This window comes from Carettochelys insculpta, chromosome 16, assembly GCF_033958435.1.
Source record: "Carettochelys insculpta isolate YL-2023 chromosome 16, ASM3395843v1, whole genome shotgun sequence".
NCBI classification, from domain to species: domain Eukaryota; kingdom Metazoa; phylum Chordata; order Testudines; family Carettochelyidae; genus Carettochelys; species Carettochelys insculpta.
In genome coordinates, this window is record NC_134152.1 from 6,197,191 (window position 1) to 6,483,244 (window position 286,054).

At 47.2% G+C, this 286,054-nt stretch overlaps 6 protein-coding genes, 1 long non-coding RNA gene and 1 other non-coding gene across 16 annotated transcripts; 3 read left to right on the forward strand and 5 right to left on the reverse strand.

Annotated features, from left to right (window-relative positions):
- Positions 1-6,183: 6,183 nt before the first annotated feature.
- On the forward strand, positions 6,184-62,716 carry SEC14L5 (SEC14 like lipid binding 5). Of its 5 annotated transcripts, none has more exons than XM_075010674.1 (17): positions 6,187-6,276; positions 15,201-15,337; positions 16,084-16,159; positions 36,695-36,844; positions 36,984-37,115; positions 40,270-40,398; positions 41,373-41,592; positions 43,560-43,672; positions 49,807-49,996; positions 51,413-51,501; positions 52,785-52,855; positions 53,602-53,773; positions 54,401-54,535; positions 55,848-55,985; positions 56,845-57,093; positions 59,162-59,340; positions 61,355-62,713. In XM_075010674.1, exons 3-17 carry the CDS (start codon positions 16,097-16,099, stop codon positions 61,458-61,460), a joined length of 2,136 nt encoding a protein of 711 aa, XP_074866775.1. In that variant the 5' UTR covers positions 6,187-6,276; positions 15,201-15,337; positions 16,084-16,096; the 3' UTR covers positions 61,461-62,713. The 5 variants fall into 5 exon arrangements, with proteins under 5 accessions (XP_074866777.1, XP_074866775.1, XP_074866780.1 ...); XM_075010675.1 differs by lacking the exon at positions 6,187-6,276 and adding an exon at positions 14,521-14,547; XM_075010676.1 differs by lacking the exon at positions 15,201-15,337 and having other exon boundaries at positions 6,184-6,276.
- A 4,102-nt stretch (positions 62,717-66,818) lies between these two features.
- NAGPA (N-acetylglucosamine-1-phosphodiester alpha-N-acetylglucosaminidase) lies at positions 66,819-85,496 on the reverse strand. 2 transcript variants are annotated; one of them, XM_075010680.1, is made up of 11 exons: positions 85,374-85,496; positions 80,221-80,706; positions 77,668-77,807; positions 76,292-76,400; positions 73,999-74,127; positions 73,100-73,308; positions 72,232-72,279; positions 70,449-70,577; positions 69,409-69,540; positions 69,101-69,164; positions 66,820-68,276 (listed from the first exon to the last, which is right to left on the reverse strand). In XM_075010680.1, the coding sequence occupies exons 1-11, from the start codon at positions 85,493-85,495 to the stop codon at positions 68,039-68,041; spliced, it is 1,806 nt and encodes a 601-aa protein (XP_074866781.1). In that variant the 5' UTR covers position 85,496; the 3' UTR covers positions 66,820-68,038. The 2 variants fall into 2 exon arrangements, with proteins under 2 accessions (XP_074866782.1, XP_074866781.1); XM_075010681.1 differs by lacking the exon at positions 70,449-70,577 and having other exon boundaries at positions 66,819-68,276.
- On the reverse strand, positions 84,786-84,984 carry LOC142021959 (U2 spliceosomal RNA). Its single transcript, XR_012647832.1, has one exon. It is a non-coding gene; the product is annotated as a U2 spliceosomal RNA (small nuclear RNA).
- A 120-nt stretch (positions 85,497-85,616) lies between the features above and the next one.
- LOC142021665 (uncharacterized) lies at positions 85,617-99,928 on the forward strand. The gene is made up of 4 exons (XR_012647738.1): positions 85,617-85,769; positions 94,252-94,442; positions 97,958-98,188; positions 99,095-99,928. It is a non-coding gene; the product is annotated as an uncharacterized LOC142021665 (long non-coding RNA).
- Positions 99,929-104,839: 4,911 nt separating this feature from the next.
- Positions 104,840-126,777, reverse strand: C16H16orf89 (chromosome 16 C16orf89 homolog). Its single transcript, XM_075010849.1, has 8 exons — positions 126,598-126,777; positions 116,182-116,331; positions 114,767-114,917; positions 114,470-114,587; positions 111,504-111,639; positions 109,179-109,283; positions 107,530-107,613; positions 104,840-105,253 (listed from the first exon to the last, which is right to left on the reverse strand). The coding sequence occupies exons 1-8, from the start codon at positions 126,770-126,772 to the stop codon at positions 105,186-105,188; spliced, it is 987 nt and encodes a 328-aa protein (XP_074866950.1). The 5' UTR covers positions 126,773-126,777; the 3' UTR covers positions 104,840-105,185.
- Positions 126,778-133,131: 6,354 nt separating this feature from the next.
- Positions 133,132-156,349, forward strand: ALG1 (ALG1 chitobiosyldiphosphodolichol beta-mannosyltransferase). The gene is made up of 13 exons (XM_075010999.1): positions 133,132-134,311; positions 134,834-134,911; positions 135,517-135,620; positions 137,110-137,258; positions 139,711-139,800; positions 141,711-141,821; positions 146,022-146,143; positions 147,014-147,052; positions 148,818-148,877; positions 150,522-150,632; positions 152,512-152,626; positions 154,828-154,903; positions 155,367-156,349. Exons 1-13 carry the CDS (start codon positions 134,173-134,175, stop codon positions 155,496-155,498), a joined length of 1,326 nt encoding a protein of 441 aa, XP_074867100.1. The 5' UTR covers positions 133,132-134,172; the 3' UTR covers positions 155,499-156,349.
- An 8,761-nt stretch (positions 156,350-165,110) lies between these two features.
- Positions 165,111-178,653, reverse strand: EEF2KMT (eukaryotic elongation factor 2 lysine methyltransferase). Of its 4 annotated transcripts, XM_075010702.1 has the most exons (9): positions 178,291-178,378; positions 177,565-177,830; positions 175,096-175,158; positions 171,831-171,911; positions 171,488-171,589; positions 171,164-171,297; positions 169,586-169,893; positions 166,305-166,454; positions 165,111-165,625 (listed from the first exon to the last, which is right to left on the reverse strand). In XM_075010702.1, exons 2-9 carry the CDS (start codon positions 177,661-177,663, stop codon positions 165,525-165,527), a joined length of 1,038 nt encoding a protein of 345 aa, XP_074866803.1. In that variant the 5' UTR covers positions 177,664-177,830; positions 178,291-178,378; the 3' UTR covers positions 165,111-165,524. The 4 variants fall into 4 exon arrangements, with proteins under 4 accessions (XP_074866803.1, XP_074866804.1, XP_074866805.1 ...); XM_075010703.1 differs by lacking the exon at positions 177,565-177,830 and having other exon boundaries at positions 178,291-178,653; XM_075010704.1 differs by lacking the exons at positions 177,565-177,830; positions 178,291-178,378 and adding an exon at positions 177,202-177,228.
- Positions 178,654-193,033: 14,380 nt separating this feature from the next.
- Positions 193,034-244,781, reverse strand: LOC142021816 (ectonucleotide pyrophosphatase/phosphodiesterase family member 7-like). Its single transcript, XM_075011027.1, has 5 exons — positions 244,526-244,781; positions 221,854-221,999; positions 209,109-209,735; positions 200,738-201,075; positions 193,034-193,133 (listed from the first exon to the last, which is right to left on the reverse strand). The coding sequence occupies exons 1-5, from the start codon at positions 244,779-244,781 to the stop codon at positions 193,073-193,075; spliced, it is 1,428 nt and encodes a 475-aa protein (XP_074867128.1). The 3' UTR covers positions 193,034-193,072.
- Positions 244,782-286,054: the final 41,273 nt, after the last annotated feature.

Sequence of the window (286,054 nt, forward strand, 5' to 3'; positions counted from 1 at the left end):
GGCCTTCTGGAGTGTAGCATCCTGATTAAGAATAGGTTGTAGGTCTTTAATAATTCGTTGCAGTGGTCTGAGTTGGGGGCTGTAGGTGATGACCAGTGGTGATCTTTGTCCACATGTCTTCTTGGGAGGAGGAGGAGGAGAACAGCCAAGTAAACAGCCAGCCAGCCTGTTGAAAGAGAGAGGGGACTTTCAGCTAAATGATTACTGGGTCCTTCCAGTCTCTGTTACTGGGGATGCTCTCCCCATGGTAAGGTGACATCTGTTTTAATGAAAATGAAGGAAGAGCAGAACTGTACAAATATATCAGACTCCATGATGGCCTGGGGAAAGAAAGCATGGCAAAGGTAACGTTGCTGGGAAAGAATTGTATGGCCTAATCAAATAAGTGGAGAGGGAAGGAAACAGACATTCGCCCAGGACAATTCATTTCCTCTATCTAATACACATTGAGTCTCTCTAATCCGGTACCCTCAGGACCTGACTGGAGCTGGATGAGAGAATTTACTGGACCATGGAAGGTCAGTATTGTCGAACAGCATCACCAACACTTCTATTGCTTCCTGGGATCTTAGAAGACATTGAAGGTTAGATTACAGCTAAAGCACAGCACAGAACACTGAGAGCCAGGACTGGTGGCTGGAAACAAACATTAGAGGCCTGCAGGAAACTACAGGAAACCCATGATAAGTAGCCGTCCAGCTAAGTAAAATCATGCCAGTTTACTGATGTTGCTTGATGAGAGAGTGCTGGATTAGAGAGGTTCAACCTTCAGCTTCCTGAAGGGGGTGGGGGGGGGCTCTAAAGAGGATGGTGCAAAACTGTTCTCAGTGGTGTCAGATGGCAGAACAAGAAGCAATGATCTGAAGCTAAAGAAGGAGAGGTGTAGGTTGGATATTAGGAAAAACTACTTCACCAGGAGGATGGTGAAGCACTGGAAGGCGTTGCCTAGAGAGATGGTGGAGTCTCTATCCCTAAAGGTTTTTAAGTCCTGGGCTATGTCTACACGTGAAGCCTACATCGAAGTAGCCTATTTCGATGTGGCGACATCGAAATAGGCTATTTCGATGAATAACGTCTACACGTCCTCCAGGGCTGGCAACGTCGATGTTCAACATCGACGTTGCGCAGCACCACATCGAAATAGGCACAGCGAGGGAACGTCTACACGCCACAGTAGCACACATCGAAATAAGGGTGCCAGGCACAGCTGCAGACAGGGTCACACGGTGGACTCAACAGCCAGCTGCTCCCTTAAAGGGCCCCTCCCAGACACACTTGCACTAAACAGCACAAGATCCACAGAGCCGACAACAAGTTGCAGACCCTGTGCATGCAGCATGAATCCCCCGCTGCAGCAGCAGCAGCCAGAAGCCCTGGGCTAAGGGCTGCTGCACACGGTGACCATAGAGCCGCGCACGGGCTGGAGAGACAGCGTCTCTCAACCCCCCAGCTGATGGCTGCCATGGAGGACCCCACAATTTCGACGTTGCGGGACGCGGATCGTCTACACGGTCCCTACTTCGACGTTGAACGTCGAAGTAGGGCGCTATTCCAATCCCCTCATGAGGTTAGCGACTTCGACGTCTCGCCGCCTAACGTCGAAGTTAACTTCGAAATAGCGCCCGACGCGTGTAGCCACGACGGGCGCTATTTCGAAGTTAGTGCCGCTACTTCGAAGTAGCATGCACGTGTAGACACAGCTCTGGCTTGACAAGCTCCTGGCTGGGATGACTTAGTTGGGGCTGATCCTCCTTGAAGCAGGGGACTGGACCAGATGACCTCCTGGGGTCCCTTCCAGCCCTATGATTCTATGAACCTGTTGTCATAAAAATTTGAGTCCCACCCACTTTCTCCAAGAAGCGCCTGTCTGATTTTAGCCTCTGCAGACTCCAACGGATTCTGTACTTTCGGCATGTCAGCTATCCGTCTGGAAAAAGAAATTCTCCCGGTTCCTGGACCCAGCCAGGACCTTTTCAGGGAGACTTTACATGCTTTCCAATAGAGTCTGTTTTTCAGCCTGACCTCTTTGTTTTCTGACGTTATCTCATAGCACAAGTCACATCGCTTTTGAGATTGCTTCCAGCAGCGTCTCCTATTAATAGCCCTGCTGCTGGCCACTGCTCTCTCAGAGAAACGTTGAAAGCTGAGGTCTGAGGAGGAGACCGCTGCCAGCACCGATGTAGATTTTTGCTAGGGGAGCAAAAGTGTGGCCGTGCTTTCCTCCGACGCATATGGTCTGAGGCTGGAGGCAGAAAGCAGAGCAGCCATGCTCACATCTTCCCACCGCAACCTGGCGACATAATGGGGAAGACGCAATGAAGAGAATAGCGTGTGCATAGATGCCAGTTGGAAAGGCATTGAACTGAAAAGCCTCTCTCTGCTCCAGGCCCTGATCTAGCGCTCCCATAAAGCATCCAATTCTGCTCTCAGTTGTAATCGGCGTGACGCTGCTGTGGGTTTTGCTGTAAAATTTACCACTGGGGTAGCTAAATGATCTACTGGTGTCAGTGGTCGTTATGCCCGTGTCAGGCCATTTCACCCCCAGTGATGGGGGCAACGGCAGAGGGGCCTGGTGGGTTTAGGGGGCCCTGGGTTGTGTTAAATAGAGCATGGTAGGGCTGTGGGATGCCCCTGAGCTCAGATCTGTGGAGCTGCAGGGCAGGCAGGGGGCCTGGACGTTGTAAGCATGTGAGCAAGCAGGGAGCTGGGCTGGGCTGAGAGAGAGGAGCTGAGCTCTGGGGGCTAGACCCAGGCATGGGGCTGAGGAGGGGAGAGGCACTGGGCTGGGAAGAGAACAGGGGTGTGAGGGAGGGCAGGAGGGAGGGACAGCTGGAAGGAAGGAGCCAAAGCCAGGGCACAGGATTGCTTGGGAGCCAAAGTGGGCGAGGGGCAGAGCGGGGAAGCTGCTGGGCACGGAACTGCAAAGGGGGGCAGGGTCCTAGCTGGGCACAGGACCGCTGGAAGGAGGGCTGTGCAGGGTGACTGAAGGGGCAGAGATGGGTGGGAGGGGCACCTCCACACAAGTGAGGGATGGGGTTGTGACTGACCAGGAGGGGGGTGGTCCTCTGGTGGAGGGGTGGTGCTCGGGTTTTCCCCAGGGGTGGGGCTTGTGGGTCTGTCTGAGGGTGGGATCGGGGCCCATCGATTGTGCTGCCCTGGGCCCAGGATTCAGCGGGCCTCGCCCACGTAAATAGGTCTGGAAATGTTCCAACAGGGAAGAGGAGGCACATTTATGAGGACAAGTAAGGCCTGTAACACAATAGACTGCAACCCGTGGTTAAAACTAGCAAGAAAGAACAAGGGTTAGCTCCTCCACTAGAGGGAAGCTTGTGCCGTCCCATTAAAGCAATTAAAACATAATCCTACCTTGCACACATGGATGGAACGCACTGAAAACTTGCAGTCACACAGTCCGACACAATAAAAAAATGGCTGGAGTTTGCCCTGGAAAGCTGTGGTTTGAATCTCACTGGTTTGGTGATTTTACTTACCGTATCGGTGCATTTTTCTTTAACCGTGACCGAAGACACAGTTCTTATTGTTTATTTGGTTTTGTTTTGCTTTTTCCTGATGAACAAAACAAAACGAAACAAAAAGATATGAGTAAAAATATTTAACAGCTTCAAAAGACAAGGCTGCACAGCCAGGCCCCAGTGACAAAATCTTGAAGGGTCCCTAGGTAAAGAACCACTGATGCAATAGTTTGTGATGGGCAAGCCAAGGCTGTTGCATGAAGATAATTGAGCAGTTCATGGGGACTCAGGATCTGGATTCTCTTGCCAGCTGTGGCACTGACTCACTCTTTAACCTTTGGTAATGCACTTCACCCCTTTGTGCCTCAGTTTCTGCATCTGTAAAATGGGCTTAATTATACTGATTTACCTCCTGGGGTGTTGAGTAGATACATCATCAAAGTTTGCGAAGCACAGTGTGTTTGAGAGATTAGAATGAGGGGTTTTCTAGAAAGGAGCTTCATAATAATTTTATTTTTTCCTCTATAGAAATCCCCCCAGAATGAATCATGTCAGGCCCCTTGCTAGTTTGGAAAGCTTTTGCTTCCCCGTAAGCCCTGTGAAACTGCTGTCTTTTTGTTAAATGAAGCTAGATTAAAAATTAGAACATTTATTATAGGCTGAGAACCATTTTTCATCCCACGCTAAATGCCCATGAAAGATGCTTTGGCCTCAGCTGGCGTTTCTGAGCCTCACGATGCTGGTTATGTGCCCCACCATTGAGTGACATCGGTTGGATGGAAGCCCAGTACTGGAGAACAGAAACTCACTTCCACCCTGCTTTAAATATGGCTTTAACAACCAGGTGAACTTGGCAGTTTAATATTTAAAGAGGCTCTTTAATGTTTAAACAAGGTGGATTTTTTTCGGGATCACCATTGAGCACACGTGAAAGGAGGATGGAAAAGGGCTGAGGGTGATGGCGCAGATTGAAGTGGCTGCGGGGTGCTACTTTTTAGCAGTACAGGGACCTTCCTTCTACACAGTATTCTGAAATACGAAAATCTACCCCAAAACTTCCAAGACAGGTTACAAAATTTCCAGCCAGCTGCTGCTTTCTGGAGGCACCCTCGATGCTCACTGGTTCCCTGGGTATTCCCAGAGGAGGGTGCTGGCAGTAGGCCTTGTGATACCTAGGACAAAAGGGCAGACAGGACTCCAAGCAATGTGTCTACACTCAGTTCGGGAATTTCCCATCCAGCAGCGAATCTGCGGTGCTCCTGGGTGTGGTTTCTGCCAGTCAGCTTTCCTCAGTAAAATCCTCCTGTGTCCTCTTCGGTAGCTCTCTGCCACTGACACAGAGCCTGACAACCTCCCCCTTAGCTAGCTACAGTCTCTCTCCTTATTGCCCATGGAAGGTCACAAGCCCAAGTGCTGCTGGCCCTGTACGGTTCTGGGTGATCCTGCTCCAGTTTGTCTTTTGTGGCTGAGTCTTCCCTAGCCCAGTGCCTTCCTGCAACCTTGTGCCCGGAGCTCCAAACACACCGTGTCTTCCTCCTCTCTCCCCTCTCCAGGAGCAACCTGCATGTTCCCACTCAGCCTGCAGCAATCGGCACTTCCTCAGCCTCAGGCCAGTATTGTAATGGGGCCGTGCTCTCCAAAACTCAAGGGGGTCAGCTGTGTTCCTCAAAGAACACAGTGTATTAGCTATAATGAGCACTAGGCCCAGAGGCGCCATCTTTATGTTGCTGGGGGTGCTCGGCCCCTGTTTTGCCTTAGGCTCCATCCTCACCTCAGGCTTGCCTCTTCTCCAGCACCACCCGCACATGGCTAAACAGCTGATCTGCAGGAGGCTCCAGCACAGAGGGGAGGAGCTGCTGGCGTGTGGGGGGGGGGGTGCTCCAACCCTGGTACACCCACAGTCAGTGCCTGTGGCTAGGTAGGCCTGTGTGTGCAGTCAGACACACTCTTAGTTGCAGTCCTTAGGGGGGGCTGCACATTTGGGCCACAATAGCCCAAACACTTCTGGAAGGGGTGTGGCAGTCAGGCTGGGCTGTAGGTTGGAGCAGAAGCTCAGGCAGGGGGTGGAGGGGGGCAGCTCTTTGGTGGTTTGATGAAGAGGCACACAGAGGAGCGGGGCAGCTGGTGGAACTCTTGTGGTACTGTGGGTAGGGCTGCAAGTTTGTTCCAGGTGGACTGAAGTCACAGTGTGATTTTCTGAAGGGCTCGTGATGCTTTGTCCTGATTTTCTCAGACGGAGGTGGGTGGTGCCAGCGTGTGCAGCAGGAGGAGTGGGGAAAGCGGACCAGCCAGCCCGCCCCAGCTCCCCAGGAGGGCAGCGCCTGCGGGGTGGGAGCTGGCATGCAATCCTGCACCCCGCTTGCCCTGCAAGGCCGCTCCTGTTTGCTGGTCCAAGCCCACTCCTGCCCCACCCCACCAACTGCACCAGGCAGGAGTGGTCTTGTGGGGCTAGCAGGGAGGAGGTGGTGGCTGGGGGGCAGTGCCCCTTTGCAGGGGTCCCCCCACTTCTGCCACACCCATGGCCACGGTGACTTATTTCTGATCAAGAAAAACAGCGTTAGATCAGCCCTCGGGGGCTTAGCCAGGGGCGGAGCTGTGGGGGACACTGGGCGGGGGCTCTGGGCAGTAAGGGGGGAGGGGTGCTAATAAGTGGGCGGGGCGCTGGGTAGTAGGCGGGGCTTGGCGGCGCAGTGGGCGGGGCGCTGGCGGCGCGGCGATTGAAGGGCGGCTGTGTGCCGGGGACCGCCAGAGCTGCCTCCTGCGCTATGGATCCGGCCCGGCTGCGCCGCGGCGCGGCGTGACGGTGAGTGCGGCCGGCTCCCAGCCCCTGCGGCGGCCCTCGCTCTCTGCCGGTTGCCCGGCCCCGCCCGGCTCCCAGCATCCCGCCGGCCCGGAGCTGCGGGTCCCTGTGTCTGCCCTGGCGGGGCGGGGGCGCTGCACGCTTCGAGCCGGGCGCCCCTTTCCTGCGCGGGGGCCGGGCCGCTGCCGCCCCGGCTGGGAAGCTGGACCGCTCCTCCGCACCCCCCGCTGCGGGACCAGCGGCTCCAGCCCCCGGCTCTCCCCGGGGGCGGCTCCGGGCCGGCCTGCCCTGTGCGCGGGGCTCTGGACAGCGCCACCAAACCTGGGAGCCGAGCGGGGGAGAATCTCGTCTCGGCCCGACTCGTGCGGGGGAGAGCGCCGCGCTCTGGAGCGCCCTGGGCTCCCCTCCAGCTCAGCTGCTCTTCGGGTAACAGGCGCTGGGGCGAAGCGTCTGCAACCTCTGGGGGGCCCAGCCAGCGGGGGAGTGAGGAAACTTCCCTCCCTGCTCCGCTGGGGGGCCCTCACTGCAGCTCTGCTGCTGCTGCTCAGCCTGGGCTCTCCCTTAGCTGAGCTAATGGTCCCAAACCTGGGCCCTGTCCCCCTTTCCCCTCCACCCCTGCCATGTGGGACCCCCGCGGGATGCCAGAGCACCTAAATCCCAAAGGGCGCCAAGGCTTCCTGGTCCGGTGCTGTTCCAGCCCCATAGCGATGGGCCGGGGGGAGCTGTCCTGTGATGTGGCGCTCGTTGAGACTGTCCTCGCTTGAGGCAACTGGGACTTGATTTCTGCCCTTTATGCACTCCAGCCTTCACAGTGAGGCCGTGTCTAAGCCAGAGTAGCTTCGAGGAAAATCCCTGCTGCATCAGTTGCAAGGTGGCAGCCTTGGGGGCAAGGCTCCATCCATGGTATAACTGATGCTGACAAGAGCACCGGAGGCTTGTCTGCACCAAGGCTCCACTGCTGCAGCTGAACAGGCAGCAGCCTGCGGGGGGGATTTGGCTTCTGTGAAGTTACCTGGTGCAGGCACTACCTGTGTGAGTAGGAGAGTGGGTGCGCGCCGGTGAGAACGGCTCAGGGAAGGGACTTGGGGGTGGCATGAATGAGCTGTGAAAAATATCAGTCTTGCTGGTGGTGGGGGGGGCGGTAGTTGAAAAATGATCTTGGGAGCCTCATGGGGGAAGGGGGAGGAATGTAGCTATTGGTATGGTGATGAGTAACTGACAAGCTTGAAAACTCTTCTGTCTTGCAGTAAATCGCTTTGTGCTGTAAAACCCGTGTGTGTGGGAAGACGAAGCGCTTGCCTTCTATTTCTGGTTCTCACAGCTAACTTCTCTTGCCTTCTGATTGTTCTAAAAGCTTGAAACCCACGTTTTCCCCATTAGCAGTCTTATCTTTTCAAAGTTTCTTCCCTTGGCTTGAATGTAGAGCTAATGTTGGCATATCTGCTTGAGCCTGATGCAGGCTGAACCTCTCTAATCCAGTACCCTCAGGACCTGACCCCCTGTGGTCTGGCAAATTCTCTCCTCCGGCACCGGTCAATATTGTCTCGCACATTACTAACGCTTCTTACTGGGCTCTTAGCAGACATTTGGTGGGTAGATTACAACTAAGAAACAGCACAGAACACCGAGAGCCAGGCCTGGCGGCTGTAAACAAACTTTATGGAACCATGGGAAACTTGGATACACCCCTGATAAGTGGTTGTCCAGCAAACTAAAATAATGCCAGATTATGGCTGTTGCTGGACAAGACTTCTGAATTAAAGAGGTTCAACCTGTACTAAACTTTTCTGCATAGGTGGTTCTTCTCTGCTCAGCAGCATGGTATTGTAGTGTACTGAGCAACATGATGATTGCCTTTCGTAGTTTTTTTTTTTTCTTTTAAACTCCTCTCTCCAGGGACAAACTGCGTGGGTTGTTCAGAAAAGTGTCTTGTTTTTTTTGGGGTTCTTGCTTGAAAAGATCTGTTTAAAAGGCCATTTTGTACAACCCACACAAAACTAGAGCTTAGCATTCCATTTACTGAATTCCATGCTTAAATGCAAGGCACGCTTCCTCAATATTGCCTTCTCTGCTGTGAAAACCAGAGTGTAATCTGTACATAAAACAAAGGCCCTTTGAACACGGCCACAGCTCCATTGGATGTCCCTGAAAATGAGGCCCCAGGTATTTCTAACCACAAAGAGTGGCCCCCAACTAGGTACTGTACATTCATTGGTACACTGTAGTTGGCTCAGCTCCTGTCTGCACCTTAGTGCAGGGCTGAACCAGGCTTGGCTGTTCTCTGGGTTGACACTGACAGTTTTCACACAACACTACAACTGGAAGGGACCTCCAAAGGTCATTGAGTCCAGCCCCCTGCCCTCACAGCAGGACCAAGCACCATCTGGATCATCCCTGGTAGACATCTATTTAACCTCCTCTTAAATATCTCCTGTGAGGGAAATTCCTCAATCTCCCTAGGCAATTTATTCCAATATTTGACCACCCTGACAGGAAGTTTTTCCTAATGTCCAACCTAAACCTCTCTTGCTGGTTTAAGACCATTGCTTTTTGTCCTGTCCTCAGAGCTTAAGAAGAACAATTTTTCTCCCTCCTCCGTGTAACACTACATTTAGGTAGTTGTAAACTGCTATCATGTCCCCTCTCAGCCTTCTCTTTTCTAAACTAAACAAGCCCAGTTCTTTCAGTCTTTCCTCATCGCTCATGTTCTCTAGAACTTGAATTGTTCTTGTTGCTCTTCTCTGGACCTTCTCCAGTTTCTCCGCATCCCTCTTGAAAAGTGGTACCAAAACTGGACACAGTACTCCAATGGAGGCCTAATTAGCGCGGAGTAGAGCAGAAGAATGACTTCCCAGGTCTTGCTCCCAACACTCCTGTTAGTGCATCCCTGAATCTTGTTTGCACTGTTGACTCCTATTTAGCTTGTGGTCCACTATGACCCCTAGATCCTTTTCTTCAGTACTCCTTCCCAGATGGTTACTTCCCATTCTGTATGTGTGACACTGATTATTCCTTCCCAAGGTGGGTACTTTGCATTTGTCCTAATTAAACTTCATCCTGTTTACCTCAGACCATTTCTCCAGTTTGTCCAGATCCTTTTGAATTCTGACCCTGTCGTTCAAAGCAGTTGCAACCCCTCCCAGCTCTAGGGATTGATGTTTTGGTTCCCTAATGCACATTGCACTCATGTCTTGCCCGCCACTGAGAACATCTGTGTGTCTCTCAGATTGTTTGAAGACAGGCCCATGGTGAGCCTTGTCCAATGCTCTGATTCGGTCCTTTCACCTTTGCGAACAGGAGGTACTGGTCTAACAGCCCTGGGGTGCAATACCTCAGTGCACCTACGCATCCTGTCAGTTCCTCTCTGAACCCCACTACACCAGGACTCAGTGGCTGTGTCTACACTTGCATTCCTCTTTGGAAAGAGGCATGCAAATGAGGGAAATTGAGAATGCAAATGAGGTACAGATTTACATATCTGGCACCTCATTTGCATGTTTTTATTTTGAAATGGTTTCTTTTCAAAAGAAGAAAACCAGCATAGGCACTGTTCTTTTGAAAGTAAACCCCATCTTCGAAAGAGCAGTGTCTACGCTGGTTTTCTCCTTTTGAAAGAAGCTATTTTGAAATAAGAACACGCAAATAAGATGCCAGATATGTAAATATGCACCTCATTTGCATTTTTGATTTCCCTCATTAGCATGCCTCTTTTGAAAGGGGAATGCAAGTGTAGACACAGCCAGTGTTTGAAGCCAATTAGCTGTACACCCCATGTCACTCAGCCATGTGCTGTTTGGCCTGTGATCAACTTTGTCTTGGTTCATCTGCTAACATGTCTAGTGCTTTTCCGCCCCCGGAAGCCTGCTGCCAGCTGGCCTGAGCCTGGCGGGGCGGTGCGGGGGGGCCATCTGGGGAGTTGAGTACTGAGCTCCATAAGGAACACTGCGCTGTGTAACTGTGGATCCAGGCACCTAGCACCAGTGGACTTGAATCAGAACAGCAAGTGGTGCTGGGAAAAGATTAAGAATGGGAACGGGCATGCCTTCCAGTAAAGCCCGGGGCAAGAAAAGTAGGTTGAGCCCTGAGTTAAAACGTGTCCATTCTCTGAGCCAGACCTGAATCGCTGCCCTTTCCTTCAGCTTCTTGAGCCTAGTGGCCACTTGCAATGCAGCGGTGGGTCTGGTGGCTTTTGAAGTGGGTGCATGAGAGAAAAGAAAAGCCAGTGTGGGAGATTCCCAAGATGTTGCTGGGATCTGCCTGGGAAATCGCAGGATCCAGATGCACTGTGGAAATGGCAGACAACCAGTTTCCCAGGCCGAGCAGAAGGCTCTCATTCTGAGAGAGCTTTCTTTGCAGCTTTGGATTGGGTATCGTTACAGCCTTACACGCAGCTCCCCCCTCCGGAAATCTTTTCTTGGGTTGTCATTAACACAGCTGCTCCTCTTCTGATCAGAGAATGGTTAAAGCTTCACAGGTGGGTGGAGGTGGTAGCATCTCTTGTTCTGCTAGTTTCTACCACTCCACTTGGGTAAAATAACTTTCATTGCATCACGTGAGCTTCCAATGGATAGGTGGGAGATTGATAGTGTTACTAAGGCTGTGTCTACACGTGCCCCAAACTTCGAAATGGCCATGCAAATGGCCATTTCGAAGTTTACTAATGAAGCGCTGAAATGCACATTCAGCGCTTCATCAGCATGCGGGCGGCAGCGGCGCTTCGAAATTGACAAGCCTTGCCGCCGCGCGGCGCGTCCAGACGGGGCTCCTTTTCGAAAGCACGCCACCTACTTCGAAGTCCCCTTATTCCCGTGAGCTCATGGGAATAAGGGGACTTCGAAGAAGGTGGCGTCCTTTCGAAAAGGAGCCCCGTCTGGACGCGCCGCGCGGCGGCAAGGCTTGTCAATTTCGAAGCGCCGCTGCCGCCCGCATGCTAATGAAGCGCTGAATATGCATTTCAGCGCTTCATTAGTAAACTTCGAAATGGCCATTTGCATGGCCATTTTGAAGTTTGGGGCACGTGTAGACGTAGCCTAAGGCACCTTACTTCTCTCTGTAGCGGCTGTAATGCTCAGTCGGCACAGAGGCAGGTAGACAGGATCCAGAGTGGTAGAATGGTTAGTGACTCTGAGATCCAGGCAAAAGAGAAGCTGGAAAACCCTATTGTTTGCCCTTGAGAGGTAGAAGAGGGATTCTGATGAAATGCTCTTGTTTTGAGATGGGGGGCTGAGGCTCTCTTTTGGAGGAGAGTACAGATTCAGGCAGCAGGTTCCAGAATCTCCAAATGCTTCCAGATCACCATGAAGGGGAGACTTGAGAGGCACCAGCTGGTTCATATCCTAGAATTGGAAGGGACCTTGAGAGGTCACTGAGTCCAGTACCCTGCCTTCCCTGCAAGACCCATCACCATCCTGATAAGGCTGTGGCATGACTCTTTAAAAGATCTAACCTGCCCCAAACGCTCTAAGGGCCTCCTTAAGGATTGAACTCTCAACCCCAGGTTTATGAGGCCTGTGCTCTAACCACTGAGCTCTTCTCTAATTTCTATAAAAGCGTTAACCAGGGCAGCATTACTGTTGCTGTTTTCCCAGCTTTCCATTAGTTTCCCAGGCAGTCCCTGCTTTTGCATGAATGGGGCAAAGAAAACGAGAGCCCTTCTTTCTGCAAAACACCACGGTTTTTGTTATTGTAACTGTGCCTCTGGGTTGATACTGCAGCTGGTCATTGTACGTCTAATCCAGGAGGTTCCAGAAAAAGTCAGACTAGTCATGCTCTTCCTGTTGATTGCTCGACTGTTCTGTTCTCAACAATGTTACTCCAACTGCAAGCCAAATGGCTACTGAACAATGTCAGGGAACCATTCCAAGCGTACTTTTGCCTCTCGGAAACACCCTGGAAAGCCCACCCACAGATAAGTGATTTGGGAACACAACCCCTATTGAGTTTTCGGCGTATGGATGCTGGTTCCTATGGAATTCTCATCCTTGGTTTCCATACATGGAGCTACGCTCTGTAAAACTCTCTCTTAGACAAAGATAAAAGAAAATCAAATAAAAATTGTCAGCTGGCTGTTAACATTTCATTTAGAATCAGACATAGAGGCTGTTCCCCCTCTGTCTGTACTGCAAAGGGTGCAGAATAGTTCTAACCGGAACAGCATGCTGCTCTGTGAGTAACAGCAGCCCCGGGGCAATAGCTTGCCTTTCCGAGCATAGGTTGCTGCTTTCCCTGCTGCTTATTCACATTCCTGCTCATTATAGACACCTTTTTCTTGTTCAAACGGCTGCAGGCAAGTATAATTGCTGCGTTAGTTAACCCACAACAGCAGCTTGGTAACAAACCTCTCCAGCTTTGCTCCACCATAGTCTTTGTTTGACTCACAGCTAGGATTTGTGTAATCTGGGGATGACTTCATGAGCCATGGCAAAAGCGGGTAAGCAGGTCACCTAGAATCACTGTAGAGGTGGATAGTCCATTTCCCTCACAGTCATGGATCTGGGGGGAAGACAGCTGGTGGGCACTTCACTGGGCTGTTCTCAGCACAGCTAGGCCTGTACCCAGGTGATCTGCTAAAGCTTGCGCTGCTAGCAAGTGGTATCCATTGGTTAATGTATTCCTGGAGATGAGCCAGTGGGAGGCATGTGAGTTCTGCAATAGCTCTTGCACACTTGGGAAATCCACTGCTGGAAAATTCCCTGTGGAGCTCTGCTGTACCTGTGGTCTTAATAACGTGCCCTTTCAATGCACCTTCATGAGGACGTCTGCTATCATGGCTTTCTGAACCCTAAACTGGGCCCCGTGAGGCAGGTTAGGTCTCTGTGGGATGATCTCCTGACGTTTTTTTCACTGGGAGCGGTGCTATCAGCCAGGTAGGTCGGGGGGGCAGTGTCTGGACCGTTGTCAGACCGCAGAAGGATGGAAAAGTCTCCTTCTGGCTGAACTTCTTCAAACCTACAGCAAGCCACCACGGCTGCAGAACAGCTCTAGCCCACTAGTTTGCGGCCATGCGCTCTGCCTGCCCTCGCAGATTCCTTCAGCGAATGTAGTCCGAGGTAGGGAAGATGTCTCTGACGCAGCATGAAGCCTGTCAGCTGCTCATCTCTGACTTGGGTGGTCAACGGGCATAGTCTGCTGCTTCATCCTGCTTCCTCTGAGCTCTCATGAGTCCTGCTTGGAAGCTGTGTGAAAGCTGATCAGCCAGAATTCCTAGCGCTTTTCTGGAAAAAGAAATCGTGCGTGCACCTTTCCCCTGGGAATGATGGGAGTTCTCCAGGATGTCTTGGCTTTGCTATTTTCTCCCTCAGCCCTTCTTGGCTCCTAGACCTTTCAAACTTGCTCTCAAGCCACGGTTGCTGGCAACTGGGGAATAGCTACCCAGGGCGTAGTGGGGGTAGCAGTTCTCTGTACTGTGCTCTACCATGCCAAGTGTGGACAAGGCACCGAACAGCATGGCTATTGGTCCTGCCATGAGGGCAGGGGGCTGGACTCGATGGCCTCTCGAGGTCCCTTCCAGTCCTACTCTTCTATGGCTACTGTTCTGCTACCTTGTTGGACCTCATGTTGGGGCTATTCAGTTGGTTCAGGTTAGCAGTGTCTCTCTTCTTTAGCATGGGTACAGATCAGGTTTGATTGCTCTAGACTGCTGCCTTCTCCCTGTGAACCACACATAGGTGTGTGGGTTTAACTGTCCCATGTAGTGGTACCTACACCACTTCACAGAGAGAAAATGAGTGTGCTCTACAGCCATGGCTGCGAGCCAGCTGGCCTTCCCCTAAAGCTGTAGAGGCACCTGCATGAAGCTCCAGAGGTCCCAGCTATGAGGGCAGTTATACCTGTAGGCCTCTTTACCCCGAAGGGGGCATGGATTTCAAAGATGGAGATTGCTCCAGTGAGTGCTACCTGGATCACAGCTCTGGCTGCAGGATTTTTCCACTGTTAGCATTTACTCAGGAGCTCCCTGCATAGGCCAAGTATCTCCGTTACATAATCAAATTACAGCCTTCTGTTACAAGGGGCCCTGTAGTCCCTTTGGCTCAGGAACCTGTTACGCGATATCAGCCTAGCTTCCTGGGTGCTCACTTGTTTGCTTTCTGCTGGTGTCGGCTGCTCTGGTGACAGAGTCTCCCCGTGCTACTGAGCCTGCCTCTGATTGATTTAGCTGCTGCTGCTGCTGCTCTGTGATCCGTTAGGCCCAGAACCTGTCGTATGGACTTATCTAAGGGTCTCTCTGGCTGAACGAGACCTCCTTGCTGCCAGCTAACTCTAAACTTCATCCAGGTACTCAAACTTTTCAAAGCTTCTGAACCGACAGTGCTGGGCGTCTTTACATCCTCCCCGGTTTGTCCCTGCCCTGATACTGAGCTTACCCTACAAGAGGGTCAAAGTGGCTTTCTTGCAGAAATCTCCCCGAAGCTGGTGAGCGTAATGCAGCTTAAGGCCTTTTAGCTCAGTATCACCTTCGATCCTTGGTTTAGAGCAGGGATTAGTTCTGTGTCCTAATGGCTGAGTTCAATCCCGAGCGACCGTGCGGTCAGTGTCTGCTCAGAACTGGGCTTTGCATGGAGTCTTGGACCAGAGCCTGTCTTCTGTATTGGTAGCCTTCTGAGACGCTTGTGTTAATAGCAGAGGAAGGACTCGAGACAGCCAAGTGATGAGCTGTCTCTAAGGGGTTGTGTATTCTCTTGGGTTGCTGGTTCCTGACATGTGTTAGAGGGTTAAACCACCAGGGAAGCAGGTGGCAGGGGAATTCTCATGGGAGCAGCAAGCTGTGGCTTGGATAAAGGAAGTGCTGAGATCTGTACATTTGTAACAGAGGCTGCTACTTTCCTTCGTGCTGTGGAAAGCAAAGGGTGTTGTAGTTGCGGTGTGATTCTTCGTTAAGTGGTGAGCAGTCCCTAAGTGCTTGGTCTTCTTTTGGCTTCTGTTTTCAGCTGGGCTCAGAGGTATTTTAAATCCCCCATGCCGGACAAGGAGCTGCAGGTATAACCGTTCCAGCTCTGTGGATTCTGTGTGGTGGTACAAGACGCTGATAGAAGACGGACGGATAGGATGTTGGAATTCAGGCGTGGTGAGTCGTGTAAGGGTTAGGGTATGGGCAAGCCACTCTTTGACTTAGCAATCTGTCTCCTGGGCTGAATTTGTGCAGTTGTTGTTGTTGTTGTGAGTTGCCTCCGAGCTCTAAGTGGGATTGACTCAAAGCAGAAGAGTGCACTGTTTACATGGGAGACAGCATGGCCTACTGCAGTGGTTCCCAACCTGGGGTCTGCAGACCCCTGGGATCCTCAAGGCCATTGCAGGAGGTTGGCGGGTGGGGAATAAAAGCTAGAATGATCATAGACGGGAAGATTTAAATAAATTGCAAAGTTAGAATCAATTATTTTAAATAAAATTAAAAATTCGATTTGTAAATATCTTCCAAAAGTTTTGTTAATTGCCGTCTGACAGTCTATGCTGTTTACTTTTTCATTAATGAAGTGCACGTAGCAGGTAGAATCAGCTTCGGTGGGGCGCGGGGCGATTTTGGAGCCACACTAGTGAAAAGGTTGGGACCCACTGGCCTAGTGGATATAGCATTACAAGGGGACCTGAGTTCTTTACCTGACTGCTGCTGGCCTGGTGGGTGACCACTGGCAAATAACATCACCCTGTGTGCCTCAGTTTCCCGATCTGTACAATGGGGGTAATGCTACTGACCACCTTTTGTACAGCACTTCGCTCTCTAGTGATGAAAAGTGCAAAATATAGGACGATGCTTTTTGGAGTTGGAGTGTTGGGCCTTAACATCTAAAAGCCGCTCTTCCCGTCCCGTTGCAGGTGTGCGGTAAAAATGGTGCAGAAGTACCAGTCCCCTGTTCGAGTCTACAAGTACCCCTTTGAGCTCGTCATGGCGGTGAGTGGCCTTGCACTTTTCCTACAGCTGCACTCTTGACAGCAGCTTCTGTTTATCTGGTGGCTGAGCAGGGTGCCTAACCTACGGCCTAAGGGCTGTACAGGGCCCACCAGAGCATTTCATAATGCCTGTGTCCTGCTCCACCACAGACTACTAATGGCCAATTCATTAGAGCTTTCTCACGATATGTAATTTTAGTTTACACTGGTGTGTACACAGACTGTACTGTATGTGTGAACTCAGCTGAACTTAATTGATGGGTGAAAGAAATTTTAAGTCTTGTTTTGGGGGGGGAAAAACCAAAAAACCACAAAAACCACAGAATCTGTTTGCTTGGCTCACACAAGGTCGTGCTTGGACTTCTGTGACCCTCATGTGTAATAAGACAGGGCACTGCTGATGTTTAGTGGAACTTCCTTAAGGCTTAGTTCAGGGCACAGACTCCTGCCATTGCTATCTTCTCTGTTCACTGCTGTACCCCAGCAATCATCCGAATCTGCTTCCGTCCAAAGTATTTTAATCTAGTAAAATTAGTTCATTGGTGTATTATTTGCCCATGGGCAAGAGAACAGAGTTAGCAGGGGGTGTGTGGAGGGGCGGGGAACATGCCATCTGTGCTGGCTAGATTTTTACCCTGTCTGCTTCCCTGAAGGTATGTACATGTGTGGGTCACTGAGCAGCCATTTGTAAGGTGGAGCTGCAGCCTTTCTGGCTGATTCTTTGAGCCAGTGAGGCTGGTGTTAAAGGCCAGCCAGGCCTGCGAAAGGGCAACCTGCCAGCTGGGTTTGGTTAAGCCCTGTTTTAAGGCACTATCTTTGGACACCCCCCCCCAACCTCCACAAATACCATCTGTCTTAGAAACAGCTCCCGTTGTGAGGGGAATATGTTTAATCCAGTGGCCCTGAGCCAGCTGAATGGGTTTCTCGGATCCTTATCAATCTGAGGTGAGGTCCGTGTGTGGGTCGGAGATTGTCGGTAAGTGTAATTTAGAGCTGGGGGTGGGGAGAGAGAACGCTCTGACCGATCTCCTATGGAGTGAGCTGAACAGCCCTTGAGCAGAGTTGCGCCGTGCTCTGGGAGACTTCGGGGAGCAGTCGGGGGGCTCCTGAGCCCGGACACGTGCCTGTGGGTTCATCTTGTTCAGTGACACTGCAGCTGCCTGAGGAGTCTGAGCCTTTCAGGGCTGGAACGTCCTCTGTACAGTCCATGTCCCCCTCCTAGTGCACGAGGACGCTGGCTTCTCCTAATGGCTGATGGACGGTGGATAAAGAGCGGGGATGAATGGGTTGGAGTGTGTTTCATGGATGGAGGATTTGGGCCCCATTCACGAGAATGGTCTGGAGCTCTAGAGTCCTACAGGCCCTGTTGCTAGTGCTGGATTCCCCTGGTGCCTCTCCTAACGTACAGCTGGTCTGGGGCCTGGCTTTCTGAAACAGCTTCTCCCCCTGCCTCTTGTCGCAACTGGCCAGCAGGCTCTTGGAGTTGGCTCGTAAATTTTGTGAACGCCCAATTAAGGAAGTGGTGCTTTCTGAGCTGAGAGGAATTCAGGTCCCCGGAGGCTCCTTCGCAATCAGCCTCGGGCGAAAGGCAAAGTGTAAGGCCCTCCTTCGTTGAGGGTTGGCCCAATTTGCTTTCTGTCCATTACTAATTCATGAACCCAACTGCCAAGGCCATGTGTGCTGTGGCAATTGGTAAGATGCATCCTAGTTTTAAGGAAGCGCGTGGCTTGTTCTGGTTGGAGATTTCTGTGTCTTCCCCTCTGTGCTGGCTCTGTGTAGCTCCCTTTAAAACAGGAGCGGGGAACCCTTTTGGGGATCAGGGAGCCACTGACCCTCTGAAAAATCGGTTGAGGGAGACATCAGTGAGCAGCAAAAATCCACCCACCCAGCCCCGCTCACTGTCATGATCCCTGACTGAAGAACAAAAAAGAAGACACCCTCTCAGTCCCCTCGCACGCCAGCCCTAGAGCCTAAGGGTGCCAGGGCTAGTACATCTTGTGGGCATCTCTTGGGTGGGGCCAAAATGTGGGGTTCTGTGTGGAAGGGGCCTGCAGGAAGTGAGCTTGGGACGTGGGGTCTGGGCAGGAGACTGCAGGAGTGAGACGCAGGTGGGGGCGTCTGGTGGGGATGAAGCAGGAATGGGCTGTGGGTGGGGGGGCGGTCTGCAGGAATGGACTGGGGGATGGGGTCGGGGGGGGAGTCTGGGGGGTGTGGTAGGGCTCGCAGGTGCAGGGTCTGGGGGGAAGGAAGGGGGCAGGAGCAGGGTGAGGTAGGAAGGGTTGAGGGGGTCAGGGGCTGGGCAATGGAGGGGTGCAGCTCACGGCTCTGCACCCTGCTGCCTTGCTCGCAGGCACTGCTCTCTGCTGCTCTGACTGTCCGGAAATCCAGCCAGCCTTGAAGGGCACCGGTGCTCTGCAGAACCCCTGGGCTGGGCCCTGCCCTGCTTTGCCTGGCTGTGGCCCGCGAGGTCAGGGCTCCACACCCTCCTCCCCTTGTCGGCCAGATGCTGGGCAGGGAAGCCTGGAGCCTTGGGGGCTGGATCCGGACAAGCTGTGGTCCGGATCCATATGGCAGGCCAGGGGTTCCCTGCCGCTGGGTTAGAACATGGCTGCGGCGTTCGTTATGTGCCCAGTCGTATGTGTGCTTCACAGTACGCCCCTCGGTCTAACTCGGAATTGCCCTGAGGCCAGAGGCTTGTCAATAGTTGCCTGCTAATGCAGGGTGGCTGCCCCGGAGGAAGCCTTGGTCAGCATGTTAGCAGAGCCCCTGGAGGCCAGGCTTGAGGGGCTGATTTCTGAGTGGTTTTCTTCTGTTGGCTTTTCCTATCGGGAGACATTGGCCGGGACGGAACTGCTAGCTTGCTGGGTTTGGCGCCTTCAGGAACTAAAAGGGACAATTAGTCCTTTGAGTTTAATTAACTAAGCCTGGCGGCCTCTCTGCCAAGGTATCAGCTGCATTTTAAGATGGGGGTAGGGGAGGCAGGACTGAGACACACACAGATGCTGTTTCTTGTCCAAGCTCCCATGGCCAGTGTGAGGCCTTGCTTACAACAGGGGGCCTGGCAGAGCCAGGAGGGGAACCTGGGTCTGAGGCCCGGTGCTGGCACTGTCAGGAATAATGAGGAGTTAGTCAGAAGGCCGAAGCCACAAAGCTGCTGGAGATGCTGCCGTGTGAACCTGGTGCCAGTGCCTCAGTCACAGGGCGGTCGTGACTACCCTCCGAGGTGGATTTTAAAAGCAGCGCTCCATTAGCGTGGGAGGCTGGCAGCGTTGTGCACAGATGTGACAGGCTAAGCTGTCAGCTGGCGGCACTTACACAGGGGAGAGTGGGAGTAGAACGAACCGCGCCAGCTCCGCGGCAAAGGACTTTGCCCTGTCACTTCTGCTCATGCTTAACCTGTCGCTCCAAACCAGACTCTCACTCCCCTGCCTCAGTTTTCCCCCTGTGAAATGGGGATGGTGGTGGTGGTACTTTGTCAGCTTGAGACTGGGCAGTGGGGACCGCACTCGGCACAATGGATGTGCTGCTGGAAACGGGGCCCGAAGACTCGACTGGAGCAAAGATAAAGGGAAGGATTTGGCTTTGGTTTGTGATTCCTCGGTGCTGGTGCGTAGTATGTGTAGCAGTTTTATATGGGCCTCGGGTCAGGTTTTAAGGGGCGTACATGTTGGTGTGTCAAGAGATTTTCTTTAAATGCTTCTGTGTGATGCCTTCTGTGATCTCTGATGTTGCAAGGTCGGTCTGGCCCTCCCTGGGACACAGCTCGCTTATCTGTGCCACACCTGGCCCACGGCACATCATAAGACAGGCTTAAGAGCTTATCGTCTAATTAGGTAACGCCAAGGGTGGGATGGAGAAGGGCTATAACAGGCCTGGGTGGCGATGACTGACTGGCAAGTGTCGTCGTGTTACTTTCACAGGCTTGTCAAGAGAACGACAGGGTCAGTGCAGCCACCCGTGGGCTCGTCCGAATACAACCATGGCTTGTATTGTCTGTATGACAAGCCACGCTGCGAGGGTATGTAGGTCACTTGCAGGCCTCTATTTACGAAGTATACTGGGCTGCAGCAGCAAGCGTCTCCAGCTGGTTAAAAGTGGAAGTCTGGGCTTCCATCGCAGACGGGCCGAATCAGAAGCGTAATGGAAAGGTCAATGTTACAGGCGGCTCTGCTTCTGCAGCCTCTGTTTCCAAGCCGAGATCCCAGAGGCAGGAGAGTATTTCGCGCTGCAGCTAGGCGAGCAATCACGTCCTTAGAATGCTGTGAGTAATGGGAGAGCGGTGGGAGCTCGGCCAGAGCGCCAAGGGCAGCGTCTCCATAACGGGGGCGGCGTCGGAGGAGTTGGCCTGCAGGTGTACGCTGCCCACCCCGCCCTTGGATGTTCTGCGGCTGACACGCTGCTCTGAGGCTCCTCAGGCGCTGCCCTGACGTAGACGGTGGCGCAGTTTGCAGAGCATGTCTGCAATGGTATTTCTGGCTGAGGCTAGCCTGGAGTCTCTGACGTAAGCAAGAGGTGGACACGAGGGTTTCGGAATAACTGTCCCTGCACACTGATGGGAGCTGAGCAACACGTGCGCAGCCCATGATCTTGCCTAGTAAGATCAGTGCAATACCATAAACCCTCGATAGCTAACGGACTAATGGGGACAGGATTTCCATTAAACCCGAAAGCTCATTAAACACAAGGGCTTACTGCCCACCCCTGCCCCCGACTCACTGGAATTGCCACTGGAGCCTGCTAATGTGGCTGGAGCTGCCTGGAGCAGAGGCACCAGAGCCCCCCACGTGCTCCTCCTCCTGCCTGCATACACGCCCCACCGCTAGGGGGAGGAGCACGGGGCGACTCCAGCTCCCACGGACCAGGCCATGGTGGAGGGCTTGGCAGCCGCAAGCAACAGTTCCAGGAAGTCGCCTTACCTTTTTTTTTGTGGGGGAAGGGGGGTTTAGGGTTTTATGGGCGCTGATTAAGTGGACTTTGGGAACAGTGGTGGGGGTGGGGGGAGTGGTGCTAAATCGGGGTCTTAAAATCGAGGGTTTACTGTACTTAGAAGTGGGTGTTACTAGGGGAAACCAAGTCTTGTGTTTAATGACGCAATTGGAAATCTAGGAACTGCCTTCTGAGTGTGGCCCGATGCAGTGTCCCTGCTCACGTCTTCTGTCCTTGAGTGGAGTAAATTTTTGTTACGTGCCCCAAAGCTTGTGCAGCTGTGCACCACCAGCAGAAACACATGCTGTGGACGCTCAGCTAATCAGCTGGACCGCACCAGAATCTCTCCTGGGCGGCAGCCTACGTGCTCAGCTTACAGGGAACACTGGATAAATGGGATGTTTCTCTGGATGGCTGCGTCCAACAATGGTCCGTGCCAGATACTTGGAGGGAGGTGATATTTCCCCTCTTCCCGCGCTCGAGCTTGCCCCATTAGTTCCTGGCTTATCCTTAATGTCACCAGCAAAAGCTTAATGGGTCTTGAAGTACTTCCCAGAGCCCACAGCCATCCCGCTGTCCTGTCACGTGCTACAATGTGAACTGATGGCTTGGGGCCATTTACTGGGTGGCACCGCCACAGCACGAATGGTACAACATCTTCATGGCCAGGGTGGTCTCACTGGACAGGCACCAAGTGCCAGCACTGCTTAGACACGCTGCCGTGGCATCTCCAGTTTCTGTTCCTTTTCTGCTGTGTCCCTCAGTTATAAAGCCAAGGGAGCGTGAGCAGTCATCCATCTGCTGCTCTGATGCATTCCTCTTTAGCTGGTGGTGTGGGCCAGCTCCCACCTCGTGAATGGGAAGTGCTTGATAAATGTGCTTTGCTTCGGAGAACAAACCGGCGCTGCTATTTGATTCATCCCGAGCTCTGCCAAACAGCTGCTGGTTGCATTTGTTCACTCCGGACTTGGATATGGATATTTTTGGGAACCAAAACCCCTCTGTAACTGCCTTGTGTTATTGGTGCTAAGCAATGTTCCCTCTAATCTTTTTCCATCCCCATGCTGAACATTTGTTACGTGCCAAGGAATGTGCACTGCCAGTAGAAACAAAACCGACTGGTGGATGCTCTGCCGATCAGCGGGGCGGCCTTTGAATCTCTCTTGTGCAGCTGCACAAGTGCCCAGTTTACAGGGAACACTGATGCTAAGCATATGGTGCAGAAGCCTCTTGTAGGGGTAGAAGTATTTCACTTGAATAGTTGGGAGGCACTGACCTCAGAGCTACAGTCCTTGGGGGAGAATCTGCCCCAGAATTCACAAGACAAGCAAGCGGTCACGTAGCACTTGAAAGGCTAAGAAAATTGTTTATTAGATGATGAGCTTTCATGGGGCAGACCCCCTTCTTCAGCTCTGGAATAGTGCTGAAAATGAACTGGCGTGACAAATATATAACACAGAGAAAATACAGAAATAAATGGGAACTGGCAAATCTGCTGGGGCAGAGAAGGGTAGGGACAAAATTACTTACTGGATGTATGTATTGAGTTAAGTGACTTGCCTAAGATCACTACAACTGAAGACGGGGAAGCTGGCTTTGTTATGCGTAAGGTAATTGCGATCTCCTGTTAAGGCCTTAGAATTCTCGTGAGCTTTTCCTTTCGTTGAGGGAGTCCGTATTTGTTCCCCTCCTTCAGTCCCATCCTCTCTTCTTGCTAGCAGCCATATCACTGTGTGCTGGGATGATGTGGCCTCCTCAAGCTGACAGGGTCATGGTAGGCTGGCACCTGGCTGGGAGAGGGCTAAGGAGCTCCAGCAGGGGCGCTTGGTGGTTTTTGTCTCCAGTGACTCTTGTTCTGTTGGCTGTACTGGTTCAATCCTCCAGCATGGTGCCATGGGGACAGTGCTTTATTGTGTTCCAGTAGTGCCTAAAAAGCTGCACTCGGTACACTGGGTGTAACGAGGACCTGGTCCCTGCCTGGGACAACTTGCTTCACGAGACAAAACTGAGGATGCTGGGAGCTTGTGGGTGTGACATATGGTGGGCCGGGTCACTCTTGTAGTAGGTGTGTACGTCTGTTCCCCAGTGTCCAGGCCAAACTCCAGTGTGGGTTATGTCCAGCCCAGCTGCATTCACGCTGCAGCGTCTGGCCGTGATTGGTTGAAACGGCCCAGTCCACTGCAAGGCATGTGCCCGTCTAGGATGAAACTCTTGTGGTAGGGCTGGTCTGCTCTGCTCCTCTCTTCTCCCCAGGGGCCCTGCTTTTGCCCTGTGCTGGCCTCTTACCTTCCTTCTCGGGCATATCTGGCTTTCCCAAAGCAGGATATGATATGTGTCCAAGGATCAATCATTCCCAAGCAGAGCATGGCCTCTCACCCCACCCTTGAAGGGTTGTTTGCAGCGTCCAATGTATCCTAGTGATGGCTTCTTTTTTTTCCCACCCCCCACCTGTACAGTGCCCTCTGGGGATACACCAGGTTGCATACAAAATAAAACTGTAACATGCATTATTGGAGCCTACAGTTAATTGACAAACAGCTCTCCTGTCTGACCCTGCATTGCTTCACCCTAGTCTTTGCACTGCTTTGCAGTCAGGCTGGCTGCCACCTTTCTCTTGTAAGACCTGCAGGCTGTCAGCTTGTCTCCTTGCTGGAGGATTCTGTACATCTGTGAGCCCCAGAACTTTCCAGCCCAGTCCTCTGTCTTTTTATTCACATGCAGGATCCCCTCTGCTGTTTGTTTCACTCTGTGGATTTCTGCAGTCCGTCTTTGTGCATCTGGCGTTGCACATACGCAAATGGCCAGACGGGGGAGATGGGTATTGGTTACCTTAGGAGTGGTTGATAACTTTTGATGAGGGACCACTCCAAGTATTTGGAAAGTGGTCAAGGGCTGCACTCTCCCATGATATTAACGGAGGAGGGTCAGGGATGGAAGCTGGATGCAGAAGGGAGCTTGGTGGGGCGGGGGGTAAGAGATTAGGGTGCAGGAGGGGAAGGAAGCAGTTGTGAGCTGGTGCAGGGGACTGGAGTACAGGGTCTGGGAGTGGGTAGGTGTGAAGGAGGAGGGGCAGAGGGTTTGGGTTGTGCGGGGGAAGAGGCAGGCCCTGGCCAGGAGATTTACCTGGGCAACCCCGGCCAGCAGCCCAGCTGATTTTGTAGGCAAAAGGTGCTTTGCCCAGCCGGGGGTTCCTTTCTGTCTGAAGGGAACCTCTCCATGGGACCTGCCTTGATTCCAAGACCGGCTCTGGTGGGAAGGGGGGAGAGACCTTTCTCATGCTGCCCTTCAGTGACCTATTATGTGATACCCATCCCAGGGGATACCTGTACAACCAGAGGTGCACCTCCCACGCTTTCCCATGTCCTCTGCCTGTTGGGATCCTTAGCCCCCAGCCTGCTCCCTTGGTAGGTTTGTAGTCAGATCTCAAGCAAACGAAGGCGACTGCTGCAGCAGAGTAGTGACTGGAAGGGTGTTTCCTGTCGGATGGGAGTTGGGGCAGGTGGGTGACTTCTGAGGTTAGTGGCATCCAGCGGAGATGATGTGATAACCATCTGGAGCTGACTGGCTCCGCCCACACGGCGTTCACAGCCCTGGAGTGCGGTGGAGCTCGGGAGCCTAGTCTCTGAGCAAATACCTTTGCTTCAGCTCAGGCCCCGAAGCCTCTTGCCCAGCTCCACATCTGCTTTGTGTATTTTTGGAGGTGGCATTTGCCCTGGTGGAGTCCTGCCTCCTCTGCAATTTACACCAGAAAACATGGGTGGGGTGTTACCTGGGGGCAGGCAAAGACCAGGTTCTCCTATGATGAATACAATGGAGACATTTTATTACATGGGCGGGAGACATACACAGCCCTTGTCCTTCTCCTAAGTTACCCCATAGAGCCAGAGCTGCCCTGTGTCACCAGTCAGGCTCTCCTGAAGTGCTGGCTGGCCAAAGCAGACACTGAGGGAACTGCTGGCTGAAGTCCACTCTTGTAGGGCCCTGTCCTGTGCTGGACACGACATTCGAATCCTAGACCTATAGTTTTAGAAGGTGCCGCAAGAGTCATCTGGTCTGACCCGCTGCAGGGTTTGTTGTGCCTACACCGTGCAGGACCAATGACTTTCCAGCCTCCTTTTGAAAACCTCAGTGAAAGCGCTTTCACCACCTCCCTAGCCAGTCTGTTCCGCAAGGCGGGGTCACGGCTTTCCTGAGTCAGTCTACAAGCTCCCTTGCCCCCACCGGCCGGACGTGGCTACGGAAGAACAATGCAGCGCCCCTCGTCTCCTGGGCTGGTAATGGTGCTTTGGCGCTCTTCAGCTCCACGCTCGCGGTCATCCTTCCCCTCCCCTCCGAGGCTCCTCCCCCCGGGGGAGTGTGTTGTGCGAGAACACAACCTTTGAAAGATCCTGGTAACTCGCACGAGGTGCATGGGACGAGACACACCCCCCCCTTGTGTTTTGACGTGGTGTCAGCTGGTGCTGTTAGTTGGCCCTAAGATGAGACTTCCTGATGCAGGTGGCTTTTACGTGCTTGCGAGACCCCTAAGTGGGTTCCGTGCTCAGTGTGTTGTCCTCCATTTTCTCCCATCTTGATATGCGTGCTTGGGCCTTGTTCTAACACAGCACCTCTCCTCCATGCCACTGGCTCCAGAAAGCTTCACCAGGAGCGCCACGTACCCTCAGAACTGCTCAGGAGCAGGATTCGGCCACCGGGAGCAGGCACAGTTCCCCTGAGCCCATCCACTAGTTCTCTGCTGCAAATGGTGGGCGTGTGATTCTTCAGCATGGCTCTGAGGCAGCGTAGGCAGAGAACTAGCATGAAGGCTGGTGCCTACCCTCTCTTCGCCCAGCCTACTGAAGGCTCCGTCTTCTAGCATGCGAGATCCAATGAGTCACTGCCACAATACTCTAACGGGGAATTCATGAAGTCTCTCTGTAACCTCAGAGAAGTGACTGGCACACAGAGCTTCTGTCCTGGGAACGGTTATGCAACACCGGGCTGACTTTACTGTATAATCCCCTTCAGTTTCCCTTCGGGAGCCAAGAGGATAATGTTCCCGTCGAGGCTATTCTCGTACGAGGCTGGATAACCTAGTTCTGAGCGCTGCAGGAAGCACTCGGGACGCGGCAGGTTCTGGGCTGAAACGTCAGCCCGTCTGCGGCTGAGTTGCGCTGACGAGGTGTTTTAGTTCTTGCTGTGATTTGGTGTGTGGGTGTCTGTGCTGTTGCGGGCAGAAATATCCACGCCTGGTCTCCTGCAGCACATCTGTTGTGTAATCTGCTTCAAGGTCGCTTATCTGAAGGGCTAGGGAGGGACACCGGAGGAGATGTGCTCCAGGCACCTGATCTTTGCACGCGCTCCTGTTCCGTGGAGCGTGCAGGAGTGGTTTGTCTGCTCCCTTATCCCGCAGCAAGGGGACAGGGGTGGGGGGTTGTATTAGGTCACGTACACCTTTTATCCCCTGCAAGGGCTGGGTGGAGGAGATGGAGGGAGGGGGAGAGGCTACTTGGGGCTCTCATTCAGAGGGATCATGAGGTTTATAGAGGGTATGACTCCCTTTAGCTGGGAGAAATGGCCTTTGGGTGGCATCTTCTCTCCCAGTTCCCCAAGGGTGTCCCAGTGTAACCAGCGTTCACATGGCCGAAGTAGCAGCAGCGGTGGCTGGAGCTCTGCAGTGAGAATTAAGCCACTGCTTCCAGCAAAGATCCCGGCCCTGCCGAGGGAGAGTGTGGGCAACACAAGAGAGCAGCACTCTCGGGATGCCCCCGCCCACCTGCTTTTTCTCCCGTCCCAGGCTGCCTCCCCCACCGCCCGACGCACCTGTGGGAATGAAGAGGGCATTCCATCAAAGAGGCGCCGTCACTTTAAGCGGTTGGAAAAACCAAACCGGCGCTGAGCCGGTGACCTGTATGGCGGCTTGGAGCTCATCATTTTAGAGGGAGTCAGTTGAGTGATACTTCACCTTGCGTGGAGCTCTGGCAGGGCCTAGCTGCTGCATCCTGGCTGCTCTGCCAGCTCCTGAAGGCGTGAAGTAACGTGAGCCCGTTTCGTTTTGCTTAGCGGCCCAGGGGCGAGGCAGTGTTGCTTTCAGGCTCTCCTGAGGTTGTACGTTCCGCGGTGCCGCAGGGGCAGAGTTTTTTCACGCTCCTTCTTGGGGAGTGTCAAAGCCAAGACGGTGTTTTTCTTAGGCTGGAGCAGGGCCAGATTAACTTTTGTGGGCCTTTCTGGGAGCCATGGAGTGCACTGTGGGCTGGTGAGTCCCCAGAGTGAGGGGCCAGCCGGGCAAAGCAAGGGCAGTCCTGCTCCACCCAGCCCATTACGAGTGCACTTGTTGCAAACTAGCCGTTGCCAGCTGCACAATGGTCTGCGTGGCCCTGTGCCGCCAGCACACCCCCAGCCCCATCCTGCATCTCTGCCACCCCACACACGAACACACCTGATTCCCTATGGACTCACTATGCCCAGCACACCCCACACTGAGCCCCTTTGCCCAACACACCCAGATCTTCCTGTCCACTTCAGAGACCCACCCCTCCAGCCCCGGCTTTCCAGCTGCACTTAGCGGCCCTCCAGGAGGCAGCTGTGGCTGCTGAGCAGAGCTGCTGCTGCAGCGGGGTTGGTCCCAGAGCGGGGAATCCCTCTGGCCTTCAGGAGTGGCACAGTCAGCCAGGCCTATGCCTGCTTCAGCAGGTCTCCCTGCCCCACTGTCCTGCCCCCCAAGTGGCTGAGACAGGCCAGGCTTTGTACCTGTCCCAGGTAGCTCAGGGCCAGGGAGATAGGTGGGAGGGTGGAGAGGGTGCACTGGGCTCTGGCCAGCAGAGCGAAGCCAGAGGGTGGAAAGGAGCCTTTGGCTGGCCACTGGGCAGGCTGAGAGGAGCAAGGGTGGGTGGCCGTGGGCAAGGGAGGAGCCACTGGGCTGGCAGGGTTTCTGAGCACAGTGCAAGCAGAGAGGGACAGGGCCCCTTCTGAGCATGGGCCTGGCTCTGTGGCACTGCTGACACCAGTGTGACCCCAGCTCCAGGTGTGAGCAAAGCTCATTTTCACAAAGCCTAAAGATCAAGTCAAATTCGGTCTAAACAATGACTCTTCAGCGGGGCGGGAATGGGGCTGTTGCTACGAAAGCCACACCGAAGTTGCTTCCTTAGTTTGAGTGCGGCTCTGATGCCAGGAGGGGGCATAATCCACTACAGCTCTGTCTTCCCCTGCCCGACGCGGGAGGAGGTTACTCCAGTAGCTCCAAGCTTACAGACAGCACCCGCTCAGGCTGTGCTGCTGCTGCTAAGTCACTGCTTCCTGTCGGAAGGCACCACACAGCCCCCATGGAGTTGCTAAGATAACAGCCCAAACACACATCTAACTAAGCTTTGGCTCCTGGGTTGAGGAAGGATCCCTCTTCTACAGGTCAGCCGCAAGCTCTGGGCTAGTCATAGAATCACAGAGCTGGAAGGGACCTCAGGAGGTCGAGTCCAGCCCCCTGCCCCAAGCAGGATCAACCCCAACCAAGTCATCCCAGCCATGACTCTGCCAAGGCAGCACTTAAAAGCCTCCAGGGATGGAGAATCCACCACCTCTCTAGGCAACGTATTCCAGTGCTTCGCCACCCTCCCAGGGAAGTAGTTTTTTCTAATATCCAACCTACACCTCTCCCTCTGTAACTTCAGGCCATTGCTCCTTGTTCTGCCATCTCTCACCACTGAGAACAGTTGCTCTCCATCCTCTTTAGAGCTCCCCTTCAGGAAGTTGAAGGCTGCTATTAAATCACCCCTGAGTCTTCTCTTCTGCAAACTAAACAAGCCCAGATCCCTCGGCCTCTCCTCATAGGTCTTGTGCTCCAGCCCCTTGATCATTTTTGTTGCCCTCTGCTGAACCTGCTCCAGCACATCCACCTCCTTTCTATACTGGTGGGCCCAAAACTGGACACAGGACTCCAGATGTGGCCTCGCCCATGCTGAACAAAGAGGAAGAACCACCTCTCTAGATCTGCTTGAAATGCTAATATTTAGAGCCTGACAAGAACGCTCAATATACAGTCGGTCGCTGCAGCAGCAGCCTCTGGGTCAGGGGAGGGGCCATGGACAGCTGTGCCACAGCGTGCTGGGTGCATCCCTAAACCACTACGGACGGCCTGGGCTGCCCGCTTGTCCTTTCAGCACTGGAGAGAGACCCAGGGCTGTGCTGCAAAGCCAATGTAAGGCGGGAGCCTGAGCTTTTCCGCAGCAGCGAAGCCCACCAGCCCGCTTCTCCTCCGATAGGCAGCAATTGCAGCTGCCAAGGGGGACAGGAGAAGGAGTTTGGCCCTCAACCAGCGGCTGCCGCTTCTTCCTGTTCCTCCATCGAATGTACAGTGCAGAACGGGAACCAGCCCAGCAAACGACCCCGCTCGGGACTTCATGTTACCAGCCAAGGGTCTAGAACAAGTTAACTGGCCTGTGCTTGCCCCTGCTGCAGTGATCCTTCCCTGAGCGTGTTTCTCCCAGGAACAAGCCCCTTGGCATCAGGGCCGAGTGCCTCGCTAGTCCTGGGCCTGCACAGTTCCTTTCAGGGCTGCTGGCGCAGAATCAAATGCATATAAATTCAGTCCTCCTGCCTCCGCCCCTCTCCTTCCAGAGTGACACACCTGGGACAAATGCTGAGCAAAGCGCCTCTCCATCACAGCTTGGCTCGCCTCCAGCCGGAACCTGCCAGCGCTCCAGGCTGCCATCCGGGCCCCGCGCTGTGAAACGGCCACTGGTGTTCCCTGGAAGCTGAGCACTTGGGTGCCTGCCCAGGAGAGAGTCGGCTGCTGCCCAGCTGATTAGCAGAGCCCCACCGCCACCCACAGTTGGGATCGTGTGTTTCTGTTGGTGGTGAACAGCCGCACATGCCTCGGTGCACTTCACAAAATTTATTCTGCCCACGGATGGAAAAAAACACGGAACGCTGGCTGCCACCTCCAGCTACTCTCCCTTTTCAGGGCTGACTTACTACAGATCAGGAGAAGAATCCCTGAGCTGCTGATCTGGACAGCTGCAGCAGCCGCCTTGGCAATGCCGGCCTCTGAATACGCCCAATTAGCCGAGTAGGTAATCTCACGTCACAGTTAGCTGAAGGCGCTTTCTCTATGCTGCACCTGGACCCGCTACCCCTGACAGATGTCTACAGTGGTTGCCAAGTCCGGCCTAAGGTACTAGAACTGCAACAGAACCAGTGTGGACTTGCCGGTGGCCGTCAGCGTTCTAAGCAGCGGAGGTTTGAGCTGAGCTGAGCAGGGGTAGACAACTACGTGCTTAGGTTCTGTGGCTGGCGGGAGTCCTGCCCAGCACTGCTGTCAGCAGAGCTGCAGCTAGCGGCAGCAGCGGTAGTGGGAAATACAAGCAAATGTAACAGCAGGGGATGAAGAATGAAGGGTTTTTGTGACACTAGCGAGGGGGGGAGGCTGGTGTACTCAGGAGAATTAAACTCACTTCCTTTGCACGTCTGTGAGTAAAGTGCTCGAGAAATGTGGGGCTGGAATGGACCTTGGGAGGCCACCTAGTCTGCCCCTTTCCCCTTGCTGAGGCAGGGCTGTGTACACATTAACCTGACAGGTGTTTGTCCGACCTGTTCTAAAACCCCCCCAGTGGTGGGGCTTCTGTGCTTTCCCTTGGAAGCGGTGACGAAGTGCGCAGGGGGGTGAGGATTTTAGTCCCCTGGGTAGGTTGCATGTGTTTCCTGATGCCCTTTCATAACCCTGTGTGGTTGCCTCAGTTTCCCTAAGCAGCACATCAGTGCATCGTGGTAATGGGAGGTTCGGTGTGATGGCTTCTCCCTTGTGGGTAATGGGAGTTCCTGCTCCCTGTAACCTCGGCCACCAGGCATCACCTTTCTTCCCCAGGAAACAAGGCAAAGGAGGGAGGAAGGGCCTGTCTGGTTTGAATTGCAACTGGGCAGTTGGGAGGCAGGCAGTCTCGTCTGGCTGGAGAGGGACAAAGGAAGCCCAGGGACCCCCTCCCTCCACTGGGTCCCCTCTCCCTATAGTGCATTGTACTGATGGCTTCTGATTTCTGTGCTGACAAGTCTGTTCTACGCTGTGTCCCCGTTGAGTAATAAACCTTCTGTTCTCCCTGCTGAATGAGAGTCACATCTGACTGCAGGAGGAGCGCAGGGCCTGGTGATCCCCACACTCCGTGACAGACCCCTATTTCGGAGCACAGCTATTACACTGAGGTTAGAGAAAAACTCATGTCTCCCTTGCTGCAGGTTAAGCCAATAACTACTTCTCCTGTCTTCTGTGGACACAGAGAACAGTTGATCTCTCTCCTCTATATGACAGCCCTTGCCATGTCTCAGGACTGTGACCAGGTCTCCCATCAGTCGTCTTTCCTCAAGACCAAACAAACCCAGATTTTAATCCTTCCTCAAAGCTCGGGCTGGTTAAACATTTAATCATTTCTGTTGCTGGTCTCTGGTCTCTCCCAGACCTGTCCACATCCAGCTGGACTCAATACTCCAGCTGTGACCTCACCAGGGCCAAGTGAAGTGGGACAGTTACGTCCCATGCCTTGCATATGACTTTCCTGCCAATACAACTCAGACTAGTCGCCTTTTCTTGTGATTGCCTGACTTCGTTAGCCCTCGTTCAATTTGTGATCCGTTGTAATCCCCAGATCCTTTTAACAGTACTGTTGCTTACCCGGTTATTCCCCATTTGTATGTGAGCTTCTGAATTTTCCTTCCTACGTGCCGTTCTTTGCATTTGTATTTACTCAATTTAATCTTGCTCCGTAAGGCTAGTTCGTTAGAGCGGCTCTGTCAAGCCGGCGGCAGGTACCAGCATGGGAGCGTGGAGCAAGTGTTGAGGTCTAGCTGTTATTTTTCCATAGTCCCTCTTTATTTTAAGCCAAAAGCCATCAGCAAAACCCAAGGGAGCAGCAAATTCTGTTGGTGTTCGCAAGGGTTTGAACTTATCTAGTGATTGGCCCGCACAAAGCACACCTGTGCTGCCTCTGATGGCTAGACCAGGTCAGTCCCTGCTCATCTGTCATGAGGCTTCAGGCAGCCAGGTCCACAGGTTCGTCAGTCCAACGGTGAACAGAGCCAGCCCACAGCCCCAGTGGGTAGGATCCAAAGCAGCATGCTGACAGCAGGATCGAGCCAGTCCAGGGATTCCCAACCTGGGTGGCGATTAGATTTGTTAAGGGTCGTCAGCAGCTCCTCGGAGTTGCAAGTGGCCCTTAAAGAAGCCATTTACAGCTCCTTAACGCCACCACATCAAGCAGCTATCTCTGTCAATAGAGAAGCAATTACGCATTACAAAGACAGCTTCTCCACCTCTTGATATTCCCATCCATCCCAGGCAAGCCACTCAGTAGACTCCTGCCGTAAATAATTTTCACCCCCACTCTTCCTTTCCCTCTTTTTTTGCCCCCCTTCTGTTTTGTGTAGTTGATTTGTCAGTTCTCATTTTTGTTTGTATCTCCCCCAGCCCCCCTTGTGACTGACTCGCCCAGCTCCTCTAGCCTCCGAGTGTGGGGTTTAAGCTGGGGGAGCGGTGGCGGGGGAAGCAGTTTGGGGATGAGGGTATCCCACCCCCACAACTCAGATCGACTCTAACAATAAAATAATAATTATAATAAATGTAGTATTATTTTATTATTAACGTATTTTCCCTTTTTCTATGAAATAACTACTATGAATATATAAACGTGAGAAGGCGCATTTTACATTCTTGCCTCAGGTGCAAAATTAGCTAGTTACCTCACTGATCTCCACCCCCGACCCCAGTTTTGAATTGTCTTGGGTCATCGAGTCTTCCTGAATTGTCAGAATGGGTCCCCGTCTGGAAGAGATTGGAACCGCTGCAATAGTCAATTGGAGCGTGGGGCCCAAGGCAACCTCCTTGCTCACCTTGAACTAAGGCTGGGTGGAGTTTTGATTTCCCTATCTCGAGCTAGCTGCTGAAGGGATGTGGGGCAAAATGTGACTTGAGTGAGCAGAGCCATAGGGGCCAGGGAGCGTTTGTGGGGGGTGACACTTCTAGAGGCAGGAGGAAATGGACCTGCTGCTATTCAGACAGTAGTTGCAATTTTCAGCCAGGGTTTTGAACCATGTCAGTTCCAGCCTCAAGGCAGTGTAGCATCTCTCCTTGCCAGCCCTCTGGGTCACTTTCTAGCTGCCATGCTGGTTTCTGTCCCTTTGTGGCCATGGTCTGGGGAGGTGTGAAGTCCTACTAGGTTTTTTGGTGTCTTTGCAGGAGTATTAACACCACGCGTAATGAGTTATGCAAGTCACACGTGAGTGGCTGCCAAGTCATACTGCATCCTGGTGGCTCACAGAGTAGCTTACAGCTTTCATTGCCCCAGTGCTGAGACTCTGATGCTTAGGGAGGGCTGGGCTGCATTGCTTGAAGTAGCTCTTGCCTGACTGCTCGGTGACAAGAGGGCGAAACCCCTGTTCTTAGCATAGGGAAAGTCATGACTCTGAAGGAAGGTGAGGGAGAAGCAGGGATTGTTAACCTGCCTTCCTCTCCTGTGAGGGAGATTGGTGTGTACTGCCGACAAGCAGCCCTGAGCCTGGGACCCCAGTCCCTGAGCTTCTACCTCTGGAGCTGAGTAACAGGTGCCTCTCAGTTACGGCTGTAGAGGGGACCTGTTCTTTCTCCTTCTAAGTGGCCCCTGGTTTGGTCTACACTAGGAAGTTAAGTCGATTGCAGATACGCAATTCTAGCTGTGGCAGGAGCTGGAATTGACTTATCTGCAATCGACTTACCTGGCTATCCTCGCCAAGGGAGGTCGACGGGAGCGTTTCCTCCCTATGGACCCTGATAGGTCGATTTTGCACGTCTCCACCAGGTGCCCGGAAGATCGACCCCAAGCGGGGTCCCTGACCCCAGCGCATAGTGGGGACGTGGCCTGAGTGCCACGACGTGGGCCAGCGAGAGGTGTGGGCTGCAGGTGCGCTGACGACAGCAGGCTTCGAGGAGCAGGTCCTAAGGGATGCTGCCTCACTCGGTGACCACAGACCCCAGTGCAGCGTGGAACTGGATTCCTGGGAGCACCCTCTGCCACCCATGAACGTTCCAGTAAGACTTGCAAACCTGCTGCACGTTTAGATGCTCGAGCAATACGATGGCGTTGGCCGGCGAGCCTGAATGGCCCATTAGTGGATTAGACTGTTGGCGATTAGCCAATGGCTGCAGGAAGCATCTAACTTGCCTTTAAGAAGTCCTCTCCTCAGAAGAGACCAGCTCTGGCGGCTGACCTTGCATAGTGGGGGAGATTTGCAGAGACTAGGACGCAGCTTGGGGCCCTGTGACAGGCTGAACCTGGTAATAACAGGCCGAGGGTGAGTTAAGGATGACTCAGCTTTGCGGGCTGGGATTCCACTCGGGTTCGTCTCTTTGGGCTCTGGGTATGTGAGTGTGCCACCCTCCTGCAATAGCTGCCATTCCAGTCAGAGACCCAGGAGTGGGAGAGCTGGAATGTGCTCTCAGAAGCCTGAGCTATTTTAAGGGCGGTGCTATTCCTGGCATCACAGGAGTGTGTACGGAGAAAGTCATTGCTTGGTAATTGCAATGGCATTGTCCTGAGCTTGCAGGCTGTCTTGGGCACAGTGTGCCGTTCTTATTGATGCTCGTGTTGTCTCCCTTCCGTGGTTGGTGGCCGAAGGGACGTGTGCTTCTGCGTGACATGAAAGTCGTCCAAGTCCATCACCTATGCCCTATACTGATGGGGAGTTCCTGACAATTTAACCCAGTAGCCCATGTATAGCTGAGTCCAGCTTCCATTTGAACCAATAGCAAAGAAGTCTGATGACTGCAAGACAAACCCTTTCCACATCCTGTTTGTCTGCCCCAGCGTCTCCGCAGTGGCGCTCTAAGCCCCCTGTCTCACCTCAACCTCCCATCACAATAAGTACTCAGAGCTCCTCCCTAAACTGATACAATCATGCCAAGGTCAGACAAGGGGCTTACACCTCCACATCCGCCTGTTTAAGTATAATTTATTTACAGTAACATCCGCTGCCATATTAGGCACTTCCCCTCCTCGCACCAAAAAAACCCTCAAGCAGGATTATCTGCTCCCCAAAGATAGGCCGACAAGTGGAGAGAAGTTAGGAGAAGGTGAGCAACTTGAGCGCACATCAGCTTGATTCACGGTAAGCACCATGGCAGGGGGTTGTTAGGATGTACTCAGACATGGACAGAAAGGCAGGGGGGGCTTCAGATTAGCTTGGGGAAAGAGTGTCTCATACATAGGAAGCAAGGCCTGGCCGTGATGGCATGTGATTCATGCATGTGTCAAACTTGACTTGGGCAACGTTTGCAAAATTAGGAGGTGGGGGAGATGGGTTTTACGACGTGTACTAATCCGTTCTCTTCAATGAATGCCTTTTTTCAGTAGAGGACCTCCAAGGGCTTCCCAGAACTGAACAGGAATAGAAACGATTGCATATGTTTAAAAGATACACAGCCACAGTGAAAACAACCTCATGAATGTTAAACTTTTCCCAGTAGTGTTGGTAATGCAAACGGCAGCCAGGGGGTGGGATGGGTGTTGGGGCAGAAGAGAAACTGTCCGAAGAAAGGAGAAGAGGAGGGAACAATTTGCATTGCTAGGGAGAGTGTATACAGTAACGCACAGCATCCCCCCATGATTTTTAAAATGGTTTCCTTATCTCGGCGATATCTCTAATTTAATGCCATCGTGGAATTAGTGTGCCAGGTCCATGCTGACTTAAAGAACCTGAGGTTCTGGCCTCTCATGTTCAGGATTCCAGTTCTCCCCTTCCCTTCCTCCTGAACTCCCCTTCCCCCAACTGTGAAAAATCCTTGTGCAAAGGGGAAATTTTGTCTGCCCTTCAGGGAGGAGAGAGAAACTTCTGAAACAGATGCTCGGCTTGGTAACAGGGGATTAGAGTCACACAAATGGAGGCCTGGAAGGAACCTCCATAGGTCATCTATTCCAGTCCCCCACACTGAGGCAGGACCAAGTATTACTCAGACCAATGGTGCCCACGTTTTTCCTGTTGCCCTTCCCCTACCCCCAGCCCAACGATGGACCTGTCCGTGCCTCTCTCCTCCATTACCGCACAGAGGAGGGTTCCTCAGCAGAAGGACCTGGGCAGATGGCAGAGCTGGGGAATGGAGCAGTGGGCTGAGATGGAGAGAGACTGAAGGCAGGCTGGGATCAGGCGGGGGACGAAGCAGGGACTGTCCATCCCCTGTCCAGCCACATCCCCTGAATATTTCTCTGTGTCTCCTAGTGGGGTTTGCCCCACTGTCTGGAGGACCGATGAGTTAGGGTGTTTGTCTAACCTGTTCTCCAACCACCCATGACACAGATTCCATAACCTGCTGGGGCATTAGCCAAACCCTGCTGTAGTAATGATTGATGTGCACTGAGCTCTAACTTCACCCCTCTGCTTAAATCCTCTTTTCTGAGAGGAAGGGGATTTTGTAGCTCTGTGGCCTGCCAGCCTCGGAAGCCTGAGGCTCGGGGACAGTCTGTGCTATCAAGTTAGATAACACTCTCCCAAGAGCTGGAGCTCAGCAGATACAAGCCTGGTGTGGACACTGTTGACTTAGCTGGCACCTCCTGGAGAGGTGGATTTCTGGTGGTGGCAGCAGAACCCCTGTAGATGTAGCCTTGTCCTTTACTGCATCTCCTAGGCTTATGAAAAACGCTTCCCCACCTGCCCAGAGATCCCTGTCTTTCTGGGAAGTGAGATCCTTCAGGAATCCAAGAGCGACGACGGAGCTGTTCATATCGTTGAACGGAGCTGCAAGCTCAACGTGGACGCTCCGCGGCTGCTGAAGAAGGTGAGAGTCCAGCGTGCGCGTGGCACCTCGGGGCTCTCTTGTGTGTGCGGCTTTGGGCAGTGCAGGCTGGAGCCGTGGTGGCTCTGCTCCCGCATCTCCAGATAGGTCCCATCTGATTTTGTTCTGCCTCCTCTCTCAGATGGCCGGGGTCGAGTACGTTTTTTTCATCCAGAAAAACACCGTGAACTGGAAAGAACGGACGCTCCTCATCGAGGCTCGCAACGAGACCTTCGCCAATCGCGTTGTTGTCCTTGAAAGGTGTAGCTACTCGGTAAGTGCCTCCCTTCCTAAGCAGCCTTCCACTTGACTGGGCCATGAGCCAGAGCAGCTGAGGGACCGTGGCAGGATCCTTCTGCTTGGGGCTACCAGACAGGGAGGGATCTCGGAAGAGATTCTAGATATTGGGCCATAATCCAACGTGACTTGGAAGCCCCTTGACCTGGACTGTGGGCTTCAAACCAATGACCACCTGAAGGGACTCCCAGCAGCTAGTTCATCTGGAAGGATGGAGTTGCTTTGCCTTTGCTGGAGCATTAGGTTCTGATGTGAGCTCAGAGAGCAGTGATAGGTGGAGCTGGAGATTTGCCGCTTAGATTTGAAGTTAATGGGAATGTCTGGCCTTGGCTGATTGTATCACTTTAGGGAGGAGCCCGGAGTACTTGTTATGGAGGGTGGGTTGGGGTGGGGTTAAGGGAGATGGTAGCAGTGGCTGAATTCTCATGCTGCTTCCAAGTGAGTGTGGTTCCTGGCTTCCCTGTCACCTTTTTTTCCTGCCCTTGGGGCTTCCACATTGCACCTGTGTCAATCATTTAGGCCAAGCTCTCATGCTGCTTCTCTGTGGCCTAAGAGGAGCTCATCCAGGGCATTTGTCTTGTCGAGGCCACCTGCCATATTGGTGCCTCTGGGCCACAGGGGTTCAACCCCCATTAAAAATAACCCTGTGTGTATTTCTGGAAGCCATCGATACCTCCCCAGGCTTCCTAAACAAAGGTCCAGCTCATGTTACTTACCTGCTCTGTCTTCAGTTGTACATTAGCGCGGCTTCTTGAAGCTTTCGATGGCGGTTGCTTCTAGCAAAGCAAATAACTAACCCCTCCCAACCCTCTGCTTTCACTGGCCCCCCAGGACCGGGACCATTCGGGAAGTTGCGTGGTGTGGTGCTCGTGCAAATGATAATGAACCAGCTTTTTTCTCTGCTGTCCCCATGGGCCTCTCGCTCAGCAGCTGATTTGGGGAGATGCTGCAGGGTCCACCCAGCAGTGGTGCAGTCTCAGGTTACGGGGGCTCTCTCTGGCCACCGTCTACTGAACCACGCTCGCAGAAGGGGTGACTGCTGGGATTCCAAGATGTGGATGCTTTCTGGTAGGGAAGAACTGGTCTCTATCCTCCCTGCTTGCCTCCTGTTTTCTCTTAATCGTGGGCGTGGGCAGGAGGCAGGTTTTCCTCGTGTTCCAACCTCAGCCATGTTCCTTGGGGAAAAGTCATCCTTCTTTCAGAGCTGCCTCTATTTTCCCTCGGGGGACGCTATGTTCCTGACGGATCACACTGTGCCGAGAGGGTGGTGGTTTGTACTGTTAACGGTAGAGCAGGGGTTCCCAGCGTTTTCAGTCCCGCGGCTCACGTCAGTGAGGCAAACAGGTCCACGGCACACCTGCTCTTCTCAGCTGAATTGATTGCTCATAAAAGTCGCATTTACTTACATTTACTGTGGTTACAGTCTTACTAGAGAGGTTGGCAACACAGTGGCACATACAAGCTAAACAAGGATCAAACGCCTGCGTGTTTCAAACCCACCGCAGAATACACCATCTTCAATGGTGCACGCAGACATTTCTTTAAAATCTACTCATCGCCATGCGAGAGATGTTGAGTAAACGAGTAACTGCTAAAAGCAGCTCGCCTTCCCTGCCAGCCCATTGGAGCGGGACATGGCATTTAAACCCCGTCCCTGCTCCCACAGGCTTCCACCCACCCTCACTTCCCCCTTGCCACAGCAGGGAGTGGGGGGCGGGCTCCCCATCAGCTTGTTCGGTGCCGGACGCAGCATTTCAGCTGCCTTCTGGCGCGAATGGTGTTCCACAGGGTCGGCGTTTCCCCTCTCTGAGGCTCCAGAAAGAGCCACTGGGAGGGGAAATTGACAAAGCCCGTGCCAGCTGGGACTCAGGCAGCCTTGCCACAAAGAGCCACAGCGAGGGGAAACTGGCGAAATTTCATGGGACAGTTCTGGTGGCACACCGCGGCATGCTGACTGAAATCCACAGTAAGTCATGAGAGGAAAGGCCCACTCCTTGATGAGGGAGAGATGAGGTCTGAGCAAGGAGGATGTTTAACCATGTCCAGGATCCTTGAGGAACGGAGTGGCAGGGAGCTGCCTCGTGAGTCTGGCCTGCAGTTAAGGCAGTGACAGACACAGGAGACCTAAGGTCAGTTCCCAACTCTGCCACAGACTTCCTGGGGTGACTTGGGTGAGTCATTTAATCTCTGGGGAGCCATTTCCCATCGGTTCAGCGAGGGAGGAGAATTCCCCCTTTCCTTCACACAGCCTTGTCTGCTGCCTCCTGATGAACAGGCCTGACAATTGAAGCAGAGGTTGAAGCCAGATGCAGGGTCAGGACTGAGCTGGGGATAGTGCTGGGACTGAGCCCAGGTCCAGGACGAGCCAGGTCGGTGCTGGAGCTGGCCTCCAAGAAGAAGCTGGGTAGTCGGTCTGAGAGCCATGGGGTGGAATCCAGGCTGGAGTGGGCCAGTCCAGGGGCGGAGGAGAGGCCTGGGTGGTGCAAGGCCAAGACCGGAATGAGGCTCAGGCAAGGCTGGAGCTGGCAGGAACAGGACCAAGAGCAGGCTGGAGAGTCAGTTACTCCGAGGCAGCAGGCGCGTTTCTGGCCGGGCAGGGCTGTTCCGCAGACTGATTGGCAGCTCTGACCAGCTTGGGGAAATGGAGGAGCTGCAGGCTCAAGGGACCCAGACTGTGCTAGGACCCGGCTGCTGCCAACACCCGAAGGCACCGCGGGCTCTGCTGGAGGAGCAGCTGAGCCAGAAACTGCAGGTTTGCCTCATACATATGGTATCTAGCACCAGGGTCGTGGTGAAACAAGCTGGGCAGCTAAAATGCTCCTTCTGCTCCTCCCATTCCCATCTGAGGAGCCAAGCAGCAGAGGTGGCTTTGGCCTAGATTTCCTGTGGTGGGAGCGAATCCAGCCCTGCCAGCCACGGGGCTCTCGATGCATCTTACGCTGCTGTCAGATGTCCTGCAAGTGGCCAGGAATAATCGAACCACCGAGTGCTGACGGACCTCCGGCCTGCAGGAAGCCCCCTGGTCTTCAGCCTGGGAGAGTAAACTGCCATGTTACTGCCTGGCTGGAAGGCCAGCAGCCCTGGTCTGCTCCGTGTTGGGTGACGCCGGGCCTGTCTCTGTCTGAGTTTAGGTTCACCCTGAGAACGAAGAGTGGACGTGCTTTGAACAGTCTGCGTCTCTTGACATCAAATCGTTCTTTGGCTTTGAAAGCACCGTGGAGAAAATCGCCATGAAGCAGTACACTGCCAACATCAAACGGGTGAGCGCTGTGGCTTTTCCCGCCTTCCAGTGCGTGCAGCTTGAGAGACTCCAGCCCAGTAGAACTGGGGAGGTGAAATGGCTGCTGGGGTCCCGGGTTGCCATGGCAGTGAGCGTGAAGGGTCATGTGCTGCAACGTTCTCAAACAGGTAGCTCCAGGGAACAGGGAGGGGCAGGAGATTGCGGTTCTGTGCCATTGCTGCTAATAGATCCCTGAGCCTTGTCGTTGCCTGAGTTTCATCCTCCGTAGAGAGAGAGAGCTCAGCTCTGAGGAGCAGCTGGGCCCTCCCCTGGGTCTCTGTGGCGGGGAGCAGAGATTAAGCCCGTCTCCAACACGGAAAGCAATCTGTTCACTTGGGTCTCCCTCAGCAGAGTTTGGAGGGGAATTACTCTGGGTGAGGGCTGCGTTCAATGTGCGGTCCAGGCTCCTTGAAGTCCCTCTGACCAGTGTCCCCATACAGAAAGCCACCTTCTGGACCCCACACACACAGGAAGGCCAGGCCCTGAGAGTGCCAGGTTCCTTTCTTTAAAGACGCTGCTCTGAGGGGATCTGGGCAGTTGTGTTGGGCTGTCCCGAGGGAGACGTTAGTTTGATTTGATGGCTTTTTCCCAGGGTTGGGGGGCTCAGGGAGCAGCAGAGCCAACAGGTGAGATGTATGGGGCTGACTTGACCCTGTTTTCTCTCTTCCCTGGACCCAAATCAGCTCTTGAGCTCCCCTGAGTGAACAGCACATCTCTCATCTCCAGAGGATGCCTTCTGCGCCCCAAGTAAAATGCTCCCCACATGCCATTGCAGTCGGTCCATTCGGTTCCCTCCTGTCTTGGTCATGAGGGCGTAAAACACGGGACTGAGCTCCTTTTTCCCTGGCTAGGGAGACTCCCCTGTCCTCCTCAGAGCTGGGACGCTGATCTGTCTGAGCACTGGAGACCCTTCGCCAGGTGATGGTTGTTTCTAATGCAAGTTTTCCCTTCCAGGGGAAGGAAGTGATTGAGCATTACCTAAAGGAGCTGATCTCTCAGGGCATCACCTTCGTCCCCCGTTGGACGCCTCCACCAGTGAGTAGCCAGAAGGACAAGAGGGCCCCACCTGTGGGATGTGATCCTGGTACTGTGCCAGCAGAGTTCTGCACACCTGGAGCTACCAAAGAGCAGCCTGGCGGCTCCTGCCCTGCAGCAGAGCTGGCTAGTCCTGATGGTACGTAATCCCTAGGCAGTGGTACAGGTTGGCAGCATTAAGACGTTCTGGGTCTCTCGTTGAGATGATTCTGCCATTTAACTCTTGAAGCGTATGCGGCCTGTTCTAAGAGAAAGCCCAGCCCGGTGTGAAAGTGTCTGCCTGAGCAGAAGGGAGTGGGAGGTCATTGCACCATGGCAGTGACAACTCCAGAAGTAGGAGTTTTAATCCAGGATTCCATGTTATTGGGGCGATAGCTCCAGACACTTTGAGAACAGTTCCTCTATTAGTGCAGCTAGAGCAAGAAACAGATCTGGGACTCCTGGGTTCTGGTCCTGCCTGCTCACAGTCATGTGGCTTCTCTGTGCCTTAATCTACCCATCTGTAAAGTGGGGCAAACCATTACCCACCCACGCAGGAAGCTGGCAGGCAGTTAACATTGGCGAAGTGCTTTGAGATGAAAGGTGATAGAGAAGTGGAGAATTTAGTAGCGAGCTGGGATTATTGTTTTCCCTTCTGCCACCTCTGTGTGACTCTTCCAGCTGCCCTCTTTTTCCATTCCGTGATGTGCCACACCCCAGCGGGCCTGGATCTGCAGCATAGGCTCTGACTTGTTCATTTTCCCTGGGACTGTTCAGCCCCCACTCCACCGCCTCCCAGAGGCCCCCCTTTCACAGCTCAGCCCTGCCCCACACCCGATGAGATGTTTGGTGGGGCACCTTGATTAGCTGTGGCTGGTGGATGTTGAGCACCCACTATTTTTTCCATGGGTGCTCCAGCCCCGAAGCACTCACAGTGTCAGCATGTATCATTTGCAGTGGGGGTTAGGGTTAAGCTGGGGAGGCTAATCTCTCCTGCGGGACTGAGGGGTGTCCGCTAGGCATGTGGTACCCACTGTGTGATACTGTAGCCTATTGTGTCCAGGGTCGGAATTATCCTGCCTGATGCAGAGCTAGCCCAGCAGGGAGCCTTCTCTCTTCACGTGCCTTCCACACAGCTGCTGGCCTGTGACGCCTTCCCCTTGGTACCACGTTCTCCAAACACACACGTCCAGCTGCACATCTGCCTTCACTCCACCCACTGGCAGACCCGGTCCCCTTGTCCTTTGTCTCGTAGCTCTAGAGAAACTCTGTGCTGCCCTAGTCAAACAGGGCAATCCTCCAGGCAAAGGTCACCCTGCAGACTGAAAGGAGCAACTAAAGTTACTCGCTCTTTCCACCTGGTGGCCATCCACGGAATAACGTTTCAGCAGCATTCAGACCGGCCACGCTCCGGGCTTGCTGTAGGAATATAGTGGGTGGAATTTCAAGAGAGACCAACGTAGGTAGGTAGGTACCCAGGTCTCATTGAAATCCAGTGAGTTAAGTGCCTGTTTTCCTTTGAAAACACCAACCGGAGTCCAGGGCAGCTTCGGGCTGGAGGCTGGAATTAGATGGCACCATTGTGTGTGGGGTGGGTGACCCAGTGGTGGTGCCCTAGACAGGCAGAATTTAACGCTTGGTCTATACTAGGCAGGTAAGTCGATTGCAGACGTGCAATGCTAGCTATGGGAGTTGCATAGCTAGAATCAACTTACCTGGCTGTCCTCACTGAGGGAGGTGGACGGGAGAGTTTCTCCCATTGACCTCCCGTACTCCTTGCAATATCGAGGAGTACAGGGGTCAAATGCCAACTCCAGATAGTTTGACTTCACACGTCGCTACCAGGCACATGAAATCGAACTCTGGAAGATCAACCCTGACCAGGTCAATCTCCTGGTAAGTATCGACAAGCCTTAACGGCTACTAAAATATCTCCCCTGGACTCCTCGAGCTGCATCTCAGACAGAAGCGAGGCAGATTGTTGATGGATGAGCCCTAGAGAGTTTGAAAATTCCCAGTGGAAATTGCATGCGTTCTCTAGTGCATGGAAACAACTGCACAATTCCTCGTTCTCCACTCCCACCAGGGTGACTTCTCCCCTGAGCTGCTGTTTTCTTCCCTCACCAGCTGACAAACTGGATGCCGATTACATTGAACGGTACCTGGGGCAGCTCACGCCAATGCAGGAAAGCTGCCTGATCCGACTCCGTCAGTGGCTGCAAGAAATGCACAAAGGCAAGGTAGGCAGTTCGAGGCAGAACTCCCTGGGCGGAAGCAAGGAGGGTGCTCTCCCGGGAACTGATGGCCATTGGTGGCAGTTTTGCTCAGTGACCTGATCATGTAACTGGGATCCAGGCATCCCTGGGTTCTAATCCAAGCTCTGCTACTGATTGGCATTGCGAACTGGGCCAAACAACTGCTCTGTGCTTGGGTTTCCCCGTGTATGAAATGGGATTGTGAATCACTCGCATGTGTTGAGGCTTAATTGATTGGGGAGCCCTGTTTGAAGGCTCGTATTTCCTGCTACACTTCAGGTGAGTCACGCGGCTGTTTCCAGCAGCAGCATGGAATACCATGCCACCCCTACTTCTCTGCTGCTGCTGGCTTCAGAGCTGGGTGTCCAAGCAGCAGCTGCTGCTCTCCTGCTGCTTAGCTTTAGACAGTACCTCCAGCAGCAGTGGAAGAGGGTTGGCAACTCTCTGATCTCCTAATGAGCTTGCAGCCCCCTTTTGGGTCAGTTGAGAAAGCTGGCAGAGAAAGCACACGTTTTTTGCGAGGTAGTCGCAGCATAAACAGCAAGTTTTGCCGGTGTGTTAACACCGCTCCAAAATATTCTGCTTAGGCCGTGACCAACCTGTGAAAAATGGATGATTTCTCTACAGTTTAAGTCAACCCCTTGTTGTATTTAACAAGGGGTCTTGCTTTCCTTCACAGTCCAGCTTGTTGCATCTGTAACAGAATCTGCTGGTGACAGCGTATAGATCAGTTTCAAACTAACTCGCATTCTCAAGCTTTTGGAAGAGACTGATCCCAAGAGAGATGGGTAACAATGCCTAGGTTTCACTAGTCCTCCTACAGGTGGGCTACTAGCCAACATGCCCAGGTGCTGCCTTACTCTTATGAAGAATTTTGTTTTTGTTTTGTTTTGTTCCGTTTTTTTAAAGAAAATTCAGTATTTCAAACCTGTTGCAGAAACCTCCATATTGAGGAGCAGGATGTGTCTGTCAGTCTCAGCTCATGGGAGTAGATCACACCCAGATCCAGGATTTACTCCCTGAACTAGAAGAATCCAGAAACTCCAGTGTCGGGGCCAGAGTGCAGCCTGAGTTAACCTCCAGCATTTGGGCATAGAGCCTGGGCTGGGTTTGGTTCTCATGGGCAGCATCAGATGGTGTGACCAAATGTATCCCTTGGCACTACTCCATGGCTTAGAGTGCTGTTACAGTGGGGCCGAATTCAGCCTCGTGTTTTACTGATGGCTGTGGACAGCCCCCCATGCCCACTCCAGCCAGGGGCAGATTAAGAACCGGTGGGGTCCTCAGACAACACTGAGTGAGTGAGTGAGTGAGTGTGTGTAACGTCATTATTTATGCTTTAAAATCTATTCATGCTTATTACTCATGTTGCACAATAAAGCGACACTTAATTTTGAAAGAAGAATGACACAACACATGATAGAGAATTGTTTAAACACAATGGATTTGTGGAGCTTTGGATCCTTCACACCTGGGGGGCCCGGGGCACCTGCCCCTTTTGCCCTCGTATTAATCTGCCACTGCAGCCCAGACACACAGAAAAGCAAACCTGCTGGTGATTTCTGCACCAGACACTGGTGTGCAGGAATCACTCCTGACTGCTTGACTTCAGCAGCGCTGAACTCCCAATCAGGTCTGATCCACAAAGGATCATGCACTGCCAGAAGAGCTATTCCAGGCTCAGCCCTGTGACATGCAAGGGTGGGAGGGACATGTTCAAATCGTGACTCTGGTTCTGTGTCCCACCCCCGCCCATCATTATGGGGGCTTCAGGGGGCTGGAATATGGCCTGCTGTGTTTCCAGGAGCAGGGAAACAGGGGAGCCTGATTATTAATTAATCGCAGCCCTTGATTTAGCTCCTCAAGGGCAGGACTCGGGCCATGTCTGCCTCACCCAGAAGATTGACCCGCTCAGGGCTGATCTTCTGGTGTTCAATTTCACACACCTGGTCGGTCGATCTTTGCGCATCCCTATCGGGGTCAGCAGTCAACAGCTGTTCTCCTTCGGTCGATGGGAGAAACTCTCCCGCCGACCTGCCTCAGTGAGGACAGCCAGATAAGTCTATTGCAGGTACGTCCATTCCATCTACACCGTTGCAGCAGCTAGAATCCTACATCTGCAGTCGACTGGCCTGCTTAGTGTAGGCCAAGCGTAAGCTTTGAACAGAGCTGTCTGTTCTGCCCCGCCTTGGCTGCAGGCCATGGTCGCATCAGGCCTACAGGATACGTTAGCAGAGAGGGAGGGGAACAAACAAAAAGCCAGGCCTTCCTGGAGATCCTCAGCGAGGTCCCAGTTCCCCCTTGTTCCCACCCCCCAACTGATTAACACCCACAGGGAGTGTGCGCAGTAGCGATGAGGTGGGATTCGGAGCCCATTAAAACAAGGCACCGGAGGCATTGATGCGCGCTTCATTGGTAAGCACGTCCAAGAGCTGGGGGACCTGGCAAAGAGTTTTTTTTCCAAAAAAAGCAAAATAGGGTTCACGCCTGGTGTTACATCCGTCTTCTGTGCATGATGCTTTATGGCCCTGTGTGTAGGCCTATGGATGTTCTCAGGGCTGTAGCAACCACTTTGGCTCGGCAAGCTTTCTGTGCTCCATCCAGAGGAAGCCCATGGACTCCTGCGTCTCGCATGTCAGCTGTCCACCCTCCTGCCCGAGCAGGCACAGCAGGGAGCACGAGGGGAGCCCTGTTTGGGATCTGCCAGGATGAGAAGCCCGGTGTAAATGTCTGTTTGTTTGTTTTTCCTGTAGTCAGAGACTGGGGAGTGGAAGCCGGAAAAGGTAAAATATGGAGCATGTGACCAATGTTAAAGCATCGCCTCTAGGGACGGTCTAGCGTGTGTGTGTGCGTGCGCGCCCACGCACATCCTTCTTGGCAGCTCTTTGCTGTGCTGGATCTAGTAATAGGGTGAAATTGTCTTAGCTGAGTAACAGCTGTCGGTAGCCTTGCGACCTTCTCCAAGATTTGGTGCAGCTCCTGGGCCCGGGAGATCCTCTGTAAGTGGAGTGGATGGTACCGGCAATTCAGATCCTTTCCTAACCCCCACGTATTGCTCCCTCATCTGCTTCTGTAGAAACACAAAGGGCTTGTCAGACGGGTTCAGAGTCAGACGCTTATCTCCGAGCATTTGGACAAGCTTAGAGGAGGCTTATCTCTTGCTGGGACTTTCTTTATTTCAGGGCTAAATACACCCGTCGCCTCCTTGGGGGCTCATTGCATGTCTGTTCCTGGGAGCTTGCCCCCATTGGGCGTTTGGACAAACAGTGTTTCATTTCAAAACAATTGCACTGTCTGTCCTCTGCCGCTTCCACAGTGCTTTGCCGAATAAAGTCCGCCCTAGCTCGAAGGCCAGCCAGAGAGAGAACTGCAGCCTGTAAATGATGTGAAAATGCAGCTTCCTATGCGGAGCTGTAAGCAGTGGGCTGTGTGGTGCAGCCCCAGTAATAAGAGCTAAAACAGCCTCTTCGCTTTCCAGCCTACGGAAATGACCGCAGCTGGTGTTCTCTCAGCTCTCGAGCCAAACACAGTCCCAGGTGACAGAAATACATTCTGCTCAGGCAGCCTTTGAACTCGATTGTCTGTGCAACAATACTGCCTAATCCTCTCCAAGCTCTGCCTCTGACCCGAATATAAGCCCTCCACCGGGCCTGTGCATTGCTCTGTGAAGAACTGTGTCGCTGCCCCTACCTAAGCGTCCTGGTTCTTGCTGTGACCTGTTGATTTATCTATGTAGTAAGTAGGAGCATGTTTCATCTGGGTAACCAGCCATGAACGGTTTGATGTAACCTTGGGCCTTTGGTGATACCTGAAAAGGGCAAAAACCTTTTGTAATTAACACAGTGTGTTGGAGTCTCTCGAAGGGGACGGGGAGGGCTCCCCCGGATGTTATGTTGGATTGTTTCTGTAAGGGGGTGAACTAATTTCAGTAGCCCTGTGGATAGTAGCTCCCTTTTAGCATGGAAGTTAGCACGTTCAAACCCTGATATAAAAATATCAGCGGTTTCTCTTTTAGTGTGATGCAGACAAGAGCTTGCCAGCATTTATTAAATAAATGTTGAGATGTGACATGGAAATGAGTCCACGTTGCACCGACTGACCCATGTACCCAAAATGTACAAATGCGATATTTACAGAGGGTGAGAAACAGTTTGCCCCAGGTTTGCATTCAAATTGAGCTTCTCTCCGCCCTTTCCGCTCCTCTGAATCTGTTGTTGGGGCTTCTCTGCACGAGACAGGTGTACGTTCCACTACGCACCAGCGTGCTGCAGACGAACCGGGCTCCAGGGACTCTGTTAAAAGTTCCCTAGTGCACATTGCAGAGGACTGTCTGAAACAGGACTACATTCAGATGCTCTGGGGAACTTTCAGTGCATGCCAGCAGGGTCCAGCCAGGCCATCTAATGCACAGCTTGTGAGTACACATTAGAATTGTCACCTCTCTCGTGCAGAGTAATGCCCGAAGTGCGTCCATTTCAGGTTCATATCTGTATGTTTAACTGAGGTTGCTTCAGGCCTGACATTCCTGACTGCTTTGCTTCCAGCCCTCTTCCTGTTTTCATCAGCACGTCAATAAGCTGGTAAAAAAGTTCTTTGCCGTAAGCGCATGTATCGTTAGTGTCACGGTGCTGCCCAGACGGCTGACCTAGACCAGGGCTCTCTTACACTATAGGCTCTAGCAATAACTAGGAAGATACTATTCCTGCTTTGCAGAGTTGACAGTCTTAAGGTTTGGTCTACACTAGGGAGTTAAGTCGATTGCAGATAAGTCAATTCTAGCTGCGCAATTGCCATAGCTAAAAGCGCGTATCTGCAGTCGGCTGACCTGGCCGTCCACACAGAGGGAGGTTGACAGGAGAAAGTTTCCCGTCAACCTCCCTTACTTCTCACAATATCAAGGAGCACAGAGGTCGACTGCCGACCTCACATAGTTTGATTTCGCGCAACTCTACCAGGCACACAGAATTGACCCACAGATGATGAACCCTGACCAGGTTGATCTTCCCGGTAGTATAGACATACCGTGAATTAACATAAGATGAACACATGAACGAAGGAAATGGGGAGAGGAGATGGGAGAAGGGGAGATTGGAGGATGGGTTTCCAGATTAGCTGTATGCCCAGTTTCTAGTTTCAAGTCACTTTTAAGTTGGTTTGGGAATTATTAATGGTGACTGCGGCTGGCCAACTGCCGAGCCATTAGTAGTTGGCAATTTTATCTTGGGCTTTGAGGAAGAAGTGGCTCGTGAGGGATCTGCAGGAAGTCAGACCAGTGACTATTGTCTGGAGGCTGCCCCATGCAGAAGGGGCAGCAAGGAACAAAGCACAGGAGCATTTGTGGGAGAAGTGGATGAGCATTTCAGGCCGGTGTGATTAGCTGAGAGGTTGTGTGGGCCTGGGCCGGGGGGGTGGGCAGTCACGTGGCCAGATACCAGAGGGGTACCAGGCGTCATGAAGAGTGGTTGTGGTGGAGAAAGGACAGGGACACAGAGAGGGGCAGACCTACTCAGACGAGGCCAACGTGGAGGTTCAGCTGATGTGACAAGAGCCTGCCCAAGAGCGTGAACTGTAGTGCCCCTCCTAGGAGGGGGCTGGTCTCTTTATGTGCAGCACAGCTATGACCAATCGCCATAGGGCTAGTACGAGAGCCTGCCTGTTGGCTAGCATGTTGAAAACAGATGCTTTCCAGCCTTTGCATGGTGCTGTGCAGCTCACCTGTCTCTCTTGGGCTCGCCCTGCCCTCCGCCGGGGAACACTGCAGCTTTGTTACCTCCGGGTGGGATTTACTGGTGGCAGCTGATTGGGGGAATGTTTTGGGAGATTCCCAGCTAACGGCGTTCACTGTCAGTTTGATGCTCCAGCTTTCTGTGCTTGCAGATTGAATATGCGGAGCCCACGTAGGTGGCAGGGCCCTCTCTTTGGAGGGGGCTTGGTTTGTCCTTTCCCTACGGTCCATGCAGTGCAATTAGCTGGAGCAGACAAAACAGACATCGCAGGAGGACAGAAAATGGAACTTCAGTTCTCCTCCGTTCCTTCTTTGCTTCTTGCTGTTTGGGGGAGAGGGATGTGCACAGTCCCAGTCCCTGTGAAAGAAAGAGTATTTCTCCGCTGTGTATCAGATTCCCAAAGACGAACACATCCTCCGATTCCTGAGGGCTCGCGACTTCAACATCGACAAGGCGCGCGAGATGCTCTGCCAGTCGCTGACCTGGCGCAAGCAGTACCAGGTGGACTACATCCTGCAGACCTGGAGACCTCCACCCCTGCTGGAGGAGTACTACACTGGGGGATGGCATTATCAGGACAAAGGTAGGATGGTGTCTCTGCGTCACCAGGGCAGCGTCCTGTGGACCTGTAGCTCCATAGAGCCAGCTACGTTGGTATGGTGCAGAATCTCAACATGGGGACATCTCCTAATGCACCTGAGCATCCTGGTTGCGTCAAAGCCATCTCTTTGTTTGTGTATGTGCCGATGAGGCTGAATCTGGCTGGCCTGAAGCTCCCCTTTGATAGGACTTTGCTGTGGGCTTCAACTTGTACCTTGTATTTTTTACACAACTGTATTGCTTACTGGTAAGCAACTCTATTGACAGTGGAACCTTTCCTATCCAACTGCCTCATCCCTCTCTGGAAGGGTCTGTCCCAAAGGAGAGGAGAAGGCCAGACTCCACCCAATTCAACCAACAGCCTCTCTGAGCTGCTGGCAAGGCTCTTGTGATAGCATCACCTTACCGCTGAAGATTGGATTGATACCAGTGTTCCCTGTAAGCCGAGCACTTGCCCTAATTATCCCTGACAAGAAGCTCAGGTTAGACGGGCCATCTGAAGGCTACTTTTCTTGAGCCATTTCCAGGTTCACAGAGTCATAGAATCACAGAGCTGGAAGGGACCCCAGGAGGTCACTGAGTCCAGCCCCCTGCTTCAAGCAGGATCAACCCCAACTAAGTCTTCCCGGCCATGACTACGTCAAGTCAGGACTTAAAACCTCTAGGGATGGAGACTCCACCACCTGTCTAGGCAACACATTCCAGTGCTTCGGCACCCTCCTGGGGAACTAGTTTTTCTTAATATCCAACCTACTCCTCTCCTTCTGTAACTTCAGGGCATTGCTCCTTGTTCTGCCGTCTGTCACCACTGAGAACATTTTCTTTCCATCCTTTTTAGAGCTCCCCTGCAGGAAGTTGAAGGCTGCTATTAAATCACCCCTGTGTCTTCTCTTCTGTAAACCTAAATAAGCCCAAATCCCTCACCCTCTCCTCATAGGTCGTGTGCTCCAGCCCCTTAATCATTTTCATTGCCGTACTCTGAACCTGCTTCAGCTCTTCCACATCTTTTTTTATACTGGGGGGGGGGCCCAAAACTGCACACAATACTCCAGATGTGGCCTCACCAGTGCCGAATAAAAGGGAACAACCACTTATCTACATCTGCTCGAAATGCTCCTCCTAATGCACCCCAGTATGCTGTTGACCTTCTTGGCTACAAGGGCACACCATTTACTCATATCCAGCCTTTCATCCACCATAACCCCTAGGTCCTTTTCCGCTGTACTGCTGCTCAGCCGGTCTGTTCCCAGCTGGTAACAGTGCTTGGGATTCCTCCGTCCCAAGTGCAGGACTCCACTTCTTGGTGAACCGCATCAGATTCCTTTTCAAGACTCTCCTGTCTGGGGACTTTGAAACAGTATTTTCCCTGCAACAGCTGTCTTTGTTCTTTGCTTTGAAGATGGCCGCCCCCTCTACATCCTTCGCCTCGGTCAGATGGACACAAAAGGTTTGGTGAAGGCCGTGGGAGAAGAATCACTCCTGCGACACGTAAGGGACTCTTTTATTTTTTGCCTATGTAACTTTGGCTGCTAGAGTTTTTCTGAGAGATTTAAGTGGAGCACAAACCATGGCAGCAGGCCTGTGTGGGAAGAAGGAAGCCACTCGACTAGCTCACAAAGGAATTGGTTCTAGCACCACATATCAGGTGGCCTTTCGCATTCCTCTCCCATCAAGTGGTGGGTGTGATAGGTTCAGCAGGCCGGCACCGTAAGGCCTGGTGCCTGGCCACATCTTACCAGATAAAAAATTGGAGGCACATTAGTTGTCCTCAACAGGCCATCCTGGAACCTGGTGCTTGGTTGAGTGATACAAGGGTTATTAAGGCTTATCTAAATGGACCCCAAGGTATATGTGCGATGGATTCTCAGCTCATACAGAGGTACCTGTGTTAACTCCAAAGTAGTTTTCGAAAATTTACAGCGTAGCTGAAATAGCAAGGGAATGGCTTGGACTAGCTGCTTCAAGGGAGTTCAGGAAGGTCCCGACTCCGGTGGGTAGCCTGAGCCCTGGTCCAAGCTGGCCTGCCTACCCCACTGTCGTTGGTGTTCTAGTTGAAGCAGACCTAGCGTAGGTTTGCCTCTATGAATGGAGAAATTCATACTGTAAAAACAGCCCAAGCCTGGTGCTGGTTATTGGCACAGTTCACCCCACAGCACATATTATATTGAACAAAACTTATGGCAGCAGCTGATCTCTCCACTGTCCGACCTCCCCTCTGTGCAGGAGAGAAGGGAGCAAGGGAGGGGAGCCCTTTCTGACTCCCAGCTACAGAATACTTCCTCGGCCCCCTGTGCTACGGCACACTTCTACCTTACCCTGCTTGTGTAGTTTCCTTAGCGGCACCCATGGCGGTGTAGCTCCTCCCAGCCCCCGCCACGGTCCGTAGCGCAGAGAGGGGACAGGATCCAGATGGGGGCACAAATGCACCAGTAGGAAAATTCTCTGATTTCCCTGGTGACTTGCAGCTGCGTTGCAACCCTTGGGTCACCCAAATGATGCAAAGGGCTCGTTGGTGGGATTGAGAATCTGGTGGACAACGTCTTGGGCTCTTCAACACGCAGCCCTTGGAAATTCAGCAGAGAGGATGATCTTTCACCAGGGAACCCTTCCAGAAATCTCGTTTCTGATAACGCAAGAGGGCTGGTGTCACGCCAGGCTGTTTTGGCTCCTGCGCCGTGTTCTCATGATCTCCTCAGGATTTCCCCATGGAGGGGTAGGAGATGGGGGCTCTTCCTTGGATTTGTTGCCAAAGCTGTGCTTTCTCATTTCAGGTTTTGTCCATTAACGAAGAGGGACAGAAGAGGTGTGAGGAAAACACCAACCTGTTTGGCCGTCCCATCACGTGAGCATGCATCTAGCGGTCTTTTGGCCCTGGTCCAGTGTGAGCCAGCAGGGTGGAATTAATGCTTCAATGAAAGTTTTTAAAAGATATCTTGGATTTTACTGGCCTAACTAACAAGAAGTCTTAGGCCTAAGCCACAGGCAGGAGTATTGTGTTTAGATCACTCCTTACAGCCACTCCAGGCAGGGGTGTGTGTTTGGTACCATGTGCACTGGGGTGAGTGGAGATGGATGGTACAGCTTGATGCAATGGAAATCAAAGCTGATTGTCCCTGACTCTCCAGCTTTTCTGACGCAGGCGGATCTTCTACTTGATGCCTTAGTGATCCCAACCCAGCCACTCGAAGCCTTTAGTCCTGGCTCTGTTTAGGCAGCATCAGGTTTAAAATTAACACCAACTAACTCTTTGCTGCCCAGATTGCACCTCGGTGCACCTAAAAGAGCCCTCGCTGTAGGGCCTCGGCACCCTCGGCACCATGAAATGGACAACCTGTGTCGTCCTCCTTTGGGGGAGGAGATCCATTTTGTGCCTACGCGGCCAGTCTGCCGGATTCTGGCCATCTGCTGGCAGGGGAGGGACCACGTAGTCGTTGCTGCGCTGGTGGTGCCGGTCGTCCCCTGGGGCTAATAGAAAGCGTACGATACAGAAGTGTGTGCTGCTGGCAGGTGGAGGAAGGTGCTGCCTTGGTGATGAATGGGGATATCCCAGTGCAGGGGGGACCTCTCTAATAATCCTCTGTGTTTCAGATCTTGGACATGTCTGGTGGATTTGGAAGGGCTGAACATGCGCCACCTGTGGCGGCCTGGAGTTAAGGCTCTCCTTCGCATAATTGAGGTTGTGGAGGACAATTACCCTGAGACACTGGGGAGGTTACTGATTGTGCGAGCACCGCGCGTTTTCCCTGTGTTGTGGACTCTGGTAAGTGAAATCCTTGTGCAGGACTGTACAGCCAGTGTCCCACGTGGCTAAAACCTCCAGTGTTCTGAGGGAGGAAGCTCTCAGGGATCCTATCGTTGGGCTGAGGCGAGCTAGACACACACTGTTCTTTCCAGAGCTCATTGGCGGCGCTCAGGAACGGGCCACAGTATTGCCCGGGGCCAGTGTTGTCTTCACATCTCGCAGGCTCTCTCGTCCTGCCAGCGCTGACCAGAGCTGGGGATCGTCACCCTGAGCCCTCAAGGCTGTGTGCTGCATTGCCACCAACCAACAGGCTAATTCTGGGGACACTCTCATACCCGTGTTTAAGAGTCTTGTAAATAAAGAGCTCCCGGAGCTGGCCCAGATTGGAATGGCAAAGAGAGAGCCTGCTCTTAAATCCCACTTGAGAGAGATTGCACTGGCCACATCAGAGAACTGACAAAGCCCAATGCAAGTCTGGAATAATGCTGAGGGTTGCAGGGGGAGGACAATGTCTCATTTTATCTAATGTGAGTGCTGGGAGTCCGTTCCAAGGTGCTAGGCATGTTTCTGGACTGTGGTGTAATGTCCTCTCCCATTATAGCCCATGCCACAAGAACATCATGTTTCTTTTCACCTGTGTTTCAGGTTAGTCCCTTCATCAATGAGAACACCAGGCAGAAGTTCCTCATCTACAGTGGCAATAACTACCAAGGTGCTGGAGGGCTTGTAGACTACCTGGACAAAGACGTGATTCCAGATTTCCTGGGAGGAGACTGTGTGGTGAGTTTCCCTTTCGTGGTAGGTGACTCTGACGTAGGCTGTCTTCCTGGGACGTGCTCCCTTCCCAGCACGCCTTGCCCTTCCACTCCTTCCCTTGGAGGAGTCACCTCTCTGTTCTGGCAGTGCCTGAAAGCCCAGACTGGGAGCCCATGGTGCTGAGATCACCCTTGCCTTAGAGCTCACCTGAGGAGAGGTGGCCTTGTGCTTGGCAAGCCTTTATGAGGGAGGTATGTTTAGATGTTCTTACCCCTCTGCTCCTACGACTGCGTTGACCCGAAATGCTACGGGGAAAAATGGACCTGGGTCCGTGGACATCAAAGAGTGCTGCTTCAAGAGTCAGTGTGGTTCTCCTTAGGTTATTTGGGTCTCTGTCTTCCTCTTCCTTAAACAAAAAAACTTACCCCAAAGGAAGAGTTGAGTGGTAGGCTGGGCTTTGGTGATCATGTCCCAACCCCATGGTATAGCATCAAAGTGTGACTTCAACGCTTCAGTTGTCAAAGGGCACCTAGATTAGCACAGCACTAAAACTACTTAGCCTGGCTCCTCTGGCGCCTATTGGATTAGGGAGATTATGAAAGAGACACAACCAGGATTAAAAAAAAGCCGACACCTCATACGTCAGAGGCTCTCGATTTGATTTTGGGGGTTTCTGCTCAGTTCGTACATTCCAGGTAATGTGCCTTTAGCCCGAGCTTTACAACACTCAGAGCTGCTGTTTTCCTATTTTTTATATCTGCCATTGCAGCCAATTGCTCGGAACCTTGTTTAAGCTCAGGTAATACTGGGGAGATGCCCGTGTGCTTATCGTACACTGCCCAGAAGCTTCTCAACAAATTGTATTAAACTGAGATAATGAGAGAGACCGTAATTTGCTTTTCATCGTGTATGCGGCTCAGGTGCCACACCCCACTCAGAGGGTGGCAACACAGTGCTGCGTTTCAGTCCATTTTGTTCTCAGGCTATGTGGTGAAATGCTTTGGTTACAGCCTCTGTCTGGAGCACTGGGAATGAAGCCAGAGCTTCCTGCCGACACATTGGGGTAAAAGTTCCAGTCATGATGTAAACCTGTCTTTTAAAGAAAAGAACACTCTAACCTGGGCCCCACGTGAACGGAGGAGATGTTTTCCCCCGTTAAGAGCAGGGGCCCTATCCTGCTTGCGTAAAGCTGAGGGAGCTGTGACATTTTACCCCAGCTGAGGATCTGGCCCTTGGTGTTTTATAATGGGCAGCTGGGTATGTTGTCTGGCTATTTCCGAAAAACATAGTTTAGCAGCAGTCCCAGTACAGATGGCTGTCTCTCTGGTTCTTGCAGTGCAACGTCCCTGAGGGTGGACTGGTACCCAAGGCACTTTATCAAACCGACGAAGAACCGGAGAACTCGGATCACATCCGACTATGGACGGAAACCATCTACCACTCTGCAAATGTTCTCAAAGGGGCTCCCCACGAGGTACGGCCCAGCCCTGTGCTGTTCTGGGGAAGTTAGGGTTTGGGGGAGTTGCAAGGGGCTGATCTGAAGATGTATTCTCCTTGAGAAGGCTGGGAAAGAGCAGTGAAGGGATCCCAGTGTGTACGAGCGGGACATGTTCCAACAGTGCAGTGCTCTGCAGGGGAAGGCCAAGGGAAAAACAGCATTTCTGAGGTATGCAGAAGTGAAGAACAGTCACTGGAGGATTTGGAAGCAGCTTCTATAATTTCTGATGGAACTTGGCCTGGTACACACTGTAGCACCTTCCGCCTCCTGCTGGAAAAATAGACTCCACGAGCTCTCCGCCGATAGTCTGATTTCCATTATTTATCCAGCCGCTATAATAGCAGTGCTGATCATGTGAGAGAAGCGTACGCAGACTTTTGCAGTGGGGCCCATTGTGCTTAATGGGAGGTAGCATGGGAGTGGGCGCGACATGTTCCTCAGCCGTGTGCTCTCTAAATTTGTCATCCATGGGTGGAATAAATTTTATGCACGCCAAGACGTGCGGATGCGCACCGCCAATAGAAACATGTTGCCCACTGTGAGTGCTTTGCTGATTGGCTGGGTCGTGCCTCAACCTCTTCTGGGCAGCTGCCCACGCGCTCAGCTTACATGGAACGCTGCTCTTGGTGCAGGAGAAAGTTGTGGTGAAAGTGGCTGCGGAGATCCACAGCTGTGAAATCTACAGGTGGGAGCTGGGATCAGCTCATGATCCCCAGGGAGCTGAGAAATGAGGCAGTCCAGCGCGCTCAGACTGCAAGAGCCAGACAGCTTTGGGTGTGATTAGCAGGTGGGCAGGTGCCGATGGAAACCCCTGTCTGTGTTGCTGCTTGTCTAGATCGTTGTGGAAATCCTGGAGGGTGAATCTGTGATCACCTGGGACTTCGACATCCTGAAGGGAGACGTGGTGTTCTGCCTCTTCCACTCCAAGCGAGCGCCTGAGAACGCTCGCAAAGAGGCCACCACGTCATCTGGTACATCCACTGCTGGGGACAACGTGCAGCTCATCGACAAAAACTGGGTTCTGGGGGTGGACTACAGCTGCATGGAGTCTCCGCTGGTGTGCCGGGAAGGAGAGAGCATCCAGGTTGGCCACACTGCCTCTTTGTGACCTCAAAACAGCCATGGTGAACCAGTGTGATGAACCTGGTAGCGGAGGGGGGATGTGGCTTTTGAGCAAGTTGCATAGGGAGCGGTGGTTTTCGTTGACAGTTTCCTGCGAAACCTGAACAAATTCCAGAATCCCCTGGTAAAAAACAGAGGACTGGAAATCATCCATCGTCCTTTTCACAACCCTCTGCATATGACCTAGACTCCCAGACCTCATTCGGAAGTGCCTGTCAGGGTAGGACCTGAATTAGGCTATGTCTACACTACCCTGGAAGATCGACCGCTCAGGGTTGATCTTCTGGGGTTAAATTTCACGCATCTAGTATGCACCCGTGAAAATCAACCTCTCAGCATCACAGCTGACCTCGGTACTCCTCGCGAGATGTGGAGAGTAAGGGAGGTTGGCAGGACGGTTTCTCTCATCCACCTTTGCCAGTGTGGACAGCCGAGCTAGCCAAGCGCAGATACCTCGATTTTAGGCACGCAGTTGGCGTAGCTAGAACTCCGTATCTGTGGTTAATTTACTTTGCCTAGTGTAGATGTTGCCTTAGAATTGTTTCCTTCAGCACATTTTGACTGGCTCCGTGCTATGTGTCACGCCGTCGGCGTGGCTCAGGACTGAGCATGCCTGCCTCTGGGCAAACTGTTGAAAAACAAGACAAGTTCCCCCAAATTATGTCATGTAGATTTCACCAACCTAGTAGCAAGGGCGAACACCTAAAACACTGTAAGAGACAGTCCCCTTGGGCATGCCTGTCAGTCTTGTGCAAGAGCAATATTCAGGTTAATCCCAGTCCAAGGGACCACTCACTTACCTCAGGCCAACTGTCCTTTGGATCTCAAACCAAAGACAATGCTTCTCGCCAATAAACTAACTGGCAGCTTAGTACCCAGGGAAAAGGAATGAGTTATTTACGACAGCAAAGCAGGTAAAGATAGACACACAAAGGAGGTGCAAAAAAGCATGGTGGATGGTAGCTGCTATTATCTGTATGGTGCTAACCCAGGCTGGACAGCAGGGGACTCCAGGCTTGTGTTTAGCCGTTCATGCCTCTTGAGCTGAAACAGCAGGGGAATAACAATTTCTCCTCAACAGGGACATTTGTTCCCCTCCCCCCAACGTCCAAGCTGTGATGGAACAGGGTCTGTGAAGTCTTTTGTCCGGGGTGGCTTGTTTGCTGTCTGTACAGCTGCTTTTGTTAGCGAGGCGAGCACGCTTCTCGTGGTCAACTAGTATGTCAGACTTAGAAATGCCTCTCTTCTGACTGGGAGGGATTTACAGTCTGAGCAAACGCTTTTCTAATTCTTGAGCAAACATTTAAATATTTCTCTACAACATGGCAGAGAGTTAATATAAGTTTATAAATCTGGTGGCTATTTTAACTGCACTAATACCAGGGCTCTCCTTAGGTACCAGTGCCCTAGTCTGGGGACAAAGGGGGCGGGGCTGGCAGCAGAGTGCCAAGGCGGCAGCTGGAACACCAGGTGCAGGTCTGGGAACCAAGGTGGCAGCTGGGAACTCGTGAAATGTGGGGATGCTGTAGCACCCACCACTTCCCGCACTTCTGTCTTCTCGCCCAGCCCGGCCTCCCCCAACACCCTGAGTTAATCCCCACCCCGTAGGGTGGTCTCTCCTCCGTTCCCCTCCATCATCTCTGTGAAGGGCACCAGCAGCTGTAAGGGTGGCCCTGACTGACACACAGGGAAGCCAGACTCACTTCCAGCTATGCATTTGTCGGTGTTGCCTGGGACCTTGGCGTAAGCTTGTTCTTAGTCTGCCAGCATCACACTGTGCTCTGTTGGAGACTGGTAAGCGATAGGTCATGATCTGAAACCCACTGAATTCCTGAGGCTGTGGGATCCAGCCCCGAACGTGTTAACGGGATGGTGGAGACGTTGGTTTCGCTCTGGAGTCTGATGTTCGCTGGCCTTTGGTTTTGACTTTTTTGTTTGGAAACACAAATGCTTTGCTTAAAAAAGAGATGTGACGACTTTTCTCAGACACTTAGCAGTGACTCAGTGGTGCTCTTTGCTCCCACCTACAGGGATCTCACGTGACTCGTTGGCCTGGCTTTTATGTTCTCCAGTGGAAAATGCACAGCCCTCTGCCCTGCTCCGGAACCAGCCTCCCTCGAGTAGATGATGTCCTGGCCTCTTTGCAAGTTTCCAGTCATAAGTGTAAACTCATGTACTACTTTGAGGTGCTGGCGTCGAAGGATTTCAGGTAGGAGCCATGCTAGCAGAGTGGGGTTCATGGGTGACCTCCGCTAGAGGAGCAGAGCAGCTGGTGTGAGACCCTGGACGTGCGTAACTTTTAAAACACCTGCGACAGGGCACGAGTTGTTGGTCATCTTCGTTAGAGAGACTTCCCTTGGTTAGCACCAGCTGGAGCCCTGGGACATCCCTGGTCTTGGTGGAACGTGACAAAAGTCTCCCTTTCTAAGGGCTATGGCTGGGCTCTACTTCCTTGGGAGCAATTACTCATTGTACGCATTGCCTTTCTCCAAAGGGCTTTAAGGTCACAGTAGCTTCGTGAAGGGGTGTGAAGCAATGTTCCCGCCAATCCTTTTCCATCCATATGCGGGATACATTTTTATGTGCACTGAGGCATGTACAAATGTGCACCAATAGCAGGATCAAAAACCCTAGCTGTGGGCGTTGTGCTAATCAGCTGGGTGGCATTTGAATCCTAAGTGGCTGCACAAATGCACAGCTTCCAGGGAACGTGAGACTGGAGTACTGCTGCTTGGGAGACCCGTGCTTAGGAGAGAGTTTTGTTTTACGCCCTTTCCAGACCATCAGGCAAAGGGACCAAAAGCTATGTCTGGGATTTTCAGGAGCTGACAATTTTCAGTGATGTGACAATGGACCTGTCCGTTAAAGAAGCATGGTGCAGATGAAACCTGCAGAGTATCTGTACATCCTGATCGTTTGCAGGGAAGATACTAACATGTTTCTATGTTGCCGCAGAGCAGGATACTGGAGGGTTTTAGCTGTCGGCACTGACTTACCCAAGGCCTGCTGAGCTACCCATGAAAGCTCCTGGCCTAATAACACTTCGTAGTCTCTGATGTGCTACAGGACTGCTTGTTGTTAGCAAAGAACCCAGAATTCCTTACTCTCACCGTTCCCATTATGTCCCCCTGCTTCAGTTGGGGAGTCGGGGGGGCGGGACGTGGGGAAGCAGCTACAACAGTAATAAATCAAAATGTTCTGTTCTAGGGTGAAGAGAAATGGGGTACCACTGCCAGGCATCTGCACCAGTGAGAGAGAAACTCTGCTCTGATGCTGGCAGCCCTTTTGGTAGCATCTGATGAGCCATTAACTGTTCCCTTAAACTTCTCTGCCCACACGCACTATATGCAGCCCCAGAGAGCATGAGCTGTGCCCTTCTCCCATGATAACTATTACAGATGAATCATCACCCATTAGGTAGGAGGATTCTAGTATCCTCGGCTGTGATAATTTAATACTGTATTAACAGGAGTGTTGTGAGCAAGACACGAGGGGTCATTCTTCCTGTCTACTCAGTGCTGATTAGGCCTCAGTTAGAGTATTGTGTCCAGCTGTGGGCACCACATTTCAAGAAAGATGTGGAGAAATTGGAGACGGTCCAGAGAAGAGCAACAGAAATGATTAAAGATCTAGAGAACATGTGCTATGAGGGAAGACTGAAAGAACTGGGCTTGTTTAATTTAAAAAAAAAAAAAGACTGAGAAGGGGACATGATAGTGGTTTACAAGTACCTAAAAGAGTGTTACAAGGAGGGAGAAGAATTGTTCCTTGGCCTCTGAGGACAGGACAAGCTGCAATGGTCTTAAACTGCAGCAAGGGAGGTTTAGGTTGGACATTAGGAAAAACTTCCTGTCAGGGTGGTTAAACACTGGAATAAATTGCCTTGGGAGGTTGTGGACTCTCTATCACTGGAGATATTTAAGAGCGGGTTAGACAGACATCCATCAGGTCCGTGGTGCTTGGTCCTGCTGGGAGGGCAGGGGACTGGCTTCGATGTTCTCTCGAGGTCCCTTCCAGTTCTAGTGTTCCGTGATTTCTGTGAATTTCTCTTCGTGGCACATATGCACCTAGAATACCTTCACGTTGGCAGAGACCACCCGAAGTGAATGAAAAATCCCACTTTGCACATCATTCTGGGAATAAACTAACTGAACCTTAGATGCTTCTGCGTACCAATAGCTAGTTGTGCATGTAACAAAGGGATCTGTTTTCTTTCCTCCCAGGGGCTCCATGTCAAGCCTGGAATCCTGCAACAGTGGCTTTTCCCAGCTCAGTGGAGCCACAACATCTTCCAACCAGTCCCAGAGCAGCTCCCTCATTTCCAGATAATGCCATGTAGGCCTCTGTTGACCTCTGAAACGTTACATCCACAGTTGCTGGCCTCCCGCCAGGGCAGCCCTGCAGACCAAAGATGCTGCAGCGGTTCTGCCTCAGAGCTTTGGGAGCTGTCATTCACTGGCCCACGCGTGGCAGCGGTGTGGACACAGAGAAGCTTCTGGGGAGCTCTTTGGAATCAATGTTCAGTAAGAGACGTGTGGCTTTTTAATCTGCAGGCTGGAGTCCGTCACGGATGCTGACTTACCAGCTGTGTTTTAGCAAACCTGTGTCATAGGGTGACTATCACTTTGCATGAATCTGTCTTAATGAAGGGCTCTTTCCAGTCAGTTCTGTTTCTACATAGCAAACAGGAGACTGATGTGGCCTTATCTGGTGTGACCCGTAGAACTAGATTTATGCACGTGTAGCAAAATTAGTCTAGTTTTTTCTGGGTGCCTCCAATACCAATGACCCTCCAGGTACAATGGGTGTTTCTGCAGCAGGAACTTTAAGCAAATTGTAAATAAATAACTTGACACAGGATGGTATGTTTTGCCAGGGGCGAAACTTCTGAGGTTAAACCAAACCTGAAACCTCTCCCAAACCCGATTGGTTGTTGCCTGGAAATACCATGTCAATTTTTGAGTTTAAAAACAAATGACAAAAGAGTATTTCCTCCAGCAAACAAGACACCAACCAGTCTTTATTTTCTCCTCAGGTTTACGAGCAATAAATGAGTCTCTGATCCACCCAGCTTAGGTGGGAATCAAATCACGTCATAAAGGGCTAAGAAAAGCAATATGTTCTTTCCTTCAAGGCACAAGGTTTTGTGGCAGCCTCAGTGGAGCTGCTCCTTTAAAAAAAATGGGCTAACTCAGAGAGCGGAGAAGGCTCTCTTTTTCTAAAGTAAGCGTGCATGTGTATTTAAGCACTTAATGAACTATATTTATTCTAACTGTATCATAGCTTATTTTAAATTATTGTTTAATTTATTGATCATTTCAATGATGTAACTATTTATTGAACTGGGCCACTTTTTTAACCGGCCAAACTTTTTGGTTTTAAAAGGGAACGACGGACCATTTTAAATCCCACAGGCCGTTAGATTTCATGTCTAGTCTCTGTGGCAGCTGGGCATTTTAGTATTCAGGGTCGTAGCACTCAGGGCATCATGTCATCTCTTCTTCAAAAGCGCATTCCCGTAGCGCCTCCCATTTCAAAGTCATCCGCGTGAGTAAGGGCCTGCAAGAGCAGGGAGTGGGGGTGGATGTTATGGGGAATGGAGGGGCAGGGGGAAATACAGGATAAGGTTCTCCGGAAACTATATTCATGCACAATTTGTAACCAGCAGACAGGCAAGAGGTATTTTTCAACATGGAGTTTTAGTTTTTCTCTCCCCTCATCCATCCTGAATGGTTCTCATTGCCTTCATTTGTTTCTTTCTAAGCCCTGGGCAGGGACAGATTTGGACTGGGTGGGAGCATACTTGATAACTGGAATTATGTACATGAGGAAGCTAACATAGAAATACACAGGCTGGATTTTCAAAATTACTCAAGGAAGTTTGGCAGCTAGCGCCCATTCGCTTCTAGTGAGAACGTAACGTGGAAAAGGCGAGCTCCCATGATCAGTGCAAACGCCTGCCTAGTAAAATCTAAGAACAAACCTCAGGGACTCTTCCAAGCCTTTGTCAGGGCTTTCTTATGTCCAGCACGTGAACAAGGCTCTTGTCTTTCCAAGGGAAAGGCTGCCATTGCAATGATACATCCTACCCAAGTCCTGGTTTAATGGAGAGAGGAAGCAGGAAATAGGTTTGGCCAGGAGAGAGCCCTGGAAATCAAAGCTGAGGAGAGGGACATAGGTGCATCCACATGCCCAAACTTGCTTTTACCACAGCTGACTCGCTTTCTAAACACAGTTATTACTTCATTTACCACATAACGTTTACACTCTTGATTTCCAGCACTTTCCTGCAGCAAAGCCCACATCCTGTCCTGTATTTCGGGCTTGTTTCTTGGTTTGACCGTCAGGTGTTTTCACATTTACTCTGCTGCTCCTTCATCCAGTACAAAGTACTAATGGTGCAATGCTCAGCTTGGAATGGTACAGGCCTGTATCTTCTCGCCTGAGAAGGGGAATAAGACCCTCCAGTGGAAGGGGGAATGGGCCTGAGGAGAGGGATCACTCCTGCTCGCTCTGTAGGACTTCTGACACTAGCCAGCGTTCTTTCCCATGATCCTGAAACGTCAGTCTCCCATTCACTGAGTACCATGTCTGAGGCTGCACTGTTTAGCCCCCGCTGTGTGAAGTCCAGTCATGGGACAAAGCAGAGAACTCCTCTGGAACTTGGAGTTTTTTCCCCTAACCTCCATTATTAGCTCATTTCAGATAATACGGCATGACGCTCCCTCCTTCCAAGCACACTCTAGTGACTGGAGCACATGGCGATTGGTGTCGTGGGTTCTAGTCCCATCTCCCTTTGGATTCCTTGTGCCCCAGAGGAAATCCTTTAAGCATGATACTCAACAACGGAACCCCTGAGCTGCAAGTGCCTTTTTAGCGTGTCTCCTGTCGCTATTGTGCAGCATGATGCTAAAATCCCATCAGATTTAATTAGGAACCAAGCAGAATCAGTGCCCCTCTAAGCATCTCCAAGTGCAGAATACATTTCCTGGGGACTGTGCGCCATCGATAGAAACACAAAACCAGGCTGTGGGCACTCTGCTAGTTAGCTGGGCTGCACTTAACTCTCTCCTGACCAGAAGTCTTGCTCTGTGTGGCTAAACGGTTGTGGCTGACATAGTATGTGGGTCAGTCATTTTGAGAGAGCGACAGAAAAATAAACTATCACTGCCCCTGAAATACTCTTTAAATGGGACTGTCTGGCTCTGTAGTTAAACTCATGAAATCATCAGCTAACACTGCTGTGGCTCTTTGGGGTAAGGCTGATTGCTAATTTGACTCCAGAACCACTGAGGTTTGAGGATCACAGGGCTTAGCTTTCAAAAGCGGCCTTCGGGTTCAGCTGGCCAATGACAGACCCGTCTAGCTTCTGTAAGAACACGCACACCAGGTCAGACCAAAGATCCAATTCACCCACTGTCCTGTCTTCTGACAGTGGCCAAGTCCAGTTTACAGACAGGCCGAGCACCTGTCCCTGCAGCTGCAGCCAGCGGAGCTCTGGCTGCTCCGGAAGGGGTGGAAGATCAGCCCCCAGCTGTCTAACCGGGCACCCAGAATGAAATCACCACTGTAAATTTAGGCTTTAATCGCTGTGTGTTAGTCCAGCTGTAAAATGCACCTAATCCCTACCTCACAGGGTCACGGCAGGGTTGACGTCCACACAGGATTGGGAGATGGTGAGAGGAAAGACCAAGTGGCATGTGGCTATCTGAACTGGAGGGCGGGGTCAGCAACCTTTCCAAGGCAGAGGACCCACATTTGACCTTTTGACCCCTATGTACGGGCCGAGTGCTGGTGATACTTTTTAATGTCACTAACAGTCCTACTTACAACAGCTTCATTAATTAAACAACTTAAAATGCAGAGCTTTACCACATAGGTGGTGGTTGGTAGCATTAGCTGGTTGTTTCTTAATCCACAGGCTCCCAGCTGCATGGGGGAGGGGGCAGGGCCGAGCTCCTGCCTCACGTGCTTGTGAAAATCTCTCATGCCACTCGCGGCACCTGTGGTGGGGGTTGCCAACACCTGTACTAAACGGTGTGTATGGGGGCAAAACAGCAGAGGCAGAAAATACAATGGGCATTGAATGCTGGACACCAGACTAGACGTCTGAGGGCCTTCAGGGCAAAAGCCAGCATCTTCCACTTGACTTCAGGGCTTGTGGTTAACTGTTTAAGTGATGTTTAATTTAAAAGCCCTTTTTTTGTTATTTGTTCAGCATGGAATGACTTGAGCTTTGCAGACAGGCTGAGAAAGAGAGACGTGAGTCCAAGTGGCTTTGAGCTGAGTGACGCAGCATTGCTAGATTCCTTCCCAACCACCCAGGTACTGCCAGAACCTAAATGAGATTTCTGGAGCACAAAAAATCAAACTAATAAATCATTGTTACATTTTTTTTGCTGCTAGGGATAGAGTGTAAATTCCCTTTGAGAGCGCTCTTGTCTCTGTTTTTTTCCTATTGCGTGTGGAAACGATCTGCTAGGAGACGATTTAGCTCATGAAATGGAGCTATGGTGATCCTTGAGGTTAGAGGATTGGGCTATTATTTCAGACTTCCATACATTCTTTGTCTAGCCTGGGTTTTGCATTTACAATCACAGAGCACAAGGGTGCCTTTCAGTCACCCGTCTCTTCTTAAAAGATGGCAACTGCCCGCCTACTGCATCTTGCAAACGAGTACAAGGCTGAAGCCCTCCTTCAAAGGTCATGTTAATGTGATCAGTTTAAAAATTAGTGGAGGGGAAATGGGCCAGAATCTGCAGGTCCTACCCACTGAACTCAGGTGCTACGCTGTCATGTGTTTCACATATCTGTTACGGCCAGTCATATAAGCAAAGATAATGCCCTTTGGGAATACATTTCATTTCCTCATGTGCCCCATGCTAATGGGCTGAAACAATAATACTGTGAGCTGCTGAATGCAAAAAAGAGACGGACCCTTCTTTCTGGGGTTGAGCTGAAAGACTAATTGATGGGCATTTATCAGAACTGGCTTTGCGGTGATAAATGTCTCTTCTCCCAGCACAGACTTCAGAAAATTCTTCTAACTAGCCATAAACGGTCGGCACTGTAATACATCCATAATATCTGTGTGCGTGTGTGTGGATCTATATAAATATAGGTGGGCATTATTTTTTTAGGTAAATGCACTGTATTTTCCCCTCTCAACCTGCTCCTGTCTTAACTTTTTTACAAGGGTCTCAAACCCTGTCAGCAAAAAGACCAACAAAATTGCTCTGAGAATTCAGAGCATGTTATCGGATTACACAGGGTGTTTTGTGACATGTTACTGAGCAACATGACCCAATTACTTATGAAAACTGGAAGTTGACATTACCAACTGTAATTTTCTGCTCTTCATATTTCTGTAACTAAAAAAACCCAATAAATTCTCTTCAGATGACTGACTAAATATTGCAATTGTGGTATCTATTAGGTAATCTCAGGCAGTCGTAGTCTCTAAATGCACCCAGGAGTAAAGATGATTCTTACCTCATTTGATAAACCAGTCACATCTCTGCTAGCAGTTAAAACATTTCCTTTTTCTGTAGTGCCGGAGGATTATACAAAAATCCCACAGCTGCACTTCCACCTTTACAAAGATTCTTGGGAATAAGCTGGGCAGGACCCCCAGTAAAAACCTACCTGTGACAGACCATTCTCTCAGTGTGATCTAGTATGCCAGCTTAGTAAGAGTTCAGAGAGTCAATTATGAGTTTATTCAAGTGTTAAATCACCAATAGCTGATCTGATTCTTCTGACGTGGCACAAAAATGCCTGGTCTGTGCTCATATGGAGCATCACAGTAAAAATGAGCAAAGTGCATAGAAAAGGTCATTTCTTTGAGGGGCTTTTAAGCCCACTTTGCAGCAGCCAATGGCACGTTGGAGGCTAGTTGTTCTCCTCAAGGACAGGAAACAAACTGACCTTGTTAAAAAGCCCTTTGTCTGTAAACTCTTATTGGCCTAGTAAACTCACCAACCTCCCCGAGATGTTTTCTAGCTTAAGACATTAAAATCTACTTAACCCCAGTCTCCTCGGTCAAGCAATCTGCACTCAGAGGGCAAATGCAATTTTTACAGTAGTGAACAAAGCCTGGTCTTTGCTGTGGAAACCCCCATGTCTGAACACAGTTGGGGACAAAGGAGTTAAATCATATTGTCATTGTTCCATGGGCAACATCTAACTTCAGCGTTCCATCTCGGAGAAGAATGGCTGTACTGTTGCCCTGAGACTTCATTCTTCACTTCCCCAAGGCAGCACAGAACCAGGTCCAGTGTGTGTGGGTCTCTGGCTAAAGTCACCTTGACGAAAAAGTGGAGCAGGGTCACTTAGAATTCCGTGTCTGCGCTGGTCCCGCAGCAACAGCCACCCAAACCAGCCAGCTTGGGGCAGCCACATTCTACCGTGGGGGAAAGAGAACTGGTCCCACCCAAGTTGAAAGTACCACTCAACCCCGAATCATATCTCAGCGTGAGAAGTGGCACAGAGGGAGAAAAGCCAGCGGCACTTCCAATGGCTTTTCTGACACATCTTCTCATTGTACTAAAAAAACAGGCTCAGTTTAGCGGGTAGGGAAGTCTTAATCTACCGAATACAGGCCAGTCTCTGCTCCCCACAGTTACGCCAAGCCCTGTTCTCCACAGAGATGCCATGTTCTCTCTGTCTCCTGCACAGCAGGCCCCTGGAGGGAACTGAGAGATTTCTGACTGAGGACTGGTAAGAAGAGAGGCATCTGCTGGGCCAAGCCCTTAGTCGCATGTTCTGTGAATCCCACTGTCTGCCTCTGCTTGCTGCTGTTCTGCACAAGGTGCTAGCTTCTCATTCCAGGATGAAACAGCCCTGGGAACAGGAGAGCCAGGACAGCAGCAGGGCTGAACCTCTCAAGTCTTTCCCCACCTGTAAAGTTAAATGAGTGCTTCGGTCTCTGGCTGGCTTGGATCCTGAGTGTCTTCAGCCAGGTAGGGCTCCCAAGATGCAGAAGGGCGTGGATGATTGGTGTCTCCATTCACCTCCCTCAGCTGATGGTATGCGTAGTCACCATTTTCACAGTGGGCCCGGCTCCTGAGAACCAGCCTCACATTTCCTATCACACTGATCAAAAGCAGCAGCCCCAAGACTGCAGTGAAGCAGATCCAGGTTCTCCTGTGAGAGGGGAAAGAATGATCCGGTCTCAGCAATGAAGCATGACATGTCCCAACACATCAGTGACTACGCAGCAGATTTCAGGGTTGTGGCTCCTGGCTGGCTGCAGCCTAAGGTTGCACGTCACATTGGCTTAGCTGGGTGCGTTTAGCCTCTGAGCGGTGGCGCCTGAGATGTTTGGGCTCTTCCTTTAGCACTGACCTTTGCGCTCTCTTTTCCACCATTAGACCTGACCGTGGCAGGCAAAGCGGCTGTGTAAGTGATGGGGGCACCGAAGGCACATCAGTGAGTGCTGGGCCACACCGTTTCCAGCAGTTACAGGAGCGCTCAATACTGGGATGTTTTGTTTCATAACTAAGGCTAGGAGCCTGTCACAGAGATCAGAGGGGTCTTGCAGTCTGTGATTTTAGATGACCTCTGCAGCTTCAGCCCTGGGGGGAGAGGGGGCATGGGCCTTGGGCAGCCAGCCCTGTGCCTCTGTGATTTACTGTTAAGTGCCTGGGGCTTTTACCTGCACCACCTGTGACTAAATCTTAACCTCATTCACAATCAAAGCAGAACAGTGCATGCTTGAAGAGAGTCTATCGTTTCACTAACAGGAGCCAGAACCTTGGGCTAGGTGCAGCTCCCTATAGTGCCAGTGAGCCAGTGGCGTGAGTACAGTGGCAGGGCCCAGCACGTGTACTATATGCAATAAAGTAGGAGGTGTCCAAGCTCCCTGGCCAGCCTCCCTCCAAAAGGCCAAGGTGGGTTGCTGGGGGAGCTGCCAGAGGGGAGGCAGTGCTCTGTCACTGGTTAATATATCACCAACCCTGCACACTTACTCTGAGAGATGGGCTTTCTCCTCACTCCCTGCCTGCAACATGCGGAACACCACACAGCCCCCAGCTGGAAGGCAAGACAACAAGAGGTGAAGGAAATGGCATGGGTGAGAGGGAACTGCCTCACACCGAACAAGCCCCACTGAAGTGCAGGGAAAAGCATGAGCTTGCCAGGGTGGCGGCAGTCTGGCTCGCACCTTCCGGGTGCTAACGACTGACTTTCAGTCCCTCCTGCCCCATCAGTGTCGCACGGCAAAGCCGCTGAGCCCTGTAGCCGAAGAGAACCGAGCAAGCTGCAGCATGGGACGTACCTGTGGATAACTGGTCCTGTAGGCTGGACTTGTAAGTGGTATTACAGCTGCCCGTCTCCCAGTCACAAGGACAGCCGTGCTCGCAGTTACAGAGCTGTCCGCAGTTTGGCCCATACCTGCCTATGGGGCACTCTGAGGAATGAAGGTCAATTGATTACAAAAAACCAGGAACTTTCACATCAGCACTAGGCATGTTACCTCAGCCAGGCAGGTCCCCCTAAAGCTGGGGCATGTGTGCTAATTATTTAGAAACATTTAAACATGCTTCATTTCTCCCATATATTTTTGCGCACTACCTGTCTTTCTCAGGCACTTGGCTGGTGCCCAACCAGGCCATGATTTAGTTGGGCAGGACAAGCGTTTTATAAACGATGAGCTCAGCTCCATGGAACATGTAATGAAAACAAGGTGATGAAACTCAAACGAGCACAGTGGAGTTAATCCGTGCAACTCCCTGCAGCAGGAGCGGCAAAGTAAGATTCACACCCGCCTGAGATGGTTTAGTAAGAGCGGGTGCAGTTACACAAGGTCAGAAAGGAGAGCTGGACGCAAATCAGGCAGTAAAGGAGAAGCGTAAAGATCAGACTCTCAACACTCATGTACTCAGACTAGTACCGAGCGAGAGGAAAACGTGGAGGAATGAAGAATGAAAGTTGCCCAAATGTTTGTTTTAACAGGCCAGGGGAGCTGCCTTCAGCTGTACAGCTCTCTGCCTGCAACTGGGCCCGTTGTCAGGCCAGCGATGAACAAGGGGGAGTTGAGATGTTTTGAAAGCACACAGGGAAAGAGCCAGGCTCTTCCTCTTACCAAAGAGTCACTTTTTAGAAGAGCATCTTCTAGGCAAAAGGCAGCCCTGTACCCCAGCTGTAAGCCTGGCCCTTCTGTACACCCCGGGCCCAAACGCAGGCTCTGCCTGGGCTTGACTGAGCTCCCTGGGGCAGGGCTCATTATCTTGTTTAGACCGAAGACAGTGCTGCACAACACCGGACACTAAATGCCTTCACCTGCACACCCACAGTGCTAATGAGAAGAGCCGTCACCTTGCTGGCAGATGGTTCCATGGTAACCGGCCGGGCAGGTGCAGGCTCCGTGCACAGGGTCACACGCGCCACCGTTCTGACAGAGGCATTTCTGGGTGCAGCCATCCCCATAGGTGCCGCTAGCACATGCTGCAATAGGCAAACACAAGCTCAGCAGGGCTCCCTTACTGACCATGTGGAGAGCAGCTGCAACTCACCCCCACCCCCACGTCCTCCATTCACCGAATAACCATAACACAAGGGCCACGTACCACAGTACCTCAGACAAGCCACTTGGTTGCTAAGCCACCTGCAAGGAGAATCCACACCAGGCCCCTGCCCTGTGACAGAGCAAAGCAAACATGGTGCAGCTGGGAAGCAGAGGGGAGCTCCCACTAAGGGTAGGTAGGGGGCTCTGCTCTTTAGGCTTCTGAGTGCCAGAGATGGGAACTGGACTGGACTCCCACCTCTCTACAGTTGTGTTTGTACCATCCCTTTAACCAGCAACTGAGCCCAGGAGGAATCCCAGCTGGTGCTGGACAAGCCCCTTTAGTTCCCTCCTGCGCACCAGAGGCGGGCTCCGCCAGAGGCTAACAGCCTGTGCACACAGGCTGGGCTGCCAGGAGAGCTGAGGAGCCCGGCAGCTCAGGGCTCTCCACAGGAGGGGTGGGAGGGTTAGGCCGGGGCAGACTTCCCAAGGGCTCCAGAGGCGCCTGTGGCAGGGGGAGTGCCGGCTGAAGCCACAGGGCAGAGGTTGCCTCAGCTCCTGTTGAGGAGGTGAGCTGCTGCGGCTCCAATGCCCACAATGGGCGTGTCGCTCACAGCAAGGTGGCCAGGGTCAACGTTCTGGGGTTCGTTTTCACGCAGCAAGTGGGGATGCGTGAAATCAAACTATCGGGGCTCAACAGTCGACCACAGTACTCGTTATCGGGAGGAGCAAGGGGGGTCAACAGGAGAGTTTCTCCTGTCAACCTCCCTCTGTGAGCACGGCCAGCTGAGTCAAACTCAGATACGGTGATTCCAGCTACAAATTGTCAGAGCTGGAACTGCGCATCTTGGATCGACTTTCAGGTCTAGCGTAGACCTGGCCTTAGTGACTCTCCTGGTTTGGGCAGTTCAATAAAAGGCTTCTAAAAGCAAAACCCCCTTCTGCTCACGTGTCCCTCCACTACTCAGCTCTTGCACATGGTCTTCCCCCTGGGCCGTGCTAATGTGGTAGAAAAAGTCAAAAAGCTTCTTTCTACTTTCTTCACTCCTCCTGTGAATGTTAACAAAGTCTTCCTCGCCTCAGGAAACTCTCTGGAGGGCCAGTGAGCCGGAGGGGATGACATCATCATTACGAGAGGAAGAAATTTATTCACGCTACTTAAAACTCGACTCCTATTTAATGACAGCGCTCGAGGAGAACTTCTCTTGGGTCAGCGGCTGAAGCCACACTCTGCAGCTGCAGTTAAAAAAGCAGGAAGCACTCGCTCTTGCAGCTCTCTGATACAGCTGGCTGGGAACCCTGGCATGGAAATCCTGGCTGCTTCTAAAAGTGGAGGTGGGGGAAATCCAGCAAACCCCCCCCAGCAACCATTACGTATCTTAAGGGAGCAACAGAAAAGGACTATGCATCCTGCAGCCGTTCGTTCTTTGCTCTGCCTTAAGAAGCTCTTGCAGAACCATGTGAATGCTAGATAGGGCCAACAGAATCACAATTCCCCACTGCTGCAATATGAGGCAGGCTGAGCTCTGCCACAGCGGCTCACAGAGTCCCCCCCACCGTCATAAAGAACAAGGGGATGCTACACATTGGACTTACTCTTGCTGCAGTTGCTCCCTATCCAGCCCGCGTCACAGAGGCACCCAGCTGCACAAGAAGGAAACACCAATCAGGCACCACAGCTGAGAAAGGCAGAGGACTGCTTGAGACACGAATGCTCCCACTGGGTGCATGCCCCCACACGGCAAGATAAGGGTTAACACACTTCGCTCCAGGAGAGCCAGGGAATGCGCCAGCTGGGCCCATTCGCAGCTGCTGCTACGAAAGGCTTGGCTTTCAGCAGAGCCTGGAGCAAGAGCGGCTCTCCCAGGGGAGAAGACGTCAGTTGTCTGCAGAACAAAGATGCTGGAGACGTTTCCTACAAGCCGAGTGTGAGTGACTGGGGAAGGCTGGAGTAAGCCATGTCCCTGGGTGGCTTGTAGTCAGCCCCAGGGACTTGTCACCCAGAATCAGTCAAACGGAAGTCCCTGGTGACCCTTAGCCAGCAACGCTCCCGTGCAGCGTCTCAGTGGGGCATGGGGCACTCGGGGGTTAGGGTGACTGCCCTGCACTGTGGTCCTGTGACAAACGCTGGGGTTCCTGCAGGGATAGAAGGACATGGGATGTGGAGTGGCCCTGGGGGGAGATGCTCACATGGGGCTGTCTCTCTTCAGTGGGTCAGATCCTCTCCTGGACAGCCAGGCATGAGACTGGTTCCCATTCAAGCAGGAGGGGTTCCCCTACTTCAGTAAGGTGCCAGATGTGACCTGTGAATGTCAGCACCAAAGCCAGGCCAATCTCTATAACCCAATGGCTGCGCCCCTCACACCAGCCCCTAGTTGGCCAGGACAGTGGACTAGTGTGTGACACTAGTAATACACCCATCACCTGCTGCACTGGGCCTGCTTTGTAGCATGGGGTGGCTTACCCTCAGTGCAGACGCCGTGCTGGCTGCAGTTGCCAGGCCCGCAGTCCAGGATGCTGCAGTCTGGTCCTCTCCAGAAGTCCCCAGTGCAGTGGCACTCTCCCAGCACGCAGCGCCCCTGCCCGCTGCAGTCGGGGGGCCGGCAGGCAGGCTCGTGGACGCACAGGACCGTCGAGACACTGCGAGGGCAGCGCCACATGGCGTCGGACTTGCTGAGGACGAGAGGCAGTTCCCGTGAGGAAAGGCGGGGGTGTGAAACATTCACTGCTCCTCCAGCCTGAGTGGCGGTAGGAAGGGGGAGCGATGCGCGATCACTGAGTCCCCCAGCAAGGGGACAAGCCAGGACTCTGCTGGTTCTTGGAGGGGCTGGTACATCAGTGAGCTGCACAGAGCTGCGGATCAGCTGCCAGCCACCTCCTACCCGATCCCCACTTCAGTCACTCGACCTCGCTCAACAGCTCAGCTAGCAGCCTGAGCGTGGCAAGGTCTGTTAACAGGAGAGCAACAGCTCCAACTCCCACTAGTGGTTTACTCAAACTGCCCCATGATTTTATTGTGGCTCATTACTCCCCGGTAGACACGAGGTGAGGAGGACATGCTAACTTACAGCAGTAGCTGTCATATTTATACAGCACGCTTCTGCCTGAAAGAACCCAAGGCATGTCCCCAGCAGACAGCCACCACCGAAATGCAGCCACTTCTGGGGCGGAGGACAGCTGCCCGGTACCCTGCTGGCACATGGCATCCCGGGGTGGAGAACTGTAGTTTAGAACCACCGCCTTCTCTTGCCTGAGTTTAGCCCTGACTCTGGAGTGGGTCCCACATAAATCTGGTACAAAACTCCTCCATCTATGAACTGGGAAGCTGAGGTGTCCCCACCACTGTCATCATACAGCACCTACCAGTGATCCGATGGGTAACTCGCCAGCGTTCCATTCAAAACCAAGGTGGCTGAGCCTCCGCCGTCCAAATTGATAGCATTCACCACGCCCTGCTGCCTCAGAAAGTTGGCCATTTCAAAGAGGTTGAGGCTGTAAAACACGACCAGTTACAGTAGGGTCTCGACATTCGCGAAGAGTTCTGGGTTCAGAACCCTCGCAAATGGGGAGGAGGGGCTCGGAGCTGCCAGCGCTCCCGGCCCTGGGGAAGCGAAGCCAATCGCGAATAAATGAATTAGTGAATGTGGCACTCGTGAATGGTGAGACCCTACTGTATTGGCACTTTAGCACCGAGAGAGGCCAGAACTGAGTAGCAGTAGCAGCCTCGCTGATAACCCAGGGGGGCCTCTGAGTTCTTGAACTGAGTTTGTTTAGCACCACCTCCTGAAGCTTCTCATTGGATCTAATATCTGTTCAGGTTTAGAACAGTCTTCTTATCAATGAAGCCAAGACTTCTGTTGGGAGCTGGTGAATAACAGAAGTTTCAGCTTCACAGAATCTGATTTTTTTTAAATAGAATTTGAATGGATGTTTTATTTTTGAGCATTTTATATATTTTGATCTGTTTTATATTTTCATGGTTGTGGGAAACCATGGGGAGGGAGAATCAGACACTAATGAAGTAATGGCAGCAGATATTAGGCTTCTAAAGGCTACAGCTTTAGAACCATTAAAACGCAAACTGTCAACATCACGTTTCAAAATACACCGAGTGAAGAGCCTTAAATCTGAACTCTAGCAATTTCTCAAGCAGCATTTTCCTGCTTTGCCTATCTGGAAACTCTTGACTGCCAATGGAATCAGAGTTTCTGGCAGTTTGCGTCCATGTTGGAATTGAAATTTACCGACATTAACAAGTGAAAAGGGAATCTTGCCAGGCCAAGTGGCAGCTGTGGCCCTGGAAACAAAGGTGAAACGACTACCCTGGGGTTTTTACGCTCCAGCCACGGAGCACTGCATCAGTGGGAGGAGTTCAAAACGCGTTCTGATCCTGGCGCACGGCAAGTGTTCACACTGAGGTGATGGCAGTGTTTCCCACGATGTACCTCTGCAGGCACAGATAAGCACTCAGACAGAAGACCCCAGAAAGAGACAGAGTCTGTGCACATCATGCCTCTTGTCTGTGTGAAAGATGTTTTCCTTCCTACTAATGAATCTAGGAGGACTATCCCTGAAAGAGCTGAGAAAACAACAGAGGAAAGTTTTCCCCTCCAGGTCAACTTCAGGAACTTGACAGCACAGTGGGGAGATTCAAATTCTCTGTTTCTTCCAGGTTTGGTGGCCATTTCCCCTGACACTTGGCTGGGTCCCTCACAAGGAAAAGACACAGCTCATCCTAGGAAAAGGTGACTACAACCCCCCACTGCTGACGGCAGGTGCTGGGCCTGAAATCACAGAGTCCAGGACCAGGAGCCCCCCACGTGGACATCTAGTCCAGTGATTCTCAAGCATAATGCCTGCCCCCCACGCACACGTACCAGTGTAAGCTGCGGCAGCACTTCACTTGAATTGGTTTGGGCTTCTCTGTTTTTCACTTGAGCTGTTACAGGTTTTTGTTCTGTTGCACGACTGAGCTCACACTTCAGTGGAAGAACAGCCAAAGCAAAATGGTGACTGTGGCCCATGCTCACAATTAAATGCACTCACTGTGTCACAGCAGATGAATTAACATCGGCATGGCAACAACTTTATATAGTAAGCAAGCTTGACAAAAATCTGCCATCATGCGTGGCTTCAGAAGAGAGAGTGGAGGGATAGCTCAGTGGTAAGAGCATTGGCCTTGTAAATCCAGGGTAGTGAGCTCAATCCTTGATGGGGGGCGCCTTTCAAGGGGTGGGGTGGGGCAGGGCAGGGCAGGTTAGGTTTACTTCGTTAAAAAAAAAAAAAATCTGTCAGGGATGGTACTTAGTCCTGCCGTCAGGGCAGGGGACTGGACTCCATGACCTCTCATGGTCCCATCCAGCTCTATGAGACATGTATATCTCCATGTTTCTTGAGCACCAGAGCCCTGCTGGCTTAACAAGGCATTGCCAGCAGTAATAGAGCCCTCCATGGTTGATCCTCCTCTCACAGACTCAGAGTGCACAGTGCTGCCTCTTTATAACTGCAAACTTTTACACAGCACCTTCAACTTACACCTGGCTCTACTGAACATGGGAGCTGATCCTGTTCTCCAAACTGGCGGTGATGCTGGATCTGTCCCTTTGATCCTTTGCCTGGCTCATGAATCTACTGAAGAACAAGTTCTCAGCCTTACCCTCTGGAATCTGTCTGTCCATCCACATGAAACAAGATCAATCGCCCAAGCGTGTCATGTCCCACCGCTGTCCTGGCAGATATGGTGTTGATGAACTTGTCAAAGGTCCCTGAATGAGGGGAAAGGATATGTCACAGGAGGGCGAAAGAGCTAGCTTTACAGATACTGAGCAACAGTGACTAACTTGACTCCAGCCTTCCCCCATCTAACCTCACACAGGAACTAGGGATGAGAATTTCCATAACAGCTCTTGGTACCAGAGACTGGCTGGCCTGAAGAGACTGGGGAGGGGAAATGGAGCCCTGCACCTCTCGATCACGGGTTCAGCTACAGCCCAGCTTGATGATGCTTTTGTGAAACTAATTTCTCTTTCAATCTAGCAGGCCAAGGACTAACTGGGGATTATCATCCATAGCACCCAAAGCCTCTCATCAGGGTCAGGGCCCTACAGATGCAGAAGACACAGTCCCTACTCCAGACTTCACAGACTAGGCTCCAGCTCTCAAGCTTCCAGGGGAGAGCACCAACACTGTATTTGTTACAGCAGCTACTGAGGTGGGGGTAGGAAGTGAAAGCTTCAAAAATCTGGATAACAGCAGGCATGAGCTGTTAACCCTCCCATATATTCCTACGTGTGGCACAGGCGTCAAGGTGCTCTGCGTCATAACCCAGATACAATAAGACTTTCTCTCCTTATCAGAGCAAGGCTTTTCATCAGCCACACTACCAGCAGGACTGGGGGGCAATGATAGTGCAGACCCAGCACCAGCAGTTAAAGTTACTTTAACCTTTATGCTGTCTAGCCCTATTCTGAGCAGGGGTAGAGGACCTGGTGTCCAACACGGCATCATATCACAGCTGGGGAACTGCCCGGGCCGTAGCAACGTGGAGAAGTGCTAATGGTTCTGGTACCATCGCATTGTAGCACCTGCTGTACCCATCATCTCTTCCTCCCAGTGGGGCCAACAGTCACCACGGGCCCCAGGGAGAGGTGTGAGAGGGGCCTGGCTCTGTGCCCTGGAAGGGGCAGGGCCAAGGGTGGACGAAGCGGTGCCAAGGGCAGTCAGCCTTCAGTGCTTTCCTGACCTTGGCGCTGCCCACCCCCCACGCTCCCTCACAGCCGTGCGCAGTGGCACGTCAAAGAGGCCTGGGGGAACTGCCCCCGTTGCCCCCTCCCAACTCCCGTCGGTGGGCCTGCTTCCTCTTCAAGCCTTATGGGAAAGCATTCAGCCCTGTCTATGCCAGCAGATGCCATAACTGTTTGCAGGCTGCAGCCACGGAGCAAACAACAGGCTGCGTACCAATGCACAATGAAACCAAGTGATTTCTGAAGAGAGCTCAGCAGCAGACTGGCCACAGGAGCTGAGGGTCTTTACCTGTGGTTTGAGTCTTGTCACACTCCGCTGCCTTACTCTGATTGACGTACACTTCTCCATCTCTCAGCAGCCAGACCACGCCACTCACCAGCTGCACAAACGGGTTCACTTGATCCAAGACATCCTCCTCAGACAGGTAACTGGGAGAGAGACCACAGGAATTGGGTGGCTCATCAAGGTGCCCAGAAAACTATTTGTGATACCAGGCCATTCCCTGGCCTACATAAGGACATCCATTTACTGCTGGTGACAGGCAGCTCAGCCAAGGCTGGAAAGAAACATGACCATGTGCGTAGACAAGACCAAGCTATGCTTTGCACTGTTGCAGATCAATGGGCGGTGCCAAGTTCACAAAAGATCTACATATTACAGTGGGCAATACCAAGTGATCACCAGCCCCTTGTGTACACTAGAGCTCTTACTGTTAGCGCCTCCAGGAGAGGCAAACCAGAGGGGCAGTGGTAGGAAGATTACAGCAAAATACTTTAACTTACTCTGCACAGAAGGTAGGTAGGTAGGAGCACAGCGGTTTTCGAACACATGCAGAGCCTCAGGCTCCACTAGCAATGCGTTAAGCTGGAGCTGGTGTAAAAGGTTTGAGAATCCACACTGGCCTGGGTTTTGCAATGCACAGAATCAGTTCCAGGACTCCGAAGGATGCAGGGGAGAACCCTGCAGTGCATTATGGGAAGGAGCCTTAACATAGAATCAAAAACCTAACCCAAACAATCTTGGACGCAGCCAGTGCTGCAAAAAAGGCATATGTGACTAGAACCTGCAGGCCCGCTAGCGTTTGTGACCACGCGTGCAAGTTCTTATTCACAGGAACATTCGCTGAAAAGACAAAAGCATCGCCAACACCAGCAAGACTGGTGGTGAGCGTATTTAGCAGTGGAATGGCTCTCACAACACTGTGAAATTGTAAGGAAACCCTTCATGATTCAGGTTAACTGCATCCTGTTTGCCCCAGGAAATACACTGAAGGCTTCTTACACTTATTTTGGAAGCATTTTTGACTACCATTTACAATCTGTGCCCGATATACTTCACCACGTACTTGAAAACCAGCAACATTCAGCACATTTCTGGAGATGCAACATCTAATCTGTAAGTATAAATACCTCAAATTTATAAACAGTAATTCTCCCCATGCCCCGGAAGCCCCACATTCTCCCCTTTTTGATGGGAGAGAAACTGAGACACGAGCAAGGTAAAGGCCTGATTTCCTGAGGTACCGAGCTCTCCCAAGCACAGTGAAAATCCACAAACTGTGGGTATCAGAGAGGTATCCGTGTAAGTCTGTACCTTCAAGAACAACAAGAAGTCTTGTGGCACCTTACAGACTAACAGATATTTTGGAGCATAAGCTTTCGTGGGCAAAGAGCCGCTTCATCAGATGCAACTGTGGGTATTATTCAGTGCCTCAGAAATTCAGGCCTTAAAGTACTTGCCCAAGGTCAGAAAGGGAAGTCTGGAGCAGACCCAGGCGTAGAACTAAGGAGTGACTGGTTTCCAGGCTAGTGCTTCAGATTCCAAGGCCAGACGGCTCCGCTGTGATCATCCAGCCCAGCCTGCTGTATCACACAGGCCAGAGAACCTTTCCAAAACGATATCTAGAGCCTATCTTTTGGGGAAAATGTCCAGCTGAACTTCAAAGCCTTGAAAGTAAAAGGTTCAATCTTATTCCTCGAGAGACTACAACGAACGTGCTGCTTCAAGCTTAAAGGAACCAATGGAAGAGTGTAAAAGCTTTCATACTATATAGCCACTCACCGATTTTCTGATAGATAAGCTCTCTTTGCCTACAATTGTATGTAAAAGGGATAGTCACAGAACTTCTGTGGACATGATCCATTACATAGCGCTGGAGCAGAAATTGATTCTGCAGGTGCAGGTCTAATAAGCTGCATACGTTATGGCTAGTGCAGAAATTGCATGGGCAAAAACGAGGGTGTAACCGCCCACGGGGGGACTTGAACCTAGGACCTTAGTGCTGGAGACTCTATAGTTTGAGCTAAAGGCCAGCTGGCTCTCAGCTAAGGCTACAAAGGACACTAATTCTTCCTCTGTGTAAGTGGTCTGGGTGCCACTACATGGGACAGTGAACCCCACCTAGGCATGTGGGTTACAATGGCTCGTTGGAACAGTCTGTAAACGTGACCCTTTATCTGCATGGTATTAATCCAGGGAAAGAAAGAACTACTTCCACAGAACAGAAATATCTGGGTTTTTGCCCTTCCAACAACATAAAAGAGTAAGTAACAAGAATAAAGCAGCGAGGTGAATACAAAAGTCCAAGTATTGAGATTGGTAAGCTCCATTCATCCCTAGGGAAGTATCAGGGCCTTCCTGCAAAGCTGCTCTGATAAATCACACTGACAGGGCTCCTTTCAATGAGGAAACCAAGTCAGAGATCAGGCAAGCTCTAAGGATTAAAAGTCCCCATTGCCGTATTATTAGGGGCAAGGCTTGGAGAGGCACTTTCTGCCTGTATGTTCATTACTAAGCCTTTCGGGAGATGAAAACGCCACGGAAACGTTCCCAGATCCTTACCCAAACACCATGGTGCCATCCTTCCTGATGCCAAACTGTGCGTTCTGCACACCTCTGGCATTTCTCACCAGCCTTCCATCACTCACAACGTTCCCAAGGCATTCTCCAGTGACCATGTCAAAGTAGCCGCCATTTTGGGCCACAAGGCACTTGCCACGTCTTGCGGTTTCCATCACAGTAGCCCGAAGACTTGAACTGCAACCTCCCAAGCCACCAGGCTCTACCACGGAGAAGGTTCTCAGGGGATTGTGTACAACGGCAAAGTGGCCATAGACTTCCCTGCGTGTCTTGCCCTCTGAGGAGAAGTAAGACACGAATCCTCTTGTTGTAGTTAGAGGGAGTTTGGTGCTGGTGTTGCTGGGCCACGTTTCGTGCGTTACGTTGCCATGCACGACCGCTTGACAGTCTCTGACGTATCTGTGATGGTGGCGAGGACCATGGGAGGAAGGCAGATATGGTAATAACAAGTCGTCATTTAACGAACTCCTGAAAGGAAGAGATGAGTGAGACTGTCAAAGTTAGTTCTCATTCAGCTGGTCTGGTTTATATGTTTGCCTAAGCTACTTGCAGGGCCCCTGAGCAGCTCGCAGATGTTCTAATGTATTTAGCCTCACAACTCCCCTGCAAGGGAAGACCTAATTACCTCCTTGTACAGATGGAACTGACACACAGTGCTACATTCACACAGGCTGGAGCAGCAACTCTCTCAGCCTGGCTCGACAGACTTGTGTTTGCTCAGGCTGGCATTCTAAAAAGCCTGTAGCTTTAAGCTGCAGTTCAGGTTCCAACGTCTAAGGCGGAAGTGAGCTTCAAAGCCTGAGTCACAACTTCTAAGCCTAAACAGCTATTTTTAGAGCACCAGGGCAAACTCCTAGCAATCCAAGCTGGGAGGCTCACTCCCGCAGCTCCATTAACCTACCCAAAACCACTACGGCCTTGTCTACACTCAATTTTTGCTGTTTTAACTGTGTTGGTATAGTTAAAGAGGTATCCCTTCCCTCCCCTCAAATCCATGCAACTATGGTATTAAAGTATTTATATTGGTACAGCTTATACCAATTGGAAAAGTGAACTAAGTTATATTGCTTATGGTGACATAACGACATCCACACTAGGGTTTTTGCTGTGGTGGTGATGGGTGTCGGGCATTCGGTTGTTTATTTTTTTTTAACCAACATAGTTACAACACCAAAACTTCTGAAGTATAGATCCAGCTATTTTAGAGCACCAGGGCAAACTCCTAGCAAGCCAAGCTGGGAGGCTCACTCCCGCAGCTACATTAACCTACCCAGAAATACTACGGCCTTGTCTACACTTAATTTCTGAAGTATAGATCCATTAAGTGTCTTCCCCAAGGTCACTCAAAAATTACGTAGCAGAGCAGTGACTGGAACCTGTGTCACAAGTCTCTAAACTCCTATCTCATAGGGAAACCAGCTCCATTTCACCATCAGTGCACATTCTTGAGCTTGGCAATTTTGAGCAACCCTCAATATTGCAGTAACCAGCAGGGGAGCACTGGCTTCAGCAAGGGAAAGGCATTTTTAACTCTAACAAATAAATGCTCAAAGAAGGCTTAGATGTCAGAGTAGCAAAGACACCTGACACCTGTCTATACTAGCACATCCACTGCAGCTTTTGGTTCATAGACTCATAGGGCTGGAAGGGATCCCAGGAGGTCATCGAGTCCAGCCCCCTGCTTCCAGCAGGATCAGCCCCAACTAAGTCATCCCAGCCAGGACTTTGTCAAGCCAGGCCTTAAAAACCTCTACGGATGGAGATTCCACCATCTCTCTAGGCAATGCATTCCAGAACCTCACCACCCTCCTGGTGAAGTAGTTTTTCCTAATATCCAACCTACTTCTCTCCTTCTGTAACTTTGGACCACTGCTCCTTGTTCTGTCATCTGTCACCACTGAGAACAGTTTCTCTCCATCCCCTGTAGAGCTCCCCTTCAGGAAGTTGAAGGCTGCTATTAAATCACCCCTCAGGTCAACAACGGAATTTGAGATGAAGCATTAGTGGCAGGGAGAGGAGGGGAATCAGGTGATATGGGCAAAGATGGGAGATGCCCAAGATAAAAAGATTGCTGAAGCCAGAAGGGGGCTGTCATGTAACTCTTTTTATATGGTCTTTTGTGTTCCCCATGCTTTGCTAGGTGGACGCCACTGAAACTAGATTACAAATTCTTTACTCAAGGGTAGAATAAGTTGTTACTTTGTGGCCTTCAGCATGAGACAAAAGGGAATAATACCTGCCACCTACACACCTCTTATTTTTCTGATGTTACCACATACGAATATCAAAGTTGCCAACTATTTTAATAAATGTTACCAGGACACATGTGCAGTGGAAATAATATCCGAAACGTTAGGTAACTGATAAAAGGAAAGCCTGTCTTGAATGCATGAGACAATGAGGTCTGGTGATCAGTACAGACCTATGTCAGCATCACTCGGGGATATGAAAAATCCACGCACACCCCGAAACTCATGGTAATACCAACCCAGCACCCTGTGTAGACAACATTTATGTGAGTGGGAGAGCTTCTCCTTCCAATATTGCTATGGCCCCTTGGGAAGATGGGTTAACTATGCATAGAGCACTGCAAATCCATGGATATCCTTTATATCCATAGCTGTGGATGTGGATATTTGCAGATCATTTTTGCAGATGCGGAAACAAACTTTATATCAAAACCCCTGCAAATTTGTGGATGTCTGCTTTATATTGGCAGTTATCCACATCCACAGATGTTGACGCAGATATCCACTGCTTGGTTTTGCAGATAAGGATATGGATACAAATTTTGTAGGGCTCCAACTAGGCAGATAGGACTGTAGCTGTGCAGATGCAGTGTTTTAAGCGTAGACATGCCCTATCTAATACATAAAACATGATATAAAGGAATTAAACACTGAGACATACCAGCTATGTCTACACTACCGAGATCTTTCAGAAGAAGCCCTTCCGAAAGATCTCTTCGGAAAGAACGCCTTTTGAAAAAGTGCATCCACACACAAAAAAGCAGATCAAAAGAGCGATCTACTCTTTTGAAAGAGAGTGTCCACATAGACCCTGCTCTTTTGAAAGAACTGGCCAAGGATCAAAAAATCAGGCCCCATGAGGACTCCTATTTTGAAAAAAAGGAACTGCAGAGAATCTACATACATTTTCTTTTGAAAGACGTTTTCAAAAGGGGGCGCTCTTCCTGAAAGTGATTTCGAAAGGAGTGCCGCATTCTTTCAATTTACTTTAGAAAGAATGCTTTTTGTGTGTAGACACTCCATGGGATCATCCAAAACAGCCCCCTTCTTTCAAAAAATCTTTTCCAAAGAACTTACTAGTGTAGAGACAGCCATGTAGTTTACTGATTCTTCAAAATCCCCAAATCCTCCTGTATGCTGTAAAATAGCTATAATGGGTGTTTCACTGTGCTTGACTTGTCAACAACATTTATGGCCATCATTTGGTTGAGATCACTTCTGACAGGAGACTATGCAGTAATCTACTATTGGCACAACTATAAAAAAGTAAAACACTCACGTTTTTTCCTGTCATGTTCTTTTTTACCCAGCAGTGCAGACAACCAACCATCTAGACCGGGGTGAGCAAATGTTTTATGTTGGGTCCCACTTTTTGGCCCTGCAATTAGGACCCCCCCCCAACCTGCGGGAGGACCACAAGAAGAGATATGGGGGGGCACTCAGGAAGGGGGTGGGACACTGGGAAAGAGGACAGAATGCTCAGGAAGAGGGTGCTGGGGGGGCTCCAGGGGGTGCCCCAAAGGGGGAAGCGTACTCAGGAGGAGAATCCCAGGAGGGTGGGTAGGGGACTCAAAGGGTGTGCTAAAGGGGAAGCGGTGCTTGGAGGGGTGTTTCAAAGAGAAGACCACAAGGGCTCAGCTGCACCACCACTTCCACATCATAAGCATTGCCCTTGTTGCGCTTCTGGCCATGGAACTTGGCACTGTTGTAGAGCAAGGAAGTGTTGTATAACTGTGCTATGTTGAGGAGCAGCAGTGGCGCCAGGCTGAAGGTGGCCTTGCATCCTTACAGGTGGCAGCACTCACTCTGCACGGGCATCGTGAGGAGCCCTCCTGGGGCCAGCATGACATGGGCCGTTGGAACCAATGAGGCCACCTTACTGAGCTGGGAACTCACCAGCTGTTCCTGCTGCTAGGCTATGGGCCTCTGATCATCCTGATCAGCTCAGAGGCGGAGAGTGGGGGAGTGCATTCCCTTGGCGACAGCAGTGGCCAAGGGGGAGGAAGCAGAGGTCTGGGGAGCTAGTGGAAGCCGCAGGAGGGAAGGGTGAGGGGGAACCCATCACACTGAGCCCTCCCTTACAAAATGTCATGCCCCCTCTTGGGAATGCTCCCCTAACTTTGCACATCCCTGATCTAGACCATAATAGTCCGTCTCATTTCCAGGAATCCTTATCTTTAATGGCTTTTCTGTCTCTTTTGCTTGCTTTGTTTATGCAGTGACACCACAATCAGGCAATTTATTATATTTTCACACCTCCACTAAAGTCAGGTTCAAGCTAACCCACGAGCAATTCCCCCTCCCCCCATCATTCCTGGAAACACTGCAGTACCAAGCTGATGCGTGAACTAGGTGGAGCAAGCCACCCGTGTAGCTTTCACATGCAAAAATACACTTAATGTACGTTCTCACAAAGAGAACGTTACCAGGTATTACCCTGATAAGAACAGAGGCTGCGCTCGACCATAGCCGGAGAGCAGCTGGGACATGGAGGGATCTGATAAAAGCCAATTGTCTCGTTCAGCGTATGTCAGGTGGGCCACAGGACTTCCCACGTGCACTAAGTACAGCAAAGTTCCCTCCCCAGACCCTGTGACCGGGCAGGGGGCCGAGGCACCCCTGCCGCTGATCACAACCTGCTGCGCCAGAGGGGAACAAGTACAGGGTCCGGCGGTGGGGGCACAGCGGAGAGAGAAGGCACCACGTGGGAGGGAAGAGGAAACGGGGCTGAGTCTACTGGCTTGGCGAGGCGGGCGGGGGGAACTGGGGCTGCTAATGGGGAGAATGGGGAAACTGGACCGGGGCTGGACGTGTCTCTCCCCCAGCCTCGGCCTCCCGGCGGGCCGGAGCCGCCAACGGCCGCGTCGGGAGGAGGCAGCGACTCACCCCGCGTCGCTGCCGCCGTGCGCCGTGCGGAGCCAGCTCAGCAGCGCCAAGTAGGCGGCCAGAACCGCCCAGAGCCGCGGCGGCAGCCTGCGGCCATCCACCGCCCACCTGGAGCCCGCCATATTGAGCCCACCGGAGGGTCACGTGACAGGGGGAGGTCACGTGATGAGGTCGGGGGCCAGGCTGAGAGTCGGGCGGTAGCGGGCGGAGGCCGCTTCCGCTACCAAGCCCCGCCCCCATGAAGGCCGTGGCGGAGTCATTTCGGGGAGAGCGGGGGGAGGCAGCCTGCGAGTACCCCGGGCTGCCGCTGCTGCTTCCACAGAACAGCAGGGAGAGCCCAAAGCCAGACAATGTCCAGCCCAGAGCAGCCAGAGCCGGCTCAGCAGACCCCAGTCGGTAGGCAGGGCCCGGGGCAGCGCACTGACAGCGGGGTCCAGCTGGTGGGCAGGGGACGCGATAATGAATTGGAGCACCAGGCCCTGATGGCAGAGGACCCGAGGTTGTCACCTTGTTCTGATTGCCCTGAGGCTGGGCCTAGCAATAGCAGCAGCAGCTGAGGACGAGTCTGCCCTGGGCTGCGTGGTGGTCATGGGGGTGGAGAGAGGAGCCCTCAGCCGGCCATTGGCAGAGAGGAGCAAGGCAGTGGGCTGGGGGAGGATGAGGGCGTAGGTTGCAACCAGCAGCAGGGGCAGGGGGTGTGTAGAGAAGGCCTGGCTGGCCAGGTGAGAGGAGTGGACAGGAACCAGCTACTCCAGATGCAGTACACGTGAACAGGCCAGGCTGGGGTCCCTTCTGAGTGTGGGCCTGCGCCATTGTAAATCCATTGCATTCAGTTTAAGCTTTGTCATACTTTCAGTGGAAAAATACAAGCACCCAGAGGGGTCCCAGCATCAGGCACTCAAAACACATGTCCTTATGGGGACTCTCAGCCTCATCTATGGACAAGTCCATATGAAAAACAAATCAATTTAAAGATCATTGTCCTTATCCACGAGGCATCAAGTTTCTGAACTACCCTTCACGACCCTTGCTCAGGCTGTCTAGATTAGTAAAACATGTTTACGCTTCGTATTTCTAACTTGAAGTACAGGAATGATACATGCGCACAAACAGAATATACACATTCAGCAGATTGCAACTTTTCAAACGGTCCTTGCACAATCGATTTTGCAGAAAGCATTTCCAGAATAGGGAAGACCATATCACAGTCATTATTCCTGCTTCCCAGCTGAAAAACCAGCCCACAAACTGCTGCGAGCCTCTGCTAGAAATGCACTGGTATTTTTTCCCAAAGTGGCACAGTTAGCCACTGGGCACAGCAAGGACTAGTGTGGAGGAGTTCTGCGTCCCAGACACGGCTTCCCATGGGATCTGCCAATATACAGCCATTTTGCTGCTCTCAGGTCCACTCCCTGCAGATGTCTCATGTTCACTGAAAGGCACTTTTTTCCATTGAGTATTTCCCCAGAGCTGCCTTTGCCTTGTGATTCCACAGGCTGTAAAGAATGGGATTTTAACTGGGCAAGACAATGCAGTATAGAGCAGATCCAGCCTATACTCCATGAACAGCCTTAAACACAGCTATCCTGTAATCCATAACAAGGATGGTAAATAGTAACAGAGAGAAAACTGTGCTAGTCTATATACTATCAAAACAAAAACGCAGTCAAGTAGCACTTTAAAGACTAACAAAATAATTTATTAGGTGAGCTTTCATGGGACAGACCCACTTTTTCAGACCATAGCCATATCGGAACAGACTCGATATTTAAAGCACAGAGAACCAACTCCCCCTACCCACCCCCCTTCTGCCCCTCTACTCTCTCATTCACCCACCTTGGTAATTTTTTTTCTGATTTGTCCACCTTGATTACTGTTTTTGGTTCTCTGTGCCTTAAATATTGAGTCTGTTCTGGTATGGCTGTGGGCTGAAGAAGTGGGTCTGTCCCATGAAAGCTCACCTGTATGGTGTTCCACCTGTGCCCTGCAAGGCAGCACTACCGGGAAAAGGAGTCTCTGAAGAAAAGAGCCTGAAGAGCAATGGGGGAAGGTGGACCTGGGGGGAGAGGGGCCAGTGCAGTGAGGAGGGCGGAAATGGGAGCAGATGGGGGTAGTGGGTTGGGGAGGGTCCTATGATGATGGTAGCGGGGGGTGGGGCAGTGAAAGGTAGGGAGGAGGGTCCCGGGGATATGAGGTCATGGCTCCGCAGGGAGCTGTGGTGACAGGGAGGTATGAAGTAGTAGGATCCTTAACCACATTCTCCACACCCCGCTGCCTTGTGGGTTATCCTGGGAAGGAGAAAGGGTAAGGGAGTGAACCCTGACAGAAAATCCGGAGTGGAGTCCGAAGGTGGTTCGGTGTCAACTTCTGGCACTGTCCCGGCGACTCCTGCAGCTGAGCTGGTACCAGGCGTGGAGGTTATCCTCTCCTTTGGACTATATCAGTAAAGCCGAGAGGGGGACACTGGTGTCTGGGCAGCCCAGTGTCTCCATAATAAATGCCCGGGCTCGCGCCTGGAGAGGTACTCTGGCATCGTTGAACAGCGTTGCATCAACACGGGAGGCAACAGATAGCGGTTATAAGCTCTTGCTCGATTGGCGTAGAGAACGAGCGCCAGGGGTTGCCTTCGACGGTGGGAGAGATCCTCGCTTCTCACTGGACAGTCACCGCCCGCCTCAAGCTGGGCAGCCCCCAGCCAATAGGGTACTGTCCTGCCACAGTTCACCTGCCTTGCTGGGTGCGTGAGGCTTAAGGTTCCTGAACCTGACAAGTGACTGAAATTTGGGCACCAGGCAAACCAATAAGAAAATCAACAAGAAATGAGAAACATCAACAATTCAAGCTTGCTTGCTGGAATGTGCGGACCATGCTGACTGGCTTGACTGAAGATCTTCAGGCCATCAGTGACACCCGCAAGACCGCTGTCATCAACGAGGAACTGAAGAGGCTCCGAGTTGATATCGCTGCACTGCAAGAGACGTGACTCGCAGATTCGGGATCTCTAAAGGAAAAGGACTACACCTTTTTCTGGCAGGGTAAAGCCCAAGAAGAACCCAGAGAGCATGGTGTTGGCTTTGCTGTCAGAAACACCCTTCTACAAATGGTGGATTTAGTCGTGGGCGGATCATAAAGACTTCTTCGGATCACGCTTCAAACTTGCGCCGGTCCTGTCCACCTGATCAGCGCTTATGCTCCAACCCTGTACACCACACCAGAAGCAAAAGACAAGTTCTACGACGTGCTTCGTGCTGCTGTAGCGCAAATACCTGCTCGTGAACAACTGTACATCTTGGGTGACTTCAGTGCAAGAGTTGGAGCTGATTGGGTCTCATGGCCTTCCTGCTTAGGACACTTCGGTGTGGGAAAAATGAATGACAATGGACAGCGTCTCCTTGAACTGTGCACGTACCACAATCTGTGCATCACAAACATATTCTTCCCAACGAAGCCACAGCACAGAGTGTCATGGAGACACCCACGCTCAAAGTACTGGCATCAACTAGATGTGGTCATCGCTAGGCGTAATAACCTCAAAAACGTCCTTCTGACACGCAGCTATCATAGTGCTGACTGTGATACAGATCACTCGCTAGTTTGCTCCAAGCTCAAGCTGAGACCCAAGAAGCTGTACCGCTCTAAACCTGCTGGAAGGCCCCGCATTGACACCAGAAAGACGTCAAACTCGGAGAAAGCTGAAAAGTTCAGAGAGACCCTCCAGGAAAATCTGCGCAGCGGCCCTGGGGGCGCCGATGCGACATCCAAGTGGCAACATCTGAGGGATACAGTTTACAACACGGCCTTGTCGGTGTTTGGAAGAAGAGCTAGGAACACGAATGACTGCTTCGAAGCTAACTCTGATGAGATGATTCCAGTCATTGAAAAGAAGCGTGCTGCACTCCTGGGCTACGTCTACACGTGCAGCCAACATCGAAATAGGCTATTTCGATGAATAACATCTACACGTCCTCCAGGGCCGGCAACGTCGATGTTCAACTTCGACGTTGCTCAGCCCAACATCGAAATAGGCGCAGCGAGGGAACGTCTACACGTCAAAGTAGCACACATCGAAATAGGGATGCCAGGCACAGCTGCAGACAGGGTCACAGGGCGGACTCAACAGCAAGCCGCTCCCTTAAAGGGCCCCTCCCAGACACAGTTGCACTAAACAACACAAGATACACAGAGCTGACAACTGGTTGCAGACCCTGTGCCTGCAGCATAGATCCCCAGCTGCCGCAGAAGGAGCCAGAAGCCCTGGGCTAAGGGCTGCTGCCCACGGTGACCATAGAGCCCCGCAGGGGCTGGAGAGAGAGCATCTCTCAACCCCCCAGCTGATGGCCGCCATGGAGGACCCAGCAATTTCGACGTTGCGGGACGCGGATCATCTACACGGTCCCTACTTCGACGTTGAACGTCGAAGTAGGGCGCTATTCCTATCTCCTCATGAGGTTAGCGACTTCGACGTCTCGCCGCCTAACGTCGAAGTTAACTTCGAAATAGCGCCCGACGTGTGTAGACGCGACGGGCGCTATTTCGAAGTTGGTGCCGCTACTTCGAAGTAGCGTGCACGTGTAGACGCAGCTCTGGAGTACAAACGCTCACTGAGCCAGAGTAACCAGCAAGCGCTTAGAGAGGCCAGAAGAACAGTACAGCAGACAGCCAGGCACTGTGCCAACAACCACTGGCTCCAGCTATGCAGCAGCATCCAGACCTGTGGCGACTCTGGTAATCTCAGAGGAATGTACGAGGGTAAGAAGAAGGCATTAGGACCCACCCAGAACAAGATGGCACCTCTGAAATCCAAATCTGGTGAAGTCATCGCTGACAAAGCCAAACAGATGGAGCGCTGGGTTGAGCGCTACTCCGAGCTGTACTCACGTGAGAACATTGTGGTTGACGCAGCCCTTGATGCCATCGAGCTCCTACCAGTAATGGACGAACTGGATCAAGAACCGACTGTGGATGAACTGAAGAGAGCCATCGACAGCATTGCAGCAGGAAAGGCCCCTGGTCAGGATGGTATACCACCAGAGGCAATCAAATGTGCCACGGACACACTCCTGGAACCCCTACATGAGCTACTGTGCCTGTGCTGGAAAGAGGGTGAGGTTCCACAGGATATGCGCGACGCTAACATTGTAACGTTGTATAAGAACAAAGGAGACAGCAGCGACTGCAACAACTACCGTGGAATCTCCCTCCTAAGCGTCACTGGTAAACTGTTCACTCGCGTCATCCTTGGCAGACTCCAGAAGATTGCTGAGAGGGTGTACCCCAAATCGCAGTGCAGATTCCGCACAGAGAGGTCTACTGTTGACATGGTCTTCTCTCTGAGGCGGCTGCAGGAGAAGTGCAGGGAGCAGAGAAAGCCACTCTAGATAGCCTTCATCGACTTGACCAAGGCTTTTGACTTGGTCAGCAGGGATGGTCTGTTCAAACTGCTCCACAAGATAGGCTGTCCTCCACGGTTACTCAAGATGATCCAGTCGTTCCACGAAGACATGAGAGGAACGATCCAATATGACGGCGCATTATCGGATGCTTTCAGAATCAGGAGTGGCATCAAACAAGGATGTGTGCTTGCTCCGACACTGTTCGGGATCTTCTTTGCACTCCTCCTGAAGCATGCCTTTGGATCTTCAACAGAGGGCATCTTGCTGCACACAAGATCTGATGGGAAACTGTTTAACCTTGCAAGGCTGAAAGCTAAGTCTGAGGTGCGGGAAGTCCTCATCAGAGACATGCTGTTCGCAGACGATGCTGCTGTATTGTCTCACACAGAAGACCAGCTTCAAAAACTGCTGGATCAGTTCTCCAAAGCGTGCAAGGACTTTGGGCTTACCATCAGCCTAAAGAAGACGACCGTACTCGGTCAGGATGTTGCTGAATCCCCATCAATCAGCATTGACAACTATACGTTAGAGGTCGTCCACGAGTTCGTTTACCTCGGGTCCACCATCACTGACACCATGTCGTTAGACACTGAGCTAAATAGGAGGATCGGAAAAGCGGCCACAACTCTGTCCAGACTCAGCAAGAGAGTGTGGAATAACAACAAGCTGTACACTCACACCAAAATGCAAGTCTACAGAGCCTGCATCCTCAGCACCCTCCTTTATGGCAGCGAGACTTGGACCCTGTATGCCCGCCAGGAAAAGAGGCTGAACGTCTTCCACTTGCGCTGCCTCAGGCGCATCCTTGGAATATCATGGAAGGACACAGTGACCAACAGCGCCGTCCTCGAGCAAGCTGGAATCCCAACCATGCACACCCTCCTCAGGCAGCGTCGGCTCCGCTGGCTTGGCCACGTCCACAGGATGAATGATGGAAGGATTCCAAAAGACATCCTGTATGGTGAGCTAGCCTCTGGCAAAAGACCTCCCGGATGCCCCCAGTTGCGTTACAAAGATGTCTGCAAGAGAGACCTCAGAGAGGTAGACATCGAGCTGGACAACTGGGAAGAACTAGCAGACGACTGCAGCAGATGGAGGCAGGGGTTACACAAGGGCCTTCAGAAGGGCGAGATGAAGATCAGACAGCTAGCAGAGGAGAAGCGAGCGCACAGAAAGCACAATAAGGACTTGCCAGACACCCACTACATCTGCAAGAGATGCAGCAAGGACTGTCACTCTCGTGTGGGTCTTCATAGTCACAATAGACGCTGTAAATGAAGTCCTGAACTGAAACTTTAAAGGGCGCGATCCATAGTCTATGCAGACTGAAGGATGCCTGCTACTAGTCTTTAAAGTGCTACTTGCCTGCTTTTTTGTTTTGAAGGATGGGAAATTGTGAGATCCAGATAGAGAAAGTCTTGTATCTGCTCTCTGTGGAGCAGACTTGGCCGACGGTTTACACAATGCAGCTTTGGAAGAAAACTAATGGAGCAGGGTTCAATGCCCATGAACACACAGGATGCATAAAGAACAGTTTGGTTCAGGGCAGCATTAGCACCAAACAGCTCCAAAAGAGGGCGCATGTCACACACAAAATGGCTAATTTTGCCCACAGAAACACAGAGCAAACTTCAGTATCGTGAATAGTCAGAGTCTTCACAACACAAAAAAACAGTCTTGTCACGCTGTAAAAACTAACAAAATGATTTATTAAATGATGAGCTTTCATATGACAGACCCACTTCTTCAGATCTGGAAATTCAGAATTTCCAGATCTGAAGAAGTGGGGCTGTCCCATGAAAGCTTGTCACCAGATTCTTCTGTTCAAAGTGACCCTATAAAGCAAAGTGGGGTGGGGGCATACTGCAATGTATCTGTTATAAGTCATGGTGCCTAAGAAGACATGTTCTAAACCAGGGAAATGAGGGGAAAGAAAGATCTGTGCCACACGCTCAGCACAGAAAATGATCTTTTTTTTCTAGAGGAAGTTCAACATTTTTGGGATTGTAGCGGATATAGGGAAGAGGTCTATGAAGGTTACAGAGAATGTACTGGTGAATGCATAAAGATAAGTGTCACCTGTTCCCCACAAGAATTCTTGTTCCCCACAAGAATGATCCTGTACATAAGCAAAAATACCAGGAAGAACAATGTCTGCAATGCAAGACAGTCTGAGAATTCCAGAAAGACGTATTCTGTTACCCATGTTTGGTGTTTCATTTAGCCTTACAGGAAAGAATAGTAAGAACTGATCAATAACCCTCTAAGCCTACATGTACACTACCTAGGAAGATCCACCCACTCAGGGTCAATCTTCTGGGATACGATTTCACATGTCTAGTATGGACATGTGAAACTGACCATTCAAGGATCGCAGGCAACCCCTGTACTTGCGAGATGTCAGGAGTAAGGGAGGTTGATGGGAGAAATTAGCCGAGTGCAGATATAGTGATTCTAGCTATGCAATTGTCGTAGCTTGAATTGTGTATAGTGGTTAACTTACTTTGTCTAGTGTAGACATAGCCTAAGTAAAAAAATATATACTGTTCCTGCATCTGAATATACTCGAGACAGATTGTTCTTAAGTGTATAACTTCAGTTTGGCATTAACTTACAGTTCCTTCAATCTCTGTTGAATTTCTGCCTTCCTCTCCAAAGTCATTTTACTTCTCAACAGACTATTGTAATAATTGATCACAGATTCTGCTTTATTCACTGGCACTTTATTTTTATTCATTGGTCTTTATTTGATGAGGGCCTTGGATGGGTTGTTTCAAGGAGTAAGTTGCCTTCTGTGCCAGCAAACTGTTCCGAGATATTCATCAGGCTTAAAGATACTAGTTTCATCCAATTTCCAGCTATTTGCTTTTCGTTTCTAGCTTCCTACTCTGGGCTGATTTAAACAGCACGTCTGAATCAGATTACCTGGAACCAGTGTGCTTTCAGACTCTGCTCTCTCAGACAACAGATGATTAAAAACAGGAGTTGTTCTGGTTTCTTAATAAAACTTAAACAGCACTGATAAGCGCAGTATAAATTACCAGGAGGATGGGAGTAGATGGAATATCTGTAAAATATTGTATCCTCACAAATCCCCAAGGGCCAGGTGAGGTTTGGTGGGATGGTGATTTCTGCTACAGTATAGTGTGGAGACATCTTCAAGGGGAATTAATCACAGAAGCATCTTTAATGTAACATGAGGCTATATCTGCTATCAGATGTTATCAAGCAGGCAGGCGGTTCTGTAGTTTGAAATTTTCAAAGAAGCCCACATGAATTGGGTGCCTGTCTCTTAGGTCCCATTGTAAACCCCAGTTACAAATGTTGCAATTTGTGATGGACCCCTCCTCCCATGCTTTATGGAAAATGGCTTGTGATATAAAAATGAATAACTCAGAGATGCTTTGGACAAAATGTGTCTTGTAAGCTATCATTTTAATGGTATGACCTGGTGGATCTGTAAATCCTATTTTTGTGCTTTGTAGTTGAAGTTGTTGTCTACATCGGGGTCCACAACCGCTGGCACAGGTGCCAAGAGTGGAACCGATTTTCATCGGCACGTAAGGTGGGATGTCAGCCCGCCCCCACTCTCCAATGTGGCTAGAAGATTGCTGCAAACCATGCTGCCTGTGGATTTACAAAAGACCAGCTCATGCTACCAACCACCACCTACATGGTAAAGCTCTGCATCTTAATTTATTTATTAATGACACTGTTGTAAGTAGGACCATTAGTGACTTTAAAAAATGTCACTGGCACTCAGACCCTACATGGAGGTCAAAAGGCCAAATTTCAGCACTCCACCTCGGAAGAGTCACTGACCTCTGGTGTTCCATTTGTGTTCCGAATGTCTGTCCCTGTGAAGACCTCAGCTGGAGGTGTGGCTGCCCTGTTGTGAGAGTACGGCTTGTGAGGGATTAGCGCTACTTAGCTGGCAAAAGAGTCTGAAGGCATCTGCCTACTCATAGGCTTGGGCTTGGAGCTCCTTACCTCCCAACACTTGGAGAGGAGCGGTCCAAGTGAGCTGCCGGAATTATTGCTGGCGATCCGATCTCATCCAAGGTGCTCTGGAGAAGAACTGAACATATGTGTGGCACTGGTAGGAGCTGTGCTGCTGGAGTGTCCCGGGGATAAAAGGGGTTCACGGGACAAGTGGTGGATGGAGACAAGACAAGCAGTGAGTGTAGAAAAGCTTTATTAACAATGGCTTAATCAATGTTATAGTGGGGGGGGGAATTAAGGGGGAATACCTAGTGCGCTCTAGCTGTCTACCCCAAGATGATGTCAGTTGATGGACAGGGGAAAGCCTGTACTTACAGGGCGGTTACCAAACCACAGATGGCGAGTAGAGCCCACACCAACATCTAGTGGAAAGTGTCCGGATTTTCAGCAGGAGGGACAAGTGACTCGGGCCAGCCGACAGGCTTGTCAGGGTACACACGTCTCCGATTCAGGAGGGGGAAATTTAACTTTTTATCAGGGTTTGGACACGGAAGCAACCCATGGGCCAATGTCAGTGCCTTGTGCCCTTTCGCCCTTTTTAGGAGTTAGATTTTCCTTTTTAGGAGCTTTTAATGCTTGGTGAGGCAGGGGTCTCGCGTCCATATCTGTGACTAAACCCTGAGCTGGTCCCGTTTCCTCATACGTGGCTGAGCCCTTAGCTCCTTGGGAGGGGGTTTGTCAGCGCACGCTGGCATGCCTGGTTCTGATGGGGTAGCGAAGCCTTGATCATGCTGGGAGTACATGCAGGCCACAGCTTGCAACACTGTCATGGTCACGCCACGAACAGCTGTGCCCACATGGAGTTATTAGCATCTGGAGCAGGCCTGCAACCAAGCTTGCAGCTTGTTGGCCGGTGTTACAAATCCCATGTAGCAGGGGTGGCCGACCCACAGCACTCAAGCCACATGCGGCTCTTTGAGCCATTAAATGCAGCTCCTCCTCAGAGCTGCATGCCTGGAGTGCTGTCCTCTGCTCTGCGCACGCATCCCACCGTTTGGTGGGAGAAGCGCATGGTGGCAGCAGGGAAGTGCATGGTGGCAGTGGAGGTTGTGGTGGCAGCTCTTTGGCGGCAGCAGTGGTGGTAGGGGCTCTGGTGAGTTGCTGACATCGCATTAGAGTGGGGACTGGGGGTGCCTTGCTCTGGGGGAGGTGGAAAGGTCATTGAGTTAGAGCGGGGTGGGGTGGGGCTGCGGATGCCTGGCTCGGGGGGAGGGCATTGAGCCATGTATTATATATTTATTTGTATCTATCTATTGATGGATCAAGTGAGAGATACAAATAAATATATAATACTTGTCTCTTTGCACTCTATCCACATGACTCATTGTCCCCAGCTGGTTGGCCACCCCTGCCGTGAGGGATTTTCAGACGGGAAGGATGTTCTCCATGCTGTCCTAGCTAAATTCCTGTGGTAATGACATTAAATAACCTAAGTTGCCCTCCCCATAGTGTCATCTGGACAGAATTTAGTTATGCGCATCCAGTCCCGAATTGTGCTGTATTGTGCCCTCGTGCCGTTCCCTACCCACAGACAATTTAAAATGCTGTGAAATGCTAAGAAGGTCTGGGAGAATGCCAATTAAATCAGTAAGTAACAGTGAGTGACATGGATTATGACAGGCTTTCGTTATTTCAGTTCTAAAATCTTGTCGCCTGATCCACGCCTTCCACTTGAGGAGAGCACTGGCAGCCTTGCCTTCTGGGTACTTGGAAGTGACATCATTTTTTTATCACTGCATTCTGCTCTCAGCTCCACATGACAGAACTCAGATCCAACCCTCTGCTTTCCCTACAGGCATGTGTCTGCCACAGATGTCAGAGGAGCTCTGTGATTGTGGAGCGAGGAAACGCTCCTGTGCCAATCTGACAGCACCAATCATGGCCATTTCAGGAGGAGGGACGGGATGAATCCACTTCTTATTTACCTGATATAATTTGCTAGCTTTAAATAGGGAAAATTTGTATTGCAGAAAATCAAGCCTATTGCTGGGCGGAGGTGGATGTGTTTCTGCCCCAAACTATTTTTTCCAGATAAACAATGAGGAGTATTGTGGGTTTCACCCACAAAAGCTTACGCCCAAATAAATCTGTTAGGCTATGGCTACATTATAATTGCTCTTTCGGGATACAAATGTATCCCAAAATAGCAACTATGCAGCTAAATGCCACCCTCGAAATAGCAGCGCTATTTCAAACACAATATTCTGGTCCTATGAGGTATAGCGGAAACTTTGACATAGCCACTTATTTCAAACTTCGGTGCTCTGAGGATGGCACCAAGTTCAAAATGAGTTAACTCAAAATAAATTATGCAATTTGCACAATGCAAATTGCATAAGTTATTTCAAGTTACGTAGCCTTAGTCTTTATGGCTACATGCACACTAATGGGTTATTTCAAAATAAGATATTTTGAAACAGCTATTTCAAGGTAGGTTATTTTGAAATAGGCGCTCTTCCTCCTGCCATGAGGTTTACTGATTTCAAAATAACACACCCGCTATTTCGAATTTATTTCAAAGTAGTGTGTGTATAGTGTAGATGCTCACAAAGTTATTTCAAAGTAACAGCTGTTATTCCAGAATAACTCTGTGGTATAGATGTAGCCTAAAGTGGCACAGGACTCATTGTTTTTACAGATACAGACTAACCCAGCTACCCCTCTGAGACTTTTTTTCAGATGGCACACAGTGGAATCTCTAATTTCATGTAAACTCGGTTCATTATCATTTGATGAGAAATACATGCCTTTGATGAGAAATACAGGCTGTGCAAGACTCATGGGGTCCTCAGCTAGCCATTTCCTTGCTGTTAGGGGTTTGGTTTTGCAAACGATGGGATAGGTAACCCTACTGCGGTCTCTGAGGTGGTTTAAGGAAAGCTTGACTTGTCCTGTGCAGTGTTCAAGAAGCACACCAGGTAACTGCATAAGTAAAAACCCATGCATTGCACAGTGTCTGTTGGTGAACTGACGGCACTGTTGGGACTCTTGTGCTTCCCATGCACAGGACTAGAGTGGAGGTCTATATGGGTGGTTAGTCTCATTCCTGCTGGAAGCAAAAGAGAATATATTGTCTCCAGGAAACTGCAGGTTGCATTCCTTAATTACCTCACTTGGAATTTTGCCTAGACGCTCTTGATTCTATGCAGTGATAGCTCTTTAATGACTGTGGTTTTCCTTCTTATCCAGAAGACACCACCTCTGGCTCCAAAGTGTTCTTCAACATCTGTTTCATGCTAATTTAGAGAAGGAAGCCCTGCCTACTAAATCATTTGCTCTAGCAAAAAGGTCCTTTGAAAGTCTCACCTCTATGGCTGCGTCTATACTACAGTTCTGTTTCGAAAGAACGTCTTTCGAAAGAGAACATTGAAAGATGGCCTTTCGAAATGGAGCATCCACACACATCAGCGAGGACTGAAGGTTCGGTCTGTTATTTCGAAAGGCCTGCTGCACAATTTCGAAAGAGAGCGTCCACACATACTAGGGCACTCTTTCGACAGAGCAGGGGCAGAAAGCTCCACGGGCAAGGTTGCATGGCAGACAAGCCCTTCCACGACTGCTGCCCGCCGTCCCCTTAAAGCCCCCCTCCCCCCCGTTCCTCAGCCTGCCCACGCAAAAGGCCAGCAACCCTGTCCCCAGGCAGAGCGAGAGTGAGCGAGAGAGAGAGACATCGGAGGTGGCAGCCCGGGCCCCCATAGACCCCGAGTAGCACCCCTGCCCCATCGCAGCCATGGCCAGCGCCCTGGCTGCCGTCCTGGCTGCTGTGCTGCAGCAGCTCCAGGTGGCCAGCACAACAGCCACCCTCCTGGATGCCATCCTTGGAGCAATGTCCCCAGCCGGTCCCCCAGGTCATCCGCCACCTGTGGAGCTTCCCCACAAGCAGCGACTGGTGGGACTGATGGGTGCTGCAGGACTGGGGTGACGACCAGTGGCTACAGAACTTCAGGATCACCAAGGGGACTTTCCCGGAGCTGTGCCACTGACTTACCCCAGTCCTCCAGCACCGGGACACACACCTGAGGCCGGTGCTCCCCCTGCACAAAAGGTTGGCCATTGCCCTATGGAAGCTGGTCACCCCCGACAGGTACCGATCCATCGGCCACCAGTTTGGGGTGGGCAAAGCCACTGTCGTGGCTGTCCTCATCGAGGTAAGCCATGCCCAGCTCACACCTAGACTGCATGCAGGGGGAGAGGGGCAGCCTGGTGATGGGCACTGTCGGGAGAAGGGTGGGCACCCTGGGGACAGGGATGGGGATAGGGATGGGCACAGGAAGGCAAGCAGCACACCACCCCATGATCACAAGCATGCCCCTCTGTGCCCTGCAGGTTGTCCAGGCAATCAACAAGGTTCTCCTGAGGCAGCTGGTTCGTGTTGGAAACCTGGATGATGCCATCTGGGGATTTCAGGAGCTGGGCTTCCCCAGCTGCTTCGGGGCACTGGATGGCACCCACATCACCATCCGGGCCCCGTAGCACAGCTGCAGGGCCTACATGAATCGCGAGGGCTATCACTCGGTGGTCCTGCAGGCCCTGGTTGACACCAACGGCTGGTTCCAGGACATCTACGTAGGCTGGTCTGGCTGCACACATGATGCAAGGGTCTTCAGGAACTCGGGGCTGGGATGTCGTATGGCCAAGGGGACCTTCATTCCCCGGCGGGAGCTCCCCGCTGGGGACACTGTGATGCCGCCCTGCATCGTGACAGACGCGGCCTACCCACTGCAGGCCTGGCTGATGCGGCCATACACTGGGCACACCCAGCTGAGCCAGGACCTTTTTAAGGAGCGGCTGAACCACACCCAGAACACCGTGGAGCAGGCGTTCAGCCACCTCAAGGGGAGTTTTAGATGCCTCTGTACCAGGCTGGAGGTGGCCTCCCCGTTGTCCCGGCAGTGGTCGGGGCCTGCTGCACCCTCCAAAGCCTGGTGGAGGCGAAACATGAGCCCTACATGCAGGGGTGGGTCGCCGAGGCAGGGTGTGGGTATGAATGGCCCCCTGCTGCCCCCTGCCACCAGGCCCAGCAGGACAGGATGTGTTTAAGGGAGGCCCTGCACCAGGCCTTTGAGTAGGGGCCACGGTAACCACCCTACCCTGCACACACCCGCACCCTGCACACACCCACCAGCATACACGCACAGGGGACACAGGATAAACCATAAAAATAAATGATTTACTTGGACAAAACTGTGCCCCTCATTTTCTAGGGGGAACTATACACGTGTGGGGGGAGGGTGAACAGGGAGAACTATTTACATATGTGGGGGGGAGGGTGAATGGGGAGCTGGGGTTGGGGGGGGCCTCACCCCTCCATGGGGCTTGATGGCCGGGAGCTCTGTCGCCCTGGCTCACTCTTTCTCCCTGTGTACGGGGGCCCCGCCGGGGCTGGGCCAGGACCGGTGGCACAGGGAGGTAGGGGAGCAGCTCAGGCGCAGTCCCTGTGCCTGTGCTGGGCTCGGCGTGGGCGTGGGGGTGGGGCGGGGGCTTGGCCTCCATCTGGCCAGCCATGGCCAACGGTGTGGGCCAGGCAGACGAGGCGGGCCTGGGGGAGGTGGGGAGGGAGCAGGGCTTCGAGGTCAGCCTCCTTGGGGAGGGGGCATTGTGGGGGGAGGCAAGGGGGGTGGGGGGGTAAACTGCTGGGGGGCGGGCGATGGGGCATGGGTGTGGGAGTGACCCGCGATGGAGCCGCGGCAGGGGCCAGGTGGCCGCCCACAGCCTGGGTGAGGGCGTCCAGGTTGGACGCCACGCGGTCCCATGCCTGCCGCTCCATGGCAAGCCACTCCCACATGATGCCTGTCAGCTCCCTCAAGCAGCCGTGTGGGCCATGTCCCCCGCCTCGTCCTCCCCGGCCTGGTGGCACCAGCAGAGGGACCAGCGGCGACTCCGCCCAAGGCCTGGGCTGGTCCCCCTCGCCCTTGGTGGTCGGGCTCCCTGGGCCCGTCGCGGGGCTGGTCTGGCTGCTGGAGGGGTGTAGGTAGGGGTGCTCCACCCCACCGTGGGCAGGCACTGGTCTGGGTGGGACATTGCTTTGGGTGCTACCCCCAGCCTTCAGCAGCCCCATCCATCCTGCTGCCTGTGTGGTGGGGCGCTCCAGGGGCTGGCCAGGCTCCAGGGGCTGACCCTCCCCTACAACCTGCAGGCTGTTGCGGAGAGGACAAGCCAGGCTCGTAGGGGCTTCCCCCTCCAGTTGCCCCCTGTGGCCTGCAGGGTGGGAGGGCAGGCTGGGGTGAGATGCCCCCCTCCAGCTGTTCCTCATGGTCTGAAAGCTGTCGGGGGGGTTAGGCTGTGGAGGCTGCCCCCTCCAACTGTACCCCCCTCCAACAGCCTTCTCCCCACATCCTGCAGCCTCTTGGGTAGGGCCAAGTTCAGGGGACTGCTCCCAGCCTCCACTACCCTCTCCCACTGGCCCCCATAATCTGCAGGCTGTCTGCGGAGGGAGGCAGGCTGCAGGGGGCTGCCCCTTCTCCAGCTGCCACACCTCCAGTTACCTGCCCCTCAGCCTGCAAGTTGCCTGGGGAGGACAGGCTGCAGGGGCTGCCCCCTCTCCAGCAGCCCGTAGACTCTCCACAGTGAGTGAAGGAGCAGGCAGGCTCTGGGTTTGGGGAGCTACTTACCCTGTCTTTGTGGCTGGCTAGATGGTAGAGCCCCAGCTCTGCTGGCCTCTGTCTTGGTGCTGGCCACTCAGTATCACAACCCTCCTGTCTGGGCCCCTCTCTTTCACCTCCCTCCTTCTGCCCCCTCCCTTTCCACGTGCTGGGAAATCCTGGGATTTCAGGCGCTTCCCACTCTCCAGGCACAGCCAAACCCTGCCCTTGGTTTAAGTTAGGGTGAGAGGAAGCTGCGTATGAAATTGTGTGGGCGTAGCTCCCGCGGTTTAAGAGGGGTTCTTCAGCAAACAGCACAGGCGGACTCCAAAACCGCCGTGCCCAAGACGTTTGCTACTTGCCACATGTGACAAACAGGACGCTGCATTGTGGTGAATACGGGGATGGCCGATCCACGGCTCTTGAGCCGCACATGGCTCTTGGAGCCTTTAATTGCGGTTCCTCCTGAGAGCCGCATGCGGAGAGCATCGTCCGCCTGTTCTGCACAGGCACCCCACGGCTTACTGAGAGAAGTGTGTGGCGGTAGCAGTGGCATACGGCAGCGGCTCTGCTGAGTCACCAGCATTGAATTAGAAGGCGGGGCTGAAGGTGCGTAGCTCTGGGGGAGGGGAAGCGGAGGGCAGTCAGCGGGTGGGACAACACTGGTGAATATGGAAAGGCAACAACCAAAATTGCGGCGATCTTTGAATTCCTAGTGGACACTGCTGCTCTAAAATATATCTGGATGGATGGATGGATAGACAGAAGAGTGCATAGGGCAGGGATCAGGAAACTTTTTAACATCAGGCTCCCCATTTTGTCCTGGCAACTAGCCTGGCCCCCCAACCCTGTCCGGAAGCAAGTGTCCGTCCCCCAGAGGTGATGTGCTGCACTCCCTCGGCAGCTAAGGAGGCTGTGGTGGGTGGGGCGGAGGAGGCAGGGATCGGGACCCCAAATGAAGTTTTGATTGTACCCTCCAGACTTGGCTCCCAGGTTTACTACTTGCCGTGGCTCAGTTCAGACGTGTAAACAGCCCAGAGAACATTGCAAGTCAGCAGGAACCCTGGGCCCTTCCCTGCGGTTTGCAATGCTTGAAACTGACTCCTGCTCTGCAAAAACAAATTGAGATGGAAGGGAAAATGCTAAAAGAAGAGGAAACCCAGCCCCTTACCTGCAGAAAAGGGAGTGGCTGTGATAGGGAGGCGGGCGTATAAATGGATCCAGCAGGCTTGCCCCTTTGCAGTGCAGTTTCTGGGCCCAGCCCTTTTAAGAAGCCCTGGGACTTGACTTGCAATGCAAGCTGTTTGTTTGGTGCAAGCCAGGCTGCTGGGAAGCTTTGGGGATCACTGGCTACTAGCAATCTTTCCGCTCCCCAGCCCATTCCCTCCCCAACCTGAATTGCAGAGGAGCAGCAGCAGCCCTGGCTGGAAACTGATACCAAACTTGCTTGCAAAGGCTCCGGCACAAAGAGCAGCAGGTTTGGGGAAAACAGCCCCCTGGCTCTGGATTTATAAGCATTTATAAAGCACCAGACGGAGGGACAGAGAAACAGACAGTATGTTCCTCCTCCAGTGACTGAACCAGGGCATATTGGGATTTTCCCCCCCCCTCTTGCCAAACACACTTCCTTATTTCCTTTCCACACTTTAAGATGTGGGATTTACTGCAGCATTTATGCAGTGTCACGTGGTTTTCATCCCCACCCCTCAACAGTGGAACACAAGTGATTCTACTGGAGTCGGTTACAAAGAGTTAAATCCTAGGCTCTGCTATCGTTGGACATCCACTTGTGCCCTGGGAACTGCTTTTATAGGCCACAACAACATCTTTAATTCAGTCTGGGAACCATTACGCAGCCCATGTCTGTTGTACTGTGTGGGTCGAACACTCTCACAGAATGAGGCACGGCCTGTCACATGAGCTGAGAAATCCTACATCAGCTGCAGATTTTGAATAGCTGTGTAAGGAGTATCCGCGTGCACTGCATACTGCAGTATCTCATCATGGGTGGGAAAGACATTTATGACAGCTGGATGGTCTGCAGCCAGAAGAAATGGGCATAAGCTTCTACTGTCTGTGGCTGGGGAGAAAGGCTGAGTTGGTTAAGTGCGAGGAAGACACCAGGCCGGTATCACTGGGTCTGCCCTGTTCCTGGACCCCTCTCGTTTCCTGGCTCTTCTTTCTTCTCAAGCTCCGACAGTCACGACTAGGCAACGTGTTCACCTTCTCTTTGTACTCTGCCAGCAACCAGCGTGGTGTGCTTAGACAGGGCAACCCATGTCATACAAGCCTTGGAACACATGAACTCTCACGACCAGCTCTTTGTGGAATCACCTGTGGGACCTGCCTCCATCTAGAGTCAGACACTAGTGGGCAGTTTCCAGCCAAGAGGAGTGGAGAGACTTTGGTGGGAGAAGGGGCAGCACGTGAGGACTCCCCCACAGCATGGAACGTCGTACGGGTTGATCTAGGGCTGCTGGAAAGCCTGGAAGTTTACCTGAGAGTGCTGCCGGCTGGGAGGTGCTGAGGTAAGTGCCTCCCAGCTGCAGCCTGCCTCACACACTACACCCCTCCCTACACCCCTCCCGCAGGCCAGAATCCTCTCATGAATCCATACCCCCTCCTAGACCCTGCACCCCAATACCATGCCCCAGGTCACAACTGCGTCCTTCACCCAAACTCCCTCTCAGACCCCCCATTTTCTCCTGTGCCCTTGTCCCTTACCCAAAGCTCCCTTCTGCTACCCCTCCGTAGAAAAGTGCAGCCCTTGACCACTTACCAAAATCTTGGAGTGGCCCCCATCCAAAATTAGTGCCCACCCCTGCACTTGCTGGAATAGAGCTCGAGGTGCCCCAGTGACTCACACACCAAACATGCTGGAGCGGAGCAGAGGAAAGGTGAGCTGTAAGGACATGGAACAGGTGCTTTTGGAAACCCCAGCTGGAAATCTGACTAGTTAGCTGACAAAGGAACACTTCATGTAATAACTGATTCATTCACACTGTGCGGTTCCTATCAACCACAAATCCAACCTTTCATGAGAACGACCAGAACATCACCTATAATTGAAAGCCACACATACTTGCATCTCTCCTGTAAAGCAGAGACTGTGAAACATAAAGTGCAATGTAAGTGTTAAGTCAGAACAACTCACAAACACAGTCATTGCAAATCAAATCCACAGAATCATAGAACACTAGAACTGGAAGGGCTCTCAAGAGGTCATCAAGTCCTCACGGCAGGACCAAGCACCATCTCCGTCATCCCTGTTAGATATTTATCCAATCCTGTTCTTAAATATCGCCAGTGACAGAGATTCTACAACCACCCTAGGCAATTTATTCCAGTACTTAACCACCCTGACAGGAAGTTTTTCCTCATGGCCAACCTAAACCTCCCTTGCTGCAGTTTAAGCCCATTGCTAAGCCGGAAGAACTAGCAAACACAGCCACTGCAAATCAAATCCGCAGGCTCATGGAACCGTGTTTATTAACCTAGAAGGCTACTGCTACAAAGTCAGTACAATGTGAGTCATTTAACGGAGTGCTGAAGGCATGGGCGCATCGAACTACTGGGGGCTCAGTTACTGTCTGGCAGCTCACAGGAGCTAATTGCTCAGTAAAGAATCCCATTGAGTTGCCAAACTAACACTTATCTGTGTCAGCATGATGACAGCATGGCTCCCATAGAGGAGCTGCTGTACGTGTGGCAAGGGTAGATGTTGATTGAAAAGACTGCTCCTGTATCATGCTAAAAATGGAGCTGGTATTACTCTGGGATTAATACAGCATAGCTCTGTGCGTAGGAAGTGATACATCTGTAAAATATTGGCATTTTCAGTAATAGTAGAGGAATCCCCCGAGCGCTGCTACTGCCACGGCTGTGTTATGAGAGGAACATCCATCTGCGGAGACAGGTATTGAACATGGCTTACATGGTGCTATGCAAAATGACTTGTATTCCCCTTCTTCATTCCTTACGCATTTGAAAGACCCAGGAGGCCTTGGTCTTTCAGCAGGACTGGAGTCAGGATTCCCCCTTCCCATCTCAACTCCTGGCTCAGTGTTCCACCTGGAACAAGCCAGTTGGGCTCTCTGTAGTCTGGTATAACAGCTGCAAGCTGGGAGCAGTACTACATTCCTCCCTCAAAGGAATATTGTGAGGCTCAAGGAATGTTTGTAAAGTGCTTTGAGATTCTCCAGAGGGAAATCATTATAAAAATGTGAAGTATTATTAAGAGTGTGAAATGCTTCACATCTCTGTGTGAATGGCTTTAGTCAGTGGGCCTACAAGTATTTGATAAATCGACTGGATTTCTGAATAGATTATGATCAACTGTAGGAAAAACCAAGAGGGCTAATATTAAATTTCTGGATGAGGAAAATGAAAGCATCATTTCTGGATTTCTGGTGTCCTTAGTTGTTATACACCCAACTCGCGAAGTTAAAAAAAATCGTTCAGTTTATGGGTGCTGCTGAATATCCTTCTCTTTAGCCTTCTTACTGTCTTAAAAATGCCAATTTAGGCACAACAGATGCTGTTTACTTCATTGCTTCCTACACTTTTATCTGCAGATCCTGTATTCATCGAGCCTCTCAAATATACTTTACCAGATACTTGTGTGGAGGATGATACAGAATATCTCTTTCCACAGTCATTATTTGTCACTTACTACTCATGTTGCATAGTAACAGAGAGGGAGCTGTGCTAGTCTATATACTATCAAAACAAAAAGCAGTCAAGTAGCACTTTAAAGTCTAACAAAATAACTTATTAGGTGAGCTTTTGTGGGACAGACCCACTTCTTCAGACCATAGCCAGACCAGAAGAGACTCAATACTGAAGGCACAGAGAACCAAACATAGTAATCGAGGAGGACAAATCAGAAAACATTGATCAAGGGGAGCAAATCAGAGAGTGGAGGGGTGTGGGGGCGGGGAAGGTCAAGAATTAGATTGAGCCAAGTATGCAGACAAGCCCCTATAGTGACTACTATATTTACTACTCATGCTGTGCGATTGTCATCTAACTCGGTGCTCTGCAAGATGGCAGGCAGCCCCCACGGGGGGCGGGGAGGTGTGCAAAATTTCATAAGAGCAGTACCGCCTGATATGCTGCTGGGTCTCAGGTTCATCCACCTCATTGAAAATGTTGATATATGTTACTATTTTTATGTCTGTGCATTGGCATTTATATACCAACTGATGACGTTTTTTCATTCTACAGATTTATTTTCTTTCATGTGCTGAAATTTTTTTTTTCATATGAATATAGCCAACATTTCTATTGATTTGGGTTACATCAGGCAGGTGTGGGGGAGCTGCTAATCGCAGACACAAAAAGTGGGGCCCACTGTAAAATGTTTGCTCACCCCTGACTTAACTCACCTATTTCTGCTCCCTATTTGAAGGATTCGCAGGTTATGTCTCTGTGGTAGAGCTCTGTATCCTGAAACAACTACTCTACATCTGTAAAATGTGCTTAGTATTCTGAAATATTGTTTGAAATAACAGGCATGCTAGTTCAGCGTCCCTGTACTCCTCATTGCAGGAGGAGTAAGGGACACTTCAGAATAGCGCATACTTTTGACATTTGGTGCTGTTTAGAAAGCACTAAGCATTGAATAGCCTATTTCAAAATAAACTCAAAATAAGATACCTTATGTGTGCAGCACAACTTGCGTATCTTATTTTTAATTTAGGGTGCCATGGAGACATAGCCCCAGTCTCACTAAGAGTTTGCAAGACATCTCCGTCTGAGTATTTTATCCACATGAGTACTGGTGACTTGCGTTCACTGTAAGTTGTGTGTTTACGTTGCCACTCAGGAGATATTCAAATTCCCCCAGCTGATTAGCAGAGTGCCACAGCTAGGTTTTTTTGTTCCTACTGGTAGTGCTCATTTGCATATGCCTTGGGGCGCATGAAAATTTATTCTGCACACGGGTGGAAAAAATCCATACATGGATGGAAAAGCTTAGAGGGAACATGCTGGTCACACGTTTTCTGAACATTCTTGCAGGGGAGAAATGAAGTTGCCCTCGATAGAAACAAACAAAATTGGCTGCAAATATCATAGCAGGAATTTCACCAGTTGTGTCTGTGATCAGTTCTTGTGGCACACGTCCAGCCTGAATCACAATAAAGTTTATGGTTATGAAAATGTTTTCACCAGTTTTACCTGCGAACATCTGCTCTTTTCTTTTAACTCTTCTCAACGGCTGCTTTTGGTCTTTTACCAAGGAGGGGTGTTCAGAATTCTCACCTGAGAAACAGAAAGATTCTTTGCAAGAAAGATCTATGACACTGCAGAATTGTTTTTCTCTAGCATGAACCACTTAACACTCTCCTCCAGGCCCACTGACAGGCAGGGAAAAGGGGCAGTTGCCCTGAGCCCCAGCATTTCAAAGAGGCCTCGAGCTCTAGCCACTGCTCTGCTACTTGCGCCAGCAGCTGGACTTCTGGGCCCCTTTGAAACACCACAGCAGGGCTACTCCGCTGTTGCATGTTGCTCTAAGGCGGGGTTCCAGCGCCGCGGTCTCAGCGGCGCTAAGGGTGGACTACCCAAGGCCCCACCCCTTCTGCCCTCAGCCCCAGCCCTTCCGGGACATGGAGCCAGGCCCACCTTGCCCCAGAGCCCAAGGTGGCTGTTGTCCACACTGCTTTCCTTTAATTATGCATTTCCCAAATCCCTGACATAGCTTTTTCAGCCTTTTCCAACCTTCCTCTCTTATTTGAGGTGCCCTCAGAACACTGACCTGGGGAAGGAATGCAAAAGAGCCTATTTAAACAGATACCATGTAACAACCTGAATAGGCCTCAAGCTGAATGCAAGACAGTTTATTGGCAATGGCCTTGTGTATAAAGGTAGGTCTATGTAGCAAAGTTATTCTGAAATAACACTGCGAGCATCTACACGAAATAATTTCGAAATTATTTCGGACAGCTTATTTCGAATTCGTAAACCTCATAGTACAAGGAATAGGGGCTGTGTAGAAAGGGAATAGGAGCTATTTTGAAATAAACTATTCTGGAATGTTTTGTTCTGAAATACTTCTGCTATGTAGACATGATATTTCAGATTAGAGCAGTGACTCTAGGGGCTCTAATACATAACAAGTTCTATTGTGTGTAGAGACACTATTTGGAATGAGTTTTGCTTATTCCTGGGCTTTCCTGTAGTGTAGCTGCATTATCCTGGAATAGCTTATTTTGAAATAATAACCCCAGAATAAGATATTCTGGAATAACCTTTCTGGGTAGACATGCCCTAATAGTGCTTTATATACAAGTAAAAGTCTAGGTTAAAGGTATTGACAGATTATTTTCCTGTATTTATGTTTCATGTTTTTATTCTAGGCATTGGAAGGTGTAAACAGAGCTTGATTTTCCTATGACTTCACTTGATTCTGTGATCTGATGCAAAGGCCCTCCTATGCTTACTCCCCTTCCGAAGTCACTGGTCTCTTGTTGATAACATCACAACTGGTTGCTAAGCACATGATTATGATGTCATAAACAAAGGTGGGTGATGTCAAGTGAGGAATAAGCATCAGGCATATGCTAATGTCAAAGGAACTGGTACAAACCAACACAATCCTTGAGCTGAATACGATTCGGTGTTTGTCAGAGGTGTTGAACATGGAAGGGGATAAAGATTGTTCTTACCCCACTGGTGAACTACAGAATACATTTCAGACATAGAAGAAGTTTTGGGGTGGAGACCAACAGTGTAGTGCACCAATTTGATTTTCATGGCATGCCTCACACTCTTGGATCAAAACCACTCCAGCTTCTGATTTCAACGGATTAAGTTACAGATTCACTCACTGGGCATCCCATAGCATCCCTCCTCAGGCTTCTGCCATGTAAGAATGGTCTCCAGCCATCTGCGTTTGTAGAAGTCAGAGAATCCGGACATGCCGCAGAACATAACTGGGAGGGAGGTAAGGAAGGACATGATAAACCCACCGTTCAGACACTACAGCATCTTTATAAGGTCAGCCTCCAGGAGAGACACTCAAAAATCCTTGACTAAGAGGATCCATAATCCTACTCTTCAGTTCTATTAGAAAGAGGGCAATCTGACAATATGTAAATTCGTCTGCCTCCAGGAGGCCATGCAGGCTATATTTACACTACAGCAATCTTTTTAAAGAAGTTCTTTGGAAGATGTCTTCTGAAAGAACTTCTTTCGAAAGAGTGCATCCACACGCAAAAAAGTGGATCAAAAGAGTTATCTGCTCTTTCAAAAGGGAGCGTCCACACAGCCCCTCCTCTTTCAAAAGAACAGGCCAGGGATTGAAAAATCAGGCACCATGAGGACGGCTCCTTTGAAAAAAAAGGGCCCGTGGAACACCTACACAAGTTTTCTTTTGAAAGAAGCTTTCCAAAGAAGATGCTCTTCCGCAAACGGGAGTGGAAGAGTACTTTCGAAAGGAGTGCCGCCTTCTTTTAATTTAATTTCAAAAGAACTCTTATTGTGTATAGCTGCACCGCTGGATATTTCGAAAGAGCCCCTTCTTTCGAAAAATATTTTGAAAGAACTTGCTAGGGTAGACGCGGCCTCAAGGTAGGTCTACACAGCAGCCTTATTTTGAAATGAGCTATGCCAGAAGAGCTATTCCACAATAACACAGCTACCTACAAAATGCATTTTGAAGTAGCACTTAGCTGTTTCAAAACACAGCGTATACATGCAAGGGGCCTATTTCAAAATACAGCCATTGGATGCTCTATGGCTTATTTTGAAATCGGCTCTATTCCCTGCCAGAACAGCACCTTTTTCGAAATAGCTATTTCAAAATAGGCACTATGCCTTGTAGAATTAAGTTAACTAATTTAGAAATAAGCCAAGCGCTATTTCAAAATTATTACAAAATAGTGGTTATGTTTTATAGATGGTAGGATAGTTATTTTGAAATAACAGCTCGTATTTTGAAATAACTTTGCTGTGTAGACATGCCTTAATACAAATAAGAAATTGGCACAGGAGAGGGATTGCAAAAACTATTAGATAAAATCATTCAGCTCCTGGTTTATGCAAAATGGTTCCTGGCAGCATAATGTCTTTGGCCGTTTACTTGTAAAAATCCCAAGCAATATGTCTCCCACCACTAAAAGCAAAAACCTGTGCCCCAAACTTTCAAAATTGTGTGTCTAAAGACAAGCTTGTAAATCCATGGAGAGGCATCTCAAAAAGTGGTCTAATTTCCAGATATGCAAAACCCACACCTGAGTCATTGTATACAGTGCTTTTGTAGCCACATTTCTCCAAAGCTATGAGAGATACAAGATGGGTGAAGTAATATCTTTTAGTGGACCAACTTCCACTGGAGAGAGAGACAAGTATTCCATCTTACAAAGAGATGAAGAAGAGCCAAAACGTGTCTCTCTTGTCAACAGATGTTGGTTCAGTAAAAGACACTGCCTCACCCACCTTGTCTCACTAAATTTGTTGTCAGACATCAGCTGCCATTGGCTTCCATCTGACTATTTAATACTATGTATTTAGATGCATAAATTCCAGAGCTGAAAATGTTGGCCTGGAATTTATAGTCACTGCACCTAACAGAAGAACACACAATCTTAGTCTACAAGTACATATCATCCAGCTACGGGTAGGGAAGAAATGGAGAATATAAGATACTACAGGTTCAACCTCTCTAGTCCAGCATTCTCTCATCCAGCAACATGTGTAATCTGGTATGATTTTACTTAGCCGGACAATCACTTATCATGACTGTGGCCAAGTTTCCCAGGGTCCCGTAAAGTTTGTTTACAGCCACCAGTTCTGGCTCTCAGGGTTCTGTGCTGTTATTTAGCTGTAATTTACCCTTAAATGTCTTCTGGGAGCCCAGTAAGCAGTGGAAGTATTGTTAATGCTGCTAGACAATATTGATCTCCTGTGGTCTGACAAGTTCTCTCATTCAACACTGGTTAGGTCCTGAGGGTGCTGGACTAGAGAAGTTCAACCTGTGGTGAAATAACCATCCATGAAACTTTGCATGCAGTATGGTTAACTTCTTTAGTTACTAATATTTTCTGTACCCTTGAGTTAATGCTACATCACTGCTAGGATAAAAAAACCCTTGATTTTATTATTTTAAATCACCGTCTACTCTGCTATTGCTTCATTGAGAATAGGTTACATACTATTTTCCATGAAGAGGTCTCGAGACTGAATCCTGAACCCATTGCTTTCTATCATCAAGTTTAATTTCATCATGCTAGCACAGAAAATATTCTTGTAATATTGGGCCCTTTGGAACAGAGGATCAGAGCATCTTTTCTGGAATAGAAGAAAACCAGGATATTGTATTGCATTTTAATATACTTTTTTTTAAAAAAATCACATCAGAGTAGGGATGGTGAAGTTGGATACCTGTGATTTGCAGCTGCGGATCTGATTTTGGATTTAAACACAGATAATTTAGTCTGGCCATCTTTCCTAATTCAAAAGGGAGAAAGAAGGCACCCTTCTCTGCAACCTGGAATGGTCCAGCCATCAGAAGCACAGAGGGAGTGTCAATCCATTGGCTCAGGTGAGATGATACCCTCGACCGGCGTGTTCTCAAGGCTATCACTCAGAATTGTACCAGCACATGCATTAGTTGCCTTGTGCCTCATTAAAGTTGTTTTAAATAATGTTTAGGTAAAAATAGCAAGTAACCAAGGGCTTGTCTTCACTCTGAGATGAATCAACGCTGTGGTGATCATTCCACTGGGGGGTAGACTTAACAGGTCTAATCAAGACCCTCTAAACCACCTGCCAATCATCTTCCATTGACTCCGGTATGCCGAGATGAGTAAGGGGATTAGATAGGACATTTCTTCTGTCAACCCAGCAGAGTGTGGGCCCACGGTAAGTAGATCTAAGCTATGCTGAGTTAAGTTATGCTATTAACGTAACTCAAGTTGTGTAGTTTAGATTGATCCGACCCCATATTGATGACCTGCCAGGTCTTGAAAAGTGAAATGTGAATAAATGATGGTAGTAATGGCAGTAGGGACTCCCTGGCCATTCCGATAGCTGCTCTGGAAAGCCTGAGAAGAAGATTCCCACCATGTACCTCCCCAGCACCAACCCAAGAGGCATGAGGTAGACTCTAGGGAGTGAAATTGCTTAATATTCAGGTGGAAGACTGAGCTCCAAAAGATAATGGGAAAATCAAATTAAAATATGCAGGTGCTTTTCTTGGTGTCTTGTGCAGTCCCCCAGAATTCAGGAGAACTGTATTTGAAGTGAGACAACCAGCGCACTCGGGCTATGGTCTAGTTTATTTGTAACTTTAGACCTGCCTCCCAATCCACTCCTTTCCCTGAAAATAATTTGACCTTCTCTTGATTGGTTAAAACAACGAGAAGTCCTGAGGCACCTTATAGACTAGCAGATATTTTGGAGCTTAAGTTTTCATGGGCAAAGACCCGCTTCGTCAGATGCATGTGCCTCTCAACATATATAAACTGCAATTATTAACTAGGCACTGTGGCCTGTTTCTGTGCCTAGGTTACAAACGTAATCCGACACACATCTGCCACATTTTAAGCATCTTCTTGATGTACATGATGCTCTAAAACAATCAGCTTCCTCACAGTAAGGTGACCATTCATCCTGTATTGGGCAGCACGGTCCCGTCTTAGGTGGGATGGTCCCGTATGGGGCATGCCAAAAAGGCATCCCGACTATTTTTTTAAAAGGGACTAGTTGTTCCATATTTGGACCCCTCCCAACCTCAGGGAAGCTGGGGGAGCGCCAGGGGCTGCCACTTTCCTGGGACTCTGGGGGATCGCCGGCAGCGGCGGCTTCCCCTGGGCTCCAGAGGATGCCGGTGGCAGCCGCTTTCCCAGGCTCCCGGGGGGCACCAGCGGCTGCCGCCTCCTTCCCTACATGATCGCCCTACATCCCAGTCAAAACAGAGCTGTGGGTGGGACGGGTAGCAGGAGGTTCCCTTGTTTGTCTCCAGGTACACACAAATGAGTAACTGAACCAGGTTTCCCTCACATTGGCGCTGGAACTATTTTTAGGGTGGGGGTGACAAGCTGCACTCCCCACAAACCTGTCCATGCCTTTCACTGCCTGAGGCTGGGGTCACACTTAGAGTGGCCAACTCTCCTGTAGTGTACAGATCATGGCAAATGGTGTCGGGTCTGTGTAGTCCAGGAGAGTTGGCAACCTAACCACTGTGAAGCCATGGGCAGCCGGACACAGAACATCGGTGCGGCCTCCAGCGCCAGTGGCCTGGACCCCACGGGCAGCGGGCTTCAGAGCCTGTGAGGAAAGTGGGTGATGGGACCAGGGGAATGCGGGGGGGGGCGGTGTGAGCCAGTGGGACCCCAGAGGGACCACCTGGAGGCTGGGACACGGGGCTGGCGGAACCCTGGAGGTCAAGACATGGGACTGGTGGGGCTAGTGTCAGAGCTTGTCAGAGCTTGGGGAAGCCAGGTGGAAACCCTGGGGGTGCTGCAGCATACCCTGCCCCCTTACTTCCCATGTGTTCTCTCATCATCCAGATCTAAGTCCTCCCTGGGTCTATTCCCTGGTCATATTCCATCACCACACCTGTCCTCTACCAGACAAGTCCCACACAAGGTCCTCACCTCTCTTGCTTCCATCCTGATAGTTCCACTCCAGTATCATTGGCATGAAAAGAATATTGGCTGTATTCAGCCCAGAACTAAACAAACAGACTGCCCTATCCTCTTTCCTTAGTGGCTCTTCCACCTTACCTTCTTAGCCCTTCCCAAAGTTCCTTGAATCTTTGTTCAGTTCTCTCACTGCTGCTGAAATCCAAAGTAGCAATTAGCTAGAAACCTGCCAATGAACTATGCAAGGCCATGTCCTCTGAACAAGTGTGTCCTGTTGCTCCCACATATCTAATTACTTTCCTGCTTCCTTCCCTCCTTCTGTGTTTCTCTCTGGAGTCATTGCTCACAACCTCCCTCGCCCTCCTGCATATCCAGGTCAGCCTCCTAATGTCCCCTTTTCCACCTCTGTTGGAATTCTAACAGGAGAACAAAAATACAATCAACAAACACTCCATGTCTACACTGCCCCATCCCCATGTTGTACCATGTATATTTCTCCAGTGACAGCTGTTAATCCTAAACTGGGAACTTACCATATCTGCTATCATGAGGTAGAAAAGCTGGTGTGACAGAGAATAACCTGAGCATCCAAACTTCGTCATGATTTTTCTGCAGTTCTTGGTGACGACACAGGACCTGCCATGATCTTTCCTGTTGAACAACCAGGACAACAGAAATGAATAGTTCAAGTGACTAGACTAGCATGTGTGTGGAAGCATGAAACTCCCATACATCATTTGATGAATGTAAATCCAGGTTAAAGAAGAGGGAAGTGCTCCAAGAGAACAGAAGTGGTCAAAGAATATCTACCGATAAGGAAAAAAACCTACCAAGTTCCAAGCAAATATAGATAGCATTTATCACTCATTTTCTCTGTAAAACAGTTGATGCTGTCAAACTTGGAGTAGGCATATGAAGAATCTGTGTGGTTCCAAGAAGGAGAAAGCGTCCAAAAATGTGGTTGTAAAATTGGCTCAAATTCTGAAAGCAAATCAGAAAAGAAAGTCCGTCAAGAATGAAATGGTAGCCAGGGTGACGCTGCATGTTCCTAGTTATTCAATGTTTCTGCCTGCATGCCTTAGCTGTGGCAGAACATCCTCCAGAGGGTTCCCCCAACTGAATGGGCCATCGGACACATCCATTGTAGTAAGATGTAGGCCTGAACCCATACAGCACAGGCCTGGTTTGAGGCCTAAGGCCTGTCAATAATGGAAAAAACATGGCTCAAAGCAAAGCTAAGCTGGGAGCAAGAGGCAGGCCTCTGCTGACAGAACTCGGCACCGACAGGGCTGAGAGTACAAAATGTTAATTGGGAATCGGCCCAGGTGCAGAAGAGTAATTGGTACAGGACATAAGTTGAAATTATAAGGTACCACCAGCTCATTAAAAAAAGAACTTGGTACCTACTCCTCACAGATACCGACCCAGGTTCAGGAAAATGTCTAAAATGACAGTATGATGGACAAGAGGTGATTTAACCAAACCATGAGGTACAGGGTGATGCGTGGTATCTACTAACATAATGTATGCCGTCATGTGCCAGCAATACCCCACTGCAATTTACATTGGCCAAACTAGACAGTCTCTACATAAAATAATACATGGACATAAATCAGACATCAGGAACGGTAACATACAAAAACCTGTAGGAGAACACTTCAATCTCTCTGAACACTCAGTAACAGATTTAAAAGTAGCAGTCCTACAACAACAACAACAACTGCAAAGAGAAATTTCAGAGCTGCAATTCATTTGCAAATTGGACTCCATCAACCAAGGACTGAACAGTGACTGAGAGTAGTTGGCCCATTACAAAAACAGGTTCTCCACTCTTGATGTTCACACCTCCACATTAGCTACTGATAATGGGCCACATTCCCCCTGACTGAACTGACTTGATTTCTCCTCTCTTGATGTTCACAACGCCACATTAACAGCCAACAATGGGCTACATCCTTTGTCACTCATTAGACCTTGTCAACTCTGGTCCTCCCCTTGTCTGAGACTCCCTCTTTAAATCCTCTTCTGAACTGCACCCCCGCCCCCCCAACTCATGCATCTGACGAAGCAGGTCTTTGCCCAGGAAAGCTTATTCTCCAAAATATTTGTTAGTCTCTAAGGTGCCAAAGGATGACTTGTTGTTTTTCAAGATACAGACTAACTTGGCTACCTCTGATACTTCTAGCTTAAATAATAAATGCCTTTTTGCACCATCCCACTGGAATTGATGCCACTTAGCTTTTACCTTTGAAATACTTTGGGTCACTCTGACCAAGAGAATGAGTTGCTTTTTCAATTGAAGAAGACAGCTTCTTCACCAGTCTCTCAACTCGGGCCTTCTGAGATAGTAATTCATGTTTGGAGGCCCATTTCTCCAAGGCTCTTTCCAAATAAACTGCAGAAAAACAATGAGATTCGGTGTATAATCATACCCTTCAAGTGCTTTTCTACGTACATTAATAACTTGAGTGGAGTTGTGACAACTTCTCCTTTTGGTCTGCAAGTACTTTACCAAGGAGTATTATGACACTGTAAGTGATCTGTTTTTGGTGAATAGTCAGGTGGATCCATGAACTATCTATCCCTACTACCTTGAGAGAAGAAGGAAGAAAATAAAGCAGGGCACTTAGTTATTGTGAGACATTTTTGGCAGGTATCAGGAGGCAGCATTGTCGTACATAGTCTTGCAAGTGTTTTATTTGTGTGTGTATGTGTGGAAGCAAATGTTCAGTCTGGGAAGGACAAGCACTGTTAGTCTTTGATAACTCAAGATTCTGTGCAGAGGCAGCTGTCCTTGGAGAAAGAATTATGGGAGAGTTTGCTCTCCAATTTGGGCTCTGTTTAGAATCAACTGTTGCTGCTTGGAAGCAATCATTGGGATTTGTTCTTAGATTTCTGGAAGGTGGGTTGCTCTGCATGCTGTTTGACCACCTCCGTTCCAGGACTCACTACAGTGGGTAAATAAAACAAGTTACACTTAGAAAATATCCAGATTCCATGTCACTGGTTTCTACTCTACTGGGAAGCTGACCTGAAAAGCCCCAGACTCTGCTACCATAACGTGGAGGGATGTCACTAATTTCAGAGACGGACACTGGTGATTAGAGACAGAGGCAACGCTGACTGCTGAGAGGCAGAAGGACAAACTGTTAATGCTCTGTAACACATTCCTGGATTTCTTGCTGCCAGAAGCTTTCAATCTGCCTCAGATACTGTTATTTCTCCCCAGGGATGTTCCACTTTTGCACCACCTAAGACCTCACCTCCACTCTGCCCCTCCCTTGAGGCTCTTTTCTCACTCTACTTCTTCCTGCCCCTGCTCCAACCCCCCCGATGAGGCCCCCACCTGTCTGCCGCTTACTCGTCTCCATCCTCCTGGAAGTGCCTCCTCCAACCACCAAAACAGCTGATTGGTGCTGAAGACGCATTATATTTTTTGGTGGGGCTTGAGCTCTGGAACATCCTGGGAGCTGGGACCTCTGACAGGCAATGTTGTCAACTCATGATTTTTTCAAGATTTTTAAAGCCGTGCCTCCTGGAGTCATGTATTACAGGAGGTCAATAGAGCAGGAGGCAGGAGAGAAAGGAATAAATATGTATCATTTAAAATCTCACGATTTTAAAGTCAAATCTCATGATTTTCTGGGCTCTGACTTACACTCCTGGAACACTCAGGGTTAGTAATGCTGGGAAAGTAAGATGCCACCAAACAATCATTGGCTGTTCTCCCTGCAAAAGCTCAGACAAGGGTTAGGCTGCTGGTGTGTGCATCCCTGTGCTGCTCCATACTGGCTCTCGCTTGTCTGGCTATATCCACCTGTTGTTGTCTTATTCCTGTAGAATTTAGTCCCATGGCATCCCATACTTTCACCCCTCACTATGTGTGGCGAACAGGGCTCTGCGGTGCGGCGATTCCAGCTCTGGAACTGCATGCAGCTCTTGGAATCTTTAAATGCAGCTCCTCCCAGAGCCGCATGGGAGTGCCGCCCATCCGTGAATGCATCCCACCCCTGGTGGGAGAAGCATGTGGTGGCTCCAGCTGCCCCAGCCACCTCTGGCCCCCAGTGGCTCCAGCCACAGCCTCCGACCCTGGCCACTCCTCTGGCCCCAGACGCTCTGGCACTGGCGGCTCCCCCAGCCACTCCTTGGGCCCCAGCAGCTGAAGCAGTGGTGGCAGCTCTGGTGAGTTACTGGCATTAATTTAGAACAGGGGGATGGAGGTGCCCATCAGAGAGGGAGAGGGCAATTATTTAGAGGTGGGGCTGAGGGAGCCTGGCTCTGGGGGAGGGCATTTATTTAGAGTGGTGGTGGTGGGGGCTATGGCGAATATAGCAGGATGACAACTGCAAGTGTGCCAATCTTTTAAATCCTGCTGGACACCACTTGTTTATTCCCTTTTGGGGTCTGGTCCATCTTTTTGATTTGCGCCTAGGGCTCTTCGTGCTACAATAATACAAATCGTCTTGTACAGTGGTTCCCAATCTTGTCACCCAATCACCCCCCCAAACCGTTCATGGACCCCCATCAAAGCCAAGTCTAACTGATATGGACACTTCATTAAATGAAAAAGAAAACCACAACATAGCTTTTTGGACAGCAATTAAAAACATTCTTGGAAGATATTTAATTTAAAAACAATAATTGTGACTTTTCAATTTATTTAAAACTTATTTTCGTTCATCATTTTTATTTATTTATTTATTTATTTATTTATTTTTAATGGAATCCTGCAATACCCTCACAGACCCCCAGGGGTCAGCAGACTCCATCTTGGGAACCACTAATCTACAAATTTTAGAGTTTGTCCATTGGTCTGTTTGTTCAAGAACTCCTCCTAAGCAGTAAAAGCTAGGACCACCAAATCCAGTATACAGCTTCCTCTTATCATACCATAAAGCAAGGTCAGAGTTTGGTTGGACCAGGAAAATGGGATGTGCCTGGAATGAGATTGTGCTTCTCATAAAACCAAACAGAAAAGAGACAAATAGCAGTCAAGTAGCACTTTAAAGACTAGCAAAATAGTTTATTAGGTGAGCTTCCGTGGGACAGACCCACTTCTTCAGACCATAGCCAGACCAGAACGGAACTGACCAGACCAGACCAGACCAGAACTGGTCTGGCTATGGTCTGAAGAAGTGGGTCTGTCCCACGGAAGCTCACCTAATAAACTATTTTGCTAGTCTTTAAAGTGCTACTTGACTGCTTTTTGTTTTGATAGTGTATAGACTAGCACAGCTTCCTCTCTGTTACTAGAAAAGAGACAGAATCACCAAATCAAGTACAGTCCTCAAAATTGACGTAACCGAGCAAATGTTGAAAGAGAATGACCAGAATGTGCCAGAAAATGGGATGACCCTGTTGCCACCAGAGATGGCAGTGAGGTAGTTCGTGCCCGGTGCGCAAAGCTAATTCACCACACCGAGAGTAGAAGAACCACCTTTATTTGGTATGCCAAGTAAGACACAGGGGGATCTCTCCTCAAAGCCTGAACGCCCAGCGTCTGGGTGATAGCACATACATACAGCTGTTCAGTGAAAGTCACTCCCCACACAGGTAATACACTCTGCCTTCCCATTATACAAGCTCCTCGTACTACGCAGGTGGGGGGGTCTCTGGGGGTCCTCTGGTGGTCATTTTAGACAGGAGACCCAGGCCCCGAAATTCAAAGGTTACCCTTGGTTACATCTTGTTTGTTTCATAGCAATGAAGCGAAGCCAGAGGCCGTTTGTTTCGTAGCACTGAAGCGAAGCCAGATGTAGGCTGTACGTTCCACATTATTGTTCTACTCACTACTCCCTTTTCTCCGGTTACAACCCTGGGATAGAATTGTTTCTTAACAAACCTTTCAGAAAAAAGATAAATGCAGAAATCTAGAGGAGTGCTCTGTTTTGGCACAGCAAAATCAGTGCTTAAGGTTTGAAAACAGGAAGAAAATGTTATTAAAAACCAAAGTGACTGTATTTCTTTTCTTGTTAAAACATTGCAAAAGGTAGGAGTTTATAGGGATGAAGAGAAAAATACACTAGATGGAATTCCTTTTAAGAAATTTACTAAAAAATGAAGCAGAAAAATTTTAACAATCCCCTTTTTATAAAGAAATCCGGAATAAAAATTAACTTAATAAAAAATAACATTGTTTTTTGAAAAATGCAATTGTTTAAATAAAGCATGTACATTTCCCTTTTATTAAAAAAACTTAATTAAGTTAAGGAACTGAGCAATTGTTAGTAATAAATAGTAATCATGTCAAACACCCTGGTAGGCTGGGTGGACCCCTGTTTGAGAAGCCATCTCTTGACATTAATGCTCTTGCCAATTACTGCACCATCTCAACACTTTCCCTTTAGGGAAAGCTATCCTGGACGCAGTTCTTGGGCAGATCTGCAATCTTCCTTGTCAGAAATCTTTGTCAATCTGGTGTGAAGTCTATGTATAATATGGAGATCATTGTGCAGGTAAAAGATATGCTAATGGCTGCTTGTTAGCCAGTGAGACTGGTATAGCCAAACAGAATCCACATAGAGAAAAAGGACAGTTTATTGCAGGGCCTCTGATAGGGGCTGGGGACAAAAGGGGCAGCTGTCCTGGGGCCTGGTGATTTAAAAGGGTGGAGCTCCCAGCCTCCGCCACCGCTATTGCAGCCACCAGAGCTCCACGCCCTTTGAAATCACTGCTGGGGCCTCTGGCAATGTGGTCGGAGCAGCACAGGAGGGATGGAAGGCTACTCCTCGATCTGCATCTTCTGCCCGAGGCCTCAATCCTTCTGGGAAGACCCAGCGCTTTCCAGATTCAAAAATTAACAGGAGGGTGTGCTGCTTGTCGTCAGAGTTGCCACCAGCGTGGTGCTCTGCTCTCTCCAATGCTGGTATCACTCGGCTGCGTGCGTGTGTTCCCTCCGTGTGCTGCCCCAGCTCTGCAGATAGCTGACACAGCAGACTCGAAGAGAACCCCCAATGACCACAGAGTCTAGTAAGGTGCGAAGGCACGTTGGCCAGGTTTGTTGCCGTATTGGATACAATAGTAGTTCCCTGTAAACTTCTGAGTCTAAGTCAGGGCATGCTACAAATATGCACCCACGGTCAATGGACTCGGCTCAGTCAGTGGCAGGACTTACCACTGCCCCCTCAGCCGGACCCAGACCACATCCCAGAAGTACATTTTTATACACAGGTACAAATAATTCACACATCACCCCTGACATATTGAGGTACAACCCTTCTACGTAGTCAGGTGCCACCTCTCACCTTGTACATGTTAGTTTGAACAAAACAACTCTATCCATCATATTACCCTTCTGCCCCTGTCATTGGGATGGGTCGGCCTGTTCTTTCTTATCTGTGGAATGTTCCAGGGTCGGGTGTTCTGGTACCATGTTCCTATTTCAACATGCTAGGTAGATAGGTGTATGCAACATCAACCCTCTTCTTGCCAACTTCTGTGAGCAAAATGCAACATCAACCCTCTTCTTGCCAACTTCTGTGAGCAATGCATTCTTTTAGCTCACAGTTGCACTTTGCTTTCTGTTAGTAAAGTCTTGACCATTACTTTGGTTCAGGCCTAAGGCCTCATACTGGGCCTGTACTTACTACAAGAAGGATTTTAACATTATATGTTTGGTTAGTTCCAGATATTCCCTGTATTTGCACAGACTCTCCAACTGGATATGCATCAAAACTGTCTTTGACTATAGGAATTCCAGCCCCTGTATCCAACAGAAAATCTACTAGCCCTTCCCCAACTCGAATGCTTAAATGGGGGGGTCCCCATACATCTACTGTCATGGGTTGCTGAAAGATGCATTCTGAGTCGAGGATAGGGCTGTCCTATGCTACTGTATCGGTAGCGATTGGGTCGTTCAGTCCTGAAGTCAAGACCGTCGCCCTGGCTACCTTCGTCCCCGTCTTATCTTTTTCCTGTTGAGACTTCTTGCCAATCATACATGCCTGCAGCTGTGCCTGCAGCCTCTCAATCTCTCCTTTCAGGTTCAAGTTTTCCTGTTTTAGAACTCCAGGAGGTACCCACGAACTCTCTCTATCACCTCCTCTTATTCTACTTGGTCCACGACCTCTCCAACCCTGGCCACGACCACGGGGAGAGTATCCAGGACCCTCTGTCTTCCATTGTCCTGAGTACGTAGCTCATTAACAGTTCCTTCCTGCTGCTTAATTGCCGTCTCCACCTTTGCAATCCATTCGTCCCAGGGTGTCTCTTTACCTCCATTCTCACACCAAGCATTCATCCAGTCTAACACACCGGGAGGCAGCGCCTCCAAAACAATTTGCTTCAAATCTTCCAGCAGACCCTGCTGTTAATCTGAGATAAGTTTGAATTCTGTCTGCCAGTTTGGCTGGAGCCTCCCCCTGCAATCTTGCAATTCCTTTGAGAGTAGCTAACTCACTAGACAACTTAAAGTGCTTCTGAACCACACGTTTAAGCATTTGTGCCACATCATCATCAAAACCGAGGGTGTGACAGTTCAGGGGTCCCAACAGGGTTTGCACCAAGATTGGTTCCTGCAACATGTCAATCCCTACTGCTTCGAGTAACTGCAAGCCTTTATGGAGCCATGCCAGAAACTCACTGAAATTTTCAGAGGGGGGAGGTCCAACAGCTCCCGCTAGCGCAGTTAGTTCATTAATCTTTAAAGCGTCGAGCCTGGCTGCAGAGCCGCTCACGTGGGCGGGGCGGGGCGGGACAGGTTTCTGATCTCTTTCCCTGTCTGCATAGTTACGGCGGGGCCAGGGCCTTCTCAAATGCTCAGTTAAGTTTTTCGTTACAGTTTCCACTTCATCCCATAACTTTAATGCAGGAGGGCTAGGTGACTGCTGGGTAGCATTGGGGTCAAGGTGGGGAATAGGCTTTTCAGTGGGGCTTTCCATCCCATTTTCACCCATTTCTCCTGTTTTTACTGGAATTGATCTAGGTTTTGGGGAGGGCTTATCCAGAACCTGGCTTGCATCATAAGGTGGCAGTTGCGGTGCAGTAGCCCCTGCCCATGGGTCACGAAAGGGTGGGTCACCAGGGCCATTCCACAGGTCCCCAGTGCAACGCCCATCCCAACTGTCCCAAGTTCCATCTCTTAATTTGGCAACAGCCACCTGTTTCCATTTCTGTCCCCATTCCTCAGGCACTGTAACAGCACCTGAATTACGTTGAATACCGGGGACGGCACTTTTTGCTTCTGCAGGTTTTCTACAGCTGTCTCCAATTGTTTATTTTCCTGCTTTACTTGCTCGAGCATATCGTGAGTCTGGATCGCCTGCTGCCCTGCTAAAAGAGCTTGGGCTTTCCAGTGCTTGACTGCCCAGGTTACCTCTTCTACTTCCCCTGTTTTTTCCATTACTTGTTTGGCCAGCAGGCCAGCATGCTGTCTAAGCCATCTTACGGCCATAGACATAAGTTGCAAAGTTCTTGCTTTTTTACTTTTATTACTATTTTTCAGAGCCTCGGTTTCTACCATCGCTCTACATATGCCAGTCCATGTTTCCTCACTCTCTTTTTTAAATGCATATGGGCCCCCTTTACTGGCAATCCAGAGGGTCCAAGAGTTATCAAACTCCATGGGGATCATAAGGGAAGGGATCAGGGGGTTCCCTAGCTCGAGGTTTTCTGCCATGTTAGATCGCAATTCCTACAGCGGGCAGCTCGCTTACTCACCAGATCAGCGGTCAGGGTCACCAATGTTGTCAGAGTTGCCACCAGCATCGTGCTCTGCTCTCTCCAATGCTGGTATCACTCGGCTGTGTGCGTGTGTTCCCTCTGTGTGCTGCCCCAGCTCTGCAGATTGCTGACATAGCAGACTCAAAGAGAAACCCCAATGACCACAGAGTCTAGTAAGGTGCGAAGGCACGTCGGCCAGGTTTATTGCCGTATTGGATACAATAGTAGTTCCCTGTAAACTTCTGAATCTAAGTCAGGGCATGCTACAAATATGCACCCACGGTCAATGGACTCCGCTCAGTCAGTGGCAGGACTTACCACTGCCCCCTCAGCCGGACCCAGACCACATCCCAGAAGTACATTTTCATACACAGGTACAAACAATTCACACATCACCCCTGACGTATTGAGGTACAACCCTTCTACGTAGTCAGGTGCCACCTCTCACCTTGTACATGTTAGTTTGAACAAAACAACTCTATCCATCATATTACCCTTCTGCCCCTGTCATTGGGATGGGTTGGCCTGTTCTTTCTTATCTGTGGAATGTTCCAGGGTCGGGTGTTCTGGTACCATGTTCCTATTTCAACATGCTAGGTAGATAGGTGTATGCAACATCAACCCTCTTCTTGCCAACTTCTGTGAGCAATGCATTCTTTTAGCTCACAGCTGCACTTTGCTTTCTGTCAGCAAAGTCTTGACCATTACTTTGGTTCAGGCCTAACGTCTCATACTGTGCCTGACCTTACTACACTGCCAACCTTCCTACCCCTACAGTCCATCACCAGGTGTCTTATTACCAAGACACCCCCTTATTCTGTTAACCTATCTAGTCATATATCAGTCACCCAGAGGGTTGCCTGTAATGATGGCAAAATGCCATTTTTAATTAGGGTTCGGCTGCAGTCCGCATAAAAACCATCAAACTGCCTTTCTGTTCCTTCACTGTGGCTCTTTGTGACTTGGTTTTCTCCCTAAACCCTCTTCCAGCACCTACCCATATGATTCTCACTGAGGAGAACCCCTTCCCAGTTTGTTGTATCTTCTCTTCTTGCACACGTGCCTCACTTTGTTCATCTCATCTAGTCGGTATCTCTCTCTTTGGTCTTTTAATGCCACCTTTCCCCTCTGCTTTACTTCTCCCGCCTGTAGATTCTTACCTCTCCCCACATCTCCATTTGGCTTCCAGTCCTACCTCTTTTGGTTCCTCCACTGATCTGCTTTGCTCATCTTTCCCACTCCCCCCTACCTTGGCCTGTCTCTCTCCATTGCTGTGCAGGTTTCACAGCAAAGCTTACTGCAGACATGCTGGTGCTGCTCAGTTTTTGGAAACGCAATCAGCTGGAATCTTCTGCAGTGGAATCAAGTCTCATAAAGACAATCTCTTCATCAGAGCGATCAAGTGGGGTGAATGAAATTAGCAGAAAGATATGGAATGTCTGCTGAGATGTACTGATCTGATTCTCAATTTGTCCATAATTCAGGGCTGTCTGGCCCCTGGGTTTTGGGTTGAGTGATGGCTTGAGATTTGGGACCCATTTGCAAAGTTTCGATTTGTTTATTTCATTAGAGTCCTTCTAGAGCTTTCAAGCTGGGATAGTCTTACGGCCTGAGACTCCCTCATGGACCACTAATGAGATACTATTGCACTCTTCCACTAATGCGATCAACCAGTGGTTCTGCCATTAAACATCCGAACCTAGCACCACTGAGGTGTGGCTCTCTCTAGCATGGCTGGCCTTCCTGATCTTCAGCCCATGCTCTGCAAGCAGAGTGCAGGTGTTCTTTCATGCACAGTTCTGAGTGGAGGGCTAAGTGCAGAGGTGAAACAGGACTGGCTGGTCTTAGAAAAGCAACACTAGTTATCAGGGTAAACATTATCTTAGCAACAATCTACAATCCCATCTCCCCATAGCATACATTGTCCCTTCCAAAAAGTTAATCTTACCAAAGGGGCAGAAGGGTTGTTATTCACATAAGAGGCCCACATTGTGCTAGCTTGTGACACTGGGTTCTGGCTGCTTCACTTAAACTCACCACACTGCTGTCTTGCAGGAAAGCCAAAGATATTCTCATCCACTGCTGGTTGATAGCAGTTTTTTTTTTAAAAGACAAATATGATGTAAATGCAACATTAGGAATCAAGAAATGCAAATACCGCAGCTGATTTGCTATTGAGCTCTCTCCTAGTGCAAATTATAAACCAGATTCTGATCTCACACTTGGTTAACTCTACTGACTTCAGTAGACTTAATCCTGATTTACGCTAGTATTACAGGAAAAGCTGACCCAAAGCATGGACCAGATCCTAGCTTGCCTACAGAAGATAGTGGGCACATATCCACAGGCACACAGCTGACACGAAGTTAGGTTATTCAGCCAGTTAACCACTTATCTGAAAATTGCTCCAACCTTTTAGCAATCGGAGGGATGGCATGAAGTCAGCAAAGAAGATTCTATAAATTCTTCTCCGATCCTCTTTCTTTCTAGCCATGGGCGAGTGGGCATTTGGAGAATGGAGAATTGGATGTGGGGAGGCATTGCAGCTGGGTACAATATAGATCAGTAACTACTTGCCCTAGCCCTAGAATCTGGGAAGCATATAGGTAATGTTCTTTGCTTCATTCCTGTGGGTCCTGCCAGAGGAATATAATACCAAGTATCAAGTAAAGGGAATATTCTTTTTCTGCACATTTCACCCTCCCTCCCTCCGTCCACACATGACAAAAATAACCCCATGACCCTTTTTAAGAAACGACAATAACCTGTGCTTCATGACAATATCTGTTCAACAGAAACAGCAGCTGGAGCACTGCTGCTTTCTTTTAATTTGAGAAACTAACCATTCAAAAATAATTTAAAAGGGTGTAAATGTATAAATTGAGAGTCCTTTAAAAGTGCTATCAGGTACCAAGGCTTGCTAATAAAAAGAGTAATTGTAAAAGAGTGAATTTCATATCAGGATAGTATGATACTTTAAAAAGTAATTGAGTTACAGTACCTTGCAAAATATGAAATCCCACCACTCCATCTAAATTGATGTCCCTGTATTTATTTTCCAGGAAGAAAGTTGCTTTCTCCAGAGCAGGAATGATAATGTTCCTTGTATCAGCCTCACTTTTTGACAGATCGGGCTTCAAGAGAAAGATCAGCAGCAAAAATACAGGGAACAACATTTCTCTCTGCTAGTTGGCGGGAAGAAGATTGTGTAACTCACAGCTGTCAGTTGCTCACAGTTGCTCCTGTGTTGCGTGACTGGCAATTTTCCCTTCCCAGCTTAACTACTTCAGTGTGCTGTGATCTCAGCAAACCTATGTGGAGACATTCAAGCAGTCCTCTCTCATGGGCACATCCAGGGTTCTTTTTAAACTACTTGGAAATTGTTTTTCAATCAGTTAAAATCTCATCATGTTTTAACTCAGACCACATTCTTATTGCCTGACGTCCATAAAAGGCATCAAGGCTTTCAGGGGAGCAGTTTGCAGAAATTTTAGTGGTGCCCAGGACCATAGTCTCAACCCCCTCCAAGCTCCCCTTATCCTGTCACCAAACCACTACCTCCCTAAGGCTATGGGAAGGAGTTTGATTAGAAAGGTTCCTGCTTCTGATGTACTTTTTTTTTCCTATTACTTTTAGAGTTTTTGGCTAGTTGTTCTTAAAATGTTTTGGCTTTCCTAAGTATATTTTTTCACTTCATTTGCCAGCGTTTGCACTATTTTCCTCACTAGAACTTAACTTCCATTTTTTAAACAATGCCTTTTTATTTCTCACTGCTTCATTTACTTGGCTACTAAGCCACAGAGGCACTTTTCTGGTTCTCTTACTATGTTTTTTATTGCTAATTTGGGGCATATGTTTAAGATGAGCCTCTATTATGGTGTTCTGGGAAAGTTCCCATGAAGCCTGCAGGAATTTCTCTTTTGGCACGGTACCATTTAATATCTGTTTAACTAACCTCATCATTTTGTAATAACAAGCTGTCCTGTAGCACCTTAAAGACTAACAAATGTATTAGGTCATGAGCTTTCATGGGTAAGAGCCATCTCATTTTGTCGAGTTCTTCTTTCTGAAATTAAATGCCACAGTGTTGGGCTGCAATCTTGTTTTTCCAACCCCAGGGATGTTTAATTTAATGAATTCACTCTTTCGATGTGGTCCAGCTATGCTCATCTCCTGCACCACTGTGCTCCGCTTAAGACTAAGTCAAGAATTACTTCTCCTTCTGTGGGCTCCAGAACCAACTGCTCCAAGAAGCAGTCACTTAAGGTGTCAAGAAACTTATTCTCCATAACCTCTGATGATAGGACAAGAAGCAATGGGCTTAAATTGCAGCAAGGGAGGTTTAGGTTGGACATTAGGAATATCTTTACTGTCAAGATAATTAAGCACTGAAGTAAATTGCCTAGGCAGCTCATGGAATTGTCATCATTGGTAAGTTTTAAGAGCAGGATAGACAAATATACGTCAGAAATAATTTAGATGGTTCTTGGTCCTGCTGTGAGTGCAGGAGACAGGTCCCAATGACCTCTTGAGGTCCCTTACAGTTCTAGAAGTCTAGTAACAGAGAGGACACCATGCTAGTCTATACACTATCAAAACAAAAAGCAGTCAAGTAGCACTTTAAAGACTAGCAAAATAGTTTATTAGGTGAGCTTTCGTGGGACAGACCCACTTCTTCAGACCATAGCCAGACCAGAACAGACTCAATATTTAAGGCACAGAGAACCAAAAACAGTAAGCAAGGAGGACAAATCAGAAAAAGATAATCAAGGTGAGCAAATCAGAGAGTGGAGGGGTGCGGGGGAGGAAGGTCAAGAATTAGATTGAGCCAAGTATGCAGACGAGCCCCTATAGTGACTCAGAAAGTTCCCATCACGATTTAAACCATGTGTTAATGTGCCAATTTTGAATATAAAAGCCAGCTCGGCTGTTTCCCTTTCCAGAACGGTGCGATAATTCTTCTTCAGTAACACACATACCTTTAGGTCAAAATGAGCAGTGAGCAATCTGTGCAGTTAACAATGAAGGACTAGGGGTATGCAGTAACACATGCAGAAGGAACCAGTGAGACATCCGATGGCCTGCAGGAAGCGGACCATATCCTTGGCATTTTCTGGATCACGTCCGTGCTGCTGGGAAGGCACAGTATTTTCAGATGACAATTAGGGCTGGATTATGGCATAATGAACTAAGCCACTCTTTAGAGCCTCACAACCTGAGGAGCCTCTAAGAATAGAAAGAACTGTCTCCATTTCAAATGTTATCAAAATCAGTTGATAAATAAAGGTGATATGGAAAAAAAGAAGATTCTCTCTAAACACAAACATTTTAGTTCAGGTACGACAAAAATATACATCTCTGACTACACCAATGCCCATACCCTATTCTTAACCTTCACCATTTATTCATTATTGACAGGCAGGAAGTCAGGACTGAAGAAACATTATAATTGCACTTGTAAAATTGGTATTTCTATGAGTAAGTTTGCTAGCAGTCTCCTCAGGAAGCATTTTTGGCCAACTACTACTGTTAGAATTCTGATCATGTCTTCATAACATATGTAAGTAAATAAACACTCTCCTTGCTGATAAAATAGGGAAAAATATGGAGGTCAAAGACTGCAGTGTCATGAAGTAATCCTGCTAAGTTCATACTTGTACGGGACTCACCCTAGGAGAGAAATCACGTATAGCATCTTTCATGGTATCTTTTGTTCATGGTCCAGCACGCTAAGTCATTTAGTATTTTTCATTTTCTGTGTGTTTTCTTTGGATCTGTGCATGCATACAACTGTGTATTTTAGTGCACACATTGCTTTCTGCTTCATACACTATCCATGCTTCGTGTGTTTGAGCTTGCAGGTGATCATCGAATGGAATTGAGTCAAGTGACTCTTGTGGAGAATAAATTTGTGCTGGCTTCCCTCCATCAGCTGCCTTCTAGGTGACCATCAGTTTTCTAAACCAAGAATTTTTAAAGGATTAGAGTATCAAAGGAGATAAATTCAGAATACATTCATTCAGAAGGGCAGAGATCTGTGGAGCACTTTGTGGTGTCTACAGAGAGCTGGTTGATCATATGCTGCTGTTTCCACTTCCTTATTTCTGGCAGCTAAATCCCATTTAAAAGGGCATTGATTTCCTAATATTACTTTTTCAGGTGAACAACTGCTGCATTTCCTGCAGCAATGAATAGCTGGTTTGTGAATGAGAAGGGAAATGGCTCCATAAGCCTGTCTGCTACCACGTGGTTCACATTATGAAGAAGTTTGTGAATCCTTGCAGTATATGCATATGTGAATTCCCACTTGTAAAGCTGATGAACTCTGGTTGCTAGCAGGTAGTATGGAACCTGTGACCTTAACAACTAAAGCCATGAACTTCTACTGCATGAGCTAAAGCCACCTGCCTGTAGAGCAGGTCTCACTTGCCCATCTCAGTGCCGCTGGGTTGCTCATACCTTGCTGAGAAACCCTGAATTCAGTAGGGAAGAGGTCCAATTTTGCAGCTTCCAACCTGTAGTTAATAAAATGGTTTCAGGATGTTCCATATATAGTGGGGCCAGTAGACTCACCAGACCCCAGTGAGTCAGACCTTCTGAAATCTGAAAGAACTTAAATTAATGCTCTGAAAAGATCTGCAAAAATAATGAGAAGTCCCGTGGCAACTCTCATGAGCAAAGAACCACTTCCTCAGCTTGCCCACAAAAGCTTATGTTCCCAAAGTTCTGTTAGTCTATAAGGTACCTCAGGACTTTTTGTTATTTTTGCTGATACAGGCTGACGCAGCTACCCCTCTGATCGTTGATTACTGCCATTTGAGTTTTATAGATATAGTAATCCCTCAAAATGTGCAATGTCAACTCAAAATCCTGCTTTCCCCGGCCTTTGCTCAACCCCCTGGCCCCGCAAGGCCCTGGTTCAACCCCCCCATGCAGCCCCAGTTCAACCCCCATCCCCTGTGGCTTCGGCTCACCCCACCATACATGGCTCCGCTTCAACCTCCCCACAGGGCCTCGTGGCCCCAACTGAACCCCACCCCCCTGCTCCCCTTGCAGCACAAACCCACCCCAGGCTTAACTCCCCCTGCCCCAACTCACCCCCAGGTGTAACCCTCCCCAACTAATGCCCCCATCCCCAGGACTTACCTTTCAAAAGGGGCTCCAGGTGCTCCTGCTGCTTCCCTGGCTGGAGAACGTGTGTTCTGCCCAAGAAAAAATGCCACCTCCAACTTACACATGTAGGGAATGTGGCAGAAGGAATGCGGCAGAAGGAATGCAGTGCTGCTGAAGGCTGGGAGGAATGAGTCTCCCAGAGGTCATCTGCATGAGAATGCAAAAGGTGTGCATGTGTGATACCTTTTCAGGCAAAGCCTAATGGTAGCAAGTAAGCCATGAGAGTTGGTCTATTGTAAACATGTAGTTGTAAAATCACAATTTAAGCTGACACTTAATGCGGGAGTTGTGAGATCTCACCAATGCTCTGGGTTGTTGTGGGGGACAGGGCAGTCGCCTTAGCTGTGTAAGACATTGATTACACAGCGCTCCCTGGTTTAAAGCATTGTGAGAGAGAAAGGGAGGGGTACTGGTTGAGCTAGCTTGTTGAGTGTTTTGGCCCTGTCTATGCCTTGGCCATATAGCTGTAAGCCTGGCTTGACTAACCCTCCCCATCTGTTAAAAGATAGAGCTGGCTCCTAGGGTGTTTGTGAAACTACACACTAGAGATACTAAGAGCTGAAATCACTGGGTTCTGCCTTAGGGCAGTCCCAACCAGTGGGGTTAGGACCGGTGGACAACAGCAGGACCAGCGGGTGGCCGGTAGGCGCGGCGGCGGATGACAGCAAGGGGAGGCTACAGACAAGTGGACAGCTAGTATTACCCTGGTGATGTATCTGTGGGCTTTGAGTTTGGGACTGCACTGCAGAGGGTACACCCTGTAACTGTGTGTGTGTGTGTGTGGAAAAGGGCCAAGAGCCCCAGCAAGAGACTGGGTTCCACTGCATATGGGGGTGGTATCTGGGTAAAAGGGGTTTTGTCTCTTCTGTGCTGAGATATACTGCATCTGTCGCTGTAACCTTGGGGTAGGTTACGGTCATTAAACAAGCCATTTCTATCTCAGACTCTGTGCTTGCGAGGCAGGGGGGGGGAGAACCGCCTTACAGGCACCCAGCACGGGGGTGAAATTGTCCCAGGCCACTGGGTGGGGGCTCGAGCCGGTTGGTTGTATCCTTGATAGGAAAACCCCGCAAGAGTTGAACCCGGCCCTTCTGGCAGGCATCTGGCGTTAACAGAAGGGTTACACACAAAATTCGAGTTATGTGAGGGTTGTGTGGGAACTGAACCCTTGTGTAAATCGAGGTACACGAAAAGGGCATTCATGGAATGAAAAGGCTTTAACAAAACTCTTGCTGTTTGTATTTCATTTACACCAAAAGACACACCAATGAAATACCTAGGCTTTAAATATATTTTCAAAACTATAATGCCTTGTTTTTCTAAATTTTGTTTAATCTTAAGGAGAAAGAGCCTGTTTTCAAATGGGAGTAATTAAATAAATGTTACTGTTACAATGAGCTCAGTGTTTTCTGGCTACCTGTACAGAGCATTTAATGAAAAAGAGAGAAAAGAAGAGTTTTGTTGCAGTTCCTTTTCATATTTGGTGTTTGCTTTTCAGAGAGCTACAACTTTTACATGGCTCAAAGTGTTAACACCAATGTTGGTTGGAAAAAGGGTAAGAAGAGTCACAAATAATAACAAAAACAACAAGCAGTCCTGCGGCACTTTATAGACTGATATTTTGGCGCATGAGCTTTCCTGGGCAAAGACCCGCTTGGTCAGATACCAGAAATCCCCCATCAGCTAGAACAGGTTTGCAAGGAGATACCAGTCCCAAGTCACCTGTGCATGTGCTATAAGGCCAGTAATCCCCCGAGGACGGACCCTGCCTGCTCGGCCTCACCCCAAGGGCGGGCAATAGTTTTCCATGGGGGGCACCCCCAGGACGTGGTAAGTGGCGGAAGGCTGCACTCCTGTGTGACAGTAATGGGGGAGGAGGTGCGCAGAAGGGAGCCCGGGAAAGGGGACTGGGGGCCGGGTGCAAAGGGGGGGGGGCTGGGTGCAGGAGCGGATTCTGACCGGAGGGGGGCGACGGGCCCCATCTGCCACCCGGCAGGAGCCAGGGAGAGGAGGGGTCCCGCCCCCCGGAATGGCCGGCACGAGGCTGGCGCGGCCCCAGACTGCCTGGCCGGCTCCTCCCTCCCCCTCCCGCTCCCCGGCCCGAGCGGGCAGCCTCGCTCTGGCGCCAAGATGGCGGCCGTTGTGAATACGCTCTATTCCCCTGCCCACCCGCCCCTTCCCGCGTGCGCGGGGCGGCCCGTTCTCCGCGTCAGCCTCGCAGCAAGATGGCGGCGCCCGCGCTGCTACTGGGGGCGGCGGGGCTGGCGCTGTGCGCGGCGCTGCTGGCGCTGGCGCTGCGGGGGCAGCGAGCCGAGCCGGGGGGTGGCCCGGGGCGGGTGTGTGTGGCGGTGCTGGGCGACCTGGGCCGCAGCCCCCGCATGCAGTACCACGCGCTGGCCCTGGCCCGGCACGGGCACGGCGTCACCCTGCTGGGCTTCCTCAGTGAGTGAGACCGCCGCGGGCCTGGCTGCCCCCCCTCCCCCGGGCTCCCTGTGAGACCGGCCTGGCCCAGCCCGCCGAGCCCGGGCTCAGCCGGGGGGCTCATCCCGGCGGGAGACCAGAGCTCCCCGGCCCCGCCTCGCACCCCATCCGGGGGCTCCTCTCTCAGCGAGCGCCCCGAGCCCGCCAAAAGTTGGGCCCAGTCAGGGCCTGGGTAGATGCCGCAGGGTTCAGGAGCCAGCCACCCCCCAGCACCCGCGCTCCGGACTGAGTCATGCTCCCTCCTCAGCCTGGGGCAGCCCACCAGGGCGACAGCGGCCGGCCCTGCGCTCCGGTCCCAGGAGCTTTTCAGGGCCTCACGAGGGCAGCTCTCAGCCGGCTGCATCGTTGTGACCCCAGCATCCAAGCGTCGCCTGGGCAGCGGGGCGCTGCTCCCAGCAGCCTTAGCTCTGCTCACAGTGCGGCATCGCCCGCTGGGACCCCTTGTCTTGCTGGGTCCTACGGCTGCATGTGCTTCTCTGGGCCGTCCCCATATGTGAATAACTGAAACACGTGCAATACGCATTGAACCACACCAAGGAGGATTTCCCTAGTCTGGCAATGCCCTGGCCAGCATTGTCCATAACCCAGGGGGGGCTTCAGGGCTGGAGAACTCGCTGGGAAAAACCACTGGGGGCATTGCAGAACCAGAGAGGAGCTGGACAGTGGTGGTTGGCAGTTGGGAACGGAGTCCTGGCACCCAGTGATGGCAGCAGAGCCCTATCTGGCCAGCCAAGGAGAACGCCTGCTGGCTGGAGAGCAGAGGGAAGCTTGGCTGGCTGGCCAGCCGGCAGGGGGCAGCCCCAACTGGTGGGAGAGAGCCCTAGTGGAGGACCCTGTTTTGGGATCAGTCAGGTCCTGATGGTGCTGGACCAGGGAGGTTCAACCTGTAATAGTTTTGGGGGTGTGTTCTCTGTTAAAACAGATGTCCCAGCATTCACTCTTTACAAGTTTCATAATAGTGCTGGGTTATAGTAACAGTCTTGTAGGTATGTTCAATAAACAGAAGGCAGTACAGATTCCACATCCCTGGTCTGGCATGGTCAGGACGCGAGCAGTCCTGGGTAAGAGAATTTGCTGGACCAGGGAAGGTTCCATGCCATGGCGCCCAAGCCACCCACCTCTGCCCTTTCTCCTACCATTAGGCTGCTCCCCTACCTTCTGTCCTGGGTCTGCCTGGAGAAGCTGGCTCAGGCCTGTGCTGGGGATGCTGCTCCAGGCCTGTGCAGCTGCCCCGGCCCCATGGGGTGTGGGGGAAAGTCGGCCCTGGTCCCGTGGTGCTGCAGGGGAAAGCTGGCTCCAACCCCCAGTCCTGGCTCTGCAGGGGAAAGCCACGTCCAGCCCCGGCCCTGCGGGCTGCCCTCAGACTCCTGCCCCAGCCCTGCATGCTGGCCCTCCCACAAGGGTTGCTTTAGCCATCCCACCCGCAGCGCTGCAAGAGAATCAGGGATGCACCCTTCTGCCCAGCTTTCTGGTCCAGTGACATCCCTTGTCCAGTAGGGATTTCCTAATAACAAGGGTAGTCGCAGGACAGAGAATCCCAGAGTTAGGAATTTCAACCTGTAAAACAGTTTCTTGTCTTGCAGGCACAAAGCCACACAGTGACATTTTGTGCAATGAAAAGATACACATAGTACCAATATCAGAACTTAAAGTATTGCAAGGTGAGTTCAGTGAGTTTGATCATTTTTAGTTCTACAAATATATCAGTATTTCAAATTCTATATCTGTTCTGAAGATATTTACCATTGTTGTTCAGTGAAAACCAGTTCTTAGGGTCTGAGTTTAACTTCCAGAGTTCAGGGAATATCCATTGCTTCTTTTAAAAAGGGATAAAAAATTTGTGCTTTCATAGAAGAGTTCTTTTTTTTTTTTAAAAAAAAATAAAATAAAAGTGTTGGCACTCTTTTTATGAGGGATCTGACTCTGGCTCAAAATTAGCATATTAGTTTATCCTACGTGGAAGCTATATACACTTTCATGATATTTAACAATCTGAGTCCTCAGCTGAAAACTTGGACAATGCCTTTAAAGTAAATTGGCCTACTTCTGAATAAGTGGTTGGAGTTACGTGTTTATGATGTGTGTGTATTTGTATACATAGTGGATTTCTCTTTTTTCTAAAACAAAGACCATAAAGTAATGTTAGTTTTTAAAGTGATGCCATCATTTTAAAAAATGTTGCTCCTTTTATATGTTGATTCTAAATGAACTGTATATTTAGGATGCACTATGTGAAATTCTGATAAAGCTTTCTGTTATTCTCCAGTTGGTCCTAAGATTTTCCAGTATATTACAAAAGTTATTGTACAGGCAATACAACTGTGCTATATAATGATGAAGATAGATCATCCATCTTATATTCTTCTGCAGGTATATATATGTATATTATATATTTATTTATATTATTTATATATATTTATATTTCCTTATATATTTATATATAATTATATATATTTATAATATATTTATATATTATATATTTATATTTATATTATATATTTATATGTATATTTGGGTATATTGTTACTCCAGTAAATTTTTCCAGCAACTTCAGAAAATCTGACTCTTTCGATGATAAAACTACTAGTGCCGAGTGAATAGTGAAAACAAATTTGTGCAAATGTGAATTTTGATTAATATATTTGAAAACTTTGTGTTTACTTTTTGTGTTTACTTTGTGTTTACTTTTTTCATCATTCAGACTTTGTTGGCACAAACAGTACCAAAGTGAATGTAGCACAGTTGCTTGAGAGTTTACCAAAAGCAAATTTCAATAGGATATTTGAGAACACAATTTGTAATCCATTCTAATGCACACAGCACATATTGTTACTTAAGCAAATATAGAATTCAAAATTTTCTGTGTTAAATAATCTAATCAGAACAAATCAGTACCACAGTTTGTTGCAATGTGAATTGCAAATTCTATATTCTCTTGTGTTGATTAATAAAAATGTTGAGTTTTTCAGTCAAATACTTATTTAAAATCCATTCACTTTTAAATGTTTGTAACTCACACTAATAGTTAAGGCCACAGATCTGTAAATGTTTAGATTAATGTCCAATTTTATTGATGTGAATAGTTCTACTGATATCAGTTTTTTAAGTGGAATTAGTGTTGGTTGCACATTCCAAATTCAGAGCACTGAGGGATGGGTCTTTTATCCACAAAACAAATAAAACATGAGCGAACAGCAGTAGAACTTCACAGTGCGCCTCTCTCCCATCTCATACCTTGCTTGGAGGTGCCATCCCTAGGAGCGAGAAAGTACCTCTGGTTCCATAATAATGAATCTGGGTGTGTCTGCTGACATTTAGGCTGTGTTTACACTTCTGGAAAGATCGTTCCAGTCAGGTCGATCTTCCAGCATTTGATTTGCGCATTTGTTAGAGACACGTGAAATCGATCTGTCTGGGGTCGGTAGTCGACCCACGTACTCTCCCCTTGACCTCCCTCGCTGAGAAAAAAGGCAGTCAAGTAGTCATGCTACATCTCTGTGACTATTCCCTCAGTGAGGACAGACAGGTAAGTCAATTGCAGATACATCAATTGTAGGTATGCAATTGCTGTAACTAGCATAGTGTATCTGCAAATGACTTTAAGGTCTAGTGTGGACCAAGCCCTAGAGGTAGTGTGATCTGATTTTGTGACCAGGAGGCACTGGACTGAGATTAACCAACTCTTTTCTAGTTGCCCAATTCTGGTCACCAAAATCGTAACTTGATGGCCATGTTTGAACCAGAGAAATAGAGAATTTTTAAAGCAGTATCAAGCCAATCCTTTCCTTTTCCGGCAGCTGATAAGCAGTTTGTCATTTGGTCATAATTTGCTGCTATTTTTCTTTTATTTATTAAACAGAATCCTCCAGGCCTGCCTAGTATAGCTGTTACCTGGATGGTTTGCCTTGTACGAAGAAGCAAACTGATCATTGATTGGCACAACTATGGTTATACTATAATGAGTCTGATCCATGGAAAAAGTCACCCTATAGTACAAATTGCAAAGTGGTTTGTATATAAGTCTTTATTTTTCTCTTAAAAATGTATAGTGTATAGAGCAGGTTTCTCAACCTGGGGCACGTGTACTCCTGGAGGTGTGAAGCGTTCTTCTGGAGGGTACATTATCTCAGTGTTTCTCAACCTTTTTTATGAATACAAAAATTGGACTTGTGTTCGTCTAATTTTTTGTCCTTTTTTTGCACAATCATAAGTACGATGGTTAGTTTATTGTCTATAGGCAGTATCATCTTACCAGCCAGTTATGATTAAGTTGTTTAAACAAATGTGTTGCAAGGGTTAAAAAAATAAAAATTGTGTGCCGGAAATTTGTAGGTACTGGGGGTACTTATAATTTTTTAAAGGGAAACTTTGTAAAAAAAAAAACTAAAAAAAAAAAAGGTAGAGGCTGGTTTAGAGCTCTCAAGGTGAAAGTTAGTGGTTAGGAAACCATTAGCTAAGGACACATTTCTTTAAGAGGCACTTTATTTTTAGGTTCCAAATAGATCTACTTTTCTTTTAGTGATATCCTGTAGCATTAAATAGAAATTGCCCTTTCTCTGGGTTTTGTTACAGAACTTAATTGAAAATTCTATCCTTACTATACCATTTTGTCAGATGGTTTGCGAAAGCTATAGAAACTATTTTTCTCTGTTAAATTTTAGAGTAATTCCTTTTCCTATGATTCCTTTTGCATCCTATAGTATGTGTCACAAAGGGTTAAATGATTATGCCCTTTTTTTAGGAAGTTCCTCCAAATGGCTAAGTTTCTTTTGTGTGTGGGCACACGCACACGTACCAGTGTTCTTATATAAAATGTACACAGAGAATTGTAAAAAGCCTCATGCCTTAGGTCTGATCTACTCTAGAACATCAGATTGATTTAACTATCAGCTTGGGTGTGAAAAATACACGCTCCCTCACTGGTATAGATAAACTGACTTAGGTGCCTGTGTAGATGAAAGACTACTTCTGTTGACCTAGATATCACCTCTCTGGGAGATAGATTTCCTATGTCAATGGGAGAATCCCTCCCATCAAGCACATAGATAGTGTCTACACCGAAGCAGTACTTTTGTGCACTGCTGTAGCATTTTCAGAGTAGAAGACCTTAAGAGGTCTAATTATTTCTGAACATGAGTGTCATTCATTGCATACTAATGAGTAGCAACCATGTTCCTGAGATGCATGAGTTATACGTAAATAAAGTCAGTAGTAACCTGGGTGTGTTTAGATAGGTTAGAGTCATAATATTATGGTGTATGTGGTTGTATTATTTCCTTTTATATTCCATATTTCAAATCCGAATACACAGTAAAAGCTGTGTTATCTGGCCCTTTACCAACTGAAAAAACTGACCCAGCATTTCTCATCTTCATTGTAAGTCCAGTTTATTGGGTAGTTGGTGCAGGGTCAGCAGACTCCCTGCCTGGGTCCTTGGTAGTGGTGGCATGTCCTTGCTGCTCCAAGGCAAAGGAACAGCCGTGTGTGTGTGTGTGGGGGGGGGGGGGGGGGGGTTTCCTATATGCTGCCATGTCCCATGTGGTAGATCTGCATCTCCCATTGTCTGAGAACTGTAGCCTGTGGGTCTGATGCCTGTGAGGAGAGGCAGAGTTGCCTAGCCATGCCTCTGACTGTGAGCAGTATGGACATGTTGTCTGAGATGAGAATCCACCCAGTTACGGCACCATGAAACCCTTCCTGTGCCCCAGCTCCTGCCTGAGTTTCCTCCCATGCCTAGATTCCCTTACTAAGCCCACAAACCTTCCTGTCCTCTGAAACCCCAAGCCTGGAGCTCCTTCCTGCACTCCAGAGTCCTCTTCTCCAGCTGGAGCCAGCATCCCCTGCTGCACCCAGCCAATTTCCCCAGTGTGCATCCCCCTCCTGTATTTTAAACCCCTTATTTCTGGTCCTCACTGTGGAGCCTGCACCCAAAAGCCAGGGTCCCCTCTCATAACCATCCCCCTTCCCCTAAACGGAGTCTCCTGCCACACTCCAAACTTGTAGTTAACCAGAATATTCGACTAACGGGCATCCTCCATTCCTCCAGTATGCTAGATAACAAAGCTTTTACTGTATTCTGCTTTTTGCCTTGTTTGTTATGACTAGGTCAAGCTAAACACTTTATCTGGTAGGCCTCTCTTGTTGGATTTAATTCAGATTTAATTTGGTTTCTCTGGGTCTCAAAGGGAGCAGCATGTACTGTACTGTATCTTGAACGTTGGCACTGTATGCTGGGCTCTTTACTGGAGTAATAGCAATATAGACATAACTTACAGGTTAGGAGGCAATTGAGAAATGAATATTGCAAGGTACAGTTCTTGATCATTTTAGGCAAAATTATGTTTAATTATATTGATGTTCATTGCAAAGATCAGGCATTGATGAGAAACAGATATTCAGTGTCACAGTCTTATTAGATGGGAATGGCGTTGGCCTAATAACTGCTGTTTATTTCTGCCAGGTATGAAAAGCTTTTTGGACGTCTATCTGACTACAATTTGTGTGTGACTAATGCAATGAAGGAAGATCTACAGATGAATTGTAACATCAAGTAAGTCAAAAGGCTTACGCAAATGATTGTATACAGATTTTCACTTAGGTGTGGATGTATAGCTAGCTAGCCGGCCCTAATGCTTTTGGATTCATAGATGTCTTAGGGTAAGGCTACACTATGGTTTCTATTCCGGGACACATTTGTATCCCAAAATAGAAACCAAGTGGCCAAACACTGCACTCAAATTAGCAAGGCTATTTTGAGTGCAGTGTTTTGTTCCTAGTAACCCCTCATCACACGAAGGTTACTGGGAAGCTCGAAATAGCTCCTTATTTCAAACTGCAGTTCAGTGTAGGCTACACAGGGTTCAAAATAAGGGAGCTTGGAATTTGCACACCACAAATTGTGTAAGTAATTTTGAGTTAGGTCTACCTAGCATTACTACATAATCAGGGATTCTAAAAGCGTTCTAACTCAGAACTAGTACTTGGAAAAGCATATTTATCAGGAAAGTACTGTTATTAGTCTGCCTCAGTGCTTTTGGTACTAGGAGGCCAAGAAGTACAAGGGTGGTGGATGTACATGCCACCAAACTTTTCTTACTTTTTTGTTGCTTACTTTGTAAAATGTCTCAGTAGTTCCACAAAGCTTATCTAAAAGTGAGGATTTATCCCTGTGTAATTCTGTCTCCCAGCAAATCTTAGAGACCATTTGAATTAAATGCTAGTGACAGCTAGAGAGGGGACAGCTGGGGCTTTTGGCAGACATACAGATGTGGAAGCAAACATGAAGTGATTGAGTGTTTTGGTAACGGTAGTAGCAAAGAATGAATCTTCTGTTGAAATTTGAACATTGGAGGAAATTGGAATTGCCACCCTCAATAAGCCTTAATATCACTACACTGCAGATTCATCATATTAGACTCATTATCACATTTATTTACCATTATTTCACATTTTGAAAGTTTTATTTTTTGGTGATCATATAGGCTGGAGAATTTTTCAAAATTAAAGCTTAGATTTTTCACTCACAGTTCTGAGGCAAACTGAAAAATGAGGACAATTATCCTGCAGTTTATATGATTGTATTATGCATATCTTGTATGCATTATGGAACCCTATTTGAAGTGTTCACTGAACTATGCCAGGTATAGTTCTGCCTTATGCCGTGTGAATAAAACTTGTAATATTTGTAATTGGTGTAGTTCATTCCTCTAGCTCTTGAGAGGGCATGAGCCAGAAGAGCAAATGCAGTCTTATGACTTAGTATAAAAGCAGTTTGTGTTTTTAATGCAGAGGAGTGAGCCTGGGGACATTTCAGTGCTTGGATATTTTGTCTTGAAGAGTGCCTTTGCATCTGAATCAAGAGCAAATTTGGCTTGCTGAGGCCTCATCATGATCACACTCCATCCAAAATGGGAGAGGTTAAAATCTGTTCTGCACAAACTGTGATTGACTTTCCATCTCCTGGTCACTTGCCAGGCCAGCACTCGATGTCACAAAATGCAGAGCATCCCCCTGCTGTAAATGTTTTTGGAATGTGGCACTCCCTGTGATTTCTTAAATAATACACTGAACTTTCTGCTTAGAGAGAATTTTTTGTATGATGAAGCAGCGAGAGTTTGTTTCCACTACAGGATGAGTTCCCATTTAAAAGCTTTAAAAAATAAAATAGTTCTTTTTCCTTCTGGGTGGATCAGGGCCCTCTTGACCTTATGCGTGTGATGAATGGTCACACTGAAGTCTGTGGAAATATGCAGGTATATAACTGTTTACTATTTTGGGACACTATTGTGCTCTCTTCTACACCCGTAGCATGGCAGGAGTGCCAAATACTGTAGATCTTCTATTAAAATTTTTTTAAATATGAAAAGTTTTCAGAATCAGACAATTATTTTGTTTCGTTGAGGCTTTTAATTGCATTGTGTATGAGATATATATTTGACTAATGAATTTGTTTCATTGCAGAGCAATAACCCTCTATGACAAGCCAGCTTCTTTTTTCAAGGAAACTCCATTAGAACTTCAGCATAAATTGTACATGAAACTTGCCAAAGATTATGCTCCATTTAAAAGAGGGTAAGTATAAGTAACAGATGCAGTTATAGTCTTTATTAACTGAACTAAGACACACTTAATTTAGAAACTGGGTATGTGGTTCTTCCACATTAACTGACTGCAGCTCAGCTTGGCTACGTTGATGTGATGCCCAAGTTCATGTGGAAATGGGAAGGGGTGTTTTTGAAGGTGCCAAGTACCAAACAATTTTATCTCAAAAGTCACCGAACATTTATGGTCCAACAAAACAAAACTTGATAGGCCAAATATAAATATTTGTTTTTCTTAATGCAGATCCAGAGATGTGACCACCCCACAGCGTAAGTCCTGTTTCTCCTGCGGGAATTCTGTGCCAGAAATTTAAAAATTATGAGCAAAAAAAAAAAAAATGCGCATAGTATTTTAGAATTCTGCAAATTTTATCTATCAAAATAACACTGAGTAAACATATCAGTTTCAATGTTTTGGCAATTTATTTAAAAATGATTGTCAACAAGTATATCTGTAACAATAGACACACACATAAATTCACCCAGGAGTGGAGAAATGAAGAAACCCCTGTGACAACCCAGTTCCTGTTTCTCTGCCATCTCCCTGCTGCAGAGTCTAGCTGAGAGTTCATACATCCACAACCTCTTCCTCCACTCAGAGCCCAGACACAGGGCTCCACTAGCCTAAATTACTACACCCCCCAGCGGTCAGCATTCACCCCAGCCCAGATGCCCACCCATTTACTACTTAAAACCAAGCCATCTCCTTCCCTTAGGGCATGGAGTGGGGAGGGGAGCTGCAGCTACTGTGAACTCTGCCTAAAAACAACGAGAAGTCCGGTGGCACCTTATAGACACACATTTTTTGGAGCATAAGCTTTTGTGGGCCCATGAAAGCTTATGCTCCAAAAATATCTGTTAGTCTATAATGTTCCACAGGACTTCTGGTTGTTTTTGCAGAGACAGACTAACAGGGCTACTTCTCTGATACTCATCTCTCCCTAGAGAGTCTTCTCTGCAAGCTGGACTCTAGTAGCAGCCAGCAGCTCTGCTGACCATTTTTGTGATGGAAAAGCAAATTCCACGTGCACAACATTAATTTCTGTAAATTTTGGCAAGGTACAGTGGTACTGAATTCCCCCTGGAGTAACATGAGGTTCAAAACTATTGGGGAGACCACAATTAAAAATACCCAAGATACTCACAATTTAGCCTTGAATGTTTGTTAGAAAAGAAAGGAAAATGAAACAATCAGAACGCAAGCAAGCAGTAAGCCATGGTTACTTCAGTCAGTGTGTCTTCTGTACCTCTTTGTGGAATGCTTTCAACAAAGATTATACTCTGGAGGGTAGATCCACCTTGTTGGGGACACTTTTTTCTACTCAATTTGAGGCTGGAGTTTTTTATTTTCCAAACTCAATAGTATATCCTGATGAATCTTCTTTGATTTATTATGGATAACCTGCATAGTTTATAAATGGGCAGAGCTAAATGATCTTAACTAAGCCCTATGAAAACGAAGAAAATATTTAACTCCTTAAAAGAAGGTATTCAACAATTTCTCGTATGCGATAGCATAGCAGTATTTCATATAAACCCATCAACTCATTGCAAGGAGTAGTCTTCGGACAGGCAAACTAGTGAATATTAGGAATCTGAATTTCCGAGTAAATCCCATTATTTCTCCCTCTTGATCAAGGTTATCTGATGTGTTCTCTTAAGGAGTTTCAGTCCAAGCAGTCTGGTGTTAAGAATTTAAATTGGAATACTGTCTAAACAGGGCTTTGACATAATACACAAACAATTAAAATCTGAGCTATTGGAAGTACTTTTGCAAACATTATCTCAGCAATGATGCTGAAGCCATGGTGATATTGTCATGTTTCAGAAACAATGCCACACTGGAAGATTGCTTCTCGATTTACATTATAGCTTCTTTGCCTTTTTGCAGCTATTTGCTGAGATGAACAGATTGGGGTTTATCTGCCAAATTAGCGTATCAGTTCAAATATATATTTTTATTCTTCCACAGTCTCACTGAAGGTAGAAGATATACCTCTTTCGGGAAATTGGCCGTATCCAAATACTAGCTGCTGTCACCATTTTATTGACTCACCACCTTCATGGGGTGACATTGCTAACATCTGCAGCTCATGAATATGAATATGCAGTCTGCTAATACATATGCAACAGACCTGTAAATCTTCAACTTGATGATCATTTTGGTTTTTGTGGTGGGAAATTTTCAGAGCATCTCTAAAGGTGCCGTTTTAGTTCTTTTTAGTTCATCTTCTGATATCTCTCTAATTTTATCAGAGATTAATAAGAGATGAATTTCTCTTTCACATGAATCCCACCACTCATCTTTTCTAGATAAATTCTTTAATTTTTGAAATAGTTGATTTCAGTGATTTTTAGAGTATTTAGACTCAAGAAGTTCCTACTGAAAAAATTGTTTCTTCTTAACATTCCTTGGTACTGCTTATCTTTGATTTGTTAAGGAAGTTAACTAATTTCCCAATTAGCGTAGATACCACATATTCAAGTGGCTTCAGATATGTTACACTAGTAACCAGGTAGAGTAATGTCATTTGATTCTGTGTTGGTACATAAAACATAGCACTATTCATGTAGCAATGGCATCAGAAAGCTAGATACAAAATGCTAGTGAATAACCACTGCAAAAGGAGCTTATGCTATCATTAGCATTTAAATAACAAAGGTCTTCACTTTTAGTGAAAACAGAGGGTTAGAAGTAACTGAAACATTTCGCAAGTACATGTGGTTTCCTTGAAGTGAAAAGAATGAAGACCCTAGAGTGCCTATAAAAATTGTTCAATAGGAGTATTTTTAGAATTCTTTTTTGGCTTTAAAACTGATTTTTTTTTTCCTCAGAAGAAAGAGAAAGACTTGAGTGTGCAAGAGAGGCTCTTGGATTAGCTTTTGTGTCCTGGAAAAAGCAGATGCCAAGTCTCCTTGAAATCCTAGAAAAGAATAGCTTTATAGGAGGTGAAGAGCTAGGGTAGGTGTTCTGCTCTTTGAGAAGACACTCCTGTATGTCTTTTTACTCAGGAGTTTCCAAGATTGCAAAGTAGACTCACCTATAATTTGCAATAGAAAACTCCTATCAAACATACTAGGCAAGACAAAATACACAACAAATATTCAGCTCTTTCTAGCATCACACACAATAAAAATAATATAGTGTTTTAAAGCAAAGTAAAAGTTGTCATGCTGTTCCACCATCTGAAATTGAACCTGCTGGTGATAAGCACAAATTTATGGACGAGGAAGTGATACTCTCCTTGAAGCTTTTTGTATCTTTCCCTTATTGCGTTAAAGCAAGGCTGTCCCAAGAATTTCTTTAATTAGCCTGCATATATCATTTACCAAAATATGCAACCAAACCCAGCAGTTTGTGGGATGTCTGTCATTTTAAATATCATAAAGACAAAGTGGGTGGAGGGGAATATCTTTTATTGGACCAACTTCTCTGTGTGTGTGGGGGGGGGAGCTTTTGAGTCGCATAGTTCTTCCTGAAGAATAAGAGATATTGCCTCACCCATCTTGTCTTTCCAATATCTTGGGACTGACACAGTTACAGTGAGAAATGGCTTAAAAAACTCTGTGGACACTCCAGTCCAGCTTGTTTGTTAAACTCCTTAGCATAGAATGAATTGACTCCAGGTATGTTAAAGATACGTTCATTATCTTCAAGGTAAATCAAGTACAGATGGAAGAACTGGAAGGCATGCTATGCACTCTTCACAAATTGCCAGGGGAACACTGTTAGAAGTAGTTATACCTGGTAGAGCAGTGAAAGCTAGGGAGAGAATCATCTGAGTCACATCATAATGATACTCAGATGCTCAGCACCAGTGCCCTATTTTTTCCCATCAATGTGCAGAATAAATTGTATGTGTACCGAGGAATGTGCGCTTGTGCCCCACTAGTAAAAATACGTTCTGCTGACTGTGGGTACCCTGGGTGCTCTGCTAATCAGTAGGGTGGCATTTGAGTCTCTCTGTGGGGCTGCCAAAGCGCTTAGCTTACAGAGGACACTGCTCACCACCAAAATGAATGAGACTCCAGAGGTGTTGAATGACAAATTTGGAATCAGAATGTTACAAAACTCATACCCTTTGGTACAGGATTTGATTTTATCCATGTATGTCCTTACATGGTATATCTTGGCATTAATAATTAAGCTCTTTAAATCCTGTTTACACAGAACAGATTTCATATGTCAAGATGTTGAGAAGACTGCATTTACAGAACTAGATGTCAGAAATGGAAGTGTGACACAAATCAAAGAAAGACCAGCTCTTCTAATCAGCAGCACCAGCTGGACAGGTATTGAATCAAGTTGGTGTTGATTGTTAAGTTTCCTGCATAATACCTTTACATCAAACAGTTGATAAAAATTGGGAGTTGTTCCTCCCACCCCCATACACAAACTTTGTTGTCATACAGGACATTACAGCCAGCAAAAACCAAGCTCTATACATTTCTTTTGATTATCAGGAAAAATTTGCAGATCAGCTGTATGGACTATCTCAATGTCTACATATGAGGACCATAATCCATTGACATTTTTAGTTTAATTATGGAGTTATAAGGTAAATGTTGAGCCCCATGAATGATTAGAGAATCAAATCCTACTATTGTCTAACATTAGAAGTGTATTTAATATGCTTGCTTGGTGCTATAGAATCATTCTAACAAGTTAAAATGTTTTGTCATTTGTTTCAGTGTCAAATGTATTGTCATTTTGTCATTTGTTTCCAGAAACAAATGACATTTATTACATTTTTATTACATATATTTATGCACTGAGATAATTATTTTGTTTATAAAAAGACACAAAACTGGAGCAAAACCTGCTGTATTGCAATTGAGAATTGAAGTGTGCATTTTCTTGAATTAGAATTAATTTGGCAATACTGTCTAACAAAATTGAAATGAAATGTGCTTGTGAGATGCTGACTGACCTTAGTATTTGTGTAATCATTGGAAAGAGATTCCATTAAATGCAGCAATATATGAATTATAGGCCTTTGTTTATTCGTATCACATTTAGAGTACCTATCCATAGTAGAAGCACATTGAAAATTTAGTTCCTTTGGTGAATCTGAGGGAAGTCCTGATTGCTGTCCCTTAAAGAAAGCAAGTCTTTACAGCTGAAAATGCTATCAGTGTCACTAATAAAACTTACTTTTTCAGAGGATGAAGATTTTTCTATCCTTTTAAAAGCTTTAGAAGGTAAGTGTCATGGAGTTTCCTTTGGCTATTTAAAGAATCTTATTATGGATGTAATCTCAACAATTACTAAGCATTTTTTCAAAAAAACAATGTCTTCGTGCACAAATGAAAATTCAAATGTATTTAAGGACCAGAGTAATTTGTCTCAGAGCGGAGGCATAAAAAAGGCTTAAGGTCATAGTGATGTGCAGGGTACGGTTAAAACATTTGTCACTAAGAAATGTAGTTCCAGCCAGGGTTCCCTGTAAGATGTGTGCTTGGGCAGCCACCCAGGAAAGACTGAGGTGCCACCCAGATAATCAGCAGAGCAGCAGTGTGTGCTTCTGTTGATGGTACACATCCACACGTTGCACATAACAAAATTTATTTTGCACATGGATGGCAAAAATAGAGGGAATGTTGTTTCCAACTCTCCATAAGATGAGTTATAGGTTTACTTTGTATGCAGCATGGAGTGGTGAGGCTGCTTACTAAGCCTCCCTTTTGTGCCCAAGGGGTTCCTTTGCAGTGTGCTGCAAATAATATCTCCTTCAAAGGTTCCTTACAGACAGTTTTGGGTTTAGTCACAGGAAATCATTCAGAGCCCCACACTGAAGTCCCATAAGCAGATGGTTTTTTTTTTTCCTACTTCTAGGCCTCCATGACAGGAGAGCTTTCCCTAGCTCAGTGTCTCTCCTGATGTGAGACTCAGTGGGTGTTTGTGGATTGAAGTTTCACTTGATCTCTCACTGAAAGGCCATCTCCTGTTCACTCAAATGCAAAATGTGTACCTGTTCCACCATTTTAGGGCTGTCAAAGGTGGTTGGATATGAAGCTGTCCCTATCACTCCCTGTATGCCCTTAGCTGTAGAACTGACATGCCTTAACTGTATCAGCCCAATAAGCCTTTAATTTGGGGGAACTTAGGCTCAGGTGGCCTCATCCTGTCATTAGGGTTGGCTTAGATCCAAAGTTTCCAGCCCATGAGGCAAACCATCTTGTTATGTAACATGTACAGACCCAGACACACACTTTCAGATATCTATTGAAATGATTTCAAGAAAGATGGGAACCTGTATAAGCAGTTTGGGTGGCCTGTTTACGTCCAGGTTTTTGAACCTAACAAGAAACAGCTGGTAGTGGTCACAGGGTAGCATGGGGTTTTTGCACATAAACTGTACGTTGAAAAACATAAAGTCCATGTAGCTTATAGTATAAGAAAGTAAACATGTCAGCATACATATTTAAAAATTAGTTGTAATGAGTTTTTTATTTTTGTACAATGAAAAGTCTTGCCGCACCTCTGAAATCAGTGGGACTATCTAAATGAGGAGAGGAAGCAAGATTTGGCCTAGCAGCAATGTGGGTGACAAGCAGCTATGAGTGTACTTTGCAGACTCTTTCCTTTAAGTATCCATCTTATTTCAGAGAGGGCTAGGAGATTCCTTGTGAAGAATTATTACTTTGCAGTATGATTGTCATGGGGGGCTCAAATTGGGATCAGCATCCCAAATATGAATTTCCATGTTTGCCTGAAGATTTTTTTTAACTATTTAGGTCTGTGGTGTCAAACCAGTTCTGAAATAGTAGCCATTGTAGTGGCTACTGCTCTAGTGAACTAGCCACATTATTCTGAAAATATATTTATTGTTCAAGCCAACTAGCCAGCGGCTAGTTATTGAACACCACAGATTTACGTGAAACAGAGTTCTTGTATGTACATCAATATTATTCTTAAAAAAGGGTTTATGTTGATACACACAAAATAATTTTATCTGCTCTACAGATTATGAAGCATATGTTAATGATGGAATCAGGCTTCCTTCTTTAGTGTGTGTGATAACAGGTACCATTTTTTCATTGTAATTTTCTGCTGCTTTTCAAAGGTTACGCCAGAGAACTAATTTTTGTCGTCCTGCTGTATTGACTCTTGAATAGATTTTTTTTTCTGATGTAACAAAAGCAATAGAATATTTGTTTGGCATTAATTTACCATATCAACTGCTGGAGCAAAAACTAAAGAATTAGTGACATGTTTGGTATTTTAAAATAAAAGATACACGATAGCATACAAATCTAGCAATTTTATTTTACTCTCTGATTCCTTTGGATGTATTTTCAGAATCTGAATAATGAAGGAATACTGTTTAAAAAAAAACCTAAAAATATGGCTTACATCGTATTTGTCCTGTTAATAAGTAGGTAAGAATTTGTCTGGTGCTTGGAAAGGGGACTTTACTCATTGAGTTTGAGGGTTGTGCAAAATAGTACAATAAACCCTCGAAATTCATGGCTTCAAGTTGCACATAACTTGCTTAAACATGAGTTAAGCACAGCGTGAAGCTGCTCTGTGGCCTCTTCCCCCCGCTTTCCCCCAGTGGTCTGGCTGTCAGCCTTACAGCTGTGCTGCTGCAGGAAGGCAGGGGGAAGGTTTTTAGCAGCTAAGCAACCTAAAAGCCCCTTCTCTTTGCCTTCCCCCAGCAGTGCACGGTTGGAGGAAAGCAGGGGGAAGGCTTTTAGCTTGCTTAGCTGCCTGCAGCTGCGAGCAGCTAGGCACACTAAAAGCCCGTTTCCTGTCTGTCACCAACTGCACGGCTGTCAGGGTGACAGTCACGCAGTTGGAGAAACATGGGGAAGGGGCTTTTAGCGTGCCTAGCTGCCTGCAAGCAAAAAGCTTTCTCCCTGCCTTCCTCCAGCTGTTAGCCTGACTGCTGCGCCACTGGAGGAAGGCGGGGAAAAACAGCCAGGAGACTGACCGGCCCTGGTGGACTGGTCAGTGTCCCAGTCCCACAAGCAGAGGGGAGCTGGTAACCAAGCAGCAGCCTGGTTCCTGGCTGCCCTGTGCTGGCAGAAATGGGAAACTGACCAGACATGAGCTGTTCAGTTTCCTGGGTCCCACAAGCTGTGGGAGATGGGAACCAGGCTACCCCCTGGTTCCTGGCTCCCCACCACTCTGGGAGTCAGTAAACTGACCAGCCCTGGTGGGCTGGTCTGTTTCCTAGCCAGGTGCAGCCAGGAACCAGGATGCAGCCTGTATCCCTCTCCCTCCCCTGCACTTGCATGAAAATTCGAGTTACACAGGGATTGCAAAAATGCAACCCCCACGTAACTCGAGGGTTTACTTTATAGCCAGTTCAACAAATGGCATTTTTCCCTCCTCCTACTGAACTAATAACTTAGCATGATTCTAGAAAGGCACTGTGCTGGGGAGGGTGACATCTTCCAGTGGATATGTGTCTGATAACAGTGTATTTACAATATAGCATTATATCTTATGGGTGCCCTCAGAAGATTGTCAGATTCACTGTTATCATGCTAGGCCTTGTGTGAACATTGATGGAGATGCAGCCCCATTATCAAATGCCTTACCATCTAGGAATACAAATGAGATTTGCTTTACATTCCTAGAATTCAATGTGCAGGCAAAAGCCTCGCTTTGGTGATCACAGCAAAACTGATGTTTATTGTATGTTTGTTTTCCACTTAAAAGGGAAGGGGCCTCTAAAAGAGCACTACAACAGACTGATAGAGAAAATGCACTTTAAGCACATCCAGATCTGTACACCATGGCTTGAAGCTGAGGATTACCCTCTTCTGCTTGGTAAATAATGGATTAGTTGCTGAAAAAGCTTTAAAGACTCAAGAACAATGCCTGAGACTTAAGCAACGGCTGTGGATAGCTGTTGAGAATTTTGGGTGGGGATAATGTGGTACTTATCACAGGTGATATTTTTTACCAGGTGAAATCATGGTTTTTAGCACCTCAGGAAAATATTGTTAGTCCCATTTTCTATTTTAAAAACTGAGTTAATGATGCCACTTTATACTTAGTTTTAGTTACATGTTCCAATTGTGATTATATAACGCAGTAGATCTCTAGATTAAATATAATTACAATAATATTAGTATATGTAATTGTAATACAGCACTGAACATTGGTATGGGCATGTCTACATTTTGGTTTCATGTTTTCTCAAGGCAGTGATACATATTATGACTAATTTCAGCTTTCAGTATCATAAATAAATGTTGAAGACATTTGATTATATGAAAACAAAAGTGCAGAGTTGTTGGCTCAGAGCATTAGGCAATCAGAAGCATGCAGAATTTCAGACCAACAGCCCAGGTCCATTTGGCTGTGCAGCATCCCATAGCAGAAAACCAACTTTGATATAGTGGATAGGCTGAACCTGTTCCAGAACTTTGAACAGATGTACCCCAAGTTTGAAAAGATTCATTCTGTGTATTCTGAACCCTGATGCAATTATTCTTCCCAGTTTCCTGGTTTAAACTGGGTTTAAATTGGTATTTACCAGTGTTCTGTTCTAATGTGGTTTTTCATGGGCAAGTGCCAGGCCTTATTTTGTACAGTAGATGCAGGAATACCACGATAAAATTAAATAGCTTGTTAAGAACAAAATATATAATTGGAACTTGTGTCTTTTCTTATGGTTGAGAAATTGCTTAATTTTTGAGATTGTAGTTTCCCTTCCATTCTGGTAACTGTGCATAGAATTCCATCTTCAAGTTTTGGCAATATATCTGTATTTACAAAGCCTTGGTTTGCCACCTTTTGTTTTTTTCTATGTAGGGTAAAATATAGTAGATTGGTCTCTGTTCCATGCCTGCTGGAGGTAGGGGGCAATATAAAAGGGTGCAGGGCTCCTGGTTGCTCTAATGGGGCAGACTCCATCCCTTCCAGGAGCTCAGAGCAGCCTCCTTCCATCCCCTCCTTGCCCAGGTGTCTGGCAAAGCTTTTGGCCCCTCTGCTTTTTTCAGTGTATTCTCAGGTTCTGTTAAGCAAATCACATTGGAGAGTTCCTAGCTGAGCCATTGAAGATACATGAGGACATTCAGAAATAGAATGTTCTTACTCCCTTAGCATTTTAGTTTAATGAAGCTTAACAAAACTATGTAAGCATAAAATAGTGGCAGAATACAAATTCAGCCTGATTTAATCCCCTCAGGTCTGCCACTGCAATTTATTTGGCTGCAAAGCAGCATGTATATCTGCGGTGGTCTATAAATAATGAATATTCATCTCTGTAAACTCCATCCACCTCTAAATGTAAAGGCATTTGGAGTGGAAGAGTCCCTAGTGGGTTGTCTAGCCCATCCCCCAACATTGTAGCTGTATCAATTTTAATTTTTCATTTCCATCTCTAATAGATGGTGCTAGATTAAGTGTATAAAATCTGTTCATTTTTTCAGTTTCTTGCCTTATTTTAACATCAGCTAGTTAGTATGTTTCTAAATAGCTGTTCTGAAAAATGAAAAATTACATGGCTTGCATTCACTTCCAGTTCCTGAATTCTGCCATAAAATATGTTCCAAGTAATTATGTTTAAATGGCACCAAAGCAAACAAGGTACATCAGACACTGTTAATGTTTAATAAATTGTATGTTTGCAGAATAATCTTTAATCATTTTCTGAAGAAATTTATTAGAAAGTCCGTTTTGTTTTCATTATGATCTGTAGGCTCAGCAGATTTGGGTGTCTGTCTGCACAAATCGTCTAGTGGCTTGGATCTGCCAATGAAGGTGGTGGATATGTTTGGCTGTTGTTTACCTGTCTGTGCAGTACATTTCCAATGGTAAGAGCTTATTTACCTTGACATTGCATAAAGTAACTAGATTAAAAAAAAAAAAAGTGTAGTTCGCCACAAAATCATAGTATAACAATTTTTGCAGACATTGAATTGATTCCTCACAGTAATAGGTTTGCTTTAATTTGATAAGGTGTAAATAAAATTATTAAAACTTATGATTTCCAGAGGTCATTTTAAAAATTAACATTTTTTTTGGTGTGCAAAAGTTAGGGTATTAACTTCAGTTTGCCTTAAAAACCACCACTGTAATCCCAAAACTTCTTCATATCCTGTTCTAAACTACAGGATTTATCTTTATCTACTGTTTGAGATATGCTTCATTCCACCTTGTGATTGTCAACCTCAGAGATGGATGAAGTGTTACTGTAATCCTTTGGGAGAAATATGGCTTTCATAATGTAAAGATACTTTGTCTTGTGCTGTAATGTTGGTAGTGACAGCAGCAAAGAATCCTGTGATCGCATTGTTCATGACTACAATATATAATGAAGACTCTTCTTTTAATAGGTTCTGTTTAATTAGCTTGTAAAATATGCTAGTTTTCAGTAGGATCTTAGTATCTTCAGATGAAAAAAACGAACATTTCAAATTTTAAAGGGTGCCACTTAAAAATCCTCAAAGAAAATCACTGCACTGTGTTCTAGACTGTTGCAATTTAATCTTTTCTGCTTCCTGGGCAAATTCAGAGGACAGTCAAGTCTGCTGTAATTCAGCCATTTTTCCAGCCATTTTAGTGTGTAATGTATAACTTACACTCTTACCTGGCTATCAAGTTACAATGTGTGATTTTATAGAATCTTCTACATCACCTGCAAATTTGACCTGCTGACTCTAAATAAGTCCAGAGTGGTGTAATTTGTACGCCATAGGGCCAGAAAAGAAGGGTTACAATGTAAATCAGCAAATAGGGTGTAAATTAAAGTAAACCACCGTTCCTGTAAGTTGTACTACAGTACGTAAGCTACATGCTGGTAAATCAGCGCAGTGTAAGAGAGACTTAGAAAGTGTAATTGAACCTCTTACATGTGAAGGGGGTGAAAGAAGATGTATGTTGTTCTCGTAGGTTCCTTTAGATTCATTTAGACTTTGCAACTGTGAACAACCTGTTTCCGAAGGGTCGCATACTATAGAGTATTGCATACTGGTCATTGTTGAAATGAATGGCATTAGTTTCAGTGGGCTAACAAAGCCTGATGAATACTTATACATCATTCAGTACTGGCAGATGAAATAACATGTCACCACTGTATCCTTTTTATTCCTTCCCAAGACAGAGAGGTTTCTCAGGACAGTTTGTTAAAAGCACAGCTGCCAGAACCACCCATCAGAGGGGCATGCACCCACAGCTGGGACCAGTAGGAAAAACAAGGCCAACATAGAAAGATCTGGAATAGAGGAGGGGCAACAATCCCATGCTCAACTGTCTCTAAGAAACTGACAGGGAGATGAGTGAAAGCTGCAAACCCTGGAGTTTAGGGGCTGATTGGCTCCTTTTAGATGAAGTTAATGGACTCGGTTAATCTGAGGTGAATAGAGGGAGATCAGTTAGGAGAAATTCTCTAAAGAGAGTACAGTAAAGTCTTTCATATCCGGCAGCCTCCCAGTCATGGAGGATATTTAAATATGCCCAATAGCAAAGGTCATCCCCCACTGCCTGTCCTCCAAGTGCCGGCTTCTGCTCAACCGCTTCCCCGTTACCTTGACAGGGCTAGTAGTGAGCCTCTTGCGCGGCTCAGGCATGTTTATGCCACATGGGGAGCCATTGCCGCCAACGGGCAAGGAGCTGCTCTGGGGGGAGCTGCCATGTTGCTGCTGTGGTGGTGGGCACTGGGCAGGGAGCTGCTGGTGGTGGTGGGCACTGCTTGGTGAGCCGCTACCTGGGTCAGCTGCCATGTGGCCACTCAGACAACTGCTGCTGGTGGCAGGCACTGGCTGGGGAGATGCTCTGGGTGGTGGTCCCTGGGCAGGGGAGCAGAGGAGTGAGCCAGACAGCCCCCACACCCCCTGAGTAAAAAGGGGGTGTCTGGGGCGGGATGGAATGCTGGTTCAGAATTCCAGTTGTTTGAATACCACACAAAACAGTTTACTGTATTTGATAGTGCTACAATATATAAACAATCTCTGTAAGTATTTAAGTGGAGAAACCTTTTATGATCTCACATTTTCTTCCCTGGTTTGGTTCACAGTTTACATGAACTTGTGAAACATGATGAAAATGGCTTGATATTTAGGGACTCTAAGGAACTTGCAGAACAGCTGAAGGTAATGATATTAGAGGCTTAAATTTTTGTTTCCTTTCTGGTTAAAGGGAAGGTATTGCTTCTGTGTGTTTGGAGTGAGTAAATTATAAATCCGTGTTATATGTTTTTCTTCCTCTGTCATCTTACATTAATTTTGAGCAGCATTGCTTCTTGTTTTTATTTATTTTTATACACTGTAAGTCAACACTGAATGGGATAGAATATTCTACTCTGTGGATTTAATTTTAAATATGCATTGTAAGAGGATTTTCCTGCCTTTCGTAACAGATTTTATTGGCCACGTTTGTGTATGACTGGAAAGCAAGGAAGCACACTTTAGTTATTTTATCATCTTGCAGTACCAAGAGGTCTAGCAGGAAGAGTACCCTTTACTGCTCCTCTCTTAGCAATTTACCCATTGAAGTGAAGAGGGGCAGAAGACTGAAGTGTGTTATTGAACTTCTGTCGTTTCTTGAACTTCGCAGATGCTCTTTTTGGAATTTCCTACGACTGTAAGCAAACTTCATATATTCAGAAGAAATCTTCGAGCATCCAAGCAGCTGCGATGGGATGAGAGCTGGGAACAGACTGTACTTCCTGTGCTTAGGAACAAGTAATGATTTTCAAAAAATGGACAAATTAATTTGCACTTATAGTTTTCACATTCCAAAGTTTGGATATACATGATGGAAATGATAAATAAAATTTTGTATTTGGTCTTAGTGGTTTTTAAATCTCTATCCTGAAAGAAGCTTTGCAACACATGCTTTCATCTCTGATTTAAACCAATTGCATGAATATTTAGATATGGTTTGAGAATTGTTTACAGCTGAACTTGTACTTTGCCCTGTTTAAAGATGGAGGAAGGACATGGTCCTTTCCTGAAGTAGCTTAAATTTCACTACCTATCTGGACTGTTAAGCTACTTCTGCCCTTTGCAATGAATGTATACAAGGGTGAAGAATTCAGGCTGCTTTACGAATCCTAAACTAAAAACTGTGACTTTTGCCATTTCAGATTTAAACACAAAAGTTGGTTTCCTGTGGATTTTTAAATATGGCATAATGGTTGTGTTTTCTGTCACTGGGGTGAATACTTTGCTTGTGCTGGGTAGTAAGAGGTGGCTCTCTTCATTTTGAGCAAGAATATTTGCTCATAAAAAAACAGTGTTTTCAATGTAACTTTAAAATATCTCATGCTCTTGGCTTTTTTTTGCCGAGGTAAAATATTGAGTATTCCCTCATGTATCTTTATGATGGCAGAACCATAGAGTCTTTTGAAGTCTGTTGTTCTGGATGTGCATGCACGATTTCCCATTTTGCTGTTTGCACAGTACATAATGCCACATCAGCTTTCTGGAAGCATGCTCTGTAACATAGCTTTAGTGTTGGTGTTATCACCCATGCATGGTCATGGTGTTCACAGGCTGGTTATTGTTATTGTTACAAATAAATTGGGAGTAACTACGTGCCAGAATGCCACCTCACTAGAGTATCTAGGTGTGCACACACCTCTGCCCTGCCTCACTTCTGGAAAAGGAGAGCAAAGCAAGGAGTGCCCTTACCTTGCCTCAAGTCTCCAGATCGCGCACAGCTATCCAGAAATAACATTGTATTAGTTTTAGAAAGCATTTCATTTTCTACTACCAGTGGCAAATATTAAGATGTGAGGGAGAACAGGGGAGACTAGGTCTCTTAAGGGAGAAATCCGAACAAATGTGTAGCGTCCACTCAAGATCTTGACATGTCTCATGCAAAGCACCTTGAACCAACTCAGTGTCTCTGCAGGAGCTTCAAATGCATATAACTTTTCAGCCTGATCGAGTGCCTAGTGAAGTCAATGGGACGCATTTCAAGAGAGGACTTGACTATGATTTTTAAGTACCACTGGGAGCTAAAATACTGCATTACTAGAGGAGTCTCTAGTAGAGACCAGAACCAGTGGATGGAAGCTGAAGCCAAACAAAATTGATATTAGTTAGAATCAAGGCACAGATTTTAACAGGATGAATAACCCCTGGAGCCATATACCCCAGGTAAGGTGGGTTTTCCATCCCTTGCTCCATTCAGATCATAATTGGATACCTTTCTGGAAGATAATCCACTCAGCACAGGACTAGTGCTTGCTCCTGGCCACTCTGGGGATTACCTCAGGAGGCTGATGCCTATTCTTCCGGTTACATACTGTCACTCCATCTCTCTCAGCTCTGTAGTTCTTTCCTTGCTCCAGGAACTCTTCCCAGACAGGTTCAGTCAGTCTATTTAGTCTGAGGGTTGTACATTTGTTTTTTCTCTGGCGCACACACTGGCTGTCTCACTGTGTCCTGAATTGTGGAAAATTAAAATTTGTGTGTTGTTCACTTAACTTTATGGATACTTGGAGGATGATGAAAAATTCCATATGGACATTCCAATAGAACAGTGATTCTTCTTCGAGTGGTCCCCGTGGGTGCTCCACAGTAGGTGTCGGGCTAGCCTTGGCGCCGCAGCTCGGAAGATCTTCAGCAGTCTCCGTCGGGTCGCGCATGCACCGATGCGCGTCGGCTCTTCGCGCGCTTACGGTCACGTGCGCGATCCAGTCCCCGCCAGTTCCTTCTCAACCGCCAACGGCTGCAGACGGAATCCTCTCCGGCTCCAATGCCCAAGACAGATAAATCCTTATTTTTTTCTAGTGTTAATAGTTTTAACAGTTATAGTTAGCAGTTCTATAGTTATTATAGTTAGTCTCTCTGTTAAAGTTGTTTAAAACCTAAAGACTATCTTAGAACAGCAGCGGCCGCCTCTAGGCGGGCCCGCCGCGTTTGTTGTCAGCCTTCAAAGGCCAACGGTTGTTTAACATCAACTAATAGACTGTTAAGTGCGCTATTAGCACATAAAGGACTCAGAGTTAAGTTTTAACAATGCCATCCCCCGGCTTTAAGAAGTGTGAATCTTGCCGGGAGGCCATGCCTGCTTCGGATGGCCATAGCAAATGCATACGGTGCCTCGGGGAGACGCACGTTCCTCAGAAGTGCTCCCATTGTTCTAAGTTGACTAATAGAGCTAGAAAAGACAGAGAAATGAGGCTGAAGATGCTGTTAGTTGACAAAGCACTTCAGCCTGCCGCATTGGAGACAGTACATGCGGAGGGCTCTTCAGGAGTGCACAAGAGGAAGGCTGCCTCTTTGACCTCCTCTGCGCAGAAGAAAAGAAGAGCCTCACCTACTCGATCCCTGCCCCTGACTGTTGGGAGTGGGACGAGTGTAACAAAGGGCCCGCGCACGCTGGCTTCCTCTACTGGTAAAGCCGCGGCACATGCAACAACTCAAGGCCCTGCAGCGACTGGGGAGTCGGCACCGAGAGCCGTGCGGGCACTAATCAGTTCGGCACCGGCTACTGCGGCACCGATCGGGACTTCCCCAGAGGCACTGGAGACGTCGGCACCGAAGACATTGGCACCGAGGACGACGGCACCGGGATCGACAGCACCCGGATCGGCGGCACCGGGATCGGCGGCACCGGCGACGACGGCACCGACAGTAGCGGCACCAACAACAGTGGCACCGGGAGCAGTGGAAATCAGCATGACACCTGCTCCGGTACCAAGTTCACCAATAGGGCCACCCAAGAGGGTAAAGGCTAAAACGAAGACCAGGCACCACAGCCCCTCTCCTGAGGGAATTGCACTGCCTCTATCACCGTGATCACCACCAGAGATTCAACGGGCAGCAACACCTTCAGCCTGCCACAGACGTCCTTCTCCTTTTCTTCGGAGCCCATCAGAGGGATCTGCACGCTTTTCTCCAGCATCTAGCAGAGATCCCTACGAGTCTTCTCATAGAGGCTCTCCTCGCATGTCGGTATCATCTCGGAGGTCTCGTCATTCCAGGCACCACCCTTACATCCTTGGGTCATGGTCCAGGTCTCCATCGCCGGGCTCCTGTCCCTGTTGCTACGACCGCCATCATTATGCGGGGCGTCATCATAGGAGTTCGACATCTCACTATGGATCCCCGTCGACCACTCCTCAACGCCAAGGTGTTCTGCTTCCACCTGGGGGAACACCACGGCTGCCCCAATCAGAGGCTGGGTCTAAGGACACTGAACCCCACCTCGAAATTCCACAAAGACAATCACAGCAATACAGCCAGGATCCAGGGGAATTGGAGGAGAGATACCATAGTGACGCCTCCTCATCCTCGCCAGACGAGGCCGTGGTCCCTGGAGACATTTCTCCCCCAGATGACCTGAAACAGTTCCAGGAGCTGTTCAAACAGGTAGCTCAATCCCAAGATGTTCAAGTGGCGGAGGTGCAGGAGAAACACCACAGACTCCTTAAAAACCTCAGGCCTCCATCTTCTTCTAAAATTGCTATTCCCTTGGACAATGCAATCATGGAGGCAGCCACTAATATATGGCAGACCCCAGCATCCGCTCTGCCTACCAACAAAAGGGTGGACAAAAAGTACTTCGTCCCTGTGAAAGGGATGGAATTTCTATTTAGTCATCCACAGCCAAACTCGCTGGTGGTTGAATCGTCCCAACACAGGTCCAAATTGGCCCAGTACAAATCTGGGGGATTGGACAAGGACATAAAAAAGTTGGATCTTCTGGGTAGAAAAGCCTACTTCTCCTCTACCCTATTGCTACGTATGGCCAACTATGCCGCTCATTTGTCGAATCACAATTTTGACAATTATTCCAAGCTTACTGCCCTCATGGACTTCCTTCCAGAGGAAAAAAGGCCAATTCTTAAGGCAATCATGCAAGAGGGTTACGCAGCTTCTCGAGTGGGCGTGCAGATTGCACTCGATGTGGCGGATACAGCGACCCGTGCCGTGGCCACTGCAGTGGTAATGCGGAGAGAGTCTTGGCTTCATACATCCGGCATTCCAAAGGAGTTGCAAGTCAAAATTGCAGACCTCCCCTTTGACAAAATAAAATTGTTTGCTGAATCGACTGACTCAGTTCTACACTCGAGCAAAGATTCCAGAGCGACGCTTCGGACCTTGGGGATATATACCCCACCGTTCAGAAGGAAGAAATTTTATCCTCAACAACGCCGTTATGGTTACCAACAACAACGTGCCCAATTTCAACGGGGGTATGATCAAGGGCGTCATCAACAAACACATTATAAAGGCCCTAGGTGCCGGCCTCAGCAGGGCAGCGCCCCTGCAGGGCAAAGTGCGAGACAGCAAGTTTGATGGGTATGTCGAGGGCCGCGAAGCCAAGACCGTACCTCAGTGCCTATCTCAGTACATGTTCCATCACCGACTCAAGCCATTCTACCCACAATGGGAAAGCATCACATCGGACAAGTGGGTACTGGAGATTGTAAACACGGGATACACGATCCCCTTCCAGTCTTTACCTCCACCAAATCCTCCCACCGCACCCGTCCTCAGAGACCCCTCTCACCTACCGGAATTAAGGCGGGAGGTGGACCACCTCCTATTCATAGGGGCAGTGGAGAGGGTACCGGAACAGTTTCAAGGCAAAGGCTTCTACTCCAGGTATTTCCTGACAGAGAAGAAGACAAGGGGGATGGAAACCCATTTTGGATTTACGTGCACTGAACCAGTATCTACGCAAACAGCGCTTCAAAATGACTATGATGGCTTCAATAATCATGGCACTAGACCAGGGTGATTGGTTTGCGGTCCTCGACTTGCAGGACACGTATTTTCATATTGCAATTCATCCAGCCCACAGGCGCTTCCTCCAGTTCCTTGTGGGTACAGATCATTTCCAGTACAGAGTCCTCCCATTCGGACTCTCTTCAGCACCCAGAGTTTTCACCAAGACCTTAGTGGTGGTGTCGGCATACCTACACAGACAGGGAGTTTTCATTTTCCCGTACCTGGACGATTGCCTGTTAAAGGGGACCTCCCGGGAGGAGGTACTACGGATGATACACATCACCACAGACACATTTACCTCACTGGGCCTCATCATCAATTTCTCAAAATCAAAGACTGACCCCACACAAAATATAGAGTTTATAGGGGCTCGGATATACTGAGTCACATCAAGGGTGTATTTACCCGAGGCACGTTTCCGTGCCATCGAATCTCTCGTACAACTACTAACGTACAGCCCCACTGTTCCAGTTTTCACGTGCTTACAACTGTTGGGGCATATGGCAACCACCATGTTTGTGGTGCAAAACGCCAGGCTGCATATGCGAGGATTGCAGCATTGGTTGGCAACAGTATACAAACCCTCAATCCACAACGTCCACAAGAGAGTGTCACTTACAACAGAGGCACGAAGCTCGCTAACATGGTGGGGAAACCCCAGGAATCTCCTGACAGGGGTGCCCTTCCGCCAACCACAAATCACGGCGTTCATTACAACAGATGCCTCCCACATGGGATGGGGGGCTCACATGGACGACAAAACCGCTCAAGGATTATGGTCCCCCGTGGAGAAGACACTGCACATAAAGATATTAGAGCTCAGGGCAGTGTTCAATGCATGCAGGCACTTTCTCAATTATCTGCGCAGAAAAGTAGTCGGCGTGAATACCGACAACACCACCACGTTTTATATAAACCGACGGGGGAGCCAGGTCTCGTACGCTTTGTGCGGAGGCGGTCCGGCTCTGGAACTGGTGCATCACCAACAATATAACTCTAAAGGCTTCATACCTATCGGGGATCCACAAAGTCAAGGCGGACCAACTCAGCAGACACTTTGCGCCCACTCACAAGTGGCAGATCCGTCCAGATCTACTCCACCAAGTGTTCCACAGATGGGGTTTTCCCAAAATCGACTTGTTTGCCACCCGAGAAAACGAGATGTCCCCAATACTGCTCCGGAGCTGGCATGGGACAGGGGTCTTTGGGGGACGCCTTCATGATCCCATGGAAGGGCCCTCTACTTTATGCGTTCCCTCCCACGACACTTATACACAAGGTCTTGGAGAAGACCAGAAGGGAGAAAGCACGCATGATACTCATAGTCCCAACATGGGACCGACAACAGTGGTTCCCGTTGCTCTTGCGCATGGCTCAACATCAGCCATTTCTCCTACCAACAGTACTGGACATTCTCTGTCAGACTCGGGGGTCAATACTGCACCCATACCCGAAGAGACTTCGGCTACAAGCCTGGCTAATCCATGGCTAAGCGCCCAAGAGACTACGTGCTCAGAGGGAGTACAAGTCCTTGAATGTAGTCAGAGAACCTCCACCAGAAAGACTTATCAGCACAAATGGTTGCGTTTTTCTGAATGGTGTTCCTCCAGGCAACTAATACCCCAGGACGCCACCATACCTACGATTCTGGATTATTTGCTACAACTCAAACAAAATGGACTTTCGCTATCCTCTATAAAGGTGCATCTGGCGGCTATATCAGCGTTTCGGCATGAAAAGGATGGATCAACCACATTTGCCTATCCTGTTGTCTCGCGTTTCCTAAAGGGGTTGGTGAACCTGTACCCCCCTCGGAAACCAATACCGCCGTCATGGAGTTTAGACCTAGTTCTACACACCCTCTCGGGACCGCCCTTTGAACCATTGGCTATGGTCCCCCTTCGACTACTTACTATTAAGACGACTTTCCTCCTGGCAATCACGTCAGCTCGCAGAGTGAGCGAGCTTGCGGCCATAATGTCCACACCACCCTGCACGATTTTCTCAAAAGAAGCGGTGGTCTTACGATTACACCCAGCCTTCGTTCCGAAGGTCTCTTCAGACTTTCACATCAACGAACCAATAGTGCTGCCCTCGTTCTATCCTAAGCCTCACAACTCAAATGAAAAGGCACGGTTGCACTTACTTGACGTAAGAAGGGCACTGGCCTTCTACATCGATAGAACTAAACATTTCCGGAAAATGGACAGACTCCTGGTGTCCATTGCATCCAGGTCAAAAGGAGAAGCGCTATCTTTCCAGAGAATTTCAAATCACATTGTGTCTTGCATAAGACTGTTACGAGATTCGCAAGACTCCTCTGCCAGTTCTGCCAAGAGCCCACTCTACGAGGGCAATGGTGGCGTCAGCAGCCTTCTTCAAAGGCATCGCGCTGAGAGATATCTGCAGAGCGGCGACATGGTCTTCCTATGACACCTTCGCCAAGCACTACGCCATGCACGGGATGCTTGATGAGGATACACGCCTGTCGACAGCAGTCCTTTCACGGGCAAGCTGCGCATAAATCGGGTACCCATCTCCTTTTTCGGGGGGGGTTACTGCTGGGTAATCACCTACTGTGGAGCACCCACGGGGACCACTCGAAGAAGAAAGAGAAGTTACTCACCTGTAGTAACGATGGTTCTTCGAGATGTGTCCCCGTGGGTGCTCCACTACCCATCCGTTCCTCCCCACTTCGGAGCTCTGCTTGCGTGTTTTTTAGGGGCATCCAGAGCGGTTGATCAGGAACTGGCGGGGACCGGATCGCGCATGTGACCGTAAGCGCGCGAAGAGCCAACGCGCATCGGCGCATGCGCGACCCGACGGAGACTGAAGATTTTCCGAGCTGCGGCACCGGGGCGAGCCCAACACCTACTGTGGAGCACCCACGGGGACACATCTTGAAGAACCATCGTTACTACAGGTGAGTAACTTCTCTTTCTCAAATATTTGTCCTGGTGACCACTTTAGCTTAGCAAGGCTCTGAGTGGGAACGCTTTTTTGTATATTTAACACCATTATAAATGCTGGAGGCAAAATGGGGGTTTGAGGTGGTTGTGGACAGCGTTCAACCCACCCATCTAGTAATCTGATGATTCCCCCACAAAGGGCCCCTACTCCCAGTTTGGCAAGCCTGGCACTAGAAAAATCCCAGAATAATAGGCAATGGCACACCTGACCTTAAATTTGTGGGTGAGAAAACTTTGAAGATAAGCGTTTACTTCCCCAGTCAGTGATATGTTTTACTACCCTTTTATCTTCTTCCTGGTTTCAGCTTTCAATCCATGCAACATCAGCCTAAGTTTTGATCAAGGAGTGTAAGCAGTTTTCTGAGGTGAAGCCATTGCCAGCAATCAAGGATCTTACAAGCTATAACTGATCACAAGAAAATTTCATAAGGTCCCGTCACTGTCACCATTTCTCAGGGTGATAGCATTTCATTTCCATTTTAAATATGTATTGACTAAATCCCTCCTTGGAGGTTCTGGTTTCTATGACAATGAGAGAAGACATGTCTTTCACCTGCTGCTTCTTTACCCAATCTTTGCAATGTGATCTATGATAACAGGGGAATTGTTGAACCCCAGTTCTGGTCCAGAAAGGGCTGCAAAGGCTGACTCGATTTTTTTACTATTTTATTGTAAAATTTTTTACAGCACTGAACACAATGAGGTCTTGACCCTGATTGGTCCATCAGTGTGCTGCTGGAGGGCATTCTCCAGGAGGAGCTGTTGAGTTTGGAATGTGCTCCTTCCCTCAAATCCCATATAGCTTGTGCTTGGTGCCCTTTAGGGAATGCTAATTGGGTCTGTCTTTTCCCTCTGAGTAGGAGATTTGGGAGGCTGCATACTGGAGGGCAAGATATTGTTGACACACAAAATTTGTATGTGTTTAAGCAGTTCCTGCTGAAAATGTGTTCTGTTGATGTAGCTCCCATGAGCAGGAATGGGCCCAGGGAGTACTCGATCAGCCTGTCTTTCTGGTGCAGTGCAAAGGAAATGAGCTCTTCCTAATGTCTCAGATTTTTAAAATGAGATACTTTCAAAGGCAGGCCTGCCTGCTCCTCAGCCGTGTTAAACCCCAATTCCCTCCCCACCCCCAGTTTGACAATGCCTCCATCTTCTCATGGCTAAATGTCCTCAGCTGCACAGCCTGTTTGGACTTCCAGGTAGCCTCCAATAGTCCAGGTTCCCTTCATTCCCACCTTGCTCTAACCTGTCCCACTAAAACAAATGGCTGTTCAACCCTGTCCTTCTCTTTCCTCATCCTCTGCTGTTTCACTGATAGGGGGCAGTTGGTTTAATTTACAGCTTGAAGCTCCAAGGTGCTGAACAGCTTAAAATGCCTTAACTTTGGTGGGACCTGGTGCTGCACAGGGTTATCCAAGTGGACACCAGGCCTGACATGACTGTGTCTTGCAGCTTGATTTTGATCACATGTACCACAGTGTAAAATAGGAGTTAGTTCCAATTCACATCAGAATCTGAACCTTTGCCATATTCAAATACCAGGCAAACGTATGGCACTGCAATGCGTTCATTTTAGCTATTATTCAGGTTGTGACAGGAAGGCAAGCACTGTATGAAGTCTGCTCAAAAACAATAACAAATATAAATAATTCTTTAATATAAAAACAGTGAAAATGTTCATTGCTCTATTTTCACCATTCCAGGAAGACAGCCATTATTTTTCGATCTCCCAAAATGTTTGCAGATCACAATACCATAGAAACAGTACTGTTTAGTTCCATGTGCCTTAGAAGACTAACATCTCGGTCTGAATGAGGCCCCATTGTTGCAGCCAGTGGGCTCTCAAGGTGCCCCAGCGGAGGCAGAAGAGCTCCACGTAGGTGAAGCTGTCTACTCACCCACAATCTATTGCAGGATTGGGGTCTAAAGCTTTAATCTGCCTTCTGAACCTCCTGCTCAAGTGCACGTCCAGAATTCAAGGTCACTGGCATGATCATGATGGTTCTTACGTGTCATTTGGAAAAATTTCTGCTAGTAATACTGGATTTACAAATCTACAGAAGTAATTTTAGGAGAGTCATGTTTGAATGCAGGTCATATAGGAAAAGGGTCTTTGTGTTTGTAGGAACAACCTGCCATCCAATCCCAACTTTATCTGGAGAGAGAAACAAAACAAATCACACTTCTGCTTAGTAAAAGACAAAACATACATTCGACAGTATGCCAAATTGTGCAAGATGGTTCATTTACAGGCTGAGAGCAGGAGGCAAATAATCAGGGTAGGAGATTTCTACTATATTCTTGTCATATAGTCAGCATCAGATGTATTAATTACCCACTTTTGAAGGCCCAAATGTCCAGCTTGTATTCTGTAGAAGTCTAGATTTTGAGGAAGCTATGAGGGAAAATTCAAACTGCTCCCCAATTTAATTGAATCTGATCCTGTCTATATTTAAGTAACTACTATGGGTCAAAAATCTGAGTTTTAGACAGCAGCTGGAATGTTATCCATGCAACATTAGAGCACAGATGCTTATTTACTGTTATTAACTCTTGTTATCTGCATGCTTAGCAGTCACCAAGCTTGCAATTCATTCTCAGGCAATACAGCAAATGTTAGTTTCATTAGGACACAGTAAAAAGAGGCCCCGTGCATCCTACAGAGGTAGACCGTTTCTTCTATTCAGACTCTCACCGGTTTCAGCTGGTGTCTTGGCACCTTAACTTCAGACTCGGCACTCGACCAAAGATTGCTACCTTCAGATTTGTAACAAGATTAAGTAATTGGGAAGAAGGCCTAACCTCTCCTGGCACATGCTTAGCATGACACTTACCAAGTTCAGTTTGGAAGAGGTGATAGGTGTCTGGATTACGAACTGTGAAGGCAATGTACATCTCAGGTGGCTTTCCAGTAGTTTTGGAAATAGAAAGTTGCCGCAGGACACTGATAAGGGATAAAGTTATCTCAGGATCATACACCACATCTACATAAAAAGGAAAGGATATCATATTTATAAATGAAAAGCAGACTAAAAATACACAGTAAAAGGATTAAAATGGATGCTCTGGCCAGGAATTTAAGATGAGCATTTAACCTGTGTTACCAGACATATGACTTTTTAAAGGAGGAAGCAGCACCAGCTCTTCTGCCTAAAGACCAGCTTCTCAGGGAGCCCGTGTAAACCAAAGGGAACGTGCCTGTGACTGGTTAGTGATTAGACCCAGGCAGGGAAGAGACTGAAGGCAAATCTACATTTAAAATGCTGCTTTGACACAGCTTCACTCCTGCAGCTCTTAAGATGTTCCTGTGCCAATAGGAAAGTTTCTTCTGCGGGCATAGTTAATCTATCTGCCCAAAAGGGGTATGTCTGTAGATGGAAGATGCTCTCCTGTTGACAGTTCTGTCTACATGGGTGAGTTGGTTGGTATAACTGTGGATTTTTTCACATCCCTGAATGAGGCAGTTATACTGACATAGGCCTGTAGTATAGACCTGGCCTGAAAAGATAATAGAAAACAAGAAGAATATGGCTGGTTCTCCTTGACCCTAGAGATAGACCTGCCTGGAGCAGGGTTCTGGCAAGGCTGAGCTCTCAGGAGATCATGCTGGATAGCAAAGACTATTTAAAGGTTTATTTTGATAGGAAGATAGCAGGAAGCAAAGGCCGTGGGCCTGCCAAAGGGCTAGTGCCCTCTCCTCAGGGAGAAGAGCAAAAGGAAAGGCTGGGATAAAAGGGTGGTAAAGACACATGAGAGGCAGTTTTGTATTGCTCCTCATGGACTTTCTATTGCCGGACAGGAGGGATGAGGTGACAATACTGTAAACAAATAAAAGAGCCCTGACTTGGGTGGTCTTTGAGTTGAAAGAACTGCTTACTTGGTGACTGGTGAGGCCCACAGAAGTGCATATCTGAGGCGAGAGGGAGTGGTGGATGGACTGCCACAGTCTGTTTTAAAGCTTGCAATAGTGCTCGGAAATAAAGAGGCTTGCTCCAGATTCCAAATGCCAAAAGATTCTTTAAAATGTTTATTAAACAGACCTCATGGGTTTACTGCATTGTACATCAGTGCAACTGGGGCACAGATAAGGAAAAAAGAAAATTAGTTCCTGATCCTGAAAAGGGATCCAGTTACACCACCAAAGTACTGGTGAAGGCAGGAAAGAAGGTCTGCACATGCGGATTATTTTACAAGTCTGGCCCTCAGGGTGCAACTGAATTGATAGGAGCCCACCTGCTTGCAAAGGCCTGGAGTGAAGTTTGTGATGGGGTTCAGGGTCCCCCAAGCTCTGCACCCTGTCTCCAGGCAGGAGTGACTCTCACTCAGCAGGAGAAGAGCAGGTTTATTAGCCAACAGGGCACAGTGTTGTACAGATGAGTCAGTACAGCAGGCAGAGACAGCCAGTCCAATCCACGTTGGGGAGAGGAGGCCCCGAGGAGCCTCCGGAGCCGGAGCCTTGCCCCTTCCTCTGTCTCTCTCTCTCCTAGCCCAGACCAACTGCTTTCCAACTCCTAGTTCCAGTTCAAACCCCTCAGGCTCCACCTCTTCCTTTGTCTACAGTACAAAGGTGTCACCTGGTTGCCAAGGTTACCCTCAGCAGGAGCCCCACACCCTCTGTGACCCTCTCAGGCGCACACAGGTATCCCCCACTACATCACAAAGTTGCAATAGGTTGAAGCTGGAATCATTTACAAAGGTGGAAATGTTGATGAAACAATGAAAAAGCTACCCTTGATGTGTTCTGTCAGTCTCACAAAAGAGCATCCTGATTCTCCAATTCTCCACTGGTCTTTGTTACGACGCTTGATATTCAGGAGCCGGTCATTTCAGTGTAAGCCCCTGTGATGTGCAACTAGCATGCACAAAAGCCAAGCTTTGTGTATAGGCTAAAGGTCAGACAGATCAGTCACTCTTGATTTATCTAGAAATACCGAGGATAACTCTGCATCCTAAACTTTGTTTCCTTTTCTCCTAAGTTCAAATCAAGCCATTTTTAGAACCCTATGTAATGGATTGTATATCTGTGATAAATCATTTTATGGAATAAACATCTTTTTATAATTAATGGTCCATATGTGATGCATTGCATTTCTCCTCACTCACCTCAGCTGAACTCTTCAGCAGATTGATTAGTTCCCACACACCCAAAATATGTCCTCAGCTACCTGTGTGCAGTTCTAAAGCTTGTTTAGAAAAACACTTCATGTTTGGCAAGTGGATGTAACTCAATATTGTGAAGGCTGAACAGCTCTAGTCCAGCACCCTTGGGACCTGACTGGTGCCGAACAAGAGAATTTACCAGACCACGGGAGACCAATATTGTCTAGCACTTTACCAACACTTCCATTGCTTACTGGGTTCTTAGAAGACGTTTAGAGGAAAATGAGAGCTAAATAACAGCACAGAACACTGACAGCCAAGACTGGTTGCTGTAAACAAACATTATGGGACCACGGAAAACTTGGCCACATCAATGACAAGTGAACATTCGTCCAACTAAAATCATGCAGGACCACAGATGTTGCTGGACCAGAGAGCACCAGACTAGAGAGATTCAATCTGTACACAGATAGTTGCTGTCCGCTATCTATTTGTACTCTGCTACCAAACACAGAGTTATGTAGTTCAGTTTGCTGTATTTGACTTTGAACCTGGGGTACACTAAACTTAACTAGAGAACAGACTATAAGTGTATGCTACATATTTACACCCACACTTACAACACACTTTGTCTAGACAAGTCCCTAGAATTGTCAGACTTAGTATTATTAGTTTTACTATTAACTCCAAAATTGTCAGATGAGCAAACAGTGTAAAAGTAAAATTTCCTTAATATGCGCTATCTTTGCTGAGAATGCCAAACAGAGGCAATCTGGAAATGCACAATTCACCTCCAATTTTACAACAGAATTAGTGGCAAAAGAGAAAAAGAATTACTATTCAAGGATAAGTAAACAACCAGTGAATATGAGGATTAAGACATGATGGTAAAATGAGGCAAAATTACATCCCTCACATTTCTGACTTTGGAGTTGCCTGAGTTCAGTAATTTATTATTTGTGCATTTTCTCTTCTTATTTCATCATTTAGGGGGATAATCAGAAATGTACCATACCTGCAGCAATGACAACATCAGCCTGAAGCTCTGAAAGTTGTTCCTTCGTCACAGAATCCCAGTCAAGTTCTGCGACCATTATTTTTGGTCCTTGTAAATCCATCGCTTCTGCCCTGTGGCTTTGGGATTTCATTTTGGTGTGATTCACAGTTTCGGACTCCAGAATGAAGCCATTTAAATGGATGTTTTCTTTCAGTTGTTCAAGAACAGCGCGATGGTAGTCACTAAAGATATATGCTTTGGGATTGCAGGTTTTACAGATTGCAATACCCGTGAAGCCAATCCCACTTCCTAATTCCAAGACGGTCCTGAAGATTAACCGGTTAAAGTAAGTGTTTACACAAAGGTCTAAGCAAGATTCAGTTACCGAATCCAAATAAATAGGAGAGTATGCACCTTAGAGCAAAACTAGCTGTAAATGGTTTCAGTGATTCTTGACTAAATTATCCAAATTCTAGTCTTTGCTTCAAATAAGTAAAAGGAATGAAAAATAGCTAGGATTCAATTACAACAATAGAAATTAGGAGTGAAAATGTGTAAAACTAAAATCTCCTGGGAACCAATATGGGACTAGTAGTGTAACTCAAACTGATATAACTTTGAATTACTTAAGGTGAGACCCATGGTGTATTGGGTCAACAAATTCTCCCACTCAATCCTCTTATTCATCTCATGCTGGGGGAACACTGGAGTCGACATCCTAGCAACTGGCAGTTAATTTAGTGGGTCTTCATTAGACCTACTAAATCAATCCCTGTTGGCTCAATCATTGCAGCACTGATGCTGGCTACAGTGAGACAAGTCCCTAGTTAGACCTCACTGGTCTGCCCAAAACAACTGCTGGATTCCTTAAGAGTTTGGATTGAAGGGTAAGGAAATGTCAAGACCAAGCCTAAAAAGACGACGGGCTCAATATAATCTGACATTGGCAATGGGGCATTGGCTCCAATGCCACTTACCAATGGAGCCAAAAATTCTTCTATAAGGTTATCCCCAAATTTTCTCATAGATTAAAGCTGTACTGTGACAGAGAGATCAGCAGTTAGCTCATCAATGGTTCATTCTAACAACAGATGTGAACTGCTAAAACAACAGCTGAGGACCTCAATCTAGTGACTGAAGCAGGATTCTGAGTTCGATTTCCAGCGCTGCCAAGAATGTGTCAGTTAACTTTTTTATGTCTCAGCTTAACCACCAGCAAAACTGGGGAAATATGCATTTACCCTTCCTAAGGATGATGTGAGATTTAATTCATTGTCTGTGAAGCCTCTGAGATCCTCAGATTGGAGCTGACAGAGGTATTCTACATTTTCCTTACTGCCTGATGATTTAACAGTGTTTTAGACAAGTGAAATAAGTACTGGGCTCTCTCCCCTGAGGTTTAAGGATACCTGAGCTAGATTCTAGGACTCTAAAAATATTGCATTGTTACAGTTCTTGGTTATAGTAGAGGCACATACAGTATAATGGCAAACTACAGCCATGGAGCTCATTTACAATATGAAGGAAAACATTTAAGTTATCACCATTCCCCCACAGTTTTCTAGCTGTGGCTTTATGTAATGGGAACCCAACTACCTGCTTCTGAAAATGGCAGGGTTCTCTACTGCCCATTCAGCGAGGTAAAGAGCAGCATCCCATGTGACTAGTCCTGTGGTTCCCTGTGAGATTAATGCCACTGTCTCCAAAAGCGTAACAGCGTCTCCTGTGGGCTAGAGGATACACCCAGGGGAAAAAAAGATACATTAGAACAGGCATCAGACTTCACAATTGTAAATGAACATCAGCCTCTGGGAGATGGTAACTATTTTACACTTAGGGCTTCTGGGGGTCATTTTTAAACTAATTATGGCTCAGCTTAAATGGAAAAAACGGGCATAAAACAATGACAATAGCTTTTACCAGCAAGTAGCTTTTATAACAGTTGGTAGATTCTTCCTTATTTAAAATATCTGCTAGTACATCATACAATTCATCCAGGGGTTCTGTTGCAATGGACTCATGCTGTGGGAAAAAGAACAGAGATCCGTGAAGAACTTCAGATCTCCAGACATTATTAATGAAACACAGACAAGTACCATTTATTTCATCTTTAACTATACACACACGTTTGATACTAATTTTTGTTATAGCAATTGCTCATCTGAGCCTGGGCCAATATTGTGAAAAAGCATATTTTCAAGTTACTTTTAATCACTGGCCTAATGGAGGAAAAGCGCCAAACAATATATAACCTCCACACTACCTTTTTAATGAGTTCTGATACGAAGCATCTTCTATACTTCACGGAAGGGGGATATTTCGTGCACAAAGGATGAAGCATAGTCTGAAATGATAAAACAACACCTGCAGACCAAGCAGCTATCGGGAGAGGATTTTATTAGAGGTACCGAAGGAACAGAGGAGAAAACTATAGCTACCAATTTGCTTTGTTCACGTTGTACCTTGGGAAAGCTGGGTGATTGCAATGTGCAGCTAAGCTATTTGATACTCAGCTGGAAAATCAAATCCCATGTACATTCCTGCAGTGAATTCTGGAACCCCTGGCTGATCACAGAGGTGAGCAAGGCACACATCTTCTACTTTGCTCCTCAAAACTAAACAGTTGATCTGAAAGGAAAATGAGCCTGAGTGTTGAAACAACAGTAAAGTATAAAATTAAAAACGTAGGAGAACATAATTTCTTGGGCAAAAGTCAACATGGTTTCTGTAAAGGAAAATCATGTCTTACTAATTTACTAGAATTCTTTGAAGGGGTTAACAAACATGCAGACAAGGGGGATCCAGTAGATATAGTATACTTAGATTTCAAGAAAGCCTTTGACAAAATCCCTCACCAAAGGCGCTTGTGTAAATTAGGTTGCCATGGGATCAGAGGGAAGATCATTTCATGGATTGAGAACTGGAAACAACCACCGACCCAGTAATGGCCATTCTTATGTTCTTATGTCAGTTTTCCTCCATGAACGGGAAGACTCCATGGATTGAGAAAAGACAGGACACAAAATGTAGGAATAAATGGTAAATTTTCTGAATGGAGAAGGGTAAGGCGTGGTGTTCCCCAAGGGTCAGTTCTCGGACCAATCCTATTCAACTTACTCATAAATGATCTAGAGAAAGGGGTAAGTAGTGAGGTGGTAAAGTTTGTGGATGATAATGAACTGTTCAAAATAGTCAAGACAAAAGCAGACTACGAAGAACTTCAAAAAGATCTCACCAAACTGAGTGATTAGGCAACAAAATGGCAAATGAAATTTAATGTGGGTATGTGTAAAGTAATGCACCCTGGAAAAAATAACCCCAAGGATATGTACAGTATGATGGGGGCTAATTTAGCTACAACTAATCAGGAAAGAGCTCTTGGGGTTATTGTGGATAGTTCTCTGAAAATATCCATGCAGTGTGCAGCACGAGTCAAAACAGCATTTTGGATGTTAGCAATTATCAAAAAAGGGATAGAAAAATAAGACAAAGAATATCTTACTGCCCCATATAAAACTATGATATGCCCACATCTTGAACACTGCATACAGATGTGGTCTCCTCACCTTAAAAAAGATATTTCGGCATTAGAAAAGGTTCACAAAAGGGCAACTAAAATGATTAGGGGTTTAGAATGGGTCCCATATGAGGAGAGGCTAAAGAGGCTGGGAGTTTTCAGTTTAGAAAAGAGGAGACTGATGCGGGGTTGTCATAGAGGTATATAAAATCATAAGTGGTGTGGAGAGGGTGAGTAAAGAAAAGTTTTTTACTTGTTCCCATAATATAAGAACTAGAGGACACCAAATGAAATTAATGGGTAGCAGGTTTAAAACTGGATGCAAAAGGTCACCAATGAGGAATTATATGGGAAGATACAGCCGAAAGAGAACCTGCTGCAGAGGGTTATAAAACAGAAACTACAACTATTTGGACATATTTGCAGAATGAATGATGAATGAAAAATCAAGACCCTGGTATTCGGCATAATGGATGGTTCGAATAGGAGAGGCAGACCCCCACAGAGAATGGGTAGATGATATAGTAGATTGGTGCGAAGCTACCCTACAGAAACTAAGCCACTCTGCACTGGACAGGGAAAGATGGAAGGAAATAGTGAGAGAGGCATCAGACACCAATGGGCGCTGAGCCCACGGTTATTGATGATGGTTTAAAACTAATAAAAGAAAGTTCTTTTTTACACAGTGCACAGTCAATCCGTGGAACTCCTTGCCAGAGGAGGCTGTGAAGGCTAGGACTATAACAGAGTTCAAAGAAGAGCTAGATAAATTCATGGAGGTTAGGTCCATAAAAGGCTGTTAGCCAGGGGGTAGGAATGGTGTCCTTGGCCTCTGATTGTCAAAGGATGGAGAGAGATGGCAGAAGACAAGTTGCTTGATTGTTGTCTTCAGACCACGCCCCCCCGGGGCACCCGGCACTGGCCACTGTCGGCAGATGGGATCTTGGGCTAGATGGACCTTCGGTTTGACCCAGTAATGGCCATTCTTATGTTCTTGTGCCACTTTTCCTCCAACAACAGGAAGACTCCATCTACAGTTGGAAACAGGGGGGGAGATATTCCCAGCTTGTGTACACACACATCTGCTAGCTCTATGCTGGCCTCTGGAACCACACTATCCCCACACATGCCTACCCTTTATTCTGAATCATTAAAAAGTGGTTCGCACTCAGTCCTGCTGACGTATGGGGGGCCCAGCACCGCAGTCTGAGTGGCATGAAAGGCTGACTGCCCTTGGCCCCACCCCCTCTAGAGGCACAGAACCGGGGCCCCCTCCCACCTTGCTCCCAGGCCCAAGATGGCTGTCAGCTCTTCTGTCCACACCGGTTCTCCAGAAAATGAATAGTTGGCAAGTCAGGTCATTTCAGGCCTTCAGTTGGCTCCACCAACTATGTAATGGTGAATTAGGTCCCTTAATTTACTCTTATTAGTTACAGTTTCTGTTAAATAAGTTGGCCAAGGCTGAATTTTGCACATGGCTAAGCATGATGGATGCTGGCTCTAAAGCTGTAGGCACACGTGGGCATCTCTGCCACAGGTTCACCTGGAAGTGAAAGGATGTTCATCTCTCTCCTAACCTGTAAACTTGCTTATCTCCCACAATCTGCTCGCAATTTAAATTAGAATGCACAAAAAGGCAGTAATTCCTTTCAGAGAGCTTGCGCCCTCTGATCAGTTGCATTAAAACCTGGTTACAACTCTGTCCTAATTTTTTAAATATCACATGGTGGCTTTTAAAATTTCAAAATAAATAAGAACATGCTTTTCTTATGTTCCAACTCCTTTGCCTATGACAGCTAGTTACTTAATATGCATGAAAGGAAATCTGCTCTTCCATTGGGCACACACAGCAATTAATATTAGCTCTGACTTTCTTGTATTTTAAATACATTTTTAGAGAGTACAATGCACAGGTTTTCATTACACTAGGTGGCATCATATCTTTAGAATAGTTCTAGTCTGCTCAGCGATAAGGATTGAAATTTCATGATATTAAAATAACACATTTTACCTTCTGCAAAATATCCAGCAGTACTGCAGCATCTGATGAGTTCTTTAATTCTTTTTCAAGTTCCTACACAAAAGGAGGAAGAAATGTTGAGAAATATTCCAGGGTATTATTCCACTACAACATTTGAATACCACAGAGTGGTGCAAACTTCTTTCAGAGAGTATATTAAATGCTTCATGATTTTAAAAATATTACACCCAGATGGCAGAAAATAAAAATGTAGTATAGAGCCTTCTGTAAGCCATAATATTAACATAATCTATTATGTATTTAGCTGCTACTGGAATACAAATACATAATAACAATTATTAATTGAATGAGGAAAGTACCACAAGGTGAAGAGGAAGACCAGTCAGCTCTCTCACACTATTGGACAAAGCTACCACCCCAATGAGGTGGTAAATATTCAGTCTTCCCTCTTCCAAGAGGGAAGCTGAATATTGCTCCAGATATTGAAAATCTTGGCATCACAGTAAGAAAAAAATCCCTGTTGCCAGACACTAAATCTCCCACATAAATCCATAGTATTCATTGTCTTGAACAGATATCTTATAACCCAATATAAGCTAAGGGACCAGTTGTATTTCTTCACCTTTTTTTCATGGTTAGATTTATAACCAAACCTGTTCACCTTACTCTGGTGACTAGTTCTACTGAAGTCCATGGGACCTTTTGCAAGTAAGGACTGGGCCCTTCAATAGTGGCTAAAGAGCTGATAAAATGGTTCACAGAGGAATGTTATTCATGATGAACTCAAGAGTAGTTAAAATTCACTAGGCAGTGAAAGTGAACAGATAGCAGGATTTTAAAACAAGTCAGGGTGTCTCTACGCTGCAATTCCCGCAAGAGGGCATTGTTCTGAGAAAAACAGTTATTTCACAGTGAAAGTGTCCATGTATACTGAGGCTGATGTCTGAAAACGGACAGTGCAGTCTACTGATGTACATTGCAATGAAACACAGAGGTTTCAAGCATTCTTAATTTTATACTAATAAACTCATATCAGGAGCTGCCGACGCACCATTCTCAACATACTGCAGACATTCTATGGTGAACTGATTTTCTGAAATCAGCTCTGCTCCACAACCAGATGCTCTGGCCAGAAGAATTGGACCACAAAACACAGACGCTCTAGAAAAACAGCCTCCAAATGAGCGTTACTTCTACTGTGGAGTTAGGTTGTAAATTGAGGGATTTTGTTGTAGAAGCACTGCAGCCAACAATCTTTAGTTTTATCATCTGAAGTCTCTGTTGAGGTATATGGGGCCAGATCTTTTCCTGGTGTAAACTAGCTACTCTGAAATCAATGGCGCTGCGAACAATTTACATTGGTTGCACATCTGGCCCTTGCATGTGCTGATTGAGTCCCGAGGCTTGCGTCTCCCCCTTCCCTAAGTCAAATAACCGAAGTGGAAAGAAATATTTTAAAGATATAGCTGGATTTTTCCTGTCTCTCTATCTGATGATAGATGGCAGAACATGAATCCTATGTCTCGTGCCCTTTTGTGAGGATACTGTACTTACGTGACCTTTTCTGTCATCTGCAAAATAAAGGTAAGAAAAACAGAAAAGTGCCCTGACAACTTTTCACTTCAAATTTTAACGTCTCACGTGGCAGCTCTGAGGATTCGCTGGAAAAGTCTTTTGCCTAAATGATGGTCTTGCACTGAAAACTCCTACAGCCAGATAAGGATTAGAGTAGTGTATATATCTCAACACGCTAACAACACTTGACCAGCACGCTCTCTCTGAGTTCATGAACACACAATGAACTGAGAGTTGATTTAGATATCTGGGCCTCAGTAGCATATTTCTTGCTTACTTTCTGACAAATCAGATTACTCAGTGGTGATGGGGCCCATATTTTCTGAATTCTTCTGGGTTCCAGAAATTAAAATGAAACTATAATATCCGTAAATACATGGATGTTATAGATCATGTGTCTTATAGTTAAGGTCAAATTTCTGATGTATATTTACTGTCTTGTATCTTGGAATTAATACTATTCCCAGTGACTCTGCAAAGTTAATTGCGAGCACATTTCAGATACAATCATGTCCACATCATTCAAAGGTGAGGCCTTTATTTAGATCATGGGTGTCCAACCTTTTGGCTTGCCTGGGCCGCATTGAGTGAAGAGGAATTGTCTTGGGCTGCATATAAAATATATAATATAGTTAATGTATATAAATCACATAATAATGTTAAAAGTTTACGATCTTGTGGGGCACATTACTAGCTGTCCAGGGCCGCGTGCGGCCCGTGGGCAGGACATGCCTGATTTAGATACAATTTTCCCTAGAAATTGCCGATTACGCTCTATGCATTTTGTTGATCTGGTGAATAACCATGGAATGTGAACACACTGGTTTCTAAAATAGCGTATTATGGTGCCTGCAACAAACAGTACTATTCTGACTTTATTTGGTTGTTGTGCTTTAGACACAGATAAAGTGAACTGGTAAAAACCTCAAAAACAAAAGCCTTCGAGGCCAACACTTTGGCTTCAGCCGTTTCCAGGGTCTCCGTTGAAAATGCCCTTCCGGCACCCCAGCTCACGGAACTCATTTCGAAGCCAGGATCACTTTTCAGGGATGACAGGACTCCAAACTGCAGCCCACCGGCGGCCCCGAAGGAAGAGATCTTCTGACTTGAAATGAGTATTTTTGTACCGATTCCTTTTCTCTTGCAATAAGCCAGGTGGGAGCAGCGGGGCACTCAGGGAGCAGCCCAACCTAGGCGCCGGGTGGGAAGCAGAGGGGGGCGGTAAGGGGAGGCGGGTTGGCACCCCCCAGCTGACCGGTTGCAGCCCTAAATCCTCACGTGTTACCGGGGACGGGGGGAGCGGGAGGGGGGCTGCTGCTGGGGCGCAGGGCCAGCCCCACACAGGGATGCTGGCCGGAACCCTGTGCATGGCGGGGGGCTGAGCGCCACTGAACCACACTGGGCCGCTGCATAGGGGGGCGCCCCTTCAACGGGGGCGGGGGACACCAGCTCCCCTGTGGCCCCGATCCCCCGGCCCGGCTCAGGCGGTTGTGGGGCCAGGCCGGGGCTCCCCGGATCACGGGCCCCGGGAGGCTTGGGGAAGGGGGGGGGGCAGGCCGGGCTCCCGCCCCTCTCACCACCAGGAGCCGGCAGAGCCTGGGCGCCCGTCCCGCCCGGCCGCGCCCTCCGCTCCGCCCGCCACCGACTCACCGCCCAGGGGAAGGCGCTGAGCCGCCTGCCCGCCAGGAAGCCCCGCTGGAAGCGGCGTCCCAGCTGCCCGGCAGCCGCCGCCGGATCCATCGCTCGCGAGCCAGGCCCGGCGCGTCCCCGGCCTCGGCTGCTCCCCGCCGGGCGGCCGGCCCTGCTGGGGGGGCGGGGCGTCGGGCGGGCGCCGGGGCCTCCAACGGGCCGTGGGCGGCCTGTGTCACCAGGGCCGCGTGCGGGGTGTGCCTAGGCCCAGGCTGCAGCCTGCCCCGCTCGGGGCTCTGCTTGCAGGGCGCCCAGTTCAGCGCCAGACCTCGGTGTCCCCGTGTCACTTGTCACGCTTGGCGCCTGCCTCCCTGCGTGGCTCTGTGTCCCTGTGTCCCCATGTGACTGGTCACGCCTGGCGCCTGTACGGCTGCAAGCACGTATCACACGTCACGGACCCGCATCCCTGCATGTCTCTGTGTCCTCGTGTTCCCATGTCACTCGGTGCCTGCATCCCTGTGTGGCTCTGTTTCTTTGTGTTTCCGTGTCGCTCCTGCACCTGCGTCCCTGTGTCACTAGTCACAGCTTGGTGCCCCCACCCCTGTGTGACTTTCTGTCCTCTTGTTCCCGTGTCACTTATTGTGGCCTGCTGCCGTCAGCTCTGCATGACATTATCTGTTTTTGTGTAATCATGTCATGGTATCTACGTCACAGGCCATTATGTTTCTGCATCATAATACCTGCACACAGCAAGCGATATCTGGATTCCACATAACAGCATCAGTGTGACAGCTGAGTGCATGGGGCTCCCAAACTCACAGTGTCCCCATTGTCCCATCTGCATCGCTATGTTATGGGATCTGTGACGTAAACTAGTGTAAGTATCCACATCTTCATGTTGTACATTATATTGTCAGCTCTCCACTGACTAGCCTGACATGAATCAACCATAGAATCCTAGGACTGGAAGGGACCTCGAGAAGCCATCGAGTCCATCCCCTGCCCCAATGGCAGGACCAAGTACTATCTAAACCATCCCTGATAGACATCTATCTAACCTGTTCTTAAATATCTCCAGCGATGGAGATTCCACAACCTCCCTTGGCAATTTATTCCACTGTTTGACCACCCTGACAGTTAGAAACTTTTTCCTAATGTCCAACCTAAACCTCCCTTGCTGCAGTTTAAGTCCATTGCCTTTTGTTCTATCCTCAGAGGCCAAAAAGAACAAGTTTTCTCCCTCCTCCTTATGTCACCCTTTTAGATACCTGAAAACCACTATCATGTCTCCCCTCAATCTTCTCTTCTCCAAACTAAACGAGCCCAATTCTTTCAGCCTTTCTTCATAGGTCACATTCTCTAGACCTTTAATCATGCTTGTCACTCTTTTCTGGACCCTCTCTAATTTCTCCACATCATCTCAAGATTCAGGAGCTCATGGCGGCGCAGTCATTGCATTGCTAACCCCCCAAAACAAATTTTTATTATTAAACGTTTCTGTTGCACCCTATGTTTACCCAGAGTTTAGCAAATGCAGCTGAGGACTTACCCTAAAGGCAGACATGACCTAAAGGCCTGTTGCCTTACACAAGTTATTAAGAGGGAGGGTTTGAGGTTTATTAAATACTGGATAAATTGGAGGAGAACATTGAATTCAGGCATCAGCGGGGGTAGCCATGTTAGTCTGTGAAGGAACAAAGTTTGATGCCATATAGATTCAAGCACAAGCCCTTTTTTACGCACAGTTGGCAGAGTGTCACTTCGCTTGTTAGACTCAGTAAAACTGTCAAACAGCCGATTACAATGAATTATATAGGGTGCCAATGGGTGGAGGCAAGCAAAGGGTCTGGGCGTTCCCCAAGCCTCCTGGACAGATGTTAGCAGCAAGACATAATGAGCACTAATAAACCGATCATCTAAAAGATTACGTAAGTGCTCCGCCCAAGGCTCAGGTTCTCATGTGAATACAAAAGTATTATCCCTTAAGTTTTCTCTGGGAGGTGTTACTGTAGGTACAATCCTCTATGGTCTTGAGACATAAAGGAACAAATAAGCAATGCGTATATTGGTACAATTAGAAATGCTACTCCCCTTTCTGGGCTCAGATTGGTATCTGTGAAGGGTCTACACCATCACTCATATTGACATGTTAGAACTTGCCTTGAATTGGACTGAGGAAGTCTGATTATCTTTCTTTCTACCCAAGACCAGACTTGCAGGCCCCTTCCAATGAATTAGGATGCTATAATTCAAGATAAACTCCAATTATTGCTTTCACACCCATGGTTTACACTGAATTAGCTCTTGTTTGATGGTGAGTAGCCACAATCAGCCTTTGTCTGTGAATCTCCCATGTTTTGTTCCCTTAGAATGAAAGTTTTGGGGCCTGCTTTGTGTAACATTATGTTAAAGATTTTTGAACAAAGACAGTGGCCAGGTTCCAGCAAAATACAATATTAGGACCTTGGCCCTTCAGTCTATATCCACAGAAACAACGAGAAGTCCTCTGGCACCTTATAGACTAACAGATTTATTGGAGCATTGGCTTTTGTGGGCAAAGACTCACTTCGTCAGATGCATCTGACAAAGTGGGTCTTTGCCCATGAAAGCTAATGTTCCAATAAATCTATTACAAAATTCAGGGATGTCCAATTATTGTGCACCAAATGAAACATTTAGAAAAAGGAGCTCTGCTATGAATTTGGGGATGAGCCACTAAGATACCGATGGCAACATTTCATACCCAGTTCTGAAAAGGTTGCTGGGGATTAAATCATGGCTGGTTGTATCTATAACCTCTTGCACTTTGAGGCCGAGATCTAGCAAGGCACTCTGCAGGATGGAATTTGTTCCTGAGAAGACTCCCTTTGAGGTCCATGAGGAGCACTTTGCAGGATCAGGCCTTAACCAAAGGACATTCAAGGTACAAAATTAATTCACACTTTAATTAGTACCTTTAATAGCACCGTGGGTTGCTAAATATAAAATATATTGAAAGTGATATAAGCACATAGATTAAATAAAAGAAAGAAGTAAAGCTTTCAATGGTCATGCATTTTATCTTTTTCAGTAGGTTCATCTTGGTCAGTGAAAACAGTCTGATCGATTTAATTCTGTGAAGTCAATTTCTGATCAGTTTTGTTTTCTTGTGTTTGTACGCTTAGCCGGATGCTCCCATGTCTGGGTTGCAAACAGATGTTATTGCTCTAAATGTAAACTGTTTCTGTTGAGCAGTCAATGATGTCTGAAACATTTATTGATATGTTTTGCAAAAATAAGCGCTCAGCCGTAATACTTGCTTCATTTTTTTTCTTTTTTTGTGGTTCTGCTTGTGACGGAATGTGGTCCCAGAAGACCTATTGGGACGTTCCCTGATGTACTATCATGCCATTGACACCTATGCTCCTGCTTCCGGGGCTCCCCAACCCTCTGTCCTGCTGAACCACATCCTCTGGTCTCCCCCAGCCAAAGCACAGAGCTGGATCTACCCCACTGCAGAGCAATGCAGACATTGTTTAACTACAGCTCTGGGCAGATGCAGTTCTAGGCCACAGCACCTGGAAAATCAACCTCCAGAAGGGATCAAAACCCCAAATAAATGTGTCTCTTTCCATGTAGAAGATTTGCACAGGGAGGGCTTATTAGATAAGCCCCTTTATCAAGGAAAGGAAGATATGCACAGTGGTAGCCCTCCTCAGGTAATAATTTACACTGGGTTTGGTTATAAACAAAAGGACGTTTATTAAGCAAAACTGTAGGATTTAAGTGGTTATAAATAAAACAGACAGATCAAAATGAGTTACCAAATCAGACAAAAGAGAAAACACATAGCTAATTCTATTCTTGTGACTTCTTACCCTTAACAGCTGCCTTTATGTCAGGTGAAATCTTCAGGTCAGAAATGATCTTATCCTGACCTGGGTCTCCAGTAAAATGGTGTCTTTCCTGGGGTGTGCCAGGCAACTTCCAAGACAGGCTGAAGACAAAAAAAGGAGGAACCTGAGGATCCTCTTTGTACCTGTCCCCAGTGGAGGGAATTCCATTGTTCTCTTTGTGTAACCATATACTCCAAGATGGAGACTGTCACATGAGCAGGTTACCTGTCAAAGTTAGGGATCCCAGGGTAAGAGGACGTCTCACAGATGACATCCCATATTCAGCTTGTCATTGAATTGTTCACGTGCAACTTTTACTCTGGTTACCGTAAAGAATCCATAATTGCTACAAGTTTGTCCTAAGAGTCCGGTCCTGAAACCCCTAAGCATATGCAAACATTTATTCATCCGAGTAATCTTGTTGAAGCCAATTGGAATACTTCCATGCATAAAGTTATGTGTGTTAACCTTCTGCCAGATGGAGCCAGTATCACCCAGGGCTGGGTTCACTATCTAGGGGTTCCTCTCCATCCATCCAACACAGAACTGGCTTGAGCCCCCACCCAATAACCTGGATTATTCACACACAACCCCGGGCATGTCTCAGAGGCAGTGCTTCCCCAGCCCAGACTCTGAGCATAGAAAAGAAAATTTTAATCTAAAGGAGTAAAGTAACTTGGCATTAATTTGGGAAAACACCACAAACAGGGTTCATAAACATAAACCGTGAGCAAAAGTCCCACCTCAGGAAGGGTGGGCAATGTTCTCCTCTCAGGTTCTTCAGTCCAGCAATCTAAATGCCCCCATCACATGCCAAAACATTCTTGGTACCCCACTCACAGTTGCCGCCCTTGATCAGCGCAGACTGCACCTCCCATCCAGGGTTGGGGAAGGTAAAGAGACATCTTATTCACTCTGCTGGTCACCTGCCATCCACCTGCTCACTACTCTCTGCTGCCATCTGTTGGCTACTTGTTGCACTCCCACCACCCTTCTGGCCGTTTGCCACCATCACTCCAGCACCACACTGGTGGCCTCTCATCACGTCTCTTCCCTGCCACCCTCCTGGCTGTCAGCAACCGTCCACTGCCATCCCTTTCTTAGCTGGGACTTGTGCACACCAGTCTTAAATGATTTTTGCTTCTAGCAATTTCACTCTGAGTAGAGAAGATAGAAAAAACACGTCCAAAATCATTAACGTAGGAGAATAGGTTTAGGATTATGCCTATTTTGCTGTGTTCTTTAACCAGCGGTAGGAAATAAGTCCAGAAAAAAGTTGGCATATACTTCCACCTCCTAACCAGAACACCTTCCCTCATGCTCCTAATCTCAGAAGCTGAATGCAAATGTGCAAGATCAAAAATGCAAATAAAGTATGGATTTACATACCTTGCACCTCATTTGCATATTCCCACATGATTGTGCTTCCGGAAGAGGCTTCTCTGGGAGCAAAAATAGCCATGTAGACAGGGTTCCTTCAGGAAAAAAAAAATCCAAAAGAACCCTTCTTCTGCATTTGTTTCAGGAAGAAGGGTTCTTTCAGAATTTTTTTGTTTCTGAAGGAACCCCATCTACACAGCCGTATTTGTTTCCAGAAAGGCCTCTTTCAAAAGTGCGATTGTGTGAGAATATACAAATGAGGTATGTAAATATGCATTTTATTTGCATTTTCAATCTCACTCATTTGCATTCTCCTTCCAGAAGGGGAGTGCTGGGTAGATGTGGCCAGAGAGCACTGAAAGTTGAGCCACTGCTTAGCAAGGTACTTTCTGCGTGTGTTCTGTGAGCCCTGTCCTTTGGCACAATTTAGCACAATGCCACTTTTCTGTAGTCCCACAAAATTACAAATGTTGGTAATGATATTTCAGCTATCTCTGCATTTAATGCAAACATAGTCAATTTTGGGTGTGAAATTAAGTTGGCTACAGTAAGGAAAATATCAAAACCTCCTGCTGAATAGCTAATGAATCTAAGCAAAGCAGGGGCAAACTCTCTTTACGTAGACACTCCCAGGGTCTCTTCCCCCTTCCAATTAGCTGTAAGGGAAGCAATTTTTCAGATCCTGCTTCCATCTATGTACTTTGGTTTTTGAAAGCTGATGACGTAAATCACTTTCACATGTGCTAAAATGAAACTGTTTTGTTGCACTGAATAGTTCTATTCACATTACCTTTTTTTTTCATTCTTATACCTGCCAACAAAACGCTGTCTTCCCGAGTTCTTTAATCAGTCTAATGGTCTTTTAATAATCTTAGATGTATACTTTTCATGTTTACGCTAAGATACTGCTCCTCTGAAATAATTAACATATTTTTCATAGCCTTAATAATATTAGACCCATGGCTCTGTAGACACAGGAAAAAAGATAGTGAGTTTGTAAATTAAAGCTAGTGTAGCGAAGGGAGATACAGAAGAACAAACCTGCATGAAAAGTTTGAGCACAGATAAGTCCTTTCCCATCATTTTTGGTTTCTGTTCCATCTAAGTTATTTCAAGCAGACATGCAGGGAAAGGGTAGTCTTGTTACCAAAGAACAAGATTGTGCTTCAGGTGCCCTGTTTACTTTTCCTGTCTCTGACAGAGACTTACTGTGTAACATCAGGCATGTCACATAATCTGTCCATGCCTCTGTTTTCTCAGCTGTAAAATGAGGATTCTCTTGTCTTCCAGTTCCTAAACCAGCACCATCACAACAGTCTCTCTGAATGTTTTCCAGTAACACACTAAGCAGCGTAATTGACATCTGGCCATGCCTGGACCATTCAGTCTCTCACCTTCTTCCCCAGGGGAAATTGTGTATGCAATGTAGTGTTTAGTTAGCGAATTTAAAATATGTATCTATATTACACATTCATAGTTTAAATTAGCAAAGGCAAGGTCAAAAAGTATGCCTTAAACTTGGAGTGGAAGGAGGCTGAGGTTTGGATAATAGTACCTAGCCTGTGCAGCTCAGGTCATTAACGTTTAGTGTTTTATTTTTATATGTGAGATCCTTGGATAGTAGAAAGTGCTATAAAAGTACAAGGTAATATAGGAAGGGCTATTATTAAAGTCCCTCAGAACAAAAACTTCACAGAACTCAAGGAGCTGTGCCATGAATGCTGCTTGTCCTGCCCACCAATATTGCCACATATTTTCCCTTGTGCTCCTCCATCTGTCCATTCTCTTCCTTGAGAGTAAACTATTTGGGGCAGGGATCCTTTCCTGTTCTGGGCATACAGTGCCTAGGCTGGTGAGCCCTGGTCATTGGCAGACTGCTAGGCATTGCCTCAGAGCATGCACTACTGTGAAAGCTACACACAAGCAGCTTGGCTTCCCATCCTAATGTAACCCAGAAGGACTGAGACCACTGACAAGGGAGAGTGTCTGCTCTACAGCCTTAACTAAGGGGTTGTTTTCACTTACATGGAGATTGACGCTCTGGAGAGCAATCTCCCAGGCTTCAATTTAACAGGTCTAGTAAGAACCTGCTAAATCAACCACTGGTGGCACCACTGTTGACCCTGGTATTCCACTGGGCTGCAAGGAGTAAAGGAAGTTGATGACAGAGTTTCTTCCATTGAGCTCTTGTAGGGGGATGCTGCAGAAATTCGACCGAAGGTATGTTGACTTCACCTATGCTAGTCTCATAGCAGGACTGGCATATCTAAAGTTAACTTACTCCAGTACTGTAGACATGGCCTAAAAGGAAGTTGGCTTTTAGCGGGGTGTGGTAGAGGCACATGGCTTTAGCTCCTAAGATCACAGGATTAATCCCAGCTGCTTACGGATGGCTTCACAATAAGCACACATTTATATGGCTTTATCTGTGTTGCTTGTCCCAGTGAAGATTTGATTGAGTTAGAGGGCAGCAAGCAAGGCAATTGTCTGGGGCCCCTTTTCACATGGGCCACTGTAAAGCTAAGCTGGCTTTGGTTTTAGCTGCAGGTTGTGGAGCTCAGGGCCTTGGGCTTCAGCCCTGTGAGGTGGGACTTCAGCTTTCTGACCTGGGCCCCAGAGAGTCTAATGCTGGCCCCGCTTGCCAGACCCTCTGCTCACAGCCTCCCAGGAGCTCTGGACCCTGGCTAAGAACCACGTTACACAGGTATTCTTTGGAGCCTTGTCTGACATCTGACTAAGGCAAACCTCCAGAGAATGCCATGGAGATTCTCCTTATTCTGAAACAGCTGAAATGCAGTTTTTTTCTCTCTACCCAATGGAAAGATAGTAGCAATTTTATTCTGTGTGTGAGTCTAATAATTTTATTGGGCTTCTGTCTAGGATCATAAGGAGTTGGGAATAAATTTCCATCAGCCAAGTGATTTCAATTTGCACAAAACCTTCTCCCATCCAGGTTATAATAGAAGCCATTTGGAGTCATTACTTTTTATTTTTTAAACTCCTCAGTGTGCCGGTTAAAAAACCAACTTCATTTTAAAAACTCCAGTGGCTTTGGTGAAATGTTCCCTCCTGAAATGTGCTTGTTTTAATTTTTCATATAAAGGGAAAAGTCCAGTACTGCTCTAGAGATCTTGAGTTTTTTGTGATTTATTTTATACTCTGGTGTTCTACCAAATGCATCTGTCAGCTTAACAGTATTATTTAGATGAGAGATGGGTCTTTATAGTTTCTCTTTTCTCTGTATAAAAGTAGTATTGCTTGAGAATGCAATTTTTAGGAGTGGGTCCAGAATTTAAAAAGCCAGGTTAACCTTGCGATAAAAAGAGATTTTTTTCTCCCCTTTATTCTATGTTTATAAACATATTGTTACATTGGAGCCATCAGTGCATGGCATTTTATTTGCTTTCTGTTATTTCATAGAATTTTTAATTCCCTCTATAGAACTAAGTTGTTCTAAGCTTACCTCAGGGTCCTCTAATGTAAACAAATGAGCTTTTTAAGTAATCATCAATTTGCTCTTGGAGTGGGATAAAGCTTAGAAGGCAATCAAAGTACAGCCTCTGTGACAGGGAGGCTGAAAAGCCACAGCTCCCAAAGTCGCTTGAAGAACGAAAAAATAAAACTTTCTGATCCTTTTTTTTTAATGTCAGTGTTACCATCATGGAGCACTCAAAATCATGACAGGTCTCAAAAATCACGAGTTTTTTTAAAAAATAAGGTGCCACAGGACTTGATTTTTTTAAAGTAATAAATTTTGGGGAGGAGGGTTATTATTTGCCTTGTGTTTTCTGAGACTTTTGGCTGTATTTGGGTTAAGTTTTCAAGCTTTTATCTGCAGGTATAACTTACTTTTCTTTCTTTTTTTTTTTAAAAGTCGGATTTTGACATAATCACTTGACTCCAGAAACTGAGGCTTTAAAAATCATGAGACTCAATAAAATCACAGGAGTTGGCAACACTGTTATTTAGAGAGAAAGCAGAAGATGCACCTCTCTCTGTTCATCCTTTGATTTCCTTCTGTTTTATAATATACCAGCTCACTGCTGCTATCTCCACCAAGAGCCATCTTTTTCTAGAAGGGATTCAAAATGGAGGACAGGTCATTAATGAAAGGAGCTTCTTCTCCAGGCACAGTTGTATAAATTAGTCGATGGGACTAGAGTGAGTTTTTCTGTTTGATTTTATTTTTGTGCGGTTGGAGCACTCAAAGATCCAAGCCAGGATCACAGTTTGATGACAATAAGTGTTGTAGGAATATATAGGAAGGCTATTCCCATATCAAAGAGCTTGCAATTTAATTAAAAACAGGAAACAAGTAGGTGTAACAACCAATGGAGTGGAGGCAAAGAGGAAGGATGGAAGTAGCAAAAATGAGATCATATGGTTTCTCTAGAGGGGTATGCCACAGCCACAAAAGGGTTAAAAGCTAGGCTAGCTGCCTCCTCAGCTTGTCCTAATTGCTGGGAGAAGAAGGCTTTGCAGACAAACCAGGGCAGCTGTTAGGGAGATGGAGAGTTACCAAGAGGTGGGTGCTCAGCAGTAGATTGGACAGAAGCTGCAGAAGGAATTAGATTTCAGCTGAGAGGAGGCTGAAGCTCAGGGAAAGGAGCTCCAGGAAAGGAAAGAAAGGTAGGAAGCAACCTGGAGGAGCAGCAGCAGCGGCAGTGAGTGATTGGAAGGAGTAGGCTCTAGCTGCTTAAACAAGGGGTCCTTGGGCTGGAACCCAGAGCAGCAGGTAGGATGGGGTTTCTCTGCCATCCTGCAGGCTGGAGGTAGGAAGGCCTCCCTCAGGAAGAGTAGGCAAGGACTATACTGACTGGGCTGGGACTAATGGAGGCCCATAGGCCTTTGGGACTCGTACTTTGGTCCCTGCTGGGGTTGTCATAAATAACCTGGCCAGGGGGCTGGAGTTGTGAAAAGAGGCTGACCATTGCTAGGCCAAGCAACTGTGTGTATAGTTAACTGCGATGGGGTTGTTCTCAGGCCAGGCGAGGATGTGCTGGCTGACAAGTGACCTGTGGCAGTTACTTATGTTGTCTGAGGCGACAGCTACGCTATCTCTGCTCACATAGACATCATTCTGCCAGCTCAGTGAAAATGGTTGTGTAGCTGTGGTAGCATGGGCAGAAGCCCTATGGGTGTGTGGTGAAAGGGTTCACTTTACGGGTTCACTTTACTGGGACATGGTGGCCCTGAGGGGCCTGGCCCAGGCTGTAGCCCCATTACCCTCAGGAAAAAAAATGGAGATTAAATTATAGATCATGCCTGAGCTTATTTATAGAACTGTATTTCTCTAGGACTTGTAGTTTGAGACAGAGAGAAATTGATTTTTGGGAGAGAATTCATGATTTTTTGAAATGAAATAGGCACTGAAAAGTAAAGCTGTAAAGATAACTGGCCTAGTTATAAAACATTTGCAGTCAGGTTTGCCCATTAGAATAAAAAATTCAAGGCATCGAAGTATATAATGAAGTGGTAGGAAAGCTGCAGCCCATTGGGCTTCTGTGTGTGACCCGTAAAGTGTTTTGTTGCCCATGTGTGGGGTTGCTGGATTCTGCTGGCTTCCATCCGTGTGGGTTTTTAACTACTGATATTACTAAAGTGATTTGCACAAAAGTTGAGCTGTGTGAGGGCTGCACACAGCATAGACTGTAAGAGCTGTGCGCTCCCTCTGCAGTCAATCAAAGCATTGCTATGGGTCAGTCCATACACCCTGCAAATTCTAGGTATGCAAGCGCAGTTAGTGAAACTACCCTATCCGGTGACTGTCTTGGTTACAATAATCTTTCAGCCCACTGAGGCAAAGGAGAGCAATGCATGTGGCCCACTCACTAGCCTGGGTTGCCCATCACCTTCATAATGATCAAAAAGCAACAAAATAATCAGCAAAGGTGTAGGACTCTCAGGCTACATCTACACTGACTATGGAAGATTGATGCTTAGGTTCGATCTTCCGGGGTGCTGTTTCATGCGTGCATGAAACAGCATGTTCTGGGGTCAGCATCAACCCTGGAACTCCTCGTGAGCCATGAGGATTAAGGAAGGTCAACGGGAGGAGTGCTCCTGTCGACCTTCTGCAGTGAAGACAGTAGTGGAAGTTTCCAGCTGCAAAGTCTCTTTTTGGTATGCAATTGGTGCACCAGAAAGCACATAGCAGCCATCAACCTTCCAGGTAAGTGTAGACAAAACCTCAGGCTGGGTGTTAATGTTAAAGGAAAATAGCAAAGGGGAGCACTTTTTTTTTTTTTTCCCCAGAAAAGCAGAACCTTAATTTGAGAACTAAAACAAACTTTTTTTTTTTTTTTTTTATAGCTCATGAAAGTGCAAGTCTGGCATGAGAGACTGTACCATGTATGTGGGTGGGGACCCACATTTTAAGAATATATGGGACTGAAAAGAATTATGATTAGACCCTCAGCGCAGGTAGTGGTGCCATGGGCCTATGGAGCCTGTGTAACTTCTCTTTGCTGCCCCTGCAACACCGTCAATTTTAGTGTGCTAGGTAGGTGAGAGTTAGCTGTCTTCTCTTTAGCATCCCGCCAGGCATTGATCTTCAGAGAGGCTTTAAAGGAGGAGGGGCTATTGGCCATGGGCATTATTTTAGAAAGGGGGCAGGATGAAGGAGTGCTGAGGTGTTGTGGTAGAAGTAGACAAATTTTGGCATTGAAGGGGACTCTGCAGGTGAAGCAGAGCAAAAACAGGAAGGAGTGATAGGCAGAGGAATGAAATAGTAGAGGGAGGGGCAGAGCTGTGAATGGCTTTGAAGGAGTAGACAAGAAACTTTAATTTATCTTAATTCTTTGAGCAGTTGGGCTGGTTTAATTCTGGAGCAGTTGTAGAGACCCAGAACGCTTGCAAGAGGCTGATCAAAGACTTCTCATTATCATGTATACATACACATATACAATTTGTGTTTAACTCATTGTTTTTATTCAATTACCCTTGTGGTTTAAAGCTACTTGTCATATATGACACCTCTGAGTCCAATGAATGATGATAGAAATGGTCCTTTTGTTTACCACCTCCTGTCTCTTCTCACAAAAGGCACTAGAGGGTGTCCTAGGACCTCCCTCCACCTCCTGTGTCTCCACACAAGATATGAGGACATCCCTTACTTGTGGTTGGTTACATACCTGTCCTCTTTCTAATGCTGTTTCTTGACTGCCTGGGCAGGCCTTTGTCAGCTTCCTTTCCTTTCTTGAGGAATGAGCATGCAGAGAATCTGAGTGCGAGCACTGTACCATCTGCTATAATGGCATTCTTTCAGAAAATCAGGAGAAGTGGCATCTGAGGTGTCCCATTGCAATGTGTTGGGATTTGTTTAGCACACAGCAGGGAAGAATTTTTTGTGCCCAGCAAAAAAAATTCCATGTAAAGTATTTGACATCTATTTCAAATAAACAGATCTTTATGCTATATACTTTCCCCGGCTTCAGCTATTTTTAGCACCCTTCATGTGTCTTGTACGAAGAGCCACACTGTTAACAGATAACCAGTCCCTTCATTAGTCATTGAAATGTAATCACTTCTGAGGTAGAAATAGGAGCACGGCCTAAAGAATACACAGGAACAGTTCATGACAGTGTAGGAAAGGAAGCAAAGAAGAAAATTTGTGGAGGAACCTGACTAGGTAAGATGTAATTAACTCTGCTGAAATCTGTTCAGTACAGTGAACATAACACTTTTGGTATGGCTAAAAATGCTATGGGATAGATAAAACATGCCAGAGGTTTTACATCAAAGCTGAAAGAGCGCACCTCCTACTGCATAGTGACTATAATATGGGTGAGCTATTTAATTCAGCAAGAGCTACTTACTCACCATGAGAACTTCCTGTGTACACAGCGCATAGTTAACGTGTGGAACTCCTTGCCAGAGGAGACTGTGAAGGCTAGGGCTATAACAGAATTTAAGAAAGAGCTTGATAGATTCTTGGAGGTTAGGCCTACAAAAGGCTATTAGCCAAGTATAGGAATGGTGTCCCTGCCCTCTGACTGATTGTCGGAGGCTGGAGATGGATGGCAGGAGACAAATCGCTTGATTGTTGTCTTTGGTCCACCCCCTCTGGGGCACCTGGTACTGTCCACTGTCGGCAGACAGGCTACTGGGCTGGATGGACCTGTGGTCTGACCCAGTAGGGCCGTTCTTATGTTCTTAACCCTGGATTTTCCTTGGAGATGTCCCTGAGTGTTGATCAAACCCAGAATTTCTTGTTTTGTGATTGTCGTGAGATGGTGGCTCAAGGAGGTATGACTGCAGGGCTGTTGCATGTTTTTATTTAAACTTACTTAGTACAGCTTTGGCCTGTGAACTAGTTACTGAAGTGCTGGAATAACTATTTTGGAGGCCTGAACAGGGAGGCCAATGGACTTGTGAACCAGGCAAGGTGTGAGAGAGCCCAGCTCTGCATTCCTGGGTGGAATGGGGGCAGCCAGCCCTTGGCACCTCGGGAGTGCACCACCCCTTTGCCTCCACCAGCCCTCAGAGCTGCCCAGAGTGCATCGTGCAATGCTCCAGTGGTGATTTAAAGGGCCCAGGGCTCTGGCTGCCACCACACCTGCAGAAGTGGCGCTAGTGGCTGGGAGCCCCGGGCCCTTTTGAATCACCAGACCTTGTGGCAACTGCTCTGCCTCCCTTGCTCCTCCCTGTTGTTGGGCCTGAAATCATGGCCATTATGCCCCCTTAGTTCATGCTTAATTTGCAGAGTTCTTTTGGAGTAATATATACAGAGAGAGAGAGAGAATGGAAGGGGCACTAAGCATGTAGGCCAAATACATGAATCACCGGAGGAGTAAGATCACACCAATGGAGAGTGTCCAGGGTTTTGTTTTTCAAAGATCTGTAACACTCTTGCACTTCCAAGAGTAGAAGTGACTGGTTAAGAAATTCCTTTGCTAATCCCATATTCCTTATTTGCCCTTTTGTCCCCAAAAGGACAGCAGTTGAGATTTCCCACAACACGGTAAAGAGCTGAGGAAATAGAGATAAGCCAATGGAGTGAGGCGGGGCATGAGGGGAAGACTTAAGAAAGCCGAGTCACAAATTCTGGGGCCTAAGGCAGCTGCAGAGCTGCCCATCCCAAGGAAGGGGTGTGGGTAGGGGATCAGCACCTGGGAGTGTGCCTAAGAAACCCAAAGCTTGGAACAGCGTCCTGGCTCTGTCCAGCACCTGTTGGCTTAGGTGCCTGTGGGATGCAGCAGATGGAGCCACTTCCAATAAACTGGTCAGAGTGGAGGACAAGCTGTGTAACAGGAGTGACAATACATACACACTCAGTGGCTTTTTATTGTACACTTTTTGTTGCCCTGCTCAGCCTACGCTTGTTCATAAAGTATCTTTTTACTGTCATTGTTCTGAGACCAAGGTTTTTTTTTTTCTCTGAAGGATACCTGTTGTGCTATAGCTAACCAAAAGCTTTTCTTTTAAAGTGGCACAATCATTTCACATTAATTTCTCTGATAGCAGGCGAGCAGCAAAGAGAGCCAAAAAGAACAAGATGCAGACTTGTTTTTTGCAAATACTCCGTCTTCTCTCCAAATAAAAATGGTTCACATCATTGTTGATGATAAAGGTGGGTTCTTCATTGCTGTGTGATGACACTTCTTTAGCCTGTAGGTGGGATGAGAAAATACTTGAAAAATAACTTCCAGATCATTTAACATGAAGTTACAAAAACATTTTGGGCAAAATTCTCCTCCCTGAGGTTCACCGAGGGTTTGTATTGTGTGTTTTATTCCTTCTTACAGATATCTCACTTCCGTCATCTGCACTCAACATTTGTAATAGAAGTATAAATGATGGTGCTATGTTTTCATGAAGTGTAAATTTTTTCAAAGCAAACTAAGATCTAGACCCAGCAATTCACATTAATTTCAGTGAGAACCATCTGGGCCTTGTGCATCTCACTCTTGTCCATAACAACCTATTTTAGGTTTAAAAAAAATAGGAAAGATCAGAAATAGTTTCCACTAGTGAGTGCTGTGTGAGAGTCTGTCAGTACAGGCTGCAGCAATACTGAGGACTCTAAATGAGCTGCAACCTGCAGACAGGGATGCATTGTTGTTAGAAATGGAGAGATGTGGCTTGTGGGAAATCAGACACAGATTTATAATTGTACAGCTCACAAACAGAATATCACTAACTAGCCCTGTCCTCATCTGGCACTTCAGAGCTTGCACTGAAAAAGGGTCATGTCTTTCCACTTCTCACAAACGTTGTGATGTCAACTATTGGTTATGTGGCTCTTCTCCCTGTCATCACTTGTAGCTTCCATGAATGTCAGACTATTACCCTTCACTTCTCAATTCCATACTAGTTAAATGGCAGCTCCCACTGTGGTATCATAACTTATGCTCATTTTGGAGGCTTGGAATCTCACCCGGCAGGTACGATGTTTCTGAGAAGTCTGGTGATTTCACACACTCAAAAATCAGGGGAAAACATGCTCAGATTAAAAAGGAAGCCTTGGCAACTGTATTTGCAGTGAGTGCATTTCACCTGCATTCCTACAGCTCATTGCAGTTTATAACAGACTGCTTAAGCCTCTTCTAGAATCTTGTACCCAGAGACAGATAATAGAGTTAACAAAACATCTGTTAACGTACTGTTAATTAGAAACTGAAAATGCTTTCTGTGTGCATGGGGGGGAGGAATCTGTTTTTCGAGTTATAGATGACATATATACAACAGAAGAAATATCTTGCATTACATTTAAATGAAAATGGTGTTCCTTTATCCAAACACTTTGAGCTCAAAACAGTAAGCAGAGAACAACCAGAATCAAGATGTTCTTTCCCATATGGGCATATGCTACTTTTCACATGCAGGGAATCTGCAAATAGACCTATTGGCTCGAGGAGACACGCTGTCTAGCTCAAGTATCAGAGGGTTAGCCGAGTTAGTATGTATCTTCAAAAACAACAAGAAGTCCTGTGGCACCTTATAGACTAACAGATATTTTGGAGCGTAAGCTCAAAGACCCGCTTCATCAGATGACGCGGGTCTTTGCCCACGAATGCTTATGCTCCAAAATATCTGCTAGTCTATAAGGTGCCACAGGACTTCTTGTTGCTGTCTAGCTCAGAACTTTTTTCGCTGAGAATGGCCAGTACAGGGTGCTTCTGAGAAAGATGCAAGGCACCCTATAAGGAAGGAGTATGGAATAACCTGTCAATAGGGAAGTTTCTTCCTAACCCTGGGTGGTTATTTTTTGAATATATCTTACTAGTCATGTAACTGTTTAATATTCTTTTTAATTCTGCAGAGTACATAACTGTAATAGTGTCTCTGTTCCACAGGTTACTTTATGCACTGGTTAACAGAAGTGTTTCATTTCATCTGCTTTAAACTTGGCATGGGTCTAAAATTCATTAGGCATTCTTTTGCTCTAATATTACAGGAAAAGGTCAGTGGGATTTTTCCAATCTATCTTTCCTCCACTTCATTATTTTAGATTTCTCAATCTTTGTTGCATTTTGTGGCATCATGGTTAGTTTCACCCTTTGTGTTGCAGTGACTTTGCTCTGTTGGGTTCAACCCTTACAATGGACATTTTTCTGAGGTGAATTGTTACCTGAATTTGATGCAGAATCTCTTTACTTTACATGCCAATGAACCGGGTCAGAGTTAAATGTAGTTTACATTTCACAAAGACGTGGATGTTTAGAGGACAGAAGGCAGCAGAAACACTGCATCCTGCGTATGTGCATTAACAGGCACGTGTATTATGAGTTTCATTCTCACAGTCTAGACAGTTTCTAATATTCATTCGTGGCATGAACGGTGAGCGCTTTTTTTGTGCTGTTTTGCCTTGAGCTGAGCTCTTTCTAAATAATGGAGATATGAAGCCTTTGGTGCTCTCATACATCTCCCAATGGGGGAAGGGTGGAGGGGAAGAGGATTTTTATAATCCTTCTTAATTTAGCATCCTTTCTAGCTCTACTTTTCCACATAACTTTATGGATATGCTGATGGGACTGCTGGGGTGCTGTTGTTTGGACCCTGAGGAAAAGGGGCATGGTCCTTTGGTAGGCAAGGAGAATTGTTTTGTTGAATTCAGTGGGCACTGGATCAGGAGCATAACAATTTGGTGTGTAGGGCTGTCTAGTTTAGCATTTCTGATTAGTGGAAGTGATGAACGTGGTTCAAGAGAGATGATGGCTAGTAACACAGGAAAGGGACCAAGAGTGGCTGTTCTCTTTCCTGTTTCAATCTATTTAGTGTGTGTAATGCAAAAATGTGCATGAAATTAAGCTATCTCATTCTGATGAGGGGTTTAGGGATGATTGACAACTGCTAAGCTAACTGGCCCACAACACCATCTGCGTGGCTTTTTGGAATCACACAATAATGCAACTGGAAGGGACCTCAACACATCATCGAGTCCAGTCCCCTGCACTTATGGAAGGACCAAACACCATCAGGATTATCCCTGACAGATATTTGTCTAACCTGCTTTTAAAAATCTCCAGTGATTCCACAACCCCTCTAGGCAATTTATTCCAGTGCTTAATCATCCTGACAGTACGGAAGTTTTTTCTTGTAATGTTCAACTTAAATCTCTCTTGCTGCAATTTAAGGCCACTGGTTCTTGTCCTGTCATCAGATTGAGGATAATTTTTCTCCTTCTTTCTTGTAACAACCTTTTAGGTACTTGAAAACTGTTATGTCCCCTCTGTCTTCTCTTCTGCAGACTAAACAAACCCAATTATTTCAATCTTTTGTCATAGGTCATATTTCCTAGATCTGTAATCCATTTTTGTTGGTCTTCTCCAGACCTCTACAATTTATCCTCCTCTTTCTTCAAATGGGGTGCCCCAAATGGGGGACATTACTCCATTTGTGGCCTAATAAGCACAGATTAGAGCAGAAGAATCACTTATGATGTTTTGCTTGCAATACACTTGTTAATACATCCCAGAATTTATTTATATATATGCAACATTGCAACACTGTTGTGTCCTATTTAGGTTGTGGACCACTAAGACCCCAAGATCCCTTTGTGTCATCCTCCTTCCTAAACAGTCACTTTCCATTTTGTATGTATGAAATTAATCCTTCCTAGGTGGACTACTTTGCAAATGGGCTCCTTTCTGTGAAGTGCTTGTCTGACACACTGTCTTCCTGGTGGTGGTATACAGTCCCGGGGGGGAAAAATATGTATTTCAGTTGTCTAGAGTTCCTCTTCTAGCCTCTCTGTCTTAAAGAGCCCACTGGGTTTGGATTTGTGCAGCTGCACTTATAAAACCTAGACAAGACAAGAAGAATGGCCACACTGGGTCAGACCACCTAGTCCATTTTTACTCTCCCAGTGTAGCCCATACTCCCTCCCATTTCAAATTCATCTCCCATGTATTCATGCTGTTCACTTAACTGCGGGCTTTGCTCCCCTGCCCCCGTCGAACCTAGTTTAAAGCCCTCCTCACTAGGTTAGCCAGCCTGTGTCCGAATATGGTCTTCCCCCTCCTCGAAAGGTGAACGCCATCTCTGCCTAGCAGTCCTTCCCGGAAAAGGATCCCGTGGTCAAAGAAACCAAAGCCTTCCTGGCGACACCATCTACGCAACCAAGCATTCACCTCTAGGATACACCTGTCTCTGCCTGGGCCCCTACCTCTGACAGGCAGGATTGAAGAGAATACCACCTGCGCCCCAAACCCCCTGACCCGTGCCCCCAGAGCCCTGAAGTCACTCTTGACCTGCTCAGCGTCACACCTCGCAGTATCATTAGTGCCCACATGGATGAGAAGCATGGGATAGTAGTCAGAGGGCCGGATAATCCTCGGCAATGCCTGCGTAACGTCTCGGATACGGGCCCCCGGCAGGCGGCACACCTCCCAAGAGGAAATGTCAGGGCGACAGATGGGCGCCTCCGTCCCCCTCAGAAGAGAGTCTCCAACCACCACTACTCTGCGTTTCCTTCTTGCAGGGGTGGCAGTAGACTTCCCAGCCTTGGGGGTACGAGGCTTCTCCTCTTCTGTACAGGGTAAGTCTTGGTCTCCTGTATCGAATACAGCATAATGGTTTTCCAGTACCACGGTGGGAGGGTTCTGAGCAGGGGTGGGACACAGCCTGCTGTGAGAAGTAACCAGCTGCCAGTGTCCACCCTGGTCCACCTCCTCCAGTGGTTTATCAGCCGTCCTGTGCTCTGGGACAGTTACCTCCGTAGTCTCTACCTGAATACTATCCAGGAACTGCTCATGGACTCGGATACTCCTCAACCTGGCCACCTCCTCCTGTAGCTCCCCCACCTGCCGCCTGAGAGATTCCACCAGCAGGCACCTTTCACACTGAATATTCCCCTCAGCCTGGGTATCAGTAAGTGGGAACGGCAAGCCACAGTCCTTGCAGAACCACACCACGATCTGGGTAGAAACATCCATGGTCAGGCAGTCTGTCTGGCTACAGGCACAAGTGGAGGAGACAGCAGTAGTGCTGGCACAGGTGTTGCGGGTCTTCCTAACCATTACAGTCCTCTCTGTCACACTCTGTCAAACTCTCTCGTAAACTCCCCTGTCTGCAGCTCCCTGTCCGCTACGCTCCCCTGGTCTGCTGCTATTTTTAGAGCCGTGAACCCCAGTTGGTTGACTTGGGCTCTGAGAGACTCAGTTTTTATTTGCAGTGTAAACCTACGCTCCAGGCCCCCGTTCCCAGAAATTTCAAGTCCTTCCATTTTGACTGAGTTCAATTGGTGGTGTAAGAATTCAGCACTTCAAAAATCTGGCCTGAATTGTCGTGTAGCCCAAAGCTGGATGTTGAAAACGCCTGTGAAACTTGAAAGTGTGGGCAACTCTAACCCCGAGGGCCATAGTGGCCCCTGGATTCAGGGATTGTAACTTTATAGAAGGTTCTAACGTAATGAAATTCAGTAGGCAGTTTTCTGCGTTTACTTGCCCTCAATCAGACCCGTCTGTTATAGTTAATGCTAGTGCAGTCCTCTTTTAAATAACTAAACAAATATAAAACAAAATTAAAATTCCTTGACATCTTCAATATAGTCACAAGAAGAATGGTCCTCATAATTGCTGGGTGAGAGAATCCTAAATAATGAAGTCTTCTATAGATATGTGCTGTTTTTACTAGAATGTTTCCATTGAATGTAATAATGTGCACATATATATTTCATCCAGAATAATCAATGCATGTGTGAAATATGACTAAATTATGACCGCAAAATGATTGAACCAATGTTTTATTGAAGTTTCAAAGAGTGGAAATGCAATTTTTGGTGTCTTGTATAGTTTAAAGGCGTAAATAAAACATGATTTGCAATGAACAGCTCGGTGCCTCTTAAAATAAATCTCGTATTTGTGGATTCTTTTTTCAGGTGCACCAACATTGCCTTCCATTCTGTACCACAGATAAATATTAATTAATCAGTAATGAAAGCTGAGGGATTTATGGCACAGGCTCATATCAAATTAGAATAAGAGACTATTATTGCTGTCATAAAGTAGCTTTGAGAAAATAGGTTATACTATGAAAATGTAAGCGGGAAAGGATTTGGAAGTTTCTTTTATTGCATTAGGTGACTTAAATGGAGGATTTTTTTTTTCTGGGCCTCATTTAGCAATCTGTGTTCTATGAAAAGCATGTTATGACAATGTATCTTCCTGAACATGTGCCAAATGATGATCTGAACAGGAGATAATCTTCTACTTGGATATTCCCCCTTGTTAATTACAGTTGCATTTGCTGGTGTAGAACTTAAAGAGCCAAGTTTCAGACTTACACCACTGTAACTCTGGCCTTAGTGGAGTTACTTCTGATTGGCCCCTCTACCTTGCTTCCATCATTGGCACCCAAGAGAGCAGCCTGCTTTATTTTATGGAGAGACAAATAAGGGCTGGTTTGCATAGCTGCGTAATGTGCTTTACAAGGGTGTAATTTCTAAAACGTACCGATGTGTTGCATGTTAATTGGTCCCTGCAGACCTTGATGATGCATGCTAAAGGTTCTCTATTGTGCGTCAATGCAGTGCTGTTTCAAACAGCAGTACATTATGGAACACCAGCAGGCTCTATAGTGCATTAGTTTGCTTTAGAAATCACCTCCCACAGCCACAGAGTTGACTACCCCACTGTGCAGATAAGCGCTAAGACAGTAGGGTCTGATTGTTCACTATCTTGCACTTCGTGTAGCTAATTCCTCCCATGGGAAGTGGGTATAAAATGCTACCAGATCAGAAGAATAGCAATACACACCAGCTTTGCTCTAGTATAAGTGCCTCCAACTGGCCCAAGACAGGCCCAGTCAAGTCTGCTGCTGGGCATGTGGCTCTGAGACACAATGCTAAATGTGAAGCTCCAGGCACAAGAGCGTTGTGACTGAAGCTTGTGTAGCACAGGTGTTGATAATGCTACTTTGCACAGAGGTGGCACTTTTCATGCTAATATCTTAAAAGACACAAACCCTAATTAATAAAAAGGCCCCTGACATCCTCTGTTAGTGGTGCTGATGCGGGGGAGGAGCAGGGAAATCCAGCTGGACTCCAGAGCTTGGCTTTGAGGGCTCTTCCTATTTCTAGAGGGGAAAAGAGTGATCAGGATGCTGTCGTGAGACTAGAGTTCAATCCTTTGCTTCACAGGCTTCTTGTGTGACAAGTCCCCTGCTTTCTCTGTGTCTCCATTTTCATAACACTATGCTAACTAACAGTGGGCTGATAAGGATAAATGCCCTACAGACCATAAGGTGTTCAGAGATACAACACCAATCACTATACTGAGCACCTTGTACAGATCAACAGCCATTTTTACTAACGGAAATGCTGAGTCAAAAGCTGAATGGTCCACTCCAGGTCTAAGGCTGGGTCTACACTAGGCATTAAAGTCAACTGCAGATAAGCAGTTTTAGCTACAGCAATTGCTGTAGCTAGGACTGACTTAGCTGTAATAGACTTATCTGACTATTTTCACAGAGGGAGGTCAATGGGAGAAACTTTCCCATCAACCTTCCTCACGCTATTGAGGAGCAGAGGGTTTGACTGCCGACCCCTGATAGAGACGCACCAAATCCAGCTGCCAGGTGCGTGAAATTGAACTCCGGAAGATCAACCCGGTTAGTCTAGACGTACCCCTAGACTCAGTGTCAGCCCCAAACTTTATCTTCTGTTTGTATATGTGCCTGTGCCAGACATTGATTAGCTCAGCCCAAGGCTTCTTACTTTCATCTCCATCCCTCCACTGCTTTCCTCAGCCCTAAAGGAAACATTGGCTTACCTGTTTTGTCGTTGGATGGCCGTGTAAGTCACAGAGAAGATGAATATCAGCACAAGCACCGCTACTATGATGCTTAAGATGAAAGCGGCAAGCAGGATGTTCGGCTCTGGCTCTGAAGTGTCAATGAGCATTTTCTCGGTAAATGCTAGAGATCCATTATTTGGTTCTGGATTGATGCCCAGGAGTTTACACATCAGTGGGTAAATGTGAATACTATCAAAGGGCGCAGCAAAGTAATTCTCTTTGAAATCAGGACCAAAAGCTCTGAATATTGTCTTCATGTCCATATCCCCATTATCAAAACCATGATCTCCTTTGTTAACGTATAGTATCAACCTCTGAAAGAAAAACAACAATCAGTCTTAGCTTTATGCAGCGCCTTTCACCCCCATGGCACCATCAGACGCCATGGTGTCCAGCCAGTTTTGAAGCAGTAGCCACTAGAGAGGTTGGACACCACTATATAGGGTACTGCTTCAGCAAAATAGACACATTATTCTGAAAATAAGCAGTCCTGTAGCACCTTCATGACTAACACATTTATTAGGTAATGAGCTTTTGTTGGTAAGACCCACTTCTGAAAATCCGAATTGGGTCTTGCCCATGAAAGTTCATTACCTAATAAATAAACTTGTAGCTTTTAAGGTGCTACAGGACTGCTTGTTTTTGGTGAAGCTACAGACTAACATGGCTACCCCTCTGAGATTACTGTAAATAAATACGTGGAGATACCTCTCCATAAGGCTGGAAGGGAACCTCAGGAGGTCATTGAGTCCAGTCCCCTTGGCAGGGCCAAGCACCATCCATTTTTCCCCCCCTATTTGCCCCAGCTCCCTAAATAGCCGCTTCAAGGATTGGGCTCTCAACCCCAGGCTTAGCAGGCCAATGCTTGATCCACTGAGCTATTCCTCCCTGTTTATTGTTCAAGCCAACTCACCACCCTCAACTGGCCAAATAAACACATGCGGTTAGCAGCTAGCTCATTGGACACCAGTCATCAAACTTAACTTTCCAGACAGCAGCCACTTAGTCCTACATGAAGGAAACTTCTGTTTCTAGGCTGAAAACCCACCCCCAGAACAAGGGTGCACAATAATAGGAACCAACTTAGAGGAAGCAGTGAAAGAAAATACCATATCTAGCTGATGGTATAAAGGGACTGAGGGAAGTGAAAGACCATTTTAGTAGGAAATGTGCCAAGAACAGCACTAGATTCAAGAATGTGCTTTTGTTTGCTAATTGATGCACTAGGTAGGTGTAATATTGAGATGTGACGACATCTGCTGGGGGGGTGGGCAGGAGGGGAGACTGCCCCAGGGTCTTTAAATACCCCCTCTGAAACTACTCCCCCACTCACGCATCTGATGAAGTGGGTCTTTGCCCACAAAAGCTTATGCTCCAAAATATCTGTTAGTCTACAAGGTGCCACAGGACTTCTTGTGGTTCTCAAAGATACAGACTAACACGGGTCCCTCTCTGATACTTGCGCCAGGGCCCAGTGATTCAAGAGGGCCCAGGACTCCTGGCTGTACTGTGGAGGCTGAATCCCTGGGCCCTTTAAATCCCCTTTGGAGCCCTGTGTGGTGCACTCTGGGCCTGGAGTAGGTGCGGGACACTCTGGGTGGTGCTGAGCTGCCTGGGGGAAGTGAGTCCCAGCCTGTCCCTTCCACCCAAAGCCCTGCCCCTTCCAGGTCATGGAGCCAATCCCCACCCACCCTTCCCCACCTTGCCTAGGGGCCTGGCAAGGCAGCTGGCCCCACTGAATGTAACAATTGCAGTTGATATCTGTCTTTTCCCAGATAACACCCCAAAAGTACCTCCAATTCCTTTGGTATGTTAAAAATATGCAGCCAACATGCCAAACTCTGACAGTGGTCAGTGCACCTGACTCCCCTCTGGATGTGGAAGAAAGGAGCAGTTGAAAATAAGGAGCACCTGATAGTCCCTTGTCCTGGTTACCCAGATTTTACCTTCTGTCCTGCCCTCGTGACACACTGGCTTACAGCGCTTTCCTGGTGCCTCGGGCAAAGTAAGCTGTAGCAGGCATAGATCTTCTGCGGGGTAAATATCTGCAGAGCTGGGGAACAGGGAAGCAGAGTGTGACCCTGACTGCCACTTTCTGCTCGCTGAAGTGCTCCTGGTGAAGCACAAAGCTGCTTTGCCTCCTGGTGAGGGCTTAGGGGTAAGCTACAGCCACGCTAACTGGTGTTAATATTAGGGGATTGTACAGGATGTGCAACTGCCAAAAATAACCACTGCGTGAGTGTCATTTCACCAGTACTTTGCACTGTTACTGGGTTTATGGCTTTATCCAGACTCCTGAATCTCATTTCTCATGCTATGCAGAAAGGGCACCTTTGTAGAAAAGTCTTAGGAAGAGGTTTGCATTGTTAAATTTTCTGGCAGTGAGCCATTGTGGGAAAATAGGGATGACTCCAAAAATGTTACAGTGCAGTTCAACTGTAATACAAAGATAACAACAAATGTTCAATTGTCTAATCCGAATCTCCCCTCTGATTCAAATTCTAACCATGAGCGGTCAGCAATCTTAGGAACTGCCTCACTGGTCACCGTGCATCCCTGTTCCTCCATATAGTGTTTGTAAGCTCATTATTTTGGCTCACATTTATGCTGACCATAACTTTTGAGTACAAAACTGGAAGGTACACTATAAACACAGAGCATTTCCCACCGCTTTTCGGACAAGCTCTGTAGCTTTTTAACTTCCCCAAAACTATTTTGTAATTATCAGCCTAACAGAGGGGGGTGGGAAAATATTCATTTAAATATGGGCAAATGGATACTCGTTGCATAACAGCATCCATGTGAGGAAGACAACACAGTGTTTTTACACTGTGACTAAGGGAACTTCTATTTTGGCAATGGGTCAAAGCTGCTACCTTAGTATGTTTTCTAGAGTCAAAGAGGGGACATAACTTCCAAGCATTCTAAGGAATATTTTTAACATCCGTTCAAAACAAATTACTCAGAATTCTTCCGCATTCTATAAATGGGTGCCCTGTGGAATGGAGCCATTCAGCTGGTCTCCCGAGGTCTTTCACACAACGGCTGCATCTACACGAGCAAGTTCTTTTGGAAAATCCAGCCCTTTTTCGAAAGAACATGCACAACATCTAAACATCTACAAGATGTTCTTTCACTCTGAAGTTGAAATGATGGTGTGTTTCAATCAGAAGTCGAAAGAACACGGCTCTTCTTCTGGAAGCCTTCTCCTGTTCCCAGATCAGGAAGAGCGCTTTCTTTTGAAAAAGCATGTAGACGCTCTGCAGACCCCCTTTTTGAAAAAGCAGCCCTCGTGGCGCTGGATTTTTGGATCCCTAGCCTATTCTTTTGAAAGAATCAGTCTTTCTTTCTATACACTTTTTTGCGTGTGGATGTGATCCTTCAACAGAAGGCTGAAGTTTTGCAGAGATCTTCTGGAAGAGCTTCTCTCTAAAGATCATTGTAGTGTAGACAGAGCCAACAGAGTCGAGGGGATAAAAGACTGGAACCTGAGACCTGACATCCACTGCCCTTGCTCTCCTCCCTAAATGCCCCACCACACCTACTGTATAAACTCATCTAGGTTTATAAAGGCATCCTTCAACTGACTTAACAATGGGTGTGATTTTTTTGTCTGCTGAAATTGAAGTTAAGTTCCATCTCCCTTTTCAGTTTCTTATAACTTTTTCAAACAAGCTTCTGCGGGTGTTCCCTGTGGAAAGGAGAGCTGGTACATCCCCAAACATGCTAGCATTAAAATTTGGCAGGATCCCCTTCCTCTGAAAAAAAGCAAAGGTTGGGCTAAAACAAGAAGTGGGCTGGTAATACCACAAAATATACCTAGTTAGTAGGACTTGCAGGGATAAGTGAACTGCAGTAGGCGTTAGAAGAGGAAGCAGGGAGGAACATATACTGGGAGGGAAAGTCCGTCAAAGAAAATGGCCTCCCTTAAGGTACAGGGACCTAGTTCCAACTGGCACATAGGGAACCACTTGCTGCCATCTCTCCTGGGTGGTAGTGAGCAAGAAGGTGAGAGAATAAGGAAACGGTTTCAGCCTGTAACCAGAAGAGCAACAGGGAACTCTGTGGACATTACTCCATAATGGACAGAAATGGTGCGAAGGCAGCATGCTACGCCTGGATGACAAAAACAGGGCTTTAGCCTGAACTGATCCTCAGTACTGACACTTGTGGCACCTCAAACATGAACCCATGTGTGTGGTAAGAAAGGCTGTCTGTGAACGGTTGCTGCTACCATGCTGCCAGCCCATTCCACAAGCATGCAGTGAAACAATGGGACAGTGCATACGATTAACGGGTTTAAAACGGTTGCTCCTCCACTTAAAAAAATGTCATTGTTGTTTTCCACAAGAACACAATTTGGAAAGCTGTCAGGTGATGGTTAGCTTGTAAGAGAAGAGCAACTAGGGATTACTTGGGATATCTGAGCAGAAAAAAATCAGTTGTGTTTCTGCTTAATATCTTCATTGATGCTAGAAGAACAGAATGTTAAGGACATGTTCAGACCCCACTAAACCTGGGAGAGGAGATAAAAATAATGCAAAAATGATCTGCATAGACTAGACATGTGGTATAGTAAATGAGAACATAAGAAGGGCCATACTGGCTCAGACCCAAGGTCCATCTTTCCCAGTCTCCTGTCATCTGACAGTGGCTATTGCCAGGTGCCCCCAGGGAGTGAACAAAACAGGTGACCATCCAGTGATCCTTCTGCAGTCATCCGCTTCCAGCCACTGACAAACAGAGGCTAGAGACACCATTCCTACCCATCCTCATTAATAGCCATTGACAGACCTAACCCCCATGAATTTATCTAGGTCTGTTTAAAACCCTGCTAAAGTGTTGGTCTTCACAACCTCCTATGGCAAGGAGTTCCACAGGCAAACCGTGCGCTCTGTGAAGAAAAACTCCCTTATGTTAGTTTTAACCTTTTAAGCATTTAATAAATGGTACCTATTAATTTCATTTGGTGACCCCTAGTTCTTTTGGGAACAAGTAAATAACTTTTCTTTATTCACTTTTTCTTGATTTTATAGCTCTCTTATCATATCTCCCCTTATCTCCTTTTTTCCTAAGCTTGAAAAGTTCAAATATCAGTGAGGTTCATGTTAGAAAAATGCTAATAAATACATTCAGGGGAAAATAACCCCAAACACACATGCTGCATGAGAAGGAGAAACCTGGAAAGCAATTAAGCCCTTGGTATGATAGTCGGCTGTCGGTGAGACAAGAATTTGGTGTGTAATGTGGCAGTAAAATATGGCTATGCTGGTCACATTTAAGGGCTCCATATGGCATGCAGGGAGGTGATTCTGTAGAGCTGTGGGACAATCATGTCTACAATGGTACTTTTGGTTCTGGGCACTGCAGAGACACAGTAAAGTAAATGTATAAAGTAAGCTGGGAAAGTGACAGCTAGAATTCTTGGCAGGGACATAATAATCTAAAATATTTGTCATGTAGAAATAGAAGGGGAGAGAATTTTAGGATGAGCCAAATAAGGTTAGGAGACCATAAAAGTGAAATTTCAGAACGGGGGTAGAGAGAAATAAGATAAAGCCCCAAATATGGGGACTTTGCCTATGAAATCAGAACATCTGGTCACTCTAAATAAGGAGTAATACGATATTACTAAGATATTAAGCAGAAACTGACATTGAACTTCTGAGGGTGAGATCCGTTGGGCTGTGGAATGGGCTCCCAAGCGAACTAGTCCCATTGCTTGGACAATTTCAAACCAGACTGGAGCAGATGACCAGGGCTTTCTTATTGTCAATGTCTTAACCTCCATGGTTGATTCAAGGACTAGAACATCTGCTGAGGTCAATGTAGCTTTTCCAGTTTGCATCACCAGGACTATAGCTCAGGAAGTTCAGCCTCTTGGGAATATTCTCCTACTCCACTCTGCCCAGGAGTTTAGGTGTCAGCCCTGGGAAGTGGATGAGTCTTAGCCAAGCTGTGCGCATGTAGCATTTTCTCTTCCATAGAACATTCATGATAAAGTTTTAGCTGTCCTGACCTGAGCTATCTATAACTGAGCCTTCTCATTGAAATACATTAAAATATCATAGAGATGTCCTAATGCAAGTGCATTTCCCATTTAAAAAAACACTCCACTTTCAATCTACTCCACTGATCTTCAAACCTGAGTGACTTTTAAAGATTCAGTGAGAACGACTATGCAGTCAAGTTTGCAGCTTATGGGTCGAGCTATTTTGGAGTTGCATGGTCACAAAACTTGTAATTTGTTCATAAATGCATAAATCAAATATAACTTGTGTAGTGCCATTCAAAACGTTCAGAAAATGCAAATTTGGACTATGACCAAGAGTGATAGATTTAAGAAAATAATACAGTGAAGCAATGGAGGTACGCACATTAAAAGTCTTTAAGTGATTTGTACTTATAATATTCTTAGGGCAGGTCTACGCTAGACCCAAAAGTCGGTCCTAGATACGCAATTCCAGCTTCAGCAATTGCGTAGCTGGAATTGACTAATCTAGGATCAACTTATCTGTCCTTCCTCATTGAGGCAGGTCAATAGGAGAAACTCTCCCATTGACCTCCCTTACTCCTTGTGATAATGAGAAGTACAGGAGTTGACTCTAGAGCCCTCATAGTTCGATTTTGTGCATTCCCACGAGGCAGGTGAAATCGAATCCCAGAAGATCGACCCTGACTGGGTGGATCTCCCCATAAGTGTAGATGTACTGCCATTCTGAAGCTTAGGTAAAGTGGGCCCTGTAGAATTGCACCTGGAATAGTAAGAACAAAACAAAAATGAGCAACAACCCAATCCTCCATTTTGTAAAGAACGCTTTTTTTTAAACTAAGAACACCTAACGGACAAGTTGCGGAACTCTGGCTATTCACCTGAAACCAAAGGGCGATGCAATTGAAATTTCAGCTGGTGGGAGTTTTGTCTGAGTGAGGACGGCTCTTTGACAAGTGCCACACTGAAGAGATGATTCCCACGGATGAAGATACTGTTTCTCTTTGAGAAAAGAATGATAGTTTAAAAACAAGTGCTCCCCAATGGCTTGAGAGAAGGATGAAAGAAAAACAAAATGCTAGAGTCTGTGTGTGACTGGGTTTTGTGAAGCATCATGTCCACTTGCTGTCTATACAGTTAATAGTGTAAACAATCACAGGAAGTGAATATAATGTAAAAATCTATCGATCGCTTTATGGCCTTTAAACGGACAAACACGGTTCTCACCCGAATCCTTATACTCGCCTGTGTTTTGAGTCTCCGCTTACTTACTCTTTCAGAAGTACTGTACTATATAAGGCATGGCATTCAGAAGCCATAGCTTATTAAGATGAAGATGGAAAGACGAATTGAACATAGCAGTCTTATTGGCCTTCCTAGAATAAAATATTGGCTGCATATAAAGTTTACTGGAACTAATTTTGGGACTCAGCTGAAGCTCACTGAAATCAATAGGACCTTGGGATTTTTTTAACCCTTCAGATTCCCTTTTCACCCTGTTTCTCCAAGTGAGAACCACAAAAATATCAAGAATTTTAAATCCTGCATAATGGCTTAATGTTTTAATTGTCCGCAAGGTTCTATTGGTCTGAGGCCATAAGGCAAACGCATTGTTTCAAATTCCAAACCAGAGCCTTCACAGCTGCTAAAACTCAAAAAGTGATTGAGTAAAATGTGGGGGGTTCATGTGGCTTCACTATAAACCTCATGTAACTCACTTGTTGTGCTCAAAAGTCTTTTTTTTTTAATATGGGCTCCATTGTTTCATAAGTTTCATGGGACCATTAGATCATGTAGTCTGACCTTCTGTATAACATGGACTAGGGTACTGAACTCAGTTACGCACTCCTGTACTGAGCCCAATTACTTGTGTTTGACTAAAACATGTCTTCAACAAAGATACCTAGTCTTGACTGGAAGACATCAAGTGATGGAGGAGCCATCTCATCCCTACATAGCAATGGAAATGTGGTTGTAATTGTTATGTTCTGCTAATTAACAGAGGAGACAGTAGTATGCACATATTTATATAGCTGTCACTCATAGGATCCTAATTATGGGCCAGCTCCCTATTACGCTAAGCACCATGTAAACATCAGGTTACCAAAAAGAAGCTTGTGACCCAAGAGGCTATAATCAGCACCCTGGACTAGCGCATCCTCATTTCAGGATGTGGTAAAATATGTTTTTTATCTACCACCCTTAGAAATTGATTAATTTATTATGAAGCAAAACCAACACCAGTTACATCTTATGAACAACACTGTAAAGTGACTAGTCCGTGGAATCTTCTAATGGTTATTCTGTGACTACCAAGAAACATGATTATGGTTTTAGATTCAATAATGAACTTACCGAATTCACACTATAACCAAGGTCACCATAAACAAGGATCGGTAAAACTCGTTTATTTTTCGCATAGTGGAAGTGTTCAGGAAACTCTTCTTTTTTATACACCCTTAGATTAGGATGGGCATTCTTCAGTGCCTGGTACAATTCCTCTTCTTTTCCAGCCTTTGGGGATATCATTCCAAAGCCACCATAGTCCAGTATGTCAAACTTGGTCAAGTTGCTGAATTTGATGTAGTTGGACAATAATATCTCTTGTACTAGAGGCTTCTTTTTTACTGTGGTCATACCATGATCAGAGGTAATGATGACATTCAACTGATCCTTCAACCTGTGTTTCTCAATGGCTTCTACAAGGTAGCCAATAGTTCTATCAATCTGTTGAATAATAATCTTCCTGTCTTCGGTTTCAGGACCCTTCATGTGCCCCACCTTATCAGGTTCTCCATAATAAAGTGTGACAAAATCAAAGTTCTCTTTGGTAAACCAGCTCATAACTATGTCGATGTTCTCTCTCCACTCTGTCTCATTGCTGTCAGGATGATCGAATGACTCTACTAGCGTTCTGTCGACCGACTGCCCCTTGTAAGTGGCACCACCGCCCGGATAATGGAATGAGGCTGTTTTTTTCCCCTGAAAAATTGAATAGATGGAAGGTGATATTTGTACTGTGTTAATAACAGGGCAAAATCTATAACGTCAATTACTTCTGACAGCTGCATACAATACCTGTGTATTAAACAGATTTCAGAACATGAGAGTTAAGTGTACTGTATGATTGGCATACAAAACTCAAGAAAAATGCAGATGAAGAAAGCTCTTAGGACTAATACAAAGTGTAGATCTTAAAACTGACTTCACATAATTTGATGTCATATGTGATAAATGCTTGCAGTCTCATCTTAGTTTTTCAGGGATGGATGAAGTGTAGACTGAAGGTACATATCCACTTCACTCCTTCTTCCTCTCTACTTGTTCCCCCCAAGCCTTCCCGAAATATCATTGCTATAGACACCATTGTCAGGGGCATGCTTACTTTCTCCCCCACTGTGGGTCATTCTGGAGTATAATTGCCTCTGCTACCAGACCCATCTCTTTCCATTCGATGAGAAACAATCGCATTCCAGGCACACCCCATTCTCCTGTCGCAACCAAACTATGCTCTTGCTGTAAGTTTTGATAAGAGGATGCCGCATACCAAATTTGGTGGTCCCACCTCTTACCATTAAAGAGGAGTTCTTGAACAAATGAAATCGGAGATGGACAGAGAGAGCCCCAAGTATAAAGACTCCCAAATATAAAGTGGATAAAAGTGTGAGATAAATTTAAAGCATTGTAAGGTAAGGCGTGTGAGCAGGGATGGATTCTGAGAGGTGAAGGTACTTTGTGTACCTGGTGGTTGCTTATCTCCAGTAAATATGACCCCTCACCGGAGTGGTGTGCTATCTAATTTGAGTAGATGTGTTTAGCTCTGCTGTAAAATGCTTTACTTTAGACCTCAACTCATTCCACTGAAATTAGTGACTTCAGTGAGGTGAGATCTTCAGCAGAGTCAACAGGGATCTGCAATGGACAGCAAAGTGGAAGAAGTGGCTGTAAAGGAGGGATTCGTAGGTGGAGAGGCAGATGCCTAACCTGGAATGTGGCAGGGTGAGGAGAGGGGAATCTTCAAGTCATCTGCCTGTGTTGTTGCAAGAGAAGTGGGGGCCAACCTCTCGTGCTGGGATCACTGCAGTGTCAGCATTTCATGTATTATCCACTGGGCTATTGTCCAAATAAGCTGGAGGCCTCAGAGTTATTAAGGTGCCAGTCATCAATGGGTTTTGTGTGCATTATACTGAGTTTCAGCACTTTAAAAATGCTTTACAGAGCTTAACTAATTAATCATATGAACAGTTGATCAATACATAGTATTATCTCAAATTTACACACCAGCCAGAGACATTAAGTGTCAAGATCATGACCAAGAACTAGGATTAAAATGCAAGTGAGTCTCTTGCCTTTCAAATAGTCCAAATCCACTGGCCCGTGCTGCCTCTCAAGCTGGTGAGCTACTGCTCCTTTTCGCCTATTGCATGCACTGTGTGCTGGGTGACAACAGAAAAGGACTCCATTCTTGCTAAACTAAACTGGCTCTTTTTTTAAAGGAACCGTTTCTAAAGAGCTACTGCAACTAGTATTCTAGCCACGTGCACACACACTGACTTCCTGGTTCCTCCTCTAAACTCTTCCCTCCTGCAGCCTGTGCTCATTCCTTCTAGTTCCATGCAGATTACCACATAACCAGGGGTCATAACGGCTGCTTATGGAAGGGAAGGCTTCTCAGCTGCAGGCAACTGGCTGGAGGCAGCTTGCAGAATCCCTGACTGCTTCTTTGAATTGGTTTGAGGCTCCCCCAGAACTCAAGGGACCTGGGGGGTCATAGGTTCCACACACCAAAAATTGTTTTATGGATCCCTATCAGGGAAGAGGGCTGTGAGGAACCTTTGGCTTCTGGAAAAGTCAGTCAAAAACTTTGCATCCCTTGCAATTATGTTACCATCCCAAGGTACTCTCTCTTTGTAATCAAGAGTCACAAACAAACTGCCCCCCATTCTCCATTTAGTTACTCCAGTTGTCACCTGTGTAACTTATTGAAATCACTAGTGACATAGAGAAGTAAAGTGGACCTGTACATTGAAGAACCAGGCTCACCGATTTGTTATGAGAATTGAGATTAGCCACAGTATTTCCAGGTCCCAGAAATCAGGGGACAGGACAAGGCAGAAAATATAGCTCTAATTCTGCAGAAAATATCAACTGAAGGAGGAACAAACTGCCGGTGGCACACGAAGTATATTCACATTGTTATATAATTAAAGACTTTTGATCCTTGCAATTGATCTGACACATTTCACTGTGCTTCAGATTTGCCACTTGCTTGCAGATCACCATGGGGCTGGTAAGTCTCTAGCTGATTTTGAGGAACCCTGACCCAAAATGTGAAATAGGCTTTGTCTCTGCCACTTCCTGATTCACAGCCTTATACAAACTCTCAGATTGTATTGCAGAGGAGTCAGACAAGACCCCTGTATTTATTCCATTGAGCATTCCATACTCTGATCTGATGCATGCCCTGGAAAGCTGCTGCAATCAAGTATCAGAGGAGTAGCCAAGTTAAGTCTGTATCTTCAAAAACAACAAGAAGTCCTTTGGCATAAGCGCCAAAATATCTGCTAGTCTATAAGGTGCAGCAGGGCTTTTTATTGTTGCTGAAATCAAGGTTCTTTTAAAGAAAGAAATGTCTATTTTACTGTATCTGTCCATCTAAATGCAGTGCTGATAGCTCATTTTGGAGGTGGATCCTATAGCTATAGGTACATAAGACACAGATATAGATTTAGACACTAATTCAAAGGTTTACTTGTCTTGACCCCATAAAGACAACGTCTTAACCAAACTAGCTAAGGTATAAGCCTCAAAAAGGCTTAACTGAAGCTGATAACCTGTGACATCTTAAGAGGTAGGGTAATTTCTTGTTAACTGCATATGTTAACACTGGGGGGATGGGGTGTATGCGTTACTTAGGGATGTCTACACTTAATGTGCTTCTGTAGTGCTTACTGAAGGTGCTACCAATGCCAGCAGGAGCACTTGTTCCATTTGTGTCCATACTCTACCTCCCTGAGGGGCTGTAACTGTACTAACAGAGAGGTCGCTGTGTTAGTCTGTATCCTAACACAACAAAACAGCGGTCAAGTAGCATTAAAAAGACTAGTTCAGATGTTTCCCTTTGTAATCTCTCTTTGTTGTAAAATGCATATTCTCAGGTCTTTAACAGTATGGCCCTCTCCAGTGAAATGCTCATGGACAGGTTTATGTGTATTCACATTCCTAATGTCGCTTTGTGTCCCTTCGTTCTTTGGGAAAGTGGACTGGACAATCAGGCAGGTCACTTAAACTCAACAGACACTTAGAGTTAGTAATTTTCTCTCCCCTCCTTCCCTCTATTCACCCCCCTTCTGGCCTATGTATCTGATTTGTTAGTTTCTATTTCAATTTTTTGTATCTCTGGGTTATACAACCGTCATGCCAATTCACTTGCACCAACGTTTCCCGTACAGCACTATCTCCGGATCTGAAGAAGTGGGTCTGCCCCCTGAAAGCTCACCACCTAATACATTTTGTGAGTCTTTAAGGTGCTACATGAGTGCTGGCTTGTTTTGGCTGCAACTATGTTAATGGGAGAAGCCACCCCAATGGCACTCAACTGTTTTCTGTGGAGTTGTTGCAGTTCTGTGGGCAGAGTTGAGTTTGGATTGGTGACAGGAAGGACTAGGACCCCTGCCGGAAGCGTCATGGTCCTGCCACACCCACCCTAGGAAATGAACAGTGAAGGGGAGCCCTCTAAATGGCCCATCAGAGAGACAGACTACAGCAGGGATGGGCAATAATTTTTGCAGAGGGGCCACTCCAGGAATTGTGATATTGGTCATGGGCTGGCTCTGGGGCCCCCAGAAGGGGTGGGTCTGGAGGCTACAGAGAGAGACACAGTGTGGGAGGGTGAAAGAGAAACACTTTGTGTGTGAGACAGACTTTGTGGTGCAGTGTGTATGTCGCAGTGACTGTGTGTGTGGCCCAGGCTGGTTATGTGTGGCATTGAAACAGTACATGCGTGCTGGTTGCTGCTGGTTCTCTGAGAGAGCCACCTTCTGTCTCTTTAAGGGAAATGTGTCCTGCTCTGTTGTTTCTCCCCTTTCTGCTCTGCACTCCTGAGTCACTTACCATCCGGGCTTCAGACGGGAGCAGCTCTGCTGTGTGTCTCCCTCTCCCAGTTCCCTGCTCTGCAGAGATGGGGTACAGGGCAGGGGAAACACCCTGACTTCAGCACTAACCTCTCCCATCCCCCTCTAGGAGCAGCTCAGCTGCAGAGGTAACAAGGTGTGGGGAGGGGCAGCTGAGCACATGCTGCTGGCTTAAGTATGCAAGTTCTGCTTATCAACTGGGCAGGCCAGAGAGAAATGCTTGGGGGTTGGATCTGGCCCCTGGGCATGATTTTGCCCATTGCTGGGCTACAGGGAGCAGCCAGTCAGGACCCAGAAAGTCCATAGATAAAGGAGCTGCAGAGCCAGAGACAGGCAGTTCCTTGATGCTTACAACTGGCTAAAGAGAAGAGCTGCACTGTAGACAGCTGACTGCCAGTAGGGACTGGGGCTGTGAGGAAGAGCTGCTGTCTCGCTGTTGGCCCTAAATATAGAAGAGCCAAGTGAAGTAAATTGAAAACTAACATTGAATGATCAGCATATTGTCTGACCTACACTTTGCATTCCCTTGGGTAGCCTGGGCGTCACCTGTTCTCACTGGGCACTGTGTTACACTTTCCTTGCTGCAGACTTTGGCTCTCAAGTCAGCCTCTCTGTGTCTTTGTCAGCTTCCAGCTGAGCTCACCACCTTCTCCTTCCAGTACTGCCAAGGGCATCTTTCAAACCATTCCTACCCATCCTGCCTGATAGCCATTGATGGCCCTCCCTTCATGAATTTATCTAGTTCTTTTTTGAACCCTGTTAAAGTCCTGGTCTTCAGAAAATCCTCTGGCACGGAGTTCCCCTCTTTTGATTCTTGGTTCATTTTGGATGATAGAAGCCAGATGGGTTCTTCCCCAGTTGATGGGCCAGCCATTTTCACTCTTTTGAAGCAGTTACCTAAGAGACTGTCATTGTTTTACCTTTTTCTGAGTTCCTTAACAACCCCCCCCCCCCCGCATTTACAGCCTCCTTGGATTGAATTCTATCCATTTGATCTGTCAGCAGTATAGCACTGAATAGAGGAAAAACTAAGTCCAACCAAATATTTCTGAAAACATAATGTAGATACTTTCCTGGTAAGTCACAGGACTTGAGAACTGAATTAGTTCCTGCTTGGCAGCATAGGGCAATAAACAGAACTACCACTAAGATCCTGCTAAATTGACCTACCGAGTCTCAGAAATCAGCTCTCCACCCTGCCATACCACTTTTATTGAACCACATCAGAGAGTGAGAAGGAGGGAATGTGGAGTGAAGGATAAAATGAATAGAAAGGAATCACCGGGGATTTTCCACTACCGGTTGAACCTCTCTAATCTGGAACTCTCTCATCCGGCACCATCTGTAATCCAGCATGATTTTAGTTAGCTGGATTACCACGTATCATGGCTGTGGCCAAGCTTCCTGTGGTCCCATAAAGTTTGTTTACAGCCACCAGTCCTGGCTCTGCATTCTGTGCTGTTGTTTAGCTGTAATTTACCCCTAAATGTCTTCTAAGAACCCAGTAAGCAGTGAAAGTATTCCTGACATGGCAGAAAATACTGACCTCATGTGGTTTGGCAAATTCTCTCATCTGGCACCGGTCAGGTCCCAAGGGTGTTGGACAAGAGAAGTTCAACCTGTACTAGGTTGGACAGCCAGGTTTAGTGACTGTACATGAGGGCAGAGCACTGGTTGACGGTTAGAGCAGGAGCTGGCAATCAGGACTCCTGGGTTCTGTTTCTGTGAATATGGCCAGTGACTGACTTTTCTCTGGCTGAAACATTGAGATTTTGAGGGTAAGTGACATGAAAGCAGCTGCAATGTGGGCTCAGTCATGTCTCAACATTGTGTAACAGGGAGGCCAGTGGGCACTGCTCGGAAGGGGGAAAAAGCAGCTAGTGCTGGAATCACAGGTGAGAGCAACTGCAATCAACTCAGGAGAGTCAGCTGATCTTATTGCCTGCAGGCTTGAAAGCAGCCCAGCCAAGCAGGGCTGGGCAGAGATTGAGTGAGGAGGTGGAGGAGTTTGGAGATCAGTTGTGAAGGAGATAAGGAGAAGGCAAAACAGATAAGGAGTCCAGGGAGTGTCCCTAAGGATGGCTGGGGAGGGAAGAGTGCCTGGGCTTCCCTCCCCCTGCAAGGCTGACAGCCCTGGCTGTGAGTAGGGGATGGAAAGAGGCTGGCCACTGGCCGCAGCAGCAGTAGGAGGAGCAGCCTAGAGCCTACAGCCAGTGTAGAGGTGTGGGACCTGAACCAGAGGAGAGGGCACCTTGCCACAGTTGTTCTAGATTCTCTTTCCTTTTCCTACGCAAGTTTTTTGGGGGGGAACCTACCCTCATAGATTAACTTACAATGTTTTGATTTAATTAAATGGCTTTCAAACTCGCACTTTTCAGCACTTAATTTTTTTTCTCCATTGACATTAATTACAGATTATTAACCTGAGGGCCATAAATCTGACAAATATTTCTGGTGACTTTTTTTTTACTTCATTTAGGAAGGTCAAAAATCACTTCAAAGTTAATTTTACAAAGAGGCTGTGTATACACTTGTATTCCTCTTTTGAAAGAGGAATGCAAATGAGGCACTGATTTACGTAATGCATGCTTTGTTTGCATAACTTCTTTTTGGAAGAGATTCTTTCGCAAGAAAAAAAGCAGTGTAGACAGGGCTCTTTTGAAAATAAACCACATCCACGAAAGAACTCTTCTTCCAATTTTGCTTCACGAAAAAGAGTTCTTTTTGAAGTTGGGGTTTGTTTTCAAAAGAGCCCATCTAAACTGCTTTTTTTTCTTGTGGAAGAAGCGAAAGGAGAATATGCAAATGAGGCACTAGATAGAGAAATCTGCACCTCCATTTGCATTTTGATTTCCCTCATTTGCACACCACTTTTGAAAGTGCAATGCTAGTGAAGACACAGCCAGAGAAACACCATAAAAGGCAGAAGACACAATCCTATTTAGTAATAGCATTAACGAAAGAGTACTACAGAAATAATAGATGCAAGTATGATCAACACAGTACCAGCTCCAGGGCCAAATTCCAGGAGGCTGGCTGTCCTGCTTAGGACCAGAAAAATCAACTGAGAAAGCAAGAGACAAAATACGTTGGCTGAAACTTTTTAAACTGAAAAATGCAGATTTGTGTTGGCAATAATGTTTTGCAAAATCTGTGTCAAATTCAATCAATTTATTTTATACTCCTCCCCCCTGCAATCCAAATGTGTGGTTTGAATGACATTTTTTATTTTTTTTCAATTCAAAATTGCTTTTTGCTTCAAAATTTACTTAATTTTTATTTACCCTCCCACCCCAAATGAAACAAAATATTTCATTTGAGCTTAAATTATTCTCCTGCCTGACAGCTTTTTGATTTGCCTCAGAATTTGAAAAATCCTTGTTTTAGGTCAGCCCAAAACAAATTTCTTTCATATTATTTTTCTTTTCAGTTTATCTAGGAACTAAAAAAAAATCAGTCATGCACACAGCTGTACTGTAGGTTGCTTCAAGAATTTGGCAGTTGTTGTGTGATGGCAATGTTTAAAGATCCTGAGATGGGTGCCTGCACTGTGCCGGACATTTTGTATATACTTGCAAAGCACAGTTTAACAAATGTGAGGTGAGAAAATGGTGGGAGGGGGGAAAAAAGTACAGAAAGAGGAAGTGTCTTGCTCCAGTCACAGCAGAAATGGGGACAGAATCCATGAGTCCTGACTCTCCGTTCACTGCTCTGTCCGCTGCATGAGAGTTTCTAAATCTCCTCAGGTGGTCAGTCCTTTTATTTAAAATCATAAGTTTTTCACGATCTTCCTCCCTTCATGTTTACTCCAAAAGTATGAGTGAAAAATGCTGCTGAGCTAACTGTGCTAATTCCTGTGTGTGTTTGTTTTTGTAAGCGGACAAAGAGTAGGCGACTTTGAAGGAAAGAAGCATGCGGGGTGCTGGAGTCGGATTTTCTTTACTTTTTATTGTAATGCAATTTCAACACCTCATGACCCAGTAGGGCTGCAAGCCCTCCTGGTTTTGCTAGGAGTCTCACAGAATTGGGCTCAACCTTCCAAATGCTCCTGAAGCCAAACTGGGAGATCAGTGGCTACCCTTAGTCCCTCTGCGCCGCTGAACTTGTATGTCTATACTTATAAGGAGATCAGCCTGGTCAGGGTCGACCTTCTGGGATTCGATTTCATTCCTCCCAGCTAGGCGCATGTGGGGGATGCAGGAAATCGAACTATCAGGGCTGGGGTCGCCAGTTGACCTCTGTACTCCTCGTCGAGAGGAGAAAGGGAAGTTGATGGGAGAGTTTCCCAAGTCGGTCCTAGATACGTTGAGTCCAGCTACCAATTGTCGTAGCCGGATTTGCGTGTCTAGGATTGACTTTCAAGTCTAGGGAAGAGCTGGCTAAGGCAGGCTCCCTGCCAGCTCTGGTCCTGTGCCACTCCCAGAGGCGGCCTGCAAAGCCCTGCCTGCAGCATGTGGGAGGGGGCCAATGTGTGTCTGTGTGCTGCTCTCATCTGCTGGCACCACTCCTGAATCTCTGATTGACCAGAAGCTGGGGCCGTTGGGAGCTGCAATGACAGTACCTGCGGGATGGAGAAGAGCATGGAGCCCCCTTCTGCTCCATGGGCCTCAGGGATGCCCTGACCCCTACTTGGAGTGGCATGGTGCCAGAGCAGGCAGGGAGCCTGCCTAAGCACTGCTGCACTGCTGACTGGGAGCTGCCTGAGGTAAAGTCCACCCGGCTGGAGACTGTACCCTTCATCCCCTCCAGTATCCCAACCCCAACCCCAGCACTAAACCCGCCCCTGGTTCTCACCTCCTGTATCCCAATGCCCTGCTCCAGCCCTGAACCACACCTAATTCCATCCCTCAGCCCCACACATCACCTCCTCCTGCACCCCACCCCCTGCCCTAGGCCTGAACCCCCTCTGACACCCAAACTCCCTCCCAGAACCTGCACCCCCTTCACACCCCATCCCCTGCCCCAGGCTCAGCCCAGAGCCCCCTCCCACACTCCAAAAGCTTTGGAGCCAGCCCAGAGCCTGCATCCCCTCGGACGTCCCAACCCCTTTTCCCATCCCAGTGAAAGTGAATGAGGGTTGGGGGAGTGCGCAGTGGAAGGAGGGGGGAATGGAGCAGGTGGGGTGGGGCCTCACAGAAGATGTAGGGCAGGGGTGGGACAAAGGTGTTTGGGTTTGTGTGATTGGACATGTGGTGATTCTGACACACCTGGTGACCCCTGTCAAGGTCTTGAACCACTGCCTTAAATCACACCGCTTCCCAACTTGCCTGAGTGTGGGTAATAATCATGCGACCAAGTGGGCTTCATATACTCTTTCCGTGAGTGTATCTGTCTGCAGCCTGAAAGGTGAAAATCACCTTGTGGCCAGTTCCTTTTGTGGGGAATTCCTCACATCCCTCATTCAAACAGCTTAATAAAGCACCATGAAAATATCATACTCAAATAAGTGGGTATTTACTGTTCTTTCCCCCATTTTACTAACATAATCAACTTTATGAGCAGCAATAAATTGACAATATTGTTGGTTTTATTGGGACCATTATTTTTCTGTTAGTGCTGCCTTCGTTTATTACAACGATTACAGCTTTCTCTGTTATGTTTATTATTCTTGAAAATGCTTGTGCTTAATGACTTTGGTAGTGTGTTTTCCCCAGTATAAAGAGTTTGGGACTCTGCAACAGGTTTAACCTCTTTAATCTGGCACCCTCGGGACCTGGCTGGTGCTGGATGAGAGAATTTGCCCAACTATGGCAGGTCAGTATTGTCTAGCACATCACCAACACTTCCACGACTTACTGGGCTCTTAAAAGACATTTAGGGGTGAAAATACAGCTAAATAACAAACATAGAACATGGAGAGCCAGGACGAGTTGCTGGAAACAAGCTTTATGGGACCACGGGAAACTTGGACACCCCCACGATAAGTGGTCACCTGGCTAACTCAAACCATGCTGAGTTACCACTTGTTGCCAAACGAGGGAGTGCCAGACTAGAGAGGTTCATCCTGTACTTTTGCACTTCCCTTTGTATTCTGCTTGGAGTTCAAAACCCATTGAACTGAACCTTGAACATAGCTTTGGGCTTATTGCTGTTCCACCTTAGAATCAAATTAGCGGCAGCTCTTACTGTATGAGGGTGAATATCTTTTTGATTAAAAACATAGCTACATTTCCCACAAGAAACAGAATTACCAGAACAGAAATATTGGAGATGATGTCATCCATGCAAGGACGGGTAAGGGCATTCCAGAGCTTCATCCTTCTCCATCAGTATTATGGTTTAATGCTCCAGCTGCTCATTCTACCATTCTATTGATTTTTCTTTTCATTTTTTTTTATTCTGGCCTTTTCAGCATATCTCCAGTGAAATAAATCTTTCCTCAAATTTCCCTTCAAGGTCCTTTAACCGTGGATCAATTTTATTAATTTTTTTAAATCTTGTTTATTACTCTAAAACCTAATATTGATGAGTTGACATTTGTCAACATTTAATTTAATTACCAGCAGTCCAGACACACACAGATGGTTTAATATTTTAAAACAACAATACCCTATAATAATGGCTCTTTGCATCCATCCAGGCACTGAGCCCTTCCTTACCATCAGCCCTGGCTCCTGTACCCCCACACTCCCAGCCTCTTGCCCTGAGCCCCTCCTCACACCTAAACCCTGATTCCTACATACTCCTGCACCCCCCAGTCCTAGCCCTGAACCCCTTCTCACTCCCCAACCCTGACTTCTGCACCCCCCTAGTCCCCTACCACGAGCCCTTCCTGAACCCTGACCCCTACCCCATCAGCCTCCTGCCCCGAGCCCCCACCTTAAGGACCCAAGGGACACCAGGAAACTGTGCTAGTCTTTACTAAAGCTTAAGGTACCTGTACATCTGTCTCATAGAACTGGAAGGGACCTTCAGAGGTCATCGAGTCCAGCCCCCTGCCCTCACAGCAGGGCCTATGTCACCATCCTTACAGTTTTTTTTCTTTGCCCCAGACCTCTAAACGGCCCACTCATGGATAAACTCACAACCCTGGATTTCTAAATCCAGTGCTCTAAGCTTTCCGTCCCCATCAAACTTGCCAGAGTGGACCAGGGAGTGCAATGGATTTCTTGCTGGTGAACTCCGTATGTCGCAGGCAGCCCATGCAAGTAAAATTTTGATGAATAGAGTTCTCATGCCGAGTTAGTTGACCTGCAGCAATCAGGTTGCCATAATTTTAAGCAAGAGTTCTTTGGTTTGTGGAAGAATGCTTGCCTTCTGCTGCAGGGTAACCATGGAGTTGCTAAAATCTGGATGCAGCAATTAGCTGCTAGATGAGTAATGAGTCATCAGTCCTCATATCTGTTGTGTTCTTTGCTAAATCCTCTTGTTGAACAATCACTTACAAACTCACAAGAAAGGCAGGGGCCAAAAAGTGATGGGGGTGGAGAGGAACAAATATTCATGTGTAAATGACAGTCAGAGAAATGCAAAGGATCAGGCACAAGGGGCAAGAGCCAGAGGAAGTACGTTGGGGATGCATTGCAGGGAGGATTTTATGCTATAAAATAAAGCTATTTAGGACCATTTTGCTGTACAACACACTATTATTGCAAGCACATGCAATATTAGCTGGTAGGCTAGGTATGCATGAAGTTATATGCAAATACTGAAGTCTGACAGAGCAATGGCTGTGTGCACATTGTAATGTTCCTTTGTCCTTTTCGTTTTGTATCCTATGAGGATATTGAGCCTCAAAGAACTCCCATTGATTTCAGTGGGCTTCTAGGTTTCTTTAGCTGTGCTGCCAGTATTTAGCTGTGATGAGTGCAATAACTCAAGTCCCTGACGGAGCCACTGCTTTGCAAACATATTTTCAGTGTTTGTTGATCTCGTACGGTACGTGTTCCATTCAAGCAAAGGGATTAAGTTATGGAAATGACAAACCTAAGGGCATCATTACACAGTGTCCAAACGTTCTATGGTACCTGGTTCTGGGCTGTGATCCACAGTGGCAGGACCCCATTGTCCCACCATTCCGTCTTGTTCTGAGTTGCCTTATGAGAGAACTTCCTCAGGGTCTCTGGGTTAAACATCAGATTGTGAATCACTCCGTGGTCTTCAATCCAGCGACCTGGAATGCAAAAGAGGACGAGACAAGAGATCAGCAGAGGGAGTGTCTCTGAAAGCAAAGGAACGAGCATGGGTGCAATGCTGCAGGTCCTGGAAACTCAATGTCTCCATGGAAGGAGCTCTTTCCCACTAATTGAATCCAACTGTTCCAACTAACTAGCCCGGAGTGTAAGAACAAGGTAAGGCAGGTGTAGTCCTTCCTTCCTTAAGCAGGGTTTACCCATATTGCTATCACAAATAGATATCCCAGATAAAGCTAACATTGAATGAATTTCCATAGGGTCAAATTTCCAACATACTGAATTTCATGGCATAATTTCCTACTGATGTAAACAGAGCAGGAGGCGGCCTAAAGGACTATTTCAAGTTGAGGCAAGACTATCACACTTTGTTTTAATAATTCTGTTTTTACTAATTGGATTTTTCCCATAGTCTTATTTTTATTGAAAGCCCATCTGCAGCCCTTTTCCTTCTCACTGAAGGGGCTGGTGAGTGGGATATCAGAGAGGAGACTGGTTGTTCAATGTATCCATGTTATTCTGCCTTGATGAGGTGGGCTGGGTAAGGAAAAAAGAGTGAGTACAGGTTGAACCTCTCTAATCCAGAACTCTCTCATCTGGCAACATCCGTAATCCAGCGTGATTTTTAATCAACCGGACGACCATTTCTCATGGGTGTGCCCAAGTTTCCCATGCTCCCATAAAGTGTTTTTTTAGCCACCAGGCTTGGCTCTCAATGTTCTGTGCTGTTATTTAAATGTAATTTACCCCTAACTATCTTCTATGAACCCAGTAAGCAGTGGAAATGTTGGTAATGTGCTCGACAATATTGACCTCCTGTAGCCCAGCAAATTCTCTCATCTGGAACTGATGAGTCCCAAGGGTGCTGGATCAGAGAGGTTCAACCTGTAGTATGGGGAAGAAGGACCAGATATAAGTTCTTCATCAAATATTCTGGTTCGTGAATAATTATATTACAGCGTGTAATCAGCTGAATTGCTGGTAAAATTCTATTTCTCAAGGAATAGCAGTGGACTTGTCATGATTTTGCCAGCCCCAAGCTGATGACGATTCATGTTAACAAACAGAAATCATCATCCCGGGTTTTGGCGCAGTGATGAAAAAGTTTATGAATCAAACTTTTGGCAACTGTCAGTCCATGCTTAATTTTTCCCTTCCTTTTATACACTCCCATTGGGACATAAATCCTTTTTCTCAGGGGGCTTGACTTGTTCTGGAAAGGAGGAAGAGCTGAGCTCTGAATATGTGTGTCAGGCCTGTTGAGCACTTGTTATTCTTAGGGTGAGAATATGTCGTGGATTACAAAACCACAGAGGAACCAGAACCTCCCTTGCCCTTTCCCTTTCCAAGGAGTGCCGAGAGACTGAGCGCAGATGGGTCGGTGTGAGGGGGTGAGTCGGGTGAGAGCGCTTATAGGCTATATACCCAATTTGAGGAACAGGAGGGTGGGACAAGGAATGGGCAGAGTCTCAGATCTATCCCTTGCTTACTGGGCAGCATTACTGACTTAGTGTGGTAGGTGGTGTCTGCAGGGTGTTAGCTGTTCACTGCTGATACAGGACAGCAGTGCCTTGCTCTGTATCTCTCCCCTGCACGTCTGAAAAGCAAGAGAGAGATCTGTAGATCCCTGAGCCCCTGTCCATTGGGATGCCTTTTCAACTATATCTCCCTGCCTCCCCTGACTGTGAGCTATGTCCTTGTGACAAACTGTAGCCTTCAATACATTTTACAGGATTTATCGTGTTGATAAACACAGGGAGAGAGCTGGTCATCATATGATGTCCATTTAATCCTGGGTGCAGAGGAAGGAGCACCAGTGGTGAGATTCATGAGCCTCTTTCACATGACGGCTCTGCTGGTAATAACAACCGTGAGGAAAGCACAAGCAGATGCATAAGGCACTCTGTTCTAAACAGCCACACTTCAGGCTTTGCCTCACCACTGGGTGTGTATGGAAAAGTGCAGTTAGCCGGGCTTCGGTCCAGAGAGACTGAGGCGAATTGGAGGATTGGGCCAAAAGAAACCTGATGAGGTTCAACAAAGACAAGTGCAGAGTCCTGCACTTAGGAATCCCAAGTGGTGTGATGGGCTGGGAACTGACTGGCTAAGCAGCTGTTCTGCAGAAAAGGAGCTGGGGATTACAGTGGATGAGAAGCTGGATATGAGTCAACAGTATGCCCTTCTAGCCAAGAAGGCTAAAGGCATATTGGGGTGCATAGTAGGAGCATTGGCACCAGATCTAGGAAAGTGATTATTCCCTTTATTTGGCACTAGTGAGGCTGCATCTGGAGTACTGTGTCCAGTTGTGGACCCCCCATCACAGAAAGGATGTGGACTCATTGGAGAGAGTCCAACGGAGGGTGACAAAAATGATTTGGAGTCTGGAAGCACATGACCTATGAAGAGAGACTGCAGGATTTGGGCTTATTTAGTCTACAGAAGGGAAAACTGAGGTGGGATTTGATAGCAGCCTGAAGGTTGGGGGCGTTCCAAAGAGGGTGGAGAGAGGGTGTTCTCAGTGGTAACAAATGACAGAGCAAGGAGTAATTGTCTCAAGTTGTGATGGGGGAGTTCTAGGCTGGATATTGGGAAGAAGTATTTCACTAGGAGGGTGGTGCAGCTCAGGAATGAGTTACCTAGGGAGGTGGTAGACTCTCCTTCCACGCAGGTCTTTGAGTCCCAGCTGACGAAGCCCTGGCTGGGATCATTTAGTTGGGGTTGATCCTGCTTTAGGCAGGAGGTTGAACTTGATGACCTCCTAACGTCTCTTCAACTGCTATAATTCTATGATTTTTATGATTGCATGGGACTTGATAATTTTGTGGAAATCACCAGAATTTTTAACTATATAAGTGAAACAGTTTTCCCAGCCTGTGCAGTTATTAAAAATATTCAAAAGCATCAATCTTGAATATTTTTATGAACTGATAATCTGTATGGTTTTTTCCCGTTAGACCCGACAGCGGAAAAAGTTTTCAATATTTTTGATATATTTTAATTTTAATATATTTTGAAATCTTTTTAGCATAAATTAACAAAGGTATAAAAGTCATTCTGAATTGAAAAGCAAAACTTCAAAAAGTCAGAATGGGCTGTCTTGACAATTTTTAAACCTTATTCAAAATGTTTTGAACTGGAAGATTGGTCAAATTCAACTTTTTGTTTCGAGCAGTTGCAATGAGTTCAAGTTTTCAGTGTAAAAGTTTTGTTGGCAAAATGGCTTGTTTTGGGGCAGTTTGACTTTGAATTTCATTAATGGAAAATGTTCATATTGGTTAAGCTTTTCTGATATTTTTTTTGACTAAGAAACCAAACAAACTGCACAAAAGAAACCCTGCTCTCAAGAATCACCCACAAATTATTCAGTCAAGTTTAATAATTTAGTAAAAGTATTGTGTCTTGAAACCATTTTTTCGACTGAAAATTGATACCTATTTTCAAAAATTATTTTAAGAAACTGAGGGGTATTTTTTAATAAAACACCTCATTTTTGGAAACTTCCTATGAAATTATTGGGAAGGTTGCAATCAGCTTTAGCCTTGACTTTAGTTATGTGCCTGCTTCAGTGTTCTGTACCTAGGGATCCTACTTCTGGAAGTGGATAAATGCCTGTGATCTGTTCTTATCTCTAGTATCAAGGAGCTCCATTGTCTACGTCAGCTACAGTGAAAGCTCCATACCCAGAAGTCCCCTTTTGGTCAATCATTTGACAGTTGCAGTACAATGTTGTAGGAGGTCATGGTTGTGGAGGGAGAGGAAATTTTCCATTTTGCTCAAGTCAATCTCATTAATGGCTTTGACAAGGCAAAGACTTGAAGTGGACTCTATATTCCATGGAGAGCTAGTGCAGAAAACGGTGCACCAACATTGTGTGTTCATAGAGATCTCTCTAGCATGCCAGCAATGCTGCTGTGTTTTTTGCAAATTAGAGCTTTCCTGAGAGGTTTGTTTTCATTCTTCAGGATAACAAATTACAGTGTATGCTTCTGCAATGCTGAGGGGAGTTGGGTATCGGAAACACCGTTTTGCAGTGGTTCTAGTCTTACCTGTTGGGACATTTTCAGAAGGTGGAACAAGGGGGCTGTTATTCGAGCCCATGGCAATTTTGCTGTGGGGTTGTGCAAGGTTCCATATTGTCCCCTATGCTGTTTAACATCAACATGAAGCCTCTGGGAGAAGTCATAGTGAGTTTTGGAGGATGGTGCTACCAATATGCGCAGATGATATTCAAATTTATTTCCCCATGACACCAGCACTAGGTATGGCGGTAATTAATTTACACCTGTGTCTGGAAGTGGTGATGGACTGGATGAAGTCTAAGAAGCTGTAGTTGAATCCAGATAAGACTGAGGTCATGTGGCTCAGGAGACCATGTGTTCAGGAACGTGGCATGATACCTGTTTTAAACGGGGTTACTCTTCCCCTAAAGAACAGCTTGGGAGTCCTCCTGGATCCTTTTTTAATATTTTGAAAATCAGATTTCTTCAGTGGCTAGGAGTGTTTTCAAGCAGCTTTTGTCTGATCCACCAACTGCAACCCTTCCTGAGCAGGCATGGCTTGGCCACAGTGATCCACGCTCTTGTCACCTCTCGACTGGATTACTGCAATGCACTCTATATGGGACTGCCTTGAAAGAGTCTTCAGAAACTTCAGCTGGTCCAGAATGTGGCTGCCTGAGTTTTAACTAACACTTATTATGCAGAGCACATTTAAACCAGTGCTCTGGCAGCTGTGCTGGCTTCCGGTATGTTTCCAGGCATAATTTAAGGTATTGGTTATGACTTATAAGCCGCGTCTACACGTGCACGCTACTTCGAAGTAGCGGTGCCAATTTCGAAATAGCGCCCGTTACAGCTACACGTGTTGGGCGCTATTTCGAAGTTGAAATCGACGTTAGGCGGCGAGACATCGAAGTCGCTAACCCCATGAGGGGATGGGAATAGCGCCCTACTTCGAAGTTGAACGTCGAAGTAGGGCACGTGTAGACGATCCGCGTCCCGCAACATCGAAATAGCAGGGTCCGCCATGGCGGCCATCAGCTGAGGGGTTGAGAGACGCTCTCTCTCCAGCCCCTGCGGGGCTCTATGGTCACCGTATGCAGCAGCCCTTAGCCCAGGGCTTCTGGCTGCTGCTGCTGCAGCTGGGGATCCATGCTGCATGCACAGGGTCTGCAACCAGTTGTCGGCTCTGTGGATCTTGTGTTGTTTAGTGCAACTGTGTCTGGGAGGGGCCCTTTAAGGGAGCGGCTTGCTGTTGAGTCCGCCCTGTGACCCTGTCTGCAGCTGTTCCTGGCACCCTTATTTCGACGTGTGCTACTTTGGTGTGTAGACGTTCCCTCGCAGCGCCTATTTCGATGTGGTGCTGCCCAACGTCGAAGTTGAACGTCGACCTTGCCAGCCCTGGAGGACGTGTAGACGTTATTCATCGAAATAGACTATTTCGATGTCTCTACATCGAAATAAGCTATTTCGATGTAGCGTGCACGTGTAGACGTAGCCATAAAGTGCTAAGTGGGTTGGGTCCACGGTATTTAAAGGACCGTCTTTCCCCATATGAATCTGCCCGGGGATTGAGGTCAGCTGGGAAGGCTCTGCTCAGTGTTCTGCCACTTAGGGAGATAAGATTAACATCAACATGCATCAGAGCCTTCTCAGCCTTTGCTTCCAGGCTGTGGAATTCTCCCCCGGGATAGTCGCATGGTGCCAACATTAACATTGTTTCGGCTCTGGGTTGAAGCCACCCTGTTTACTTGCGCTTTCACTGGGGGGGTGTGCGTGCGTGTGTGCGTGCGCGATCCTACTTTTGAGATATTTTAGTAGGGTTTATGTCCTTTTGGAGTTTTGTATTTTTAAATCTTTCTATATATGTTTATATTTTCAAAATGTTTTGTAAGCCGCCTTGAATATTTGAAATAGAGGCGGGGCAAAAATATTTTAAGTTAATAAGTAAGTCTGGAGGAGGGTGAGTCTCTGTGTCCAGGCCTGCACCTGAGAGGATGTGGTACAATCTTTAGGGCCTTCACAGATGGAAGAGGACAATTTATTTGCTGCCATGGTGGTTTGGGCATCTCCCAGGACTGAGGAATTCTAAAGTACCCTCTGGCTGAAGATCAAGGTTTAAAGTGAAGATAAGTGGCCTCCAATAGCAGGAGATTGTTATGAAGGGCACACTCTTTTTATTTCTCCTGACTTTCTTTTGCCACAAAAATGTAATACTACTTAAGTGAACAAGCACACGTATATATTCAAAGGGAGCTTTTTGTTCAAACTTCCGAATTAATAGGATTTTAGGAATTTCACATTTCTCCCTAAATCATCCCATGTAACTTCAGTGGTTGTATATCCGGGCAAATTTTGACTCATAACTGCTCATTAATTCTCCCCACATGCCTTCTGTGCTTTGAATGTTCCATCCACGAGATGGAAAGTAAAGCAGACTGGTGAAGCTGGTTTCTCTATCATGCCGTGGAGTATCTACAAAACATAAGGTGCCCAGGTTTGGCTGTTACCTTAACTACCCATTAAACAGGAGAGCTAAGGGTAATACTGATGCGTATTTTCAGTGAGAGAGGTTGTGACATGGCTGTTTGCTCTAAGCACATTAAGATAATTATTCCTGTTTCCAAATGAAATGTATTTCGGCCCCTTAGAAAAATGTGAGGCTTTAGGTTTTGCAAAAGATGGAGGGTCAAAGACCAGCAACACCCATGCAGGTAATTTCGTCTGGCTTCCTGCATAACCCAGGGCACAGAATTTCATTTAGAAATTCTTGCCTTTAGCCCATAATTTCTAGCTGAGCTGGATCACGTATTCTGGAAGAATACACAATTTTGCTTTACAATAGAATTATAGAACTGGAAGGAACCTCAAGAAGACATTGAATCCAGTCCCCTGCACTCATAGCAGAACCTATTGCCATCTGCATCATCTCTGTATCTAGTGTGCCCCTAGGTACTTGAAAGCTGTTAACATGATATTCATAAAAGGCCCCAACAAGGGTACAACTCACAACCCCGTGGTTTACAAGGCGTGTGCACTCACCACTGAAAGATCCCTCCTTTTAAATCTACATGTCATATGGGTGAGGTTCTGAAACAATTACCAGCACTGTAATCCACTAGTTGGGCCAGCACAATTGTTTCCTACAGGATTCTTTGAAATAAGGCCACAGCTTTTCCAGGCTGGTCTGGGGTTATCAGTCAAAGAAATATAGAGAAGGGTGTAGCTCTAGCTTCTCAGCAGTGCCCATTCTATATCGGTGAGTCCCCAGCAATGGAGAACTAAGACCGGTTCCTTTATTCCACTGTGCTAACCTAGAAACTTGTAAAAGAGGCTCTCTGGAGCTGTTGTGAGGTTCCTGTGAAAGTAAGGGACGGAGGCAAGCACTTACACAAGAGAAACCCCATTATTGCTGTCAAATTCCAGCTTGGGAGAATGGATTCTGTACAATCACAACTGTTTTGGCTGTGTCGCTCCATCATGGGGCTAGGTGCTTTACAACATGGTTTGGAGTTGAGGTTACTTTCCTTGACGAGCTTATACTCCACTGGTCTAACCAGAAAGAAGGGAGCAAAGAGGAGACTGTGAAAATGCATTGTGAATGAATAGCGTGGTGGCCCTTGGTTGGATCATTGGCAAAGACTGAAGCTGGGATCTCTAGCTTCAAAGCAGAGGTCTTCACTCACTAAGCAACAGAACTGAATCCATTAGCTGGAAACAATGACAGGGACGTGTCTTCTGGGGGTCAGCCACAGTGAGAAACAGACATAATGGGACAGCATGTTACAGGAGGAAAAGTGAGCATTCATTGTTCACTCCATAGGGTTTGTTTTTCTGCTTGTGCTTGTTATGTTTTTCCTTTGGGTGTTGCATTTATCCTATTACTTAAGTCCCCCAGGCAGTGTCAGCGGGATATGATTGTGACAGCTATGGCAACTTTCTGCAGGATTGTTGGGAGGTGATCTCACTGTTTTAAGTATATATGTTGTTGCCTACCATGGTGTGTATATAATTCCATGGGGGAGGGTGACTACAATCCTCCAAGAATTAAAAATAGTGATCTGTTCTTGATCTAGACAATCTAGACTCTCTTTTCTTGATCTCGTGATCTAGACTGACATTATACACAAACAATGCCAAATGAGACACAATCTCAACTATGCTGAATGCTATGCTGTCCAGAGTCTCAAAAATAACCCAGACATTATAATCAAACCAGCTGACAAAGGGGGTGTTGTTGTCATCATGAATAAGTCAGACTATGAACAGGAGGCAGCCAGACAACTCTCCAATACCACACTTTACAGACCTCTCTCTTCTGATCCCACTTCGGAATTCCAAAAGAAATTACAACAACTACTTAAAGAACTTCCTGCCGCTCGCTGGGACCTTATTGACTCAGACACACCATCTGAGCCCCAGCCTGGATTATTGCATTTACTTCCCAAAATTGACAAACCTGGGAACCCTGGACGCCCTATCATTTTGAGTATTGGCACCCTTACCACCAGACTATCCAGTTATGTGGACTCCCTCCTCAAACCCTATGCCACCAACACTCCCAGCTATCTCCAAGATACCACTGACTTCCTGAGGAAATGACAAAACATTGGAAAAGTTCCTGACAACACCATCCTTGCCACCATGGATGTAGAGGCTCTGTACACTAATATTCCACAGGAAGACAGATTACAAGCAATCAGGAATACCATCCCTGATGTCACCACAGCCAATCTGGTGTCTGATCTCTGTAACTTTGTTCTCAGCCACAATTATTTCTGATTTGGGGACAATTTATACTTCCAGATTAGTGGAACAGCTATGGGCACCCATATGGCGCCACAATATGCTAATATATTTATGGCTGACCTGGAACAACAATTCCTCAGCTCTTGTCCCCTATTACCCCTCCTCTACTTAAGATAGATTGATGTTGTAGTAGTAGTAGTAGTAGTAGTAGGCATCCTTCAGTCTGCATAGACTATGGATCGCGCCCTTTAAAGTTTCAATTGAGGACTTCATTTACAGCGTCTATTGTGACTATGAAGACCCACACGAGAGTGACAGTCCTTGCTGCATCTCTTGCAGATGTAGTGGGTGTCTGGCAAGTCCTTAGTGTGCTTTCTGTGCACTCGCTTCTCCTGTGCTAGCTGTCTGATCTTCATCTCGCCCTTCTGAAGGCCCTTGTGTAACCCCTGCCTCCATCTGCTGCGGTCATCTGCTAGTTCTTCCCAGTTGTCCAGCTCGATGTCTACCTCTCTGAGGTCTCTCTTGCAGACATCAGATTGATGACATCTTTATGATTTGGACCTATGGTATACAGACTCTAGAAGAATTCCACAGAGACTTTAACAATCTGCACCCCACCATCAACTTATGCCTCGATTACTCCATGCAAGAGATACATTTCCTGGACACTACAGTACAAATAAGGATGGCCTGATTGGTACCACACTGTACCAGAAACCCACTGATCGCTATACTTACCTACAAGCTTCTAGCTTCCACCCTGCACACATAACTAGATCCATTGTTTACAGTTAAGCCCTTAGGTACAATTGCATTTGCTCTTATCCTATTGACAGAGACCAAAAACTGCAAGATCTTTAGCAAATATTCATAAACCTGAATTTCCCACCAGGAAAAATGAAAAAACAAATTGACAGGGCCAGACGAATACCCAGAGACCAGCTACTCCAAGAAAGGCCCAAAAAAGCCAAGAACAGAACACCACTGGTCATTACCTACAGCCCCCAACTCAAACCACTGCAACGCATTATTAAAGACCTTCAACCTATCCTTGATCAGGATGCCACAGTCCAGAAGGCACTAGGTGACAGGCCTGTTCTCTCCTACAGACAACCTCCCAACCTTACGAAGATTCTCACCTACAACCATAGTCTGTACCACAGGAACACCAGTCCTGGAACTTTTCCTTGCAACAAAGCCTGCTGCCAGCTTTGTCCACATATCTAATCTGGAGATACTATCACTGGACCTAACCAGGTTATTCACAGAATCATGGCCACAGTGTCATGTTCCTCAACTAACATCATATATGCCATCATGTGCCAACAATGCCCAGATGCTTTGTATATTGGACAGACTTCAAATTCTCTTAGACAAAGAGTTAATGGGCACAAAACAGACATAAAAACACTCCTGATCCACAAACTGGTCAGCCAGCATTTTAATGGAGTGGGCCATTCTGTTAATGACTTAAAAGTCTGCATCTTACTGGAGAGGAATTTTCACAGCACTCTTGAAAGAGAGGCTGCTGAGCTCTCTTTTATATTCAAACTTGACACATTAACACATGGTATGAACCGGGATGGGAATTTTCTGGGTCATTATAGGGGCTTGTTTGCATACTTGGCTTAATCTAATTTTTGACTCCGCCCCACACCTTCTGCCCCTCTGCTCTCTCTCTGATTTGCTCATCTTGATTGATTACTATTTTTGGTTCTCTGTGCCTTAAATATTGAGTCTGTTCTGGTACGTTTATGGTCTGAAGAAGCGGGTCTGTCCCACGAAAGCTCATCACTTAATAAATTATTTTGTTAGTCTTTAAAGTGCTACTTTACTGCTTTTTTGTTTTGATAGTATATAGACTAGCACAGCTTTCTCTCTGTTACGATTTTTTGTGTGTCCATAATGCTTCTGCTTTCAGAATACATGCGCTTGGGTAGAGCTGTGTGGTAATTCCAAAGGGCTGGCAGAAAGTGCTGTAGCTTCTGCAGTGGTGTAATTTGCAGAGTAGCCAGGGAACTGGGTAGCCTGGAAATACCTTTGTCAGGAGGGAGAGAGATACAAGTCTCTACCCAAGAGAGGGACTGCTGGGGAGTCAGAGAATTGACAGTGGTTGTCCATGCTGGACCACGAGGAGGAAATACAGGTGCAGTTGCCTTGAACTGTAACAATGATGGTCTTTCATCATTCCTTATTCTAACCTGTTTTGTATTGTTGCTGTGTTCACATAAACATCTGCTGTGCTTCACCCCAGGAACTCCTGTGTATCAGCGAGGAGCAAAAGGGGTTCCTATGTCTTCTCCGTATAGCTCTTGCATGATCAATTACATTCCTAAAAGCTCTTTGGTTTCCAAGGTGTTCTGTTAACAGTGATCTCTCAGGCATACTAGAGGGCTGAGCTCCCTGCTCACTACATCTGCCAAGCCCCTTCTCTTCCTTGGGGGAGTTGGGGAACTGTGTGGCCAACCCTGTTCTTCCCCAGGCCTCCCCACCCACCTAGCTCCCCACCTGCCTTTACTCGCTGGGTGGCAGGCAGACAAATTTGCATGATGACATCATTCTGTTACCCCACAGGAAATTTCTTTACACACACACACAAGAGAGAGAGAGAGAGTCAGTCTAAATTGCTTCTATTCTTGCCTGAACAAGATCCATAAACAGAATAGTGGAACATTTGCTTCCCACCCTGACTGACCGAGTGTTGGTATTGTGATGAAGAAAAATAGGGCAAAACGGAAGATACAGCCCTTAATGGGAAAGGTGGCCCAGAGAACATGCCAGGTGAACCAGAAATCATTGACAAGCTATTTAACTATTTCAGTTTCATCTGTGCACCCTGAAGATAGGTCTGCTGTCTCAGGGTCCCAGTACTGTCAGACTGTGGTATTTTGTTGTTTTTTTTTAAATAGATTGGTTTTCGGTCTTGAAAATATATGTTTGGCATCTGTATCTCTGGGTAATTGTATCAGACACCTGCCAGATCTGATTTGCTTGTGTAACACTGCATTTCAGCAGAGATCAGGAGACAGGTCTGTTCTTGCCTCATTATTCTGTTAATAAGAAGAAGAAGAAAGAAAAGCAGGGCTGGGGAAGTGCTCTGGTTTTCCATCTTTTACGTAGAAATTAGTCATCCAAGAGCTAGGCTGTTTTGGTGGCGGGAGAGCCTGATTCCGTGAGGTTCAGAGAGCCCCCTGCATGTGGCCAGAAGTGCTCCATTCCCGTAGATCTCAGAGCCATCCTGCAGTTGGCAGGAGGGGGCTCTGAGTTTCTGAAACACTCCTTACAGGGTGAAGATCTGAGTTAGACCTTCCAAAAAAAAATATGATATGAAAGACAGGAGAAAACTGTTGTCCCTCAAGGCTTCCCTGGACATTGTTTTGTTTGAAAGGATAATGGGACATTGAGCAGCAAATAACTCAGATGATGGATTGATTTATTTAAAGACAGATTCAGTTGGACTATTCCTGGATTAAGGGATTACTCAGTGTGAGTAGAGGGACTAGATTATGGTTCTTATTGCGGCCATGCAGAGAGGGCATAGTGTAAATGTGTTGCAGTGAGACATCAAGAGATGTGAGGCATACCAGGAGAACCCACTAGGCCCAGTATGTACTAAAACTCCATGGTAAGAGAGGATATTCCCATCCTCTGAGCCATCTTTCAATTCCAACATCTGCTCAGTGGCAAAGAAACAGTTTTACACCTTCTTTCAGGCACCTCTTTTCCTCACCTTTTCAGCATCCCAGAATGCAATGGACTAGCAGGCTCAGAATACACATTTGGTGGGCTAATTCTTCAGCGGGAGTGTAGTCCAAGTGGCAGTGTGAGTCTTTCAATTAATTTCCAGAGGCTCTGGACCAGGCCTTTAGATAACAAACGTGCTGGGAACTTTGTAGTTAGCCTATATTAAAAGACAGAGAGGTTGAACAAGATGAATGTGTCAACCAAGTAGGTATGGACCACCACTATGAGGGTTGGATTAAGATGTGCAGCACAGCTTCTCCAAAGCTTTGTGGGTTTTCAAATTCGGGTTTTTCATTTGCACCCAATTATAGGCCCAGACATGCAGTTTTCTTGGTCCCAAATCTCTGATTCAATGGCAGATGTGGATAGCCACAAATTACAGGAATGGTCCCTATCTGATGGCTATCCACTAGCCATTCAAAAGAGGAAAGAAAGAACTTGGAAGGGGAAAGGAAAAAGAGGCATGTTGTAGCTTATTGTCAGGCTGATCTGGACTGTGGTTTTAATATTTTTATCAGGGAAAGGATAGTTTTATAACCAGGGCACTGGACTGGGACTCAGGAGATCTATGTTCAGTTCCTGACTATTTATGACTTACAGTAAAATTTCCAAAAACTTCTAAGTGACATAGAAGCCTGAGTCCTATTTGCAAAAGTGACTTAGGCATTCGAAGCTTCGGTGTGGTTGCCAAAGAGCAGTGGCTCCCAGTGGAGTCTTTTGGGTCCTGAAATGCTGATTGGGAGTGGCGTGGGGGATATAATGAGCAGCACATTATCCCGATTATATTGAAAATTATGAGAGGAGTGGGGTTAATATGCTCATTGCCAGGAGGCTGGCAGTGCGGATGACTATTGAAGAACATAGACATGAGAGAGAGAGAGAGAGAACAACCCCCAGCCCACCAAGCACAACCAAATTCAAAGCTGGAGGTAAGGGTGCAAATTCCATGGATGAGAGCTCTGCAGGGGCAGTTGACCTTACAGCTGCTTTTCTTTGAGGCATCTAGTACTGGCCAGTCTCCGCGACCAGACACTGGATGAGGTGGGCATGGGACTGAGGCACGTTGGCCATGCCTGTATCTCATGATGCAATGGGAACTAAATGGGGCAAGATCTCTTCTGGCAGAATGCTGCTTGATTCCTTTAATCTTTTATCCTCACTTTTGTAGCCTTTAAAAGCCTTTCTTTGAACACTGACCCAACTCCCTCAAGTAAAAAGTTCTTTGGCCTTGGCACAACAATAGAGTTTATGCTGGAAAATGCTGTTGATTGTTCTTAGTCCTAAGCCTTTTCTTGAAAACAATTGGATGAAAATTATTAGATGGTGTCATGCTGTTTGCAGTGACTATTTCCTTACAATACAATCTGGTTTAATTTTAATATGCACCTTTCACACAACTATCACACAATGTACTACTGATATTACTGGTAATTATTTGAACGGTTTTAAGCTGTGTCTACACGTGCACGCTACTTCGAAGTAGCGGCACTAACTTCGAAATAGCACCTGTCACGGCTACACGCGCCGGGCGCTATTTCGAAGTTAACTTCGACGTTAGGCGGCGAGACGTCGAAGTCGCTAACCCCATGAAGGGATAGGAATAGCGCCCTACTTCGACGTTCAACGTCGAAGTACGGACCGTGTAGTCGTTGCGCGTCCCGCAACTTCGAAATAGCAGGGTCCGCCATGGCGGCCATCAGCTGAGGGGTTGAGAGACGCTCTCTCTCCAGCCCCTGCGGGGCTCTATGGTCACCGTGGGCAGCAGCCCTTAGCCCAGGGCTTCTGGCTGCTGCTGCGGCAGCTGGGGATCCATGCTGCAGGCACAGGGTCTGCAACCAGTTGTAGGCTCTGTGTATCTTGTGTTGTTTAGTGCAACTGTGTCTGCGAGGGGCCCTTTAAGGGAGCGGCTTGCTGTTGAGTCCGCCCTGTGACCCTGTCTGCAGCTGTGCCTGGCACCCTTATTTCGATGTGTGCTACTTTGGCGTGTAGACGTTCCCTCGCAGCGCCTATTTCGATGTGGTGCCGCGCAACGTCGAAGTTGAACATCGACGTTGCCAGCCCTGGAGGACGTGTAGACGTTACTCATCGAAATAGCCTATTTCGATGTTGCTACATCGAAATAAGCTATTTCGATGTTGGCTTCACGTGTAGACGTAGCTATAGAGTCCAGGAGCCCTAGGATTTCTCCAAGACCCCATCGAATTTGGTGCTGTATAAACACAGCAAAAAAGACAGTCAAGCCCAGAGGAGTTTGCAATCTAAGAATAAGAAAAGAGAAAAGGAAGGTGGATACAGACAGATGAGGGGGAGTAAAAGGAATCAATGAGACAATGTTGTTTAATTACACAGCGCTGGGAGAGAGGGTAGAACACACAAGCAGAAGGAGTAATGTGATGGTGGCAAGTGTCATGAGGTAACTCTTTTTTTTGTTTGCTGGGGTGATTTACTTAGGAGGGGCTGACAATGAGGCAAATTCTGGGAGGGAAATGAAGAGGGAGAGCAGGAGCTAATTGCCAGTGAACTGAGGGCTGAGAGAATCTGAGAAAATAGTTTGGTCCATCAAGCCCAGCTGTGGGAATGCCATAGTAGGAAGATTTGCAGTAGAAGAGATATAGCCTGACTTTAGTGAGGCTTTTGATACCGTCTTGCATGACCTTCTCATAATTAAACTACAGCAGTAAAACCTGCATGGAGCTAATATAAGGTGTGCATAACTGGTTGGAAAATGGTTGCTGAAGAGTAGTTACTAGATTCCAAACAGAACGGAGCCAGGTGATTCTCAAGTGGTGGCAGACAATGGAAGAAAAAACAATGGGTTCAAGTTTGAATGGGGGGAGGGGGCATGGATCTCGGTTGGATATTAAGAAAAATTATTTCACCAGGAGGGTGGCAAAGCACTGGAATGGGTTGCCTAGGAAGGTGGGGCAGTCTCCATCCTTATTGGTTTTTAAGGTGTGGCTTGACAAAGCTTTGACTGGAATGGTGTGGTAGGGGTTGGTCCTACATTGAGCAGGGGTTGGACTAGATGACCTCCTGAGGCCTCTTCCAGCCCTAATCTTCTATGATTCTGTGGAGATCCAGGCATAACTTACAGAGAGCTGTGTGGATAGCTGAAAGTGTCGAGTTAAATCTTGTGCTGCAGAGATGCTGGGCTGCAGGTAAAAGAGGGAGAAGAAGGCAACCTAATCCTGTAATAATAAGAATGCTGCTACCAAACTAGACAGGACCCTGACTATTCATGCCTTGGAGCAGGAGAGGATTAGTAGCAAGAGGAAGAGATAAATGCCCTGTTAACACAAGGGGATCACACACAAACCCATGTGCTCTTCTCAGATATGTCTATTCTCCTCTCACTCCCTATGATTTTGTACTTGTGCCTATGAGGATAGGGGAGGGAGCACGAAGCAGATCACGGTGGGGGGGAAGCCATGCTTAGCCATGAACCCTCTGTCTTTCCACTCCCCTCTCCCCACTGCAACCACTTGGAATCAACAGCCTTGCATACTGGACCAAGGCCTGCAAGATCAAAGCCTAGATAGAAGCAATTCTGCGGTGAGACTCTAAAGGGATGTGGATCCTACCTGGAATTGTTTGCTAACCAGCCACTAGGTGCAGCCCTTGTTCTGCCTACACTGGGGAAGCAGAAAACCTCAAACTGAGAGGTTGTGGTGAGGAAAGTATATCCTGGGTGTGGGGCAGGCGCAGGGGGTGGCGCAGAAAATTCCTTCATGCTTATTTTTTTTGCTGTACTCTGCGCCTTCTGTATAATAACGTTCCCCTCTTCACCTGTCTACTTTCTTGTCGAGTCAGCTCAATCTTGAAAGATGTAATTGACAAAATTATAATATCAGGAGTGATACTTTTGATAGCTTTTGTCCAAAACTCTGCTGCAATAGCTTCTTATTTCCAGTTGATTCATTGGGGGAGAAAATATATTCTACTCCATTAGAACCTTCCATTCACACCCCATTTACTTGACAGGATTTTCTTAGCATCACAGCATAACTCATCCTTACTGCTATTCAATCATTTTGTAATAAAAACTGAGATTGCAAAAAATGTTCATTGTCCTTACTGGTGATGGACCAGTAACTACTTCTCCACAGCGGGGATTAAGGATATATTATACATAAAGTAAGGCTGACCTGCAGAGAATTGTTTTTCCGTAAGGAGAAGTTTGGCTGGAATTCGTATAGTAGAGGAGAGTGTCAGGTAATACTGCAGTCTTGGACCTATACTCTATTCCTCTGAATTGGATTCTCCATCATTCAATGAAATAAAATACTTCATGTAACAATGGGCTGGGGCATATTCCCCAGATTCCTGCCTGGGGTTCTGGAACAGTTGAAGAAGAGATGCCCTGCTTCAGGGCAGAAGCCAACCTCTAATGAATGCTGTTTAGTGAGCAAACTTTCCCTAGGGAGACCATATCCCATAGAATTCTGCGCCTCAGGATTTCTTCTACCTTCCTCCAAAGCAGGAGGTCTGGGTCTACTTGAACCTGATGGGACCTGACCACAGGGTTTCGTTCCTTCTGCCATCTGTCAGTCCCTCCCCCTACCTTTCCCTAAATAAAAGGCATTTTTGTTCCCAAGGACTCCAGAGTGCCTGCGTGTGGGGAAGAGCTGTAGGATCCCACATCCTAATTTTGCACCTGCTGCAGATGTGATTCAGCATCAAAGAATGCTCTCCTGGGCAGGTGTCCCTAATCCTGCCCCCTCTGCTGTTCTCTGTTGTCCCAGTGTGCTCCACGCCTTCCCATCAGAACCATCCTCACTCCCCAGCCCACAGGACACCTCAGGCATTCCAGAGCCAGGAATGCCTCTGGGACTGGGGTTGATCTGAAGATGGATGGCATCTGTAATGCTGCTGCTGCTGCCCAGGAGGAAGAAGTATCCAGGGGATGCTGGCAGGTTGAGCCTACTGCAGGGAGGGTCTGATATGGGGGGGGCCTCCCTTTCATGCCTTTTTATGGGGTTTCAGTGATAACCTGTGGGCCCACACGGCTGGATACCAGATGCTCTGGGAGAAGTGGCAAAGCTGCAGAGATGGCACATCTGAGCAAACCTCTTCTGGCCCCCGGTCCCTGAGGAAGGGCTGGCTTCTGGGGATTAGGGCTGAATGCAGCAGCTCCCATGGGTCCTGACCTTCCATGGGCAGTGAAAAACATCAATTCCCTGATCATGGAAGCCCCCACCTGAGCCTGCAGCCAGTGACCCCTGTGCATCTGCCCACAGCTTCTAAAGCAAAATGAACACCATGGAAAACATGAGTCTTGGGTCAGGTCTGGATTGGACGTGGTTTAGTTGGAGTCATGTCAGGTTTTAAAATTAGGTCTGAGCAGACCTCTCGTAGATTTGCCACTGCGGTGATAGTTTCAGTGTTCCGAGGAGTGTCACTAGGGAATCATCCCAATTTTTACACTTAGGCCTGTGCTGGCTAGAAAGGGACTTTGGAAATTTAGTGCTGCATTGATCAGATATAACCTAGAAGAGTGGCTCCCAACCTTTTCACTAGTGTGCAGACCCTCAATCAGCCCACCAAAACCATTGACAGACTCCAATCAAAGCCAATTCTAGCTGCTACGTACACTTCATTAAATGAAAAAGGAAACCACAACATAGATTTTTTGGACAACAATTAATAATATTATAGGAAGATATTTAATTTAAAAAACAATAATTGATTGTAACTTTGCAACTTATTTAAAACTTAGCCTTTTTTTTTTTTTTTTCACGAACCCCCTGCAATACTCTCACAGACCCTAGGATGGGAACCACTGATCTAGAAAATCCAGGTTTCATACCCCTTACAGATTGTCTGCTCCTTAGTTCAAGAAGATCCCTATTTGCAGAGGACACCATGCTTGCCATTACAGAAAATTAGGAACTGAAGTGTTTGCTCTTTTCTCCGCTGCAAAATAAGATTACACTCATATAACAAAGATTTCAAAGCTCTGCACAGACACTGGTGAACTCTTACACCGCCATTGTGGGGTACATGAATAAAAGAATACAAAGGTGATAAATGGGAAACTGAGGCACACATAAATCAAGTAACTTGCCTGGATGATGATTTCTTTATTGGGTACACAGTCAATCAATGGGCAGAGGTGGGAATAGAAGTCAGGAAGCCTAAATCTTGTCTAGCCACTACTTTGCCACAGCCTGAAAGTAATTTGTATTCATTATAATTAATTGATCACGAATAAATAGTAATTAAATTGGTTCCTGAGTGATGTGCTCACTTTCAGGATGTGCTCTTTAATGAACAGATCTCTATACTTTTGTAAAGTAATTACAATCTCCTAGGTAGTTTCCAAGCATATCTATTAATTTTAATTAATGCTCAGTAAATAATGAACACAAATAAAAAGCATGTTATTATGATACTGAACTTCAGAGTCCCTAGGAAAACTATTCAGTCAGTTTTCTCTTTGAGCATTTCTGAGCCTTGCACCCTAGTAAAAATAAGCTGCTTACTTAGTTTATTCCCTGCTCGTCACAGTAACAGACTCTTCCTTCAGGTAACTGATCATCTGAGCCCCTGGCCTGAGGAACTATTTTTCATCACTTTCACACTTGGCAGCTTCTCCAGGAAGCCCCAAATTCAGTCCAACTGAGGTTTGCTACTAGCTGGACTTTTGTGAGCCTGAATCTAAGATGCAGAATCAGCATGTGCCTATGGCAGTGGCTGGCAATGTAAACCCCAGCATGGGGCTGTCCCCAGAAAACCCCTTTGGCGGTTGGGCACAGGCTGTGGTACTACAAAGCAGCCAGAACCTCACCTCCACTGCTGGGGTGTGAGATGAGAAGGGGCCAAAGTAATGGTGGCTGAGGATGCCCTTACTTAGCGCCTCTCCTCACAGCCTGTGTTGGCAGAGCCGGATTCCTCCCTGGGAACCACGCCTGCTCCTGTTTGTCTGGCAGGATGGCCATCTTTCCTCTCCAGAGCAGGGAGCCAGGTTGATACATACAGCTAACTCTTCCCTGGGCTGTTTCCATTACACCTGGTGCTGTTTGCCATGAAGCAAGACTCCTGTTTCACGAAGGAATATTTGTTGCTACCCCAGCTTGGCCTAACACCTTGTGGAACATTATATTTCTCAGAGGATACAGAGATCGAGTGCTTCAGGAAGCTGCAATGGGGCTTCTTACAGTAGGTGGTACTCTTCCCTCCAAGCTGACACAAAACCAGTCCTCCAAGTTTGTCCTGGAGGTGTGATATTGTAACCCACATACCGAGGGGTGTGAGTCACTCTCCCATGTAATGAAACCAAGACCACTTCTGCAGAGGAAGAATGAGTCTCCTTTACAGCCTTAGCTGAGTGGCATCTGGTTTTTAGCTCAAACCGTGGAGGCTCCTGCACTAAGCTCCATTAGTCCCAGGTTAGCATCTGCCTGTGGGCAGTTACACTATGGTTCTCTTAATAGTCAACTTTCTGGCGGGAGACCAACCTCTTGTGGTCACAAATGTTCCCGTGCCACTGTTGCTGGAGTTAAGAATATGAACTCTGATGTTTTTGCCAAATTCCAACATAGGTTAATTCTATTCTGGAGTTATAAACCTGCCCCATTAGTTTAGTTGCGCCTGATATCATATTTTCCATCCCTGTCCTATGAGCTGTGCCCATTAAGAGTTTCGTTATCTATTATTTGTTCATCATCAGCAAATCCGTACCACCACAGCTTTCACAATCTGGAACCTGCAGTCACCACAGTTTCCTTGCGGAGGTGATGATAGTTCAGTATTGGGTAAAGAGCTATCTGCAGATAATCAGTGTATCAGCATGCTGAGGACTTTGGGCTTTGACAGTGAGACGTATGTTAGCTGGGATTATTTGTGTCACAAGACAGGCTATTTCAGGCCTTTTTATAACAGAAAATAGAGACACTAGTAGGGCCCTTATCCACCTGGAATCACTGGATTTGCAATATCCCTTTGTCTTACTCATTGGTAAGAACTATCGGTCATTTAATTTTTTTTTTTTAAAAAAGCCCCATGGTCCTTCACTAGCATATGTCAACAACTGACAGATCCCAGCTAAGGTCAGCAAATGAGGGCCAGCACTAGCGGAACCTGGTGTAGGATTGGAGTCAGTACCAAATCTCCTTCCAGTCCTATTTTTGCCCCCTCTTTACGCAGGTCTGAAGGGTCACTGTTAGCAAATCTCTTAATTTATAATTGACCTCAACGAGAGCATTTTATGGTGGTTTTATTCATCAGGAATGTCCTCTGGGGAAAGGCCCTGCCAGAATTTATATTATATATATTTTTTTAGTCACAGATATTCTTCGTCACGTTGGGGTCAGGTGGGCCATATTCCCGTCTGTGTTCATAACCTACGTAGCAGTGGATTCTTGATGAGCTTTCCATCATCATTAGCTTTTAGCAGAAATACAAATAACTTGCTCATTGAAAAATAGTGGTTGTTTGGCACAACTCCAAGGTTTCAGAAACTCAAATATAATATAAAAAGCAAATTTAGATCCTCAGGAGAACAAGGCTAAGTATTTAAGTTTTTGTATGAATTCTCTTCGAAATTTCAGGGTAGCTATATGTCTACAATCCTAGACTGTTGTGAAAATCTGCAACCACAATGAATGAGGATTACTGTAAATAACATTAATGGAGGGTGTGTTCAACTCCACTAAACTGATTAGAATAGTGTTTCTTAAATTTTTGATACCACAGAAGACCAAACAATAATTTTTTATGCGGGACACCTATGACATTTTCTTCAAAAAATTGTTGTCAGACCAAAGGAAAAACAAACAAACAATAACATATGCAGCAAAAACAAAACATAGTCACTTAATCAAGTATCCTAGCAATGAAGAAGTAACATTGTATCTGGTTTTAATAACAGAAAATTTCTACTGTGAATTATTTTTCCCAATACTCATGGCACACCTGCAAGTTGTTCACAGAACACCAGTGTTCCATGGAACATAGTGTAAGAAACAGTGGATTAGAAAACAACAAGAAGTCCTGTGGCAATTTATAGACTAACAGATATTCTCGAAAATACTGTTCTCGAAGATACAGACTCACACAGCTATCTCTCTGATACTTGGATTAGAAAACTTAAGCTTGTGATACTTATGCTGCTTTCTAGAAACTTCAGTTCTCAGGCTTTTCTTCTATTTCATGTTGTTAATTTAAAAAAACAAAGGTACAATTGCGTCCTCCTTTGGAACATCCAGCACTATCTGATCTGAAAGGGCTGGATTATTGAGGGCAGATTTAGATTGTAAACAGTTTTGGGTCAGGGACTACTATTTCTCTGTGCATAAATGTTACCTGAAAAAATGCAGCCATGCTTACATCCAGCCTGTAGGAGTGACTAAAACCGAGCTAATACAAGTCATAATTGAGTTTAATGTTTTGATCTTCCTTGTGGTGATATGCTGCTGCTCAGTTACCTTGATCAATGGTCTCTTCTACCTCAACAGTACGTGAATGCACTTGGATGAGGATAGAGCCATGTGGTCTTGTCTAAGAGCACTGCTACATTTGGCTGACAATGGTCATCCTCAGTCAGAAAAGATTTGTGAACTGCTTTAGAGAGAGAGAATGAAAATGAGAGGATTGGTTGTCCTTACATACAGATAAAAGTCCTACCTCCCGCAGCTGCCAAAATCCTTACACCATATGCATGCAAGTGAAATGAATAATTTAAAAGATGTTTAGCTGGTACTGAAGAACACTCCAAAAAGAAAATTAAAAGAAGAAAATCAGCTAATAGCTATTGCTAAATTTAGCTGTTGCTTATTCCATGAGTAAATACAGCTCCTGCACAGTGAAAAAGGACATGAAAATTCCAAAGCCTGATTCTTGTAGAAATGCCCTCTCCAACTGCCCGTGGGCAAGAGTGGCACCAGGAGGTGCGTTTTTCTAACAAAACAAAAAACCAAAACCTTGTTCATTTTTTTTAATTGGCCCATTGCAATGCCTTTAAGTGGTTTGCATCTCACCAGAGGGAACACAAAATGCACCAGCAGAATGGGACCTACCAGTGATGGTTGTGAAATGCGATGGGGAAGTCATGGTCACGAAAGGAGGGGTGATGTATTCAGCTTTCACTCCCTTCTTCACCAGGAGGTCCATATTTGGGGTGTCTACATCCTGGTCATAATTCCAGCGGAACCCATCAAAAGAAACCAGAAGGAGTTTGTTCGAGCTCTTTTCCTTTTCATTCCTGCCAGCTGGGTGGCAGAGGAGTGGCTTCAGGAGGCCAAGCAGAAGCACAAGAGAACTAAGTCTCTTCATGCTGAGGTAGCTCACAGCACAGAAATCCCATCTCAGGTTTTTTGCTCCTGCTTTTCTTCCTTTCTTATCGGAGATGTATCAGGGCAAAGCTCAGGCCAGATAAACCTGCTCAAAGTGGTATCCTTGATAGCATATGGATTTATTAAAGTAAAAGCATCTGGGCAAAGGTTTTCTGAAGTGATTAGAGATTCTGGAGGGCTTCAGTTCACTGGACTGCTGACTGAGGCTTCTTAGAAGGGGGACTGATTTTCATAGAATATGGGTTAAGTACTTTCTGAAAACCAGGCCCTCCACCCAAGCACCCATGTTTTCCTATGGTGCCCCTGGCGTGCTCTACATCTGTTTATCCTCTGTGGTAACGCAAGGACTCTCTGTAAGTTCTTGTTCTTACATAATACCCTCCTGGGACTAGTTTATTCCAAAACATAGTGCAAAGACTCTGCAGCAGAAATCCCCAAACATAAGTTACAACTCAGTTTTTGCCCCCACAAAGAAGCAAATAGCACAGGCATGTTTTAACCTACCCTCTGAGAATTTGATCCATTGCTTTTTCCATTAGCTTTAGGTGCTCAGACTAACCAGATCTCCCAACACCACACTAGCCACAGGGCTAATATGCCAAGTGAGTCATCAGGAGACCCCAGCCAGCGAGGAAAACCAGCAGATGAGAAGGTCAGTAATTAAAGCTGTGGTTCTTCTAGGGAAGGAGTGAGAAGAAAATTAAACTTCCAGCAAAGAATAATGAGAAATCTTTGATGAAAAAAGTGATGCAGAACAGATACAGTGGTTTCATCTTTCCTCCAGAGTCTACTGTTTTAACAGGGAAGGAGTTGGTGAGGAGCAAGTGTGTTGAGACTCTAAGACCCATCCAACTGCAGGCTGAACCTCTCTAATCTGGAATTCTCTCATCTGGTATAACCCTTCTGCCAGAAGGAGTTGGCAACAAACAGGGCTGGGCTCAATATCTAGGAGTTCCTCTTTATCCATCTCACACAGAACTGGCTTGAGCCCCCACCCAGTAGCCTGGGAAAATTACACGACCCTGGGTGCCTCGGAGAGGCAATTCTTCCCCACTCACAAGTACGGACTCTGAGTGTAGAAATGAAACTTTTAATGAAAGAGGCAGAAAAGTCATATGGCATAAGCTTGGGAAAATACCACACCCGAACTTCGTAACTAATCTTCAAGGAACCATCTCAGCTCAAATGGATTGAGCAGTGTCCTTGGCGTCTCAGGCTCTCCAGTCCAATACTGTAAACAGCCGATCCACACGCCCAAACTTTCTCTGTACTCCCTTTTCAAATGCCCCACCTACAACTTGGTCCAGTCCATGCAGGCCCTGGCACATCACCCTGATGCATTCCCTCATTGAACCTGCAATGCCACCTTTGTGCTGGTCTGGCGTTCTGCTTGCTCCCTGCCAGCTGCCCCCCCAGCTGCCTGTCTGTCACTCCTGCCGTCCACCCGCTGCTCCACCTACCGGCCGGCTGCCGGTCATGCCTGCTGACTGTCTGCTGCTCCTCCTACCTGCTGGCCGCCGGTTGTGCCTGCCGTCCACCTGCTGCTCCTCCTACCAGCCGGCCGCTGGTCACCCGCTGCCATTTTGTGGATTTTTGCTGCAAGCAAAATCCCGTGATTCCAGCTCTTAAGGATTTCAGCTTATAGTGGTATTGAGCTCTGGGCCCAGCCACAGCACCTCAGTATCCATCACAGTGGATTCTCACAGAATAACTATAGACCCACTTTAGGTCCACCTTTGAACAGTGTGGGGAGAACTAGTCAAACCAGTCTTACAGCTGTGTAGCCCAAAGGCTTCCAGCTAGCTGGTTCAACCACTATGTTTTCCCACTTTCACACTCTCAGTGTTTTGAGGGAGGGAGCCCTCTGCAATCCATGTCTTACACAGTAGTGATGATTGCCCTGTACCCCCACAAAACTTCAAGCATTGTTGAGTCTCCACAATTCTTACACTAGGTGATAGCATACATTGTGACTTTACAACACATTTTGTTTACAACAGACAAAACCTCGAAACCGGTCACATGCTAACGTGGTTTCATAGGAATCTTATTCTCATAGACAAAACTTCATTGCTTTGCCTGCTCCCATCAGGCTTTGTTTACAAGACATTACATATGCTCCCCTTTGCATTTTCATGCAAATGATCTCTGAAGGACATATTCCCCAATTCCTTCAGTAGTACTGAGCTCCTGCTGGCACATTCCTTATACCAGCAACATCCATAACCCGGCATGATTTTAGTTAACAGGACAACCACCACCAGCATGGCCAACTTTCCTGTGGGCCCATAAAATTTGTTTCCATCCACCAGTCCTGTCTCTGTGTTCTGTGCCATTATTTGTCTTCAAATGTCTGCAAAGAGTCCAGTGAGCAGTGGAATTGTTGGTAATGCTGCTAGATGATATTGACCTCCCATGGTCCAGCAATTTCTCTTGTTTGGGACTGGTCAGGTCCCAAGGATGCCAGATTAGAGAGGTTTGCCCTGTATTCATAAGAATCTGGTTAAGCCAAGAGAGAGCGTGAAAGAAGTTCAGACATGAAAATAAAGATAAAACAAATGAATAGACCAGTGTTTTCTGGACATTTGGATAAATTAGACCCAGGCATCCCCATTATCCATAAAACCGTTCTGTCTTACCACTAGAATATCTAGAGAATTGATTTGACAGTAAGACTGATTTTATGATTGCTATCCACCTACCTGTTGTTCTGGGGAGCTAATCAGCCTGTGTTCCTATTTTTTCAAGGACGTCAAGGTGGAGAAGGGAAATGAGTATGCAAAAATAAAAACTGGGGAGACTATGTTTACCAGCTCCTTTTATTAAACTCATCGGTGTAGATTTTGCACAGGTAGGAAGAGGGATGTGGGAGTGGCTGTGATAGAAGGGGAATCCAGAAGACATAATGAAAATAAGACTTGCAGACGAGAAGTTACCATGCTGTGGAATATTTAATGCCGGTGCAGCAGCCAAACTGCGTCATTTAAAACCTTCTGATGCTCAGAAAATGTAGATAAACACTCAGCTAAAGGACAGATCTTATAAATGATGTTTCCTTTTCTTCTTCATCTCTGTTACAACTAATAATTTTTAGGGCCATTGGCACAGAAACAGCATGTTTATTTTTCAAAAGTTCATCTATTTGTTCAGCCACCACCACCATCCAAAACCTGTGATTCTGCATCATCCTTTCATTTATGCCATTGAAACTGCAGTGAGGTCAGACAAGGCAGAGTTTGACCTGATATCTTCTGTCTGTGACAGCATGATCAGTGGAGGAGGAAATAGATTCTGATTTTACAAGTGCAGGATTCTATCTATGTGGGGTCTGAGTAAATGAGCACTTCTCAAAATTCTGAAGCGTGCACGTAAATATTTTTTTCCGCATCTTGCCGTTCTGCAGGGACTTGGTTTGAGGTTTCTCTTTTTGAAGTTTTTGTGGGATGGCGAGGTTGGAGAAGCGGGGTTTGCATTTTACTCTGAAGGTTCTGAGTGTTGCATTAGCTCTGATCTCTCCTAGAAGCTCCAGGTTCAGAGGCCAATTGCTGTGAAAGCGCTCTCTTCTGTGCACAAGGCTTGTTCTTGATGTTGACCATTCTGTTGATGGAGTGGAAAATAGCAATCAGCGGGAGTCATCATCTTGCAGAGGCAGTTGAATTTAGGCCAATCTCAGGGAGGGATTTATGCTGCGAACCACTCCATTGGGTTTCCCTCATTGTTCCACAGAGAGATGGTGAAGAAAATGCACTAAGATACCTACATTAATGAGCAGACAGCTCAAGGAGTTAGGAAAGAAGAAAAGAAAAATTTAGGTTAAAAGTGAGCAAACTTTTCCTAGCTGTGATTGATTTTTAGGATAGGAATAGTTTCCCAAGGGGTACGTTAGGACCCCATCTTCTTGGACAGGGGTCACCACCCTTTCTGAGATGGAGTGCAGAATTTTTTTTTTGACCTCTATATACAGTCCACGTGCCAGTAATACTTTTTAAAGTCACTAATAGTCCGACTTGCAGCCGCTGTATTAATAAATAAAGACACAGCGCTTTACCATTTAGGTGGTGGTTGGTAGCATTGGCTGGTCTTTTGTTAATCCACTGGCAGCTTGGCTTTGAGCAAGCTCCTGGCTGGATGAGGGAGGAGGGGTGGGGCTGAGCTTGCCACTCGATGAAAATCAGCTTGCATGCCACTCTTGGTACCCATGCCGGGGGTTGCTGATCCCTGTTCTGGGATGTTTGAAATGAGTATGGACAAAGCTCTACCAAACATGAGCTGTCAGGGTGATAGACTTGAAACAATGAGTTATTTTCATCTTAAAATAAGAGCTCAGGCAGTGACCTGCAGCCCATGTAGTCTACTCTGGTTGGCAAAATCTGGAGGGAGAGATGTGCAACATCTGTGGTGGAAAAGCTACAAGAGAAAAGGAGGTGTGTACAGGGGGCAGAAGTAGCCAAATGGTATTTTCCCCCCCCCCGGCACAGTGCTGAATCTGCATTCACAGAGTTGAACGCAGTGACCAGTTCCCCATGAATATTGGTTTGAACTTTTAAACTGATTTGCTTCAGCTGTGAGGATGTTCCTCTTCACGTTGGTAGCTTCTAATATTCCAGCTCATCAACCGGATGGCAACAAGGCCTGTAGAAGAAGCTCCTTGTACTGAATCTTCACAGACAGCAAAGTTCGGCTTCGTAAGCACACACAAGAAGCCTGAGTCTGAGTTATGCTTGTACAATCATGGAACAGAAATGCACTACATGACTTACATGTCCACTAAAAACAAGCCTGAATTTCAACTACCCTTGAACTGCCTGTACAGAATCAACAAAACAAGAATTATTTGAGGAGGTTATTCAGCAAATAAGCCCAAGAAAATTGACATCTGCTTCTGGGCCAATTGCAAACAATAACAGCTGTAAAATATTTGGTACAGTGTTTGTTATGAATTATTCACCTGGCCTTAGTTCCAGCAACTTCTCCAGGTTGGTCGTGGGAGACTTTGGCTTTACAATGTTTCACATCAAAAGCGAGTGAGGAAATCCTGGGAGCTGCTGCTCTGAACAGCTTGTTTCTAGTGGTGATGGTCACAGTTAATAAAGCACATGTGTCTGCATTAAGCCTCCCTCTTTGTGCCCAGGGGTGCATGCCAGGGCATAGATGAAAAAAGTTGAGAGCTAATACTGGTGTAACTTTCTCCGGTGCCTTAAAAACCCCAAACTCCAATTCCCATAGAAAAGTAGCTGGAGACCCAGAGTTCAGCCTCGAAGAGTTTTCAGCAAGGATACACAGCGTCAGCCTCCTCACATGCAAGCCCCCAAAGGAACTAAAGAAATGAATTGAATCAAATAACTTTATAAAATCATATGACAAAGAAACAAGTCATCTGTTTACCACATAACTATTTCGATGAACCCACAGACGCTATCTTCACAGCTACAATAAACATAGCCAAAGAAAAAACCAAAGAAAAACTCCACCCATTCAGTCCACACAGAAGAAACTGAGAGGTCCCAGAAGCTTAGGTTTAGTTCACCTATGTCTGAGGTTTCGCCTTTGATCACCAAATCTGCAGTTTGCTGAGTTTGAACCTCCATTTGCTCGTAGGCGTCCTCAGTTGGAACTGGGAATCCAGGCAGATCTTCCTCTGCTGTGGACCTCTGCTAGACGGCAGCCAATGGAGTGAACTACGGAGTGGGTTAGTCGCAAGTACCCTGGTTAAAGGGAACCCTGTGATGAGAAAAGACAAAACCTGAGACTAACAAACTAGGAACGACTCTTCCCTCGTTACTACACTAACACGGCCCACGCTCCCTGGCAGAGGGTTAACACCATCACTGCCTGCTGCCAAGTGCGTCAGAGGGAGGGCCGCCAGCCTGCTGGCTGCTCCCAGCTCACCCAGGGCACGTGGCCTTAGAACAGCAGCTGCCCTCACTCATGGAGTCTGACCCCAGCAACACACAGAGCCTACTGGAGCAGAGCCCACAACTTCCAGGAGCTTCTGAGTGTGGAGTACTAAATCTGCCCAGCAACAATGACCGGGTACAACTCACACCTACTCCCCTCCAGGGGTCTCTTAAAGAGATCTCTCCCTATTAAGCATGGCGGTTACACTGGCACAGCATGTTGATCAATCACAATGGCACCGTTGGGAACGGGTCTTGTACGGGTAGGGAAAGAGTCCTCTGCAGAAGTGGCTGGGGAGCCATCAGTTTGGGAGCAATTTTCCCAGGCATCTTGTGGTCCTTCTCCTTATGGTAGTGGTACTAGCCTTTGTGTGTGTGTGTGTGTGTGTGTGTAGCGGGTTGTTGTAGGGAAGGATGATGCAGTCTTACAGTTGTACTTGAGATGCCAGGGTGATTTTTTTCCCATACCTGTTTTCATGGAGGTGGAGAAGGGAGACCTAGAGCCAAATGTGAATAGAAGGCTCCTGGCTCCATAGCTGCTGTTGAAAGGGTCTATACACAGAAAAGGGAGTAGGATAAGTTGGAGTCAGGAGTCACGCGGCATCAGTCGAAATGGCGTAAAGGCCCATGGAATGCCCGGCGCTGAGGAGTGAGGGGGCAGAGAAAATTCCATCACATCCCAGCGAGCCTCAGTTCTGCATTTTGAAATTACGGTCAGGGATTTGTCAAGGCTGTCCCATGGCCTCCGCGGCAGCAGGGCTGTTGATTCATCACTGTCAGGCAGACTGCATGACATGATATGCTCTGTCAGCAGAGGTGACAGGAAAGAGTAAAATGAAGCATCGCCGGAGGTTACAAATGAGACTCACAAGGGATGGCTTCTGTAGGACAAAGCAGGGGTGTGTTTGGAATAATATTGCGTGGCAGAGACCTAAGCAGGGTGAGACCAACCCGGAAGCAATTAGGGCTTCTCCTGGGCCTGTTTTCAAGGGCCTCATTTCTAGGTCAGCTTGTGACTTTTGGGGGCCCTGCATTATGGAATCCATGGGTGTGACTGGAGTTTGTGATACTTATTATGCCTCCCAGGGGTGTGGTGTGGTGAGGAAGGAGAAGCAGGGGCAGTTTTGGGGGCCTTTGAGCCCCCCTGCTCCAGGGATGAGAGAGGCCTGGTGTAATGGAGCCCTGGCCAGCTGTCTACATTCCAACAGCCTCTGGAGCTGCACTTTGGGCGAGAGCATTGTCAGGAATCATTTGCAATAGATGTACTACAGCTCTGCCAGCACCATGTGCCACCTGGCCTCAGTCCTGCCTCTGACGTGCCCTCTTCAGCAAGACTTGTGAGGGACTCCTTGGGAGCATGGGCCCAGCTAAAGGCCCAGCTGGGGAAGGTCAGCACCAGCCCCACCCCTTCCCCGAGGCCCTGACCCTCATGGAGCCAAGCACCCCTGATTCTTCTTGGCCACTGGAGGGCTGGGGCTCCAGTGGCCAGGTAGCATGGGTAGTTTTGGGAGGCAGCGCCTTCCTTTGCTTACAGTACCTGCTGCTCATACTTGGGGGTGGGCAGCCTTGTGTCTGTCTTCCACACTGCCTGAATCGGGAGTGTTTAGTGCTGCTTTATGCTGCTCTGGCCCAGCCTGCTGCTAGGGAAGGGCAAAGGGGTCAGCTGATTTGGGGATCAGGGGCTTCCAGCCACCGCTGCTTCTGTGGCATTAGCCAAGGGCCCTTTAATTGCCCCTGGAGCACCGCATGCTCTGGACGGCTCTCAGGGCAGGGGAGGGGCATAGTGTGCTCATGGGGATGCTGAAAGCTGGCTGCTTCCAGCTTACTCTGTCTGCCTGAGGTCCTTCCCCTTCTGGGAGCAAGGAGGTGCCTCCCCCCACACCTTGCCCAGTGGGCCATGGAGGCTGTAGGTTCCCCGGTGCTGCCCACTTTACTCAGTGCACAGGGGCTAGAGCAGATGTATCCATCAACCAGTAAACTCAAACCTGGGCCCTCTGGAGCTTAGTGCAGGAGCCTCTACAGTTTGAGCTGATAGCCAGCTGCTCCTCAGCAAAAGCCGTAGAAGAGACTCGTTCTATGTGCCACGACATGGGAGAAGAAACCACATCCAGAGGGGTGTGGGCTGCGCAGAGGCGAGGACCTCTCTGCCCGAAATTACACGTCCAGCTCCAGGGCGGACACACCCTTTGTCCCTCCCCAGAGAATCAGAGGTGGAGAGGGCCGAAGGGTGTGTCTACTCCAGAGCAGAAGGCATAATATCCCACTCGGGGAGCTGTCCTTGTGCTGGCTCTGACCAAGCCACAGCACTAAAATAGAAGAGTAGCCGTAGTAGTGTGAGCAGTGCCGGAAGTGCGACCACCTAAGTATGTGCCAAGGCTTCCAGACAGGTTCGTGCTTGGGGTGGGTAGCCTGTCCTGCTGCTCACACTGCTGCCCGTTACACTCCCATTTTTAGCGTACTTGCTCCATCAGTCCGTGTGGGGAAATTAAAAATTATACGTCTAGTGCCAGTGTAGATGTAGCTAAGCGATGAGCCAGTGGATGGAAATGGTCCAAGTTCTTTTCTCAACCTTCAAGCAGCAGGAGGCGGGGTGCATAGGGGAAAGGAGCAGAAGAAGGGGAAAGGGAGAGGGGGGAAAGGACAGTATCACCTGGGGGTAACAGATAACCCCCAAACAAAATCCTGTCCCAAGGCTCAGTGACATCCATTGACTTAAATTGCAAATATTGCATTACTATTTTCGTCGGGGTGCTGCATCACAAGAGGATGATGCTGATGTGACATCGCAGTTCAAACATGGCAGTGCAACATCAAAGTCTTGCACCACTGTTATTGTGCAGCTGTCACCGTAATTTCCTTTGATAGGTCCCCAGGTCTTCAGGGCGGCTTATAGAAGCCCTGGATTCTATTTTTCTACTCCATTCATCTGAGGAAGTGGCAAGTATCAGAGGGGTAGCTGTGTTAGTCTGTATTCACAGACAGTGAGAAGTCCTGTGACACCTTATAAACTAACAGATGCCACAGGACTTCTCATTGTTTTGGAGGAAGCGGGTTTCACCCATGAACACTCATGACCTAACAAATTTGTTAGTCTCTAAGGTGCTACAAGGCTGCTTGTTATTAGGGTTGCTTATAGTTTGCATGGAAGAGTGGAATAATCTTTTAATTTAGCACAGCCATGCCCACACACTGAGAATAGGTATTATGTATCTCAGTAACCTGTTGTTTAAAAAAAATCCAGTGGAAATTTTTTTAGCAATTGCCTTCATTTCAACAGTGTAAGCTTAAAGTGTGAATACTGTACTGTTTTTAAGAAGAGTGCTAAACATTAATAAAAAGGTAAAGCGAATAATTTCTGTTTGTCTCGCGAAGTTGTCTTGAGCCTCTGGATATAAAGCCCATGTATTTATGTCTCAAGTGTTAAGGAAGTGCTGAGCCTGAAACTGCAACAAAAATCTGACTCATATTTTTCTTGACAGTACAATGTCTATTTATGACATGTAAATTAAAACATGGATATGCAAACGTAAATAATATGGCTATAGAGTGGGATGGGATAGTTCTCTATTTACACTTCTAAGAGTGAAATGAGAATGGCCAAACCCATGCTCCGGGTGCCCTTGCAAAATGTTAAAAACACACTAAAAAAAACTGGCATGTAACTCAAGATCAACTCCATTCAGTGACTGTTCTATGCTGTATAGGTGCTTGTATGTACCCCCAAGACAATAGTTGTGCTGCTTTGCTGGGCAGAAGAGTCCCCTAAGCTGTATTTGTTTTTCTGAAAACAGGGCTGCTGCTTGTGCTGCTAGGGATCAGACCAGTGCCCTACTGCTAAGGTGGATCCCCAGCTCTGTCCCTCTAGTAGTTAAAAAAATGTTAGTCAAGGTTTTGTGATGCAGCTCTTCTCCAGTGGGAGCTGTGAGGAGGGGAGTAGTTGTCTTGGATTTGATTACAGCTCCTTGGTCCTTAGGTTGGCTTCTTGCCGGTCTCAGCAAAGTTTAGATCAGCTGAAGGCTGTGCTGAACTCCATCAGTTGTTATTGGCTCCCACCGAGCCATCTGAGGATAGCTAGGGAGCAGTATATTTCATCAGCACTCACTCCTCGCTGCCCACCATATGTCCCCTCTGAGCCAGTGGTGGTGGTTCTCCGCCACCAGACAGTGCCCTGCTCCAAATAACTGTTAATAAGACTCAAGTGATGGATGGAAAAAAAAATAGGGAATGATATGGAAGTAGGACAAGGTGACAGTATCAGAGGGGTAGCCATGTTAATCTGTATCAGCAAAAACAATGAGAAGGCCTGAGGCACCTTGTAGACTAACTGATATTTTGGAGCATAAGCTTTCGTGGCAAACACCTGCTTTGTCAGAGGCAATGTAGTGGAGATTCCAGAGGTTTAATTATACATGCTTATGGAAAGGAGGGAGACCCAAACAAGAGGAAGGCCAGTGTTGATGAGCAGCTAATTTGGAGGTGTGAACACGGAGATGAGAAACTGCTCTTGTAGTTAGTCAGCCACTCCCAGTCCTTTACTGATGGTGTCAAATTTGCAAATGAATTGTAGCTCTGAAATTTCTCTTTGGAGTCTGTTTTTGAAGGTTTTTGTTGTTTGCTTGTCATTGTTTTTGCAGGATGGCTACTTTTAAATCTGTTACTGAGCATCCAGGGAGATTGAAGTGCTCCCCTTGAAGAGTTCCACCATGATTTCAACTGTTTCCACTTCACCCTCAGCCTCAGCCTGGACCAGTCCACACAAGAGATCCACTTCCTGGATACTACAGTGCAAATAAGCAAAGGTCACATAAACAGCACCATATAACAGAAATCCATAGACCACTATGCTTACCTATATGCCTCCAGCTTCCATCCAGGACACACCACATGATCCATTGTATACAGCCAAGCACTAAGGTACAACTGCACTTGCTCCAGTCCCTCAGACAGAGACAAACACCTACAAGACCTTTACCAGGTTTTCCTAAAGGTACAATATATACCTAGGAAAGTGAAGAAACAAACTAACGGAGCTGGATGCGTGTCCAGAAGCCACCTGCTATCAGACAGGCCAAACAAGGAAAATAATAGAATACCACTGGCCATCACATACAGCCCCCAGCTAAAACCTGTCCAGTGCATCATCAGTGATCTACAACCCATTCTGGACAACGATCCCTCACTCTGACAGACCTTGGGAGGCAGGCCAGTCCTCTCTTACAGACAGCCTGCCAACTTGAAACAAATTCTCACCAGTAACTTTAGAACACACAACAGTAACTGTTACTGGGGAACTAATCCCTGCAACAAACCTCGGTGCCAACTCTGCCCACACATCTACACCAGAAACGCCGGCACAGGACCTAGCCACATCAACCACACCATCAGGGACTCATTCACCTGCACATCTGCTAATGTAATATATGCCATCATGTGCCAGCAATGCCCCTCTGCTATATACATTGGCCACACTGGACAGTCTCTGTATACAGTCTTCCCCCACCTTACAAGGGTAATTCGTTCCTGAAAAACTCCTCTTAGGGTGAATTCTTGTAAGTTGACAATGTAATTACCATTTATTTCACTGGGAAAAAATTTTGTGTGTTCCTGAGCCCCAAAATTTACACCCATTTATGCTAAAACAACACCAAATCTCATTAAAATGAACTCAATTACTTCAATAATTAACATTAGTTATCATAACACAACTTAACAAGGCATTTTCCCTTCATTAATTATTCTACAACATGTCTATTTACCTGCAGAGACAGGGGAATGGAAATCGAAGAGCGCCTGGGAGAGGGGGGCAAAGCCGGGTAGCTGCCCATGGCTGCAGAAGCGGGGCAGGTGCAAGGGGATGGGCAGGGCAGCGCATGCACAGGGAGGCAGCCCGGCCTGAGCGCAGCTTAGGTTAGTAGGGAGAAGGCAGTGTCGGGGCTGGCTGCGTGGGGAGCTAGGCAGGCACAGGAGGCCTCCAGTTGGCAAGGGGCGATGCCTCGCTCGTGTGGGGCTGCGTGGCGGAGAGGCCCCACCAGCAGCGGTTGAGGCGCTAAATGCAAAGGAACACCATAGGCGTCAAGCGGCGTCCGAGGCACAGCTGTGCAGGGCGGGCAGCAGTGGCCCCCTAGCCGCCCAGGGGGTGAGCAGCAGGCGTGGGGCTGGGATGGGCTGTGGTCCCAGCAGCTATGTCTCGCGGGAGCACCTGGGAGCCCATGGCCACTGGCTGGGCCAGGGCATGCTGCTGCTGCAGAGCCGAGGCAGAGACCCAGACCAGCCACAGGTAAAGGCTGGACCAGGGGCTCCGGGAAACCGCCACTGGGTGCTGTGGAGAGATGCGCCAGGCAGGATGCAGCTGCAGGCAGCCGTTGCCTGGAGCCGCAGCCTTTCTCCCGCTGCAAGGCATCCATGTCCCGCTGAGGCGCACAAAATTGAAATGGGTCCTCGTAAATTCAAGGAAATGTCTTGTAAGACGAGGTAGGGGTTTTAAATCAAACTGCTCGTAAACCTGAATTCTCATAACCCGAATGGGTGTATCTCAGGGTATGACTGTAAAAGAATAAATGGACACAAATCAGATACCAGGCGCAGTAACATACAAAAACCTGTAGGAGAAGGTTTCAATCTCCCTGGACACTCGGTAACAGATTTAAAAGTAACCATCCTGCAACAAAAAAAACTTCAAAAACAGAGTCCAAAGAGAAATGGCAGAACTACAATTCATTTGCAAATTTGACACCATCAATAAAGGATTGAACAGAGACTGGGAGTGGCTGGCTAACTACAAAAGCAGTTTCTCCTCTCTTGGGGCTTGTTTATGCTACCACCTTCCTTCAAAGGAAGGATGGTAATTAGGGTGTTGGGAGTTTACTAATGAAGTGCTGCCGTGCATAGGCAGCACTTCATTAAGCAAATTCCCCCCCGTGGCAACTCTGAAGTTTTAAACTCCGAAGTACTGGCATGCACCTAGCCACGGCTCACCCGCTGGTACCTCGAAGTGCTGGGGCATCTTCGAAGTTCCCTTACTCCTCAAAATTTTGAGGTCTTTCTTGGAGCTGTCTCCTCAGATACAAAATTTTGGGGAGTCAGGGGACTTTGAAGTTGCCCCGGCACTTTGAAGTACCGGCGGGTGAGCTGTGGCTAGACGCGTGCCAGTACTTCAGAGTTGCCGCGGGAGGGTGGGTGGGTGGGTGGGAATTTGCTTAATGAAGTGCTGCCTATGCATGGCAGTACTTCATTAGTAAACTCCCAACACCCTAATTCCCATCCTTCCTTTGAAGGAAGGTGGTAGTGTAGACACAGCCTTGGTGTTCACACCTCCATATTAACTGCTCATCAGCACTAGCCTTCCTCTTGATTGGGTCTCCCTTCTTTTCATAAGCGTGTACAATTAGACCTCTGGAATCTCCACAACATTGCATCTGACAAAGCGGGTCTTTGCCCATGAAATCTTATGCTCCAAAATATCAGTTAGTCTATAAGATGCCACAGAGCTGCTCATTGTTTTTTTAAGATGAAATTGCCATCAACTAGCCATGTATACAATATAGTTTGGTGTAGCTAAATGGAGATTACTGTGCTTCAAGTAGATGCCTTAGAAAAATGGTGATAATAATAAGCTTTTAGCCGTAGAGTCATGAAAATCCACAGTTTGCAGTTTGTTCTTACTGTATTTGTGTGTGTGTGTGTGTGTGTGTGTGTGTGTGTGAGCGAGAGAGAGAGTGGGCAATATATGCCTAGTTACTCGTCTCATCTTAGTGGGACTGACCTTATTAAAGTTTAACACACAGTTCTCTCTCCTGCTTCCATTCAAGGAGCCTGCTACTTCCCTTAATATTTGTTGAATGAAAGCAATGAGACAACCTTAACTTTTGAGCACTGCTTGGATTTAAGGGCCCAGATGTCACTTTTCACAGATCATTGATTTATTTTAAAATAGCTGTAGCCACATTAAATCATTTATGAAGGGGTTGTGTTTTTCTTCTGAAGACAGAGAGATGCAGCTGGTGGAAAGAAACCCACAATAAATCTGAATGGATTCTAAAGAATGTAATTGTTCAGTCATCTTGTATTTTGCATAACTGAGCTATTCTTTGTTGTCTGAAAGGGGAAGGGCTACATAAGGGGCTTCCTTAAATACCATCTGGATTTTGAGCACAATGGAAGTTCAGGGTGAGTGGAATTGCCTAACTGAGAGGAAATACTAAGCATATCAGTTAAGCACAGGCATAAGTTTAAATACATATGCAGGTTACAATAGACTAGGGGTCTGCAACCTGCAGTTCCAGAACTGCATGCTGCTCTTTAAATACTGCTTTGTGGTTTCCGATGCTAGACTCCTGAAGATTGCTGGGAGGGTGTACCCCGAATCGCAGTGCGGATTCCGCGCAGAGAGGTCTACCGTTGACATGGTCTTCTCTCTAAGGCAGCTGCAGGAGAAGTGCAGGGAGCAGAGAAAGCCACTCTACATAGCCTTCATCGACTTGACAAAGGCCTTTGACTTGGTCAGCAGGGATGGTCTGTTCAAACTGCTCCACAAGATAGGCTGTCCTCCACGGTTACTCAAAGTGATCCAGTCATTCCACGAAGACATGAGAGGAGCCATCCAATATGATGGCGCATTATCGGATGCTTTCAGAATCAGGAGCAGCATCAAACAAGGGTGCGTGCTTGCTCCGACATTGTTCGGGATCTTCTTCGCACTCCTCCTGAAGCATGCCTTTGGATCTTCAACAGAGGGCATCTTGCTGCACACAAGATCTGATGGGAAACTGTTTAACCTTGCAAGGCTGAAAGCTAAGTCTAAGTCTAAGGTGCGAGAAGTCCTCATCAGAGACATGCTGTTCACAGACGACGCTGCTGTAGTGTCTCACACAGAAGACCAGCTTCAAAAACTGCTGGATTAGTTCTCCAAAGCGTGCAAGGGCTTTGGGCTTACTATCAGCCTAAAGAAGACAAACGTACTCGGTCAGGATGTTGCTGAATCCCCATCAATCAGCATTGACAACTATATGTTAGAGGTCGTCCATGAGTTCGTTTACCTCGGGTCCACCATCACTGACACCCTGTCGTTGGACACTGAGCTAAATAGGAGGATTGGAAAAGCAGCCACAACTCTGTCCAGACTCAGCAAGAGAGTGTGGAATAACAACAAGCTGTACACTCACACCAAAATGCAAGTCTACAGAGCCTGCATCCTCAGCACCCTCCTTTATGGCAGCGAGACTTGGACCCTGTATGCCCGCCAGGAAAAGAGGCTGAATGTCTTCCACTTGCGCTGCCTCAGGCGCATCCTTGGAATATCATGGAAGGACAGAGTGACCAACACTGCCGTCCTCAGGCAAGCTGGAATCCCAACCATGCACACCCTCCTCAGGCAGCGTCGACTCCGCTGGCTTGGCCACATCCACAGGATGAATGATGGAAGGATTCCAAAAGACATCCTGTATGGTGAGCTAGCCTCTGGCAAAAGACCTCTCGGACGCTCCCAGTTGCGCTACAAAGATGTCTGCAAGAGAGACCTCAGAGAGGTAGACATCGAGCTGGACAACTGGGAAGAACTAGCAGATGACCGCAGCAGATGGAGGCAGGGGTTACACAAGGGTCTTCAGAAGGGCGAGATGAAGATCAGACAGCTAGCACAGAAGAAGCGAGTGCACAGAAAGCACACTAAGGACTTGCCAGACACCCACTACATCTGCAAGAGATGCAGCAAGGACTGTCACTCTCGGGTGGGTCGTCATAGTCACAATAGATGCTGTAAATGAAGTCCTCAATTGAAGCTTTAAAGGGCGCAATCCATAGTCTATGCAGACTGAAGGATGCCTACTACTACTACTAACTGCAAAGTAAAAAAAAAATCCCTACTGGTTATTTTGGCTAAACGGTGATTGTTTAAAAGCCCAACAACGAACAACTTAGATCTAACTAGCAAATGATATATGATCTCAAAACACTGGATAACTCCCTCTTTAATATGTGCAGTGCATTGTGGGATATGATACTGTATTTGTGTTTTGATCATGTTGCTAACAGAGTCTTGATTTTGAAAAAGCTTGTGGTGTTCCTGATGTGAAGGGCAACATGCATTTGAAGAAAGAAAACTGAAATTAAACATGAAGGCTACATCTCCACTAGAGCACTACTTTGAAGTAGCGTATTTCAAAGTAGCGACATCAAAATATGCTGCTTTGATGTGTAGAGTCTACACAGCTGTGGGGGCTGGCACCGTTGACATGCAACGTCAAAAGAGTGATGCAGCACATCAAAAGGACAGCAAATGGGAGTGTCCACACACACATGTCCCTTTTTTGAAATAAGTGACCACAAAAGCCTGTGGACGGGGTCACAGGGCGGAGAAGTACTTCCAGGGCAGCGGGAAGCTTCTCCTTTAAAGGGCCACCCCCAAACACACTTGGCCTGCACAGCATGAGGCCTGTGGAGCTGCACCATGCCCCACAGACAGAGTGCCTGCAGCCATGGACCCAGAGCAGCAGCAGCAGCTCAACGTCCTCCAGGCTGCCACCCGAGGAGCAGGCGCTTTGCTAAACTCTGCATGGGTGGCTGCCCAGCAGTTCCTGGAAGGGGAGCCCTCCCCAGCGAAAGAAGGGGATGTCCCAGATTATTGGGCCTTCCTGCCCCCCCACCCCCCACCGCCACCGGGTGCTCTGCCAGCTCTGGAGCCACCCCACGAGCATTCAGTGGTGGGACCACGTGGTCATGGGGAGAGTGGGATGATGACCAGTGGCTGTGGAATTTCTGCATGCAGCGGCAGACATTCCTGGAGCTCTGCCAATGGCTGACCCCTGCTCTGAGGCAGCAGGACACCTGGATGCGGTGCGCCATCACTGTGGAGAAGAGAGTCGCAATTGGTGTAGGGAAGCTGGTCTCTCCAGACAGCTACCGCTCCGTGAGCCGCCAATTTGGTGTGAGCAAGGCCACGGTTGGGGCCATCATGATGGAGGTAAGGAGGCCTGGGCGTGCACCCATTGGGGGGGTGGGAACCCAGGGAGGGAGGGGCTGGGCGCACCCTCCCCACCCTCATGGGTGCCTATGCCCCCTTCCCACAGGTGGTGGGCGCGCTGAATGCTCTGCTGCTTTAGAGGGTCATCCAAGTTGGGGACCTGGACACAGCCGTCATCGGATTTGCTGCCATGGGGTTCACCAATTGCTTCAGGGCCCTTGATGGGACCCATATCCCTGTTCGTGCCCCGGAGCACGGTGGTGGACACTTCTTATAAACAGGAAGGGCTTCTACTTGGTGGTCCTGAAGGCCCTGGTGGGCAGCCAGGGCCAGTTCCTGGACATGTTTGTGGGCTGGCCCAGCTAGACCCATGATGCCTATGTGTTCCACAACTTGGGCCTGTGCTGCCGGCTGGAGGCATGGACCTACATCCCCCAGAGGGAGATCCCAGTGGGGGACACCACTCTGCCCCTCTATACCTGCTCCAGCCCTGGCTCATGCCCTGGACCTACACGGGCAACCTCAACACCAGCCAGGAACACTACAACAGCCAGCTGAACTACACCTGGCAGGTGGTTGAGTTGGCTTTTGGGCGCCTGAAGGGCTGGTGGTGCTGCCTCCTGGCCCACCTGGATGTCGGCCTTCCCAATGACCCCCAGATTGTTGGCATGTGCTGTATGCTCCACAGCCTTCTGGAGGGAAAGGGGGAGGCCTTCATGCAGGGGTGGATGGTTGAGGCCAGAACAGGCTACCCCCAGCCGACTGCCACGCCTAGCCACCAGGCCCACCAAGAAGGGGTCCTGGAGGCACTGCGGCAATATTTCAACATAGGGCCCCAGTGTGCGCTGTCCCTGCCCCACAAGCACACATCACACAGGGATTTGGGAAAAATAAAACTGTGAATTATTGGTAATTAATTGAAGTGGTTGACTATGATTTCGGAACAACAATTATCACAACTATATACATGGGGGGGATAACTATCTACATGGGGGGCACGTGGACGGGCTGGCTAGTGGCCCAGCACTCTGGGGTGGAGGTGGATGGGCACTACCCCTGCCAGTTCCAGGTCGCAGCCCTCCCCACCATCTGGGCTCCTTGGTGAGGCTGGCTGGAAGCCGGGAGCCAGGAGGACTGGGAGGTATGGCTGGGGCGGGTCCTCAGCCAAGTGATCAACCCCAGTGGGCACCTGCCCTGGGGGCCTGGCAGGTGGAACAGCAGGGAGGGCGGTGGGGGGTGGCAGACAGGTCACTAGCTCCTCAAAGGATGCAGTCACCCCGATTGGCTATAAAGGTCCCTCAGGCCTCCCGGTGCCAGGTGGTCTCCCGTTCCTCAAAGAGCAGCTGCCGCTCCATGATGTCCATCTGGTGCTGGAGGGCAGCAGCCACCTCAGGGTCCATGCTGGTTCCCCACTGGTCCCGGTAGGGGTGGGTCTGTCCCAGCATCGATGGTGTCCCCAGGCAGTCACAGTCCATGGAACCAGGGGAGGCTGTCCAGGACAATGGATGGCACCATGCTCTCCCGGCCCTCAGATGGGCTAGCTGCAGAAACGGGGAAGAGAGAGGAAGGCCATGAGTACCGAGCCCTGTGCTGTGTCCCATGCCCCCCTCCCCCTGTGCACATTGGGTCCCTGTCCCCAGTCCATGAGTGCGGTGCCCCTGTTGTCCACCCCTTCGTGTGGTCCACCCCGCCTCCTCCCAGGAGCTGGGCGCAGCGCTGTCCGTGGGTGTGGGTGCTGATGGGCACTGGTGGCTGTGCCACCATCCCAGGACCACAGTCTGCCTGGGCCCTGGTAAGCCGGGGTCTCTGGGGGATGTGGTGTGCTGCCGGTCATGTATGCTGCTCCCCATGCCCTGGGGGTGTGTGTCCTGTGGGGCATGTACCTGAGGGTCCACTGATGTCATCGGGGGAAGACCGTCGGGCAGATGCCTGGCTGGAGCTGCAGGAGGGGATGTTCATCATGAGCTTCCTCTTCTCACTGGACCACTCTGATGGTGGTGCAGACAGTCCCGGCTCTGGCCCTGGGCTGTGGGGCTGGCTTCAGGTCCTGACTCCAGCTCCACATCCTGCTGGGGCTCCTCGGCCATGGTGTTGAGGGCAAGTCGGGGGAGGAGGTGTCTTGGAGGCCCAGGATGGCCCTGAGCTCTCGGTAATAGGGGCAAGCAGTGGGGACGGGCCCCAACCAGCTGGCCGAGTCCTGTGCCCAGGCGTAACCCTGCCGCAACTCCTTTACCTAACTCCTGGCATGGTCAGGAGTGTGAGCAGGGTGATCCCGGGTAGTCAGGCCCTCGGCCAGCTGGGTGAATGCATCTGCATTCCGCCACTTGCTCCCCATTATATGGAGCACCTCCTCCTCACCCCAGAGCCCCAGCAGGTCGCAGAGTTTGGCCTCAATCCAAGAGGTGCCCCACTTCCTGCCCCGCTGGCTGGAGGCTTGAGACCTCTGTGATGGCTCGGAGCGGGAGCCCCGGGAATGCTTGAAGGGCTGCCTGGCTGCCATTGCCCCTGTCTGGGCCATGCAGGGGCACCTCGTGGCACAGCTGCTGCCTGCACGGCCTCAGCTTTCTGCTACAGGGTTTCCAGGTCCATGGAGATTTAAGAGCCGCTGTACACAGAGGTCATAGAGCCCCACAGGGGCTGCTGGACAGTGTGTCTCTGCATCCCAGCTGATTGCTACCATGGCAGACCCCACTATTTCAAAGTAGTGGGACGTGGATCATCTACACAGGTCCTACTTCGACATCTAACATTGAAGTAGGATGCTACTCCCATCTTCCCATAGGAATAGCGGTTTTGATGTCTCTGTGCCTAACGTCGATTTCAACTTCGAAGTAACGTGCGGTGTGTGTGTAGATGTGGCGTGCGCTATTTCGAAGTAGTGCCTGCTACTTGAAGCAGCGCTCTAGTGTAGACACACCTGAAGTAAAATTGGCAGAATTAAAGTGGGATAGCTTCAAAAAAGAGGAAAACTGAAGAGGAAACCAAAGAATTGCAAATTGGATGGACCCAATCCTTTGTATGTATATCAAGTTTGGGTAGGCTCCTCTGTTGTCTCATTTGCAATGAGAAGTTCTCCAGCAACAAAAGAACTGCAGCCTCGAGAGGAATTTTCTCAAAAAGCACACAACTTTTGCCCAACAGTGTCCAGCTGGAGATGCCAGAGAAAAGGCCATGGAGGAGCTGCTATGCAAAGCAGAGCAAAGTAAGAACGCATGGGCTAAATGGGAGAAATCTCCAACTGGCATAATTGTGGCTAGTTTTGTCGCAACTCAAGAGATTGTGAAAAGAGGAAAGCTGTTCACAGGTGGCAAATATATAAAAAAGTGCTTTCTGAAAGTATCAGAGCACATATCCAGTGATTTCAAAAACGAAAAAGAAATCGTTCTGAATATAGCATCCTCCAGAAAGAGAGAGAAGGTTTGGGCGTGAAATTCAGGAAGACAGTGGTACAAACAGACACATGCAAAGCGTGAAGAAATAGAATATGCAAAAAGTTTGTGAACGTCCTGCTGTAAACAGTAACAGAGAGGGAGCCGTGCTAGTCTATATACTATCAAAACAAAAAAGCAGTCAAGTAGCACTTTAAAGAGCCTTTAAAGTGCTACTTGACTGCTTTTTTGTTCTGCTGTAAACAGGTATTGCAAATCTTTGTGCATGTACTGTTCTTAAAATAGGAGATCCAAAAATATGTTTTGATGTTATTTATTAAGGACTGTCTCATATTCACATGCATTGCAGCTATTGGATTTTTGAGTTTTTTACTGAATTTGAAAAAAATGGCTCGTCTTGCTATTTTGGTTGCTGACTTCTGCAATAGCCAGTACAATGTGAATGATCCCCATTCAAGCCAGTCACAGCTATTCTCTCCCACTGCAAAGTGATTTTGAAATCTTGATGTAAGCAGAAATTAAATTTGCTTCCGGGCAACTTTGACTGGTGTGAATCAGCATTTACCCAGCTGGTCGCTCTAGGTATCATTTTCCTTGGCAATATTACAAGAGTTCTACTTTGGAATGCATGAAAAATTGTTAACAATTTCTCCAGTGTATTGGAAACATGCTTTATTTATTTACCTCCCGCATTTAGCACAGGAGTGATTAGAAACACACCTCTTCCCACAACTGCTCTCAAAACCATTATTTGTCATACTGCAGGAAGAATTGAGGGTACATAGCACTGGGTAGGGTTGGCCCCCTACTGATTGTACACATGCTTCAATCCCAATATAGCATAAGGTGTGAGGCCTTTTCTGAGATCCCCTTCACAGCTGGCTGGATGCTAAGGTTACCTACAACGTCAGGGGACTGTACTCAATGACCTCTCAAGGTCCCTTCCAGTTCTAGGATTCTATGTGTAACGCCAGAGGCACTGAGACAAAGGAGAGTGAAGTTGCTGCTCTACAGCTGAGTTTTAGTTCATGTCTTTAGCTCCTAAGTTTGTGGTTTCGTACCCTCCTGCTGTGGTTCGGCTCCATCAGCCTGACAAGTGGCTGTCTCTCAGCTCAGGCTGTAGAGCAGAGACTTCACTCTCCCTTATCAGTGGTCTCCATTCCTCTGGGGTTACAAGTATCAGAGGGGTAGCTGTGTTAGTCTGTATGCACAAAAACAACAGGAAGTCCCTATGGCACCTTATGGACTAACAGATTTTTTAAAGCATAAGCTTTCATGGGCAAGAATCCACTCTGGGGGCAAAGATCTGACGAAGCTGGTCTTTGGCCATGAAAGCTTATGCCTTCTCTGTTTTTTCTGGGGTTACATCCAATTCTGATTCTATGATTCAGCCCTCTTCCCCACCTATGTCTGTCCAGCTTTGCCTCCATCAGATGTTGAAGCAGGTCAGCTCTTTGGCTCATGACAGTAGAAATACAAGTCAACTATAGCAATAAGGATGCTCTTTTGATGAGGGCTATTGCCTTTTTGTGAGAGAAATATTGGAAGTATTCAGTGGGGCTATACCTGCTTTCAACATGTGAAGGTTTAGTCTTGAATTGTGTATCTCCAGGAAGAAATCACACCCACTATGTCGAAAATTAAATTAACTACATATTGCAATATACTTCTTGCAGCAACCTATAACTTCCACTTCAGATTGTAATGGACCCCCATGCGCCTCATTTCAGAAGTGATGAAGACTCACAGTTCCTCTTGGCTTCATGATTTGGGCACACTCACTTGCTCAGAAAGTCAGACCAACAGCATGGTTTGATAGAGGAGTATCCTGTCTCAGGTATGTATGCTTCAGGAGTGCATTGGGGGAATGGTTTGCAAATAGTATCTCTTTGTAGTATTAGAGACTCATGAGTGCAATCTACTTAAGTTGACTGAGTAACCAAAACTGTTATGTTGCGATTTATTAGATTTTTTAAAAAATTCATCTTCTGGATGTAGCTGAAGTGAATGATAGGTTCTAAAAATACAGGTCCTCTTGTTAAAGCATAGAGCTGGGGCTAGCTTTTTGGTATTCTAGATTGTGAAGTGGTGAATATACCACAGAATGCACCTACTAAAACCAACACTCCCTGGTCCAGCAACATCCCTGGACCAGAGAGCCAGGCAGGAGGATGTAGCCCACATCCTCTGGAAGTCTGGGGGGCTGCAACCAGCATCCCTGACAGTCCATGGGGGGGCAGCTGTGTGGGATCCTGTATCTCCCCCGCAACTCCTGGTGGGGGCAGCTGCACAGGGCTGAGGACAGCTGCACAGGTCTGGAGCCACATCCTCGGCTTGGGGTTGAGACCAGAGCCGTCTTCCCCTGGTAGCCCCGTGGAGGGCAGCACGGGCCATAGCTGAGCAGCAGCTGTGGTTGGGGCTGCCAACCCAGCTGCAGGTGGGGGCGCATCCAAGTCTGGAGGAGGTTAGCCGTGTAGGGGCTGGTGGCAGGGAATTTTCTCTGGTCCAGCAAATTTTCTTGTTTGGAACAGGTCAGGCCCTGACCTTGCTGGAGCAGGGAAGGGCAACCTGTAGTATACGTGTGTGTGTATTTGCGCATGAGGGCCTGTAGCTGTACTTCACTCTTGTAGACACTTCATTGTGTGCAAGTCTGCAGTGCTATAGAACTTCTGGTTCTGTTTTCTTCAGCACAGGTTGGATTTGCAGACAGATTCTGCAGGTGTTGTGTTGAGTGGCGTTTCCTTTTTTGCCACTGAGCCCAAAGCCAAACACCATTCTCATGACCATGGGTTTGAAAAAGACCAGTATCTGCTTCACTGGAACTACTCGCATCAGGATACAGAACTGAGTCCCTCACGATATTGCTTGAATTTCTTTTTTTACAATACATGAGTAAGGAAGATGAAAAAAAGATCCTGTTTCAATTTGCTCCAGTATTTGCTAATCCACAGATGACATTAATGTGATATAACAGCTTTCAAGTACCTAAAAGGGCATTACAAGGAGGAGGGAGAAAAATTGTTCTCCTTAACCCCTGAGAATAGGGCAAGAAGCAATAGCCGTAAACTTCAGCAAAGGAGACTTTGTTTGGACGTTAATAAAAGCTTCCCAACTGTCTAGGGAGGTTGTGACTCTTTATCACTGGAGATATTTAAAAGCAGGTTTGGTAAATATCTCTCAGGGATGAACTACACAGTGGTTGGTCCTGCTTTGAGTACAGGGCACTGGACTCAATTACCTCTTGAGGTCCCTTCCAGTTCTAGTGTTCTATGGTTCTGTGACTTACATACAAGATTTTGTCCACCCTTTTTGTCCATACTACCTAAAAGTCTTAGATGGTGAGAATCCACTTGGAGACAAATACCTGGAGCCTATTAAGACAGCAGATACTGTGAAATCACTGATCTTTCTCAGTCGGAAAGCCCATTGTTCTGTAGAGGGCTGGACAATATGGAGATGTTGAAAGATGTTTCTCAGTTGACTAGGAGAGAGAAAATTTCTCTTCACATTTTAAGCCTACTGAAGTGCTCAGGCTTAAAAAAAAAGAAAAAAGAAAAGAAAAGAAATAAATGATAAAAATACAAACCAAAATGTTTCCCTTTAATATCTCTGACTGTAATCCATTATCTAAGGCCTTCGTGCATACTACATCATCAGAGCAATGTTCCTAAATGACTACTGAGTTCTTTTTATAAATTATTCATACATCTTTTTATATCACCTACTGTGTCACCAGCTGGGGACAAACAAATATTACAAACATGGCACCAATAAAAAGAATGTATAATCAGTGTTTAAAAATTCTTTATGGTTTGCCAACACTCGCACATCACAGTAGAATGCTAACCACCACCAGAGCCCTCCAGTTGAAAGCATTCCTGACTACAAATGTTGCTGCAGTTGTTTTAATACTGTTTGCTAAATTGCAGCCCATTTTCAGCCTTCATAAATGCGATGGACTTCTTTGTACACAGTCAGAGCCTTCCCCCTTTTTTTTTTAACTCAAATATCAGACTTGTAAAACTTATGGGAGGTTGAACATGTTTGTCACTGATTTAAAAATGTGTGTGTGTTGGGGGGGGGCAGGGGAGAGAAGTTTTGGAAAGGACACATGGCTTATTTGTCTATTGGCTTGAATTCAAGCCAGATACTCAACTGATCTACTGCCGCAGGGGTCTTTATTTCCAGTAGTGGTTGATGAATTAATTCCGCAGAAGGATAGAGTAGGTGATGGATTTTTCCCAGCAGTAGGGGCATGAGAAAAGTATTACCGAGTGTTCCAATCCTACTTAAACAAAATAGACCCCATAACAGTTTTTTCAAACTGAAATGTATCCAGATCCAAAGTTTCGCTCTGGATGGTACACTCTTTAAGGAAGGAAAACCACTTCACTCTAGTTTTGTGCTGATATTCCAGCAAGAACAGATTAAGGCTACCTGTACCACCAGTCATATGTGACCTCAAAATGCATGTGGATTATTGTGGGGATGGCACAGTTGCATAATTTGGAGCTTGTAAAAGTTCCACAACATCCAGGCTGTTTCATTTTGCCTTTGGCCTCTGATGTGTTCTAAGTTTGTACAATGGCAAATGGGTACATCCAGTACAGGATGAACCTCTCTAGTCTGGCATTCTCTGTTCTGACAACATCTGTGATCTGGCATGATTTTAATCAGCCAGATGTCCTGTTGTCACATAAAGGTTGTTTACAGCCGCCAAACTTGGTTCTCAGAGTTGTGTGCTCTTATTTAGCTGTAACTTATTCCTAAATGTCTTCTAAGAGCCCAGTAAATAGTGGAAGTGTTGATAATGTTGCTAGATATTATTGACCTCCTGAGGTTTGGCAAATTCTCTGATTCGGCGCTGGTTGAAGTGCTGGGCTAATTTTTGAGAGTGGGAATGCAGAGAGCTGTTCATCACAACTGCAAACCCTGCTATTCATAAATGATCACTCGCATTCCACCACCTGACAGCTCTTCGTTTAAAGTTTGTACTTGCAGGTTGAGATTTTTCAAAAGCACCCAAGGTAACTAGGGGAACCCTGGGCCTGGATCCCTGCTGCTACCTTGTCAGTGCTCTGTTATGTGTATGTTTGGTTGTAGCATTCATCATTTGCACTGTCCTTGAATAGATCATATGGTATTTTTTTCTGTCCCTTGATAGGATGTTTTATGTAACTATTGGCCATAGGGCAAATTGTGGCTATTACAACTGACTATGCCATTCAGAAATCATGCTGGGTTGCTAAATTGAATAAGTTATACAAGCTAATTGATAAGTTATATAAGGCTATTTGCATGTGGCTAGAGGGGGGAATTGCATATGGTGCAATTAATTGTAATCTTAGTAGATTTAAGGAGATGTAGACTAAAAATTATCCACTGAAGATCAGAAAAAAATTGAATTTGAGAAGTTTTGCAATCTGTTTGCAGACAACTCCAAATAGATTTTTTTTAAAAAAAAAGTACGAACATTCACTGCTTTAATTTCTTCTTAGTGAATTAGTTACTCTGCTACTGAATGTGAAAAGATTTGTAGCAATTTTACACTCATCTTTATTTATATCCTTTTCTTGGAAACAATTCTACCACCTTATGGCAACTCTAACTTGCTCTTCACATTTAAGGTCGTATCCACTTCCAAAGGACCCCATTGAGTGCAATGGTTGTTCGGTTGGGCATTTTAACTTCCCTTCAGAATTCCCATTAACGCTTAAAGAAGTGCATGATCTGGACAATTTCGTCTCAACTTCAAATGACACTGCTTCCCATTACCATTAACTAACAGTAAACACACACAATGGCAATCAATATATAGCATTTTTTTTCTTTTTATTTTCTCTTCCACAATATTTGGGAAACTTTGGGCTGTTACTGTAATGTACAATTTAACACTAAAAGTCTGACTTTACACCCTGTGTGTGTGTGTTTGTGTGTGTAGGAATGTGGCAGAAGGAATGCAGTGCTGCTGAAGGCTGGGAGGAATGAGTCTCCCAGAGGTCATCTGCATGAGAATGCAAAGGTGTGCATGTGTGATACCTTTTCAGGCAAAGCCTAATGGGTAGCAAGTAAGCCATGAGAGTTGGTCTATTGTAAGCATGTAATTGTAAAATCACAATTTAAGCTGACACTTAATGCGGGAGTTGTGAGATCTCACCAATGCTCTGGGTTGTTGTGGGGGACAGGGCAGTCGCCTTAGCTGTGTAAGACATTGATTTCACAGGGCTCCCTGGTTTAAAGCATTGTGAGGGAGAAGGGGAGGGCTACTGGTTGAGCCAGCTTGTTGAGTGCCTTGGCCATATAGTTATAAGCCTGGCTTGACTAACCCTCCCCACCTGTTGAAAGATAGAGCTGGATCCTAGGGTGTTTGTGAAACCCCACACTAGAGCTACCAAGAGCTGAAATCACAGAGTGGCAGCTGAAACCCCAGAGAGCTGAAATCACTGGGTTCTGCCTTAGGGCAGTCCCAAGCAGTGGGGTTAGGACCGGCGGACAACAGCAGGACCTGTGGGTGGCTGGTAGGAGCGGCGGCGGATGATGGCGACTGGTGGGCAGCTGGTGACAACAAGGGGAGGCTACAGACAAGTGGACAGCTAGTATTGCCCTGGTGATGTATCTGTGGGCTTTGAGTTTGGGACTGCACTGCAGAGGGTACACCCTGTAACTGTGTGTGTGTGGAAAAGGGCCAAGAGCCCCAGCAAAAGACTGGGTTCTACTGCATATGGGGATGGTATCTGGGTAAAAGGGGTTTTGTCTCTTCTGTGCTGAGATATACTGCATCTGTCGCTGTAACCTTGGGGTAGGTTATGGTCATTAAACAAGCCATTTCTATCTCAGACTCTGTGCTTGCGAGGCGGGGGGGGGAGAACCGCCTTACAGGCACCCAGCACGGGGGTGAAATTGTCCCAGGCCACTGGGTGGGGGCTCGAGCCGGTTGGTTGTATCCTTGATAGGAAAACCCCACAAGAGTTGAACCTGGCCCTTCTGGCAGGCATCTGGCGTTAACAGAAGGGTTACATGTGTCTATATATAGATGTTTACAGTATTTGTGTTATCACACACAGCATCTGTTTGTGTGGGTCATTGATTTCTAATATTCAGCCTGCTGGAGGTGGGGGAGGGAAAGTATGGGGCAGTGGTCCTGGGGCCTGGTGATTCAAAGAGGCCTCTGGCAGTGGCTGGAGCCTTGTAGTCCTTTAAATTGCTGCCAGAGAGCCTTGTGGTCCCCGTGGTGCTCAGCACTGGGGTGGGATCCTGTACCGCTGTCCGGATGGTGCTGAGGGCTGGCTGTCCTGGCTCCGCCCCTTCTGCCTGAAGCCCTGCCACACAGCTGCCCCTCTCAGATCTTCCCTGTGGAAGCTGTTGTCCCAGCTGCTAATATTCCTTCTGCAGCCTACAGAGCTGTGTCTTGAACTGCCTCTGCCTGTCACATACAGGTATATTTCATACATATTCACATATAGGTATATATTCTTGATCTTCCCCCCAACCCCTCCACTCTCTGATTTGCTCACCTTGATTATCTTTTTCTGATTTGTCCTCCTTGCTTACTGTTTTTGGTTCTCTGTGTCTTAAATATTGAGTCTGTGCTGGTCTGGCTATGGTCTGAAGAAGTGGGTCTGTCCCACGAAAGCTAACCTAATAAACTATTTTGCTAGTCTTTAAATTGCTACTTGACTGCTTTTTGTTTTGAAGGTATATTTCAAGTATTCCTGAGGTATTTTATTTTAAGGCAACTGTAAGGACAACACAGCAGTGAGCACGTACCAGCGGACAATAGCTGTCACCTTTCTGTTCACAAAGCCAAGGACAGGGAGGGAGAGACAATTTAAGCTGTCTATCAAGTGCTCTGTGTAAACCCCTCCCTTAGGGGAGTAGCTCACAGTGCTGGGAACTGGTGCTTTACAGGGTTGTAACTTGCTGTGTTTTGGTTTTTCACACCCCTGAGCCAGAAAGTTGCAGCAGAGTAAAGAGGCAGCGTAGACTTAACCTTAGCACACAGAGCTTGTCTTCAGGTCTGGGGAATGTACCGAGGCTTGGTCTATACTAGGAAAATAAGTCCATTTCAGATATGCAATTCTAGCTAGTGATTGCATAGCTAGAATTGACGTACTGGAAGTTGACTTATTTGACTGTTGCCACTAAGGAAGCTCGACAGGAGCATTTCTCTGGAATCATATAGAATCATAGAACACGAGAACTGGGAGGGACCTTGTGAGGTCATTCAGTCCAGTCCCCTGCCCTCATGTCAGGACCAAGCACTGTCTAGACCATCCTTGATAGCTAGTTAGCTAACCTGCTCTAAAATATCTCCAGTGATGGAGATTCCACAACATCCCCAGGCAATTTATTCCAGCGTTTAACCACCCTGACAGTTAAGAAGTTTTTCCTAATGTCCAACCTAACCCTAAGTTTTAGGCCATTGCTCCTTCTCCTATCCTCAGAGGCCAAGAACAATTTTTCTCCCTCCTCCTTGTAACCCTTTTCAGGTACTTGAGAACTGCTATCATGTCCCCTCTAAGTCTCTTTTCTAAACTAAACAAGCCCAGTTCTTTCAGTCTTCCCTCATAGTTCATGTTCTCTAGGCCTTTAATCATTCTTGTGGCTCTTTCTGGACCTTCTCCAATTTCTAAACTTCTTTCTTAAAATGCGGTGCCCAGAACTGGACACAGTATTCCAACTGAGGCCTAATCAGTACTGAGTGGAGCATGAGAATGACTTCGCGTGTCTTGCTGTCAACACTCCTGTTAATGCATCCCAGAATCATGTTTGCTTTTTTTGCAACAGCATCGCACTGTTGACTCATATTTAGCTTGTGGTCCACTGTAACTCCTAAATTCCTTTCTGCAGTACTCCTTCCTAGACAATCACTTTCCATTCTGTATGTATGAAGCTGATTGTTCCTTCCTAAGTGCAGTACTTTGCATTTGTCCTTATTAAATGTCATCCTGTTTACCTCAGATAATTTCTCCAGTTTGTCCAGATCATTTTGAATTCTTACCCTATCCTTCAAAGCAGTTGCAACCCCTCCCAGCTTGGGACTATCTGCAAACTTAATACGCATACTCTGTATGTCAATATCTCAGTTGTCGATGAAGATATTGAATAGAACTGGTCCCGAAAGAGACCCCCTGTGCAACCCCACTTGTTATGCCCTTCTAGCCTGACCACGAGCCATTGGTAACTACTCTCTCAGGACAGTTATTCAGCCAGTTACGCACCCACCTTATCGTAGCCCTGTCTAAGCTGTATTTGCCCAGCTTATCGATAAGAAGATCATGTGAGACTGTATCAAATGCCTTACTACAGTCTAGGTATACCACATCCACTGCTTCACCATTATCCACAAAATTTGTTATCTTTTCAAAGAAAGCTATCAGATTGGTCTGGCATGCTTTGTTCTTTACAAAACCATACTGGCTGTTAGCTAGCACTTTATTTTCTTGACCTAGGTCTTATTTCCTGACTGGGTTGATGTTTGTGCAAGTGAAGACAAGCCCTCAGAGCAGCACCACTAAATGAAAGATGAACGGATTGTTAGCATAAGCGGTTAATGCAGGTTTCAAGAGTCTACTCAATGGGAGGGGGAAGGAAAGAACAGGAGAAAAGAAAGATGAGTGTCAATTGCTTAATGATAACTCCCATGGGTTCCAGTGGGGTAGGTGATAAGTAGACGTGTCGTCAGGAAGAAGTGGGTTATTTCTGGATTGAAGCAGGTTCCCTTGGGGGTTTTGGGTGGCCTGTTCCATTATGTGATCTTATTTTCTGGTGTCCTTGTTTGATAAAAGCAGTTTTAAGTGTTTTAAGGTTTATATCCTGGACTTTCTCCTCTCAGAGCAATTTCTGTGGTATCTGAGTGCCTGGCTGTAGATGACAGTTTTTGTGGTGTGTTTTGGGGAGGGAAAACTGGTGTAATGAGTGCTGGGTTTCTTGTATATAATTGTCCATACGATTCATAGGCATCAACTGCATGGGCTGGAGTGCCCATGGGGAAAAGTTGGGTGAGTACAGAGCACTTATTTGCAGCCAAGCTCTCCTCTTTGCCTCTATCCCTCAGAACCCCCATTGCTCTTGCCCCCTGGTGGCCTCATTGGCCATCTCCTCCCAGCAGTTCAGGAGCACTGAAAACAGCTGATTTGTGGCATTCAGGAAGCTCCAGAATTGAGTGGGAGGGGCGGGGATGGGACACGCTTGGGGAGGAGGCAGAGTAGGGGCTTGGGAGAAGTGGGGAAGTTGAGGGCAGAGCAGAAGTGGAGCTTGATGAAAGGAGTGGAATGGGATGGACCATGGCAGGGTTTGAGGGAAGGGGTGGGGCCAGGGGCAAAGGCAGGGCGTTGAGCACCCCCTGGCATGGGGGGAAGTCAATGCCTGTGGTAGGGTTCCATTGTCGAAGCTGATCATGATGTGAGTTACCTGTGGACATCCTACTGTAGTGGAATTTGTCTTAAAGTAGATTTAACGGTACCAGATTTGATTCTCCCCTTTCCTTGACTCCCAATTCCCACTAACAGTTAACAGCCTGTTTCAGTGGCTATTGGACATGACATGCGTGATTTTACATGGGCACACTTTCTTCAGAGGAGCCTTCAAGAGCCTTTTGTCTGCAGTTTTACCAAATAGAATTTCATAAATGGGATGATATGGGTAAAACTGAAAGCAGATTTTGGCCCTCTATACATGGACATAGAAAAGCACAGATGTGTGTGGATACACACACACTTATTTTCATTCAAAATGTAAGTGCCTCAGATATATTTGACACAAGAGAATTATAGTAGACGCAGGAGATTACACAGCCAATAACTCAGTTGAGAGGATATACGAATGGAAAATCTTTCTCCAAAACTGAACTGAAGTCTTCTAGATTGACACTATGGGAGACGGAAGTGCTCTGCATAGCAACAGACAAGTGTAACACAAGCAGCGGTGGTCATTGCCCTCATGTTGTCTCAGCTTGGCCATGAAGAGATGAGATTTAGTCAGTCTCCAAAGCCAATACGTTTGCTGAGAGAGATGACATCACCAGCTTGTCTATGTCACCAACGTAAAGGTCCAATAAAAGATATTACCTCCCCTCTCTAATACCGTGGGACCAGCATGGCTGCAACAACACCTCATATTACAATTCAAACTAAAACACAGTCATGTAGCACTTTAAAGACTAACAAAATAATTTATTAGGTGATGAGCTTTCGTGGGACTGACCCACTTCTTCAGATCATAGCCTTACCAGAACAGACTCAATATATAAAGCACAGAGGTCCAAAATTTGCCAACCTTGAAACAACAATTTTTCTGAGTTGTCAACCTTGATAACAATTTTTGGACCTCTGTGCTTTATATATTAAGTTTGTTCTGGTAAGGCTATGATCTGAAGAAGTGGGTCTGTCCCACGAAAGCTCATCACCTAATAAATTATTTTGTTAGTCTTTAAAGTGCTACATGGCTGCTGTTTTGTTTTGACAGAATACAGACTAACATGGCTATCTCTCTGTCATATTACAGTTGTATTCAGAGGAGTATTGTTCACACAACTACTGCAGGCTTGGTCTCCAGGGTCGCAAGTTTTGTGGTCAACAAGAAGGTTTGTGGTAAACTTCTGAACTACTTCCATATGCAGGTTGTAGCAATCTAAGCAATTTACAGTCACTGTGAACCTGAGTGGGGTTTTAATCAGTGCAGTAAAGATGAAAAAGATCCATGTCCCGTTGTTAATTCCCAGAGCTATCTAGTCCTCCTGACTCAGCACGTGCATGGGCAGAAAGAGATTAACATGCACGTGTCACCCATAAAGAGAGAAACGACAAAATTTAGGAGGACTATTCACAAGCTGTCACAGCTAGGATTATCCTGTCTCACTGTTCTCTGGAAGAAAAAGGAGGTGCAAATAGATCTACTCAGTGAAACAGCTACTAAAGGCAGCAGTTACGTGTGTACGCAACTTTACAGTCCCCAGTATTAGCGGCAATTTCCCATGTCACCAATTGTAGGTTTAGTGATCAATTTAATTTACGTTAACAGATGTACGGTCTGATGATGCAAATAAGTGCTCTCAGGATTAGGTGAACAGAGAGAAGTGCATGGAGATGACTAAATTGTACCATCTGTTGGTGGGGGTGGCAGGTTATTAAAACCAGACATCTGATTGGGGGTCTGGTTAAGAGGAGTGTTTGGTTCAATATGTGGCTTGTAGTTTTCATTGTGATATTTCCATTCAACTTTTTGGTTTTGCTTCAGATTTCAAAAACGGAAATAAAACTGAAAGGCCAATGTTTTATCTAGTAGGAATATTCTGATGCAAATGAAAAAGTGAATGTTTTAAGTCCCCAATTTCCCACAATATCAAAACATTTTGGGGAAACAAAGTTGAACAGTAACTTTTAATTTGAAATAGTTTTAGAGGGAAAAATGGTTCTTCCTTCAGCTCTAACACTGGGTAAATTTAAAGAGATTATACAGTCTAATCTGTAATATGTCTGCTCTAGAGTCAGAGGTGTGATTGCAGCAGGATTTGTCACACCATGCTACCTTGAATCTAGGTAGAGAGACTGAAGGCACAGTGGAACTGAACACAGCATGGTCTAGCAATGTCAAAATGGAGCCAGCTTTCTGGGTGGGCTTGTACAGCCTGTGGCACTGTGTCGCCTCAGCTGTTTTGAGCTGTGCTGTCAAGATTAAAGCTAGCCCAGGTATGACTACTTGATCTGCAATCACACCTTCAGTTGCAGTGTACACACACCCAGATATGCAGAGCTGACTCAGCTAGTCTATTTTGAAACTGATATTGAACTCAACTTCGTAAAGCAATAAGTAAACAAACCTTGATCCCTGCAGTCTCCTTAGTTATATAAGCAAGGTAGACACACTTCTATAGTCTTTAAAAAAAAAGCCAGAAATTCCTATAATTTTGATCAAACTTTTGCACTTTTGATTTTTAATTTGTTACCGTAGCAAGGACTCTCACTCTTGTGTGGGCCTCCACAGTCACAGTCAATGCTGCAAATGACAATCTTAAAAGGAGTTACGAAGGGCGTGATCCATAGTCTATGCAGACTGAAGGATGCCTTGGTACTCAGCTATATCAGTAAAAATGCTGTAGTAATTAGTAAAATATCAGATAACTCTCACAGTTAATATATAACATGCAGTGGGGCTGACGGGCAGGAATGGTGACTGTGGCTGGGAGCCTGGGCCCTTTGAATCACTGGGCCCTGGGGCAGTTGCCCTCTTTGATCCACCTTACCCCAATCAGCAGGTCAGATACTTTGCCGTTTTCAGCGGCCGTTTCCAGATAAGTAGTACCCGTGTATTTACATTGAGCCACGTCAGAATTATTAACATGGTTCTTAAAGTTAATGAAGATCAAGGCCAGATCTTGGGAATGTTTTCTTCTGGCTGCATTCCTCCCCATTATTTGTCTACATCTGCTGGGTCATTTAGTCTTATGACATAACAGGGAATAAATATGTTGTGTCCCATATTTTAAAATGTCTTTTGACTTTAATATGTGCCCTTAGTAGAATTTCAGATGTGCATATCATCAGCATGTACAATTGACAAAATGCGGGGTGCAACTGTACAATGGTCTTGGTCTCAATCTCAGGTCCCCAGGAGGAGGTCTGGTAACATACATAGGATCTAATCAGAATAACCATTGCATGTTTCAAAGGAACAGGATGCCTATTAGAAACTTCTCTTGGCCTTTCTGTGCATTGTGCACAAGCCAGGCACTGTCCAGACTGAGTGCAGTTTATCTATGGAGGCCTCTGTTGCTCCAGGAACATCCATGAACAGACGGTGATTTTTCCCCAAAGGTCTTCATAATTAAAAAGCATTGATTTCTTTTGTTATTGTGGGTCTATTGAACTCTTGCATAGGTGACTTGTAGGTATACTCGGGAGGTGCACCACCACTCATATGCCCTGCCAAAATTTTCATTTATAATTGGGGTGCCCGTCATGTCCCCTTCCTGTTCCTTTGGGTGGCCCTTCCTGTACCCCCTTTACCACAGGCACCGATTGTCCTATGAACTCTTGATTGATGACCTGGGGTTTTGTTGGCAAAACTCGCTAATGTAACCATAGCCTTGGGGTTTATAAAGGCGTAGAAAATATATTTCAAAACTGAAGTGCCCATAGATGAAAACCTTCTACCTCTATCCACACAATTGTATTACATAGAATATGGCTGGTGTTAAAAGTACTGATGTGAACAACATGTGAACTTGGCAATAGGAATACCCCATCCTGGTTGATTTTATACAGAACTGGCACATATATTAAAAGACCAATGTGTTTCAAATCAACTACAGGCTGAACCTCTCTAATCTGGCACTCTCTGGTCCAGCAACATCTGTCATCCAGAATGATTTTAGTTAGTCAGACAACCACTTGTCATGGGTGTGGCCAAGTTTTCTGTGGTACCATAAGGTTTGTTTACAGCCACCAGCCCTGGCTGTCAGTCTTCTGTGCTCTTATTTAGCTGTAATTTATCCCTTAATGTATTGTAAGAGCTGGAAAAGTGGCAGGACTGTGCAATGCATATTTTTAGAGCTTGAGGCATGCACGTTTTTTTTCACATGAGAAGAAAGACGTTATCAGATGTGGACTGTTTGCAGATTACTGTATCTCCTATGTTCTTGTTTAAAATGTCTCACTTGGCCATCAAGGAGCAGAACCAATGGCATGCTTCAGCTGTCTATTCGCCATAAACAATGAAGCAGGAATTTTCAAAGGAATTCTGTGTAATCTGGGAAAATGAATCATCTGGACTGCTAGGAGAGTGCTAAAGAACACTTAGTCTATTCACAGGCAATCCAGATTCTGTGCCCAAAAATGAGGGAGGTGTAGATTTTTTTAAACAAATTATAGCCATAGTTGAGCCAGTCATTAAACAAAAAAGCACATGTACTTCCCTTTGGAGTTTTATTTAAGTGTAGGATCCAAGCATAGGTTCAAATCCTTGGAGGTTCAGCTCAGTTCTTCAGACCTGGGATACAGACCAATTGAATACTCAGTGTGGCCATTAGAATGGGCCCATAGCTTCTCTTGGGAAGGAGAGCAGAATTTGGCTGGGGTGGGGAATCAGTAATTGTACCCGTGTAAAGGAACAGCAACATTTGATGTCTCATGAGGAATAAAAAGGCAGAACCAGGGAACGCTTGAATAATGAACCCTCACTTTACCTTTTTTCACGCTGTATTTAAAATAAGTGAGATAAGGGAGAAGAGAAATGGGAACAAACTGAGTGATAAGCAGAACTGCCTTTAAACAGAAGGTTTCATGATATTTCCCTGGTCTTAAATGCAAATGTAAAAGAGTTTTAAATTTTTGTTCCATATCTGATTTGAAGGAAAGCTATAAGCACCCACTTTCCTCTCAGATTGTTCCCCCGAATCCTTATGTTAAAGCCATGAATGATCCCAGCTTAATTTCACTCTGGCATTTTTTAAAAGAAATATACATAGATTTGTTCTATATGTTTCAAAATTCACTGAATTCTTCATGACTGGTTAGTACCCATATTCCTTCATCCTCATAAAACCAACCCAATGCTTAATAGCAGGGATTTCATTTTTAAATATAAGATGTCAGAAGCCCATCAAGTCAGAAAGGAAATTGTGTTGAAATCTTGAATATTTTAAAGCCAGTCTATCGTTTGCAATTTGGGTTATCTCATTTCTAATGGTCTAGCCGATTGCTCTTTCCTTTCTCCTGGTGGTGTTTTGCTCTGTGTTAGTTTCTGTTTAGTGGGTGGAGATAGAATTCCATACACAGCTTTGTTATTGGTAGCAGAGTTAGTCCCGAAGCCAGTCACTTTCCTCCGTACTCACCAGGGGTCATGGCTTTCCAAGTGGAAGGAAATCAATAAAATAATGAGAACTGCTGCCTTTCCATCTTTCATGGAGAAACATAGATGTTCCCTCCTTCTCCCCACCTGCTATTCCTCCTCATGTATTCTGACCCTTTAAGCTCTGGGTTGCATTTTATTGCCTCAGAAGGATTTGACTCCAGGGCTATGTCTACACTAGAAGCATCTGTTGACAGAAGTTACTATCGACAGGACAATCTTGACAGAACCTCTGCCAACAGATTGCATCTACACACAACTTGCTCTGTCGACACAGAACTACTGCCAGACTGCACTGCCCTCGGGTGCCAGAAAGTGGAATGGCAGCTCTGCAAAGAGGGCTGCCAGGCAACCGTAAGCCCTCGCTGTGGACAGAAGTGTCTACACTGCATTTTTGTCGACAGTACTCTGTCCACAGATTGTTATGCCTCAAATTTTCAAGAGATAATATTGTCGAGGAAAAGGCAGAGTTCTATCGAGAGTTTGTCGACCGAATGCTTTAAGAGTATAGACACTCTCTGAGTTATGTCTACAGAAGGCCCCTTCTGTCGACAAAAGTCTGTAGTGTAAACCCAGCCCTGGAGTGCCAGAAAGGCTACTGCTTAATCACCATACTTCTTGCTTTACAGGAGTTGCCCCTGCAAAAACCCCAGCAGCTGGAGATGCACCAATCTGTTGGACAAACTTTGTCTGAAATGGCACAATCCCCAGGATGCTGAGTTAGCCCATCCAATTCTGTTTTTCCTATTCAGACTAGCTGTCTCAATTCATGGCCAAATAGTAGAGCAGACTCATTAGTAGAGGACTCCAACTGATCCTCTATATTTGGTGGAATCTCCATCCCTTGAGGTTTTTAAGTCTTGGTTCGACAAAGATGATTTAGTTGAGGTTGGTCCTGCTTTGGGCAGAGGGCTGGACTTGATGACCTTCTGAGGTCCCTTCCAGCCCTAGAACTCTATGATCCTATGATTTATTTGTCACAGATGGCTCCAGATGGGAGTACAGTTGGGACCCTTGTAACCAATAGGCAATAAATTGTGAACATCACTGTAACTGGGCCAGTAGGTCCTATGCTAAATGCATCTTGGCTGCACGTAGCTGTTGCCATCTATCACATTTTGGCTCAGTCCCCACTGCAGATTGCATATGTGTCCATAATACATTGACGGGACTGCCGCATTGTAGGCAAGTTTCCTGATATGTTGGTATGCATGGTATAGGAGGCCCAGAGTATGCCAGAAATGGGCTACACTGTTGGCCCTGCTTGGGTCACTTTGCACTTCTTCAGTGGCACGAAGCAGCTGAGAAATGGAGGGAACTGTTGACAATTCACCTTTCACATTGGGGACCCCTGGATATGACACCAACATGGCTCTAAAGCCCTCCCTGTCTATCTCAGTACAGATGTTCTGAGCTCATAGGAGACATGCCCCCACCCCGGGTTGCCAGTATTCTCCTCAAGGCCAGCAGGATGATCTAAATTACACTGGATGTTGAGTCAGCCTGGGACTTCCTCAGAACTGGAAAAATTTAAAGGCAATTTAAAGCCCCCTTTATTGTCTGAGGGTTTGTCTATACTCTGGTGAAGTGTGACCTGTTCGGGGTTGATCTTCCGGAGTTTGATTTCATGCATCTGGTAGAGAGGTGTGAAACTGAACTATCTGCAGTAGGCAGTCAACCCCTGTACTCCTTGCTATTGTGAGGCATAAGAGAGGTCAATGTTTCCCCCATCAACCTCCCTCTGTGTAGATGGCCAGGTAAGTCAATTGCAGATAAGTTGATTCTAGCTATGCAATTGCTGTAGCTAGAATTGCATATCTGTGATTGACTTATGTGCCTCATATAGACCATGCCTAACTCGCTGCCTGTTCCTGGCTTGGTCAGAGCGGACAATGAGGCCGAGGTTTTGCAACTGAAGCAGGTAATGAGGTTACCCTGGACTTTTTTTTTTCTTCTTTAATTACAGCCATTCTGATCTCTTTATCAGTAAAGGGCCACAATGGTTCTATTCACCAGCACCCTTTTCAGCACACTTGCTAAAATATTTTGTGCTTAGTTTTCACTTCCATGTAACCAGTGCCAATGCCATCATAAATATACTTCAAGAATGAGACTTTTAATCATTTAGATGTGAACAATGTAACTATACATACACTTTAGCAGATTTTAGACTCTGCAGTCCCTTGTCAAGTGGATTTCTGGCTAAGTCATACAAATGGTTCTTTTCTTTAATGCTAATGATCTAAAACTGAAATGTGTTGAATCAGAGCTAGTGCTAATGTTTAATAAATCATGTCTCCAGCGATTGTAGTTGAACTCAAATGATAAATACTAGGCTTGAATCATAGTTTGTTAAATGCAGGAAGCTGGGCAGGGCTCTTTCCCCATCAAGGTTATGCAGGGGGTATGTAACCTGCTGGACTCTCAAAGCAGTGTCCATGGGGAACACTATCCCAGGAGAGTTCCAAAGGGAGATACATGGGTAGTGTGGAGTGTGGGATGGAAACACATGGCATTAATGGTGGAGAAGAAGAGCAAGTGTCTGAAAATAAAACTCAGACCAACCTTTTCTGCCCATTTGTCCAGAGTGCCCCAAACTTGTGTTAGGCCCTTCAAAAAAATAAGTGAAAACCCGATCCCTGTCTATTATTGTGTTTTCAACATCTAGCACCATGGATTTTTGTTGGTTGGCTAGGGGTGCTCAGATGCTACAGCAGTTGCCATAATCAGTTGCTGGGGTAATCCCTAGCAGCCAAGGTGAATTTACTTAAAACATATTGTGCCAAGCCAGCTTGATTTTCTCCATTGATATGGTACCCAGTTTGGTGAATAGGGGGAAGATGAAGGACATAATATGCTTGGACTTTAGCTAGACTGCTAATACAGTTCCGCATGGCAGTTTGATAAGGAAGCTAAAGAAATGCACGCACAGCAGAACTATCATTAAGTAAACAAGTAACTGGTTAAACAATTGCTATGGATTGAAGTCCGACTGGAAGCAGATCTCAGGTGGGAGTCCATAGGTACCTGTTCTGCTTCTGGTTTTAATCTTTACTAATGATCTGGATGTGGGAATAGAGAGCAGAGTGGTCAGATTTGTAGATGACATGAAGCTGTGTTTGCAAACATTTTCGAGGTTGGTGCTAAAATTCAAAGAGATCTTGATAAGCTGGAGAACTGGGCTATAGAAACTAAAATGATATTCAACAAAGACACATGTAAAGTGCAACATTTAAGGAAGAGAAAAACAAATGTACAGAATGGGGAGAAACTGGCTTGGTAGCAGAATTGCTGGGAAGTATCTGGGAGCTGTTGTGAATCACATCATCAACATAAGTCAGCAGTGCGGTGTGGATGCAAAAAAAGCAAATGCGATTGCAGATTCCGTTATCAGAGACATAGCATGCAAGTCCCAGGAAGTGATAGTATTGCTCTACTAGGCACTGGTTAGACCTCACCGCCAGTAGTGTGCAGTTTTGGTCACCAATTTATAGAAGGGATGCGGAGAAACAGGAAATGGTCCAAACTTAAGCTACAAAGATGGATCAGAGGGATGGAATGAAAACCACATGAGCAAAGGCTGAAGGCACAGGGTACGTTTAGTTTGGAAAAGACGATATTGAGGGGGGACTAGAAAGAGGTCTTCAAACTCTTGAAAAGCTGCCATAAAAAGATGCAGAAATATTGTTCTCTCTTGCCACAGTGGCAATAGGTTCAAACCACAGTTGAGTAGACTTACATTAAATCTCAGGGAAAACATCCTTTCTGTAAAACCAGTTGGACAAAATGGAACAGACTGTATGGGGAAGATGTGGAAACTCCTTCCCTAGAGTTTTTCAGAAAGAGGCTGTCTTGGATGGTTTAGATACAATGAACTCTGCATCTTGGCAGGGATTAGACTACATGATCCTTGCCATCCCTTCTAACCCTATGATTCTATGATTTCAATTGCGACCTGACAAGCAAGGGTCACAGGTAGATGCTAAAGACTTGCCTGCAGCATAGTTGTAGCTGTGCTGGTCCCAAGATATTAGAGGCAAAGTGGAGGAAGTAATATATGTCATTGGATCAACTTCTGTTGGTGAGAGAATAAAGCTTTCATGCCACACACAGACCTCCATGCACATGGAAATGCCAGTACCCATCTATGTGGACATCCACACAAGCACATACGTTATTTGCCCCAGATGTGGCAATTGCATACGTGGAGTTGGTGTTCAGGAGCCAGGTCTGTTCTGTTCCCATTAAAGGTTATGGTAAGTGTAGGAAGAATGACGAGCCTTACCAGAGGAGGGACTGACTCTGTAGGTATCCGATTTAAAACCTGAGCATTTCTCCTTTTGAAAGTGGAGGCCCCGTGGCTGCTCGTTTTTCTGGCTTGTAATCTAGTGGCCAAGTTTTACAAATCTATCATTACGAATGGTGAGACCTGCTCCCCTCCCTCCCTCTTTAGAACTTGGTTCTCTCAGAGGAGCTAGAGAAAAAGGTAAAAGCCTCTGGGTGGAGGAAAGGAACTGGACTCAGTGGTTTCTTCCTTTTCCAAAGGAAGATGTGGTGATAGCCATTTGAGTGTCCTCATTTTTCAGTTCCACAGAGCCCTGCACCATGGCCAAGTGAACTCTGTGTGAAGGGAACTTGCAAGGGCTGGGGAGACAGGAACCACCCCTGCCAGGGAGCAGGAAGTAGAGGAGCTCTGTAAATTGCCACTTTGCTCCTGCACTGTATTCTCCATGAAGTCTTGTGGCACCTAATAGACTAACAGATATTTTGGAGCATAAGCTTTCGTGGGCAAAGACCCGCTTTGTCAGATGCATGGGGGGTGGTTTCAGAGGGGTATTTAAAGAGTGGGGTCCCAGTAAGAGGGAGGGCCAGAGCTGACAAGGTCTATTCAGCAAGGTGGAAATGGACCAGTATCAACAGTACTTATCAAAAGAGGAAAAAAAAAGTCAGATTAGACAGGGGGATGTGAGCCTTTGTCAGAGTCTAATGGGGAGCTATTAGCACCCAGAGCAGAGAAACTGCCTTTTAAAGATGCAATCCACTCCCAGTCTCTGTTTAATCCATGGTTAATGGAGTCAAATTTGCAAATAAATTGCAGCTCAGAGATTTCTCTCTCCATTTGATTTTTAAAATTTTTTTGTTTCAGGACTGTCACCCTTAA

Excerpts from the sequence above, each read along its gene's own strand:
- LOC142021816 (XM_075011027.1), bottom strand. The coding sequence starts at position 244,781 with ATGAAGAGACTTAGTTCTCTTGTGCTTCTGCTTGGCCTCCTGAAGCCA. Across the intron at positions 209,736-221,853 it reads GGATCACAGCCCAGAACCAG|GGGAAAAAAACAGCCTCATT; the intron begins GTACCATAGAAC and ends TCAATTTTTCAG. Across the intron at positions 193,134-200,737 it reads GCCATCCAACGACAAAACAG|GCTAAAGAAGTGTCATCACA; the intron begins GTAAGCCAATGT and ends TCCCACCTACAG.
- ALG1 (XM_075010999.1), top strand. The coding sequence starts at position 134,173 with ATGTCCCAGCATTCACTCTTTACAAGTTTCATAATAGTGCTGGGTTAT. Across the intron at positions 135,621-137,109 it reads CATCTTATATTCTTCTGCAG|AATCCTCCAGGCCTGCCTAG; the intron begins GTATATATATGT and ends TTTATTAAACAG. Across the intron at positions 152,627-154,827 it reads TGTGCAGTACATTTCCAATG|TTTACATGAACTTGTGAAAC; the intron begins GTAAGAGCTTAT and ends TTTGGTTCACAG.
- C16H16orf89 (XM_075010849.1), bottom strand. The coding sequence starts at position 126,772 with ATGTTGTTCCCTGTATTTTTGCTGCTGATCTTTCTCTTGAAGCCCGAT. Across the intron at positions 114,918-116,181 it reads TGACCCAAAGTATTTCAAAG|AATTTGAGCCAATTTTACAA; the intron begins GTAAAAGCTAAG and ends ATTTGCTTTCAG. Across the intron at positions 111,640-114,469 it reads ACCTCATGATAGCAGATATG|AAAAGATGCTCTGATCCTCT; the intron begins GTAAGTTCCCAG and ends CTTCTATTCCAG.
- EEF2KMT (XM_075010702.1), bottom strand. The coding sequence starts at position 177,663 with ATGAGTTCCGTGAGCTGGGGTGCCGGAAGGGCATTTTCAACGGAGACC. Across the intron at positions 171,912-175,095 it reads TGCTGGATATTTTGCAGAAG|ACTATGCTTCATCCTTTGTG; the intron begins GTAAAATGTGTT and ends TTATCATTTCAG. Across the intron at positions 165,626-166,304 it reads CCTCTTCCAAACTGAACTTG|ATAAAGTTGGGATTGGATGG; the intron begins GTAAGTGTCATG and ends TTCTCTCTCCAG.
- SEC14L5 (XM_075010676.1), top strand. The coding sequence starts at position 16,097 with ATGGTGCAGAAGTACCAGTCCCCTGTTCGAGTCTACAAGTACCCCTTT. Across the intron at positions 54,536-55,847 it reads TCCTGGGAGGAGACTGTGTG|TGCAACGTCCCTGAGGGTGG; the intron begins GTGAGTTTCCCT and ends TGGTTCTTGCAG. Across the intron at positions 59,341-61,354 it reads CTGGCGTCGAAGGATTTCAG|GGGCTCCATGTCAAGCCTGG; the intron begins GTAGGAGCCATG and ends CTTTCCTCCCAG.
- NAGPA (XM_075010680.1), bottom strand. The coding sequence starts at position 85,495 with ATGGCGGGCTCCAGGTGGGCGGTGGATGGCCGCAGGCTGCCGCCGCGG. Across the intron at positions 80,707-85,373 it reads CACGGCGGCAGCGACGCGGG|GAGTTCGTTAAATGACGACT; the intron begins GTGAGTCGCTGC and ends TCTTCCTTTCAG. Across the intron at positions 72,280-73,099 it reads GCACGGCGTCTGCACTGAGG|CTGGGTGCCTCTGTGACGCG; the intron begins GTAAGCCACCCC and ends CTTCTTGTGCAG.